We start from the raw sequence: 288,358 nt of genomic DNA on the forward strand, positions 1-288,358 counted from the left end.
GTGTATGAGAGTGTAATAGTATGTGTGAGAGAGTGTCGTGTGTAATAACAGAGTATATAGTGTTTGTGCATGGGTATGACTGTGTCTGTTACTGTATGAGAGTATAGCTGTGCATATGTAAGAGATGACATTATTTGTGTGAGCAATTATGATGTACTTCTCAAACAGCCTCTCATATACGTCCGCGCTCTTACTTTTCGACTTTTGAACTCATTTTACATTAGCGTTTGTCTCGTTACGTTTTCCAGATTCCTCTCGATGTTTTGTCCTTTTTTTTCTGGGTCTTTGCGAAGTCGCCTGCTCATCCAATCACGACTTGTAGTTTGAACCGGGCAGCGAATTTCAGGCCTCCTGTCACCCGATGAGTTCTTTTAGTCCCGGCACTGTACACACGGTATGAGTTGACGTCGCTACGTCGCATGCTATCGCGTTCGGAAGAAATCACTGTGTTACTTCTGGGTTTTAACTCTCCAAACCTCAGATACCTCTTAGCTAAACCCAGCCGCTATATTTAAGTTTATGTGCACTGTGTCAAGATGGTGATAGATGGCTAAACTGCAGTGTTGGGCGCGTTACTGAAAAAAAAAAGTAATTGGTTAAGTCAGTATTTACTTTGTTTACCACATTAATGACAGCCAAAATTAGCCTATTACTTAGAGGAACTTTTTACTCACAAATGAGCTTACATACTCACAACTAAGCCAACCTCCTAAAACGACCAGATGATGACGATGGGACTTTGTCATCTATTTTGAAAGGAATAAGCTCTGTTGAAGAACTGCCTATTACTATTTATCCTCAATCTGCTTCACTATGCCTACTCGCCATATGGGGTCACCTACACATACTGATTCCACGGATAAAGGAAGCAACCCTAGAAAGTTGGGCTTCCGCGATATGCACACAAAGATGTGATCAAAGCCACTCCTGCCATCTCATGGTGATTTTTCAAACTGAAATCATTCCCAGAGGCTTGATACTGACTGACGAGCTGCACCAAACCTGTAGTAATGTTGTAGTTTTTTAAAATAAAACAAGAAAAATATATTTTTAGGTTTTGGAACTCAGGAGAAATGCTTCTGAAAACGTATTTATATGTTACGGTATTGAAAGTAGCCATATATAAAAACAACAAAATAGAAGAAGACGTGTACACCAACCTCTTGAGTTGTGCACTCTAGAGAGCTTGCATACTAACACAGCCGAGACACTCCATATCCATTTTGTATCTTGTACTCTAATCACTTGAAGATTTCCTTCTCCATTTCTGGGTAATGACCAAGATACTTTCTATTTTTTTCCCAGGGATGGTGTATTGCAAAAACCTCTATACAAATAAAAAGACCAACATTCAGCAGTCCTTTTACCGTAATTTCAGTACTCAGAATTTTGTTGTTGTTCCTGTATTAGCCACGCCCCCTTCCCTTGCGCTGCCTAACATTCACTACTGGTGACACACAACCAAATACGCACATAAAAACGACCGCCTGATTTCAGTATTTTTTTTTTGTAGCTATTAATATGGCTTAGATGTGAGTACCTACAGTGGGGCGAATATCAGAATACCAGTAGGGAGAAATTACGCGTTTTTGTGCTCTCTGCTTGAGATGGCGCCACAGTCAGTGTATTTAGTTGTGTAGGTAGATAAAACCTGCCCAAAGTAGTTGTGTTGCTGGCCGATCGAGGGTTGTATATAACTGAGAGAGCAAAGGCGGGACTATTAATGTTTTATTATTCTCTTTTAAAAATAGCAGAGTAACGCCCAATGCTCTCACGACAGTCGAGTTACAAAATGTTCCTTTGTAACGCGTTACTCCCAACACTGCTAAAACATCGCTAACGAGACACTTAAAAGATTTAATAAATGAACACTTTTGTATTCTTGATTGGTTCTACATTTGAATACTTTGTCATATTTTACCGTAGTATCTTAAGTGTTGTTTGAAAAATTTCGCTCTGGGTGAAGTTCGCTGGAGTAACTGAAAGCTATCGCACTGCCAGGGGATCTATTCACCATATTTTAGACAAACGTACATGGAGTCAGAGTGAGACATCCTATTTGTGTTGGTAATGAAAAACTTAAGGAAGTAAAGCAATAATGGTAATGTCAGCCAAAGTGAAGGCAGAGGAAGTAAATAATAATTATTTTAGAAAATGGCAGCTGTCACAGAAGGATTTTAGAAATGTGTGTGTGACTTTTGTCATTTTTTTTCCCGAGTTGTGTGTCTCATCTTTGTGTGGATTTTTACCTAAAAGCTCACTTTAGTACACTGTAATATTTCACTTGTAACTTTTGCCTTAGGCACAGTCATGTAATAAACTTTGAATAGAAAATGCAATCCTATCTAATTGTGTGACAAAAATAAATGTGTAACATAATGAGACATGAATAAAAACATACGAGGAACGTCTTGTGTTTTTGAATCTGTCAACATTTGTTTACGTGCAGTGATTTGAATCGACACGTCTGCGGCGCAGTTCTGAGGTCATGGGTTCAAATCCAGCTACCAGTTTGCATGTTCTCCCCGTGCGTGGGTTTCCTCCCACATTCCAAAAAAATGCGAGGCAGGTTAATTATTGACTCATAGCTTTGAGTGAGCATGTGCAAGGTTGTCTGTCTCTGTGTGCCCTACGACTAGTCAAGTCATTTTTATTTGTATAGCCCTTAATCACAAAGAGTCTTAAAGGGTTGCACAGGTTATTGCACAGACTATTATTTCAGACTATTATTACACCATCCCCTGATCTGAAACCAACATGAGGGCAAGGAAAAACTCAAAAACCTCAACATGAGGAAAATGAAGAAACCTTGAGAAGGTACCCCACATGTGGTAATCCCCCTTTCAGGATGACCAGGCTGCAACGGATGTTGCTAGTACAAATAGTACAGAGATATTGTCAACAAAAAATATATGTTATTCATATGCTATAGAGTAGAAGTGTGTTTTAAGCTTAGATTTAAACATTTCCACTGAGGTTGCAGACTAGCCTGCCGAATGCTCGAAGATAGCCGGGATGGGCTCCAGCACCCCTGCGACCCTACTGAGGACATGTGGTGTAGATAATGGATTGATGGATTTGATTCATCCCCTCTGGCATCCCACTATGAGCATCCCACTATGTAGTATTATTTTTGGGGTATTTTTGTACGATCTCTGTTGTATTTCGTAGTCTTTCCATATAAAAATGATTGTTGTATATCTGTAGTATTTCTGTAGTATTTTTGTGTTATTGTAGTTGAATTTTACTAGCATTTGTGTAATAGAATTTTTGTAGTATCACTATTGATGTAATTTGCGGTCTTTCTGTAGTAAACCCCTTTTAGTAGTATTTTTGTAGTAATATTTCTCTTGTAGTTTTTTATATTTCAGTATTATGCATTGGTATTTTTTTAGTATTTCAGTAGAAGTACAATTCATGTATTTCCATAGCAGTATTTTAGTAGATTTTTTTTGTAGAATTTCAAAGTAGTATTTTTGTAATATTTCTTTAAAAAGTTTGTAATATTACTGTAGTTGTCTGTTTGTAGTACTTTTGGAGTAAATAATTTTGTTGTAGTCATACCTGTCAACCTGTACGTTTTTGCCGTACAAAGTACGTTTATTATGCATTTTAAGACGTGTACGACGTACAAGAAAACCATACGGGAAAACGCAAATTTTTCAATTATGGGTATCATCCGGTAAACACCGACTGTCACGAAACGGCAAATCAATCAAGTCTAACGAGTTCGCCGCAGTAGCCTCTATCTCGGTGTCGTTTTTTTCCATTGCAAACGAAGCGAGCTGTTTGATGCTACTGTGCGCATGCGTCTGCTGCCTGGGGATTTCCCATCATGCATCATTCCCCCCCAAAAAATATGGTGTAAGATTATTTTGTAAGGGAAAATACGACAGTTTGTACGGGCATGGAGCCGTGAAGGTTCACAGATAATAGTATTTTGTAATATAGTATTACTATATATCGCTCGCCACGGAAGTACCACTTCCGCGTTTACTGTAAGGGCAGCATGGCGGCGCAGTTCATGAACCCAATCATGTCTGCGTGGGTTCAAATCCAGCTCCTGTGCGGAGTTTGTATCTCCCCGTGCTTGCGTGGGTTTCCTCTGGGCACTCCGGTTTCCTCCCACATTCCAAAAACATGCATTTCAGGTGAATTGCCCGGTTCGAATTGTCCCTAGGTGTGAATGAGCGAGTGAGTTGTCTGTCCTCGTGTGCCCTGCGATTGACTGGCAACCAGTTCGGGATGTCCCCTGCCCACTGCCCGATGATTGCTGGGATGGGCTCCGGCACCCCCGCGACCCTACTGAGGATAAGCGGTGTAGCTAATGAGATGAGAATTAATGTAGTAGTATTTTTGTAGTAATTATATACTTTTTTTTTTAAGGAACACAAAATAACACATGTGGTCCCTGTTTCAAGCACTATATTTGATATTTAGTTTTATCGTGTAGTATTTTTTTGTTGTATTTCTGGAGAAGTATTTATGAGTGGACACACAAAGTGACAATGTTGTCACCCAAAAAGTTAACCACTCTTGGGGGCCCCCTAGCGGTTGCGGGGCCCTAAGCAGCCGTTTAGCTCGCTTACGCCTTGGCCTGGCGCTGGGGAGACAGCTTATTGTTTTGAATCAAGAAACCTGATGCAAAACCCTGATAGTTCTGTTTAACGTTCATTAGTGCAGTACAAAACCTTTTGGGGGTGATAATAATTGTAAAAACCCCGTGCATTTGATATTGCCCCCTGCCAAGACTGAACATGCGTGCTCTTTATCAAACCGTCCCCCTCGTGCGTGTTTACGTTAAAATTCAATTCCATTGAATCTGTTTTACTTTGGGTGGAGGTTGGCCATTACGAATAAGCAACAAGGCGAGTACAACCGGTTAGTTAGCATTGTGATCTTGCAGACATTTTGATTGACAAAGCGCATCCACATCTGTCAAGTCTTCATATTAAGACACCAACCGGAAATGCGTCACGCAACTCACTTGTACGGAGCTCACAAGCTAAGATTAAAACATCATGGGAGCCACAAACAAACAAAAAAGAGTCATCTTCATCACATGTGGTCATATTAGGAATCTGAAAGAAAGTCAACACGGAAATAATCCGTCCCCTCATGGTAGTGACTTGTACTTTGAAACGCACGCACCGGATCTTGAGACGTTCGGTTTAAAACTTGACTAAGGTGCGTTCTACAGCTGGACGTTAATGAAGAAAGCAAACGTAGAAACAAGAAAAAGTAAATCAAAAGTAAGAAAAAGGACAACGCGGGAGCCAAAATGAATGCCGTAAGTTGAGCACAACATCACACGCTCACTTCACCCGCTATTTTTGTTCTTTATGTCACAATTAGAGCTGTTGTGAATATTAATGTGACAAATTTTAATATTGTTCGGTTTAGGAAGCTCCGGAGTGGTTGAAGGAGGAGCAGAAGGAGAGTGGAATCTTCAACAGACGACCTGTAATTATATATATTTCTTCATTTCTATCTTGTTTGCATGTACTGTATATCAATATTTATATATTGAAAATTTGTTATTACACTGACATTTTTTATCACAAATTTCCGAACACTCTTGTTATTTAGAACTGTGTGAATTACACAGTAGCGTATATTTTCATACACATTTTAAACTTGGGCATCTCTGCTAAGCTCCCCTACTGCTTTTGGATGAACCTGTTGAAAATCTCTTAATTATTCTAAATGTTCTAATATCCCTGGCCCACCCCATTAAAGGCTTGAGCCTACCACCCCCCAACCCACCTTCCTTGGCTGTGTGACACATAGAGCCTGTCTTTTGTAACATAATTCTAGATAACTATGAAATGATCTGCATTTATATAGCGCTTTTCAAGTCAATGACTTCCCAAAGCGCTTTACAATGTGCTCCACATTTCCCAATAGCGGCCTTGCAGCCATGTAAGGCGCTAACCTGCTTATTGGGGGTATTAGGGGTTCAGTGTCTTACCCAAGGACACTTCGACATGTAACACGGATTCGGGATTCGAACTGGGATCCCTTGATCCCAAGACGAGCGCTCTACCTCCTGAGCCACTGCCGCCTCAACTAAAACTGTATGAATACATACTAAGAAAAACTATGACAGGTGGATAATGAAACCAAAAGTCAGCGAGAGAGTAGCTCGGCCCGACCCGAGTGTAATGAGTGACATTTGAGGCCCTACCCAAAATTGTAGTCAAGCACTATGGCTCAAGATCTTACCCCAAGCCAGGAAATGGCGAACAATGCCTTCTCACGCTTGCGAAAGGCTCGCTCGCTCGCTTTGGAGTTGTCTGACCTTTTGCTATTAAATCAACACAAAATATTTCCTGGTACGACTCTGTTTAATCACGTTTAATGGCTGTTGCTCTGGTGGATTACGGTCCCATAGCTAATCATAAGTTATGAAACTGGTGACGTTTCTCAAGGCCCTCTTGAGGGCTCTCAGACGCTAACTCGGAATCTGATTGGCTAAACCAACAGCTTTCTTGAAGACTGTGAATATGTCACGGGACACTGCCTTCAGGATTTTTTGTGAAAGCTTCTTGGTAATTTCTAAGCCTCGCAACAACTAATGGCTTAAATGTTGTTGGTTTAACCCCTTAACGTTCTGCCGGCCTGCCTGTGGGCCTCTGGACTTTTAAAAAAAGAATACGTGTCTGTACGATGTCACCAGTCACTGAAATACGTCATTCCATATACAGTATCGCGGGAAAGCTCAAAATATTGGGATTCAATATTTTATTTCAGAATATACCCATCAGAAAACATCACGATCAATCTGAAACACGATCCCTGTAAATTATAAAGCTGGAATAACTCACCAATTACGTCCCCTGGCCGTTATCAATTTTTTTAAATGTATTTTTTTTTTTACGTTCTACGGCCCACATTAGCTCATACGGACAGGCTTGTTTGATAAAACGGATATCACAAATATCTTTAGCCAGTAGTAACCGATTATGATTGACTCATTGGTTAGCCAATACAATTTCCAACATAATCGTATACAATTTCTGGATTTGTATTGAAATCAGAGCGGAAATTAAACGTGCACAAACCAATTAGTGATTAATTTTTACGGACCATTATTAACCGCAAGTGTGCGCAATAATTGATTTAAGATGTCAAACATTTACAAGTCTTCCATAATGTCTAAAAAATTGGCAAAAGTCAAATACAAATTTGCAAAGGTTTTTAGTGTTGTAAAGTGGTCGTCCCAAAATGGCCACTATGGTAAAGTCTAAACCTACCCTTAGACAAATGTGTAAAATACAATGTTTAGTTTTTTAGAATGTGATCAAATTTGACAAGCTAACAGGTAAGGCTTCAAGCTACTGTCTCACTTGTTTGCCATGTTACATTCATTTGCAGGCATTTCATTGCAAAAAAAAAAAAATCAGGCGAGAGTAAAAACTTTCTTTTTATATATTTTGCCACTCAGATGACTGAATGTCAGTAGCACTTGCAGTGAGTCAGTTTGGGACAAAACCTCAAAGTCTTACCTTTCAAAAGAGACGAAAACCAACCATATTCTCCAAATGGTTGAAGAACTGCATTAAATTTACTTTAGGTCAATTGTACAGAAGCGCTGAGGGTATTAATGCCTAAATATAAAAGCGCACATCTGGGGAGAAGTAATGAAAGGAAGCTGACTGACTATTGATGGACAAAATATAATTAACATCACACGATTAAGATATTTTTTAGGCCAGTAGAGAAGGCCCCGCAGGTCCTCATGGCCCACCACAGGGTGAAAGTGACAATCCTTATAGGAAGCTTTGTTATTTCAGGTATGTGCGGCAGTAGGTAAACACAATGGCTAATTGCACCTCCTGACATTGAATCAAAAACAGTTATGACCTTCTCTCTAATTAGCAAGCAAACCTTTAAGAATTCCCAACTAAAATTAAGTAAAGTGAGATTATCAACTCATCACTGCTGAATATAAATAATATGAATCTATTTACCGAACAGTGAACAATAGAAGAGATCATGTGTCTTCAAACTTTTGCACTCCTCCTTTTCGACTTCTGAACTCATTCTACATTAGCACTTGTCTTGTTGTGTTTGCCCGATTCCTCTCGCTGTTTCGTTGTATTTTTTTTTGGATCTTTCGTATCTAGAATAAGTAACTTCTGTTTTTAACTTGCATTTTAAGAATACATTTTTCTATATTTTAAATTTTGCTGACTGTGTTGGAGCCTGAACGCAGATTTGATAAGGAAATAAAATGTTTTTGAGATGAAGTGTTTGAGGAGTATGTTAGGAGTGACACGAGTGGATGGAGTGAGAAATGAAATTGTGAGAGACAAACTAGAGTAGTAGCGGAACTGAGTAAGCATGTCGATAGGAGAGTACTCTGTTGGTTTGGACACATGGAGAGGATGGATGAGGAGCGAATGTTGAAGAGTATCTACAGATCAGAAGTAAATGGAAGGAGACCAAGAGGAAGGCCGCGATTGACATGGATGTGTAGTGTAATGAGTGCACTGCAGGAAAGAGGTCTAAATATAATGGAAGCTCGAGCTCTTGTTGGTGATGGGAATGAGTAGAGAGGTGTTATGAAAGGATAGTAGGATGTTTAGATGAATTCTAAGGGATGGGCAAGGCACCTGTATGATGCGGCAGGGGTAAACCAGTGAAAGCTCTCAGGGCCCTGCCGTTGAACAGAAAAGTGTGTTGTGTCACCCTAACTCGAGTGACATGGCCGCTTTCTTGTGTCCCGTTTCATCTGGAGGGACGAAAGTGTGACCGAAGTGCTTGACTTGCATTTTGGGTTGGCCATAGTCAAAATTGTTGCGGTTTTTGCTACTTTTTTCTTTTTACTTTTCTTTGTTTTTGTGTATGTGTTTGTCTTCTCGAGAAATATGAACAGGGTAGATGGATAGAAATTTTAAAATAAAACATTAGTGACGTTATCGCTTCTGAAACATTTACCGGTAAAGGCATTTTGTTTTTGCAGAGTATCGAGGTACTGCAAAACATGCTGAAGAAAATCCCACAAAGCTCGCTTCTCGCTCAGCAGCAGGTATTTATCTCTTTGCCATCGTTCTGTCACTACTAGACATCAGTCTTCTCGTCTGTCCTCCTTAGATCATCATGCCTTTAAACTCTAATTCTGATGTGTCGCTTGCGGACAGCTGGAGAAGCGACCAAGTAAGCGAAGCTTTTAAAGTCTTAGTGAATGCATAGTGGGGATTTTGAGGGAAATTTCAGGCGCCCCTGTAAACTCTTGAGGATTTTTTTTTCTTCTTTAAAGACTGGCTCGGCGTTTGGGGCCAGTGACGGGGATCTTACACAGGTGAGATCAAACTTGTTTGTTAGCCCGATGACATACACACCCTTTTATTTTTTGTTTATCACCTTTACACACACTTTTGTGTTTTTGCACAGAACCAGTTTGTGTGTCTCCTCTTTTGACATGTAGATTTTTGGTGTTACAGGGTGGCACATACTCAACAAGTCCTCAGGTGGTTTGTATTCCGTCCTCTACTGTCTCGACTGGTGGGATTGACATATTGTACAATTCTTTTTTTGTTCTCTGCAGCCCGTAGCCAACAGTAACCCATTTTATTCTTATCAAATGGTATGGACCAGCAGCATTCCGTGTTTATCTGATTCTTGGTGCAGGCTATTTACTTTTTTTAACGCAATGCTCATTTTAGGGATCTGGGACCAACAACAGCAGCAGCGTGGATGTAGGAGAAAACCCGTGGCTGCAAGCAAAGGTTGATGACAACCTTGTCCATCATTCTCGTTTGGATTGGCAGGAAAATGGAGCAACAATGTCTGCTGCTCAGAAAGATTCAAATCACAATTTGAGTGCCAACAATGAGCCCCATAGTTGGTCTACAAGTGAGCGATATGCTGGTGTCAGCTCAGATGAGAACTTTTTCCAGAGCCTGCATGCAAAGAACTCCAGCGTCCAGAACCTTTTAGAACCTTCTCCCGAGGATTTTAACCTTGTGGCACATTCAGAAAAAGTCTTGGATAATTCTCCCAGTGCTTTTATGGATCCGCTATGGCCTACACCAGACAATGGAAAGGATCTGGAACGTTCTTCAATAGATGTATTTTATTCTGGTTCTACTGCTGCATCACGTAATTCTTTTTCTTTTCTGACAAACGGAGAAAAATTAGCACCTTCAAACACTTTTTCTAATTCTGGATTCTCCGGATCTGAAGCATCCGATGCTCTTTTGTCCCCTTCTTTGAACGCATCGAGCCCAATCGCAAAAGAATTATTTAAAGATGGCAGCAGCACAAGCGATCAGTTTGGCGTAACAGAGAATATTTTCGGGACGCTTACGGGGAGCGGCTTGGACAATTTAAGCCCAGACCTCTCTGAGCAGACTTTCCATCAGATGTATTCGGGCACGCCACATGATGTTGTGCTGACCACTCCGCAGGGAAGCAAACATGGAATCCTCAAACCGACCCCCTTCAGCCAGGCCCAGAATATAAAGCTGTCAGCGGACTCTTCTCCCACCGAGTCAAATTACGTAAGTAGCTGTTGGCGTTCTAAAGTTCCGACTTTTTTGTTTCTAAATTTCGTATTGCACTGAAGCAGCCGACACTCACGAGGCGCCCGCCTAAGCCGCTCCCCCGTTCCAGAACTCCTAGGCTTCCGCCACCAGTGCCAGAGAAACCCTTCAAGCAAGTGTATGCGGTAAGTCTCCTTAAGCGCTTTCGGCATGATCGTCGTATGATGAACCACATGTTCCCTCTTTTACCCTTGCAAGATCAAGCCTGAGTTAAGAAGCCCGCCGAAACCACCTCCAAAACCGCTCAAAACCATCAATGCCGCTGCCAAGCTTCAGGTATTTTGATTCGATCTGTTTATTTAGAATCTCGTCGACTACTAAATGGCTCGTGTGCTGTTCTTCTCTCTCACTTGCAATCATTCATTTCCAACAGTTTTAATCAGACTACCACAAACACACACAAATACTTAACAAAATACAAAATTAAGAAGGTCAATACAACAAATTCAATTTTTAAATCAAGTGTCTCCAATTTAGTGCCCCCCGGCACTTAAGAACACCTGAGTAGCCCACAAAGTGATGGGTCATTAGGATTTTCTAGCAGAGTTGATATTTAACTGACCTGATGTTTTAGTGGTTGACTTAACTTCTAATTATAACGACCTGGTAATGACATAATATCAACATAGGAGTAAGATTATCATTTTAGAAATGTATATGAACATGGTACCTCTTTGCACCAATCAGTAACAAAATGTAGTCTACAGTTTAAAAAATGTTATTGACCCCTGATCTAAATTGTGTTACATTTCCTCTATCCAATGATCTCAATCTGTAAATAATTAGTTCAAACTTTTAATGCATTATTCCATTGGTCTCTAAAAACAGAAATTTAGGTAACGATTTCCATGCAAATACAGCTTATTAGAATACAGTTTGCTTCTTGATCGCTTGATTCATTAGCGCTGCATGCCCGAGTATTATGACAATTGGAAAAACTATGGCCTTTATTATAATGTTCCTAATAAATGTTGTTAAAAATCTCTATCTAAATTTGACTGGCAACTAAGCCAAGTTATCTTCTTTAAAGTGGAATTTGTTCGATATAAAGGGTTCTTACAGAAGCTTGAAATCCTTCAATACTTGAATTTTAATGTTGTGTTTTCAAAGATTAAAGAGTGCTTGAACTTGGGGTGAAGTGCTTGTAAGTGCTTGAAATTGTTGGCATGTTTATCAACAAGTATTTTTAAAAATGACGCCGACACTGCTCTCTGGTTGCTTCGTTTTGCCGTTGTGTTACCTCTTCTCTCGGGATTAACGACAGCTAGGATTAGTTTATATGGCATTGTCCCACGAAGCATAGGCGCAGGTGCATTCTATTACTAAAAAGGGCACTATGAAATGGGTATTTGTTCAAGGATTTTATAGGAGTTATGCACATTTATTAAGGGCCATGCATAATAATTAAGGTAGTATTTCCCAGTGGTAAATTGTAAGAATAACATTCCGCAACTGAAAATTCAAGCTAAATACAGTACTATCTATACATTATATCATATATATTATTTACATATCATTTTTACCTAACACCAATATGGTGAGAGATTTGTCTCAAAAATATTAACACACTTTAATGTTGCGATTTTCTCACAATCCAAAAATCTATGATTTGATAACTGCACACTTGAGATAAAAAAAATGCCTTATGTAAATTGTAAAAAAAAAAAAAATAGGTGGCTCTGCAAAATACATGATTCACACCAGATTTCTTATATCAATAATACTTGAGAAATTGCCTTTGAAAGTCCTTAAAAATGACTTGAATTTGGCTATGAAAAGTGTAACCAAGTCTTGATGCCTTATTTGGATCAACCTGCAATTTATATACATTTCATTTACTTGTGTTTGACCAAATTACTGATGAGGGGAGCATGCTTCTTGATAAAGAGGAAGGATTGCTGGATCCATATTGTAATATGTCTGTTTCAGGAAGGGCAACTATTGGAACGGGAGAATTGCGACGTCTTTGAGGACATCCTGCTGATTGGACAAGTGGGCTCTCATCGAATGTGCCCTGCTGGTTACACAACTGTTTTCATACTTTCTCCACACTTTGACAGGAAAAATGCGTGGAAGACTGGCCAGAAGACAGTCCTCAATTACACCCTGACTTCAAACCGGTAAGCTGATGGCTGTTGCTTATTCCCACCTTTCCATATCTCTGCACATATTTGTGGTTTTGTCTTCCAAGTCTGGAAAATTACGACTCCGCCGTGAATCCCTAAAGGTGAGTTGGGACTTGATTGTCCCCCGTTATGCGTCGAGGCAGAGAAAAAAAAGACAAACTTAGCTGAGATTCTCTTTCAGATCCGGACGTACTCTGAAGGAGGAGCAATGGGAGAAAACCAGGACGATCTTGGACTTCATGTTAAGGTGGCAGTTACCTGTACCCATTAAGAAGAATTAATATGTTCTGGAAGACTAAGGCAGTATTGTGGTGTTTTTCGAAAAATGTGGGAAAGTCTGTCTTTCAAACTAGCAGGACTTTAAAACAAGCAAACAACCTCAACTCGGTGCATTTTGATCACCTCCGTTGATTCAAACATTGCTCATTGTCCAAATCTTTTGCAGAAAAAGGACAAGAAGTTTTTGTTACCTAGAAGATACTCAAAGGTAGAAAATCGGCTACACGTCATTATGTAAGTATTGTACTCGCGCTTATATAGTTGTTCACCCGCTAGGACAAACTATCTGACGACTTAAAGGCGGGTCAGAGCTGGACTTTACCCAATCCGAAAAAGCCTCCAAAGGTATTGTACGGATTCAGAAGCAGTATACATCTAGTAAGTTTACTTTTTATGATTTCGTTCTCAGGACAATTTCCATGACCTGGATTCATACAAGAAGGAAGAAGGGGAGCAAAGTTGGTCTGAAGGCAAAGTATGGCTTTTTTATCTGCTCTGTTTTTGTATTCGGAACCTGAGAACCAGTTTTGGGCACGTTACTGAAAATAGCAATTACAGTTACTAGTTCCACATTGCCTTTTATACTTTCATAAAAGTTGACCGCCTAAAACGGTTTTAAAATAGCAATGTAATAAAAGAAATAGAAGAAAACATATACGCCAACCTCTGTAAACGGTCAACACTTCATATTTCTTGGCTTCTGCTATCTTGTGAGCTTGAAAATAGACATTTAGTTGAAACACTCCATATCCATTTTGTCTCTGGGCTTCAAACCACTCAAAGTTATCCTTCTCCATTTTCTTTTTTTTACCAGGCATGGTGTATTGCAAAAATAATTTATAAATATTAAGACCACTATTAAGCACACCTCTACCGTACATTCTGTGCTTACGTTTGACCCTTTGATTTCCCATTGGTTTTGTTTCTGTATAAGCCACAGCTCCTTCCCCATTCGCTACTGGTGACATACAACAAAATATGCGCAACCCACCTGATTTGAGTAATATATTTTATAGTTGTGAATTCCTCTTTGCTGCGAGTATATACGGTTGGGAGAATATATCTGTAAAACATGTCAGTCCCACCACTGCTGACACCCATCACCTTGTTTTGCTCTGAAGAAAAAACCCCTGAAGAAGAAAGTCAACCAGCTGCTAAGACGGGCCTCCACAAGCCTTATCCCAAAGCAGACTACTTCAGAGAGCAAGGTAAATGCTGAGGCTTACTCATCCAAACGTGGAAACTCACTGCTTGCTCTCCCATCACATGACAGGATGACAGCTACCAAAAGAAGAGGATGAACATGAAAGAATCACCAGTTAGATGGCGATCCCAGGTCTCACACGGACACACACTTCCAATGACATTGTTTTGACGTGCCACTTAGCCTTAACTTATTGAACCATCCTACTGATTTCCTACAGCTAAATCTATCCTTAAAGGTGCTGTCCGCTATTTGAAAATGTGTTACTCTCTGCTGCTATCTCCTGGCTTAAAGGCAGATCATTCACGAGTGCTTGTGTATCTTGATAAGTGCTCAAATAAGCTCTTCTTTCTCATCTTTTTGGGGGGTTTGCGTTGGCTCTCTGATATGAAATCAAAATGTCTACTTTGATAATGGAATATTGTGAAACAAATTTGCATGATTTTGGGGAGAAACACTACTTGTTCTGTACCAAATTGAAAAAAAGGATCTTTTGTAATCCCTTTAAGGCTAAAATGTTGTGCTAGATAGTAAAGTGTAACAGTCACAATACTTTCTGGAAGAAATTTACATGGTCAGTACTTTCTCTCGGTCCTCTAGGAGGCCATGTTCGATGACAGCATAGATGAGGAAGAGGAGGTCCCAAGAGCACATCTGGACGAGACTGGCACCTTCTCCGTGAGTCTTTCTCATTTGCTGACACTTTCAGAAACACCAGTCATCATTCATCCCACACTGACGCTCGCTTTCCCTCCAGAAAGGGAAAAAGAAGATTAAGATTAAGAAGTTGAACGCCTTCAAAAAATCCACAGAAGAGTTGCAGGGGGCGTATGGATACAGCCCCAACAGGAGGGACTCGAAGGTAACAACATAAAGGCACATTAGCGTTGTCATGTTGCTCCACGGTGTCCTTCCAATGATTTCCTCCAGGACGGACGAGAGCGAGTTTTAGGCGGCGCGGACGCGTGGCAGCAGGTTGCGTCACTCTCTCACCTCGCACGCTAACTTTTTGACTTCATCAAGTGAAATCCATTGAATTCCCACCCAGGTGCACGACTTTGAGGACGTGGAAGAGCTAAAAAGGCTTCAGCATATCAGCCAGGTAACCCACCAACCACCCCAGTGCAAGGGGACGATGCGATTTAGCACTCGCTTGAATGCTGAAGGTGTTTTTGATCAAGGAGGAAATGCTTCATCCACTACCAAAAAGCTTCTCAGCAGAGCAGTTGGATTATGAAGCCCTCAATGCAGCAGATGACCACCCCGCGGTTCGTCCAACTTTTGGAAGCAGTATTTATCGTTTTCATGCATTCGAAGTAGGATATTACGTACGAGTTGTAACTTATGCTGTGACGTGCTTTTAGAGAAAGCACAAGTTCAAGGTCCCAATCCCTTTGCCCCGCAAAGCGAAGTCGAGCAAACCGGCAACGTTTGACAAGGCTGCAGTGGCGCAAGCATCGTTTGTATGTTCTGGAGCGCATGTTTTGCCATCGCGCCGCAGAAGTTAAGCCTTTTTATTTAAATCGCAGCAGGAAACTGACAACTGGCCGGAAGAGGATGATGCAGTAATGAGCGGAAAGCAACACGAAGATCACCTTGTGGACTATGATTATAGACAGGATGAGTTGGGCCTTCACAAACAGGTAATAGGATTACAGTGAGTATGTTAACATGTTAACATGCAGGGAATTGAGATCAAGATTTCGGGTTTTGGACAAATGCAAAACATCAGTTTACGGGCCGACTGACAAGAATTGACATGGCGTTTGGGAAAAACACAAATGGAAGGGGACAAAGCGCGAGCAAACAGGCGATTCAGTGTTTAACTTTTGACATTTTATTCAGTCACAAAAATAATCATATATTTGCTAATTACTTTAGTGTAGCTTTTACAATTCACGGACCTCCAATGAGGACGCAACGCTGGACATCTTTTCCACTGTTGACGGTTCCTGGCCTGCAAAGTTGGCACAGTCCATTCCTTAATGTTGTCGACCCAGTTCTTTTTCGGTCTTCCTCTCCACCTGCCACCTTGGACTGTGCTCTGGAGAATTATCTCGGCCAGTTCTGATGATCTTGAGATGTGACCATAAGTTTCACAGTTGACAAAAGATCTTCGTAGGGTACAATGTTCCCTCTCTTGCGGTTGCCCACAGTTTTGTTTGTCACATGGGCCAAGTAGCTGATGCCTGAAGTTTCCTGTAGCATCGCATCTCAATGGCCTGGATTTCCTTTTTCAGTTATTCTGTGAGAGTCCAAGTTTCGCAAGCGTAGAGGAAGATGAAGGGACCGAGCACTTGATCTTTGATTTTACTACAATGGTCTATGTTTCCACAAAACCTACAGTTACTATAAAAATGCTCATCAAAATTATAAAATTTACGATAAGTGTGAACAGACAGCTTTGTGCCTAACACAATAAAAGCAAGCAGTGAAGTTGTGCAGATAGAAAATGTTGCGGTGATGATTTCCCCTGCGTTTCGCGTTTCACTGACCATATTTTGTGGTTGCTTGTTCCAAAATTTTATCTTAATAAAATATTTTGCAATTACATCTACCAGAGACAAATTAAGTGGTTAATTACGCTAATTTGATAAAAATTTGTTTGTGATGGGTATGCACTGTGCGTAGTTGTCCATCTTTTTCTTTGTTTCTGATCTCTCACTCTCTTTTGCTATCCTTCTCTCTCACTTTCTCTAATTTCCCCTCTTTCCCTGACTTGTTTTCTTTCTTCCTCTATCTTTCTGTCTTTGTCTTTCTCTCTTTCCTTCTCTCTACTAAATGTCTATTTCTCGCTCTTTCTTTCTCTCTCTCAATTTCTCTCTTTCTGTCTTTCTCTTATTTTGTTTCTTTTCCACGTTCTCCCCTTTCTTTCTTTCTCTTCCTCTCTGTCTCTCCTTCTGTTTCCTTTTCTCTTTATTTTTATTTCTTTCTATTTCTTTATTTCCTTCTTGGTCTCTGCCTCTTTGTCTTTCTTTCTATTTTTTTTTAATTTCTTTATTTCTATTTCTGTCTGCCATACATACCTGTTCTCTCTTTTTCGTAATCCCAAGCTTTTTTATGGGAGCAGCCAATCAAAGAGGTGACATTCAAATACCGCATTGAAATACTGCAGACACAACACACATTTTGCTAGCTGTTTTTTTGTTTTTTTTTTACCTGTACAAAATGTAATTCTGGCTGTATTTGAGTCAATCGGTTACAATTTTGAGCCTAGTCTTATCAATCCTGATCAGGCCCCAATAACATACTTTCACATTAAGGCGGGGCTTTAAACAATGGGGCCACAGATGGCTCGGAGGGCCAGAGTTTGAGACTCCTGACTTGTATCATGTATTGTTACTGTCATCTGTATCTGCATTTTTGTCATGCTTTACTTTTTTGCGCCACAGAATATTTACAATGTAAATGGGGTCTTCTAGTACAAAACAACCCAACCAATTCATGCAAGGCTTGTGTGTAATTTGTTCCTGTTCCAAAAGCCCTAAGTTTTCTGTAACAACAAAGCCAAAAACACAGCTGGAAAAGAAATGAGCACACTCATAAGGAGTCGGTCCAGTCAAATGTTAATACATGAATTGGTAATTTGAATATTTGAGGCACAACCCTCCTAATCATGCTCATAGTCCTAAAAAGAGGATGTCTCGAGTTTTGTTTACATATCCCGTATATTAATAATATTCAGATCTTAATTCAATTATGCCCGGCATGGAAACGATTATATTTTGAGGGGGCTGGAAGACTTATCACACTTTTGTTCTCTCCACGTAGAAAAAGGGGAAGCGCAAAATCTTCAGAAAGCACAAATCGAAGGTAACATTGGGAGAGGCTGTTTGGGGGTCTCCGATGGTTTTCCTAATTGTGCCTTTTGGCAGAACAAAACCTGGGAAGGCACTGTTGAGGATGTGAACGTCGGCCACCTGTCAGAGGCGGCACAGGTCAGTTGGCAATGATCAGCTTGTTCCCAGGCTGTTCTTTGTCTAGACCAGGAGCCTGCATGTTTTTAAATCTGTTGACTTGCTCAGCAACATAGCGCTCGTAGTCTGTCACGGAACGGCTGATTTTGGTCATGCTGCTCTGTTCCAGGCCGAGTGGATGGCTGCCCAAAGGGATGCGAATGTTGCGGCAGGTTTGGAGGACGGCGACGGCGAGGGCGACGGGGTGAGTTTGTGCCGTCGCAATGTCAGGAAGCAGCGCAACTGGCTAATTGTCGTCTTCTTCTCTTCACAGGACACGGATAGTTTGATGGAGTGGTGGAACACAGTAGAAAGTGAGTCCATACAGTACACTGACTGACGGATGCGTTTAACGGTACAGTGGAACCTCGGTTCTCGACCATAATCCGTTCCAGAACACTGTTCGAAAACCGATTTGTACGATCACCGAAATCGTTTTTTCCCATTAAAAGTAATGTAAAATCGTTTTAATCGAACGTAAACATGAAGCTAACCCAGGCTAATTGTACGTTCGCGTTAGCGTAATCTTCCATACGAAAGATTACGCTAACATGAACGTGTGAAAATAAAAAAATCAGGTCGTTTACACGTCATTTAGCACCCGGGTCCCCACAAAAAGTGACTAGCGCTTCATTGGAAAGGGAGGTCCATTCACACACCCTGAATGTTTTACGTAAACAAAGCTAACTGAGGCTAATCGGACGTTCGCGTTATCGTAATCTTCCGTACGAAAGATTACACGAACATGAACGTGTAAAAATTAAAAAAAAAAGGATTATGAATAGGATTTCTTACCTTTGTGGTGGACGGTGGGGAGAGAAAAATCATCAAAAGTTTTTCAACCTCTTCCAAAACTTGCGGCAGTTGCTTGCTTATAGCGCTAACTTTCTTAGCCGCATCACCCGATTTCACAGCCTCCTTATTCTTTACTATCGTACTGATAGTAGATTTAGCCATGCTGTATTCACTAGCAAGATCGGAAATTCGTACACCTCTTTCATATTTAGCTATTATGTCTTTCTTAAAGGCAATAGTTGTGCGAAACACTTGTCTTTTTTCACCTGTCCTGCTTGCACCGACCTTCTTCGGGGGCATAATTAGGGGCTAAAACACCCGTACGCCGCTCAGCATTGCACCCTAGCGTACCGGCGTTCGAACTCAGTTTTTTTTGACCGAACAGCGAAGCAAGAATTTCTCGAAATTTTTGGTCGGACACCGATTTGTCCGAACTGAGAGGCGTTCGAAAACCGAGGTTCCACTGTATTCCCAAACGGATTTTTTTCTCATTTAGGCACAAAACATGAAGTGTTCCTCCCCACAATTAGGCAAATGTAATCTCAGAGTTGACCCAACTGGCTTGTTTGCTGTAGAGCTGTGACGTCTTTGAAGTAACGCTAAAATGGCGAATCGCATTAACACAACATGTGAGGCAAGCTCTGAAACATACATCAATTGTAGTGAGGAAAGAATGTGAATGAGAAAAAATGTTATAGTGCCAGAGAATTAGATATACAGCCATATCAATTCTAACCAGTGGTTGAGGTGAGTGACCAGGAGGAGGGCGAACTTGACATTCGTGACAAAGAGCAGAAAAGTGATCGATTTCCTGAACACTGATTGGTGTGTTTTGTCTAAGACGCCTCTTCCGAGATGGTGTTCTATCTCATTTCCAGTTTCTATCCCTTCTTTATCGTGGTAATTTTGCAATTTTTTTTCAATGAAGCGTAGTAATTTACTGTTGTAGAATATAAATGTTGCACTGCTAATATCGTCTAAACCTTATCTGGATTTAATGTTTGTTCCCTATTGAACTGTAATCTTGACCAATTCTGTCCTATTATTAGCAATCTTTCGGCCAGCGAAGAAAGGCCCTGTGAGCCGTACCTTTACTGCATCCATCTGGGACACAATGCCAATTACCAAAACTGCTTAAAACACCTATAGATCCTTTGACCAAATAACTGGCTTGCAAGCATGCTGGTGTTAGTCTGATGATGTCACAGCTTAGGATGTCAAACACAAGAAAGGCTGTATTTAAAATGCATTATCTTGTAAAATAATAGGAATATACAGATGATATACATAAAAACCATGTACTGTTTCCTCACATTTTGCATGTTGAAGAATTTAAAATTACCTTTAAGACAAGCATTCAACCAGGCAAATATTGTAAAGGAGTCTAGTAAACATAGTTCAGTGATCCGTCGCTGCTTTAGGCCTCAACTAGTTGATTGGCCGAGTTGTTTTACCCAGCATGCCTAGCGTTCCAGTGCTACCGCTTTGCTAGCAAACTGATTATGTACTGCTAACCAGCAATTAATCGTTCCTGTGCTCGTATTGCTCGACTCACATTCGTTTACACAACAAGAGCAGCAACAAAATTCCAAAACAAGTCTGTAAAGAAGTTCTGAGCACACATTTTTCAATGCAACTGGCAAAATATATATCATTCACAGTTTTGCTTGTTTATGGTAATGACAGCTGTGGGTAAGAGAGTTTTTCTGAGCCTTTTGGTCCACGTTTTAAGGAACCTGTAGCACCTACCAGAGAGAAATAGGTTGAAGAAGTGGTACCCAGGGTGAGAACCTGCTTTTAAAATAATGAAAGTATGCCTAAACTTGTTTTAGCTATCAGCAGTGTTGGGCACGTTACATTAAAAAAGGAATTAGTTATTGTTACTCAATACTCCCAAAAGTAACTGAGTTAGTAACTGAGTTACTCTGTAATAAAAGTAACTAGTTACCAGCAAAAGTAACTATATCCGTTTCTTTAAACATAAGTTGTATGTCAAAGAATTTGAAATTTCCTGAGCAGTATTCCAGTCAGTTAAAGAGAGAAAAACCGACAGGTAATTATGTGATTGTACTTTGTAATATTAATTGCACCTCACTAGCAACAGATTTATCCTACACTTGAAGCTCAACAAATTTCAACAAGAAACAGTATAATAGAAATACAATCAGCAGTAAACGATATAAGATGAGTTTAATAAATTAAATCTAACTCCAATGGTCCGTTGTGAAGATGGGAATTCCGACTACTGTATTTTTAGAGAACCAGCCAGCTTGCATCACTAAAAAGAGACTGCTCTATCAGCTCTCAAAAGTTGTTTTGGTTGTTTAATCCATATATTACCATTAAATATAATGATTTACTTAAAAGGGGAAAAATAAGGCAAAATTAAGACAGAAAACATAAATTAAAATATCAATTTAGGAAAAAAGTCAAATGCAAAAGTATTTTCACCTTTTTCTATACTAAAAAAAAAATCCACTTCAACAGCACAGAATACCTGAAAAAAAGCATTTTGAACAATCACAAGAGAAAATTGTGTCTGGAAAGGAACCGGTTTACTTTTGGTGGGTAGCTGGCTCCCACTTCCAAGAGAAGACTCATGAGTTGATTGCAGCATTCAACAATTCGCCTTTTCTCTAGTAGTAAATACTGTCTTCGTAATCGCTATTTAAATATTTATAGTCACTATTTTGAATGGTCACATGATCCCAAAAGACGTGACATCAGGAATTTGGAGAAAAGCGAAAAAAAAACCTCACGGGTAAAAACAGCGTCGGGTGTTGCAGGGACACGCCGCCTTTGGCGTTCTTCAGCCAAAGTATAACACCACTTTTCAATGTCAGTAACGCTAACGGCGGAAAAAGAAATGCGTTGGATGAACCCGTTACTGAAAAAAATACCGCCGTTACGTAACACTAGTTAATCAGTATTCAAAACACAGTTGAAAATTCCACCTTCACTATAAATGAATGCTCAAAGTTGCTTACTTAGCAGGGTAAGTTATTGTGTCCACTGCCACAAAACGTCATTTGTTTATTCGTAAGTTGTTTTCCAGGATGGGACGAGGTGCCATCAGACGAGGAAACAAAACTAGTTGACGAATTCCAGTAGGTTCTTGGGATATCTGTCGTCTCCATCGTTTCACCAATTCAGTAAAGCTAATAAGGTCTCCCCCCGGCAGGTCCTTCACAACTTTGGCCGACAAGGTGAATCGAGGCCTGCGTGTCTTCAACAAGGTTTTCACAGAGCGCGCCGAGGTCTTCTGGCAACACGTGGTGAAGCTTCACGCCCTGGCCGACCACCTGGCCACCTTCCACCAGAAGGCCAAAGCGGCCGGCATCACGGGCAGCACCACGGCGGCCGTGGGAGGCGTGACGGCCATCGCCGGCCTGGCCTTGGCCCCCTTCACCTTCGGGGCCTCGCTCATAGTCACGGCTGTCGGGGTGGGAGTCGCCACCGCCGGAGGCATCACCTCGGCTTCTGCTACCATCTCTGATAACGTCAATAACACGCAAGAGCGTAAGAAGGTGAGTGTGATGGAATGAGTTGAGTTTGCAGTACAAACGTCAGAGGTACCTCTTTGTACCTGCAGCTCCCGACACAAAAATCTTCGATACATGAGTTTTTGAACGGAAATCTTGCTCGCTTTATGGGGGGAAATCTACTTCCCTAGCAGTACCAGAGGCTACAAATAGAGACTGCTCATGACTGCTCACTGGAGTTAGCTGGTCTGGTTGAATATGCAAAATGCTACAAGCAAAAAAGACTAAATTGTTTTTGTGTGTATATTCATTTAAAGCAATGGTTCCCAAACTTTTGTAGGCTGGTGCCCCCTTGGCTCCCCAGTGAGTTCAAACCCACCGTTCCTGCTAACTTATTAACACTACTGGTACTACTATTTATTACTCTTATTCCAACCATTCACTTATTAACTTGCACAAATCAAAAGTGTTACCTCTAATCAATAATGCAGTTTTGGGGTTGGACACTATTAGACATTTTTAGCTAGAGTCACAGAATTGGTTATTTCTTTGTGCCTTTGCAAACTTTTTTCGTACGGCTTGAAGGGTGCAAATGCTGCTTTGATGGAGGTTTGTTTACCTCCCAGTCCACTTGTAGATGCACCTTCTTCATCTTTTATTTGTAAATCCTTTTTGACGTGCTGTGTATTTTAATATGTGATAATGTTTAAGGTGCTGGTACAAATGACCTGTGTCTCCTCTGGACCTAGCGACTCAGCGAAAGCAAATCCTGCAACGGGCGTTTTCTTCTGTTTTGCGTGCGCTTCGTCAAAACCAAAATAGGTCCAAACTTGTGATGTACCGCCCTTCTTCGGTGCAAGCTTCGTTTCCTTCTTGTTTGTTGACTCTGGGACTATGTTTACGGAGTCTGCCATGACACTCAATGAGCTCACACGGTGGGTGTGGCATAGTGTGGTGCTTGCAAACTTTGAATCGCGTTTATTGGCTTGTGCTATTATGAAAACTTGCCTCTGATTGGTCGGCGCTTTTAAAACTCGAACAGTAACAATTGTGATTGGCGAAAACTCCATCACTCACTACAAAACCTTAAAAAAAACGCAATGCTTTGCGGTTTCGCAACCCCACTGCGTCACACCGGGATTCGATTTCTGTTAATCGTGCAGCCCTAACGTGTTGTGTACAAATCATAAAACAAACGTTCAAACTTCTGACTGCTGCCCCCTACCGCCCCCTTCTTCCTCACCGTCCCCTAAGATCTTTCCACCGCCCCAGGGGGCTGGTACCGCCAACTTTGGGAACCACTGGTTTAAAGTTACAGTAGAGGAAGTGCTTACGTATCAACAGGCTCAATCTCATACCTGTCAACATCTGCCAATTTGTCCCTTATAAATGATTGAAAATCCTCCTTATTAGGCGATAATAAACATTACAAACACAACTTGGCACCTATTTACTCACAGCAAGACGGACTACGTAGAATACCGCCACAATATTAGCAATATACGATGACCTTATCATCGACCGGTGACCTAGACGAACCGGATTAGAGCCGAAATTGGCAATGTGAAATGTTCAAAAAATGTTAAAAAAAATATGGGGAAAATGTGGAAAGGTATGCATCTCTGTAAATCTGGCTTTAATTAGCCGCATCATTGCATGAGTTGCAGGGTTGAAAGCTTGGGAAAAGGCGCGGCTTATAGTCTGAATTTTACCGTAGATAATAAGTGCAGATCCGCTCTAATTAGACCATCAAGGATGTAGATGACATCGGAAAAGGCATTCGATTTTCTCATCACACTATTTTTACTTGCAGTACAATGTTGTTTTGGATGAAGTCTTTCTCATAATGCTTTGTTGTACAACGTGGCACCTTAAGCAAAAATAGTGTGATGATGAGACAAAATGAAATGCCTTTATACATTGGTCAGCCGCAATATTAGTTAAGTTTAGCTTAATATGATTGTGTAAGAATTATAAAGATAACTGAAAGCAGTAGGATGTTTTGATCCACTTTTTTGTGGAAAACCCAGTTTGGCCCAACCTTGACTAGAGCCTTTCTCAGGTGGCCCCTAGGTAAACTTAGTTCAAGACCCCTTCTGTGCAGTATGCAGGTGCCTTAAATCTACCCAGTAATGCATGCGTGCCCCACGCATCCTGAAACATTCTTTTATAAAACTAAAATTGCTTTTTTTTCCCCCGCCCATGTCAAGCGCTGGCTTAAACGACATCAACATAGAATTCATATTGGCATATACATTTTTTTTAAATGAAAATAATTTTTAAGAATAATTTTCCAGGCAGACAGGATTTCCCTTTTTACAATATTGGAATTTACCAAGACACTCTGTTCAAAAATCCTCATACCATTCTACGATCTCTCTGAAAAATCTTTGAAAATAATTATAAAGAAGAATTGATGTTGGTAGTGGCTCCAGGTTTGCATTTTTTTGCCGTAAACTTTGTTTATGCACTTGACTGTACCAAAAGAGAGAGAGAGAAAATTAAAATGAGAGAGAGGGAGGGATAAAGAGACAAAGGACAGGAGAGAGAGAAAGAGAAAACGAGAGAAAAATCGAGAGAGGGAGAGAAAAATGAGAGACGGATAAAGAACAACAGTGAAATAGAGAGAAAAAATAAGAGATAATGAAAGAATAAGAAATAACGTCAAAAAAGAATGACAGAAAAGGGAGGGATAAAGAGACAAAGGACAGGAGAGGGAGAAAGAGAAAAAATGAGAGAAATCGAGAGGGAGAGAAATGAGAGAAAGAGATAAAGAACAACAGTGAAATAATGATAGAAAGAATGAGGGATAAAGAAAGAATAAAAAATAACAACAAAAGAATGACAGAAAAAAAGTGGAATTGAAAAAGAACAAGAGAAACTGAGAAAGGGAAAGAGAAAGAGAGATAGAAAAAGAACGACAGAGAACAAGGGACTGAAAGAGAGAGATGGAGAGAGAATGAAAAAGGGTGAGAAAAACAACAGGAGGGAAAGGATGAGAAAAAGAATGAGAGAAAGACAAAAAAAACGAGAGCGCGTAAGAGAGAGAGAGAAATTAATACAGCTGCAGTTGGACCTATTTGAGAGCGCAGCGCTTTTCTCAGCGTCTGATTGGAATCCCGGGCAGCTCCCACCTTCCGACTCCCCCGGGATTTACGCTGGTCATTCACCCCAAACCATGTGTGGCCTTGGCAGGTGGAGGCAGTGCTGCAGGAGTACGAGCTGGACTTCCAGGATTTGGCCGAGATCCTTCACTTCGTCAACCACGGCCTGTACAAACTGCGAGGCCATCCGTTCCTGCGTTCCGGCACACAGCATTACTCCGAAGATTGGGAAGTGCGCAAGGCAGTGCAGGTCATCAGCTTGGTGGACTCGCCCGTCATGCGGGCCATGGAGGTGACGGACAACAACTTGAACCTGGTGAGAAGACTTCAGGGCGGCATGGACAAGTACTTCAAAGACTCTCGCAACCCCAAGAGAGCTTTCAAGAAGGAAGTGGTCGGTCGTATCAAAGACGCGGCCAATGTTCTCAACGACGGGGTGGTGGAGCTCAACGGCATCCGGGAGGAACTCCAGAAGGCCCTGGGGAACTTCTAAGCACCTTTGGATTTGTAAAGTGGTGATTATCGCTTTTACTGCTTTCATTGTGCATTGTGGCAATTGACCTGCTACCCAATTTTACTCATATATATACCTGTACATGTATTCTAGTCCATGTAAAGAAGACATTTGGCCAATAAAGATGATTATTAACACAGAATGCTGACTTGTTTGCGAACATTTTCAGTTTTAAAAGGATACCTTTTCCCCAACGCTCTATTTCAAGGGTGGGTCAACGACAGCACGGGGGTCACGAATAGAACATCAGGTGTTTTAATCTGGGCCGCCAAACAAAAATGGTAAAAAATAATAACGTATCCATCTATTTATATACCGAAGCCATATCTCCCTAGTGGGAGGTAGCTAGAGTCAAAAACACACTCGCCTACCATTCATTCTCCTTCGCTCTTCCCAACCTGACACTGAACATTAGGCCTGCAGCACAACAAGGTGTAATATCTGTGTCGTGCAACCCGCAGAGGCCCGACAGCATACACTGGTTTACCCCCTCCGCATCATGTGCATAGTATTTAATAAAAGTACAAGTAATGAAAATGTGTTGATTTTGGTTCCACTCTTGTCCCAATTGAGCCAAAATGATTGTGTTATCATTGATCATTATTTTAGTTTTACCCAATTGTTGGCATAGGTTAAGTTGTGGGTGTATAAAGGTAGGACCGCTTGTGTTGTCTGACAAGTACTCTACCCAGAAAGGCAGAGAGTTTTGACTGCTACAGTAACGCCGAAACCGTATAATTGTTGTCCTTTTGGCTTGTCAATTATAATTGGCATATTTTAATGGAATTGAAATAAAACAAATGGGAATACATACCTGTCAACCTCCACGGCTCCATGCCCGTCGTATTTTCCCGTACAAATTACAAAATAATCGTACACTATCTTTTTTTTTTCTTAATGATGCATGATGGTAAATCCCCAGGCGTCAGACGCATGCGATTGACAAATTTGCATTTTTCCGTACAGATTTCGTTGTACGTTGTACTTGTCTTAAAATGCATAAAAAACGTACTTTGTACAGCAAAACCGTACAGGTTGACAGGTATGGGAACATTTTTCTTTAACATGTAAGCTCCAAACACGTTTTATGGTTGTTTTTTGGTTCTTGTATGGCTCTTTTAATGTTTTGGGTTGCCAACCCCTGCTATAGTTCATCTTTTTTCGTCTTGTATTGCCAAAGTTTCGGATTCAAGACCGTATTAAGGGGGTACGGGCTGCGCAATACCAGTGTGGGACGTGAAGGCATTTGCTAAATTGCCTGTGAGTATCGATGAGGGCAACGATGTCCTGTCTGTTTGGGTACAGACTTAAGATTGTGTTTGTGATTGATGGTACACAGCACTTAAAACCCTGAAAAGTCCCTATCAGGTCATCAATTAAGGGAAGCCATGTCCTGTCTGGTTGAGACTTAAGCGCTGCGTTACGGATGTCCAGTGTGGGTGGTCGACTTTGTTAGAGTTGATCGCTAGGAACTTTTGATATAAAGCTTTAGTTATACTTGATCCTGAATTGGGCCTTGCAACTGAAGATCGGAGGTTTGTGGAAAGCCTGTGTCCATCGATGATTAGGTGTTTGAATTTGAGGATTACAAAGTACGCTGGCCACCTCGGTACGCAGGAAATAACTCCTGCAAATTAAGGAGGTGAGCCGTTGAGGTCTATGGGATTCTATGTTTTATGTTGGGGTTTGGTCTGTCTGAGTGTCTGTAGTTGTGGTTATCTTGTCTATGTCTTTTAAGGTTTGGACAAGGAGGTGTGGAGAATTAACATAAGTTGAGTTTTAGTAGTGTATGCCGAATGCTTTAACCCAATACTGCCTGCCCCCTGCTAAACATCTATGACTATTTTTATTTTTTCTCTTCTCCTTTCCTAGATTTTCTTCTTCCGGTATAAAAAATACACAAAAAAGTCCACGCTGTTATCTTTTGCCTTTTTAAAAAATAACCTTCTTGTTTATTTACACTAAATGTGTCCAGCCTGAGGTAGTGCGTGGTGAGTCATGAGTCTTTTATGCATGTGTCCGTTGGCAATGTCTATTTCTTCATTTTTTTCTGTCGGTCCAGAAACTTCTGTCTTCTTTCGATGGGGATTTCGTCAAGACTGATTCCATGGTTACTGGCCCTGAAACATACAGATACATGTTTTTGTGACATGCTCTCACCACCCTACCAAAAAGCTATCATCCATCCGTTATCTGCACCGCTTATCCTCAGTAGGGGTGCTGGAGCCATCCCAGCTGTCTTTGGGCAGTGCGCAAGGGACACCCTGAACTGGTTGCCTGCCAGTCGCAGGGCACACAGGGACAGACAATTCGCTCGCTCATTCCCACCCAGGGACAATTTGGAATGGCCAATTAACCTGACATGCATGTTTTTGGGATGTGGGAGGAAATCCGAGTGCCCGGAAGAAACCCACGCAAGCATGGGGAGAACATGCAAACTCCACACTGGAGGTTTCGATCTCATGACCTCAGAACTGTGCTGCACAGGCGCTAACCACTGCGCCGCCGTGCTGCCCCAAAAGACAGTTGGGATGGGCTCCAGCTCCCCCGTGACCCTACTGAGGATAAGCGGTGCAAATAATGGATGGATGGACAAACATTTATCAATCAAATCTAAATAGATGGAGATATTTAGTGCCAACGTCCATCCTTACCCTCCCTTGAGGTCAGGAGGAACAGGAAGAGGTTTATTGAAACCGTCCCGCCCCACTAGCCAATATGTGTCCTCCGAACCTTTCACCTAAAAAAAACATATTGTCACCAGCTGTGTGAGATGGACCTACCAGAAAAGTCTTTTCGAACATGCTGACAAGCAGCAAATGTGGGGTACCTGAGCTTTTCTTGTTTCCATATGGTAGCCCAGTTTGAGACTGGTCAGGACCTTGACTGTGCACAGGCTGATGTGGATTCTGTACGCTACAAACCAAGTGAGATTATCTCCTGTGTTTTGTTTTTTGGCATGTTATCGAAGATTTTGAAAATGGTTTGATTTTTGCACGTACGAAGTCCGCTGGCTTCCATGTGTGAAGCCGTGGTCACGGTATCACCGAAAAGACAGTACCGAGGCATCGTGAGACCCACCACGCCTGCCACAACTGGACCTGAACACATAGTAAGTAAACTATTTTGCTATTGCTACCATGTTTATTATTTTTTTTTTTACCAGAGTGGAGTCCAATTCTTATCTTGACTTTAATCTCGGGCATGTGTTTGATTTTAAAGGCTCCGATGGAGTGAAGGATATCCAGGGACATGTTGGAGACCTCCGCCGCATGTTTATTTCCGTTTCGGTTGGGAACACCGGACGCTACCATGTAGGCATCGCCGATCGTTTCCACCTAATCAGTAAAAAAAGGAGCTTAGCACAAAACGTGGATGACCATGCTTTAGTTTCCGTGGAGAGGGCTGAGTGCCTACCTTGTAAACATCGTGAGATGCAATAATGGCGTCAAACATGGTGTAGAGGTCATTAAGCAGGTCTACCACCTACACAAATCAGACGATATCGAGAAAAATGTATTTGAGTCATGTATTTTTTTAATAAATCATGAACGGTATGTAATCGCCCATTCCCAGTTTTCAAGGAATATGTCCATAATAATGATAATAATAATGAACCGAGTAACAACATAATAATACCATAGCAATCACAGTTCACTTATCCCTTAACCTGAGTCGTCAGGGCACCACAAAAGACGCAACTGTGGACAACTTTCTCCACTGCTGACGGTTCCTGGCCCGTTTTCCTCTCCTCCTGCCCCCCTTAGTCTTTGCCCTGGAAATTATCTTGGCCAGTCCTGATGATCTTGTGACGTGACCATAACCACTGAAGTTTTCGTCTGTGCACAGTTGACAAAGGTTCTTCGTAAGGTCCATCGTGCCCTTCAATGGTGTTGCGCACTGTTTTGTTAGTCACATGAAGCTGAAGTTTCCTGAAGCATCGCATTTTCACGGCCTTGATTTTTCTTTCCTGTTTTGCTGTGAGGGTCCATGTATCGCAAATGTAGAAGAACATGAAGGTTACCAGCCCTTGCATGAGTCTGATCTTTGATTTCATGGATATGTTCCTGTCCCTTGTTGGGCTAGACAATCCGTGTCCCGATGCGTGTTCGATTCAACTTTCGAGATTTTGACCAGGTATTTGGACGAAAAAATGAGTTGAAGAGAGCAGTTCTGTTGAAGACTTGTTACAAAGAAACAAACAAAATATTCTGGGATTGTTAACAGGACAAAGTCATCCTTAACCAAGCATCGAAAAATGGCTGACCACTATTTTCATATGAAGGAAGGTGGATTGATAAAAATGGAACTTAACTGAAACAGTATTTTCCTATCAGAATAAGGCAGTGACATCATCACAAGAGACCTTTGTTAAAACTGGATTGAGCAGGGCTTTGATGGTGGTTTGATAATGTGGCAGACTTATTATATAATTTGAAACACTGTTGGGAAGTACAACCACTAAACGAAAGGAATACTTTGAAACATCAAGTGAATCAAACTACCGGTAGTAATTCAAATCTGCAAATGAACAAAGTGCATTTATAACAAATAAATGGATAATGTGTAATGTAATGATTAAATACTAAAACTAAAATAGCTGTAAAACTCATGGAATCATGACTACATATTAAGTGACACATTTTATAATCTAACAGCCTCCCAAAGGGTTTAAGTCTGGCAAGTGTCGCTGTGGTATGAGTTATCCTGGCCAGGATTTCTGGTTCTGACCCCTTTTCCGGTTTAACCGCTCCAAAAATTTGGTGATAAGTACTACCTCTCTGTGGTTGATGGTGATGTTTGTGGTTTTTGTTGGCCATTACTTTTTTTCTGTGCTGATTTCCATCCAATACTGGGTTGATGCTTTGTCCAGGCAATATACATGATCTCTGAGTTGTTCTTCTGCCAGTCCAGCAATATCATCAGCAAAACGGAGGTAAGAGGCGTTGTGTCCCCTAATGCTCACTGTACTTTAATGTAGGTCCAGGGCATCAGTCAAGATCCTCTCCAGGAAGATGTTTAATAAAGCCTTGTGTCACACAGACTGTTGTTGCAGCCTTTTGAGACGTAATTTGACTTGAAACCACGCTACAAGAGTACAATTGATCAGTGGCATTGGTGTACAACTGTTCAATGGTCTTAACTAGTTTCTGGTCCATAGTGACCCACAAGGCGGCATGCCATACTCTATCAAACTCCTTGAAATCCAGATAGACGAGGTGGAGGTACCTCTGGTGTTGAAACCTCTGCGCTAAACAAAAATCTGTTCTGTTCAAACAAGAACCACATCGCACGTCAATGGTATCAACTGTAGTGGAAATTAATGTATTTCTTGTTTTGCTTTGTTACAAGTTCAGTTACACCGATCTTCATGCTGCACTGAGCCATTTGAAGAAATATGGATGTTTCACAATCCCATCCCACAAACACGATTTTGAAGTTCGATGACGACACCAGGTTGAATTTGTGTCTAATGGGGCTGAGGCTGCATACAGGAAGGAGTTGGAGAAGCTGGCGATGTGGTGTTCAGTATTTATTTTATTAACCGCTACAAAATCCAAGAAAGTCCTACATCGACTTCAGGGGAGGAATCGAAGACCCTGCTTCACTTATCATCAAAGGAGACTTTGTAGGGAGAGTCCACTCCTTCAGACTCCTGGGCTTGCACATCTCTAACTACCTTTCCTGGTCCACCAACGCCAGTACGGTGGTAGGGAAGGCCTATAAGTGACTCGACTTCCTGGGGATTCTGAGGAGGTGCAACCTGGAACAGAAGCTGCTGCTGCCATTGTTCCAGAAAACAAGCATTCTGGCATACGTCGACACATTGTGGTATGCTGGTAGCCCGGAAAGGGACAGGCAAAACAGAGTAATCCACACAGTCCAGAAGATCGTTGGCTGCTCTCTGCCCAGTTCTGGATGAAATTGGCTGCTTGCCCTCTGGTAGGTGCTACAAATCCCTTAAAACAAGGACTAACAGGCTTCGAGACAGTTCCTTCACCAGAGCCACCCTAAGCAAGTGCGCAAAACTTATTCAAAATATATACATTTGGACACTTATGTCAGAAATGTTGTTTCAGCTTTTGTTATTGCACTGTTTTTCATTGCCTCACTATAACTTGGGCCAGTCTCTAAGCCCTTTGTTGTAAAAATTTTTGCTTACTTATCCTGACAGTCTTTAATCTTATGTTTCTCTTGAAAGTTTTTGTTAAATTTTTACCCTGGAGTGCCATATCGAATCTCAATGCATACAATGTTTCACTACGTTAATATCAATGACAATATGGACAATTCTATTCTAGATTGAAACAAACCCTTTAATAATCAGAGTTACAGTCCCTGAATTGAAATCATATCCCCTCCCCTGAATCGTAAGAAGCAGTACCGAGTGGTTCGTACCTCGATGGGTTCACTGAGAGCCGAGATTGTCGTGAATCCGACGATGTCGCTGAAGTAAAGCGTGCAGTCCGAGTAATGCTCCGGACGAACGGGTTTTCCTTTCTTCAGCGATTGAGCCACCGACCTGACCGTCGGGAGTTACCGCAAGAAAAAACACAAAAGAATTATAGAAACCCCTTGCTGTTTTGCCATTAACTTTACACAGTTTTGCTACTTTACGGACTTTCATGTGCATGGTGTTCTGCAATGTAATTGGCTGAACAGTCTTTTTCTGCCTAAACCTTGCGGTCTAAGTTGTAAATGTACGTAAAACTGCTTGATGGACCTACATTACGTACTCGCTAATCTTTCTCTCTTTCGAGTTTCTCTAAAAGCTGTCATGTCAACAAAACCTTCTACACGGAAAAAAATCGCAGACAAATTTAGACTTTGCCAGATTTCTACGTCGCAGATTTTGACTATCACAGGTTCTCTTTGAAACAAAACTCACGAGTGATTACTGTATTGCAAGGTGTCTCACTTGGGCAGCAGTTGTCCCACCAGCTTGTCTGTTTTGTTCCTCTCCACTTCTAACTCGTCGGTCCGTTCTCGGATCAGATCTTCCAGGTTGGAACTGTACTGCTCCAACATTCGGAGCATGGAGTCGATGATGTTGGCTTTCTTCCCTCTGTTGATGCCTCGGAACTGCCGTGACATGAAAAGTGAGAACGAGGATTTTGGAATCTAAGTTGGCCGGCACCTTGGAGGGACTTCACCTGTTTGAAGACCTCGTCGAAGCTCGGCCTTTTGGCCGGCTCTTCGTTCCAGCATTCGTTCATCAGAGTGAGACATTCCGCCGGCGCTTCGTCTACCAAAACTAAGGGCCGGCACAGGGGCGGGGGCTGCTTCAATCGCTCTATGATCTCTGAAAGATAAGCGGAGCGGTCTGAGACGACCGGACAGCGATGTGAACTGTCGTGAGCGGGAGCATCCTGACCTAGAGCCGGCATGTCCATTACGGCGTAGGGCAGCGTTCGAGAGATGACTTCTTGTATGATGATGGAGAAGCTGAAGACGTCCCCAGCCATGGTGCCCCCTCGAACGGGACTCCTGAGGAGCTCTGGTGCGGTCCACAGCAGCTCTGGCACAACACAACTATATTCACCTTGGCACATTATGGACCAGGAGTACGGAAACCTGGTCTTCGAGAGTCATAATTACTGAAAACACCTTTTTTATGGAAAAATCTAAGGACTTTCAAATCCAATTTCCCAACTTATCCAGTATGATTAAAAGAAATCCCATAAGAATTATGGATTTTGCACAGGCACAAATATATTTGTGATTTACATATGCAATTTTCAATCTTGTGTTTGAATTTATGAAGACATGATTTTTGGATCTTAAGTAAAATGTAAGTATATTTGATTTTGAGACTCCTCTCTTCCCATTTGGGTGTTGGATAAAAATGACAATATGTAGCTTACATTTTTAGTTCCGGGAAGTTCTTCCCATTACCGTTAACCACTGGGAAACACTACCTCTATTTTTTGCATGGCCCATAATTGATCATAATTGAAACTTAATACTTGCTCTACTGCAGATTTCATAGAGACCAGTTTAGGTGTAGCATGCACCTGTCCTCTTGGGCATGACCCATAAGAGGCAATGCCACTTCATAGGACAATGCCATACAAGCTAATGCAAGCTGCAGTGAGTCATGTGGGTAGAACAATGGAAATGGCGGCACAAGGCCACAACAGAACCGTGTCGGCAGCATTTTTAAGCAGACTTGTTGAGAAACACAGCAACAATTTAAGGCATTTACAAGCACTTAACCCAATGTTCAACTGCTTTTCAATCCTTGGAAAGAATGTTAAAATTCAAGCATTTTCAAGGATTTCAAGCACCCGTATAAACCCTAAAGAGTGTGTTATTTTTAACATTGGACACTTGCAAAGGAGACTGCCAAGTTGTTACTTTGACTATTATGAACTGCTGACATGGTTGTCACTATGGGCCAATCATGTTGCTGTCCGTTGAATTCCACACCCTTATGGACGGATCTGCTTTTGTAACCTGGGATATTTCATTAAAAGAAAGTGTTCAGGAGAAGACCTTTGGTACAGGTTAGAATCTTATGTGAGGTTTAGGCTCTCCTCCCCCGGTTTAAAATTCATTGTTGTCATCTCACCGTTTTTGACCAGACTTTAAACCTAATAGCTTTCACACAGAGAGACTATGTGGTCTTAGAGGTCCTGCCTTTTGTCTTTGAAAAATACCCATGGATATAAGTTTTAAAAAATTATTTCAGTGTTATTATTTATTAAAGACGGGAGCATATTGCATTTAAGATCTACTAAAAAAGGGAAAGTGTCTATTTTGTTTTTGTTTTTTCGCCCATTTTTTTCAAGTCTCTGCTAATGAAATACAACAGAAGAAACTGGTACAGAACATTTTGGAAAAACTAGTTGAGAGAAAAATGACAAAACTCAAACTGATTTTAAGATGTACACATATACAGTTAGGCTTGAAAATAGGTGGACAGACACACAATTTTCACATGTTGGGCTCTACGTGCAACCACATTTGACTTGAAATAAAATATAGTGACCAGAATTAAAGTGCAGACTGTAATGTTTTCAACAACATCTGACTGAAAATGAAAGAAGTGTATTTATTTTTCAAACACACCACATTTTAAGGGCACAGATGTAATCCGACATTTAAGCATAATCTAAACAGAAAGGTTTGTTGTCCATATTTTGTTGCAAGTCAAAGGTAATCACTCCCTAAAGACTGGAACCAATGGACAACACCAAATGTTGGGTTTCCTCCTTGATGCTTTGCCACGCCTTTACCGCAGCAGCCTTGAGTTGCTGCTGATTGTGGGTATTTTCACCTTAAGGTTCTTCTTGATTAAGTGAAATGCATGCTCCATTAGGTTGAGATCTGGAGATTGACTTGGCCATTGAAAATATTCCACTTCTTTGCCCTAAAAAACTCATGGGTTTCTTTTGCTGTATACTTTTGGGTTATTGTCCATCTGCAATGAACCTTGCAGCATTTGGCAAAATCTGACGAGAAATTATTATTATTATTATTAAGCTTGGAGACGGATACACCCACTTCTTAGAGTGTTCTTCACTTGAGGACATATTGTAAAATTATACTTCTTTACTATGGAGAGTATTTGGCATTCGTCCGCTGCTGTTGTTTTCTGCGAACGTCCAGGCCCTTATGAATTGCCAAGTTCACCAGTGCAATCATTTTTTCTCAGACTGTCCCAAACTGTTGATTTTGCTTCTACAGGCATTTCACTCATATTTTTTTCTTTTTTTAGTCTTAGGAGCTTCTGCTACACCTCCACTGAGAGCTTCTTTAAACGCAAGATGTCTGGTCACAACAACAGCTTCCAAATTCAAAACCGCACACCAGCAATCAACTCCCGACTCTTTCATGACTTAATTGATGAAGGATTTACAAGGGAGGAGCCTTCTGAGTCAATTACTGCCCTGTGAGTCAATTGTCCTAATACGTTTGGTGCCTTGAAAAGGGGGTATAAAGACTGTAAAGAGCTATACTTTCTAAACCCTCAATCCAATTTGGATGTGGAAAGTCTCAAATGGCAGCTGAGATTGTGCACTTCAAGACCATATTTATTATGTTATTGGAAAGTGTTTATGTGAACAGCTTAAATAACAAAACTTGTCACTGTCCAAATATTTTAAGTACCGTGTTTTCCGCACTATAAGGCGCACATAAAATCTGATTTTTTTTTTTTTTAATAAGCTAACTATGTGCCTTATAATTCGGTGCGCCTTATATATGGATCAATATTGAGCCGCAACAGGTCTCGCAACTTACGGTAGGCAGCCACCGACTCCATTTTTCGCGTAGAAGAAGTGCGATTCTCTTTTATTTGTGCGTTTGTATGAAGACCCTGAAATGGCTCCTATTAAGAGACACGCTTATAACGCAGAGTTTAAACTCAAGGCGATCAGTCACGCAGTAGAACACGGAAATAGAGCAGCAGCGAGAGAGTTCAACATTAATAAATCGATGGCCAAGTAAGGAAGACTAAACAAAGTGTCCGTGGCAATAAAGCGAGATGGCCACAGTTAGAGGACACACTTGAACAGTGGGTTGTTGAACAAAGAGCAGCAAGTAGAAGTGTCAGTACAATAACTATTCGAATGAAGGCAACAGCGCTGGCACGGGAAATTAACATTAAAGAATTCAGAGGTGGTCCTACTTGGTGTGTGTTTACGTTTTACAGTTATTATGTTATTGCTTTTTTGTTATTGTTTTGCACTTGTTGTTTTTGCAGATTACGAGTGTCACTATATTGCGATTGCACTAACGTTTAATTTACCATAACAGTATCAGACGTTTTTTTGCGTGTTGACTAAATGGAGGAAAAGTAAAATGTTATGCCTTGCTGTTGTTCAAAGATGTTAAAGATGTGTCACAAAAGTGCTTTACCTCAGATAAAATAATAAAACAGCTGTTTATTCATTTTGGGCGTGAATGAAGATTGTGGGAAGCTTGTTTGTTATCTATTAATAAAGTTTGACTGACCTATCTGACTGTTTTGTTGACATTCCCTTTAGCGCGGCACCATCTAACGGTTGCATAACGTAACTACATCCTCTACTGTAGCCAAGTCAAGTTAAGTCACATGTATTTATATAGCCCTTAATGACAAAAATGTCTCGAAGGACTGCACAGGATTACAATTACAAAATTGCACAATTACCTGATCTTAAACCAGCATGCACTTATAGCGCCTTATAATGGGGTGCGCCTCATGTATGGAAAAAGTTTAAAAATATATCATTCATTGAAGGTGCGCCTTATAACACGGTGCGCCTTATAGTGGGGAAAATACGGTACTAAATGTTTTTATATATATGAACTAAGATTCCCTTTTCCCCCTCTGAGCCCCCTTAAATGTTTTTGTGCGCCAATGGAATTAACACTCATCACGTCTCTTTTCACCAACGCAGCTGATACGAATAACAGTATTGTAATCAAGCTTGCCGATAAGTTCAGCTGTGTTGGACAAGGGAAAAACTGACAGGGACAAGGTCTCCCTATCACCGTTTTGGACCAATCTGCAACATCTTGGGTTGGACGAGAAGCTGAAGAAGAACAACAGACCCTATTCTTCCTCACCTTGCGGGTCATCGAAAATCTTAAGGCCCTCTGACTGAAGGATCATGGGAATTCCATAGTCGGTGATTTTCAACACGAAGCGGCCGTCTACCAGACAGTTGGTGGACTTCAGCCGGCCGTGACTCAAGCCTCGCAGGTGGAGATGTTTCATGCCCTGCAAGATCCCCGTCCAATACCTTTAGTCACGATTTCTTTACACATTGAAGGTGCCAGCCTCACCTTGATGAGGTCCATCAGCAGGGACGATTTAAACATCCAGTCCAGCCTCATGTCGCCGTCGGCCAACAAATCTGCCAGGCTGCCGCGGGGGCAGTGCTCCACCACCATGGCAAAGATTCCCGAGTCCACGAAGAGCCCCAAATAGAGGTTCAGGTTTTCATGTCGCATGTCTCTCAACTGGAAAAGCAGAAATTCATGCATATAGCAGATCACTGTGATCAGTTTTGGGACTAACTAGTTACATAGGAATGTGATCTCGGAAAGCAATTATTTTCCCCTGTAACTAGTACTGTGACAAATTATTAATAAAATGACGTTACTCCACTGGCATAACTACATGGTGCATCACTCTACTTACTGACTGCAAATCATGAATTACAGTCCCGTTATTGTGACGCAGGAGCAGACACTATACACTTCAAAAACAACCCTCGTTCTGCAAGACAGCCCTTTGAAGGGCGGGCATGCTTATTCTTACCTAGGAAATACAACTAAAAACAGTTACAGCGGCACACAATGCGAGAGTGTTGGATTTCTCCTCATGGAGATATTCTACCAACCACATACTGTATGCATGCATCTAAGTCAAATTTACAACTATAATATCAAGGGTCAACTTAGGCCGTGCGTGGGGTAGGCTGTGTGGGTTCTATAGGAACAGAAAAATAACAGGAAAATGAATGGGGCAAACGTGAGCAAGGAATATACTAGAAAAGTGTGCTAAATTTCTGACTTTTTATTCATACAGTGATTTTTACAACATGTGCCTGGAGGAAAAAAAGAAAAGATCTTGGACAGTAGCCAGAAGCCCTTGGTGAGGTTTAAACCCCAGAGACAAAATGGATATAGTGTGTATCGGCTAAGTGTTTGTTGGCAAGCTCCTAAAATTTCACAAGCCAAGAAATATCAAGGATCCACTGCTTCCACAGATTGGTGTAAACATTTTCTTCTGTTTATTTTTTACGTAGCTAGATTAAGGGGGTCGGCTTCTGTGCAAGTTTATACTGTATTTTTTACTAGTTGGTAGCTTTCCAAGTAACATGCTGGTTTTTGGTGTAACTTTCACTAATTACCGATTTTAACTAATGCGCCCAACACTGACTTTGATGTATTCCTTTCCTACCTGGCTGAAGATCTTCTGTGTGTTTTGGTTGACGCCGGTCATAGATCCATTCATTGGGAATTTCTTGAGCCAAACCCAGTCACCCTGAGAACAGAGATAAATAAAAAATTTGAAGGGAGCCCGCCTTTCCTGTCCAACCCACCTCCAATATCCCGATATTAGAGCTTTCGGGTGTGGTCAAGATGTAGCTTCTGGCAACGGATCGGAAAGGTGTTTTGATTTCGAGAAGACTCCTCATGATGGACTCGTCGTTCAGCTTCTAATGAACCCACCATCAAAATGTTAGGATTTTGAGTTTAGGCCTTTGCTCCTGTATGACACCCGATGGGGCCGTTGCGTTTAACGTCAAACCTTTCGGCTGACTTGGGTGTCGATGAAGACAATGTCATCTAGCGTCAACAGGAGCTTGGACGTGTTCTCCACTCCCCTGCGCTTCCTGTGCAAACAGATCAATTCATGATGTCAAGAAGAAACGATTAAAGTTGAGATTTCCATTCTATCGGTACTTGTATGATACAAGTACACACAGTATATTATTGAATACACATCAAGTAATCGTAGAACAAATTGTAAATTAAAAAGCATGTATCGATTTTTAGGACTGTCACGATCAGGTATGCCATTTTCCCCCAGAGGGCAACCAATAGCTTAGCACCTGACTAACCACCCTAACCCACCTCTCTGACAGACTCTGTTGTTGGGTAACTGCCATTGTTACGTCATGTTTGGTTTTTGTTTTTGGCCTTATCTAGGGTTTTAAAGCATTTTTAGAGTTTTGAATTATGATGTGCAGCACGGCAGCGCAGTGGTTAGGGCATGTGCGGCACAGTTCTGAGGTCATGAGATCGAACCTTCCTGTGTGGAGTTTGCATGTTCTCCCTGGGCTTGCGTGGGTTTCCTCCGTGCACTCCAATTTCCTCCCATATTCCAAAATGCATGCCAAGTTAATTGGCTGGTTGAAATTGTCCCTAGGTGTGAATGAGCAAGCTGGCTGGAAACCAGTTCAGGGTGTCCCGTGCCCACTGCCCAAAGATAGCTGAGATGGGCCCCAGTACCCCCGCTACACTACTGAGGATAAGCGGTGCATATAATGGATAGATGGAGGGAATTATGATGCTTGTCTTACACACACACACACAGAGTTGTGTGTTCAAGCCCCAGTCGTGCCAGTACAAATTCTAGGGTTAATGGTTTAGGGTTTTGGTTGGAACAGGGTTTAGGGTTGGGGTTAGGCCTTAGCCTAGTGGTTTGAAATGTGTTTACGGTTACAAATTAGCCACCAATTGAAGCCATTTATACTTTTGAGCATTCAACATTGCCGATACCTCAACTGGTAAGATGCTTGCCCTACACATATAGTGTTTTGGGTTTAATCCCCAGTCATGAAAGTACAAATTCTTCAGTTAGGTTATGGGGGTTAGGGATTTGGTTGGATTAGGAAGCAATCTTTCTTTCTCAAGGTCACCCAAAAATTGGAGGTCCTTGAGAAAGTAAGTTTCTGCACTGGCCATTCAGGAAACTGGAGCGTTTCTTGTCTTACCTGCGTTTGTTTAGTCCATCTGGAAAGAGAGTGTTAAGTTTTCTTATCCAGTGTTTTTCTGCCTTACGTCTTTCTTCTTGTGTCCAATTGCTGTTTGTTTGTAGGCCCCATATTTCTAATGCCTGTAGTCCATGTTGTATGAAGTGGGCTGCAAGGTGTGTGTTACTTTGTCTGTTGTTTCTAATGTTGTAAATGTGTTGTGCTAATCTACATCTGATGGAATTTCCTGTCTCTCCTATATATTTAATGTTATGGGGGTTAGGGATTTGGTTGGAGCTAGGGGTAGGGGGTTAAGACGTAGCGATAGGGGATTAGGGTTTTTGTTGGAGCTGGAGTTAGGGTTAGATGGAGCTAGGGCCGGGGTTAGTGTGTTAGGTTTTTGGCCTCAATCTAGGGTTTTTAAAGTGTTTTCAGTGTTTCAAATTAGGATTTTTGCCTTACACACATTCTAGGGTTAGGGGGTTAGGTTTTTTTGTTGGAGCTAGGGTTAGGTTTTCCGGTCTAATCAAGGGTTTTAAAACGTTCTTATGGTTTTGAGTTGCCTTACACAAATAGTGTTTTGGGTTTAATCCCAAATCAAGCGGTAAAAATTAGTAAGGTTATTGGGTTAGGGTTTAGGCTGACAATAGGGTTGTGGTTTTGGTGGGAGCAAGGGTTAAGGGGTTTGGGCCTTAATCAGTGGTTTTTAGGCTTTCAAATTACAATGCTTAACTAACACACAGGGTTGTGGGCTTGATCTGAAGTCAAGCCGGTGCAATTTCTAGGATTAATTTCTAAGGGTTTTGACCTTAATCTAGGGTTTCATTAATATTTTTTCAACTTCTGGTCCCGAGTCGAGCCAATACAAACCCTAGGGTTTTGGTTGGAGCTAGGGCTAGAGGTTTAGGGTTTCAGTCAGAGTCTGTATCAAATCACAATTTGATGCGGCACGTTTGCCCTAGTGGCTCAACGAAATGAAGTGAGTAAGTAAATAAATAAACGTTGAAAGCGCTTGTTTGAATGTTTATATCCCAGAGCCTATTATGCAGTTATTCCCTGCTGGGTTACCTGATCCAAAAGAATAGTGCTCCAATTGGAATGCAGATCAACATGAAGAAAAAAAAGCCAGTCACAGCATCAGTGTCTGAAATAAAAAAAATAAAACTGTTTATTGACGACCCACCCTGAAAGAATTGTCCACATTTGATTTTCGAGCAACCTTTGCAAGCCTCGTCTGGATCGAACCAACAGAAGCTGGAGCTTGGGGGCCTCCCTCCCGGGAAGTCAAAGGAACGCTTGAGCGGCTTCAAATTCCCAACTGGCCCGATTGTGTTTGTTGGAGCGAGAGTGTGCGTGGGCACAAGCTTGTCGCCATCACAATCCAAAACCACGTAACTGGCCTGCATTCCGTGGCCATCTTTGCCGCCCTGCAATACCTGGAGGCAGCGGCACGGGCATGGGAGTAACAGCCTCATCTAAATTCATCTAAATTCCCAATCCAAAATGTACTAAAAGCAAAGAAAATGCTCTTGTTAAACCTTTTGCAAAATCTGGACAGTTTTGATCCCTTTTGAAAGATAACCCTCTGAAGTTTTGTTCCTAACTGAAATAATCACTGCAGGTGCTACTAACATTGAGTAATCAAAGTTGGAACACTCATAAATAGAAGGTTTTTATTCTTGCCTGATTTTTTTTTTTTTTGCATTCAAATGCCTGCTGGGACAGAAGCATGAAGGCTTCCATGGTCCCCAGGCAAAGTTGATCACAATCTGGTCATTATTATAGTACACATTTTTTTATGTTGAATCCCAAGATTTTAAGCTTTCTGATTATATGTGGCATGACGTATTTCAGTGACTGGTGACATCTTGGGGCGGCATTAGCTCATGAGGTATAGCGCTAGTCTTGGGATCAAGAGGTCGCAGGATTGATTCCCGGCTCCTCCGTGTTATATGTCAAAGTGTCCTTGGGCAAGACACTGACACCCTAATGCCCCTGATAGCAGATAGTTGTCTTGCATGGCTGACACTGCTATTGATTAATTAGTGTTTAAAAGGGACAAGTATGAAGCACATTGTAAATCGCTTTGGGAGGTCTTTATTGACCTGAAAAGCGCTATATAAATGCAGACCATTTAAGTCTTACAGACTCGTCTTTGCTTCTCAACAGGTAAACATATATGCAGGAGTATGAAAAAAATCATAGATACATAATAGTTTGGTATCTTTCTGATAACTAGGGACCGCTTATTGAATATTTTGGTGTGGCAAAAGTTAACTAATTAATAGCTATATTTCGGGCCCAAAACAATGACACCATATCATGCTGTTTTCAGTCCGATAAGCCTGATCATTATCATGTATCCCTCTGTAGTTAATAACTAGTGTCAGCATGTAAAATATTTTTTATGTAGTAGTAGCAATATTTCGTCTCCTTTGTCTACAGGCTGTTGTGGTTTTACAGGCTTCTGAATTTTCTGCTCTAGATGATTAAGATTGTCAACTGCAGACAGGATCACACTCTTACTCTAAAGGAACAGTGGAAATCTCATTTATACGTTCATGCGCGTCATTAATGAGATGACGAGGCATTTGGCTACTGAAAGGAGTCATAGTTATTCCCGTCGTCTACACGCGCTTCATTAAATTTCGTCACTCTTTACATGCAGAGCACTTGGCAGAAATCGCATTGCATCATCAGCCACCGCGGGCCACTGTTTTAATTAAACAGTTGTATTCCCTTGATCCGCACCAGTTCTAAGTCAGCATCGTATTGTAAGCTGCAGTGTTTAAAATATAAAAAAGTAGCATATTTTAGTCTGGGAATTACAGTACCTACCTGGTTGAATCCCTTGTAGGCGAAGCCCCCGTCCGACTGGACTAACTGATCACCGGTTACCCATCGCCCACCACCTGCCTGACGACGCTCTTCCACGGCTTTGGCAACAAAGTAAACCATGTTGAAGATGGTACCAAAAAGTGGAGACACCTGTTAATGAAAAAACATATTTCACAGTTTTCCAAGGATATCGGCATCTTATATTTTGTGCCCCTTTTTATTACAACAGGATGTAAAGCTACAATTAAACATACATTGTAGCTTTTTTCAACACGTGCATCAGCAAACCGTTTGGACCTCACAAATGACAGCATAGGATACCTAAACAAGTAAAATCGAGAACAACATACCACCCCAGCCCTACCTGGGCTGGACATTATGTGGTATGCTATGTGCATGTGTACTCAAAAACATACAGACATAAGAAAAAAATAAAAAGCAACATTATCAAGCACTCATCTAGGAGGGCAACTCTTTAAAGCTGTTGAAGTAAGTAATTAGAGAAAGCCAATAGTGGAAGAATTGTAAGACAGATGCTTCAATGCTTGATCTTTTTAAGTTTTAAAAACAAGATAGTATCCTTCAGCTACAGAAAAAAGGAAAGGTAACTTGGAGATTTCCAATGCAATTAAAAAAACATTTACCATTTACATTGCCTTGCTAGCAATGATGTTAAAACTACAGTATCCTTTTGGGTATAATTAAATGCAATCTTAGAAATATTTGGTGTAACTTGCACTATCGATGGGTAAAGTTGTTACTTCACCGAGAATAGCTGTCATAGTGGCAAACAGCCCTTCCAATAGTCCTACAGTGGAACATATGACTAAGAACGCAGGGGGAGCAATGGCAAGATTGCTGATTTTATCATAAAGATTGCTTTTCCACAAAGATCAAAATCGATTTGTAGCCTCAGTTTAGTTCTTTCTCCCATGTCTAGTATAGGATTGGTCACTCAATGAAAATATGTAATTGTAGATGCTTGAAATCATTCCCCTCTGCGATGGGTTAAGTAAAAGCAGTCCTTTCCCAGTCCTGTCTTGAAAATAGGGTTAGAAAACCAGTAAAATACTTTGAGAAAAAAATCACGAACCTGAAAGTAACTAAAATCATAAGAAGCTGCCAGCTTAGCATATCTGTCAAAAACACCACTTGAATATAGGTCTTGAAATATTTTGATACCCTTATCCTGCCACACTGTCAGCATCTGGCATGCCACCTTCCCCCAGAGGGCGCCAACCGAGTGTGGAACTGGACACAACCGTGCCCAAACTCCACACACCTGTTCCTAATACACCTAAGACTTTATAATGACCGCTCGGACAGCACAATGATTCAGGTCATTGCCATTGTCATCCTAGTTGCCATTTCCATGCCTCTTTCCTCTTATCTTGTGTTACCATGTCAGCTTTTGGTTTTTGTTTATGGTTTGGATACTTTGATAGTTGTTTCAAGTTCTTGTTTCTTTTTGTTTGTTGTTCCTGGTTTTGGTCAATAAATATCATCCTTTGTTGAGCACAACCGACTGCAAACCGGCTTCCCTGCATTTGGATTCATCTATGCAACCGTGACACAAAATACTGGGTCTGAGAGCGAAGGAAGGAATAAGTGATTGTTATTTAACGGGCCAGGCGAGGAATCCACAAAACCTTTGAAACGCTGCCTAAACGGTTACCAAATCTTTAAAGTATACTTCTGTGTCTGTATACAATGAGGTTATATATTAAGGCAGGAACAGAAGAACTCCTACAGGAGTTTTTGTACCTCTTTTGCTGAAACAGGCGATCGGATCTCTCGGTTTATTTGTGCTTGACGAAAGGCCTCGTAGAAGTTCTGATCCGACTCCATGGTGACAGTCAGAACAGAACTGTAGGCATGACGGAGTTGGGTGCTGTTTGTCAGCTGGGAAAACGGCATGTCCTTTAACAAAGAATTAGAATGTTTCTTAGAAATCAACGTTATGTAGCGCGTGCACAGATATACACTAGCTAAAGGAGTGGCAGACTACAGCTCGTGGTCTGCTTGCAGACCATCAAGCTTTTTCATACAGCCCGCTGAACGAAAATGGTAAAAAAAAATCATAACAATAAATGTAATAGTAAATAATGTATCAAGTCAAGTCATGTTTTTTGTGACGCCCTTAATCACAAGAAGTCTCAAAGGGCTGTAAAGACTGCAGACTACTATCATACCACTCCCTGATACATAAGGGCGAAGAAAAACTCAAAATCTTCAGCATGAGGAAATGAGCTCTACTAATTAAGGGATCAAAAGTTGTGCTGGAGAAGAGGAAAACCTACAACTTGAAGAACATGCCAAACTCAAAAAGGATCTCTGTGTGGTCTCCTGTGATAAGATACCTGGTATGGCAGCGCATATAGCAGTGCGTCATATGGAATAAAGACGTAGCCGGCTGACACCATGCCCATGTCTAGAGCGGCCAATAGGAGCTTTCTCTGATCTTCTCCGCCAATTAGGACAGATGTCATGCACAAGATCACCACTGAAAAAAAATAAGGTCATATCACACATCCTCAAATAAGAAATTACCACTCCTAGACTGATGCCAAATCCTTATTTTGACTATAATTGCGCACTGCTGTTTTTTTGACAAGGGACTGTTTACAACATTCTCACTTTTGGCCAATCATGTTGCTGTTCTTTGATTTTCACACCTTGCATGGCGTATCTGCTTTTGTAAGTTAAGAGATTTGATGCAAAGAAAGGGCTCAAGGTATGGGCAGACTTTAAAACTGATTGAAATATCTTATCCAAGGTTTGGCTTTTCTCTCTTCTTACAAGTTCAAAATTCATTAATGTCTTCTCTCCTTATTTTAAGTGTATACTAGAATTTGAACCAGTGCCCAATGGCATTCACAGAGAGAGAGGCTGTTTGGTTTCTAAGGTCTTGGACCACCATTGTTACCTCACTACCTGACTTGCAGTGAACTGAACCCTTACCTGCCCTTTCAGATCACGAGTACCACCTGATAAACTCGGCTGCCGCCTTCGCTATTTGGATTTACAGGAACACCAACCCCTCCACTGAATCTTGGAACACGATTTTTGCCTCGCTACCAGACTATGAGTGTACCGAACCCTTGCCTGCCCTTCCGGATCACGAGTACTGCCTGAGGAACTCTTGGACTTTTGTATTTTCTTTGAAAATTACCCATGACTTATCTTACCTTTGACCTTGTCTGCATTTCTGACTGCTTTAAGTGCTTCTCGAGGGCCACTTTCTGTCTTTGTTTCCATTGTAACAACAGGGCCTATTGGTAGGCCAAGGGCCCTGAGGGCGGAGGCAACTTCCTGTCCGGTGCTCGTCCAAATGTCGGTCGGAGCTGTGTTGGGACGAGAAAGAACCTGATAAATGAGCGAACGTTCTCACATCGAGATCGTTTTAAGCTTTTCATTTTTTCAGACCCGAAATCACTCCAACGTGGGCCCACTGGAAGAAGCGCAGAACGGCGAACAGGACCCAACTGGGGCGCGGAATGGGCGGAAGGTTCGGCCAGTCGGCATCCAGGCAGCCGGGGGATGCCAACCCTGCCTCCCAGTGTTGAGCCAATAAAGAGGCAGAGTGGCAAAGGGCCGGATTAAAGAGTCCCACGTAGGCGTGGCCATAACCTTCCATGTCAGCAAGTTCTGTTAAAGCTTTAAAATCACAGCAAACGGTTTTGTCGTTCAATAAATGACAGAAAAGTGCATTTGTCACTTATTCGTGACCTTTCATCATTTGTTCTCCTCTGCACTATCGCACTGCAGTGTTATTGTTATTGTATAGTGACTTGTTTACCTGACTGCCCATTTTGCACATCTGGTTAGCTGCTCCTCTTGCACTCTTTGCACTACTATATAATACTATACATAGCTATAATTATTAGTGTATTATTAGTACTTCAATACTCCAACTCAATACAACATTTTATTTATATCTGTACATTCAAGGAAACTGCGGGTCAGATGTATCGACATTTCGTTCTGTATAAACGTGTACAAGAATGACAATAAAGTATATCTGAATCTGAATCTGAGTCCGAATTCATGCCGTGGGGACAATTTTCAGCACAACACCAGCTCTTTCGGCTCCCAAACAGCTCTTCGGATTCTATTTGTTGCTTTAATCCATATATTACCAATGATTAGGTAATATCATGCACAAAATTACTAAAAAAGAATAAAATAGAATAGAAAATAGAATAAAGCGTAAAATGAAAAAGACAGAAATAAAAACAGAAACAAAAGAATACAAACACATAATAAAATGGAAAAAAATAGATCAAAAATAATTAACAAAAGAAAAAATGTGCAAAAAGCTAGGGATAAAAGAAATAAGATAAGAAAAGAAAATTGAGAACAAAAGAAGAAAAAAAAATGAACAAAGGTAAAAAGACATGAAAAAAAGGAAAGCTCGGAGAAAGGATAAAGAAGGACCAAGAAAAAAAAGGGGTTTTGGAGGTCTCTTTGATCGGTATATTACCAGTAATAATGTAATATTATGCACAGAATTAATGAATAATGTATTTACATGTACAGTGGAACCTCGGTTCTCGACCATCATCCGTTCCAGAACCCTGTTCGAAAACCGATTTGTTCAATCACTGAAATCATTTTCCCATTAAAAATAATGTAAATCGTTTTAATCCGTTCCAACACCCTGAACGTTTACCTTGAATGTTTAACGTAAACATAAAGCTAACCCAGGCTAATCATACGTTCGCGTTATCGTAATCTTCAGTACGAAAGATTACGCTAACATGAACGTGTAAAAATAAAAAAATCAGGTCGTTTACAAGTCATTTAGCACCCGGGTCTCCACAACAAGTGGTGAGCGGTTCATTGGAAAGGGGGCTGAGTCCCAACACCCTGAATGTTGGGCTCCGTTCCAACACCCTGAATGTTTACCTTGAATGTTTAACGTAAACATGAAGCTAACCCAGGCTAATCGTGCGTTCGCGTTATCGTAATCTTCTGTACGAAAGATTACGCTAACATGAACGTGTAAAAATTAAAAAAAAAGGATAAAGAAAAGAATCATGCATAGGATTTCTTACCATTGTGGTGGTCAGCAGAAGGCGCAGGTGGACGGTGGGGTATTCCCTAGCAAGATCAGACACTCCACCTCCTTCATATTTTGCTATTATTTCTTTCTTAAATGCAATAGTTGTACGCACTACTTTTTTTTCACCTGTAGCAACTTTGCTGCTTCTTCGGAGGCAAAATTAGGGGCTAAAACACTTCGTACACCTATATTAAAAGCGAAAGCAAAACGAAGCACGTCCGCACGCGATAACAGTTGGTCAAGAAAAGAGCGATCTGCACCGTACGCCGTTCAGCATCGCACCCTAGCGTACGCACTCACGCATTACCGGCATTCGAACTCCAATTTTTTGACCAAACAGCGAAGCAAGAATTTCTCAAAACTTTTGGTCGGACTTCGATTTGTTCGAACTGGGAGGAGTTCGAAAACCGAGGTTCCACTGTATATATTATTCAACTAAATCATAAAAGCATTTTTGTCCAGTTTTTAGGGAACCTTTAACTTTCAAACTTTCAAGCTTTTTATCCTAAGCAACTTTAATGTACTGTAAAGCAACTGGGAACCCTGCGTGACAGAACAAAATGTCAATTTAAAATAATGACTTTTCAATGCAACAACAAATTGACTTTAAAAATAAAATTTTAAAATGAAGTTAATCGTAAAACACATTATCCTTGAAAAATGCTTGAGACAAAAATTAAAATATTTACAAGACTAAAACAAAATGAATCACAAAACAATTTTAACCTTTTAATACTCATCAAATTTAAATTCAACAACAAAGAATTCATGAAAAAATTGCATATTGACCAATCACAACAGGGGAAAAAGTATCTGAATGGACTGGCTATTGTTTTGAATCATGAGCCCTGTTGTAAGCTGCGGCTGAGCTACTGATTACGATTAGCGTGCATCAGTGCTATCCCCAAAAACTTTGAGGGGGGTAATAATAGTTGTGCTCCCCTATCCATTTGATATGCCCCCCCCCTAAGTGTTTGGCACAGTAATAAATGTGTGCTCGTCCTTGTATCACCATCTTTAATGGTCACCTGAGCCGAAAACATGTGACGTAAACAACTCTGGGCAGAACTGAAAAGGACGCAGCCGAAAAATGTCAGGTGTGAGGGGTAAACAAGAAGAAACTAATCACAGAAGCAACCAAGTGGCCCATGATAACATTGATTGACCTGCAGCCATACACAGCTGAAGTAGGACAATCTGTGCATAAGACAGCTATTAGTCACACTTTTCACAAGTCTAGCCTTTATGAAAGAGTGGCAAGTAGAAAGCCCTTTCTGAAAATATCCATCATGCCCGTTTGGCATTTGCAAAAACACAACAGACACCATAAACATGTGGAACAAGGTTCTTTGCTCACGAGACCAAAATTGACTTTTTGGGCTGAATGTAAAGCGTTACGTTAAGACTGCACATCACACTGAAAACACCATCCCCACTGTCAAACATGGTGGTGAAAGCATCATAAACTTGGGTTTCCTTTCCTTATCTGGGACTGGGAACATCATGATAGTTAAAGGGAAGATGGGTGGAGCCAAATACGGGGCAATTCTGGCAGAAAATCTGTTGGAATCTGCAGGAGAAATGAATAGTTTCAAACTAATAATATATAGCTGTTAGAATGGCACAGCTTAAGTCCAGACCTCAATCCTATAAAGCAGGGGTGGAGTGTCACTTTCAAATTTCCTTGTAAATCAGTGTGCTACACCAAGTTTAATGACTCGCACGTTTTTTTTACATTCAACAGAGCTGTCATTGTACACCAGCCAACTCGTCCTTTAATTCATATTCATGTTTCGTAATATGACGTTTAACACTTGCTGTGCGAGGTACAACGCTCTCGAGGCACAATGCACAAACAGCGCGGTCATTTTTTGCACAAAGCCCCAGTCATCTGTCCACGCTGTCTGGAAAGAGCGAGATTCTTTTCAATTATCGGGCGCTGGTGTTTCTGTGGCTGGTTTAAAACTCGAATCTCCCCTCTTCTCCTCGCCGCTGCGCAGACACACGGAGCAGAGGAGGAGGGGCGCTACCGTAAAGCGTGCAACTGAAAATGTTTAAATTTAAGGTAAAAATGCGCTTTAAAAAAAAATCATTATTTTCCCGTGCGCTCGCGTGCAACTGGTTAACCCCTGGCGTGCCACTGCTGGCACGCGTGCCACAGGTTGCCGACCCCTGCTATAGAGCATTATTTAAAAGATCTGAAAACGCTGTGCACAAACAATCAGCATCAAACTTAAAGAAAGTTGAGCTTTTTAGTTAGGAAGAAAGGGCAAATATTTCTGTTTCAAGATGTGGAGATCAAAATTAGAGTTCAACATTTAAAAAGAGAAATAATCTTGACATGATTGCTGGGATGGGCTCCAGCACCCCCGCGACCCTACTGAGGATAAGCGGTGCAGCTGATGAGATGAGATGAGATATCACCATCTTCACTGCTCCACAGTTTAAGTTTGTTATGTCTATACCATGCTACACTTTTTCACAAAATTGATAAGGCATTTCAACCAAAAAAACCGTATTGTTATAAAAATGCACAGATCAAAATTACAGAAAACTTTCAGATGACTCCCACTTAATGGTGCTAATAGAGCACATTGTGCTAATTCCCTCTTAATTTAACTGGCATTCTAACAGCCAGTTTCACTAACTTTGCAAGTTGATCGTTTCAAAACTGTGACTTTAGGAATATTGAATCTTTTCAAAACAACTTCTCATTCAAGTCGCCCAGGAAGGCTGGTTGTCCACAGAAGACAAATGCAAGAGAGGACAGGTCATTTGAAGAATCCATCCATTATCTGCACAGCTTATCCTCAAGTAGGGTCACTGGGGTGCTGGAGCCTATCCCAGCTCTCTTGGGGCAGTGGGCAGGGGACACCCTGAAATGGTTACCAGCCAGTCTCAGGGCACATAGAGACGGACAACTCACTCGCTCATTCACACCTAGGGACAATTTCGACCGGCCAATTAACCGGACATGCAAAATTTCTCTTCACGGTTCACGAATCCGGCGACACGGCGGCTCGGTGGTTACCGCACAACCGTATGGTGCGGAGGTTCAAGTCCAGCTACCAGCCTTCCTGTGTAGAGTTTGCATGTTCTCCCCGAGCTTGCACGGGTTTCATTCGGGTACTCCGGTTTCTTCCCACATTCCCAAAAACATGCATGTACGGTGGATCGGCTGGTCCAAATCGTCCCTAGGTGTGAATGAGTGAGAGAGTTGTCTGTCCCTGTGTGCCCTGTGACTGGCTGGCAACCTGAAGATAGCTGGGATGGGCTACAGCACCCCCTGCTCAGGATAAGCGGTGCAGATAATAGATGGATGGATGGATGTGTTCACGAATTCCTTAACCGCGTAGGTCATCAGGGCACCATGAAGACACAACTCTGAACAGCCTTCTCTACTGTTGACGGTCCCTGGCCTGTTCTAGAGTCTTTAGGATGAACTAGACAGACAAAAATTGTCTGTCTCTACGACTGTGTACCGTTTGCAAATTCAACACCAGTGACATTTCATCTGGTTTTTCATCTTGATCGTCGGGACTACCCACGGACTTTTGTAAGGCACAGTAGTTTACAACTGAAAGGGTTCTATCTGCACTCTTCACTTTTACCTTAGTTTAATTCATTGATTTTATTATGTTTTATCGGTGGTTTTAATGCATTTTAAAAACCACATTTAAAATTTTCAATGTCTTTTATTGTGTGTTTTTAACCTGTCTGCCATTTCTGTAAAGCACTTTGAATTGCCTTGTGTATGAATTGAGCTATACAAATAAACTTGCCTTGCCTTGTCTAGTTTCTTGTGAAAGAGCTTAAAAGTCACAGGATATGTCTCCTTACCTTTAGAAGTGGAGCACTCCTCATCCAGCAGTTTGACATCGTACCAATAGCCTTGACTCAGGCTGACGTCAAGTCGTAACCTGGAGAGTGCCAAGTTGGCTGCGGCTGTTGGCATTGCCCTGGAGAAAATTGGATCGCATGACCACGGACCAACCAGAGCCAACTTAAAGGTAGCGCTCCAAACCTCCGCAACACTCAGCCACCACAAAAACAGGCCCAGCAACCACCTGGGCAGCAGCATCCTCACTCTGGAAGGCACCGAGGGGAAAAAGAAAAAAGGCCCTTCAATTAGAAAAACAAAAACAAAAAAACACTAAAATGTGTGTGTGTGTGTGGGTTATGTGTGCATTCATCTAATCCAGGGTCCAGGGATATTCTTACTTGGCAGCTTTACAGGATTAAACACCTCACCAGAGCGGTCAAAGCGAGCAGCAAATGTCACACTCGATGCTTGCGGCTGTCAACTTACATTTTTAAAAGGAGATTATTACAGATTCCTGCATAACTCCTATGAATAGGATATAGTATATCAGGGGTCTTTGCCCTTTTTCAAGATAAGCGCTATTTTTGGTTACAAATTAGCGCAAAGGGGCACTCAGTTTAATATGCATTTCTAAAGTAACAATTTATGATGTTATTAATATGTTGTTACTATGTTATTAAGTCAAGTCATGTATAATTGTATAGCCCTTAATCACAAAGTCTCAAAGGGCTGCACAGACATTACGACGTTAATAATTGGAAGTAGGGTTAAATAGACTCATTCAACCCCCCCCAAAAAAAAGAATCCTAGAAAATAACAATGACTCGGAACTGATCTGCTATTTTCGCAACATATGTACTTAGGGGACATTGTTTTGGAGACCCCTTGCATTAGATTCTTGAATTTTCCAGGGACGAAATTTCATTCAAAGTCCCCCAAGTGTCATAATAAAATATGACCTATGAAAGTAAATTGTCTGCAACTTGTTGAATTCTGAATAATAAATAAATCACACAGTTTCTATGGCATTGAATTTCAAAATTTGAACACATTTAACTCCCTCTCGGTGAAAAGGAATCTCACCCGTTTAGCAAGTCAAAGGAATATCAACTTTCAGCAAAAATAAACAGCAAGAATGGATTCTTTACCTTGGTCTCCGAGCTTCATTTGTCCACAGAAAAGCTAGCAAACTGACAGGTAGAGTCAGGTAGAGGGAGCCGGCAAACTACTTAAAGAGGCTTTGACTTTAATCTTGGACGTTTAGCTTAACATATGAGAGCGAGTTAAGCTAGCGTAACAAGAGAGCGGACTTTCAATTCGCCGATAAAGACATCCCACCCAATTATCTCAGCCAAGAATGGAATGTAGCTAATGAAGAGCTGAACTATTCTTATTGTGTTACTTGATTCAACCAACCTTTTTATTATTTGGTAAGCATAAAGGGCTACCAGTTTGATATGCATTTCATTGATGGGTCATCAGGGCATCCAAGGCCTTTTCTTCTGGCCTAAAAAATATCTGAATCATGTGATATTGAATACAGTTGGTCCATCAATACTTATTAAATACAGACGCTGCCCTACTTACGGACGAAATAGGTTCCGGACGATCCTTCATAAGTTGAATTTGTTCGTAAGTTGCTTCAGTGCTATATTTTGTATGTTTAAGGCCTGTATAGGTAACCTGTATTGTTTCGTACCCAAAAATAAACATTTCATGAAATAATATGCTCTATAAAGAGAAATAAAGTTGAGTTTAACTTAAATTTGAAAGATGCGCTTCAAGAGGTCCGTGGTATGAAGTAGCAGAAAAAAAGCATTCCGACCATTTTCTCAACCGCATCAAGCTTTCTTGTTGCACTGTTATTAAAAAAAGAAAACACTCGCCCCTTCTTTACACTTTACACCAACCATATTGAATGGATGCACGAGATATTAAACAATGAAAACACCAAAGTTCTTGGTGCGCCGGAGATAGTATAGAAATAGTATAAACCAGTGTTTGTCAACTTTTTTGAGCCAGGGCACGTTTTTTACATTGGAAAAATTTTGCGGCACACCGCTAACAAAAAATGTCATAAAATGACACTGAACTGTATGTTTAATTACAATATAATTTATCATACCTCAAGTTTTTAAAGCACAGACACAAGACAATGACATAATATTTGCAGATAATGATTCATAAATGTTTTGTGAAATTTTAAATTTGAAAAGTGACATTGGATAATTTCTCACCGCACACCTGACGATCTCTCACGGCACATTCGTGTGTCGCGGCACAGTGGTTGAAAAACAATGGAATAAACATTACTGTGTAAGTAACCTGTTATCATGATTACTGTTTTGTTGGCCCGTCTTCCGAAAGGAACCTGTCAGACCGTCTGTGAACCTATGCTCTTAGCTAGGCAAGCTTTTCTACTCTCTGACACTATCCTGCCCTGTTTCCTGCCTGATACCTGTTGCCGACCTCTTTTCTGGACCTGTTTCTGCTTTCGCTCCTCCACCCCGGCCATCGACCTGTTTTCCTCGCTGCTAACGACTACCCTTGCTCGACACGTAACTGCCACTTCCGCGTTCCTGCTATTTGCTACCCGTGACCGATGATCATCGGATCGTGGATGCAAGCACTGTTCTCTTTCTTAATAAAAACTGAGTAAAACGAACGCTATAGGGTCCCGTCTCCGTTCCTAGTCTGTGACACTATAAAGAGAAATAAAGTTGAGTCTAACTTACTTTTGAGAAATGGGCTTCAAGAGGTCCTTCTCCGTGGTAAAAAGTAGCCGAAAAAAGCGTTCCGACCATTTTATCAACCGCATCAAGCTTTCTTATTCCACTTTCATTTAAAAAAAAAAAAAAAAAAAAAAAAAACACTCGGCCCTTCTTTACACTTTACACCAACCATATTGAATGGATGCACGAGATATTAAACAATAAAAATGTCAAAGTTCTTGGTGCACTGGAGATAGTATAGACATAGTATAGCGGTACTGTATAAGTAACCAGTATTGTTTTGTACTAAAAAAATAAACATTTTATAAAACAGTATGCTCTATAAAGATAAATAAAGTTAATTTTAACTTACTTTTGGAAAATGAGCTTCAAGAGGTCCTACACGCTGGTAGCGGCAGAAAGAAGCACTACAGTAATGTCCCATACTCAGAAAAAGGTGCACACAATACAAAATCTAACTTACAGCAATGTCGGGATATTTTTCGACATCCCGAAAAAAATGTTGGTATCTACCGTTTTACGTAAGTCGAATGGTCGTCAGTAGGGGAGCGTAATCGTAATTCCAATTTGTGTGTCTTCTTTTCATTGCTTCTCCCGTGTTCCGCTGCTTCCAGAGATGTGCTTTTATATCAAGCATTCAACCAATCACATTTCAACCATTAGTTGCTGCACCAGCAACTAATGCAATCAGTCTTCAAAAAAGCTATTGGTTTAGCTAATCAGATTCTGAGTTGGCGTCTGAAGACCTGTGAGCGGGTGTTGGGAAATATCACCTGTTTCTCAAACTATGATTGGCTAGAAGGCAGTAATCCACCAAAGCAATCGCGCCAACAGCCGTTAAACTTGAGGAGACCGGACTGCACAAGGAAATATATTGTTGTGTTGATTGAATAGGCGAAAGGTTGGACAACTCCAATGCGAGCGAGCCTTTAGCAGATATAGGTTTTGTGCGCCACTTTCAGCCTTGAGGTGAGATTTTGAATCGGACCCAAATTTCAGGCCGTGTTGGCCCTAAAATGTCAGTCATTACGTTCGAGTCACGGCCAACCTTCTGTCTCACTGACGTCCTTTTAATTATCAACCCTTCATTGTTCTTCTTTGTCTTGGTTTTATAGTCTTGTTTAACCCTTTATTGAACAAGTTTCATCCAGGCCGCCTGCAGTTTTTCTGTTATTTTGTCCGTGAAAGTGTCCGAACTCATGTTATGAGTTATTACTGTTTGCCCCTTTTATCAGAACAACCCAAACTCTCGATATCTGGCAATATCTACCATAACTATGTGTTAAGAAAATCTAATGAAAGTTTGAAATGAAAAAAAACAACAAAAAAACGGACTTGGATTTTTCAGGATTATATTGGAGTAGAGATTGGAATTGAACATGTTTGCAACATAAATTGGATGTATGACTGTTATAGAAAATCCAAAATAGGTTTTTGAGTCTTGCTCTCTAGTGTCCATATATTTCACCGGATCTCTGCCGCCAACTCAGACCATAAAACCTCTCCGGTAGAGGGGAGGATGGGGCTCAGCAGTATCCATCCTAAAAATTAGGCATATATTAGTCTTGAAGGAAGATAACTAATGGAAAGGTAAGTACATTGAAATAATAATAATAATGTACAAAAACTGACCAAAAGTATAAGAGGATAAAAACAAAAAATCTAGAAAAGAAAAATAACAGATACATGACCCTCCAATGCATTGCCCCTTTAACAATCAAAACTTATAATTATTTAAAATTTATTTATTGGTTACAGATTAAAAAAAAAATGCTTTACTTACTCTGGTCGAGATCGATCTTCTCCAGACAAACTTGTTCGTTCATCCAACTCTCCACTACCAATGCCTAAGAGATTATCCATTGTAGAAAGTTGCTGCCACCCTGTGGGTTTTTTAGAGAACTACTTTGACGCAAAAAATTGAAAATTAGAGGTTTTATCCAAGGACTGTTAAACTTTCACTTTTAGGCCAACGGTAATGGAGTTACAGTCATTTGAATAGCACTTGTTCAACGGGGGGCGCCGGCGCTCCCATGGTAATTAAAGGGTTGACCTAGATTTTGTAACAAAAGACAGGCTTTATGTTTTGCACATCTACACAGTACTGGTCCATTCGCGTCCACCGCCCATCCCTTGCTGGCTCCTGAGTGGACCGTGCTCAGCAGCGCAGGGCACTGTCAGACCCACAGAACCGGGTCGGCGGCAGGGGCTGGGTATTCTACCCATATCACCTCTCCCCCACCAGAGTCTCACAAATAAAATAGGGAATTTCACTTCAAAGAGCCAGCTTATATAGACAGTTCGTTAAGGAAAAACACATCGCTCATTCATACTGGAGCTGGAGGCTTAGGTGTAAAATCCACGTCCCTCCGCTGGGTTTATTTAATAAAAAAATGGTATTGATCTTGATGAATCACCCAAGAAATCGGATCATTTCCCGATACACAACGGTCGATACGCAGGGAAGACAAGTCCCACTCGGTTAGCATCGGGACTCCACTTTCACTAGCTGCACCGCTTCTCCAATCTAATAATCCAGATCTGGATTAGTTCTACTGTCCCAGCTGGTTCGCAGCCAGGAATAGAGACGGGATTAGCCGGACACGGTCGGGTTTGCAAGAGAAAGATAAGTGCTCTTCTCTTTTTCAGAGTCAAACATGAAAACCAAATATTATAAAGAGGCAAAAACGCCCAAATTAAAAATGAAGGAGAAAAGTAAAAATAGATAGAAAAAAAATAAAGATAGAAAATTTTAATTAATAATTAATACAAACAGAATTTAAAACAGCAATATAAACATAAAAAGGTTAGATTGGGGCTGCTTCGAAATTTCCAAAGTTTGAAGGATCCTTTTTGTTTCCAAATAAAAATCATCTTGAGTATAGTTATCTAAACTACTTTGAGGGGCAGCACAGCGGCTGAGTGGCAAGCATGTCGGCGGCACAGATCTGAGGTCATGAGATTGAATCTTCCTGTATGGAGTTTGCACGTTCTCCCCGTGCTTGTGTGAGTTTACTCCGGGCACTCCGGTTTCCTCCCCCATCCTAAAAACATTCATGTTAAGTTAATTAGCCTGTTCAAATTGTGAATGAAGCATAGGGTTCTTACTTTGTTTTTGGAAAGGAATCCCGAAAAATTGATGCAGTAGGTGGCATATCAGTGTGAGTTCAACCCTCACATGAAGCATTTAAATATCGTTTTGAGCTTTTGGAAAATACAAAAAAATGAAAGAAAATGGATTTTTGTTTATCAATTTCATATGGAAAATCAGCTTCATTGGCGCAGTACATCGCGCATTAGTCTAATTATATGAAGGTCGTGAGTTCAACCCTCAAATGAGTCATAAGCTTCTTAAGTTTTTTTAAAGTAATCCAAAAAAATTGAGATCTGCTAGCCTCTGGGAAGAGGTACTGCAGTGTGCGGTGCAGGACCACCAGGCTCCGCAATAGTCTAGTCCCCCTGGCCATTAGACTGTTAAATGGTCAATCTAACATATAGTTAACTTAAATCTAAACGGCTGCTAATCTGACTTTTTGCACTACTGGCAGTTTTTTCTTATAGCTTGCCACTCCTTGCACATTGCTCTCTGCACTATTGTAATTACAGCGTTATTGTTACAGGGTTAATGTTACTGTGTACCTGACTTGTTAACCTGACTGCCCATTTTGCACATCTGGTTAGCTACTCTTCTTGCACTATCGGCACTATGGTAAAATACTATACGTAGCCAAAATACAATACAACATTATTTATATCTGTACATTCAAGGAAACTGTGGGGGTCAGATGCATCGACATTTCGTTCTGTATACACGTGTACTAGAATGACAATAAAGTAGATCTGAATCTGAAAAAATGTAAATTTTTAATTTGCAATTTCTTGGCGCAGTAGTTAGTGCATCAGTCTCATAATTTGAAGGTTGGAAAATCAACCCTCAAATGAAGCATAAGGTTCTTGCTTTAAGTTTTTGGAAAGTAATCCCAAAAAAATAGAAAAAAATTTAATTTTTAATTTGTTGAAGAGTTATAGCTTCATTGGTGCAATAGGTAGTGCGTCAGTTTCGTAATTTGAAGTTTGTGAGTTCAACCCTCAAATGAATTATAGCATTCTTATTTTTAGTTTTTGGAAAGTAATCCAAAAAGATTGAGAAAATGTAAACTTTTGATTTGCAATTTTTTGAAGAATAAGAGCTTCATTGACGCAGTAGGTAGAACATCACGGTCATAATCTGAAGATCGTGAGTTCAACGCTTAAATGAATCATTGGGTTCCTACTTTGAGTTTTTGGAACGTAATCCAAAATAATTGAGAAAATGTTAATTTTTGATTTGCAATTTTCTGAAAAACAACAGCTTCATTGGTGCAGTAAGTAGCACGTCGGCCCCATAACCTGAAGGTCGTGAGTTCAACTGTCAAATAAAGCATGTTGTTGGAAAATAATACGGTAGAAAAAAAAATGAGAAAAAAATGATTTTAGTTTAATAATTTAATTCTGAAATTCAGCTTCATTGGTGCAGTAGGTAGCATGTTAGTCTCATAATCTAAGGGTTGTGAGTTCAACTCTCAAATGAGTCATAGGGTTCTTACTTTGAGATTTTGAAAAGTAATCCAAAAAATGGGGAAAATGTAAATTTTTAATTTGCAATTTTTAGAAGGTTAACAGTTTCATTGGCGTAGTAGGTTGCGCGTCAGTCTCGTAATTTGAGGGTCGTGAGTGCAACCTCAAATGAAGCGTAGGGTTCTTTAAGCGTTTAGAAAGTAATCCAAAAAAATTGAGAACATGTACATTTTTAATTTGCAATTTTTGGTATGATAATAGCTTCATTGGTGCAGTAGTAGTAGCACATCATTCTCATAACCTATGGGTTGTGAGTTCAACCTTCAAATGAGTCATAGGGTTCTTACTTTAAGTTTTTGGAAAGTAATCCAAAAAATGGAGAAAATGAAAATTTTGAGTTTGCAAGTTTTAAAAAAGATAATTTATTCATTGGCACAGTAGGCAGCGCGTCAGCCTCATAATCTGAAAGTCGTGAGTTCAACCCTCACATGAAGCACTGAGTTTTTTGAAAAATCCAGTTTTTGAAAAATAGTAGAAAAAAAATGGGAAAAAACGGATTCTGGTTTAGCAATTTCATTCAGAAAATCAGCTTCTTTGGGGCAGTAGGTAGCATGTTAGTCTCATAATCTAAGGGTTGTGAGTTCAATTCTCGAATGAGTCACAGGGTTCTTACTTTAAGTTTTTGGAAAGTATTCCAAAAAAATTGAGAAAGTGTAAATTTTAGATTTGCAATTTTTAGAAAGATAACTGCTTCTTTGGCGCTACTTCTCACAATCTAAGGGTCGTGAGTACAACCCTCAAATGAAGCATATGGATCTTACTTTAAGATTTTGGAAAGTAATCTGAAAAAATGGAGAAAATGTAAATTTTTGATTTGCAATTTTTAGCTTCATAACTGCTTCATTGGCGCAGTAGGCAGTGCGTCAGTCTCATAATCTGGAGGTCGTGAGTTCAACCCTCACATGAAGCACTGAATTGTCGTTTTTGGAAAGTAAACCAAAACAATTGAGAAAATGTAAATTTTTATTTGCAATTTTTTTGAAGGATAATAGCTTCATTGGCGCAGTAGGTAGCACGTCAGTCTCCTCATCTGAAGGTCGTGAGTTCAATCCTCTAATGAATCATAAGGTTTTTATTTTAAGTTTTTGTTTGATGATCCAAACAAATTGAGACAATGTAAATTTTTGATTTGCAATTCACTATTTAGTACTTTATCATTTTAATTAATTTTGTACATTTTAATACTTATCACAATATCAAGTACTCTCTTACTTTTCAGTACTTTTTCATATAAATTATATCTTTTTCATAATTTTTTGTACTTTTCACACATTTTTCATACCATCAAGTACTTTATCATACTATATACCTTTTCCTAATTTTCAATACTTATACTACACACATTCTTAATACTATCAGTACTTTTTCATACATTTCACTTGTGTCTCCTACTTTTCAGCAATCTTTCATACTTTTGAGTACTTTGTCATACTACTTATTACTTTTTTATAATTTTCAATACTTATTCACACATTTTTCATACTATTAGTATTTTTTCATACATTAGTCCTGTTTCTCCTACTTTTCTGCAATTTTCACACTATCGCGTACTTTTTCATACCAATTATTACTTTTTCATAATTTTTAGTACTTTCATACTATCGAGTACTTTTTCATACTATATTACCTTTTCATAATTTTCAATACTTATACACACATTTTTTATACTATCAGTACCTTTTCATACATTAGTCCTGTTTCTCCTACTTTTCAAGGATCCACGGGAACCCTGTGTGCTGTTTATTTTATTTCCACGAATGTAATTTCTTAACCATATTTCACATGCATTTTATTTTTTTTACATGAATTGTATTTATTTTATTTTGGGTTTCATAAGAAAATAAAAGAATACAAACGTTTAAATAGCATCTGTTGGTTTTAATTGGTTCACTAAGCAAAACACTCACACACAAAATCTCTCGCGAAGTCATCTTGAAAAATGAAGATGAATGCAAAAAAGGGGAGGTTCCATTCCATGGATGGGCGGGGGGAGTTTGCAGGGGCAACTGTCAGTGAGGCATCTTTAGACTTCTGAAGCTTGAGTTATCCCTAAAACAAATGCAGAGGAAAATTCTCTTAAAATTGTGTTGAAATCCAAAAGAATCATAGGTGGCCACATGGTGTCCAACTGAAAGTAAGAAACTGAAGTAAGAAAAAAAGGAAATAAAAAAAAGTAAAAAACAATAGGGCAAAAATAGAAGGAAGAGTAAGAGGGGAAAAACACAAAGGGACAGAAAAAAAGTGGATGAAAGAAAAGAAATGAAGAAAAGAAAGGAAAGGTGGTGGAAGCCAGAAAAAAAACAAAAAAACAATAAAAAGGCAGGCAAGAAGAAAGGAAATAAGGACAGAATCAAGGACAAAGGGGGAAGAGAAAAGAAAAATGATTGAAACAAGACAGAAAAAATGAAAACATTAAAAAAGCAAAAAAAGAAGAAATGAGGAAAAGAGAAAAGAAAAAGAATAGGCAGAAATCGCATAACACTGTAGGCAATGGGATTTGATCCAGGGTCGTGGGAGACACTTTACCACAAGTGGTAACGATGACCAACGAAAAGGCATTAGGGATTACCTCATTATAACACCATATTAACTCACAGTGCCAGAAACGAATGTTTGACAATAGAGAAAAAAAATGAAGTTTTAACAAAATACTATACAAGTTCTTAAAAATGAACTGCGACGGTATTGACACACAGGTGAGATTATTTCTGATTATTCTACCAGAATGCAGAACGAAATGCACTATGCAAATCAGTGTTTTTGTCACCGGAAAAATGATCCGTATCGCTTGTTGTCTGCGGTCTCGCAGACATGACCCAGGTTTGATGCCTGGTGCATACAATATTTTAGGACAGTGATTTCACGAGCTGTTATTATGTATTTGAGGATGAAAATGGCAAAAGTAAGAAAAGAACCATTTCAAATACAGTCCGAATGCCAACCCAAACCCCAAAAGGCAGCTTGACCGTGGCTGGAATGATGCTTTCAGTCATAATATGGCTTCAGCAAGTAAAATATTTTTTAAGTTACAGGCGCCACCTTTAGGTGTATAAGGAGTCTGAAGGAGTCTCTTACTGTAGTCTTATTTCATGCACCTTATAGTCCGGTGCACCTTATGTATGGAAAAATATATGACGAATTTCTATTTCAGGGGGTTGCCCCTTATAATCGGGTGGCCCTTATAGTGCAGATAATAAGGTCATTGTGCTATACACACCTGAGGCTGTCATTATGTGTCTTGTACTCCATGATAGTGCTTGCAGGAAGGTTTAGAATCCGCCTCAAAGTATCTCGGATTCTGGATGTTGTTATGGAGTCGCTGGACCTCTTGTTCCAGATTGAAAGGAAGTCCTCCTGACACACACAAACATTCAATTTCATATCAAATCTGACCTTCATTTGGACAGACACTTCATTTAACAAACTTTGGGATCAAGAGGTCGCAGGTTCTATTCCCGACTCCTCCGTGTTATATGTCGAAGTGACACTGAATCCCTAATGGTCCCAATAAGCAGGTAGGCACCTTGCATGACTGCTGATCGTGTGTGAATAAGTGTGAAGCACATTGTAAAGCGCTTTGGGAGGTCTTCATTGACTTGAAAAGCACTATATAAATGCAGACCATTAACCATTTAAAGATATTTCAAGAGATTGCTGAGACACATTATGTCACGGTTGCCATGGCGCCCAATTGGCCCCGCCCGTGCGGCGCCCGTTCTGGTCTTGACACATTAGGCTGAATGAGGCTATTCGTTTTTCAAGCATCCACCCCAATTTTTAAGTTATCTCCAGGGACCATTAGAGTGGGCCGCAAGAGCTTAAACAGGGCTCTCCCATGAGTTAAAGCCGAAGGAAAACTCTCTGGGCGTCTAAAAAATATGCAGAGCAAACGAGTGCTTTGATCAAAATATCCCACAATCTCTGTCCACTAGGTTTTCTATAATGTGAGATTTTTGGTTAGATCTTGAAAAGAAATTAGCCAGAAATCTGCTTTTTGGCCACATTCTGTTTAAAAAAATAAAGATCAAAATCAAGATTGTAATTTTGTTTTAAAAATAAAGACTTCGCAATGAAAGCAATGGGTTTGGCGGAATCGCCAAACACAGATTCAACCCAAAAAATGTTGATGTTTTTAAATGTAAAAAAAGTATCACTTTATCAGCTAATGCTAAATAATTTAGTATCTAATACCAGATTCTGAGACCTTAACTATAACATTGTGGAAAGACTCACTCGCCCACATTTGTCAAAGTCGAGGCTGTATATTTTCTACTGTTCGACATGATCTTGATTAATTACCGGGTCACTCCAAATACTTCTACTTGAAGAATGTGTTGTTTATGGTTAATAGATTTTTGCACTTTATTATATTATTTTTTGATCTCATCATAGTTTGAAAAATATTCCAGATGAGTGTATGATCGAAAATTGCTATTATTATGAAATTTAGCCCACCTCAGTCCAATAGAGCATTTATGGAAAGAACCGATAAATGCCGTGCACAAACAATACCCATCAAACTTCAAGAAACTTAGGCTGTTTTCTTAAAGTAAGAATGAGCAAAAAAATTATCCTTCAAGAGGTGCAAAACTAAACGTACATAAAAAAAGACTTATGGTTGTGATTGCAGCAAAAGGGGCCTGTACCAAGTATTAACTCAATTTGTGAGCACAATATAAAATTGGAATAACTAGGGTTCCTTTTCAAGATTGTGTCCGATATGTTGTCTTAAAACATGAGTGTTTTTATCTATAATTGTGAAGGCTGAAAAACGGCAATATGTCAAAAAGTTATAGGGTGGTGTAATAAATCGGCAATGTACTGTCAACGTGAGTGTAAACTGCAATTCCGCTTTCATACCTGAAAACGAATTGAGACAACGGCGCCGCAGATTTCCTCCCCGACCATAAACTGCTCGCCCACCATAGCGAGAATGATGTTCTCCCAGAATCGACTTGCAAGCCCTTTTCGAAGCCGGATGATCCACTTGCCTCCGCTGCGGTTGCACTCGTCCTGGAATGAGGTACGAGACGCTAAAAGTTTCGTTTCATTCAAGAGTTTCCCAAAAGAGAAACATCGATTGCATAAGCTACGGAAAATGTCTACTCGGGAAAAAACGTAATTAAAATAATGCAAATGTGGCTTCCCTTATGCAAAAAATTCCAATGGAAAAGTGCACTAGTCAAACGTTCTTCTTTATTGAAATTATTAAGTAGGTATAACCAGTGGTCGGCAACCACCAGGTTGTTTGGTACCAAACCGCACAAAAAGGAGGCCTTATTTTTGGCTTATACCGTATTTATTTGTGTAAACACGCACTTTTCTTTTGACCTAATGCCACTCCCCAAAATTTTGGGGGCGCAATACGGTAGTATATCACCGTAATTGAGGAATAATTGATCGGTCAACAAATATCGCAAGTCAGGACAGATCGATCCAATATTATCGATATTACGCAAGTACTTGGCTCAGATCGATACAAGGGGTGTGACAAAAACTGATTAATGTTTATATTGTGATTTTCTTTTTTAGCGAATTTAAAATCGGCGTTTCTCCCCAGTGTCAAATCTGTTAAGTAAAAATGCGGTAAAGCAAACAGAAATCGCAAATGGGACGAGAACTAAGGCTAGCTCTGTAAGCTCATTGTTTGCAGGAGTACTCATGGATGCCAACACCGTAGTGTAGCTAGCAACAGGTTGGGTAGGGTCACCTTAACTTGATTAATTTCAATTACTTTTGGATTATTCCAAAACCAAATATGCTAATAAAAGACAAAATAAACTAAACATGAATAAAATTATGACTCACAACACGTGGTAAGCTTTCTCTCCTGGCTTTGATCTCTTTGATCTCCGGCAAAACTAACATAAATTGCGACAGAAACAAAATGAAAATAAATCCAAACAGCTTGCCAACATCATTTTTGCCGTTCCATGTATTCCGTTACTCTCCAAACCTGCACAAAATTGAGTCATTTTATTCATATTTAGTTTCTTTTGTCTTTTATTAGCATATTTGGTATTGGAGTAATCCAAAAGTAATTGAAAGTAATCAAGTTAAAGTAACCCTACCCAACCCTGCCTAGCAATTTGAAAGTTATTGTGCTACCCAAGGCTGAACAGAGTTGTCCCCCAAATATTAATGATTTCCAAAACCTTAATATCCCTACATTAAATGCTTACCGTGTTTTAGTCTGCAATTGTGTGTTGATTTCTACACTACACGGAAAAACATGGAAACCGAGAAGCCTCGAGTAAATTGACGATTAAGAATAGATGGTTCGCAAGTAAAGGAAGTAGAGAAACAAATTCCGACATGTCAAGAAAGCGGAGCTGAGCTTCCGCGGGAATAAGACGAGGTGGCAAGAGTTGGAGGGATGAGTTGAGCAATGGATCATTGAGCAACGCACAACGGTAAAAGGAGACTTTTCAGACCCCGTTGCACGTATTGCTACATAATAAGGATAATGATAATAATAATAATAATGCATTTTATTTAAAAACGCCTTTCAGGCCACCCAAGGACACTGTACAAACAATGGAAAAAATACAATTTAAAAAGTTGTAAGCGAAATAATAAATAAAAACAAGACATAAAATCATAAAAACATAGGAAATGGAGAAGCTATGTGTTGTAGGCAGTCCTGAACAGGTGTGTTTTTAGACGGGACTTAAAAGTGGAGACAGGTGTGCAGTTTTGGAGGTCCGGAGGTAGATTGTTCCAGAGCTTGGGAGCAGCGCGACTGAAGGCTCTGGCTCCCATGGTGATTAGATGGGCAGGGGGCACTGACAGTCGGAGGGAGGACGAGGATCTGAGGGAGCGAGTGGGGACGTGCACCTGGAGAAGGTCGGACAGGTAAGGAGGAGCCAGGTTGTGAATGGCCATATATGTATATAGGATCAGTTTGTAGCTGATGCGATGCTGAATAGGAAGCCAGTGTAGCTGTTGGAGAACGGGGGTGATGTGCTGCTGGGAAGATGTTTTTGTGATGATGCGAGCAGAGGCGTTTTGAACCAGCTGAATTTTATGGAGGGACTTTTGAGGAAGGCCGAAGAGGAGAGCATTGCAGTAGTCAAGGCGGGATGTGACAAGACTGTGGACGAGAATAGCAGTGGTGTGGGGGGTGAGGGAAGGGCGGAGTCTGGTAATATTGCGCAGGTGGAAATAAGCAGTGCGGGTGATGGTGTTGATATGTGAGTGGAAGGTAAGCATGCTATCCAGGATGACACCCAGACTCTTGACCTGGGGGGAGGGGGACACTAAGGAGCTGTCGATGTTGAGAGAGAAATTGTTTACTTTGGATAAAGTGGATTTGGTGCCAAGAAGGAGGAATTCTGTTTTATTGGCATTTAATTTAAGAAAGTTTGTTGTGAACCATGTTTTGAGTTCGGAAAGGCAAGAGGTGAGGGAGGGAGGTGGGAGTATGGAGTTTGGTTTGCAGGAGAGGTAGAGTTGGGTGTCATCAGCAAAGCAGTGAAAGTGGATATTAAATTTGCGGAGGATATGACCAAGAGGCAAGAGGTAGACGATGAAGAGAAGAGGACCTAAGACAGATCCCTGGGGAACACCTGTGGTGACTAGGGAGGGCTTTGAGGTGAAGGATTTCAGCTGGACAAACCGAGTGCGGCCAGTGAGGTAGGAATGGAACCAACTGAGGGGAGTATGGGTGAGCCCAATGGAGGAGAGTCTATTGAGGAGGATAGGGTGAGAGATTGTGTCGAAGGCGGCGCTCAAGTCTAGGAGGATGAGGATGGAGACTAAACCGGAGTCAGATGCTATGAGGAGATCATTTACAATATGGATTAGGGCAGTCTCTGTGCTGTGGCGGGGGCGGAAACCAGACTGAAAGGGCTCATAGAGAGAGTGGAGGGACAGGTGCGAGTGGAGTTGAGCAGCAACAGTTTTTTCAAGGATTTTTGAAATAAATGGAAGGTTGGAGATGGGGCGGAGGTTGTCAAAGTTGTTGGGGTCAGCACAATGTTTTTTCAGCGTAGGGCTAACAGCAGCGGTTTTGAAAAGTGATGGGACAATACCAGAAGAGAGTGAGGAGTGGATAATGGCAGATATGAGAGGAAGCAGGGAAGGGAGGCAGGATTTAACAAGGGATGAAGGGAGGGGGTCGAGCTGGCAAGTGATGGGCTTGGATTTCAGTATGAGGTTGGATAATTCAGCAGTCGTGGGTGGAGCAAAACTGGAGAAGAAGTGACATGCTCATTTTTAAAAACTTTTGTTTTATTCATGCGTTTTCACTTTGTAATCAATCCCTTTATAAACCACAACCAAACTCAGTTTTGCTCCTGTTGTATTTTTAAATATGCCAACTTATATGATATATATCTGTGTCAGAGGGCACCCGCACCCGAAAATCAGGTGTGCCCAATGTATGTATTAAATACAGAAGTAGAACAAGCAGCGGAGACCGCGCCTTTTAACATGGTGTGCCCTATGGTCGTGAAAATACGGTATTAATATTATCATTATTATTACTAATTTCATTATTGAGCCGGGCCGCTAGAATACAGTCGGCCATTAAACTGGTCCGTGGTACTGAAAAAGTTGCCGACAGCTGGCATAGAGGACTCTTTACCTCCCACATAGGTTTGATGCCCTCCTTGAACAAGTGAAAGTCGCTGGGTGCGCAAAGGTCTCCCGGACGTATTAGATGACTGTAGAACTTCCAGAACTGCTCCACCTGGAATAACACACGTTTGGAAAACTGGATATCCAGATAATTCTGCATGTTGGTGTGTGTGTTTGCGTACCGATGCCACAGTGCCAATCACACGGATGCTTTGTTCATAATTCTTTGTGTACGCGGGACGACTGAGGTTTCTTCGACTGTACCAAAATGTGTAATTGTACTGGAGAGGATGTTCTCCGGCAGCTGGGCTTACCGTCTGTACACATAGACGTTACACACAAACAGACAGACACTGCCCAACGGGGGGACCGGCCGGATCGTAGTACCATTACCTTAGCACGACTGTTGTTGTTGGCGACTTCGCTGTTGTCAGGAGTCCGGCATTCTGTCACTTCCACGTTTTTAACTTGACTGAAAATGTAAATAATGTCATTTTAATCACATGAATGTTACCTGCATTGATGGCTCATTAGCTCATTCAATGCCATGATGTATAAATACGTTTTGAGAAACATAGTCTCCGAGAGCCAAAATATGTCATGTTTACTTGTATATTTGTAAAGCCCTCAATCACAAAGAGTCTCAAAGGGCTGCACAGACCACAGACTATTGCAAACCACAGACTATTATGACACCATCCCCTGATCTAAAACCTACATGAGGGCAAATAATACAGAGATATTGTCAACATTGAATACTTTTTATATTTTATTTAAAAAAATACGTTATAAAGGGTTTGGCACAGCTCATCGGTATGTATCAACCCTCTGGGAATGATTAAAGTATAATATTTCACCATTAAATGGACGGAGTGGCTTTGATAAAATATTTGTCCACATGTCGAGGAACCCCCCCTACTTCCCAGTGTTAATTCCTGTGTGTAGGCAGCCTCTGAGAAAATATGTGTAAGAACAGACAGACGCTTAAACAGAACCTATTTATTTTTAAGATAGATGACTAAGTCATCCATCATCGTCAGGGCAGAGAGGGAGGATGTTTCGTGCACGTCTGTAAGAATGCGATTGCCAGAGTGACCAAGATCTTGCGATCACATCACCAAAAACATCGGGCGCTGAAAAGTTTCTGGAAAATGAATGCATCGTGCATGCATAAGTTCAGTGAATGCTTGAAATGCATTCTTTTACAAAAAGCCGTTTTCCCAGAATTTTTTCTCCATTGTCAACTATGTTTGATTTAACTTTTTAGTCTGTAAAAATGGTGATCTTTTGATTTTTTTTTGCTTATTAATATCTATATTTGTGCGTGTTTTTTCAGAGGATCTATGTCTAATTTGGTTAAGATAGAATAAAAAATTATTTTCTTTTTCTATTTTATCATTCATTTATATCACTTAAGAGTGAATGTTTTGAATTTTGATTTTATTGTTTTGCATTTTCAGGGATTTTGTGTTGTTGTTCGGAGTGTAAAAAGTTAAAATTGTTTGGTTTATTACAATTTTTTTGTAAATATTTGAATAAAGACAAAATTCAGCAAAACCGCCCAACCCGCTCTCCAGACAAAAGCAAAATTTTCAGCACGTTTTAATTCACTGTTTGAGATAACAATTGATCAAATTTATGAAATACTTATAATGCCAGATGTCAATATAAATATACCACTTAAAATTTATCTTTCTCCCACAGTTAACAAAGAGTGTCAAGTCTCATTTTGAACGTCATTTTTGTCATAAATAATGGTTTCAAGCTGCAAGCAAAGTTAATTTGCAAAAATGTCACAACATTCTACAAACGATGATACCGATATGTTTACCTTCAGCGCAGACAGCGGTGGGTGAGTGGGAGAAGGCGGGCACTCCGTTTATAGCTCCGCCCATCCCTACCACGCACCCAATCAAATTGCTCTGGGTGGTTTCCTGGCGTCAAGGAGAGTTTACAGTTTTTGTATAAGCGTTTTAATGAAAAAAGTGTTTCAACAGTGAAAATGGACTATTCAATGAGCTTCCACTGAAAGGATTCTTTAGTGATGAACAGCCTAAAAGGGGTCTTTTGGTATAGACCAGGAGTCGGCAACCTATGACATGCGTTCTAGCAGTGGCACGCGAGGGGTTAACCAGGGGCACGCGACCCCACGGCAAAATAATAATGTTGTTTTTTTTTTAAAGCGCATTTACCTGAAATTTAGACATTTTCAGTTGCACGCCGTGTTGTTTAGAGGCTTTACGGTCGCGCCCCTCCTCCTCTGCTCCGTTTGTGAGTGTGAGTCTGCGCAGCGCAGAGGAGAGATCCGTGTTTTAACCGAGCCAACGAAACACAGGTGCGCGATAAACGAATGACTCATGACGGCTCCTCCAGCGAAAAAAATCGTTCTTTTCAGCCAGCGTGGGCAAATGAGGGCTTTGTGCGAAAAAAATGACCGTGCTGTTTGTGCATTATGCCTTGAGAGCGTTGTACCTCGCGCATCAAGTAGTAAACGTTAATACATAGCGAATCCTGAACATGAATTCAAGGACGAGTCTGACAAGGCGGAGACATTAAAATGCGCTGCTTCCAGATACGGCAAAAAAAACACAGACCCTGAAAACCATTGTCACTGCTAAAAACGCATTGCTCACTGCATAGCAAAGCACGGAAAATCTTTTAATTATCCATTCATCCATCCATTTTCTGCACCGCTTATCCTCAGTAGGGTCGCGGGGGTGCTGGAGCCCATCCCAGCCATCTCCGGGCAGTGGGCAAGGGACACCCTGAACTGGTTGCCAGCCAGTCGCAGGGCACACAGGGACAGACAGGGACACACCTAGGGACAATTTGGACCGGCCAATTAACCTGACATGCATGTTTTGGAATGTGGGAGGAAACCGGAGTGCCCGGAGGAAACCCACGAAAGCACGGGGAGAACCTGCAAACCCCGCACAGGAAGGTTGGTAGCTGGATTTGAACCCATGACCTCAGAACTGTGCCGCACAAGCGCTAACCACCGTGCCGCACAAGCGCTAACCACCGCGCCGCCGTGCTGCATCTTTTAATTAATGTGAATATATTAAAGAAGCGTTCTTTTCGAGCTCAGAGCTTTTGTTTGGTGGCTTACCTAACAGACAATCAAAAACAAGAATAAAACACATCCCCATGTCAGCCAGAAGTGTTGAACGTCAAGAGGAGAGGCCTGCAGAAAGCGTGTGTGTGCGCGAGTGTTTCAATTTGGTATTTTCTGCTAGAAGATTTCATTGGTGAATAGTATGGTAGCTGTTCCTATCACTTGTTTTTTGATTATAGTTCATTGTTGGTTGAATTCTTGTGGTCAAAAGTTGAGGTCATGGATGTCTACAGGCCTTTCCACGCGTTGCTCACATTTTTTAGTTTATTGATGAACAAGAATAGTGCTAAATAAATAGGTGAGTTATACGATTTCAATGTCTATCTATGTCGTATATTTGGACTAGTGTAAAATGACAGCTCAGTTGGATATTAAAAAAAAAATGTTGTGCCAGTCATTAATCTTAGTGTGGCACACTGATTTACAAGGAAATTTTAAAGTGGCACTCCTTACCGAATAGGTGAATTACCCCTGGAATAGATTGTTAACTGCAGTCAAACTGTGCCCAATATATACTGGATCGTACCGTCAAGGATCAATGTGTAGGTTGATTTTGCATGCAATTGTTTCAGATATATTCTCAGAGAGAATACTCGCATGCTTAATATGTTGTCTCCGAGCCAGATGTACTCATGAAAAGAGCCATATATAGCTCGCGAGCCATAGTTTCCCAACCCCTGTTAAAAATACTTTTGACAGTTTTTTTGTCTTATTTTATCTTTAAAGTCTTTATTACGTGTATGACTTGGAGAGCCAGGTCAAATCATTGCATACACGTTTCACTACGTTGCTATCAATGACAATAAAGACAGTTCAATTCGATTTTTTTAAAAACAAGCGCACCGTTATAATTCAGATGTTACCTTTTTTTCATCGTATTTGCTCCACTATAATATAATATACTATATATACTATAATATATAACATATTTTCGATTATGTTATTGTTTCTACGGACTTTGCAGTGTAAATGTCGCAAGAAAACTGCTGTCTAAGCTCAAACCCCATGTGAAATACACCTGTGCGACTTTTCACTATGCTAACAGCGGCTAACTTTTCAGACGCATTTCTTTGTCAATTTAGCATACATGGTTGTCTTACCACTCTTTAGTGTCCATTGCTTTTAGTAACAGCTGCTTTTATAAAGTCCTGAAGTTTATCAATGTTGAGTGCCGTCGCTTTTAAAACTTTTAATTCGTTATTGACATCGTTTCCAGAATTAGCTTCCTGTATTGGTTCAAGGATGCGCATGTGCGAGAGTAGTTGCGCGCTACGGCTCTCGCGAGAGTTCACACGGTTGTTTTAAAAGGGGAAACAAGTACGGAAGTATACGTACAACACGCCCCTTTCAGCGGCGTGTCTACCGCGAGCCTAAGCTAGTCGGGTCAATCTATCAAAATCTTCCAGTACATGTTTATGGAACCAAAAAATTAAAAGGAAAATGCCGGATTATTGTGATGCTTATTGATGCACTCATTGTTGTACCATAGAGTCCCCGAAAGCTGGAATAACATTTCATAGGTAGAAATGTTTTGCCTCGATGTTTTTCATTATTTCACTTGTTGAGTGCTTTGTTGGGAGCTTACATTGTTTCAATGTAAAATAAGGCTGCGCCGCATCGTCTGACTCACTTAGCTTCAATTATAAGGTGGAAGCACAACAAAAATATTGTAAAATGGTTCTCTTTCAGGGTTTTCTAGTTTAAACTCTTGATGTGACAAGTGACCATACTGTATACAGCGTTGGGTAGGGTTACTTTAACTTAATTACTTTCAATTACTTTTGGATTACTCCAATATTTGTATACTATCTATGTAATTATAATTGATCGCTTCTCGGCCTTTTGGCTAGGATCAAGTGTATTCGCAATGATCGCAGCAAGGCTTTAGGGCTAGGACCTTAGCTTGGCCTTTTGGCTGAGAGTAAGTGTCCCGGCTCCTAGGCTTTGTAGCGTATTATGAACTGACCGATAACGGATAATGGATAATGAATAACGAAGATTGAACAATAACCCCTAAAAACCCCACCAAATGTGCTAATAAAAGACAAAAGTATGAATAAAATTACTAAATTATGTGCAGGCTTGGGGGAGTAACGGAATACATGGAACGGAAAAAATGATGTTGGCAAGCTGTTTGGATTTTTTTCCTTTTGTTTCTGTCGCATTTTTTGTTGGTTTTGCCGGAGATCAAAGAGATCAAAGCCAGGAGAGAAAGCTTACCACGTTTTGTGAGTCATAATTTGTTATCATATTTAGTTTCTTTTGTCTTTTATTAGCATATTTGGTAATCCAATAGTAATTGAAAGTAATCAATTTAAAGTAACCCTACCCAACCCTGACTGTATATGGTCACTTCAGTAGACATCAAATCTAGATAAATAACTTGCTTTAACTTTGCCCATCCATCTATTTTCTTTGGACAGTTGCTATGTAGTTACAATTGTGCATCTTATAGCCATCGCAGTGGCAGTATCGTAGCCTATGAGGTTAATCCTAGCGTATTATGATTTGATTTTTGCAATCCGGAGATGGAATAAGAGCTTGCTCTGTCCACTCCACGCATCTGCCCGGTATTGCAGTACTTCCGGGAGCGGTGCATTCCCAATGATCGCAGCAAGGCTTTGAGGCTAGGACCTTAGCTCGGCCTTTTGGCTGAGAGTAAGTGTCCCGGCACCTTGGCTTTGTAGCGTATTATGAACTGACCGATAACGGATTATGGATAAGTAATAAAGAAAATAGAACAATACCCCTTAGATCCCCCCCCCCTGAACGGGTTGTCAGCCAGTCTTTTGTGTTTTTCTTTTTTTATAAATATATTTTTTTAGCCTGGACTATACGTATGATTATGCATTTACCTTGTTTTGCAAAACAAAAATGAAATATTGTTTAAAAAAAATTACACACGTTTTTTTTAAAAGTCCTAAAATATCCTCTTAACAGGTATTTTGAATTGTAAGTAATTTTTTTCAAAGAGTTTTATATAAAATCTTAAAATTTCAATGCAGTTGTTAAAAATTGTTTGGATAATTTGTTTTTATTTTTAAAAATAGCCTTTTTCTATTTTTAGATGTATTAATTATCCATCCATCCATTATCTGCACCGCTTATCCTCAGTAGGGTCGCGGCGGTGCTGGAACCCATTCAAGCTATCTTGGGGGAGTTGCCAGGCAGTTACAGGGCCCACACGGTCACAAGATTCACTCGTTCATTCACACATAGGGACAATTTGGACCCGCCAATTAACCTGACATGCATGTTTTTGGGACGTGGTAGGAAACCAGAGTGCCCGGAGGAAACCTACGCAGGCACGGGGAGAACATGCAAACTCCACAAGGGTAGATTGCGGTAGCTGGACTTGAACCCTGAACCTTTTTTTCCGTAATAAGAGCTCATTTTGACAAAAAAAGTTACCCTCGTGAAAATTGGTTGCAAAATCGGTAAGTTACAATTACTTTCAATGTACATACATTGAAAATAACAGGGACGTTGACCCAACCAATATGGCCACCATATGGGCACACTAGATAGCGGGCTGCTACAGGGCACTGACGTATCTTGTGCCCTATAGATATCTGTGCCCATGGGTGTCAAACTCGTTTTAGCTCGGGGGCCACATGCTAGAAACAAAACCACGGGGCGGACTAATAGATTAAAGAGAAAAAACAAAGAGGAAGAGAGAGAGAGCGATAGATAGATAGATAGATAGATAGATAGATAGATAGATAGATAGATAGATAGATAGATAGATAGATAGATAGATAGATAGATAGATAGATAGATAGATAGATAGATAGATAGTGTAAGGAAGGGTAAACGAGAAAGAGAGAAAAAGATCAATCCAAAAGACAAAAGAATGGGCAAAATCCGTTTGGTTTTAATCACGTGGTAATGTTCATAAGGGACAACTGAAGTCACATGACATTGAAGAACATCTTGATTGGCTTCACACCAATTAAAGTGATTGGAAGAGGAAAAAATACTTGTGAAGAAGTTGCACGAAAAAAATCCATAAAAAACATTTATTACAGTACTTAAGTTAGAGGGAAAAAATGCAATTGTGACACGAGTGACATTGCGTCAACCTGATGCGAAAATGGCATTACTGACAATCACTGTTTTTGAGAAAAAAGGCTTAAAACTGTTACGTTTTGAAAACAGTAGTTGCACATAACAAGTCTCGTTTTTTTTAAATCACCAATTTATTAGTATTTATACCACACAATAGGTAAATAGCGAATTGTTTTTTTTTTTAAATCCTATTTGAATATTTCTCATGCAATGATGGCCTTACCAAGATCTGATGAATTTGTAGGAAATATTGATACCTCATTTCAAAAGGATATTTTATGCAACAATTGCCTTACAGTATGTCAGTACAGCCTTTATCGCATACTCTGAATGTATGTAAAGGCCATTATTGCATGGCAACCGTTGCACAATGAGATTTGGGATTTGATCAATTAAATTTTGAAAAGTTAATACAAATAATCATCACTCCTACCTCCCATGCATGAAACAAAAAACGAGAAAAACAAATCAGTAGTGTCATTTTCGCATGAAGTAAACGATTTCCTTCTAAAATCTTAAAGATTACCCCTAAATTTAAGAACAAAACAATATTATGAGAATAAAGCCATATTTCTTCAACAAAAGTACTCAGATTTACAGTCACAAAAATGTCTATATTTTCAAGAAATGATATGAAACTTAAGATGTAACAAAGGATGGAAGTCCATTGCATCTTAATAAAAGTACTCTAATTTTTTTTTGTATTTTGTTATTTATATATTTTTTTCTTAATCCAGAGTCGCAAAACTGTCTTGTGGAAAAGGACCCAAATGCAGGGAATTCAGAACTGAGTTGTGTGCTCAGCAAAAGATGGGATTTATTAACAAAAACTAGGAGCAACAAACAAAAATATGTCAGGTCTTAAAACTACCAATAAAGTTTACAGACCAGAGAAAAAGCTGAACCTGACACGGTAGCAGAAGACAGGATGAAAAGTGGCATGGAAAAGGCCAGTGCAATGACCCAACCACCAACCGACCCCACAAAAGGCTTCCACATTTCTGTCCCGGCGACAAAGGGAACGTTCCTTGGCCTCTTTGGTCACCTGTCTTGGTGGCAAGAAAGGGTTCCTCAGCCGCTTCTGTATACTGTCCCAGTGGCGAGTGGCAGTCGCTTCTGGCCCATGTCCTGGTGGCGGTAAAGTTCCTGTCCTGGAGACTGGAAGGTCGCTTGGCCCCTTCTGGCTCTGTTTCGGCGAGGGCGGACAAGGACTTTTAGCTGTTCCCATGATTATTTTGCTTTTTTGGGATGTCTGGCCCTGGAGAGGGAAGTGATGTAATGATCTGGCACGCCACCTCCCTCCAACTTGGGGGGTGGCAGAACTGCGCACACCTGTTTACAATCTCCCACCCCTGACTCATCCATAGGCTTCATGTTGATTGCTGGGACAGCATTGGATGTGGAGGTCATTTCCATTGTTGTGGTCACCGCAGGTTTGGTTCTTGTTTCTTATTTCTCGCTTGGAGATTTTGGTTTGTTACTTTATACTTGGGTTTTGTTATTAATTAAGTAATATATTTTTGGAGCAAAACAAAATAAAAAAGACACCCATTCTCCCAACACCTGATGGTGATTACGTATACCCTTTAAAATGACTGTTTGGACAGCTCTCCGGGGTCGGTTCATTGCCATTTCCATGACACTTTCATCCTGTCTTCTGTTACCATATCAGCTTTAGGTTTTGTTAGTGGTTTGTTTTTGTACGTTGTTCCTGTTTATGGTTAATAATTACACATCCTTTAAAGAGCACACCAGCTTCTATCCCGGCTTCCTTGAATTTGGGTCCATCCCTGCAATTGTAACAACAACTCCACCAAAGGACTTCATTCCTTCGTGTTAAATTTACTGCACCTGAAAAATAAAACTGATATGATTTTATTGCAGATAATTTTGGGTACTTTCATCCTAAAGCTTTTGCACTGTGATGACCCGAATTTGACAACCACTGACCTCAATCATAGCTCAAAAGCCAAGATTCCTGTATACGGAGACAGGGACTTCAAATAGCAAATAAATACATTAATCAATTAAAAAATAAATAAATAAATAAATAAATAAATGGTTTGACTGAGGTTGGGTAGAGTGGACTGATATTCTGGTGAGGTGATGTCAAACTGCGATGAGGCTGTGATTGATCTGCGCATTTGTGTGCGAAGTGGGGCAAAGATAGGGTTGGTCAGAGTCATGATTGCAGTGCGATGACGTTTGCGGCCTCACGCGTCTCTTCGTATCTCTACATGTTGTCGATTCGTAGCTTGAAGGTTACGCGGCCGGCGAATTTGTCCCGCTCGCTGCCGGGGGCGAGAGTGTTGGAGGTGATTTTGCACTCGACGTCTATGTCGGTGTTGAGGGAGGCGTTCAAGAACTTGACGGCCACCAGCGGCTGAGTGTAGTTCACCTGATACACACAAAAAAGAATGAAGAGAAACCTTGACATTGACATTTGATTGAAAGGGGAGTGGGAGATCCAACTTAATATACCGTAAGTTCCGTACTACAGAGAGTACATGATTAAAAGCCGCATGCTTAATGTATAAACTTGGTACACGCGTACAAAACAAACTTTATGGGGAATTTAGCGTTGACCCCTTTGGCCATCCATATAAGAGGCCATTTTCAGCTTTACTGCAAGTTGTTTATGTCACGTGTTTTCAGATTATGTGACTATTTAAATGGTGGTTACAAAAATGAGCAAATAAGTACTTGCTTGGGGTTGTCCATCGATTTGATGATGACCGTCTTCTTTTAATTGTGAGTCTGCTGATGTTTGAACAGTCCGATACTGGATCCACAGATGCGGTTACAGACAGAGCATGTGAAGGGGGTGCTGGGGGGAGCAGGGGTGGCCTGGCAAGCATGTCTCTTTGCACGCTTTGCTGCACGGTGTTGCATGCGCTGTTCCTCCATGTAATCCACTCCCTGTAAGCAGTGGGAGCGCCAGAGGTCTCGGCAGGAAGCAAGTTCCTCCAGTGAGGAGGGGTTTATCCGACATCTCTTCAGGATGTTCTTCATTTGGTCTTTGAACCGCTTCTTCTGCCCACCAGCACTGCGTTGGCCTAGATGTAACTGACCATAGAGGATACGCCGTGGCAGTCTGTGGTTGGGCATTCGAACAACATGCCCCAGCCACCTGAGTTGGCGTTGGGCCATAATGGATTCCATGCTGCAGCTGCCTGCCCTCTCCAACACCTCTGTGTTCAGCACTCTGTCCCTCCATGTGATGCCAAGGATCTTCTGAAGACATCTTACATGGAAGGTCTCCAGGCTCTTCAGATGGCGGCTGTAGATAGTCCATGCCTCACATCCGTACAGTAATGTAGTGATGCATACAGCTCTGTAGACCAGCATTTTGGTGTGGAGTCTAAGGTTGTTGTTTTGAAAGACCCTTCTCCTTAGTCGACTGAAAGATGCTGATGCTTGCTTGAGACGGCTCTGGATCTCATCATCCATTGAGCAGGTGTCAGACACTATGCTCCCCAGGTATTTGAAGGTGGGCACCATGAGCAGGTGTTGCCCTGCTGCTGTGAGGATTATTGGGTTTGGTAAGAGGTCAGCACTGGACTGTTAGAGTACCTCTGTCTTCTGGGTGTTGATCGTCAGTCCCATTCTGGTGTATGCAGTTACAGCTGCCGAGAGAATGTTTTGCAGAGCCTCCAGTGAATGGGCAACCAGGGCACAGTCATCAGCATACTGTAGCTCAATGATGGTCTCTGAAGTCAGCTTGGTAGTTGCCTGTAGCCTCCTGATGTTAAACAGGTTACCATCAACCCTTAAGTTGATGGTAACTCCAGCCTGCTTCTCCATCCTTCTACGTAGCAGTGTTGTAACACAGACGAGGAAGATGTTGAAAAGAACTGGAGCCAGCACACAGCCTTGCCCCACTCCAGTTTCGACGCCAAAGGGCTCTGAGCTGTGTCTTCCAACTACCACTCTGGCCGTCATCCCTGAATGGAACTGTGCAAGAATGGCGAGAAACTTGGGTGGACACACAAATCTCTTCAGGACTTGCCACAGTAGGTCCCTGTTCACTGTGTCAAATGCCTTTGAGAGATCGACAAAGGCAATGAACAAGTCATTTTGCTGCTCCCGGCATTTCTCTTGGAGCTGACGTGTCACAAAGATCATGTCGACTGTTCCCCTGTCCTTTCGAAAACCACACTGTGACTCTGGGATGACGCGTTCCGATATTGTGGAGATGAGTCTGCGGAGCATGACCTTGGCAAGGACCTTTCCAGCAGTGGCCAACAAAGAGATACCACTACTGTTGGAGCAGATGGATTTATCTCCTTTATTCTTGAAGATGGTCACAATGTTCGCATCTTTCCACAGTTGCAGGACACACTCTCGTCTCCACACCTCTGAAATGTATTGAAACAGTGTCCGTTTACAGAGGTAGCCTCCTACCTTGAGAAGTTCAGCTGGGATGTTGTCAGGTCCAGGGGATTTATTGTTTTTCAGGGTTTTGACTGCATGCAGGATTTCATTGAAAGTTGGCGGGAGGTCGAGGTCTGGCAATGTAGGATGTTCAGGGAGCTCTGAAAGGACAGTTGGGTCCACTGGGGTGGGCTGGTTGAGCAGGGTGATGAAATGCTCAGCCCACCGCTCCACTATCATAGCCTGATCCTTGATTAGAGATGTTCCATCAGCAGATCTAACAGGTGCCAGGGAGCAGTTTCTGGGGCCATAGATGGTTTTTACTGCATTATAGAAACTGTGCATATCGCTTCTATCAGCGTGAGACTGGATTTCATTGGCTTTTGAGATCCACCACTCATCTTGCAGTTTTCTGAGAGTTCTCTGGGCCTCGGAGTGAAGGGCTTGCCATAGCTTTTTATGTAATTGAGATTGTGGGGTTTTCAGGGTGGCTCTGTGCGCCTTGTGCATTCTGTCCAGGAGGGTTGAGATATCTCCGGCATTCTGGTCAAACCAGTCCTGGTGTTTTTTAGTTTTAAAACCAACGGTTTGGGCTGCAGTGTCAAAGAGGGTGGTAGATATATAGGTCCACTTCTCATCCATCCCAGCCTCTGACATGACCAGCTGCTCAATGTTTGCCAGCCTCTCAGCTTGAGAGCAATGGAAGTTGTCAAGGGTGACGCTACTGGAGAGTTTGGCACAGTTGAGTGTCTTCCTCTTTGAACCACCCTGACGTGCTAGGGGCCAGACTTGCATTCTGACCTTTGTCAGAATCATGCGGTGGTCGGTCCAGCAGTCTTCCCCACGCATAGCTCTTGTAATGAGCACGTCCTTCAGGTCAGCCCTCCTCACGATCGCGTAGTCGATCAGGTGCCAGTGTTTGGACCTGGGATGCATTCAGGATGCCTTATATTTATTCTTTTGTTGGAAGATGGTGTTTGTGATAGTAAGGTTATGTTCCATGCACAGACTAAGAAGTCTCATGCCATTGGAATTAACTTTTTCAATGCCATGGGCACCAATCACACCATTCCAGTTTTGCAAGTTCTTTCCAACTCTTGCATTGAAATCACCAGGCAGCATGATTTTGTCATTCTTCGGGATGTGACTGAGGATGTCATCGAGTGCCTGGTAGAAGCGATCCTTCTCTTCATAATTCGATGGCAGTGTTGGTGCATAGGCACTAACTAATGTGACATGTCTGCATTTTGCAAGTGGGATGCGAAGAGTCATTAGTCTTTCACTGACACCCACTGGTGACTCTGTGAGCTTCAGCAGTAGGGTGTTCTTAATTGCAAAACCAACTCCGTGAAGATGGTGTCCGCCCATGGGGTATCCCTTCCAAAAGAATGTATAACCCTCCCCCTCTTCATTGAGTGAGCCTTCCTCAAGGAGTCTGGTCTCGCTGAGCGCTGCGAAATCCACATTATATCGCTTCAGCTCGTTGGCAATGAGTGCTGTTCTGCGCTGTGGTCTGTCCAGGCTGGTATCCAGGAGTGTCCTTATGTTCCATGCTGCAATTCTAAATGCTATTGTTTTTCGACCGTATAGTGGAATGTCCCGACAGGCGCGGTTTCCTGTCCGGGTACTGTGCTGAGTGGGCAATCTTTAGGCCACCTTTTCTAGGCCTTTCCCCAATTGGGGTGAGCAGTGCGGCTACTAAATAGTGCTGCTCAGACACACAGGGGTCTGCCGGAAACAGCTGCCACTCAATCCCAGCTGCTAACGACCCTTGCCCTGTGCCGCTGACGTGCAGAGGTCCAGCTAAGAGCTTCCAGCTCATTCAAACCTGCTCCCGTCACTGGATACTCCATCGCCGCCAGACTTTTGTGGTCGGAGACTCAGGTAAAAGAGGATACCTGCGCAATGATGGTTTTTAAAGTGGCGTAAGGGGTGCGCTTTCCCCAACGCCACTATCTTGATTGTAAAGAAGATGGTTCCAGTGGCAAGGGAGACCCTAGACGACCGGCATCTTCCTACAACTGCAGGCGGCTGCCGGGATCCAGGTCTGTGGGAAACCGCCTCAAAGCGTGCCGCCACCAGCTTTTGGGATCACTCTTAGTCTGGACTCTACCCTTCGACCTGTTCGGCTTGGGTAACCCTGCCAGGAGTATGAGACTCCCGCCGAAATAGCTCTAGGGGTCATGGAGACGCACAAAGTGCCCCACCACGATAAGGTGGTGATCCGTCGGGACACAAATAAGTACTATGACGCGAAAGAAAAGGTGAATGGGGCTGTGTCTCCTAAAATGTGTGTCCTATATTTCTAGACAAAAGCGCCAGGGCATCCATACTGGGAAGAATAGTGCCAAGTTGCAACACAGATGTTGTTTTTCTAGACAAAAGCGCCAGGGCATCCATACTGGGAAGAATAGTGCCAAGTTGCAACACAGATGTTGTTTTTATGCTGTTGTCATTGGAGGTTTCTGCTGTGACGGCCCAAATTGCATTCGCTTGTCATTGTTCCTCGAGAATTAAAGGAAACTCCAGCAACCTGACAGTGACCCTGATGATACGGAAAGTGAAAAGAAGGTTTTTTTTGATGGATAACTTTTACTTCTGTTTAAATGAATTTATAAATTGAGGACTTGGTTGTGGGTGAATAAGTTGAAATATCGTGACTACGTAGTCAATATTGAAGTACTGTAAAGCTGCTGAAGAAACCCCTTCCCCCATCTTGCTTGTTATGTTCACGGTTGACAATGATAGAAACATTCATAAAAACATTCATAATATTGATTTAAAGCACTGATTAAAGGTTAGGTGCATAATTTGAGGTGTTGTTAAAAACTTCAAAATTAAAAATGTTGGCAAAAACATTGACTAAGGTTTTTAGACGTCACCGTGGTGTTTTGTATTTAGAGCGCATTCATTGTGGAAAAGAGCAGCTTGCCGTTTTCCTCAAGAAAAAAAAAAGAATAAGGTGCACCCTAATTAAAGCTGCAGTATCTAAATTGTTGCAAAAATGTAGCAGCTTATAGTCCGGAATTCATACCATATATGCTATGTGGAATGATGTGTGGATTAGTCACCTGAGCTTTCTTGCCATAATAAGGGTAATACATGAGGTTGAAGGTTCCATTTGGAGGATAATAAGCCAGAGGTCCCATCTTATCAGCATCCTCCCTCTGCACACACACATGAAAGCAATATGGTGGTTTCTACCCTAGAAATAACCACTTGCAATACATGGTCTCTTCTCTTCTCTCACTTTGTACAACTGATGGAAAGGAGGGAGAAGCGCCTTTCACACAAAGACGGACAGATGCGAAGACAGACAGATGTGCAGACAAACAGACGGTCAGACAGACAGGCCTACTTTGGCTGCACAGGTGACAAAAGGAGACTGGCCATCCTTTCCTGGAAACATCCCGATCACCTGCAGGGTGGACAAATGGTATTTGTCAGAACGGCTCCTAAAAAAGATTAGACTTCCATCCATCATCTGCACCACTTATTCTCAGTAGGGTCGCGGGAGTGCTGGAGCCCATCCCAGCCATCTTCGGGCAGTGGGGAGGGGACACCCTGAACTGGTTGCAGGCCAGTCGCAGGGCACACAGGGACAGACAACTAACCCACTTATTTACACCTCGGGACAATTTGAACCGGCCAATCAACCTGACATACATGTTTTTGGAATGTGGGAGGAAACCGGAGTGCCAAGGAGGAAACCCACGCAAGCACGGGGAGAACATGCAAACTCCACACAGGAAGGTTCAATCTCATGACCTCCTTACTGTGCCGCGGACGCGCTAACCACTCAGCTGCCGTGCTGCCAAGATTAGACTTTTTAAAGAAAAATGAATTACATGTATACATATATTAAAAAAAAGACCCAATAGCTGTAATATTCAATGACCCGACAGTACTTGGTAAAAAGAGGATTTATGCTCATCATTAGAATTTATTTAAATTATCTATAGAAGTAGTAGCAGCACAACTTGGCCGTTTCTCCTCTGTAGCTCTAAATAATGTGCGTGAGGCATCAATGTAATACTGTCAGTCGTGAGGTTTTGTAAAGGGTTAATGGATCCGAGAGCCGTAAATTTACTCATAGAAATATGCAAAATGCACAGTCTTTTATAGGACAAAGAGCCTTTATTATTTTGGAAAAGCAGAGGACGTAACGTCATGACCACAAAGTTTGTTTCTAAACAAAAAAATTATAGCCACAAGTAATACAATGCGTATTGTGCGATGTGTAATTTGATACTTAATTCGGAACAATACACTTTTTCTCCTAGTAACAAAATCATCAAACGGCATTGCCAGTCAAGGCTGATGTCCAACACATCTCTGAAGAGCGGTGATAACTTATTACACCTAAATATTACCACTCCTCAAACCTAGAACAAGTCCAGTAGCTTTCCTTTCCGCTGTCTAACAGCATAGGAGCTACACTCAGGTATTGCTGAGGTTTGTATTCAGGACTGTATCGCTATATACAAAAAATGTAATTAAAATTTTTTTCTCCTCCTAGCCCTTTCAAAAAATGTTTAAGCCAATGCGGCCCGCGACTCAAAAGGTTTGCCTAAAAACAACAGCGACCAGATGACCAAGTTGCTGTATTTGAATCAGATTAGGAGGCTTCTTCATTCAAATCATTTATTTTTGAAGGAACCATTTAAATTTTTGATCCATTTGGTTATTTTTTCCTTTAGTCAGTGGTTAGCACAAACGACTGATGCGCAAAAGGTCCGTGGTTCGAGACCGTGTGGAAACAAATGTTGTCTGAGAGAGGGTTGGGCGCCACCAGGTTGTACTTGCTCACCACAGGAAATGGTGTCCCTACGACCCGAATGGTTAAGGGATCCAACCAATCAACCAACCGACCATACAGGAGATACAAAAGTATATTAAAGGCAAAGTCCTTGCTAGTCAAAGAACCTTTGAGCCTTAAATATGTCACAAAAGCAATATTTTTCAACAAAAATATGAAAGCCAAAAGGGCTGCAATGTGTATTGTACAATGTGATACTAGAAATTTCAGAACTAAATATTTCTTCCCCAGTGATTTAGGATCTAGTATCAGTACTGACACACGCCGCTGCCCTTCATTACTGAGGTCTGTCTCATCTCTGAAGAGAGCAATACCGCTTTACACCGAAAAACAACAGCGACTAGATGACGAAGGTGCTGTATCTTCGTTAGATTAGGTAGGTTCTCCTGCTATAGGAATTGAAACCAGTACTACGTGTTTTATGTAGAAGAGCAAAACAGCCTGGGGAGGGATAGGCGCTGCCAGGCTATACTTGCTAAAGACACACAACAGGTCGTGGTGTCCCGACAACCCAGGTGGTTAAGGGATCTGTGAACCTTGATACGAGGAAAAAGAACCAGGAGACAGAATATTCTTGTTTATCTACTGTATATACCAGGGGTCGGCAACCTATGACACGCCAGGGGTTAACCAGTGGCACGCGAGCGCACGGCAAAATAATGATTTTTTTTTTAAAAGCACATTTCGACGTAATTTAGACATTTTCAGTTGCGCACCGTGTTGTTTAGAAGTTTTACTTGAAAAGCGCTATATAAATGCAGACCATTGACCATTTATGTTAGCGCCCCTCCGTGTGTCAGTGCGTGTTTGCGCAGCGCCTCGCAGAGGAGAGGTCTGTGTTTTAACCCAGCCACGAATCATGACGGCTCCTCGAGCGAAAACATCTCGTTCTTTCCAGCCAGCGTGGACAGATGACTGGGGCTTTGTGCAAAAAATGACAGTTCGGTTGTGTCCATTATGCCTCGAGAGCGTTGTACCTCGCGCATCAAGTGTTAAACGTTATTACGAGACGAAACATAAACATGAATTCAAGGCGGAGACATTAAAACGCGGCAGACAAACACAGATCCTAAAAAGCTTTGTCGCTGCTAAAAACACCACCACTGAAGCTATCTAACAATTTGCTCACTGAATAGCAAAGCACAGAAAACCATTTACTGATGGCGAAAATTTTAAAGAAGCGTGTGTGTGTGCGCGTGCATGTGTGTGCGTGTGCGCGTGTCTTCTGCATTGCTGCTGTTGTTTCAGGTTTTGATATTTTCTGCAACAAGATATCATTGATGAATGGCATAGTAGCTGACCATATTACTTGTTTTTTGATTGTAGTTTATAGTTGATGAAGAATGGTAGATTCTGGTTAATTCTTGTGGTAAAAAGTTGAAGTCTGAATGGTTACAGGCCTTTCCACATGTTGTTCACATTCATATTTTAGTTGATTGATGAACAAGAATAGTGGAAGATAAATTGGTCAGTTATACCAGTTTTTTTCAACCGGTCTGCGGGGGCACACGAGTGTGTCGTGAGACCTTGTCTAGTGTGCCGCTGGAATTTTATCTTTCCAAAAAATCAGGCCATTATTCACTATTTTTGAACTCTTCAGACGAGGAACTGTAATAGTCATCCAAATCAGTAGGTGGAAGTAGATTTTTATATACTTTTTGTATACTAATTATCTGTTCATAAAGTAGCACAGTAGATTTAATAACTTAATTTGTTTAACAAAGTGGTTTAAGAGTGTACTGTAAAAAATAAAAACATAAAGCACATCATTCTTTTTTATTTGAAGTATTATCTTCTTTTTATATACTAATCATCTGCTTATGCGGTAGTACAGTGAAATATTTGACATAACTTCATTTTCAAACGTTTTCGACGGACGGTGTGCCTCAGAACTTTTTTTTATAAATAAAAGTGTACCTTGGTACAAAAAGGGTTAAAAATCACTGAGTTATAAGATTTCAATGTATATCCATGTTGTATATTTGGACTGGTGTAAAATGACATCTCTGTTGGATATTAAAAAATGTTTTGCGAGTCATTAATCTTGGTGTGGCACACTGATTCAAGTCAAGTCACATTTATTTATATAGCCCTTAATCACAAAAATGTTTCAAAGGATTGCACAGGATTACAATTACACAATTACCTAATCTTAAAACAACAAGATTTACAAGGAAATTTAAAAGTGGCACTCCGCACCGAAAAGGTTGCTGACCCCTGGTATATACTGAATGCAATATCGCACGTATACACAGCTGTGGAGCCTTTTTCAGCATGAAAAGGAAGAACCCTGACTTATCTAAAATAGTCCCTTCTCTTATATTCTCTTGGCCACGCACCCACGAGGGGGACAACTCGGCTTTCGCAATATGCCAATGTTTGACCCAATAATTTAATCTGGTTGTGATTGGATAATGTGTGATAGAGTGCTTAAAGATTGGAAGGCCCAAAGGAAGGACAGTTCATGGCAACATAGCAGTTCAGCTCATGTCTTTTATCTAAAATCCAACAGAAGCAACTATAACACTTGGGAGTTGCTCAATATGAATGCAGGATAAACTCGGATAAGGCCCTGATTCATGGGCAACCATATTCATAAACACACACAGGGGGTCCTAGAGTTCTCCCTACTGTCATCAATGTATCAGCATACCCGGTTGAGTTTGATCAGCACGCAGGGCTGTCCTCGGCTGTAGCCATAAAAACGATCGGGAAACCCTGAGCATTCCTCCAGCGTGGATCTATTGAACTGACAGGAACGCTTGGGATTATTCCGAACCTGCAAACAGACACGCAGGCAGAGAGGTGAGACGGTTAGATAAAGGGTGAGAAACAGGCGGGCTCACCTCTCCGCTGTCCTCCTGGATGAAGAACTGATCCGGAGGGCAGTTGTCGTTCATCTGAACTTGCTGGCTGTCGTCGTACGCTGCAGACAGACAGAAATAAACTTCACCTCTGTCCATGAATTAAAATAGGGATGTTCAATACCATATTTGTTCAGATTGTAACTAATACCCCAAACTTGAGTAGTCCCTGTCTATACCATGTACTGGTATCATTCATAAATGAATTTTCCTTTCCTCTGTGAGCGGTGTCAGCGTCATTTTCAGGCAGATTTGATATGAAACATGATGACAATTTCAAGCATTTACAGGCACTTCAAACAAAATTCAAGCAATTATTATCCTTGAAAACCCAACATTAAAATTCAAGAATTTTCAAGGATTTCAAACACCCGTACGAACCCCATTTACTATTGCTTAAAGCAGGGGTTTCAAACTTCATTTACCGCAGGGCTTCCAGAGTTTAGGTCTGGGTTAGTTTGGACCAAAACGTGTTTTCTGCAAAAATTCTTTTCACAAAATAAAATTTAAAAATAAAGAAGAAAAAATAAAGAGTACCATAATTCACTAAGGCTGCAATTAAATGATGGTGAAAAAAACATTGAAAACATTGAAAGAAAAGAAAAAAAAATAAGATTAAAACAATTTGCAGAAATACATATGGTATAAGATAGAATTGCATTTTTAAGGCAACAGGATATTCTATAATACAGTATAAAACCATAAAGTGTTGGTTAAATAACCTAACAATGAGCAAAAATACATAGAAATGTATACTATACACCCGCAAATATGCAAAATCCTTTTTTTTTTCAAAGTGCTAATAAAAAAGGTAAACTAAAAAGAGAATGCAAGTATTTTGTTGGATGGTATCTTATTGAACAATTAATGCATTTATACAGCACTTTGAGTTTCATTTCGATGTCTGAAAAATGCTAGATGAATACATTTGGATTTGAAACAAAATGACCCTGTTCATCAAAAACCGGCATTGGAGCGCCCTCTGTCAGAACAAAGTGCTACTACAAGTGCATCGCCGGATCAAGATGAAAATCCAATGAACTTTCTTATTGCATTGAATTAAAGTGCATAAATCGTGGGACACAAAGAATTGATGACAACATTGACAATTTTAATAAAGAACTTCAATTGAATTAAGCGATTCATTGTTGCAGCCCTTAATGAAATAGCTTCTTACGGGTCAAAAATGTATCCAGGTTCTGGGCAAATCCTTCCCAGCTTTTCTTTTCAGACAGCGAGTAGGCGAGCTCCAGCTGATTCCCCTTCGGCCGAATCATCATCCCTGAAGGACAGCAGCATCATAAAATAAGCCAATCGCGGACGGGATTGTTAACACGTGATTCCCTCCCCTGCATTACCCGGGGTGGTGAGACGGTCCTGCCATGTGGGTTTATAGTCGTCCAGTGTCAGCAGCATTATGTACATGGTAAGTGTGAACATCCCAGCCAGGAAGAGGTAGAAGACCAGGTAGAAAAGCAGGATCAGACCTAAAGAGGGGATAGGACGACATTTATTAGGTGTCAAGTATGCGGGGGAGGTGGACCCAAATGCAGGGAAGCCTGTGTGCTCAACAAAGGATGGATTTTATCGGAAAAAAAAAACGAGGAACAACAAACAAAAACAAACCAGGCCCTAAAACAACCAGCAAAGTGTCAAAATCATAAACAGACCAAAAAAAACTCACATAATTCATGGCAGGATGAAAGTTGCAAGCAAATGTCAATGACGCGACTCCGTGTTCTGTCCAAGCAGTCATTATAAAGGGTCTAATTAATCACCATCAGGTACGGGAAGATTGGCGGCAGATGTGCCCAGTTCAACACCCCCTGCTTGGCGCCCTCTGGTGAAGGTACCGTGCTAGAACCTGACATGACATGTAACCCGATAAAAAGCGAGTTAAAAATGCGTAGCTATGTGTATAATTTGACATTTAGAAAATAAATATTTGAACTAAATTATCAAATGAAATAAATTATCTTAATAAGGGAACAATGATTTGGTCATTTTCTGCGTTTTGACTCCACCCGGTGACAGTGTGATTAAAAATGGACCAAAAACCCGAATAAGACTAATTTTGGCCCGTTTTTTTTCCCCTCCCTGGAAATGTACTTTTTTGGACAATTGACCCAGGTGGCGACGTACCCCAGACCAAGAACCCAACAAAAATCAGAGTCTGTCATGGTTTAGCGCCTGCAGTCCTCCCACCCCCTTCTCCAAGTGATGGCACCGTAGCCCCATTTTCTAGGCTCTCCCTCTCCCCATGCCCAGGCTCAGTTGATTCCAATCATTATTTGCCCCCTTCTGTTATAAATACTCCGGTCTTCAACTGCATGATGACATTCCCCAAGACAACATGCTCTTGATCCCAAGACATTTTTCTCATGGTATTCTCCTCAAGATTTTCCTCTCATGACATATATTATATTTTTCTCAAGAAATTGCCCCCCAATACTATGTCCTCAAGTTACTCTCCCAAGATTCCCCTTCTAGGCAGTCCCGGCCTGGCTTTTCCTCGTCTGTAGTGAGTCTCACATTGTTATCATAAACGCCTCCCGTTCGGGTTTGATTACATCCGCGTTTTACGAGTCCTTGTGTTCTGCGTTTGGGTCTGTCCGACAGTACCGTACAGTCATCATAAAGCTTCACATCATGTCCGACAGGAATTGCATAATTCCTCTGATCTTGACTGTGGACTCGTGAACTTTGAGAAATCAGCTATATCCATGGATTTGGGATTCCACATATTGGAAAACATCAAAATGGTGTCTTGTCATTCATTAGAATTTGAAGTGTATTATTAAGTGACTTTAAATTCCGACACGAAAACAGATTTATGTTGATTCTAAAGTCTATTGGTGCACATAAAAATACATTTTGTGACTAATCGAAATTAGAATAGATAACCAGTTGATACCCTGAAATAAATTGAGGGAATGTAGTAACTATAAGACCCAACCGGTGAGAACCACCAGGAAGAGTATGTGTGTGTCTGTATGTGGAGTTAAACTTTGCAACAAATTACAGGATGAGCTCCAACAAATGTTTATGTCAAATGTTGTCTATGTCTTGTCCATTGTTCATTAAATTGAAGGCTTTTGTTCAATTTAATATTAACTTGTGTTTCCGCTTAATTTAACCACTCATCAAACCTAGAACTAGTCCAGTAGCTTTCCTTCCCTCTTCCTTACAGCGAAGGTGCTAAATAATACCCCCCGATCACCCCACTCTTTCCTCCATCATGCTCTCAATATCTATAATCCTCTTGTTGTGAAGCCCCGTCCCATCCAATGACCCAATTCAGAATGAGGGGGAAGGGTACCACCAGTGTTGTTTTTTGTCACTCACTGACACTTTTCATCCAGCAACAGACTAAGTCTTAAAATCCTCTAAACCAGTATTTCTCAACTGGTGGGTCAGGACCCAAAAGTAGGTTACAGACGTGTTTTCCGTTGGTTGTGGGCCTTTTTTTGACAAAATAATGCGAAGAAGAAGAAAACACTAAGGGTCAATTAAACTCCTCATCAGTAGAAGGCGATAATGCCCTGCTCTTTTTACCTGTTCGAGAGGGATCACATCTCGTTTTATTGTGATTCTGTTGGTGTTATTTCCTCATTCTCTCTATAATAATTGGTCCCAAGAAAGTTAATGATAAGGGGAAAGAAAAGTGGAAAACGATCGAGTCAAAGTAGGAAATGATTGCAAAAGACAAAATTGCATATCTGCTGCTGTTGAAGCGCCGCTAAAAGGTACAGTAAATGGTTTTAAAATGTTATATTTTTGGCTTTCACCAGTATATAAATCTGTGTTAGCAATTAGTTATCAATGTTTAGGTACAAACATTATTATTAATTTGAATTTCTTTTAGTATGGAGATATTTTAAAGTTGTTTTAGGCGGTTTGCTTGCATGTAGGCTTATATGCGAGTATGTAGGTACTTGAAGTAATTTTACTTTTCCTGGTCATTTTTTTTCTTTATTCAAAAGTTAATATAGTTCTACTGTTTCTGCTTTAAACTGCACAATCCTTTCATTAGAGAAATTTGAGAAGTGGACATGTTACTTGAATTGGGTTCCAGCTTGGGTGAAATGGTGGGTCCTCAAGTCAGACCAGTTGAGAACTAATGCGCTGTACCACGGACTGGTTGAATGTCTGACTAAATTCTCTCGGATCGGCCTGATAATACCATTAGTGATAATGACAAATATATTAATTATAATAATAGCCATCGCAAATACACTATGTAAACACGAGACCACTGAGGACCTAGATGACGTAGGAAAAGGCAGGCCAGTGCCGGGGTCCGGGCAATGGTGGTTGCCGACCTATGCTCTAAATAAAAACAACCTGACTTTGAATATATTTCACACTCGCCTTTCATGCCACGACTATCAAAAGCCAATAACCGTGCAGTCTTGGAAAAGTTATCAGCGTGGCTTAAGACGTGGAGGTCTCGTGCAGACTTTAAAGTCCTTCAAAGTCTTGCAATCTGCGGAAGATTAACCAGTTTGGACTAACAGGATTGCCAGCAATCCTTGCAACCACCCGTCAAAACTGGACTAAGTCCAGCCCTAAATGTAACAGGCTTTTCTTTTCACTTTCACACCCTGTTAAGAAAACTAAGTTAAAAAAACTATTTGGTAAACTAAGCTCCAACTGAAAAACAGATATGGGACGAAACAATAGTGCGGGTTTGGTTTTGGCGTTTGTGGCTCATTATTGGTGGGGACACGCCCCGTCTGTACATGCCATCATTTTAACTCTGGTTTTAAGCTTTCACACTAAACGATTATTATATGATTTATATTTATTATTTATTTTTATTGTCCTTTTAACGTAATGCCAATGCGTTTTCTCATAAGTGTTTTTGGGTGGTATGAGTTTAACCGGGAAGTAATACACTTTGTTGACCTTTCAAACTGATCATGGACGTACTAGCCCTCAAATACAACCTAACCACCCCATAAAATTATAGACATATATATATATATATATATATATATATATATATATATATATATATATATATATATATATATATATATATATATATGCATATGCATATGTACAATGGCTTGCGAAACTATTTGGCCCCTTGAACTCTGTGACCTTTGGCCACATTTCAGACGTCAAACAAGATATAAAACTGTCATTTCTTGTGAAGAATCAACAATAAGTGGGACACAATCATGAAGTAGAACACACTTTATTGGATATTTTAAACTTTTTTTAACAAATAAAAAACGAAAAAGTGGGTGTGCAAAATGATTCAGCCTTTTTACTTTCAGTGCAGCAAACTCTGTCCAGAAGTTCAGTGAGGATCTCTGAATGATTCAATGTTGATCTAAATGCCTAACGATGATTCATGGAATCCACCTGTGTGTAATCAAGTCTCTGTATGAATGCACCTGCACTGTGACACCTAATAAATGTCGTCCTATCCCCTCTTTAGGTCTGTGAGTCTCATAGGTCTGTTCAAAGCGCATCATCAAGAACGAGGAACACACCAGGCAGGTCCAAGATACTGCTGTGGAGAGATTTAAAGCTGGATTTGCATACAAAAAGATTCCCCAAGCTTTAAACATCCCAAGGAGCAATGTGCAAGCAATAATATTAAAATGGAAGGGGAATCAGACCACTGGAAATCTACCAAGATCGGACAGTCCCCCTAAACCTTCAGCTCATACAAGGAGAAAACTGATTAGAAATGCAGCCAAGAGGCCCATGATCACTCTGGATGAAATGCAGAGGTCTACAGCTAAGGTGGAAGAATCTGTCCATAGGACAAATATCAGTCGTATACTACACAAATTTGGCCTTCATGGAAGAGTGGCATGAAGGAAGCCATTTCTTAAAGTAATACATAAAAATTGTAGTTTTAAGTTTGCCACAAGCCACCTGTGAGACACACCAAACATGTGGAAGTAGGTGCTCTGGTCAGATGAGACCAAAATGGAACTTTTTGGCAACAATGCAAGACGTTATGTTTGGCGTAAAAGCAGCACAGCTCATCACCCTCAACACACCATCCCCACAGTCAAACATGGTGGTTGCAGCATCATGGTTTGGGCCTGCTTTTCTTCAGCAGGGACATGGAAGATGGTTAAAATTGATGGGAAGATGGATGGAGCCAAATACAGAACCATTCTGGAAGAAAACCTGATGGAGTCCGCAAAAGACCTGAGACTGGGACGGAGATTTCTCTTCCAACAAGACAATGATCCAAAACATAAAGCAAAAGCTACAATGGAATGGTTCCCCAAAAAACATATCAAAGTGTGGCCAAGTCAAAGACCTCCAGACCTCAATCCAATTGAGAATCTGTGGAAAGAACTGAAAACTGCTGTTCACAAACGCTTTCTTTCCAACCACACTGAGCTCGAGCTGTTTTGCTGGGAGGAATGGGCAAAAATATCAGTTTCTTTATGTGCAAAACTGATAGAGACACACCCCAAGCGACATGCAGCTGTAATCGCAGCAAAAGCTAGAGCTACAAAGCATTAAATCAATGGAGCTGAATCATTTTGCACACGGACTTTTTCGTTTTTTATTTGTTAAAAAAAGTTTAAAATATCCAATAAAGTGTGTTCCACTTCATGATTGTGTCCCACTTATTGTTGATGCTTTGCAAGAAATTACTGTTTTATAACTTTATGTTTGAAGTCTGAAATGTGCCATTGGAACAACACAAACTTACATAAATACATAAAAAAAAAACTTATCCTTCATAGAACGACGAGCTGTAACCAAAAAATTGAAAACATGCTCCTGAACAAACTGTTCCTGAACAAAAACATGCACATCCATAGACCAAAGTAGAGACAATTGACACCTTATTAGCATTACTAACTTCATTTTCAAAATATTGTGTAAGGAAAGATTGTTTAGTTCTCTAGTTGACATTTTTTATACGGTATTTGTATTTTTGGTGCATTGCTGCGATTTCGGTTTGACTCTTGGCTTTTGTTCTGAAACAGTTATAATATTCTGTTTATTTCTTATACTTTCAAATTTTGCAATGATGTTACTTGATTAAACAAATATAAGAAACATTCTTAGTGCCTAAAATCTTGTATTTTAACATAATTATAAAATAACTCAAGTGGGGAGGGTATAATTAGTCAATGATCATGACATTTCCGAGCAAGAATTATTGGTATCAGACAATACAACCATGTACCGTATTTTACAACTATAAGGCGGGGCCTTTAACTTTAGAAGATGTGAATGAACAAGTTCCAACTGCTTAGCTCTGGAGCCCTCGTAAATCGAATCAGAAGATCCAATAGGGAACTTCAGTGTCCTACAACAAGTGTTTGACGTGTCTTGAGAAGACGACTGCAAGCTACAGTAGGTCCAACAGTTGAAGAACACTAATAAAACAATATCTATACGTAGCTATTACAATGCAACATAAGATAGAGGAAGACAGAGGGTTGTTTTTAATAGCAAATTTAACAAGCATAAAACTTGTATATGGGGTACTGAAAACCCACATGAACTTCTTTAGCATCAGCGAGATTCACCAAAGGTGAATGTGTTTTGTGTTATGTCGAAGAAAGCTGTCCACGGAGCATTCTTCTTTGACAGCGCAACAGTCAATGGTGAAGTGTCCCTCGACATGCTGGAAAACCAGTTAATGGATACATTGAGTGAGAAAGAGTCTGGTGACTCCATTTTCCAACAGGATAGGGTACCACCCCACTGGAACCTCAGGGTTAGACAGTTTTTGAACATAAGACTGCCAGACAGAAGGATTGGAGGGTCTGGGCAGAATGATCACGATCTCATGTCCTGGTGACTTCTTTTTGTGGAGATTTTTGAAAGGATTGGTTTATGTGCCCCTTATTCCAAGAGACCTGGATAAGCTGAAGGCACGAATAACAGAAACTGTTGCAACCATTGACAATGCAAATATTGGGACGCGTTTGGCAAGAATTGGACTGTCATGATTACTGACTAGCGTAACCTGTGCCCGCTCATTTGGCGCCAGCCGCTGCGGGCTACCTGATTAGTTCCCTGTCCCTTTTTAAGCCCAGTCCTGTCACTCTCCGGTTGTCAGTCCATCAGCAAACCTCTGTTATTACAAGGCAACAATTTTGACCCTGACTCGTGCCTGTCCCATTTCAGCACCCGTTTTTCTACCCGTCCGTTCCTGATCTCCCGTCTGTCTCCAGCTACGACCTGTTTTTGAATCTGACCACGTCTGCTCTCCCGTCTCGGGTTACAACCCGTTTTGGATTCCGACCACGTTTTTGCTCTTCTGTCCTGGCTATCGACCTGTTTTTCCGTCCCTGACACCGCCATCTCCGACTACGGAAGATCCATTTCCGTATTCAGATCACGATCCGATTGTGTGAGCGCTTTGCTTCCCGCGTCCAGCGAGCACCGGATCGCAGGCGCTGCCCTTCCTCTTTCTATGAACAAAACTTGTGGTAAACATTACGCAATTGGGTCCTAATTCCCTTTTGGTTGTGACACTATCGGCTTGAAGTGTGTCTTGTGACCAATGGGGCTCACATTGAACATCTATGAACATTCCATTTAATATATTTGATGATGCGCTTTTCAAATTTACCAGATGTGTATCCTTAAGTGTCCAAAATATTCAATGTCAAAATGTGCCCATGATTTTTTGAACACCCTGTATTTTGAAAAGGTTGTGAGACACATTTGATGAGCGCCAGGCCTCCAGGCCTCAGAAGTGTATAGAAAATGTTTGCCGGATTACAATTCACTCAACCGCTTCTCGGCATATAATCCTGATTAAAGCGCGCACACACACACACACAGATTTTCCTCCTCTGTTAGATTCGTTTGTTCATCTGTGCGTGTCCTTCATCTTCCATCAAGGCCAAAATGCCACAACAGTGGTGCATGCTGGGATGTATGACATCACAGCATCACAAGAGGTAGGGACGGGAATCGTGGCTCCTTTTAGAGAACCGGCTTTTTTGGCTCGGCTCTCTGTACGGCTCTTTTTGTCGTCTTAATCTATATATTAACAATTTTTAGGTAATAATATGCATGAGATGACTTTCAAAAAAATAAAGCTGAATAAAAAAAGAGACGAAGAGGAAAAAAAGAAACAAAACAACAAAGAAAATATGGAAAAGGTACGAAAGAAAAGGGGAGGAAAAAAGATGAAATCCTGTACATGTTTTGGGGCAGTCACTTTAATCTTTATATTATAAAGAATAACGTAATATTATGCACAAACTGAATGAAAATGTTAAAATAATATATATTATTCCATTCAATTCTTGTAGCATTTATTTAACAATGTGTGGATACTAAACAAATCACAACATGCATTGTACTAAATAAACTCTTGCAATGTCATTTCAAAGAAATCCTTCCTGTCTCCGTCTATTATCCACCTGTCATTGTTCTTCTTTGTCTTTCTTCATCTCTCTCGCTTAAAGTGCCGCAATACATTATAAAAGGATGTAAAGCTGTTGTAGTTTATAGCCCAATTCTCAACACGTCAAAATGGAGGATGGCATTAAAATTTTCCTGTCAACTCTTGAAAAAAAATCCATCAATGATGGCAAATTATCGGTAACCTATGCAGACACAGAAATATAAAAGATGTAAGTTTGTTGGCCTGGAGAGGGAAGGGCGCCACAAGGCTGAACTTGCCCATGACACACCACAGGAAATGGTGCGCTCGTCTTGGGATCAAGGGATCCCAGTTCGAATCCCGGCTCGTCCGTGTTACATGTCGAAGTGTCCTTGGGTAAGACACTGAACCCCTAATATCCCCAATAAGCAGGTCAGCGCCTTACATGGCTGCAAGGCTGCTATTGGGAAATGTGGAGCACATTGTAAAGCGCTTTGGGAAGTCATTGACTTGAAAAGCGCCATATAAATGCAGATCATTTCATTTCATATTTTACGATTTTTTTGTTTGTGTGCCTGTCCACCCAAGAAAAGGAGGAAATAGTTTAGATATGACTACCATTTTTCGCAGGCAATCAGGTAGTTTACCCTAGATGTGAAAAATACCACAAAAAAGCTGCTTCAACCCATTGTTTTGGTTTTGATGACTCAGCATTTCTGTTGACTGTTGGTGTGTCTAGTTGCCTAAGAAAAGGGGTAAGGAGTTTAGCAATGACCACCATCTTTCGAAAAGAGGTCCAGTCAGTAGGTTACCCGAGATATAAAAAATGCCAAAAAAAGCACTTTTGGATTTGTTGGCTCAGCATTTTTTCCCCAAAAGACATTCCACTCTCCCAGTGCAGAACAACATTGAATACCAACACCATCTTTTACAGGTACTTAGGTGGGTTACCCTAGATGTGAGAAATGCCATTAAAGCTGACTCAACACAATTGATTTTGTTAACAAAACATTGTTTCCCTGAAATAAATTTCATTCTCCCAGGCCAGAATAACAATGAATATAAACACCATCTTTTAATGTCAGGCTGGTTACTCTAGATGTGGAAAAAAGCTAACTTGGTATTTTTGGTTTTGCTGACTCAGCAGCTATTCCAGAAAGACATTCTACTCTCTCAGGCCGGATCAAGTTTAGCCAAGATCACAATCTTTGACAAGTAATCAGGTGCGTCACCCTAGAGGTGAATGACCATGCCGAAATGGGAAATGCGACCCAAATAAAGTTTCACATCTCAATGGTTGTAATGCTCTATTGGCACACAGTCATTATAGTTTTACTTAAATTTAGTTTGAAAAAGACAGGCTTCAATTTGTTATCATACATCACCTCTCCTCCTCCCGAGTCCTCACAAATATCTTGCCGCTTTTGTTTGCTAAATGTTATTGCTCGAAACTGAAAATATATCATTTGTGACTTTTGAGGTGATTCTGCTAAATGTTTTTGCATTTCTTCTCATTGCAATATGTTACGATCCACTATTTTTTCCATTCACAAATATTGCACTATTATTAGATCTCAACAGTCTCAAAACACTACTTTGTAAATATTTGTGCCTATTTATTCCGACATTCTTTTATGTTGTTTTTTTTATCTTTGTTGCATGTGTACCCTGGAATGCCATGTATAATCTTGTTGCTCACAATGTTTCCCAACGTTGATATCAATGACAATAAAGACAATTCTCATTGTAAAATATATATACTTTGTGATTTATTCTGGAGTTTTTGTTGCTGCTGAATGAGATGGCACTTATTTTCATAAGACTATTGTTACTATGCACGACTCATTCATTCACAGAATAAATCAATGAAAAAAAAACATAAAATACATACTTTGTCCTTGATAATGACAAATTACTACATATTGTAAATACTTGGAATTTTTTGTTGCTTTTAGGGCTTGTGGCATTTGTTCTATTATTTAAAATAGGTCTATTGATAAATCCTCTGAACAAGTCATTCATAGTTAAAGATTGCATGCACATACTATTATTTTAATTATTTTGGTGAGCTAAGTGTGAAGCACATTGTAAAGCGCTCTTGGGGTCTTTAGTGACTTGAAAATTGCGATATAAATGCAGACTATTTAAAAACATAGAACTATTATTATAACTTAGGCCAGTCTTTAGGCCTTTTATCTTTGTTTTCTCTTTAAAATCTTTACCAAATGTTTACCCGAGGGCCTTGTCTAATCTCGTTGTATAGAATATTTCACAACGACGATAAAAGACAATTCAATTAAAATATGAAATTTAGAGTTTGCTTTGGGCTCAGTCCCGCGTGTCAAGTTAACTGTTCGTGCTCGGGCTTTAATATCAGTGGGCTTGGGTTGAGCTGGCTTTTTTTCAGCTTTCATGGAGATGAGGCCTAATTTGTTCACTTCCAAGAGTCGGTACAAAAAGCCAGTTCGTTTGCGAACGATACACCACTCTCAAGAGGGGTTATGCAAAAGAGTGGATGTCCTTAAGAATGTGTGCGGATGCGAATGCGTCGTTTAAGAGAAGATAACAGTACCCCAACCTGCAGTATCCCCCAAGATAACAAAACCCGCAGATTTAGAGCATCTCTACATGTTTTGACTTACCCCAGCTGGCTGCGGTTCGACCCATCAGTTCGTGCGTGCGCGGGTTCCAGAAGAACTCCGTCCACTCGCCAGAACCTTTGCGGTCCTCCTGCTTGGACATGATGAAGGCGATGAAGAGGAGGTGGAGAACGAAAAACTGAAGAGCAGATTCAAACGACGATGAAGATGGCGATGGCGAGGAAGATGCTCTGCCGGGGACCGAGAAGGACAGTGAAAGGGACAGGATGACGTCAATTGCAGCCCACCTCCTCGCGTGACGTCATGCAATCCGATATCTGCGCGTGCGCTAGACGTGACGTCAAACTAGAGCCGCATGAAACATTTAATTATCGTTATGTACAAATAATGCATAAGATAAACTGAATAAATGCCCATTAGCAGTTAAAAAAAACGTGCTTGCCATTATACTTTTAACAAAATTATAAATGAAAACTATACTGTTGAAAGAGAATTTAGAGTCTCAATTAGTAGATGATATTTTTTTCTGATTTTTACTTATGTTACTTCTCCCTTCTCAAGGTTTTTTCATTTTCCTCATAATGAGGTTTTTGAGTTTTTCTTTGCCATCAAGTAGGTTTTAGATCAGGGGATAACGTAATAATAGTCTCTGGTCCAGGGGTCTCCAACCTTTTTCAAGAGTCGAGCTACTTTTTGTTACTAATTAGCGCAGAGTGCACCCAGTTTGATAGGAATTTTTAAACTAGAAACTTAGCTGGATGGCTTGCTAAATAGCTAAAAAGGGAGCTTGATAGTTAGCTAGAAAGCTAAACAGGTAAAAAAAAAAACTCAAAGGGAGTGCTTTTCATTGTACATCCAAATTAAAGAGCAATGGATATTATCCATCAAACACGGTACACTTCCATTTTGGTATCCTCGGATTCATAGTCCAGTCTCTGGAGTTCCCTTTTATACTTGAGAACTGTAATCTGCTAAAATACTGTGGTAACCACCGACAACAACAACAGAAATAAGAAGACTTCTCATGTCTGTGTTAAAATAATGCCCTCATCCTCTGCAGCAGGGGTAGGGAACCTATGGCTCGGGAGCCATATATGGCTCTTTTCATTAGTACATATTGCTCCGAAATATAATGTAACTGTTGCACATCTCTTTGTGGCGTTCCAAAGTCAAGTGATTACATCCCGATTCTGGTCCATATAAAGCCGAAGCAACTTAATGCAGGAATTTGATAAGAAACCATTTAAACTGACTGAAATAAAAACGCTGGCAAACGACTTTGATTGGGTGAGCAATACAGGTGGGCGGGTACCTGCACACAGCGCAAGGCACTTCCTTCTCCCTCACTCAGTGCAGTCTACACCGAAAGTGAATATGACGATATGCTTATCGTTTGCATTAATTTGTGACATTTTTACAAAAGAACTTTGCATGCACATTGTTTTGAAACCTTTATTAAGGACAAATTTCATGGGAAAAATGCCTCAACACTCCTTACTGAAGGTGGAAGACAAATTGTAAATGGCATATTTACATTGATTTGGGACACAGGATTTGGCATTATTATCATTTCATACATTTGATAGAGAGAGAGAGAGAGAGAGAGAGAGAGAGAGAGAGAGAGAGAGAGAGAGAGAGAGAGAGAGAGAGAGAGAGAGAGAGAGAGAGAGAGAGAGAGAGAGAGAGAGAGAGAGAGAGAGAGAGAGAGAGAGAGAGAGAGAGAACGATAGAAAGAAATTCCGGCAGGGGTGCTTTCCTCGACATAACACCGGCCCAAAGCGTAAGCAAGGCAAGCGGCTGCTTAGGGCCCTGTGACCACTAGAGGACACCCAAGAGTCGTTAACTTTTGCTCATTGTCACTTTGTGTGTACGCTCAAAAATACTTGTACGGAAATACAACCAAAAAAACTACACAAAAACTACAAAACTAAACATCAAATGTAGTGCTTGGAAACATGGATCTCATATATTATTTTGCTTTTATTCTGAAAATTAAAAAATATTATAGAATTACTACAAAAATACTACTACAGTAATATTATATTAAAAAATACTACTACAGAACATTTCCTCCAAAAATACTACTAGTACTATTTGAGTTAGTTAGAGTTTGCTAAACGCGAATCAAGCAGGTGTCGCGGATCCCGCTTTGATGCAAACCTTGCCTGCCACATTAAGCGGTTGGACCCAAACGCAGGGAAGCCGGAAAAGAAGCTGATGTGCTCCAAAAAAGGGATACGGTTTAATAACAAAACGAGGTACGAAGTAACAGACAAAACAAGTGGTCACAAAGCAACAAATTGTCCAAACAAAGCCAAACCTGACATGATAGAGGAAGACAGCAGAAATGACATGGATATGGCAACCAGGATGACAATGGTGTGCTATTGCAGGATCTGCTTCCCGTAGGATGTTCCTGGACAGTGGTCTGCTAATTTGGTAAATCTGACCCAGACCAACATTTGTCCACATGATTCCTACACCTTATCCGTGTGGGACGCTGATGATCTTCCAACTTCAAATGGACCGCCAGATGAGTGTTTGTCAACCAGTTGTACCGGGTCCAGATGTATCCCATCGGCTCTGAAGTGAATTCACTGAGTGTGTTCAGACTCATCTGCTGTCTTTGGTTTTGCTGCCCCATATGGTAAACATACTTTTTGTTGATCTGAACAGTTTCCTCAAAAGTCATAATCTCATGGTATTGCAAGTTTTTGTTCACCTAAGTGTGGTCAATGCGATCTACTTCAGACTGGCACTGAGGTATATTTTCAATATGATCCTGTTCTTGTCTGAGTACATGGGCCAGTTTGTTCCACTTGATCAGTTTCAACAGGGCACTGTTTCTTCAAGTTTTGGGTGATTTCTTTGGGCTGTGGCAGGATATAAATCCTCGTTTGCCTTTTTGGGTTTTGGAACAGATCTTGTTAAATGTCATTTTCCGGAGCCTCAACCTGAGCACGGAATTGTTGCTTCTTTTGGCTCTGGATCTGGTTGTAAACCTTGTTCTCAAAGTTTGTCCAATGGCGTCCCCTGAGGACGGGGTCATGGTCCAGACAATGCTCACAGGAACCTTGCCTGGCACAGTCTGCATAAGCACATTGACCCCACGTTGTCTCCAGATGGCCTCCTTCTCTGCTGACGAACATGGACGACGGTAGACCTTCTTTGGTGCAGAAAGGACAGATACATTTGAGAGAAAGATAAAAATAGACCTAAGAGAAGCACATTTGGCTTATGACAATATTAGCTACCTACCAGGAAGCATCAGTGTCCATCATTGTTCCTGAGCTCTTTGCCAAGAATGTGGAAACACAAAATTGATATGAACAGTGAAGATCACAGGAAAGTGGACTTTGCCATCTACTCGCTAGGCCAGAGGTCGGTAACCCAAAATGTCGAAAGTGCCATATTGTACCCAACACACAAAAAACAAATTTGTCTGGAGCAGACAACAGAACAATTCTGTTGTGATGTACAAAATCAGATGTCTTTACTAAAATGGAGCGGCAACCTACTGTATAGTACTGAGACACAGTATACTTTTAAAGACACATTTTCTACTACATCTGGGTTCGGGATCACAATTTAAAAAAATGCGGTCAGGGACAAGTCTTACTCAGTAGTCGAGGGTCAAGGCCTTCATCCTGCCGCTTTGCTTTACGTCTCAACTGAGCCGACTGCTCTCTCAGGTTTTCCTCTTCTGCTGCTGACACGTCACAATGTCAAAAGCTGTCATATGCTGACAAGAAGAAAACTTAGACTCAGGCAGTGACTGCAAATTGTCAAGGCATTACCTCGACAACCCTAGGTTACCCCATTCCTTCTCTAGGAGATGATAGGAGCCATTAATCCTGGCTTGGTCTCCCAGTCGCCATTTTGAAGGCTCTCCCTTGTGGCAATCTTTCACACACCCTTCGGCATGGTCTTGACCGACAGTAGGAGGCTGCTCCCCTGATGAGCAGATGCTATTTTTGCGGCAGACAGTTCCAGACTTAGACATATTGGACCCAATAGGTCTTGGGGATTCTGAATGTCTGAGTCCAAATATTTAGCAGCCTGAAGGAACATGCCGAACTTCCTCATCTGCTGACTGTCATAGTCATACTTTGTTTGGCTGCTGTCTTGCTTCTCCATGAAATGAAATGAAATGATCTGCATTTATATAGCGCTTTTCAAGTCAATGACTTCCCAAAGCGCTTTACAGTGTGCTTCACATTTCCCAATAGCGGCCTTGTATTGCTGCCATGTAAGACGCTAACCTGCTTATTGGGGGTATTAGGGATTCAGTGTCTTACCCAAGGACCCTTCGACATGTAACACGGACAAGCCGGGATTCGAACTGGGATCCCTTGATCCCAAGACGAGCGCTCCATCAGTGTGTTTCCATACTTATAGATCAACCAGTCAGATTTCATCTGGATTGGTCAAGAAAGGAGGAGTAGACTGGTTGATGCATAGGTGGACCAACTAGGGCTGCAACAATTAGTCAAAGTTGTCGACATGGGGGGGACTGGTTATTGGAGAGGGAGGGGAGTGAGAAAGAAAATTGAAATAAAAATGTTTACTTGATTTTAATTTGTTATTCATTTGCCTCTCTCTAAAAAAACAGACAGAGGTTTACTTACGGATTTAAGTCGCTTGTGACTGTGCCTTTAGACAGAGGTAAAGCGCTCGTCACGGGACCGAGAGCTCGCAGGTTTGATTCCCGCCTCCTCCTTGTGAATTGTCTAAGTGTCCTTGGGCAAGACACTGAACCCCACCTAACCCTAATCCCAGATAAGCAAGCCTTGAATGGCAGACGCCGCCGTCGGTGTGTGATTGTGTGTGTGAATGGGTCAGTGTGAAGAACATTGTAAAGCCCTTTGAGAGGTCTTCGGTGACTTGAAAAGCACTACCGGTATATAAATGCAGACCATTGCACTACTGTTACGATGCACTATTCTTTGTATTGTTTTAACTTAACTCAAATTTATCCTAACTCTCTCTTACCTTATTTTTCCTCTTTGAAGTCTTTATTATATGTTTATCCTAGACTGCCATGTCCAAGCTCCTTCCATCCAATGTTTCACAACGTTGATATCAATGACAATAAAAACAAATAAATTGAATCCAATTAAATAAACAAGATAATAATGTATTATTATTAAATAGATATTATATAAAATATACGATAATAATACCCACCTCATTTCTTGAACCACCTCAAAAACACAATTGTTAACTTCGCCGACGATACTACCCTGGTCGGCCTCATCTCTGAAGGGGACGAGGCGGCATACAGGGATGAGATGGAGTCACTGACAAGGTGGTGTTTGAAAAACCACCTCATACTGAACACCACAAAAACAAAATAACTCGTAATGGACTTCAGGAGGAAAGGCAGGAACCCAGACCCACTCATTATAAACTGAGACTGTGTAGAGAGAGTCCACTCTTTCAAATTCCTGAGTGCGCACATCTCTGATGACCTCTCCTGGTCTGCAAACACCAGAGCTGTGGTAGGGAAGGCCCAGCAGCGACTCAATTTCCAGAGAGTGCTCAGGAAAAATCATCCAGAACAGCAGCTGCTGGTGTCCTTCTACAGATCCACAGTGGAGAACATTCTGGCATACTGCATTACGGTGTGGTATGCTGGGTGCACGGCTGCAGACAGGAAAACGCTTCAGAAGGTCATTAACACAGCCCAGAGAATCGTTGGTTGCTCTCTGCCCAGTTTGGAGGACATTGCATGCTCTCGCTACCTCAGCAGAGCAGAAAACATCACCGAGGACTCTTCTCACCCTGGCCACCACCTCTTTGACCTGCTGCCCTCCGGCAGCCGCTACAGGTCACACAAAACAAAAACAAACAGACTCAGCGATAGTTTCTTCCCCATAATTGTAAATTGTGACTCTCAAAACGCAACTCAACTGGCAAATCTTCTCTCGCTCCATTTAAACTCATGCTGCTACTCCCGCTTTGGGTCAACAATGCGCACGCATCTTACGGTGATCCGGTGATGACGTAGTCTGGAAACGGGTCTACATGTAAAGCTTGTTTTTTTTAATTTTTGAAAAAAGACTTCATTGGTTAGCCTCAATCAACGACCAATACGGTGAAAAATTGTTAGTTAAAAGAAAATCATACTAACCAGTTAGCAAAGCAGCACCTCTCCTCGTCCCGTACTCCTCCTTATTATCTGCCTCGTAAATCCTAATGTCACACTCACTAAAACCTTTCTCGCCATCTGCTGTTCAGAAAGCAAACTGCAAACCAAGTCTAATGTATGTTTACTGCTTAATTTTCAATTTGCGTTTCGGTTATTTAATAATATATATCTGCACTATATTCATGCTATAGTTAAGATTAAATAACCCTGAATTTATCAACATTAACAGCAATAGTAAATTAATTCTTTACAGTGCTATGATTGGTCAGTTCGGTCACGCCCACGGGCACTGCACATGCGCGCTATATACGTTCAGAAGGCGTGTTTACAAAGTTTGATCGGGTGAAAAGTTTTTTTTGCGGACTTTCGACGAGTTCGAGTCTGCAAAGTTCCTGCAAAGGGTTATTCACCCTACATTACAATGATCCGCTTTGCTCCACTCAACGTCCCGCTGAGGCGAAGACTCCAAACTGCTGCTGTGCTGCAGTGGATCTTCTCATTCCTGGCTTTAGGTAAAACGATTTACCCAAATTAAACATCGCGAGAGTTCTTCAACAACTAATTAATCGTTGGGTAAAATACAATTGGGAGTAAATAAAGAGAAAATGTGGAAATGTTGAACAAATGTTAAGAATACTAAACGCAGTAATCCCTCATTTTTCGTGGGATTAGCGTTCCCAAAAGGACATGTGATACTCAAAATCCGCGAAGTAGAAATCTATTTTAAGGCGCCCCAGACTTTTTGCTGTGAGAGCCACATAACTTTTCCCTTCTCTGATATGGGGGCTTGGGTACATTTGTAATAGAAAAAGTGTTGATTGCAGAAGTGCCCAAATGTAAATAATGCATTGTTTTCCAGAAAGCCACAATTGAATAACCCTCTCTGGATTTTTTACAGAACAAAAGTCCGACAATAAACAATAACCTTGTTTATGAAATAATTGAAAAATAATATTATTTTCAGACAAAGTCAATCAATTTTTTTTTGTGGTACCGCACAGTCTTAACTGGTCCAAGATCAGCTTAGTTGTCAGAGAACTTTACCACAAGTGGCATAGATGATGTGCAAAAGGGCAGTATATTTGATCTCATTATCAGTCTCTTTTTACTCAAGGTACCAGTGATGAATGTTACTTACATTGTGCATTTCACATGTTCTAATGAAAATCCAATCCATTCTTCTATTCTAAGCATTGTAAGTGACATATTCATTGTCACTGGAACATATGAAATGCACAACATAATTAACATTTAGCTCTGGTACTGTAACTAAAATGGTGTAATAATGAGAAAAAACACAATGTATTTTCAAAAGTCATCCATATCCCTGTTAGTCCAGTGGCAAGAGTTCGCTGCTCTCATTGCTGTTACTCGGGTTTGAATTATTTTACAACTAAAATGCGCACACAGTCTTTAATCACTTTTTCAGATTAAAAAAAAAAAAAAAAAAAAGAACGGGTCAAAATCTTCTCTAGCATTGTGATGTGGAAGCGGTTCGTATCCGGTCCGCGGACTGTATTTTGGGCACCCCTGCTTCATTTATTTATTAAATACACTATCATACATCTGAACCAAAGAACAAACCCTATTTACCGTCTAAAGCATTCGTTTAACAAAAAAATAAAGTATTTTATAAATTTACATATAATTTAATATAATTAAAAAAAACAATCTTGCCATATATTGTACAATTAATTCCAAACAGCGTTCAAAAATATATCTGGACATTATCCACTTTTCTACTTCAAATGAAATGTCACTAACAAATTTATGTTTAAAATAAGTTAAAATGTTTTTATAGGAACTTTATAGGACATTTTTCCTGACTTTTGTGCCTGCCCGCAGAGTCTTGTAGGTCCAGAGTGTTCTGTTGACAAGATGGCTTTTAGAGAAATTCCAACTTGAGAAAATGTTTTGCATGTATTACCCAAGTAAGTTTGTTAAGGTGTTTTAACGACCGGGTGGGACCATATGTCGGCCTGATAGCGATGGGCGCCTCCAGGCTGTATTTGCCCCAGACACCCCACAGGAAATGGTGCCTCTACGACCATAGTAGTTAAGGGATCCTACCAACCAACCATAGGACACCATATGTTTCCGTACTGCAATGGTCAGCACGTTCGCATAACTCGCGAAAGGTCCTCAATTCAAGAACGGGTGGAAACATATGTTGGCCGGGAGAGCGATGGGTGCCACCAGGCTGTACTTGCCCAAGACACACCACGGGAAATGGTGCCCCTACGACCATAGTTGTTAAGGGATCCAACCAACCATAGGACACCATATGTTTCTGTACTGCAATGGTCAGCACATTCACATAACTCTCGAAAGGTCCCCAATTCAAGAATGGGTGGAAACAAATGTTGGCCGGGAGAGCGATGGGTGCCACCAGGCTGTACTTGCCCAAGACACACCACAGGAAATGGTGCCCCTACGACCATAGTGGTTAAGGGATCCAACCAACCAACCAACCATAGGACACCATATGTTTTCATACTGCAATGGTCAGCACATTCGCATAACTCTCGAAAGGTCCCCAATTCAAGAACGGGTGGAAACAAATGTTGGCCGGGAGAGCGATGGGTGCCACCAGGCTGTACTTGCCCAAGACACACTACAGGAAATGGCACCCCCACGACCCTAGTTGCTAAAGGATCCAACCAACCATAGAGCACCATATGTTTCTGTAGTGCAGTGGTTAGCACATTCGCCTACCTCGCGAAAAATCCCCGATTCAAGAACGGGTGGAAAGTCCTCCGATAAAAATTTTCATTTGTGTTTTTGGGAGAGATACTGATTGAGGGATTTCTCTGTGCAAACCTGCACGCATGATTCCCAGCCCAGTGCTGTCTGGCCGCTTTCATCCTCCTGTCTCTCTCCTCCTGGTGGATTGTGGCACTACTCTACGCCGGCTGGTTATGGCTCGACTTGGACACGCCTAACCGTGGAGGTCGCAGATCCCAGTGGGTCCGGCGTTGGACGGTGTGGGAATATTTCCGTGACTTCTTTCCAATAAAGGTGTCTCCAATTGCATTACGAAGTCACGCCTGCGTCGAGAGACATAGACTTGACAAGTCTCATCTATCTTCAGCTGATAAAAACAGTCGACCTGGACCCGGACAGGAACTATGTATTTGGATTCCATCCACATGGTGAGAGCCACAACTGTAGGTCTGTTCGTCATGTTGTTTCGCCTTTTTGAATCGTACCCTTTATTTTTGTCAGGGGTACTGGCCACTGGGGCCTTCTGCAACTTCTGCACTGAGTCCACGGGTTTCTCTGGTGTCTTTCCTGGACTCAAGTCTCACCTCCTGATGCTGCCCTTCTGGTTTCGGTTGCCGTTTTTTAGAGATTACATAATGTGCGCAGGTAAATTCCTGTCATCTGACTTTGTCTTTTACATATTGTTTACAAAATTACATATAGACTTACTGAAGACTTTTAGGGTGTGTTCTCCATAGAGCCAGTTCTTCCGTACCGTGGTAAAGCCTGGCCCTGGTGTGAGTGCGCTGTTAGAGATTTAAGGGAACCAAGTTGTGGATGATGGTCTTGTCCTATTCCGGGACATTGCATGAAGACATTTGTAGAGATGTGGAAGAAAGTGAAAGAGACGGGACATGTCTGGCTTGTACAGAACAGTGACAAACTAGTCGGGAAACAAAGTCTCAAAAGGAGGCATGTGAAGGCATTAAGAAACTGATGGAGACAAAAACAGGTTAATGAATGAATGAATGAATGAATGAATGAACAGCCTTTATTCTCAATATACAATAGTAAAATTATAAGGCTTTTCCCCTAGCTGCACGCTATCATCAGGGATCCTCAGTTGAGCCAGATATCTGTGATGACCCAAAATACGGGTTGGGCCTAAATTTTCAATCAATTTGTGTTCAGGCCTCTCTCTCGCTGCCTTTTTTAAAATAATTATCCAGCCATCATTGCTCTCAGTTTATTTTTCGAAGTAGAGAATCCGCACGCATGATGGATTTTGTCCCCCTTTCGTGCAATGTCAAGTCAAGTCATGTTTATTTGTATAGCCAGCCCTTAATCACAAAGAGTCTTTAAGGGCTGCACAGACCACACATTATTGCAAAGCACAGACTATTATGATACCATCCCCTGATCTAAAACATACATGAGGGAAAGGAAAAACTCAAAAACCTGAACTTGAGGAAAATGAAGAAACCTTGAGGAGGGACTGCACATGAGGTAATGCAGCCCTTGTGTGTGTGTTTTGGGTGCTCGTACAAGCGCACACAAAAAGGGACAGAATCCATCACGTGTGAAATACTACACACAAAAAATCACAATGACGACTGAATAATTTTTTTAAAAGTCAGTGAGACAGAAGCCCTTCTCAGACTCACAAATAAAATGTGAAAATTCAGGTTCGCTCCGGCCTCCAGTTTGATTTGTTGGGCTCCGTCGAGCTGGTTCGGTTTTAATACCCCCAGGCCTGGTTGGGCTGGATTTTTTTTTAGGCCTTATCTTACCTCTAACGTGGATATAGTGCAAAAGGCAAACATAGAAAGTACACAAAATAAGCCCTGAATTGGAGACCCAAGAGCCACTGTGTCCATGCGCACCACCATAGGTGTGATAACTGGTAGTTTTCAGTGAGGGTTGGACTTTACAGACAGGAATCTCTAGCTGAGGGGTAGAAGGGGTCCAGTTTGGTTGCCTCAGCATTGAGTTTCTGCTTTTTGCAAATGATGTGGTGCTGTTGGTTTCCTTAAACCGTAATCTCTACCGGTTACTTGAGTGGTTTGCCACCTAGTGTGAAGAGGCTGGGATGAAGATCAGAACCTCCAAATCTGAGACAATGGTTCTAAGCCAAAAAATGTTGGGGTTAACAACCTGTCCTAAGTGGAGGAGTTAAAGTGTCTTAAGGTGTTCACGAGTGAGGGCAGAATAAAGCGTGAGACCGACAGGGGAATCAGTGCTGTGACTGCCCTCTTAAGAACCCAGTACTGGTCCCTTTACCACTCAATTTACGTTCCTACCCTCACTTATGGTCATAAACTGTAAGTCGTGATGAAAAGTACAGGGTCCTGAATTTAAGTCGCTGAAATAAGCTGAATTGAAAATGAGGGAATAAGTGTCGAACCACTACTCCTTTACATTCCGTGGAGCTAGTTGAGGTGGCTCGGGCATCTGGTAAGGGTGACTCCTAGATGCTTCCCTCAGCCAGTGGGACACGCCTTCCTAAGACACACTGGTACCTGGTCCAAATATCTCATTGAAATACTGTCATCAAAAGGGTAACGTCCCGAACCTGTAGTGAACCACCTAAGGCCAAGTACCGTTAGTCAAACCAATGTTGGGCTGGACAAATGTATCCTGATGTCAGCCTTAACTACCTCTTCATTCATAGGTTGTGTTTGATCCAGATTAATGATCGTAAAAAGATTCAAAACCAGTTTGTTGTCACAATTAATTTTGCATGCCAACAATCATGCTCACAAACTAGTACATTTGGCTTGTCCTCCTCAAAGTACAGATAATATTTACAAGAAAAGGATTAAGCATACTTTGCTGAGCCCTGTCCCCCACACATGCCATTATGCCACAGACCCCCTTGGTTCTTAATAGAAAAGAATTTCATCACAGCCCCCAAGTCATGATGGCGTTAAGATAATATAACCAACAAACAAGCAATCAATAGATGCTCTAGTACCACCACTCCTACAAGTCTCCCACAACCATGATCCCAGATTCTACAAGGGAAATATGCTGACTCGTAGCGCAATCATTTATTTTATTTGCCTTCTGCACAAACTAAATGAACTTTCGACAAAGGCCTAGTTAACTTTTTTAATAAGAGAAGGTAGAATTATGTGACGCTATTCCAAATTGAGCTTGATTGAAGGATTGAAACAAAGTAAAACTAGAGGTTGATTGAGGAAAAACGGCGTACTTTCATAGAAACTATGGCAATTGCAGGGTTGGGTAAGGTTACTTTAACTTGATTACTTTCAATCACTTTTGATTACTCCAATACCAAATATGCTAATAAAAGACAAAAGAAACTAAATATGAATAAAATTGGCTCACAACACATGGTAAGCTTTCTCTCCTGGCTTTGATCTCTTTGATCTCCGGCAAAACTAACATAAAATGCGACAGAAACAAAACGAAAATAAATCCAAACAGCTTGCCAACATCCTTTTTGCCGTGCCATGTATTCCGTTACTCCCCAAGCCTGCACAAAATGTAGTCATTTTATTCATATTTAGTTTCTTTTGTCTTTTATTAGCATATTTGGTATTTGAGTAATCCAAAAGTAATTGAAAGTAATCAAGTTAAAGTAACCCTACCCAACCCTGGGCAACTGGCCAAGTATACATTTCCTCTTGTTTAAGCCAACCTCTGCTTTGTGAAACAGATAACTCATGAGTCTCCCTTCAATTTAAGGTTCAAACACATGTTCTTTGCCTCACAACCTCGCGACATCACTATTATATGCAAATATAAATTTGATATTTATTTCACGGTTAGCCCTGGAGCCAAGAAGTGGTTAAAGGCAAACCAGAGGAGTCAGAAAACACACACGCCAAAATGTGTCAATATTGAAGAAAATTAACAGGAAAAGGGTGGTATGCTCCCTCCGTGTCGGGGAGGTCTTGCCCCAAGTGGAGGAGTTCAAGTATCTTGGGGTCTTGTTCACGAGTGAGGGTAGGATGGAACGGGAGATCGACAGACGGGTCGGTGCAGCGTCTGCCGTCATTCGGACCCTGTACCGGTCCGTCGTGGTGAAGAGGGAGCTGAGCCGAAAGGCAAAGCTCTCGATCTACCGGTCGATCTACGTTCCTACCCTCACCTATGGTCATGAACTTTGGGTCATGACCGAAAGAACTCGATCCCGGATACAAGCGGCCGAAATGAGTTTCCTCCGCAGGGTGGCTGGGTTCTCCCTTAGAGATAGGGTGAGAAGCTCAGTCATTCGGGAGGGACTCTGAGTAGAGCCACTGCTCCTCCGCGTTGAGAGGAGCCAGTTGAGGTGGCTCGGGCATCTAATAAGGATGCCTCCTGGACGCCTCCCTCGGGAGGTGTTCCGGGCATGTCCCACCGGCAGGAGGCCCCGGGGGCGGCCCAGGACACGTTGGAGAGACTATGTCTCTCGGCTGGCTTGGGAACGCCTCGGGGTCCCGTCGGATGAGCTGGAGGAAGTGGCTGGGGATAGGGACGTCTGGGCTTCCCTTTTAACGCTGCTGCCCCCGCGACCCGACCTCGGATAAGCGGAAGACAATGGATGGATGGATGGATGGGTTTTACACCTTTTTACTTTAGTATATTCTTTAGTCTGTCTTTTTGTATTTAAGAAAGGGACTTCAGTAATTATATTTTTATTATGGTCATTTTTTTGCACATCAATACTTTTACTTTTAGGACGGATATATTTTGAATCGAAGTCCTTTTTAGACTAAACCAGTGGTTTTCAACTTCTGACTTCAGGACCAACCATAGCACCCTAATTACAAGCCGCGACCCAAATCGAGAAAAAAAGTCCACATATAACATGTATAGAATGTAAGGATTGTGCAGTTAAAAAAGAAATACAGCAGGAAAATATATTCGCCTTTTATTTTCTTCCAAAAAACAAGATGCATTACTTTAAGTACCGAATATAATTTTATATAATCCTACTTCGCATATAAGCCAACTGCTTTAGAATAGCCACCTACTAAAATAGATCCACAGTATTAATAGTGTGTACCTCAACAATAATAATGATCTAATTATGTAAATAATAAAGATTAATTTACTGTTTAAAATTAAAAATACATTATTTTAAATCATTTACTGTACCTCCTGTCAGTTAAATGGCAGGGACTTGTATTTGCCAGAAATGTCCTTTTCTTTACCCTTTTCATTAACTTTAGACCCATTATTATGGGAAGGAAAAGGAAATAAAACCTATAAAATGAGATGTGGTCCCTCTCAAACACTATTGGGATTGTGCTGGATGACTACACTGGAAGAAGAAATCAAGTAGGGCATTATCCACATCTACTGTTAGGGAGTGCTATTGTATCTCAGTTTTTTTTTCCTAACATTATTATGCAAAGGCTTGCAACCCACTGAAAGATGGTCAGCGCCCTACTTTTGGGTACTGACCCACCAGTTGAGAAGCACTACACTTAACTTTAGGCATTAATTCAACTATGAATTACCTTTGACGCATTGGCAATACATTCTCTTATAAATCGAGTTTGTTGTAAATGATTCACACTCGAAAGTAAGACTCTCGATTGACAAAAACCACGCCTCTTAAGAGTAGAGCAACCGGTCCTGTTCTGCGCTGGAATAGCTATGCAGTCACTGATAAGACTCCTCGTTGAAACTTTTCAATTCAGTAATCCATCATTTATCTCTGTGTCAGAGGGAACGGTGCAGCATTTGCCGTCATATGGACCCTGCACCGGTCCGTCGTGGTTAAGAGGGAGCTGAAGGGCAAAGCTATCTATTTACTGGTCAATCTACGTTTCTACACTCACCTATGGTCATGAACTGTGGGTCAATACCGAAATAACAACATCGGGGATACAAGTAGCTGAAATGAGTTTCCTCCGCAAGTTGCCTGGGCTCTCCCTTAGAGATGAGGTGAGAAGCTCAGTCATACGGGAGGGCCTCTGTGCAGAGCCGCCGCTCCTCCACATTGAGATGAGCCAGTTGAGGTGGCTCGGGCATCTGATAAGTAAGACTCCTTCTGGTGATGCAAATTTTCAGCTTGTTAGAAAACTATGTGGGAGCTTGATAAAGATCCAAGTGATTGGTATGACCTGTATTGGAGCAGAGAAACTGCAAAAACATGCAGGAGATGCTGCTGAATAGGCAGAATTGTGAAGGTGTAACTAGAGGAAACCCTAACCCCAATGCTGACTATTCCTCTTGAAATTATGTGTTTTCTATTCCCCCAGAGATTCTAACCCATTTAAATCTTTGGCAACCAACACAATGTGGCCCATGTGTGTCTCAGGTCTGGTATCAAGCTCCAAGTCCAGCCTTTCCTACCTGCTGAGCCGTCCTCAGGGAGGAAACGTCGCCGTCATAGCAGTGGGCGCAGCTCCAGAGGCATTGGATGCTCGCCCAGGAGCTTTGACTCTACAGGCATGTATCAAAAAATGCATTCTCAGGACTTGTGGGTACATAAACATCCTTGCAGGACATATCGATGTCTTGGGAAAGTGAAGAAAGATGACAATCACAAGACAAATCTGTATAAAAACTTGGATTGAGTTCTTAGGGACATGAAGATGTGGCAGCTTGTTAGGGGGGAAAAACGTCTGACAATAATTAGGGTGGTCTTTGTTTTTGAACTTTTGATTGTTTATCAGCAAAAGACCTGAATATAGTGTGAAACCATTAGAAAATGCTTCCTGTGAAGTTCCGCATCGATCAGACAAATTTAAAAGGTTCCCCAAAGCCATTTTGGTACAATTTTCTGAAAAATAATATATAGGAAGATATTCCAAAATAAATTATCCGATGAACTAAGGCTTAAATATGGTGTGAAATTAATGTCGCAGTATACTCGGATGCTATTTGGGCTGAGCCAAGTATTTGAGTGAAGGGTATACCGACTGCAAATACAACGTTGAAAGCCGCGGAGGTCTGGCTCATAGTTTGTAAAGCAGCTGACCTCCTTGAGGGAAGTCCACAATCAAGAAAAGAAGACGGTCAAGGAGGCAACAAACCTAGTGGTGGAGGAGATGCTCTTGTTTTGGGAGCGGGCCTAGATCTCCATGAGCCAGACTTCCGTTGCTTACCTCGTTGTGTTTGCACTCACTATAATTTTCGGTCAGAAACTTGGCTCGGCCCTAATAACCTCTTAAAATGAGTTGGAACAAAATTAGCGATAAATAAAATATGTTAGTAAACAATGTTTTTCCCACTTGCATGCATGTTTTGGGATTTTTTTTACACCCTGTGTGAGTCTTTTGAACCCAAATTTCAGATGCAATTTAAAAAAAAAAAATTGTTTATGAAAGCATATCTTTGATTGCTTATAGAGACGCTGCCCTACTTATGAACGAGATTCTGGACGACTGTTCGTTAGTTGAATTTGTTCGTAAGTTGTTTCAGGGCTATATTTTGTATGTTCAAGGTTTATATAAGTATGTTTAATGCATGTATAAGTCGCATGTATTGTTTTGTACTAAAAAATAAACATTTCATGAAATAATATGCTCTATGAAGATAAATAAAGTTGAGTTTAACTTACTTTTGGAAGATGGGCTTCAAAAGTTAGGCGACTTTCTCCTTCGTGGTTAAAACGTGGCCGGAAAAAAGCTTTCCGACCATTTTCTCAACCGCATCAATTCTTCTTATTTCACTTTCATTTCAAAAGAAACAGCTTGCCTCTTTGTTACACTTTACACCAACCATATTGAATGGATGCACGAGATATTAAACAATAAAAATGTCAAAGTTCTTAGCGCACTGGAGATTCAGTACAGTATGTTTACGCACGAACTGGGAAGAGGATTTCTTCAGGGTGGATGCTAGGTGACCTCTCACAATGCCACTAGCCGGTAGTGGCGAAAAGAAGCATTACAGTAATGTCCTGTACTCAGAAAAAGGTGCACACATTACAAAATCTCACCTAAAGCAATGTCCGGATATTTTTCAACATCCCGAAAAATTGTTTGTATCTACCGTTTTTCGTAAGTCAAACGGTTGTGTGTAGGGGAGCGTCTGTATTACCATGCCATAATTTGCTTTGGGGGACATCTTAAATATGTCCGATCCATCTGAAACTTCCCAAGATGTGTTTTCTCATGGTTTCAAACTAAATTCTGGCCTTCGGTTGTCAAAATATTATTTCGGGAAACCACCCTAGGACTCAGACATGAAGTGGCTTGAGGCATTAAAGAGCACGTAGAAACATGATTTGGCTTGCAGATTTTGATGAAAAATGATTAAACACTTGGGGGGGGCATATCAGGATTAGAGACGTTGATGAAAATGTGTGTGTGTCCGTTAATGAAGTTTCCTTTTCTTACAGCTGCAAAACAGGAAAGGCTTCATCAAACTGGCACTCAGACACGGGTGTGTGACTTGGACGCGATGGTTGGGAGGAAGTGGGCAAGGCCAGCACAAGAGCCAGCACATGCTAGTTTTGAGGATTTGCTTTGTGTGTGTATCTGAATGTTTTATCTGTGTGCAGCGCTCACCTTGTCCCCGTTTTCTCCTTTGGCGAAAACGAGTTGTTTGATCAGTTACAGAACCCGACCGGCTCTCCTCTCAGGACACTGCAAGTGAGTATAATTGTAACGTGAAGCTTACGCATGACTCTACACCGAAAGGACTTGAAATTGTATTCGAACAGCATCAAGAAAATTGGGACATGGAAAGACTTACAGGTTCTAGATGAACTCAGAAGGTCCTTGGAAGAGGTTTGATTTGGTAATAGAGCCCATAAGAAACTTTATGATATGAAAAAAACTGGTTGGACCTCCTTATTTTGAGTGTGTGCTTAAGTTTCAACAAATCAAAAGCCAGTGGTAGACCATGCAGTTCAGACCTAGGCCTTCTGCAGTGCCACATTTTAATCAATCCAACCCAATATATTTATTTCATGACTATATATTTACTGCCCCCTATCCAATTCCAGATTGTGAAACTGCTGATGTTTCCTTAGGCCTGCTAGAAGGCTATGGTGTCGCCAACTCATTATCTAATTGGCTAATCCCTCACTTATTGTTTTGTTTTGCCTGCGATACTGATTGTAAAGCTTTTTGCGTTGATTTCTGATCCTGGCAAACAAGTAATGGCTGAGATGTGATTGGTTAAATGCTTAAAGATGAAAGCACACATCTGAAAGTCGCACAACCAGGAGAAAAACAATGGAAGGAAGCTGACAATTGGGAATTACTTGATAAGCATTGATGGAAAAAATATGATGCTGATATTTTTTAGGCTAGCTAAGAAGGCTTTGCACCCCTCGACAACCCAGACTATTAAAAAGGCACTATTAAGAAAGAGTCCAAAGGGCTGGAGATCTATTATCACATAGTCTATATCCGTGCCACAATTCCTCAACATATATTGCTTTGTGACAGGACCGGCTACAAAGCATTATGGGAATATCGCTGCCCCTGATCAATGGCAGAGGAATCTTCCAGTACAGTTTTGGGCTGTTGCCACACCGGAAAGCTATACTCACAGTTGGTACGACCCATCCAAACATGTTGATCCCCTGGGGTCTTTTTCCCCAAACCAGTCAGCATTGTGTCTGTTTTCAGTGGGAAAGCCAATCCAAGTTGCCATCAGAGCGAATCCCAACGGAGAGGAAATCGATGCGCTTCATAAAGTTTACCTGGAGAATCTGAGCCAGCTGTTTGAAAGACACAAACACGAATATGGTCTGAAGGAGCATCACCATCTGACGTTTACCTGAACTTTTTGCCCAATAAAAATGATCTAGTCCGGACAAGTGCATTCTGGATAAGATATTAATCTATATATTTGCTTCACGTGAGCGCACTTGTTGCATGATTACAATTCCTGCATTACTGTGCTCTATTGATCATGTTAATGTGTTGGGTTTTCATGACAATGTATGTTTGCAGAGAAATTATTTATTGAAAATATGGGCGTGTAGTTGTTCTGGTGTAATTTTAACCCTTAAGTTGATTGTTCGTAATAAATGGAATGGTGGAAGAAAATGAAAATACTCATAAATATTTTTGGGGCATTTCATATTACAGACAAATCAGATGGCTTGCAAAAATAATCATCCGAAATCTATTTTTTGGATCATATTCTTAAACGACTGTCTATTACTTTCCTAATCTGTCTTTTATTATAAAAAGAAATAAAGGACTGTATGCTGAAATAATGTTTACCCACTTAAAAGTCTATATTGAAATATAATTTAAGAACAGCCTTGAGATGTGTGTTTTGCTTTTGTTCGGAGTCACCAGAGATAACACAGCAGGTATCTCAAACTGGCGACCCAGGTGCCAATTCCGGCCCCGGCTTTGATATGAAAGTTTACAGGGACAGTGTGTACTATTAAGAGCCGCCTGGTGGTAAAATGTCATTCATTAAGCTTAAACATAATGAAAAACACAAGCTAAAAATTGAAATGGTAAAACAAAACAAAATGAGAACAATGCAGTTTTGGAAACACTCCACTGCCTTGAAATGGTTCATTCCACACATCACTTTTAACCCACCATCTTTGAATATTCTATGTAAAAAAGGAGATTACAATCTTTTTCAATATTATTTTTATATCCCTAATAGTTGCCGAGATATGATATGTCAAACCAAGACTTTTAGACAACCCTTATTTTGGTAACTGATACTGAATCAGTATTTTCGCACGCGGTTGCCTGACAATGCTGACGTCTGGCTCGTCTTTGAAGGCGGTAAAATACTTTACACCTATAAAAAAATACGGTGACCAGTGAGGAAGGTGCTGTATCTTGGTCAGATCAGGACTGCGGCTCCTGGTAACGATGGAAACCAGTACTATCTGTTTTATGTGAGTTACCTAAAACCTACCCAAAGAAAAACAGCCTTCAAAGGCACATTACCCTGATTTTGGCTTACCTGCACTGGCTACCTGTCAGTCTCAGATGTGATGTTAAGGTTCTGTTGGTATTATACAAACTTTTGCAAGGACTTGACCCCTTATATCTTTCAGGTTTAATTTCCCAACATGTTCCTGTTCAGGGCCTTTGCTGGGAAAACATCGGTCTACTAGTGACTGCAAGAGCCAAGAAGAAATCTGCAGGTTCAAGGCTCAAAACACACTTATATTCAGGGTTGGGTAGGGTTACTTTAACTGGATTACTTTCAATTACTTTTGGATTACTCCAATACCAAATATGCTAATAAAAGACAAAAGCAACTAAATATGAATAAAATGATGACTCACAACACATGGTAAGCTTTCGCTCCTGGCTTTGATCTCTTTGATCTCCGGCAAAACTAACATAAAATGCGACAGAAACAAAATGAAAAAAAATCCAAACAGCTTGCCAACATCATTTTTGCCGTTCCTTGTATTCTGTTACTCCTCAACCCTGCACAAAATTCTGTTATTTTCTTCATTGCATGTTAATAATGTTTGTGTATTGTCTGTTGATTCCCTTGCAACATCCATTGCAGCCGGGGGTCATCCTGGAAGGGGGATTACCCCATGTGCCGCCCCTTTGAAAGGTTTCTTCACTCTCCTCATTCTGAGATTTTTGAGTTTATCCCTGCTCTCATGTAGGTTTTTGGTCAAGGCATGGTGGCGGCAGTGGCTCAGGAGGTAGAGCGCTTGTCTTGGGATCAAGAGATCGCAGTTGGAATCCCAGCTCCTCCGTGTTACATGTCGAAGTGTCCTTGGGCAAGACACTGAACCCTTAATGCCCCCAATAAGCAGGTTAGCGCCTTACATGGCTGCACAGCCGCTATTGGGAAATGTGAAGCACAATGTAAAGCGCTTTGAGAAGTCATTGACTTGAAATGCGCTATATAAATGCAGATCATTTCATGGGGCGGCAGTAAGTAGCTCAGGAGGTAGAGCGCTCGTCTTGGGATAAAGGGATCCCAGTTCGAATCCCGGCTCGTCCGTGTTACATGTCGAAGTGTCCTTGGGTAAGATACTGAACCCCTAATACTCCCAATAAGCAGGTTAGCGCCATACATGGCTGCAAGGCCGCTATCGGGAAATGTGGAGCACATTGTAAAGCGCTTTGGGAAGTAATTGACCCGAAAAGCGCTATACAATTGCAGATCATTTCATTTCAATAGTAGAGTCTGTAGTATGTACAGCTCTTTGAGTCTACTTGTGATTGACGGCTATACAAACAAACATGACTTGGACAGGCGCCTCCAGGCTGTACTTGCCCAACACACACCACAGGATGGGTGCCCCTGACGACAATGGCAGTTAAGGGATCAGTGAACTGTGAAACTCTTTCTAAGAGAATAAGAAGTCGTTGATGGGAAGGGGATGGGGATTAATTATTATGGATGAAATTATTTTGTTTTTTCCTAGGAAAAAAGAAACAAATTATATATATATATATATATATATATATATATATATAGGGCAGTGGTTAGGGTGTGTGCGGCAAAGTTCTGAGGTCATGAGATCGAATCTCCTCTGTGGAGTTTGCATGTTCTCCCCGTGCTTGCGTGGGTTTCCTCCGGGCACTCCGGTTTCCTCCCACATTCCAAAGACATGCATTTCAGGTGAATTGGCCGGTCCAAATTGTCCCTAGGTGTGACTGAGCGAGTGAGTTGTCTGTCCCCGTGTGCCCTGCGATTGGCTGGTAACCAGTTCAGGGTGTCCCCTGCCCACTGCCCGATGATTGCTGGGATGGGCTCCAGCACCCCCGCGACCCTACTGAGGATAAGCGTGCAGCTAATGAGATGATATATATATATATATATATATATATCTTCGAAATGCATCTTTATATCTATTTTTAGGTAACGTTCATCAAACAAATGAAAATTAAACCTAATTTCTCCAAAATCAGGGTCATAATTCCTATTTAGCACAGTATTGTATTCCCAGCCTTAATCCGGCAAGAAGTAAAAAGAATAGCACCATTGTGACGTAATCACCGAACGGGGGCGGAGCCGTATGCTCCGAGTGTTCAACTCGAGTCTTGTGACGTCACAGGTGCTAAAAATGTCACTTAACCACATTGTTGCGAAAGTGGACGAGGACAAAAGAATTGTAACTCGCCGTGAACACCTTTTAATGGCTTATTATAACGATTTTTTCGTTCGTTACTTGTGAGATTTCAAGAGGCACGCGCTTCGACGTGGGCGGCTGCTGAACGGACGAGCGAAGAAGAAAAAGTGAAGGAGAGAAACAGGAAGTTTGACAACAATTCCTAAGAGGCCAAAAAAATAAAAAAAAACAGGTGAGAAAATGCAACAAGTGGTTTCTTGTATCACACGATATTAGAAATAGGAAAGGACAACTTTAGTCTAAAACTGCTGAGGTTATTGAATTATCCGAATAAAACTACTCGGGCACCATTGAGGTTGAACGCGCTCCTGAGTGGTAAGAATTTGGTAAAAATGGTCGTTCCGTTTTCTTCACGTGCCTAACAGTCAATACTTAAGTCACACAATGCAGAATCTGTCATTTGAGTTGGAGGCGGAGTGCACTTTCTTGGTTGTTTGCGGGCCTGATTTAACGGACAACGGTCTGCATAATTTAAAGGGACAGCGTGGACTATTTACTGCCTCCTAGTGGTACATAAAAAAACATTCATTCAGTAATTAAAAAACACATTGAATACTAGGCAAAAATACGTGCACTATAGTACCGTTAAGTCTATATAAAGAAAAAACATTGATCAATAAGTTTGTATTTCTTTTACATAGTGTAATACCACCTAGGAGTCGCCACCATTTTTGTCTAGCGTCTTGCTGTGCTCTGTAGTACTGGTTTTCGTTCGCATTAAACAATACAGTGCCATTTAGTGTTCAAATATTACACATTGGGGATGTTCCAAGGAGCACAGTGTAGCAGCAAGTTGCCAGAGGGAGGGATTCCACTATGTAAAAGAATGCCTTTTTTTTTTTTTTTTTTTAAATTAACATTTATGGTAGTTCACATATTCCTGCCTAGTATTCAAGTAATTTTTTACTAAATGAAAGAGACATGCTTTCTATCGCCGACAAAGTTCTAATTCTCAAAATGCCACATTTTTGTTTTCCCCATCATGTTGCATGATGGTGACAGAATATCATCTGATCTAAGGGTTGTCTCCGGGAATGATTTTCAATGCTATAGTGCAATACATTATGGACCGTTTTCACACATGTGACCTAACCTTGAATGACGCCATGACAAACGGTAGTAACCAGTTGTGAACAGTGGTCGAGGCAAGTAAACAGTCGAGAACAACAACAAAAACAGCCATACTATCCAACGATGGCAATGACTAGGTCAAAACAAATATTTTGTAGCTGTCGGATGAGATGGCTCACCTTGTCTGGAAAGCCCAATAATCGATATATAGAGAAACTGAGAATAGAATTCCCAATGCTAGCTATCGAGCCATAGTCTTCCTCTTGACGTATTCACAGATCTAAACTGACTTCAGTCCACACAATCAGAACCATGATATTGTAAACGGGGTATCCCCATACACCCGTGCTGATCTAAAAGCCTATAAAAGTCTTGATGCTTACCAGTTCTTCGTAGCTGGTACGCGTTACTGTGCTTTGTTATAGGCGACAAATGGACGGCGTGAAATGTCCCCCTCGCGCAAATGTTACTTCAACGACTTTGTATCTACATTTTTCGGTAATGAAATAAAACTGTAAAGCACGGGGCATTTGCACATTTTAGCGAAATGACGTTTTCTCTTCTTATTGTTCGTCTCTAAATTTATCCATACATAATTTGGCAATTAATTTTGGTGTAATAAGCCCTATAGTAGAGTAAATGACAGTTTTCAATACGTGTAATATTCCAAAGATTGCTGTTTTGAATCCCTGGTTAATAACAATGAAAGCAGCTCATTTACGTAGTGGCAACAGTAAGCCACTAACGTACCTAGTTAGGACTAGCTAACTTATTATACTGAGTATCTTTGACGTGACTCTTACCTATTTAACATTGAAATTGATTAGAAACACACCAAACGTACCTTGTCAAAAAATTTCGCTGCAAATCCTGAAATACGTGAAGGCTGCCAGCCTGTCGGCGTTGACCCTCGGTTTGACTGCAGATAAACCTTGCCGTCTTCTGTCTTGGTCAAAAAATGATCAAATTAAAAAAAACGGGCTTAGAAGCTTGCGCATAATACAGGAATTAATCACCATGGTGAAAGGTGGTTATATTCTTCTGACGTGGTAATTGGTATTTGTTTCAACTCAACTGCCTGTTCAAATGTCGTGCGCTCAATGCTTGTTGCCGTCCGTCATGGCTCTCATTCTGCCAGAGAAGGCAACGTCACGTGCAAAGGGTCAAAAACAGCAAGATTATTTTTTGAAATTATAAAATGACAGCAGACAGAGGGTTATTATAAAAAAAAAGTGATGAAATGAAATTAATAAAAAAGTACAGCAGCACTAGTCATTTTTACCGCGAGATGAGAGCACCACATAAATATTGTGAAAGACTTTGCTTGGTAGCTCAGTCAAGAGGCGTCAACCGGCTGAAGACTCTGGAGAAGTTAGGTAACATAACAAGTAAAGATGTGAATTGCAGTGACGGGCAAAGGGAAGCCTTATGAACCAATGAGACATTGGTTTAACTGTTTCAGCCAAAAGTTTCACTACTTGCTGTTACATTCATATTGGCTGACAATATTGCAGCAGGATTTAATATTGTAATGTTGCAATGTAGTCTGGAAGAATCAATATTGTTAATAACTTGTTGTTTTCCCTCAACAAAGACATGAATACATGCATACAATCTCACAAACCACTTTTTATTAATTTTTGTTTAAGAAAAACAATTGTCTCTGATGCAGTGTTATTTATCTCTTTCTCATATTACAATACATACATTAACTACCTGGCTTACTGACAAACTAATATATACAGTAATCCTCGTTTTTCGTGGGGTTGCATTTCGAAAAGGTCTCGTGATGGTCAAAACCCAGAGAGTAGAAACATTTATTTAGTTACTTATCTATCATTCATTAAAACCAAAGAACAAACCCAATTTACAGCCTCAAATATTTGTCTGCCATAAAAAAGTGCTGTACTTTATAAACTTTTTTAACAATTATCTTCTGTACTGTTAAATTATAATTTTAAAACTAATCTTGCAGTTTTAATGCAACTGTATTGCGGACACGATCCACTTCACGTGTCGCCATCATGTAGACGTTATGGTAAACTGCATTTACTTTCCGTTCAGCAACCCCAAATGTTGAAAGAGCATATTTGATCAAAAAAACAAACAAAAAAGGTTTGTAGCGGCAAAAAAATTAAGCCTTATATGTAAGAAAACATATACTCTCCTATATATATTCATTGTAAAACATAAGTAATGTGTCTTGTTTGCCCTATTATAGAATCCATATAATTTTCCATTATCAAACATTTTTGAAAAAGTGCCAGGGAGCCATAAGGGAGCGTCAAAAAGCCGCACGTGTCCCGAGAAGTCCAATTTTATTGGCAATAGAAAAGATCTTCCGCTGATTGGGTAGATTTCTGATCCTGGCAACAAGTAATCCAGACCTGGGCACTCCTGTCCTTGATGGCCACATGTCCTGCATGATTTTTAGGGTTTCTCTGCTACAATACAGGTGATTATGATCACCGGGATTGTTACCAAGCTCCTGCCAGCTTGCTAATTAGAAACCTCCAAAATCATGCAGAACATTTGACCCCCAGGACCAAGTGATCGCTGAAATGTGATTGGTTAAATGCTTAAATATGAAAGGACACATCTGTAAGCAGCAAAACCAGGGGGAAAGCAATGAAATGAAGCTGACAGATGATTAGGAATTATTAAATAAGTCTTCATGGACAAATGATAATTAACATAACACGATTCAGATATTCTTTAGGCTAGCGAAGACCCCATGCAGGCCTTGATGCCCCATCTCAGCGTTTTACCCATCACTAGTAAAAAAAACATATAAAAGAAAGTAAACGTCTCGTTGAGGCACGTGTTTAGAGGTCGCATAGTGCTCCAACGCTCATCTGCCAGCTCTGCAATTTAGTCACACGTTTTATGCCAAGAAGAATATAGATCTAGCTCGCATGGGAGTTGTTTTTCTACTATGTGGGCCTTGAGCTAAACAAGTTTGACATCCGCGACTTTTGGCATTTGTTCATTTGATATGCTTGCTCCCATATGCTTTCAGGCTCGTATGCTCGGTGATGACCTGTGAAAAAAAGCGTAGTGGTTTTCAGATCACAAGCGTGACGTCCGACTTCGGTCAATCAACTCCCGGTGTGATCCTGACAGTCGTCCAATCGTCGGCCCTCTCGCAGAGTCCCCGGGGGAGCTCTTCCCAGCCCAGCACACCCTCCCTGAAGAGGAAACACATATCCCATGATGCCTTAGGACAGGGGGCGGGCGCCTCCTCCAGGTTCCGACTGGTTCGCTTGGCAGGAGGTGGCACGGGCGGGCGAGGGCACGGCGACACATATGGGCGTGGTCGCTGGTTATGCACGGACTTTACAGAAGGACTGGGGCTGAAGCGAGTAATGGACAGCATGAGACATGCCCAATCTCTGGAGTCACTGGAGTCACTAAAAGGAGCAGTTCATTTACCTACTCTCCCAGTCAGAGATGAAGAAACAAGGCGAATGGTGCCTTGCCCGACTCCTCCCTCACACTTAGCCTCTAATGCCGGTGGGCAGGTACGACTATGAATCACCATTAAGTACCTCAATAAACTTAGCAGGATTTATACGTTTAGAGTAGACAGTGTGAGAAGACAAAGGAGACATGAAGAGGGTTTTTAGGACTTTTAGGGGCCTGAGAAGATCTGAAAGGACAACTGTTGTGCACCTTACTGACAAAAAATAATTTATTATAATTACTAATTACTTAATTCAAAAAGTTACTGGTAAGTGGACTGCAGTCTATTTCGCGCTTTTCAAGTCCCTGAAGACCTGCCAAAGCACTTTACAATGTACTTCACACTTACCCATTCACACACACTGATAGGGAGTTAGACATGCAAGGCGCCTACTTGATTATGGGGTTTTTAGAGGTTCTTTGTCTTGCCCAAGGACACTTTCGACATTTACCTCAGAGGAGCCGTTAATCAAACCTACAAAACCTCTTGGTCCCAAGACTAGCATTCTAGTAATTGCATTGCCCCCCAGATTACTGCCACCCAAAAGTAGCGCGCTGCTCTGAAAGTAACTATCTGGTTGCAAATTACCGTTTATACTCACATTAAAGCCGACCTCCTAAAAGTGCTTACAAATAACCACTTAATAAAAGTAAAAAAAGAAAATGTGTACACCAACCTATGGATCTGGTGAACCCTTTATATTTTTTGGCTTTTCAATCTTGAGTGCTTGCAAAATAACTGTTGAGACACTCCATGTCCATTTTGTTATTTGTCATTATATCACTTAAACATATCCTACTCTGTTTCTGGATCATGTCCAGGACCTTTTTGTTTCTCCAGGTACGGTGTTTTGCAAAAATAATTGTACATATAGAAAGCCCAAAATTCAGCACTTTTACCTTAAATTCTGTGCTGACGTTTGTTTAATTGTTCCTGTATAAGCCATGCTCCCTCACCACGTGCCTCCCACCAATAGCTACTGTTGACACACAACGAAATACGCACATATAAATTGACAACCTGATTTCTGCGTTTTATCTTATAGTTGTAAATACAGATTGGATGTGAGTAAATTTGATAGGGAGAACTCAGAATATCGGTCGGGAGAAATTACAAATGCTCGTACTCTGTGCTTTAGGCAGCCCCACCATAACTGTATTCAGTTTTATTTTTAATGAGATAGAAACATGCGCAACCTTCCCATTTGTTGTATTCACCGTTGTGTTGCTGGTGGGGTGAGGATCGCATGACACTTTGAAGTGAGAAACAGCAGAAATCATTTTAAAGAGTAGCGGAGTAAATGCACCATGTTCTAACGACAGTTAAAGTACTCCTTACTGAGAAAAGCAATTGCGTCCATTTATGATACGTTGCTTCCAAGACTGGTAAGGACATGCAACTTCTAAATACATTCGGGGCTGGGCAATTATTTGAATCTTGATATAATCTTCACTTTTTAAATCGTCAAACGAAGGGTATGAATTTAAGCGTTGAATCAAAATCTCTCAACTGGTGTTCATCATCACACAAAAGTTATTAGTTCAGGTTAAGGCGAATTAGTTACAAGAATATGTTATTATTGCATGAGCTATGACTGGTTAGTTTCCTTTAAAACTAATTAAAAAAAATTGGAATTTATTAAATTTATGTCCCGTTTTATTGGACATTTTGACCACCACATAACATTCACTCGTTGCACTTAACGGTGTGTCGCACTGGAGGCAAGATGTATGAAGTGTCTTGCTCAAGGACACAACCACAAATGACTTGGAAGAAGCTAGAATTGAACAAGCAGTTAATTAAAATGGTTCTCATCAAGACTGACTCATAAAATGGAGATTTTGTTTTATGTCATTATCGTGCGGTCCTGGAAACAAACGATTTTTGGGGGTATGAAAAAATATGTCAGGATTTGAAAAATAAAAATCCAGGGTGTTCCAAAAGTCTTTAGCACATTTTGACATTTAATATCTTGTAAATTTAAGAATACATGAACACATATTGATCTTGTAATCCTAATGTTTACAAGGGATGTTCAAAGATGTACAATGTGAGCGCTATTGATGGCACACATCAAGTCAAATTCTTGCCAAACGCCTCCCAGCATTGCATTGTCAATATTCCAACAGCTTCTGTTATTCATGCCTTCAGCTCATCCACGTTTATGGAATTGTGGGTAGATAGACCCATTCTTTCACATATCTCCACAAAAAGAAACCGCATGATGTGAGCTCTTGTTGGCCAGGACATAAGATCATGATCATTCTGTCCAGACTGTCCAATCCATCTGTTTAGTGTTGTGTTCAGAACCTGTCTAACCCTGAGGCTTCATTGTGTTTGCGCCTCATCCTGATGGAAAATGAAGTCAGCAGACCCCTTTTCACTCAATTAATCCATTAACCAGGTTTCTAGCATGTCAAGCTACAATTCAGTCTACTGTTGCTCTTTCAAATAAAGGTCAGTAGGCTGCTTTCTTAGACATTGCACCAAACAGTAAAGCACAAATATCTGAAGCTGTTGCAACCATTGACAATGCAATGGAACTTGAGGGCCGCACGTCCTCCAAGGACCAATGAATACACTGGTTTTGATAACCAAGATCCCAAATACTCTAAAATCACTAATGAGACAGTATTCAAAGTATTAAAGCTATGTTTTTGTGTCGCAGTCTGTCCCCCGACTGTCTCGCTCTCAGCCGAGTTCTCCCCCTCCCACTCTAACCATCCTACCCTCCCAGCCGGCGTTTCAACTGGACCATAGCGCTGCCTTCAGTCTGCCGGCTGACATCAGGTAATGTTGTTGTATGTGTTTGGGAACATTGCAACAGGAGAGAGCTCGTTGACATCAAGTCTCTTTTTTTTCTGCAGTGTGGTTGCTATCGACAACAAGATCGAACAAGCAATGGTGAGTGAGTCACATCAGAGGGCCACAAGAATTACACTAAGAGAATTGATCTTTGTGAGACATGAGGAGACTTTCTGTACTTGGGGACATTTGTAGGAATGTGTAGATTGCTCAAAGGGATATTAAAGGTAATCCCTAATTCTTATCAATGCAAAATGTGAGGAAATAATACGTGTTTTTTGGATGAAATCTATATACATTTCTTTAGTAGGCCTATATTACAATTATTCTCCAAGATAAGGCATTTTTAAGACGGCATGTCTTGTCTTTGTCGTCCTGAGCTCTGATGTCTTTGGAGGAACACCAGCACCCTAGCAAGCCAGTCAGTCGCCCTATTCTTTTACTAGGTAGTTAGTCAAAAGAGGTTACGAGTGTTTCAAGCAAAGTTTTGGTAGTTTTTGTAGAGAATAACCAGGCATTGAGTCGCAGGTGTCTGCAGTAATGAAACATCAAAGGGCAAGCAGCCAAAAATGGTCTGAGACATTTCATATCCATTTTGTCTCTGCAATTTAGACCAATCGAAGATCTTTTTCTCCTTTTCTGGTTACTGTTCATGTTTATATTCCCTGTTAGCGCAATTGGTCATACATGCAATTTACTGTGATGTATACTTTTTCCATCATCTGACATTTTCATCTAAACCAAACTTTCTTGCTGCTTCCAGATTGCTTGTTTCTTTACCATTTTTAGCTTTAAGTCAGCAGTGTAGCACAAATTATTTTCTTTTTGTCTTCAGGCATGGAGTACTGCAAAAATACTTAAAAAATAAAGGACAAAATCTCAGCACACTTTCCTTGTAAACTCTATGCTCGCGTTTGCCTGATTGGTTTCCCGCTGGTTTGTTGTTCCTGCAACCCCCCGCCCCCCATTCCCTCCGCATCCTGCCTTTGCACGTACTAGCTGGCCCCTTTATTTCAGTATTTTATTTTATAGTTCTAAATTTGATTTGGATGCGAGTATAGACGGTAGGGAGAATATCTCCATGAAGAGAAACTCCTCGTACTGAGTGCTTGAGACGGTGCAGCCATAACTGTATTAAGTTGTCCTATATCGGTAAATGTAAACATGCCCAGCCCACAAAGTGCCTGGCAGCTGGATTGAGGGTTGTGTGACAAGGTAAGTAATGCACAACTATTCAGCAGTCAAAAGACACTGTATCTATGATCTGCATTAAACAAATACCTTAAATAACGCTACAAGGCATCGTGTAGAGGTACAAAATATTAATAACAAAGTACTTGTTACCGAGAAAAGTAGTCACGTTTACTTCCTTTGTAACGCTGCACAAGAACACTCAAAATTTGCTAAGCTCAAGCTGGCTAACTATATAGGTAGTCCATATAATAGCATTGTCCACAGATTGCTGAATGGCTCTTTATGTGTGTTTGTGGAGTCCAATACTTTTAAGTCAAAGTTACAAATGGTTAATAATTGACAGATACTGTGTAAATAAATCATCAGAACAGAATATATAAATGCCTTAATTATTAAAACAATTTTAAAAATTCAAACAAATACAGCACCTTCAAATACAATGTATTCCTATTACTATAACATACTGTGACTAAGCATATGAAATTGAATTGAACTGTCTTTAATGTCCTTGATAACCACATAGTGAAACACTGCATGCCACAAAAGACTTTTTAAAAGAAAAATAAGATAAGAGACTGTCAGTAAAAAGCCCAAAATATTTATAGCGTAATGCTTAGAGAAGAAGGAGACCTCTTGGTAGATAAAAGGCTCGTGGGCCAATACACAATGATTAAAAATACGTTGCTTTCACTAAATTTAGAGGTGGGCTGCTTTGTCTGAGGTGTCCTTAAAAAGTTAAAAATAGAATATTTTCTGTATTAAGTATGTGTTAACAATACCAACAATTCAAAGAGTCTTTATAAGAAAATAATTCTACTGTCCTATCTGCTTTTATCTTTCAGCAGCATGCGGGTTTTGGACGCGCAGTACATAAGTTAAAGGGAAAGGAGAACGAGGGGTGGAGGTTGGAGAGTGACTTTATGCTTGTTATCGCAGTTTTTTTGTTAGTGTAGCATACAAATTGTAAAAGTGAAAAAGGCCTGTTTCAAATACAGTCCAAATGCCAACCCAAGCCACCCCAAAAATGTAAAAGAAAAACGTTTATTCTAGCGCATTTAAGAAATGCACATACTTGCACGCGCATGACAGAGGGTGCAATGATGACTCAAGCCAGAAGACGGTGTCAGTGAGTAGAAAAGTTCCAAATTCCGTACAGAACCCTTAAGTTTTATTGTTTTACACAATTTAACTTTAACCCTTTCAAAATGGATAAATAGAATGTATTTTTTCTTATGGTTTAACATAAACGCCAGGCTGGAAAGAGGATACTAATCTGAATATTGTTCCCATCTGAATATCACTCTCTTCCGCTGTCAGGACCTGGTGAAGAGTCACCTGATGCTGGCGGTACGAGAAGAGGTAGAACTTCTGAGGGAGCAAATCAGGGAGCTGCAATCGAGGAACCAGCAGCTGGAGGCGGAGAACCGAATCCTGCGCACTCAGGCACACTCGGACCCAAGACCTCCCTCACCCGTTGGTGCCTCAACACGGGACAACAGTCCTACTAAAGGGCTTGTCTGAAAACTACCACTGTAGCTGCACCTTTGAACATGAACTACAGCCCATTTTATATAGTGCTTGTAAATGTTAATTTACAAACTACTTCTAAGAGAGTTGAGAAAAAAATATTTTCCTTTATCAAGCTTTTGACACATACAGTCTATCCCTCTGTTATTGCGGTTAATGGGGACCAGAACCCCCACGCGAAAAGTGAAAATGCAACGTCGCACCGTCATAAAAGGGTCAAACTTACCTCCAGATGACGTCCTTACTGATTGAGAGTATACAACTTTAACAAAATAACAACTATAGACCGACAAATAAAATAACGGAACACAGAAATGCAGTTGAAGGAATGGTCTTTATTGTCATCATACAAAAATACAAGATAATTTGAGCCATTCTCCTTTTAGTCCAAGAAAGCGATTTAGAGAATGGCTGGCTAGCTTAAGGCTGGCATTGGGTAACCTCAAATTGAGCCAGGTCTCCATGAGGATTAAAATGCAACTGTCCCAAATGTATGGTTTCCCACGAGTTGTAGCTGCAAGTCATCTGTTTCATGAGTAATGGATCCCAGCGTTGGTGAGATACAGGCTGAGTAGATTTAACTTGTGAGGGTTGTTAAACAGCTTAGCCTTAGCAGTACGCCGGACCTTCAAGCCTCTCTTCTCTTCCGATGCCGTCTCAGTCCCCTCCCGGATACGATAACCATATACAGAGCAGCCTCTTGTAAGCACCTTTCCTTCGCGCTCTTCTATCTCCGGGGTCCTATTTAATTGATGAATTTATTTGAATTTAATGAGATGCTAAATGCTAGCTGTTGCCATGCTGCCCAGTTAGTTTTGGTGGACACATTGACTCTGGCGCCCGCTACGCTGTTTGACTGACAGCATACACAAACCATCAGTCGCGCACACAGTCACTCCTACCCAACATACTAACCCCTCCCTAACCTGCCCTGTGATGGCATTTGCTGTGTGCTGTCTGTGCAGAACATATTGCACGATACATTGATATCAATGACAATAAAGACCATTTAATTCTCAATCCGTGAAGCAGTGAGCCATTGATAACTGTAGCGAAGGATTACTGTATACTGATCCAGTGGTCGACAACCACTGGGACGCGGACCGATACCTGGCCTTGGTTCTTTTGGTACCTCTGGAAAAATATAAAGATTAAAACCTTAACGGAAAACTTCATGTAATTACCTTCAAAAGGGCACCACTACTATCTTACTACAATTCATAGTTAAGGAGATATGGGGACTTTAAATGGACTTTTGGAACACCCTGTTCACCCACAAATTAACATGCGTCCCCCTATGGGTAAAACAATGACACTCGTAACATGTTGGCTCCTATACATCGGCGCCTAATTTTTAATGGCTGGCAAACACAAAAATTCAAATAAATGGAAACAAAAAAAGCATTCCCCTAATGCTCCATTACAGTGGTAAAGAAGCAATATGGGACTGAGTTCAGCCAAAACAATGTACAACGATTGACCAATCATGTTCGCCTTCAAGATGAAAAAAGCCAGACAACATGGTACCTTGCCTAAAATTAGTGTGATGGTGAAATGAAATCATATAACTTTTCCCATGTCATTTAGTTTAGGGGTTGGCGATACTTGGTATTTTAGTATCGATACGATTCAAATAAATACATGGTAGTATCGATAGACACTGATCCACTACCGATACCTTTTGCTTGGCAATGTAATGCTTATTAAATTGTAGAACCCTACCCCTTGAGTTAGTTCATACTTTAGATAATCACAGCACAGATATTTTAGGCATTACGTTTTTTTTAATTAAATAACTACAATCCAACTTGAACAATATTGAAAAAAAATAGAAATATTTCTATTACAACTGATTAACTCAGAACAAAAGCTGTTATTGTGTCAACTATTCCTTCCATTGCACAATACTTGGGGCGGCAGTAGCTCAGGAGGTAGAGCGATCGTTTTAGGATTAAGGGATCCCAGTTCGAATCCCGGCTCGTCCGTGTTACATGCCGAAGTGTCCTTGGGTAAGACACTGAACCCCCAATACCCCTAATAAGCAGGTTAGCGCCTTACATGGCTGCACAGATCACGGCCGCTATTGGGAAATGTGAAGCACAATGTAAAGCGCTTTGGGAAGTCATTGACTTGAAAAGCGCTATATAAATGCAGATCATTTCAATACTTTGAAAATAAAGTCAGAAAGTGCAAATAGTGTAAACAATCCCAAATCTAAAAACCTGTAACTGTATATAAAAAAATATGTCTAGTTCAACTACTGTTACAGAGCCAAAGCCAGGAAAGTCAAACCTCCCCAAAAATCAGCAATGTAACGAACGAGCCTATTGGCTCTGTTTTGACGATTTTACATGTTTCGTTCAGGAACAGTAACGTGTTTACATTTTTGGTTGCAGTTCGTTGCTTCCTGTAGGGTGAACTCTTTTTCAGGTGTTCATGTAAATTTGCCACACTGGAGGACCACTTTACCACACAAACGACACCTGGAATTGTCCTTTTCTGTGTATGGGGGAAAAAAAGTCCACTTGTGCTGCACTTTATGTTTGCCTGAGTCACATATAACTTCTCATAGGGCTAAACATAGATTTGGCCCTCTCTTCTGCCTGGCAGGCAAGATGCAGCAGCAGGCCAGGTAGAGAGAAGTGCTAAAAGAGTGCCTGTCAGTCCTGTCAACTGGCATAACCTTAGTGGCCGAGTGCACTGGGTGAGACCGGGAAGGACTGCGCTATCCTCATATAGAAGCAGCGCTTTGAGGAAATTGGTGGCGGGTGAAGTATTGATCCCAGGACCGTCGTATTGATCTGATCAAAGTACTTGGTTTAATATTGGAGATATTAATATTTGGATCAATCTGCCCACCTCTAATCCAGATCCTTAGTGGTCTAGTGATAACATAGGGGATTTAAGCTTATTATTAAAAAAATGTTATTAATAATGTTAGCTGTGGGTTGGTACTGTGAGAAATTTGTCAGACATTAAAGCAGTCCTTGGTACAGAAAAGGTTGCCAACGCTGTACTAATCCATTAATTAACTATACTTAGGTCATCCACCTATTTTGTATAGTGTAGTGGTGAGGGTACACCATGACAGTTTCTAAGCCAAGTTGTTACATTTTGAAAGTAGATCACTTACACGGTTTTAAATTCCAGGCAAAACTTTTGTGAAAAAAGAGAAAAATCACTCCCAGAAAAGCCATTTTTATTCTAAGAAATGTGAGGCAAGCATGAGTGCTGACCAGTATTTTACTGGGTATGTTTACGTTCAGATTAAAATGTGAATGTTCTGGTTACGCAAGGATATGTAAACACGCACAAGAATCCAATTATGCTCTTAATCTGATTGCTATTAGTCAGATTAAAAGTGATAGTTTAGTCCTTTCATTTTTGCTTTGTTTAACTAGTCTGACTACATTTGTGCTCCATTGTTTCGTCTGTGTTATGTTTTCTTCCTTGGTACCGCAAAGACCTGTGGTTTTGTATTACGGACTCGAATCAATCATGCTAACTCTGGCTAACTTGCTTAACAGATCTCACATGAGTTTGTTGATTTGGATGTCATATATTCTGTTTTATGGTTAAAATGCCACAGTTGTATCCATGCATGTATCATGTAAGTCCATGCTTATACAATAGAATTGTCTTGCCTGTCAGTGATAACCACTTCGTGAACATTGTTGAAAACGAGATGAGAAGTGGCACTTCGGGATACACATCTAATAAAAGTCTTAAAAGAGAAAAATGTTTTATCTTCTGGCAAGAAAAGCACAAGCATAACTTGTAAATGGAGGGCAATTTTGGAGCGAGGAGGAAAAAGCTTGGTACTTTGATAGTGATGATCAGTATTTTTTTCAATATTAAATTATAAATGCGTAAACAACTGGGTTATGCACAAACCTCATGTATAGATATTAACGATAGTCCAGTAATCTAATGGTTCAGATTAATCTAAAACCCAGAGATCGTATCTCGATCAGACTGGATTCAATGAATCCAAAGTTAACCACTGTGCCACAATTCCACACAATCACCAAAGAGAGTTCTTCGATTGGGTGATTGATGATGATCCCTGAATAAACTCAATACTAAATAATTTAGATGCTATTTTTATTTGTGTGCAAAAAACCAAGGGCGTAGTTTTAGAATGGACAGAAGGGACGTGTCCCCACCAGTATCGAGCAATCCATTGTTTGTTCCCCACAAATTTGTTTGATTACTGTAAGGAGGGTGTTATGTCCCCACCAATGTGAATATCAAACCCTACGCCTTTGTGAAAAACAATGTATGATAGACCGTTTGAGAAGCACCTCATACCTGCTCTCATACATAACATATTCTCACACATGCACAACTGTACTTTGATACAGATGAAGTCATACACCATGCACAAACCATACTATACTCTAATAATGTGTTTTTCAACCAGTGTGCCGTGAGACTTTGTCTAGTGTGCCGCTGGAATTTGCCCAATCTTATCTTTCCAAAAAGTCAAGTCAAGTCATTTTTATTTGTATAGCCCTAAATCACGAAGAGTCTCAAAGGGCTTCACAGATTATTACACTATATTACACAGACTATTTTTCAGCCGACGAGAAGAGTAGGTTATTCATATGCTATGGAGTAGAAGTGAGTTTTAAGCTTAGATTTAAACATTTCCACTGAGGTTGCAGATCGGATCTCAGGGGGAAGAGCATTCCACAGCACCGGTGCCCGGATGGAGAACGCTCTCGAACCAGCAGAACACTTCTTTGCTCTTGGGATCACCAGAAGACCGTCACTCTCAGAACGTAAGCTTCGGACCGGGACATAGGGGCAAATCAGATCTGAAAGATAAGAGGGAGCAAGTCCATGTATGATTTTGTATAATACTAAGAGAACATTGAAATCACATCCAAGGCTAACTGGGAGCCAATGCAGGTTAGCCAAAATCGGTGTTATGTGATCGTACTTTTTTGTCCTAGTTAAAAGCCTCGCTGCGGCATTTTGTACCAGCTGAAGAGACTTGATTCTAGACTTCGGGAGACCAGAGAGTAGTGCATTACAGTAATTCAGTATATTTACACTCTTCAGACGTGGAACTGTAATAGTCATCCATATCAGTAGGTGGCAGTAGATTTTAATGTACTTTTTAGTACTAATTATCTGCTCTTGAGGTAGCACAGTACATTTAATAAATTAATTTGTTTAATAAAGCAGTTTAAGATTGCACTGTAAAAAATAAAAACATAAATAAAGCACATCATTCTTTTTTATTTTAAGTATTATTCTCTTCTTTTTACATACTAATCTGCTTATGAGATAGTACGGTGAAATATTTCACATAACTTCATTTTCAAACATTTTCGACGGACGTTGTGCCTCAGAACTTTTTTATAAATAAAAGTGTACCTTGGTTTAAAAAGTGTTGAAAAACACTGTTTTAATATATACCACTATACTATCATGCTAATATATTCTCACACAACACACTATTATGGGCAGCACGGCACCGCAGTGACTAGCACGTTTGTAGCATGACATCGAACCTTCCTGTGTGGAGTTTGCATGTTTTCGTCCCATATTCCAAAAACATGCATGTCAGGTTAATTGGCTGGTCCAAATTGTCCCTAGGTGTGAATGAGCGAGTGACTTGTCTCTCTGTGTGCCCTGCGACTGGCTGGCAACCAGTTCAGGGTGTGCCCTGCCCACTGCCCGAAGATAGCTGGGATGGGCTCCAGCACCCCCGCGACCCTACTGAGGATAAGCGGTGTAGATAATGTATGGATGGATGGAACACACTATTATACCCTCTCACACATGCTACTTTACTCTCTTAATCACACTACTATACTCTCTCACACATATTACGATACACTCACAAACTCCTATACTCTCTTATCTTACAATACTCTCATACACATACTACTATGTTGTCCCACACGTACTACTAAACTCTCTCACATTTATTACCGTACCTACACATACTATTACTGTATACTGGGAGCGACTCCGGTTTCACATATAACTGTACAACATATACGGACAGATCGGTTCGAATTGCAAAAAATGACCCAATTAAAACAACATCGAGAGGTGAGGTGTTAATTGCACTCAGTGTGAAAAAAAACCCTATAGTACTGTCAATTTCAATGGTGTACAAATGATGAATGAATGAATGAATGAAAACTTTATTCAAACATTAAAATAAAAACAGAACAAAAACAATAACAAAATAATATTACATAATATGTTCGAAAAGGGGTAGTCAGAAGCAAATGCTTGTATTCCCTACCCGTTCATCTTCCTTATTAAACACACCAATTATATAACAACAATTGTGATACTATTAATAATAACAGTTATGATATAACAACAGCAACAATAATACAAAGTTAATCATAGTTCTAGACGCACTATTCCCAGTCGCTCGTATCGCTCATACCCGTATTTCTTCATCTCTGTATTCCGCCAGGAATGTTTTTTGTATTTAAATATGAACAAGTGAATAGTTGGAAATTCTTTGATCTCATCGTGCAAACCATTCCAGAGCTTGACTCCCCACACAGACACACACATACTTTTCCTAGTGGTTCTCACCTTTGGGATTATGAATTCACTACAGCCCCTTAAGTTATAATTTCCTTCTTTCCGAATGAATAATTTATGGATGTTTTCTGGCATCATGTTTTTGTTGACCTTGAATAACAGTTGTGCAGTGAAAAATTTGACTAAATCATCTTATTTTAATAATTTGGACTGCAGGAATAAAATATTAGTACGATCTCCATATCCTACCCTGTGTATAGTTCTAATTGCACGTTTTTGGAGGATAAAAAGGGGCTGTAGTGTAATTATTGCCCCAGACTTCTGCACAATATGTTAAGTATGGCAGAACTAGAGAACAATATAATAAATATAATGCAATATAGTTTAAAATGAATTTGGCTTTATTAATTATTGAAATGCTTTTAGATACCTTAGTTTGTATGTGTCTGATGTGTGTTTTCCAGCTTAATTTATTGTCTATTATGACTCCTAAAAACTCAATTTCTGATACAGCGTCTATTGCAGCACCATCCATTTTTACCTCTAAATCTTGATTTGCCTTGCGATTACCAAAGTATATTACTTTGGTTTTATTCAAATTTAAAGATATGTATGAGAAAGAATGCGTGAGAGTATAATTGTGTGTGAGTATAGTAGCATGTGTGTAAAGGCATAGTAGTATGTGTGTGTGAGAGCATAATAGTATGTGTCAGAGCTACACTCAGTTGTGTTTGATCATGGGTATGACTCTTTCTGTATGATTGTTTGTGTAAGAGTAGGATGTTATATGTGAGAGAAAGTATAATCTGTTTTCAAACAGCCTTTCATGACAAACAACTTCTCAGAGTTTCCAATTTTGGACTTGTGCTTTTTATAACCACCGACATGAAGAATGAAATGAAATGATCTGCATTTTATATAGCGCTTTTCAAGTCAATGACTTCCCAAAGCGCTTTACAATGTGCTCCACATTTCCCAATAGCGGCCTTGCAGCCATTTAAGGCGCTAACCTGCTTATTGGGGGTATCGGGGGTTCAGTGTCTTACCCAAGGACACTTCGACATGTAACACGGACGAGCCGGGATTCGAACTGGGATCCCTTGATCCCAAGACGAGCGCTCTACCTCCTGAGCTACTGCCGCCCTCTAAGAAGAAACCCCAAAAATATCCATCATCATGTTTTGACACGTTATGTTAATCCACCGCCCACCTAATCTTTGCCTGGATCGCCTTTGTTGATAACACTAAGTGTGTGTGCGTGTCCGTGTGAAAGAGAGCGTGTAACATTAAAAACTGATGTGACATTGTTGATCCTTAGTCCCTGAGGACCCTAAGTAGGGAAGGGATTGGGGTGCTCTGGCAGATGGGATTTTGTGGAGCAACCACTAGGCACGCCAACTCTCTGGAAAAAAAATAGAAATCATCTCTCCGGATGAACAACTTTACTACCATGAACCTTCCTGTAGTCTAATCGAAGCAAGTGTGGTGTTAATGTTTTTGTTTGGGCTCTACGAATATTTTTGGGGGTTGTTTCTGTGTTTGTTCACCCAAAATAAGTCGAGTGAATTTAGATATGACCACCGTCTTTCACAGGCAGTCAGTTAGGTTACCCTAGATATGAAAAATGCCAAAAAAGCTGACTCTGCACTTCTAGTTCTGTTGTTTTTTCCCAGAAAGACATTCCACTCTTCCAGGGCGGAATGACATTTAATTGTTTGTGTATCTGTCCACCTAAGAAAAGTGGGAAGGAGATTAGATACGACCACCAAATATGACAGTCAATCACGTTACAAGTTACATTACAAGTGAAAAACGCCCCAAAAAGCTGACTGAGCACTTTTGTTTTTTTTGCATTATCCCGCTGAAAGAAATGCCACTTTCCCAGGCCAGAAACACATTGAATATAAACACCATTGTTTACAGGCAATTGGGTGGATAAGCTCAGATTTGAAGACTGATAAAAAAGCTGACTTGACATTTTTCTTTTGCTGACTCAGCAGCATTCCCAGAGAGACATTCTACTCTCCTAGCCCTGAACCAGTTTAGTCAGGATCCCAATCTTTCACTATCAGGTAGGTCACTCTAGAGGTAAAAATGCCCCTAAAAAATTTACTCAGTGTTTTTTTCCTCAAAGATATTTCACTCTTCCATACCAAAATATTTAATTTCCACACAATGTCTTGCAACAGTTGGAAGGGTTGAACTATATGTTTAAAAATGCCCTCCAAAAGTTGACTCGCCTTTTTTAAAATTTCGCTGACTCAGCATTTTATTCCAGAAAGACATTAAATATCAAAAACTTTTACAGGCAGTTGGGTAGGTTACCCCGAATAAAAAACTGCTCCAAAAAAGCTGACTCAGTATTTTTTTTTATTTTTCTGACTCAACAGCTTTCCTGTAAAGACATTCTACTCTCTCAGGCCGAAACAAGTTTCGCATCTCAACGTACTGTAGACAATGCTTCAATGGTGAAAAGCCATCACAGTTTTCTATATTAATTTGTATTCGGTGGGGTGTGACATTTGAGGTGTCCTTGAAAAGTTGAAAGAAGAATATTTTCCTCTATTGAGTACGTGTCAACAATGCCCAACTGTGTTCAAAGAGCCCTTATAATTTGGTTTCCACCGCTCCCACGTACTTTTTTATGTAGGAGGAATGGGGTGCGGTAACGGTTTGGGGGTTGAGTGACTTCATGCTCGTCCCTGCGTTTTGTTTTGTTCAAGTAAAAAAGAACTGTTTTAAATACAGTCCATATTCAAACCCCAAGAAAGATAAAAAATAAAAGAGTTTATTCAAGCACATCTCAGAAATGCAGGTACTTGCACGAGCACCATGATACAAGTAATATTATTAATAAAAAATTGTACTTCAAAGCACCTTTCAGGACACCCAAAGTCGTTGTACACAGAGTACCAAACAACAACAAAGCAATAATAAAACAAGCAAGTCATAAAAAGCAAATAAAAACACAGTCAAGTTAAAAAGGGGCGGTACGTGAGAAGCTTGTCAGTGGCTGCAATGGTAACACAAGCCAGTAGATGGCAGCTGCGGGTAAAAAGAAAAAGTTCTAAATTCCATACGTTTCTATCACATTTTCAGTTGCGCTACAAAGTACACTGAAATCTAGTGGTCAATTACTACTCCGTGTTCCTTTAAACAGAAACATTTTCGTACGATTTAATGTCGACTAGTTGGAGCTCAAACCATGTCTAACAGTTGAAATGGAAGTGCCCATTCAGCAAACAACAACTAATATTGTCACGGTTGCCATGGTGCCCAATTGGCCCCGCTCATGTGGCGCCAGCTGCAGCTTGTTGACAGATTGGCTCCCTGTCAGTATTTAAACTCTGTCCTGTCAGTCCCCTTTTGTCAGTCCGTCTGCAAACCTCTGTTTTTATACGCAAGCCCTATTTCGCCTGTCCTGTTTTTTGCTCCTGTTTGTCTCCCGCTACGATCTGTTTTGATCTCGACCACGTCTGCTCTCCCGTCCCGAATTACGACATACTTTGATCTCGACGACGTCTGTCTCCCGTCCCGAATAAAGATCCGTTTTTTATTTCGACCACGTCTACTCTCCTCTACTGGCTTTCGACTTGTTTCCGTTCCCGACACCGCCATCGCTCGCCACGGAAGTCCCACTTCCACGTTCAGAGCGACCTGCTTCCCGCGTCCAGCAATCCCCGAATCTTGGGCGCCACCCCTTCCCTTTCCTCTAATAAAACTTGTGAGAAACGTTACACGAGTGGGTCCTGTTTCCGTTCTGGTCCTGACAAATATTTTTACAGTATATTCAATCTGTGTATCGGTGTGGTACAGAATATCTACATTGTGCAAATAATATTTCCATTATCCTTTATTTGATTTAGATAAACCCGAAGCAACGTGACAACAATATACGAGTGGCTGCATTTGAGTGGCTATATGTTTGCTAAATCATTGGCTGTGCTCTCACTATCATCCCCTGACACGAGGCCTGCAGTTCTCCCATACAACCTTCTGGGGGCGGCAGTGAGGTAAATATTTCTCGGCGGCTCTGCGCTCTTAGTATTTAAAAGGTAAATGTGAAAATTCAGCGATTTTAGAAAAAGTAAATCAAATATTGAAAAGTGAAACGAGAAATCACTTTAACACTGAATATTTCTAACTATTTTAGCATTTTTTAATAGTTTCATGATTACTGATTATCCGGACTGCACGAATGAGAGGAAAAGAAAATCCCAAAATTGAAGTTGAACGAGAAAGAACTTAAATACTGAATAAATACATTTAAATCATTTTAATTTTTTCATCTTTCCTCGATGACTGCCTTTTCTGTCTGCACGCCACCAATGATAAAAAAAGAAGGTGATAACATTTTTGCAAGTAGTTGTTTAAAAAAAATGATAATAATAATAGTAGAAGTAATAATAATGATAATAATCAGTATTTATTGCAATTTTACCCACTCTCGTTTTTTATTAAGCTTTATCTAGTTACCAAATAGAGACAAACTTCACCCTGCGAATTCTATTGCAATGACTAAGTACTGAATTTGACATTCAGTAGGTGTATCTTTGTAGTATTTCTGCAGTTGGATTTTTGTGATATTACTGTATTCTTGTAGTATTTTTTTAGTAATTCCGCTGTAGTGTTTTTGTAGAATATTCCTACTGTTTCGGTAGTATTTGTGTAGCATTTCTCTAGTAGAAGTTTTGTTGTATATCTCTAGTAATTTGGTAGTATTTTTATACTATTACTGTAGTTTTATTTTTTGCATTATTACTGTGTTATTTCCACAGTGGTATTTCCATAGTTTTTATGTAGTAACATTTTTGTTGTACATCTGTAATATCTTAGTAGCATTACGGTACTTTTATTTTTGTAGTATTTCATATCAGTATTTTTCTTTTTCTAGTATCTTATTATTATTTCCATAGTATATTTTTGTGCATGTCTAATATTTGTGCATGTCTAATATTTCTTCAATACAGTAATTACTTTATTTTATTTGTTCTAGTTTTTTTGTAGTATATCCATAGGTTGAGGTCTGTGCAGCCCTTTGAGACCTCTTGCGATTAAGGGCTATACAAATAAACTATAAACATGACTTAACTGTCATGATTGATTTTGGCGGCAACCGCTGCGGGTTCTGATTGGCTCCCTGTCCCTATTTCAACCTAGCCCTGTTACTCCCCTGTTGTCAGTCCGTCTACAAACCTCTGTTTATACAAGGCAAGCCTTTTTGACCCTGACTCCCGCCTGTCCCGTTTTTGCTCCCGTTTGTCTCCGGCTACGACCTGTTTTAATCCTGACCACTTCTCCTCTCCCGGCCCTGCTTACGACCCGTTTCCGACCCCGACCACGCTTTTACTCTCCTGTTCCGGCTACTGACCTGTTTTTCCGTCCCTAAAACCACCATCGCCCACTACGGAAGATCCACTTCCGTAGTCGAATCACAATCCGAGTGCGAGAACGACTTGCTTCCTGCGTCCAGCGAACACCGGATCGTGGGCGCAGCCCTTCCTCTTTCTTTCAATAAAACTTGTGGTAAACGTTATGCAATTGGGTCCTGATTCCGTTCTGTTCCTGACATTGACTTGACTAAAACAGCAATTAAAAGAGGCTTGTGTACATATATATATATATATATATATATATATATATATATATATATATATATATATATATATATATATATATATATATATCACAATCTGGCCTTACTCACCTTTACAATTTCAAAATACACGAATGGGATCTCCATTATAACAAGAGAGAATAATAGAGTACACACACGCTTCACCTGAAAATAGATCCCCAAAACAATAAGCTCTCCCACGTTACCCACAGGCCCCCCACCCTCCATCCACCACCCCCCAGACACAAAAAACACTTTTCTCTAAAAAAAAAATAATTTAAATAAAGCATAAATGGCCCTTAAGGATGTCTTGAGCTGGTATTTTGTCAATACACTTTGGCTTCCCTCAAGTGAAAGCAAAAGTGAGGTGCTTTGAGTGAAACATCTTGATTAAGGGGACCTTAAGCAGTTGTCTCGTTTGCTTGATGGGAAGAGACAAAAATATCCAAATATGAGTCACTGTCTTTTGTTCAAAGTGTCAAAACACCATTTTGAAAGGAATCATTGGCATTAATCCCGGGATTAAACAGTCTCCCGGTGCGATGACAGTGACGACGCTGGCCCTTTAAGAGAGGAAGCAGTCGAGATAACACCCCAATCTCCCCTCCTTTCCTCCCCCCCTTTCCTCTAACACATTGTTCTGCCACTGCCGGCGAGAAGCAGCTTCCTCCGCACCGCATTGCACGGCGCCGCACGCCCTCCACCACGAAAACACCGAAACGGACAGACTGACGGACGCCTTCGCTGGATGCGGACGCTCGTAAATATGCTGTCGAGGATGTCATGACATTCAGGAGGCTGATATTGAAAGCGGAGACCGAAGACTTGCCGGCCGGATCCGAGGATGCTCTGAGTGAAGACGGACTGGGAAGAAGCCCAGGTGACACACCGAAAACACGCACACGCGCGAAACAAAGGAGGATGCTACCTTGCTCAGTTGTCATGACAACCATTTCGTAGTCTGAAGTCATGAGGAGGAGACAAGAGGAGGCGGCTTTTGCTTCATCAAACTCAGTCTTGCTCGTACGTAGAAATCCTTTTCTTTTCTGACAAATCGGAGCAACAGGAAACGTGCGAGTGTGCGGGTGCGCGCACATGTCCTACTTTTTGCCCTTTGTTTGGCAGACCCATAGAAAACGCACAAAGTTAGGATAGCACACATCAGAGTTTGGGGGCAAATATGACAGCGTGTATATATATATATATATATATATATATATATATATATATATATATATATATATATATATATGGTTGGATGCGGCACGGCAGAAGAGTGGTTAGATCGTCCTCGGCACCGTTCTGGGGTTCATGGTGTAAAATCCAGCTACCAACCTTCATATGCGGAGTTTGCATGTTCTCCCCGCGGTTTTATGGGTTTCCTCTGGGCACTCCGGCTTCCTCCCACATTCCAAAAACATGCATGTTAGGTTAATTGTCCGGTCCAAATTGTCCCAGTTTTAAGTTTGTCCACTGGATGTCACCACTCCAAAAGCTGTACTTGCTAACTACATTTTATTAATCAGAGAACATTTGAGGAAACAAACCATCTCAATGTCATTCTACTTGAAATAGAAATGACAGCCACGCTTGTTTAAGGAAATATCCATCCATCCATCCATCCATTCATCCATCCATCCATCCATTATCTGCACCGCTTATCCTCAGTAGGGTTGCAGGGGTGCTGGAGCCCATCTCAGCTGTCTTCGGGCAGTGGGCAGGGGACACCCTGAACCGGTTGCCAGCCCGTCGCAGGGCACACAGGGACAGACAATTCACTCACTCATTCACACCTAGGGACAATTTGGACCGGCCAATTAACCTGACATGCATGTTTTTGGAATGTGGGAGGAAACCGGAGTGCCCGGAGGAAACCCACGCAAGCACGGGGTGAACATGCAAACTCTACACAGGGGGTTCGATCTCATGACCTCAGAGCTGTGCTGCACACGCGCTAACCACTGCTCCGCCGTGCTGCCCTGTTTAAGGAAATTCTCCTGTAAAAATTGCACAATTAATAAATAGCACCTGTAAGAATAAAAAAAAACTATTCAAGTATTGATAATTATTTTTAAGCAATTAATTAAAATAATGGAATGAAAATCCATTGAAACAAATGTATTCATCTTTTTATTGATTTTTTACAAAATATACAACAAACTAAATTCCAATTTTGGGGTTTTATAATGCGAATGAGCAAGAATGTGCAAGTTCTTTTAGCTAGCTACCTTTTTAGCTTTGTAGCTAGCTATCTTCCTGTTTTTATAGCTATTTCGCAACCTATCTTGCTAGCTTTTTACATTTTTGCATGCTATCTAGCCAACATTTTATCTGGTATGCTAGTCATCAAGTTAAATGTTTGCCTCCTTTCTAGTAGCTAGCTAGCTTTCTATCCGTATATTTAGTTGGCTTTTTACTCTTTCAGCTAGCTATATAGCTCCCTTTTGATTTTATTCAACTGTTTACCTATCAGCTAACAATCAAACTACCTTTTTAGCAATTTAGCAAGCCATCTAGCTAAGTTGCTATAAAAGAAATTCATATCAAACTGGGTGCCCTTTGCACTAATTGGTAACAAAAAATCGCTCTCAGCTTGAAAAAGGTTGAAGGCCCCTGCGATAAACACACTCCACTGTCCTTGAAAATTATTTTTAAGTTATCTACAAGAATAAATTCAAGAAAAATCAAACAGTAATATATCAATCCATAATCCTGGCTTCACTTAAAGGGACAGTATGTATTATTCAGTGCCTCGTAGTTGTAAAACAAAAGAATATTGATTATAATAATTAGTAACAAAATATATGGATAATCATGCGCATAAGCATTGTTTTTAATAATCAAACTTTCTATTTAATTTCTATTTAATTTACATAAAATGAGCCTCACTTGGAGGGAGATGAGTCAGATGATATAATTGTCTGACGTCTTGCTGCTATGGGTACCAAAAAAAAAAAAAAAAACCTGCAAAAGGCTTGTGATTTTAGCACTCCTTTTTGGGTCCACAACAGAATACAGCTACGTCATGTGGTCAAACAAAACACACTGTCCCTTTAACTTTCATACTAAGGCAGAGGGCCTCAATTTATCATCCTAACAATTGGCCCCCAGGCTGTGAGTCTAAGACCCCTGCTTCGAACAAAACAACACATAACTGATGATTATATAAATAAACACCACAGACATTAAGTTCCCTTGTTTTTCAGGTACCCCAGAGGTGAGTCTGTTGCCATGGCACCGAGACCATCATCTGGGGAACTATGGGGTCTTCATCTGATGCCACCGCGCATCCTGGTGGACTGCTGCCTTCCCAACGGTAATCATTTGCTGCCCGGTTTTCCTTTCCCATTCAAAAAGGGTGTTAAAGCCTTTTTTGTGTTGCCCAAAGGAATGATGGTCAGTTTGGAGTGTCTTCGAGAGACTCCTCTCATCAGCATCAAGCAGCAGCTCTTCACGGAGGCTAGGAAATATCCTCTCTACCATCTTCTACAGGTACTGGAGGAAGAAGGTCTTTCACTTTGGGGGCAAGGACACTGTTTAGGAAAACCAATGCTTCTCCCAAGCGCAGTTTAAAGAAGGATTAATCTATTACTTGGATACATTCATTTCAAACTTCCTGGTTGTTTAGAATCCTATTTAAGTTTTATCTAGATCAGGGGTCCCCAACCACTGGGTCATTTGGTCCTGGACTTCACAGATACTGTAAATCCCTGATTGAAAGCTGTATGCTCAGATTTAAGTGCGAAATTACATTTTGTCTCTTTAAAAGTAGCCCTGAATTTTAAGCTACAGGCTTAAATAGCCATAAAAATGAACTAACTTGTGTCATTTTCTTACATTTCAAGCCTGGCGCGCAACTGCGTGGGGAACCTGTGTAATGTCAGATTAGAACACAGAGGTGTTTTTTTTTGTTGTCATCAGTGGTTGCCGCAATAATGGACCATAGTGCATTAGCTTGTTACTAATCTTCATCTTCAATGACCTGACATTGATACCGATGGTACAGAAAAAGAAGAGTAGCATTTTTTGATAGATACCTTCAACTGCTTTTCAATTCAGATGTATACACAAAGGACTTGATTTGTGGGTGAAAAAGTTTAAATATCTAGAGTGTGTTGTAAATATTGAACAAAGTACTGTCAAACTTACTTTTTTGATCCTGTTATGTATTCTGTTAACAATGGTGCCAGAGAACTTGAAGTTATTTCTCTCAAGGGATTTATCGACACAGCTACGATCATTCAAGATTTTCATCTTGCCTTATACCGCATTCTGATTGGCTAAAAGTTTTTTATTAAATTTCTTCACTCCAACATTCAGAGCACTAGGCAGAAATCACGTCACTTCGCACCAGCCACGGGCTCTTGCCGTGCATTGTGTGAATTAAACAGCCAGATTCCCTGGTCCGCAACAGTTCTCAGCCGGCCAGGGCGACCCGCGTTGACATAGGGCCCCGATGTGCGCTGCAGCTGGGGAGATCCACGGAATGGGCCTTGCGTGCGTTCTGATTCGCAGCCAACATCCGCCGCATCAAAAACAGGGCCCTATAAGAATTGTAAAAAAATAAAGGTTACCACCTCGGATTTTGCCTATACCAAGTTTTCAGTTATTCAGTATCTGTCAAATTTGAAATTTTAGATACGAGTACATCCCAGGAACAAATTAATCTTGTATGTAGAATTATCACTGTATAGCGCAGGGAAGGGCAAGCTTTTTGAGTTGTGGGACACAAAATTTAGCATATGTGCTGGGACAAAAGGAAAAACTGAATGAGTGATTTGATTTTTTGTATCTGCCAGTCTTGAATCTGATACCTCAGCAATATATGAGGAAAAATTAAGTGACACAGGGGACAAGACTAAGGCCAAAACAACATTTTTTTACCACTACTTACTATTTTATGTATTGTTAATATATTTTCACCATTTTTGTTAGGCTGGCCAGATTAATGAGCCTGATTCATGGGCTGGACTGTGCCCACCCCTAGTATGGGGACATAAAGGTATGTTGAGGGACATAAAGTGAAATGTAAGACGTTCTGGTTTGTGCATGACTACAGGAAGAGTCCAGCTACATCTTCGTAGGTGTGACCCAGGAAGCAGAGAGGGAAGAATTTTACGATGAAACGAGGCGACTGTGCGACCTGCGCCTGTTCCACCCCATCTTAAAAGTGATTGAACCGCTTGGGAATCGAGAGGAGAAAATCCTTAATCGAGAGATTGGTAAGATGCGGGTAGGGGGGTTCTGGGTATCGGGATAACGGGGGGCCTGAAAAGAATCACATGCCCACACCGAACAGGCTTTGCCATCGGGATGCCGGTTTGCGAGTTCGAGATGATGAAGGACCCGGAGGTTCAGGACTTCCGTCGAGCCATACTCGGCGTTTGCAGGGAGGCCATGGAGGAACGGGAAGGGGGCGGCGCCCACAGCCAAGCGCTCTATGTTTATCCTCCAAACGTGGAGTCCAGCCCCCAACTCCCACAGCACATCTACAGCAAGCTGGACAAAGGTACCAGACCCGTCCTTGCGAAAATCCATTGCATTTTCAGGATTTGTAGAAACAAATGAACTTGAAGGACAGATTCGAAAATGCATGAACAAACTGTTCAACTTAGAGCCAGACCCTCTCATCAAGAAAACATAAAAAATGTACTTCCTTGTGTCTCTCTCCACAGGCAGACTGATTGTTACGATCTGGGTGATTGTGTCGCCAACAAACTCCAAACAGAAATATACATTAAAGGTAACCATGGATACAACAAATTTGTTTGGAAAATGATTGCGAAAGGGCCATTGTACAAGACACTCACTGCAAAACTATTTCATAGGATATGTCTTTCAGTTGGATATAATAACTATTTTATGACTGTAGGACATTTACTGCAGTTACAGCTGCGACACCTATAAAAAGCATCTATAATACCCTCATAAAATGCGATATTATTTAGAAATTTAGCCACATTTTCCCCCAAATCTCTTTTAATAGTGTAGCAAATATGGGTGGTAAATAAATTGTTCTAACAAACAATTTATTGACCGATTGGATTTAAGAGCAGAGTTTATTCTTTTCAAAACTCATCTCCCCTTTTTGGAGCAAGACATACGTTTTTAGATCATTATGTTAGGAAAACGGATGAAAAACCTTGTTTAGTCAGTCTGAAGGGTGGCTACACACACTTTTACTGTTTTGATAGTAGAAGAAAATAAAACAAAACAAAACTAGATGTTGAGAACTTAAACTGGCACCATTTTGGATAGACAACAACGTGGGCTTAAATATTACGTTTTACGTCACACTAATACCAATACCAATACCTAGCAACAATGAGATGTTCTGCGAAGTTCCGTTTTAATGACGGTGACGGCCCAGTTTTTATGTCCTCGGCTGTAGAGCGATAAGGAATCCTGGTAGGCTGGAACGAGGACCACAAAATGCAGATTGTTTAAGGAGAGGTTGACTGCTGGTGGCTCTAGGCTTCTCTAAGGTCGCTGGCTTTGTCCCACTGGTTTGGCCACTAGCTTGATCATGCTTGGCAAGGTTCTCTGGCTGCTTGTTGAGCTGAGACTTGGTCAGGACAGGCTAGGATTTTGATCCAGTTCTTCTCCAGTTGCCCTCTTTCCCTGTTGCTGGCAAAATTTAGACTGCCCTTCCGAGGTGAGATGTGTACCAGCTCTGGGTTCCGGTCTCCTGGGAGGGGCGAACCCCCTGTGGTGGAGTTGGTACGGCAACCTTTGATGCGTAAATGCAGCTAACGCCCTTCCCAACCTCACATTCCCAACCTCAGATAACATGATTGACTTAAAACACAGTATTTACTTCACATGTTTTGACATTGTTTGATCATTTTCTGACATTGAAAAACAAAACATTAAAAAAAAGGTTAAATACTCTACATTAGTACTCAAAAATATTCCTATTTTCTTTTGTCAAAAATAATTCAATTGACTCTGTTGTACAGGTTATCTGTGTGTTTCAGTCCCATCAAGTTTTTTTTCTATTGCCATCAAAGCTAATGCTGAAAATTTAGCTTGTCGTGTCGCGTTTTGAGCTTTTGTTTGTCTCTTTGATTAAAGTAGTGAACACGGAGATATTCACCTGTGATACCTCCGTTACCACCCCTCAACCAACCATAGTTTGTGAAACCGGTGACGTTTCCCAAGGCCTGCTAGAAAGCGTTGACTCACCATCCCAGACTCTGATTGGGTAGACCAACATTTTTATCGTCACTCATTTTATGACTTAGGGCCTGCAGAGCTGATCGTGAAGGCCTTCTGGTAGATTTCTGACCCTGGCAAGTAATGGCTGAAATGCGACTAGTTAAATTGTTTAATATGAAAGCACGCTTTTGGAAATAGCACATTCTAAAGTTAGTGTCTGAGCAGCTGTTGGAGTTCTGCCATCGCTTCTCTTTTGTTTCCTTTTGGCAACAATTTACATTTTACCCACAAGAGGGCACCCACAGACAACTCTATATGTTTCTCAAAGGCAGAACAGTATCTCGTATCGTTTAATTGCAACTATGCATTTCCAATTTTATCTGCCGTATTTTATGTATGGTGCACTATAATTTTTTGGGGCCAATTTTGAGTTTTTAACTGCGCCTTAATAATTGATTTATAATAATTTTGAGTACCAATAATTTAAAATCAACTCTTTTTCATTATGTTAAAGTGTCGATTTTCAAAATGAAGATATTTTTTGCCCAGCCAACCCCAAACCCCATCTGAAAGCTAACATTTTCCTGGGCGTGCACAGGTGAGCCACGACAGTCTTCCTGAGCAGTTGATAGCAGAGTCCATCCGGAAGAAGAGCAGATCTATGCACCTTTCTCCTCAGCAGCTACGCCTTTGTGTACAAGAGTACCAGGGCCAGTACATTTTGAAGGTATTTGTACTCCCAAATCTCTCAATTGGTTCACGAAACTGACACACACCTTCACTCTCCTCAGGTTTGTGGCTGCGATGAGTATCTGTTGGAAAAGTATCCACTCAGTCAGTACAAGGTAACAGCCTTTATGGATAGATTCTCCCAACATTTATGGAAAGCGGCTCATGCGATTATTTGACCTTATCTTAAGACAGTTTGAATCACGTGGGGCCTCCTTGCGAGAAATTTGGGTTTATTTTACATAACATGAGCCTCACTTAGGGCCCGGTCACACAGCCGTTTGCGTCTGTATCGCGGGTAAAATTTTGCGATTTTTTTTTTTGCCCGTGGTTGCCCGCAATGGAAAATGCGCAAAATTGGCCAACCCGCTGTTCATCGGTGGTATGCCCGCAAAACAGACGCCGGCGACTGTTCCACTTCCTCATCGCGTCATTTCTGCGTCATTTCCGCGTGTGGACCACGGGTATAAAAGCTGCCGAGCCGGTGTTGTGCCGAGAAATGCATCCCTGCCGAGATTTGCATCCCCTGGCTACTATAACCACTTTGACCTGGTTTTATCTCACTTTTATATCACTTTTCGGGAATGTAATAGCGGACATATAACCAAAACCACTTTGTCTTGCATTTGTTGGGAATGTAATACAACTTAAACCGTTCCGTCTTTGTATTTGTTGTGAATGTAATCGAACGGTAATGCACACCGTATATAAATTACTTTTGAGCAGGTAAAATGTTTATTTTGCCCTTTTCCATTCAAATCGCTCATATTGAAACTGTTATGCACTCTACCATAAAGCTTATTTCAGCATAATAAGCTTTTTGATAGAGTGCATAACAGTTCTCAAAAGTGATTTATATACGGTGTGCATTACCGTTCGATTACATTCACAACAAATACAAAGACAGAATGGTTTAAATTGTATACATTCCCAACAAATGCAAGTCGAAGTGGTTTTGGTTATATCTTCGCCATCACATTCTCGAAAAATGATATAAAAGTGAGATAAAACGAAGTAAAAGTGGTTATAGTAGCGAGGGGGTGCAAATCTCGGCACAACACCGGACTGTAGAAATCATAACCGCTCAAGACACAGTCCCGTGAAGATCAAGATTTCAAGATATGGCACCGAAGAAGCCAATATGTTATTATTGTAATAGTTTTTCATTTTGATTTTATTATCTTGTTATGAAATGAAAAGAAATGTCAAGAAATAAAAATGGATTAAAACGAGGTCACTACGGTGACGGGGATCCATGTTCACCCCTTGACGTCTCGAGCACAACAGACGTGTGCTCGGCAAATCGCGCTGTATATACGCGGAAAAAGGCGTTTGACCGTCACACGCGTTACACACGCTAATTCACGTGATAACACCGCGATACAGGCGCAGAACAAACGTGCTATGACCGTGCTCCACCCACGATTACCCGCTAAAATTTCGCGTCCTACCTGCGTGTAACCACGCCCTGGCCGCGGCCGTAGCACGTCATTCCGTGTCTGTACCGCGTCATTACCTCGTGTGTACCACGTGTGCCGCCCGCGGTTACACGTGGTCTAAAGTTTTGAGCAGCGCAAAACTTTTTCGCGCAGCCAACCGCGTGTGAATTTCCGACCGCGTCTAAAGCTCTGCTGCATCTCATCTGTATGGCGATCTCAAAGCGTCCAACAGCGTCCGCTTCACAGGCAGAAATTTCTGGCCGTGATTCAGCCTCGACACAGACGCAAACGGCTGTGTGAGTGGGCCCTTAGAGGGAGCTGACATTATTGTCTGCTATCTTGCTGTTACTGCCACTCCGAAACAACAAAAACCTTTTGAAAGGCTGTCCAAATATTTTCAGGAAAAATGATGCGGTTTGATCAATTCGAGTCTCCGTAGCTTGTATTCTTCCTTATGCTTTTTAGCACTCGTTTACAGTAGCGCTTCACAGTTTGGCTATGGGGCGGGATCAAGACTTTGTATTCTCTGGCGGGTGGAAAAATAAAATAATGTTGATTCCAAATTTTAAGCTTTCATTCTGGCTACATTATTATCCTGCCCATATCCCATATGATAATTACAGAGGACAAGGGATCTTTTCTACACATTTATTCACAAACAATAGGGATTTTTTTAGATTAAATGTGGTAATTGATTTTTTTTAACAGTTGAGTGAATGCAGTTTTATACCTGATCCAATTCACCACGCTATACACTCAACACTGCCCTCTAGCAGCAGGAGACAGCTTCTGGTTTGCATCAATATAAAAAAAAGTTTTGATACAAATTACATTGAGACTCGCTTATTCTTTGACACATGTAGAAATGTATTAAATCATCCAACCGGACGTCTATTTGACTAACTGTACCACACAATACAATGACATTTAGAGTTCCGATAGTACACTTGGGGGCCGCCGGAGCTAGGGTCTGGGTGAGGTGGGGCCAAATCGGGTTTTCCACAAAAAACTTCTGATAAAAACATTCCACTGACTTAAAATAGTTTTTTTTTAATTTATTACACAAAAAAAAATATCTAAAAATATAATTTAAAAAAAGAATTAACATGAAAATAAACCAATTAATCACTGATAAATTAATCCATAATTTGCATGGATTGCACTTACATTTAAGGGAAAACGTGTATTATTTGACCATTAGATGTCTCTATATTGTGTAGTGCAACCTATAACGAATGCTAGAAAGCACAAGAAAGAACAAAAGCTACGAAGACTCAAAGCGACCTTGAAGCACCATGCCCGGCCTTTTGGGGTTTTTGGGTACCCATAGCAACAAAATGGCAAACAATTAAGTCAGCTCCCTTCAGTTGAGGTCAATGTTCCCTCCAAACTGCGCGCGTGCGCAATCACTCACTGCCCGCACATACTCCGCGCACAAGAAAATCTATCCAGCGCAATGTTCCCTCTAAACTGCGTGTGTGCGCAATTGCGCACTACCCAGAGCTTTTCCGCGCACAAAAAAATCTAGCTAGCTCACAAAAATGAAGGCTCGAAATTGCTAATTAAGAAGCGAATTAAGTCAAAGTTACAGTGCATGAAAGTAAAAATACACGGGTTCCCCTGATGTTCTAAAAGCGGTATTTTGAAGTCAAGGTCGAAGTAGAACGAAGTTGAGTAAAGTCAGTAGAGTTTTTCGAGAACCGGCTTCTTCGGCTCAGCTCACTAGAAGGAACCGGCTCTTTCGGGTCCTAAACAGCTCTTCGGGTTGTTTTTGCTTCTCTCATTCCTATATGACCAAATATTATGTAAAATTATGCACAAAATGACTTAAAGGAAGGGGGAATAGAACAAAAAGGCAAAAAATACCAAAATGAAAAAGTAGTGAAAAGCTGAGAAAAAAGAAGGAAAAATTCTGAAAAAAAAACAAAAAAAGAAAGAAACAAAGGAAAAAAGTAAATACTGTAGAGAACAAAAAGAAAAAAGTAACAGCTAGGATAAAATAAACACAATGAGATTTTTTTAAACGAATTTGAAAAAATATAGAATACGGAAAAAAACAAGGAAAAAGAAGAAAAAGTTTGTGTTGCATTCAAATCATTTCCTATTATACCAAGTCAATCTTGTTGCCAACATTGTACTTCCACTAAAAAATGTGATTAAATACAATTGTGTATCGTGCAACCGACTAAATAAGCCCCCCCAAAGTGTTAGTATTATGCAACAAAAGATACCAGGAAAAAAAAAAATGGAAATCTTGTGAAATAATTGTTGTAAAAACAAATGACGTTTGTAGGCCCTGCAACCTTTGCAATAGTACATGAGTGACATTTTTTTTGCATTGCCAGAAACTCAGCAAAATGTAACTTGATGTCAAGTTTTGGACATGTTTGACTTAGTTGCCACACTTGGGATTGCTGTTGCTCACTGTTGTTTCAAGCGTTGCTCACCGACTTTGTGTGAACGCTCAGACCCGTGGAAAATTAGAGGCAACATTGGTTGAGGTTTATATTTTGCAAAATAAAGGCACATTTCTTGACCTAAGAATACATGCTTATTCTTTAGTTCATGTATTTTTTGCCTATTTTGTAAATAAATATTGTTTTTTTTATGATTTTTTTCCCACCACTATAAAAGCCTAATAATAATAATAATAATAATAATAATAATTTCCTTGTATTGTCATTCTGTGTAACAATGTACACAGAACGAAATGTCGATTGCACCTGACCCGTTGTAGCGAGCCGATGCAGCCGCAGCCAACAGAGGGCGCCGCCGACCACTTTTTAAGTCTTAGGAATGACTCGGCCGGGGCGCGAACCCGAACCTCCCAGTCCAGTCCCTTTAAACTTTCATGTGAGGGTATCATCCCGTGGGCAGCAATTGCCCGCCACCCCCGAGCAGCAAGTTTGTGACCCTCGCTTTGAGATGTCTTCAATTTTTCTCTTCCCACAGTACATCCGTTCCTGTATTATTGTTGGGCGTCTTCCTCATCTCATGCTGGTCTCCAAAGACAGTCTTTACTGTCAGCTTCCTGCCTCTAGCTTTGTCACACCTTCCTACAGGTGAGACATTAGCGAATCATGGGAAAGGATTAGATCAGGGGTGGGCAAACTTTTGCCTGTGGGCCGCATCTGGCCAGCTAACGGATTTAATCCAGCCTGCAAGACTAAGTTGAGTGAAGCAATAGGGAAACAAAGGCCGCCTCAGCAAACCTCAAGCCGCAGTTTTAATTTTGTCCACTGGACGTCACCACTACCAAAGCTGTACTTGCTAACTACATTTTATCAACCAGAGAACATTTAAGGAAACAAACCATCCCAATGTCATTTTACTTAAAATAGAAGTCACAGCCACGCTTGTTTAAACGAAATACGTTTGCAAAAATTGCACAATTCCTAAATATCGTGCAAACGTTTAAAGACTCTTTAGCACCTTTTATTATATATATGAAATCTCACGGCGACATTCCCAAAATCCGGTCAACATTTTCACGAAAATATATATTTTTTAAAAAACAGAGAAAGACTTATATATCATTAAATCAATCATTTAATATAATGCTAACAAATGTGTTAAAAAGTACTAACAATAAAGATGCATTCTTGATTTAGTGGCAGCACGGTATGTGAATGGTTAGCATGCCCGCGGCACAGTTCTGATGTCATGGGATCAAATCCAGTGACCAGCCTTCCTGTGCGGAGTTTGCATGTTCTCCCCATGCTAGCGTGGGTTTGCTCCTGGCACTCCGGTTTTCTCCCACATTCCAAAAACATGCATGTCAGGTTAATTGGCCGGTCCAAATTGTCCCCTAGGTACTAATGAGCGAGTGAGTTGTCTGTCCCTGTGTGCCCTGCGATTGGCTGGCAACCGGTTCAGGGTGTCCCCTTGCCCACTGCCCAAAGATAGCTGGGATGGGCTCCAGCTCCCCTGGAACCCTACTGAGGATAAGTGGTGTAGATACGTGATGGAGGAGTCCCTTTATGAACAAATTGACAATAAAACATAATTGTGTATGTATATTGAAACGAGAAAAAATCGACTCGTATTGTGTTTTGTCCTTATGCATTCCTGAGGTATCGGATTTAGGACTCTTTATTTGCATTAAAAATGGATTACATTTGCCATTTTTATTCTCCGGCCCCTATGAAAGATTTTTCAAACTAATACGACTCGTGACTCAAAAGGCTTGGCCACCCCTGGACTAGACGTTTGGGTTTTTTTTAGTCGGAGGACTCCGCAGCCATCTCCTTGTCCTGGAGGGTCTGATGGAACTCCACCGCGCTCACTTTGGGCCTTCAACACTCGGCTGAGGGTCCGACTCATCTGTGCCACTTATGTCAACGTCAACATCCGAGACATCGACAAGGTTTGTCCGGCCTTCTATGTCTCTTTTTTCTTTTGGTCTGACTTTTTTTGATGTCATGCAGATTTACGTGAGAACTGGGATTTATCATGGAGGAGAGCCCCTGTGTGACAATGTCAACACACAAAGAGTCCCATGCTCTAATCCGAGGTAACTCGCAGCTCAACAGTGACTTACAATGCCTAGCAAAAGCATTGGCTTACAATGACAAACAGGGTACAACGTTGTGTCATTAAGTCTCAGTTTAAATGAACCATCCTCTTTGATGGGCTCAGAGGTCTGTGAAAGGAGAAACTGGAGAACAGACAGCATTATGAAAACCAAAGAACACACCAAGCAGGTCCGGGATAGATCCGTAAAAATGTTCATAGCAGGAATGGGATACCAGAAGATTTCATAACATCTACACATTTCCTGGAGCACTGAGTGAGCAATAAAATAAAAACGGAGAAAGCATAAAACCACTGCAAGCCTACCAGGACCTGGCTGTCTCTCTAAACCTTCAGCCCAAATGAAGGGAAAATTAATCAGAGGAGCACACAAGTAGCCAATGATCACATGAGATGACCATCTGAGGTGGGACTTTCTGTTTATGATCATCAGTTAGTCGTACTCTGCATAAATCTGCCCTTTGTGGAAGAGTGGAAAAAAGAAAGCCCTTTCTGAGAAAATAGCATAAAAAGGCCCGTTTGGCGTAATAACATGTGGAACAAGGTACTCTAAACAGATGAGACCAAAATTAAACTTTTTGGGCTGAATACAAAGTGTTACGTGTGGCATAGGAGTAACACTGCCCGTCAGCCTGAAAAGACCATCCCCACTGTCAAACATGGTGGGAAGATTGTTAGAGTTGATGGGAAGACGGGTGGAGCCAAATACATCATAGCAGAAAATCTGTTGTAGTCTGCAAGAGACCTGAGATTGGGATGCAGGTTCACCATCCAACAGGACAACGATGAACAGTATAAAGCTGTTAGAATAGCCAAGCCAAAGTCCAGACCTCAATCCTATAGAGCAGGGGTGTCAAACTCATTTTAACTCGGGGGCCACACGATAGAACAAACATTCTGTCGGGGGACGGACTAGTAGATTAAAGAGAAAGAAAAAGGGAGATAATTAATTAAGAGAAAGATGCAGGGAAAAGGAGAGAGGGCGGGACAAAGAAAGAAAGAGAGGGAGAGAGCGTGAGAAACAAGAGATAAAAAGTCGTGAGAGAGGGGGAAAAGAAAGGGAGAGGAAGAAAAAAATCCAATGAGAAATAGAAAGACAGAAGGAGAGAAAAGAGAAAAGAAAGCGCAAAGGGTAGAAAAAGAGAAAAGAGAGAAAAGGAAAAAAGGAAGTTAGAGCAAAAGAAGTTAAAAAAGACACAGAGAGAGAGAGAAAGAGACAAAGAGCAACAATGGAAGAGAAAGAGAGAGACACAAAGAGTGAAAGAGACAGAGACAGAGCGTGGGAGAAAAGGGGTGGAAAAGAGGGAGAGAGAAAGAGAGAGAGAGAGAGAAAGAAAGAAATCCAAAGAGAAATAGAAAGACAGAAGGAGAGAAAAGAGAAAATAAAGTGAAAAAGGGTAGGAAGAGAGAAAGAGAAAAGAGAGAAAAGGAAAAAAGGAAGTTAGGGCAAAAGAAGTTAAAAAAGACACAGAGAGAGAGAAAGAGACAAAGAACAACAAAGGAAGAAAAAAAGAGAGACACAGAGAGTGAAAGAGACAGAGTGGGAGAAAAGGGGTAAAAAAGAGAGAGAGGAAAAATGGTGGAAAAGAGAGAGAGAGAGAGAGAGAGAGAGAGAGAGAGAACTACAAGCACAGTGTCTCTGTGAAAGGCACCTGGCTTGGCAACATCAAGTTGACATATTTCAACCAGCAGCTTTTTTTTCTCTTGCGCTTCTCTGAGTGTTGTCTCGCGGGCCGGATTCAATCCCTTAGCGGGCCTGATCTGGCCCGCGGGCCGCCTCTTTGACACCTGTGCTATAGAGTATTTGGAAAAGATTAGAAATTTGCTGTGCACAGACGATAACAATCCAACCATAAGGCAACTAAGCTATTTTTAAGAAAGAATGAGCAAATATTTTAGTTTCAAGATGTGCAAAAATTATAGAGACATCCCCAAAACACTTGTGGCTGTGATCGCAGCAAAAGGAGGTCGTACAAAATATTTACCCAAAGCAGTTCTATATTAACCGCAACGGCTACTTTTTGATCCTTTTTCGAATGCTTCATTTGTTAGCACAAGAAAAAAATGTTGGATGAAGTTTGTTTCTTTTTATGATAGTGTCTCACATGTTGTTGACTCTTACAAAATAGTTGTATGTATGATTTTGAAGCCTGAAATTTGGCAATATTTCAATAAGTCCTTGGGGGGGGGGGGGGGGGGGGGTCAATACTTTTGCAAGGCACTGCATCACACTTTTCCTCGTATAGGACTTTAAATGGTACACTGAGCTTTTTTTGTGTAAAGGACACTGTATAATATTTGGCCGTTTGATGTCACTGCATTGAGTAGTTAAACTAAAAACAAGTGCTACAAAGCACAAGCACGCACAGGTTATAGTCCGGAAATTACGGTATATTGTATTTTAGAAACTCATTAATAATCAGAGCGCCACTTTATATGAGTAAGCATTGTACACATTATTGTGTACTATGTTTTTTTCGGCGGCTAGTTGACTTCCACTTAAGTACACATTTTACATTTTGCCACTTGTGTATAACCTTTAGATGGAACGAATGGCTGACCTACGACATCTACCTGGCCGACCTTCCACGCTCAGCCCGACTCTGTTTGTCGATCTGTTCTGTGAAGGGAAGAAAAGGAGCAAAAGAGGTAGGAAGAGAGAAGAAAGTAAACTGAAGTAAAGTAGATGTTGGAGAAGAAGAAAAAGACTCATTAAATGAAATCCTCTGTCCTCATGTTTGTCAGGAACATTGTCCACTAGCCTGGGGAAACGTGAACCTCTTCGACTATAAGGATATTCTGGTTTCAGGTAAAGTAGCGCTCAGTTTATGGCCCGTTCCTCACGGCCTAGAGGACTTGCTCAACCCTATCGGAGTGGCCGGTTCCAATCCCAACAAGGTACGCCACCTCGATTTTTGTGTCTTGTCCCTTTTTCAACTCCTGTCATTGGCTGTGGATGTTCCTTAGGAATCTCCTTGTGTTGAACTGGAGTTCTCCTGGTTCAACCATCCGGTGGTGTTTCCAGACGAGCAACAAATCGAAGAACATGCAAACTGGACTATCAGCAGGGAGCTGGGCTTTAACTTCACACATGGACTGGTAACACAAACATACATACACGGTTTGCGGATGTACGGACAGACGGACATAGCCTGTCTTACATTGTAGAACAATCGGCTGGCTTGTGATAGCAGCGTTTCAGCGGCAGACGCTGAGCAACTAAGATCCCTCTGCTCAAAAGATCCTCTCTACGAACTTTCGGAACAAGAGAAGGACTTCCTGTGGAGACATAGGTGAGGAGTGATCTTCCCATGCGTTCAAACAAACGTCTCACCTCAGTTTTATGTGTGTATTTGTGTCTGTTTTGCAGACATTACTGTGTCAATATTCCAGAATCTCTTCCGAAGCTCCTTCTTTCTGTCAAATGGAATTCCAGAGATGAAGTTTCTCAGGTAGGACATCTACATGCAATTTCCAAGTTGTGGGGACTAAGACAAGGAATCTGGCAATAGCTAGACTTAGTGAAGGGAAAACTCAGCCTTACGAATTTGGGACTTCTCCACTATGAATTGCTCAGAGAATCCTGGGCATTCTGTGAATAATTTGATGATCCGTCAAATTATGCCGGCCTGCATGGTGAGTTTTCGTTTCCACCAATCGCAGCAAGAGCATCGACACAGCAACATAATATAGCAATGTACTTGGTCCAAACCACAGGGGTTTGCTTTGGTGAAAATAAGTCGATTTGGCACATGGTGTATTCTCAAGAACTTCTACAGAGATTGCCCCTTAGCTGATACTTTAGCTGTATATCAATGATCCACAACCTTTTCTGTACCATGCACCGGTTTATTCTCTATTGATAGTATCACGGCCTGGACCAAGGTGATCATCAAACGGGTTTACATTTTTTCTAAATGAATGATAATACTAATACAGAGATTGTACAGGGCCTTGAAATCCTTGAAAGTGCTTGAATGTTGAGTTTTCAAGGTTTGAAAAGTGCTTTTAAGTGAAAAGCTTGGAAATGCTTGAAATTGTGGCCATGTATCGTGCCAATCTGAAACAAGTCTTTTTAAAAATGACACCAATGAAGCACTCTGGTGACTTCGCATTGCCATTGCATTTCTTCTTCCCTCGTGATTAACGGCAGCTGGCATTGGTTTATATTTTGCTGTTTTGTGAAGCGTCACTGCCCCCTAGTGTCACACCCAAGAGGACTGATGCATCAGACTAATAATAATAATAATAATAATAATAATGGGCATACGGGCTCTTTTTAGAAAAACTGCTTTTTTTGGATCGGCTCACTTTAGCTCCCAAACAGTGTCTCGGGTTGTTTCGTATTTTTTACTTATACGTTATCAATGATAAAACATTATGCAGAAAATTAATTCATAATTGCATTCTTTTATATTTTTATAGGTGTTATTGTTCAATTTACAGTAAACATTTCCCTCATTTAAGCTTTCTAGTTGTATCTACTAAGAAGCTTCAAAGTCAAGCAACACAGAATCCCTGAAAATACACAAAAAAAACAAGATATAAAGTAAAAATATTTACATTTTATTGCAAAAACAACAACAAAATATAACATACTTAAGTACACTTTTAGCTTTTTTCTCTGTTTGGCCCCCAAGTAAATTGAATTTCAGACCCTGATTTAGATCCTTAAAAACTGTTCTGAGACCAGTTTCTAGGACACGACCGAACTTAAATAAATTACAACAGTATTTATTAGTACTGTATATCTGCAATGCAGGGGCGTGCAGTTGGGAAGCTGTGCCTCACCTTTCATCGTGGAAATATAAAATTAAATATACATTAAATGGTTATATTTATTCAGTGTTAAGATTTTACATCATCTAACTTCACAATTTTGAGCTTTTCTTTTTCAAAATGTTCAAATGATATTATGAATATTATGAATACAATTAGTGTGTAACTGTATTTCTGGGCTGAGCATCTGCAGATGCAGAGTGAGTCACGCAATTCTCTTGCCTCATAGGAGAGGGCGATAGTGAGACATAGGATTCTCATTTGGCGCACATATAAGCCCCAAACAACAGAATTAGTCATAGTATCAGCAAGCTAACAGCAAGTCAAGCCATCCAGTAATATTCTTCCATAATGGTGGAGAACCTATGTATTGATGTTTTCTTTTAAAGGAGCAGCATGTAGACTCTATTTCTAAGTTAAGGTAAGACAATAAAACGTTCCTTTGTAAGTTTATATATTCCTTGCTCTGCCAATGAAATGATGAACAAGATATAGGTTCATTTATTTGTAAATCCGACTATGCTTCACGGCAACTGCTGCAATTTTTCCACCCTAGGCTCAAAGAAATCATTGAATTGAGTGTAAATTTGTCTTTATTTCTCTTCAACTTGTTTTTATACCTGTCACCTTCATTCCCTCTCCTAGATGTACTGCCTTTTGAAAGAGTGGCCTCTGATGGAGTCCGAATCAGCTCTGGAGTTGCTGGATTGTAATTTCCCCGATCCAATGGTGAGGGAATTTGCATTGCGCTGCCTGGTCCAGAGTCTGACTGATGACAAGCTGTCCCAGTACTTACTGCAGCTCGTGCAGGTATGTTCCTCACTCATTCGAAGAGCAACTCCACAATCGCTTCTAGAAGACGGGCATAAGTACAGGAGATTTGTCGTATGCTTCTAGGTGTTAAAGTATGAGATGTACCTGGACAACCCGCTCGCCCGTTTCCTTATCAAGAAGGCGCTGACCAATCAGAGGATCGGACACTTCTTCTTCTGGCATCTCAAGTAAGCAAAGAGGCCGATAGGGCAGGAGGAGCAAATATACAACCTGCGATCTGGATCAGGCTCGCCGACAGATTTTATACAGGAGACAATGCTGAGAGAAGCACAGGAGAAACATGAGCTGCATCACGTCAAACAATGACCTACGGTTTTAAATACAGTTATCCCGCGTTCTTCACAGAGGTTAGATTAGGAAAAAGTCCTACAATATTCAAAATTATATTTATTTATGAAACGACAGCACATGTAATATATACGATTGTAACAAAATAACAAACACAGATCTACAAACATAAACACAGAACACAGAATTGCTGTTGAATGAATAAATGGTCTAGATTGTCATTACACAATAGTACAACAAAACTGGAGGGCATCTCTTTTCAGTATAAGAAAGCAATCTAGAGAGTGTCCGGCCAGCTGCACACTAGCATTGGAAATCCAATGGTTGGCCATGTCTCTGTGATGATTGAAATGCAAGAGTCAGGAATTTAGCGGCGTCCTACAAGTTGTCGACCCCGGTCATCCATTTCATGGGTAATGGATCTGGCGTTGGTGAGAAACATTTTTGAAAAATTGCCAGGGAGACACTCGGCAGCGAACTGAAGAGCCGTAAGCGGCTTCTGAGCCATGGGTTGCCCACCCCCTAGGTTGGAAAAATTACAAAATTAAATAAATTTAAAGACATTTAAGCTCCCTTCTACAATAAACATGAAATCTAAAGGCAAAGCTACCAAATCCAGGTAAACATTTTTATTAAAAAAATAAAAAGCAGAAAAAGACTTTTAAACTCATTAAATCAATCGTTTAAATCGTTTGCATGACTTTGCCAGAGTTAAATAAACTGTAGTGTAAATAGATTCCAATTTTCTTTTCCTTTTTGTTACAAATGCACAGTTTATTGACACTGCAAAAGGGGGAAAAATAATGGGGAAAAAACAAAAAAATTATTGTTTTATAACTTATTCTTACTTTGAATCATCCTAATTTAAGTGTGAGCCCCGGAAACACCCCCAGGCCCTACAGCTAAGGCACACTTTTTATGTCAGTAATGACCTAGTCTGGCCCTCGTGACCATGCGGTCCCTGAGCTAAAATGAGTCCGACTCCCCTGAAATACGGGCTTTACTTTGAAGGTTAAAGCATGAAAGCTTGAAATTGGTCCAAATGCTGTGTGTAGGTCAGAGATGCACAACAAGACTGTGTCGCGTCGCTTCGGCCTGCTGCTAGAGGCCTTCTGCAGAGCTTGTGGCATGTACCTCAAACACATCAATCGACAAGTGAGAAGCCTCTTCCGTCACGACTTTGTCCCTGATCGGTTGATCGTACAAAATGTTACGTGCGGCTGTGCATTCAGGTGGAGGCCATGGATAAACTGGTGAATCTCACGGATACCCTGAAACAGGAAAAGAAGGACGAAACCCAGAAAGTAAGCAACCGAAGCAAGATATGTCTTTGAGTTTGATTCTTCGCCCTATTGAATGTTTTCATTGATTGTTAGACTCAGATGAAGTTCCTGGTTGAGCACATGTCTCGTCCAGATTACATGGAAGCTCTGCAAGGATTTGTTTCTCCTTTAAACCCTGTGCATCAGCTCGGACACCTCAGGTAATAAGCTTTAAATTTATTAGATTTAATTCATACCTGTCAACCTGGAGGGCTCCATGCCCTTACAAACTGTGGTATTTTCCCTTACAAAATACAAAATAATCTTAAACCATATATTTTTTTTCAAACCTGTTTGTTTATGTAGTTTAACATGTTATATTGTACATGTGTTTCGTTATATCATATATATTGTTAATTAACATTTTGTTGTGAGATCCTGAGTTGCTCGACATGAATGAGGTTTATTATAAAAAAAAGTTCAAAAATGAAGTCGCTTGGACGTTCACTGTAGAAGGAAAAAATACATGCAAATATAATTAAGTAGAATAATATGTTTTCTTATTCAAATCACTAATTCATTTTCTGCATTCAATTATTGTTGGTAATATACTGATTAAAGGGATAACCACAAACCTCTCTTTTTTCATTTTCTCCTTTTATACTTCATTTTTTTCTTAACTTCTTCATACAACATAATAATTCATAATAGAATGCATCATAGCAAGTGAGCCGTTTGAGAGCCGGCTCTCTTTAATGAGTTGAGCCGAAAAAGCCGGTTCTCTAAAAAGAGACGGACTTCCTTTCACTACATCAAACCGCTCGCTTCGTTTGCAACGAAAAAAAGATACCGAGATAGAGGCTCATTTGACTTTATTGATTTGCCGTTTCGTGATAGTCGGTGTATACCGGATGGTACCCATTATTGACAAATTTGCGTTTTTCCGTACAGATTTTCTTGTACGTCGCACACGTCTCAAAATGCATAATAAACGTACTTTGTATGGCAAAACCGTACTGGTTGACAGGTATGTTAATTTGTTGGTCCACTTCGGGAATTTCACTTCATGGACTGTACTGAGGGGAACAACAGATATTACATTACGTTACACACAAAATAAATCAAGAGAAAACAAAACAGAATGAAAGACACACATGACAGTGGGACAAGGAGGGCAGACTGATTTGATGGGTCAGCGGGGCCTGTTGTTTGGAAAGGTAATAGCAGAGGGGATCAGGCTTTTTCCAAGGTGGGCCCTCCTAAATCTTATTATTCTGTAGCTGCGCCCTGACAGTAGCAGGATGAAATATTTGTGTTGTGGGTGAGGGATATTCTGGACTATAGTATTTAGATTTGTATTTCCTGTCTAATCTCGTTGCATGCAATGTTTCACAACGTTGATATCAATGGCAATAAAGACAATTCTAAGTATATTTTCTTCTTTTCAATTATGTCACAACATTTATCACGTCACAAAATTAACAAATCACCTGAATAGGAAGAAAAAGGTTGACAGGTTGAAGCCAAAAGCTTATAAGAGACCCGTCCCCAAAATAAATGTGGACGTTTCTTCTATCAATCATATATCAAATGATCATATCTTACATCATTATACAATAATTTGTTAATCCATTTAAAATGATCACATTGTTTGAATCCCGATATATACAGCGTTACACCATTTCTTTTCCACACCCTTCTCCTTCTCACCACCCAACAACAATACAATGTGTAAAATCTGAGACACATAGGCATTTTCCCTAGGAATTATTAAATGGGACTGGAACTGTACCAAAAGATCAAGCTACGAGGGCCCGACGAGTCCAAGTGAGCCCCTATGCCGAGCCCCCACTTCCACCTCTTTTTGCTGCTCAGATGACCTCAGCTTGATCATGGTGTTCTTGAATAAGGGTGTCTGTTCAGTGAGGCTATTGGCCGATATATCTCAGCCTTGAAGCAAGATCTCAATGGCGGCAGTCTGCGCTCCAATCAGTTGTCAAGGTTAAAACTTGAGATTGCAGTAGAATGAAAAAAAAACACACTCTGATTTGGGGATTTAGGTTTTTGATAGCCCCTTACATCAGAGGTGCGTGTTTCCAGGATCGTATCAGGAAGGACTCACGCTCCTCCTTTTTAGGAGGCTCATTTATTGGAAAACACAAGATGGAAACTACACATCGGATTGGTTTATATAAACACAGGAAATGAATCTGATTGGATTAGACAGGAATCACATATTTAAATGCATTGTATAATGTTGGTCGCTAGATGGCGTGCGAGTATAATAAATGAGCAATAAAGATGACTTGGAATGTGGGAAGCAAGCTCTCCCAAAACTGAAACTTTGTAAACACAATGTGTCCCTGTAAGAAGAAAGAAATGTGGGAGGCAAGGCCATCTTTTGACCTAGAAGGCGCTTGCCTCTGAACACCAAGTAGAATTGTTAAACCACACACTTATTGAGCATACTATAAAAATATAAACGTATAAAAATATAAAAATATAAGAGTACAAAAGTATAGGAGTCTAAGAGTATATAAAAATACAAGAGTATAAAAGGCACATTTAAACCATAATTTCCCTTATATGAGTCATTCCTTTCGGGCGTTTCAACCAAGTTCACGTTCCCCCGTCAGTGCTTGCCAGTCAAATGAACGACCTGTTATTTAACTCTGACAGGTTGGGAGTGTGTTGGCTGATAATTTTAGATGCTGTGTTTCTGATGCATTTGAGTATGGCCCAGTTCTTGACAGAGAACAAAATGAAAAAAACTTGTGAAGCAGTTCATGAGGGTGGGTTGAACAATGCTTTGGAACAGTAGTTACAGAAGGTGAGGTGAACATATAGTTCTTTGAGTGTACAGATGACAGTCTGGACTCATTTTTGGGATGTCCATAGTGTGTTGATTCAGTGGTCAGTGTGTTGTCCAGTGTTACTCCCAAGTATTTGAAGGTATCCTCTGATTTAACTGTGTGTTTACGATGTTGGGGTTTTTAGGCGGCCTGTTGAACCATATTTATTTGGTTTTATTGACATTGATGTTGAGGTGAGCGGCTGTTCGTGATTCTGTGAAATGTTTGATTGTGTTATGGTGTCCAATGGCAAATGAAATAATTCAGTCTAACCTTTACTGGACATATGTTGACAGGTTGGAGGAGTGCAGGATAATGTCATCGGCGAAGCGTCCACTGTGGCTGAACTGGGAAAACCCGGACATCATGTCCGAACTCCTCTTCACCAACAATGAGATTATCTTCAAAAATGGTGACGGTATGTTTTGCACTGCATTACGGTATATACTCATATATAAGCCAACCCCCTGAAACTTCTTTAAAATAGCCACATAAGAAAAGAAATATAATAAAATGTGTACACTAACCTTTGGAAGCAGTAAATCTTTCATAACTCTTTGCTTGTGCAATTTTGAGAGCTTGCAAAAAACACTTTGCCTAAACACTCCATATCCTTTTCGTCTCTCGAATTCAAATCACTCAAAGATGTCCTTCTCCATTTCTGGGTACTGTCCAAGCCAGTTTCTTTTTTTCCTCTAAGTATAGTGTGTTGCAAAAGTAATTTTTCAAACAAAAAGACCAAAATTCAGAACACATTTACCATTCTGCCTCATTGATTTCCCATTGGTTTGTTGTTCCTGTATAAGCCACGCCCCAATCGCTGCTTGCCATTCGCTACTCGTGACACACAGCCAAAAGTCTTACTCAAATTATTTGGTCCCCTTAAGGAAATTCATTTTCCCCTTCTGTACAGGGGGTACAGTCATTTCTGTCGCAGCAGAGCGTGCGCAAAATGACTGATTTACAGCATCCATGCGGTCTCCCATCCAAGTACTAAACAGGCTTAGCTTCCCAAGATCCGGCGTTCTTAGGGTGTTACGGTTGTAACATGCACATATAAGCTGCCCCCCTGATTTCGGTATTTTATTTTATAGTAAATTCTGCTTAAATTTGAGTACAGTGGAACCTCGGTTTTCGAACACCTCTCAGTTCGGACAAATCGGTGTTCGACCAAAAATTTCGAGAAATTCTTGCTTCGCTGTTCGGTCAAAAAAATCGGAGTTCGAACGCCGGTATGCTAGGGTGCGATGCTGAGCGGCGTGCGGGTGTTTTAGCCCATAATTATGCCTCCGAAGTAGGTCGGTGCAAGCAGGACAGGTGATAAAAGACAAGTTGTTCGTAAAACTATTGCCTTTAAGAAAGACATAATAGCTAAATATGAAAGAGGTGTACGAATTTCCGATCTTGCTAGTGAATACAGCATGGCTAAATCTACTATCAGTACGATAGTAAAGAATAAGGAGGCTGTGAAATCGAGTGATGCGGCTAAGGAAGTTAGCGCTATAAGCAAGCAACTGCCGCAAGTTTTGGAAGAGGTTGAAAAACTTTTGATGATTTTTCTCTCCCCACCGTCCACCACAAAGGTAAGAAATCCTATTCATAATCCTTTTTTATTTTTACACGTTCATGTTAGCGTAAGCTTTCGTACGGAAGATTACGATAACGCGAACGTACGATTAGCCTGGGTTACCTTTGTTTATGTAAAACATTCAGGGTGTTGGAACGGATTAATATGATTTTACATTACTTTTAATGGGAAAAACGATTTTCAGTGATCGACCAAATCGGTTTTCGAACAGGGTTCTGGAACGGATTATGGTCGAGAACCGAGGTTCCACTGTATATACGGTAGAGAGAATATCTTTATTAGGAGGAATTCAGCAGCCTCGTACGATGGCGTTGCCATAACAGAATTCGGTTTAGAAGGAAGATCAGGCCTAAAAGAATCCAGCCTGACCAGTTGTACTTTGCAGGTAAACATAAATATGCCACACTACAGGGAATGGATCAACATTATTCCACTATGTTTTTAGATAATAGCGTTCCAGGAACGTATACCATTGTAATGCGTAACATAATGAGAGTATATAACTACTGTGTGTTTTGCAGATCTACGGCAGGACATGCTTACACTCCAAATCATCAAGATCATGGAAAATATTTGGCAAAACCAAGGCCTGGACCTGCGGTGAGGCACCACGAAAAGAATAGCAGACACCCTTTGCCACATTCTTGACACTTTGTATGTTGTTTTTAGCATGCTGCCTTACGGATGTTTGTCGATCGGTGACTGCGTTGGCCTCATCGAGGTCGTGAAGAGCAGTTTCACCATCATGCAGATTCAGTGCAAAGGAGGCCTGAAGGGGGCGCTGCAGTTTAACTCCAACACTTTGCACCACTGGATTAAGGAGAAGAACCGTGGGGAAGGGTCAATATGTGTCTTTTTGTTTCCATAAGTAAGATTTTGGCAGTGGCGGGCCGTGCATTTTACGCCTTGGCCTTCTGTAGCGCTACGTCTGAATCAATCCAACCCTCAATAACTAGTTTATGGCTATAAAACCTTTGATGTAGCTACAGCTGCGACCAGTGGCGGGCCATGCATTTCACACCAAGGCCTTAAGTAGTAATATGTTAGAATCAATCAAACCCCCAATAACTAGTTTATGGCTATAAAACCTTTGATGTAGCTACAGCTGCGACCAGTGGCGGGCCATGCATTTCACACCAAGGCCTTAAGTAGTAATATGTTAGAATCAATCCAACCCCCAATAACTAGTTTATGGCTATAAAACATTTACTTAAGCTACAGCTATGACACGTAAAAATGAATCAATATCCTTATAAAATTGTAATATTACCGTTATGTAGGAATATAGCCCCATTTTACTCATCAAATATTTATTTCAATCCATCCTCCTTTCTTTCCTTGAGAGGATTTGAATTACTCTTTCATACAGATTATCTGTGCCTTTCAGTTCCATCCAGAAGTTATTTTCTATTGTCATCAAAGCTAATGCTGAAAGTCAAGCCTGTCCTGTCATATTTCTGGCATAGGTTCTTATTCATTTTAGGGGTGAAAATGTCTGTTTTACAGAAGCATTGGTCACTTGGACATTTTTCCTCACTTTTCATTGTGATACTTCCAATCAAAGTTTGTAAAACTGCTGACATTTCCCTAGGCCAGCTAGAAGGGGCAACAGGTGAGTCTCCCTGCTCCCGCCCTTTAACATGCCAGCTCTGACAATCAGTTACCAAAAAACAGTACAGTCATCCCTCGTTTTTCAAGGGGGTTGCCCGCCAACTCGAAATTCCATTTGGCTAAACCAAAAGGTTTATCGACACTTATTTTATGCTACAGGGACTGCAGAATTGATTGTAAAACATCTGTAGAGATTTCTGACCCTCGCAACAAGTAATGGGAGAAATAAGATTGGTTAAGCACATCTGGAAGCAGCACCACCAGAGGGGAAAGCGATGAAACGTAGCTGACAAACAATTTGTAATGATTTAGTATTAATTAGTATTCATGGACAATATATAATGACATCACATGATCCGCTTTTATCGCATCCAGCGAATGAAAGTTCCTGCCTGCCCCGGTTGTGACAGGCTTGCTAGCTTTGGAGTTGTCCAACCTTTCTTACTGATGTCCAGCTTTTCTTAAAAAGCCCTATCTTGAAAATGGCTTCGACAGTAAATCTGCAAACACCCATTCATTCTACTCTTTCAGCCATCGTGCGTTTACAAAACTATTATTAGATAGATAGATAGATAGATAGATAGATAGATAGATAGATAGATAGATAGATAGATAGATAGATAGATAGATAGATAGATAGATAGATAGATAGATAGATAGATAGATAGATAGATAGATAGATAGATAGATAGATAGATAGATAGATAGATACTTTGTTCATCCCCGAAGGGAAATTCACATTTCCAGCAGCATCCCTGAGCTGAGAACAATCGAGAACAATCGAAAAGAACAATCGAAAAATAACACGGGAGCTAAATCAACACAATATATTTGCTTGTGCAGCTGTCCTCTTAAAGTTTAACGGTGGATGGCACCATCACTTTGTGCATTACCAACCCCAAGCCAATCGTAGTACGTAAGTGAAAACGCTGACATTTTCCTATGCCAGCTAGAAGGCCCTGATCTTGCCAACTCAAGATCTTATTGGTTAAAGCAATACATTTTCGACACTTATTTTATGTAAAGGGCCTGCAAAACTGATTGTGAAGGCCTTCATGTAGTTTTCAGACCCGAAGCAAGAAGTGACATTTTAAATGTGATTAGGTAAGTGCTTAACTATGGAAGGAAGCTGACAGACATTTTGGAATCATTTAAGTATTCACGGACAAAATATGACAAACAGATATTTTTAGACCAGGATAGAAGGCCTTTCAGGCCCTGACGGCCCACCACTGGACTTTGTTAAATCGGTGACGCAGCTTGGTCACAGTGTGTGAGGCAACTATTGTAATCACGGTTAACCTATCTCTTTCAGGTATGATCGTGCCATAGACTTGTTCACCAGGTCATGTGCTGGCTACTGCGTAGCCACGTTCATCCTGGGAATCGGTGACCGCCACAATTCCAACATTATGGTGAAAGAGAACGGACAGGTGAGTCGCCCCGCTCCCGCATTTAAAGATGACCCTCTTGACAAGCAGTTACCGAAAAACAGTCCAGTAATCCCTCGTTGCGTTACAAAAACGTCCCGCAATGGACAAAACCCGCAAAATACAAACCTTCTTATATCTATTTATTACTTGAGAACAAACCCAGTTTACAGGGTCATGTATTTATTTCACAAATAAAAGTACTGTACTATAGAGGTGTTGTTTTTACAAATAGCTTATTTTTTTAAATAATATTGCCACTTCATTGCACAACTGTATGGATTAAGAACACGCCCTTTTACTTTACTTTGATACTTTTCTGCCATCGTGTGGTCGTTATGGAAAACTGCATCTACCTTCCAGTTCTGTCCGACTGAAACCAAATATTTTTCCGTTATCAACCCTTTCTGAAAAAAACACCAGAGACCCGCATGTGGCTCCAGATCATGTTTTGCAGGTCGCGAAGTCCATATTTGTTACCGATAGAAAGCATCTTCTTCTGCCTTTTGGTGCTTTCATTTGTCCAGAGCGTTTTGTTGACATGAATGCTATTTGTGAAACACTATCCGATCTAAAACCTATATGAGGGCAAGGAAAAGCTCATAACCTCAACATGAGGAAAATGTAGAAAGCTTGAGAAGGGACCGCACATGAGGTAATCCCCCTTCCAGAATTACAAGGCTGATATGGATGTTGCAATAACAAACAATTCACAGATATTGTCAACATAAAATATAGATTTAAACATTTCCACTGAGGTTGCAGATCGAATCTCGCGGGGCAGCGAATTCCACAACACTAAGCCCTGAATGGAGAACACGCTCGAACCTGCGGATCTCTTGTTGGCTCTTGGGATTAATAGTAGAACAGCATTTTCAAAGCAAAGGCTCCGGACCGGAACATAGGGGGAAATTAAATCAGAACGGCATGAGGGAGCAAGTCCATGCATGAAATTTCCACAATTTAGTGGGGCAGATTCCTCCATCTGAAGATATAGTTGAGTGTAGCAAACTGATATCATACTTGCGAATAATATCACCTAATGGAAGCATATACTCCGGACAGACTGAAGAGATATTTTCTTCCTCATGCCATGAGGCTCTTTAACTCTACCCGGCAGAGTAAAAGCCCACATTAAACCACACCCCTACATTGCATATTACCGAATTTTATTGCAATATGTATTCTGTGTAGCACTATTTAGATATTCTATATAACACGTTACAGTGGGCATTTGCACGTCACACTGGGTATTTGTATATTGTATTCTCTTTGCTTTATTATTGTATTGTTCTCAGCTCAGGGATGCTGCTGGAAATGTGAATTTCCCTGTGGGGACGAATAAAGTATCTATCTATCTATCTATCTATCTATCTGTCTATCTAAATGCTGAAAATAAGGGGGCCAAGTACTAAACCCTGTGGAACACCACAGGTAACATTAAAGGGCTCAGATGTCATTTCACCGCATTTAACACAATGCGTCCTTTCTGAGAGGTAGGATCTGAACCATAATAGGACGATTTCCGAGATACCAATCAATTTTTCCAGCCGGTCTAGTAAGATATTATGGTCCACAGTGTCAAAGGCAGCACGAAGGTCCAGCAGCAGCAACAGTGATGAAACCCCGGAGTCCATTGCCAGTAGATCATCCATTTTTCCACCCGGGCTAGCCCTGAATCCTGATTGCATGGATTCAAAAAGATTATTCTCAGATATAAAATCATTCAGTTGCTGTGCCACAACTTTTTCAAGTACTTTAGAAAAAAACGGTAGGTTTGCCTCAGGTCTGTAATCCATAAGCTTTCTGGGTCAAGGTTGGGTCGTTTCAGTTTAGGTTTGATAACAGCAGACTTAAAAGCCGCTGGAACAACACCTGAAGAGAGTGATATGTTTATAATATTTGGAACTGAAGGTCCAAGGACCCCAAAAAGACCATTCAATACACAACCATTTAATAAGTAGCGTTATGAAGCAGTAACACACCATGTAAATAACAGCAGTAGAGGTACAAAATGTTATCAAAAATGCGTTTCAGTACTTACCGAGAAAAGTAATCGCGTTTCAGGAAGGCAATTCCTTGGTAACGTTGCTGACCAGTGGCTTTCCCAACAGCTCTTCCACATTGACTTTGGTCACTTCTTGGACCACAAGAAGAAGAAGTTTGGCTACAAGAGGGAGCGCGTCCCTTTTGTCCTCACGCAAGACTTTTTAATCGTCATCAGTAAAGGAGTCCAGGAGTCAACAAAGACAAAAGAATTTGACAGGTTTGGTGTTGATTTATTCCGCTCTGTCCAGGCGTATTTCTTATTCTCCCATTTTAACGCCAGGTTCCAGGAAATGTGCTACAAAGCTTACCTAGCTATTCGCCAACACGCCAGCCTTTTTATCAACTTGTTCTCGCTGCTGCTCGGATGCGGGATGCCTGAATTGCAGAGCTTCGATGACATCGCCTACCTGAGGAAAACCCTGGCACTGGGTAAGAAAAATGAAATGCTTTCGTACACTCACCGGTAAGTACGGTAGACCTACGGGATCCGTCTTCCTCGCCCTACGATGTTTTTACGTTACGATGTAAAAAAAATCCCATCATTACGGCATTTTCTCCGCTACAGTAATCCTTGCAATAGTTTTCATATTTTGATCATGTTCTGCATTCTGATTGGCTAAACAGTCCCCCCGCCCCTTTTCTGCCTGTGTCTGCCTGCACGTCAATATGTTGCGGTCTAAGTTGCACACGAACGTAAAACAGCTTGACCAACCTAGGCAAAATATTATTCAATATTGAGTTTCTCTAATTGTGTGGATGTGTATGAATTGTTTTGGGTTCTTGTAAGGGGGATTTGACAGGGGTGGTTTTGGGGGGTTTTACTTATTTGTTGTATGCTAAATGTTTTTATACCGCACTTTGTGTGGCAACTTTTTGCCTAAAAAGTGCTTTATAAATAAAATTGATATATTTAGGGTGGCACGGCAGCTGGGTGGTTAGCATTCAGACCCTCAGTGTGGAGGTTCAGGGTTCAAGTTCAGCATCCGCAGGCTCCCCCTTGTGGAGTTTGCATGTTCCCCCCATGCCTGTGTGGGTTTTCTCCGGGTACTCTGGTTTCCTCCTACATTCCAAAGACAGTTGTGTTTGAGAGTGGCTGAAAAAAAACATTTTCTCAAATGCATCAAGCTTTCTTATTTCACTTTGATTTCAAATAAAATGGCTCTCCTCTTCTTTACACTTTACCCCAACCATATTGAATGGATGCACGAGATATTAAACACATGAGCTAGGCGGAGGAAGCCGGATTTCTTCTTCGGGTGGAGGCTGGGTGACCTCTCACAGCGCCACATGCCGGTAGTGGCAGAAAGAAGCACTACAGTAATGTCTTGTGTTCAGAAAAAGGGGCACAATACAAACTTACAGTAATATCCGGATATTTTTCGACATCCCGAAAAAAATGTTTGTATCTCACGTTTTTCGTGAGTCGAATGTTCATCATTTGGGGAGCGTCTGTAGCGACTTCAGTGTTGTCTAATGTTGCTTAGTAAAAGTAAAGTTTTTTCTTCACACATTTACTCAAGTAAAAGTATAAGGATTCAAAAATACTCCTAGAAGTACAACATTTCCCAAAACTTACCCAAGTAAATGTAACAGACTAAACGTACTCCGCTACTATCCACCTCTGCACTTAACTATACAGCAATTTTTTTGTCATCCCCACCTTCAACTCATTAATTTTGTATCCCGCGGGTCTACGGTACCATAAATGTAAACCGCTTTCCGCAAAAGCATCTACAGCTTTTCATAGACTGCTGTCACTGTCTTGTACCACGGACAGACTGAAGAGATCTTTTCTTCCTCATGCCATGAGGCTCTTTAACTCTACCCGGCGGAGTAAAGGCCCACATTAAACCACACCCCCTACATTGCGTATTACCGTAGTTTTATTGCAGTGTGTATTTTATGTAGCACTATTTAAATACTCTATACAACACGCTACAGTGGTTATTAGCACGTCACATTGGGTATTTGTATATTGTATTCCTTTTGCTTTATTATTGTTCTCAGCGAAGGGATGCTGCTGGAAATGTGAATTTCCCTGCGGTGATGAATAAAGTATCTATCTATCTATCTAACGAACAAACTTTTTGGGTCCAGAGAAAAGCCAGCAAGAGGCGCTGGAATACTTTAGCAAGCAGATGAATGACGCTCATCACGGAGGATGGAGCACCAAAATGGACTGGATTTTCCACACCATCCGACACATGCCCAACGAACACTGACCGATGCACATGAACTACCGCGTTGTCACGGCAACGCCAATCTCAGGGTCGCGGGTCCGAGAATGCCAAAGGCGTCTTCCCCCTTCTTTGGTGCTATTGTTGAACCGGTTGAGCTGCTGTTGTAGCATACAGTTGAAACAAACTTTGACCAGCTCCTGTAAGGAAGATTTTTTTTTTAAAATGCAATAAAAACGTTCGGACAATCAGCCCTGGTATATAGGAAGGCGATTATTAAGGGTTTGTGTGATTTTTGTTTATTGCCGTTTTTGAAAATACAATCAAATAACCAAAAACACAACGCATTTTCAGTTGTTTTTTTTCACTCATGGTGTTCTTAAATTCAGTTTACTTGGGGGCAGCCGGAGATAGTTTGGACCAAATTGGGTTTTCCACAATAAACTTTTCATAAAAACTGTTCTCAAATATCGTTTTTTAAAGACAAAACCTTATAGAAAATAAGATTTAAAAATAAATGAAAACATTAAGAATAAATATGACAATAAATCAATCATTAATAAATTAAGCCATTATCCACTCGGGCAGAACTCAAAAGGACAGTGTGTGTTATTCAGGGCCTCCTAGTGGTAAAAAAATGTAATATCGTTTAAAAAAAAAAAAGGAATATTGATTGAAATAATCAGCAAAAAAGACATGAATTTTTTTGAAGAAATGTGTATTTATTTGACATAACATAAGACTCACCTCGAGGGAGCTGAAATCAGTGTACTCCTTTTCTTTTTTCTTCACTCTTCCTTTACCCCGTTATTTTTCTTTGTATATTCTTGTCTTCATTCTTTACTTTAGTCTTCCTTTCATTCAACCCTTAATTTCTTTTTTTTCCCCCGTCTTTTCACCCTTTTCTCTTTTTTTCCTCTTTACTACTTTATTTTCTCTCTTGATTCTTTCCCTTCTTTTTCATTTTTCCTACCTTTACTTTTTTCCTATCTTTTCTTTACAAAAGGCTAGGCAAGAAAAAAAGAGAAGTTAAATGGTCCTTTACGGTCACTTTGAGAGTCCAGTTTGTATTCTCGTTTGTGCTTTGTAGCACTCATCTCTGGTTGCACGACAGAATACAGCGACATCTGCTGGTCAAATCATACACACTGTTTCTTTTTCTTTTGTATTAAGGCAGGAGCCTCAAACTAGAACCCTGAGGGCCGCAAGTTTGAGACACCTGCACCGATAGATATAAGGAAGTTCAACTGACTTATACGGACTATATTTTTATCGAAAACGGGTCTTTTTGTTGTAGGTTTTAAACCCTTTGGTCAATTGTTAAAGCAGTGCCATGTATATGATTCTATTTCCTCCTGTTTCAAAAACAGAAATGTAATTGTTTAAAGGTCAGCAGACGCATTCGCTGCGGGTAAAGTAAGCACACAGTACAAAGTACAAAGTAAGCAAAATACTTGTCGGCTGGGGATACCTGTTTTAGATTTGGCGGTAGTTCTCTGCTGCGACAGTATTTCTAATTGATGATGAATTGTTTTCGGAGAATGACTGTGTGATGATGGAGTCATTGTGTTGTTTTGGTCCCCTGCGTGTAACGTGACATATGCACTGTGTAACCGTACCTCGGGAAGACTAAGTGTGACTTTTGCAAAATAAATGAATAAAAATAAGATTTTAAAGTGGAAGTGGTTATTATTGTTTCTTATTTTATTTTTTTGAAGCTCACTGTCTCTGATCATAGACCATCCATCAGAGCATCATTGCTCCTTCTTTGTGCGAGCATTAAAGGTGATAGTTAAAGAGCAAGCTAATAATCTATCTATATACATCAGGTTCACAGATCCCCTAACCCCATTGCTCATTGGGGCACCGATGAAGACACAACTCTGGACAGCTTTCTCCACTGTTGACAGTTCCTGGCCTGCAAAGTTGGCACCAGTCCATTCCTTAATGTTGTCGGCCCACTTCTTTTGGGGTCTTCCTCTCCTCCTGCCCCCTTGGACTGTGCCCTGGAGAATGACCATGGCCAGTCCTGATGATCCTGTGACATGACCATACCACTAAAGTTTCCGTCTGTGCAGTTTTCAATAGTTCTTTGTAGGGTACAAGGTTCCCTCTGATGGTGTTGTGCACTGATTTGTCACATGCGCTAAGTAGCTGATGTCTCAAATTTCCATGGCCTGGATTTTCTTTTCCAGTACTGTACTGCAAGCATAGAGGAAGATGGAAGTACCTGTGCCATTTTTTTTTTTACTTTGTATTGTTCATATTGCCTTAAACAGCGCGCCAATGACTATTATTTAAAGTAAAATAACACATAAATGTTTTAGGTTGATAACTGCAGTCAGCAAATACAGCTTGGGTGCTATGGTCATGAACTGTGCGTTACGACCAAAAGAATACGATCCCGGATACAAGTGGCTAAAACGAGTTTCCCCCGCTGGGTGGCTGGGTTTTGCCTCAGAGATAAGGTGAGCAGCTCAGTCATCCGGGAGGGACTCTGTATAGAGCCACTGCTCCTCCGCATTGAGAGGAGCCAGTTGAGGTAGCTCAGGCATCTGATAAGGACGCCTCCTGGACGCCTTCCTCTGGAGGTGTTCCGAGCATGTCCCACCGGCAGGAGGCCCCGGGGACGACCCAGGACACACTGGAGAGAATATGTCTCTAGGCCGCCCTGGGGACGCCTCGAGATCCCATTAGATGAGCTGGAGGAGGTGGTTGGGGATAAAGACGTCTTGGCTTCCCTGTTAAGGCTGCTGCCCCCGTCACCTAACCCCAGATAAGCGTAAGATAATGGATGGATGGGTGGGTGCTATGCGAGTCCAGCCTGGCTTTGGCGACATCCAGTGGACATATTGAAAACTTCAAGTCATGGCTATGATGCGATGTAGCTCATTTTCCTCTTGTGCTCCTCTCAGTGTTGTCTCATGGTTTCGTACACCTTTTTCATAGCCAAATTCAAGAACTTATTAAGGACTTTAAAGACAGTTTTCCAATTTCTCCAGAAGAAATCCACTCTGAAAGATTTCTTTTGCAGATAGACAAATATCAGCGGGATTTATAAATACGTTTTTTTTATCTTGCATGTGCATTTATCAAGACATGATTCTTAAGATTGTTAGTCAATCACGAATATATTTGTGGGTCCGAACAGTAGTGTGTAAGCATTTTTGAGATATAGGTGTTGGGTGAGTATGATATATGTAATATGTAGCTAACATTTTCAGTTGCAGGAAGTTCTTCCTATAAAAATGTACCACTGGGAAACCCTACTTTAATTTTTTACGTGATTCAAAATAAAGAGAGCAGTGTTGGCGTCATTTTTCCAGAAACATGGCAACATTTACAAGCACGTCACACAAAATTCAAGCACTATTCAATCCTTGGAAACACAAAATTAAATTCAAGCGTTTTCAAGGATTTCAAGCACCCGTACAAATTCTGCATAAAATATATTGAGTTTGACACTTATACATTATGCTTGGTGAAGAATTTGATCTTTCTTACCCTCATTCCGGACCCGCTTTGCGCCTTATTATATAGTGTTGACCTTTTTGTACAGTATGACTTCCCCATTGTGACTTTTTACCCAGAGTACTCAATTGTACTATAGTCAGCAAGTGACACCTGCAACAATAAAGTTTATCTGAAAGGGGGAGAAAGGAAAAAAAAAGCAAAAACTTGAGTGCATTTTCCTCTCTTCTTTTATTATAAAAGTTGTTTCTACGTCGACAGTGAAGATTAAAAAACAATTTCAAAATAAAACTGGGAAATAAAAACATATCAATGAAGAGTCCAGGTTCTCCATGGCAACATACAAATAAGCACAGTCGAGGGGAGGGGGGCTGGTGTACAGGATTACCATGGCAACAGTTTTGGCGGTGAAGGGGGATATCATAATGGAACTGGAACGTCACCGTACACACTCAGTCACTCATCCAGAGTTTGCGTTTCGTGGCGCATCTGGGACACACTGCACAAGAAGCAAGGTGCTTTGAGATATCAAGTAATTACATTTATTTTTTTATTTTTTTTTAAAAGGCATTGGCCTATAGTTGCTGTCACTGTTGCGACACAAGTGCCTTTGATTGGCCATTACCAAGCCTCTTGTGAAGCTCCGTCCCTGCCACTCTATAAGCCAATCAGCAGCTCGGAGACGTCTAAAAATCGGAAATAAAAAACTAAAATGTGAATGTTCAGACTTCAACCCGCCGCTCTCACGTGGCCTCGCCCTCTCACACATAAAACCACTCGCACGAAAACACGACAGCGGGATCCCCTACTCGTCATCCTCCTCCTCTTCATCTTCTTCCTCTCCTTCCTCGTCCTCTTCTTCCTCGACACCCTGAGCGGATGAACCGGGGTTCCTGGCGTACGAGACGCCTCCTCGATACGCTACCATATCCTGGGGGGGAAGACGTAGAATGGGGTAACAGAGTCAATCGCTGTTTATTGCAAAGGAACAAAAAAACGACAAAGCTACCATATTTTCGGGACTATAAGTCGCTCTGGAGTATAGGTCGCGCAAGCCGAAACATGCACAATTAAGACCGGCGCGGTGGATTTAGGGTTGGGTGCCCGCCCCGGGAATGGGAAGTCACAGGTTCAAGCCTCGGCCAAGTCATATCTAAGACTTATAACGTTCATATATTTGTACAGATGCTTCCCTACTTACGACTATTTTTTGGGATGTCGAAAAATATCCGGACATTGCTCTAAGTGAGATTCTGTGTTGTAATGCTTCTTCCCGCCGTGTGGCGCTGTGAGAGGTCACCCAGCATTCATCCCGAAGAAGAAATCCGGCTTCTACTTCTTGCTTCGTGTGTAATCATAACAATGTGTACTGTATCTCCAGCGCGCTAAGAACTTTGACATTATTATTGTTTAATATCTCGTGCATCCAATCAATATGGTTGGTGTAAAGTGTAAAGAAGAGGCGAGCAGTTTCTTTTAAAATGAACGTGGAATAAGAAAGCTTGATGCGGTTGAGAAAATGGTTAGATCACTGTTTTTCGGCCACTTTCTACTACAAAGGAGGACGTCGCCTAACTTTCTAAGCTCATCTTCCAAAAGTAAGTTCAACTCAACTTTATTTATCTTTATATAGCATATTATTTTATGAAATGTTTATTTTTTACTACAAACCAATACAAGCCTTAAACATACTTATATAAACCTTAAACATACAAAATATAGCACTGTAACGACTTACAAACACATTCTACTAACGAACGATCGTCCGGAATCTCTTTCGTAAGGAGGGCAGCGTCTGTATCGCACTTTAGTGTTTTGACTCCCAACCAGAAACCAGAGTCCTTTGTAGAGCTGACAAGCCAACTAAGAGTGTTCTGATTTATTTATTTTGCTGTGACTGGTAAAAATAAATTTCTATTCTCATTATTTCATACAAATGCTGAAATTTTACAGAATTCAATCAACATTGACACATTTAATACGGAGTTTCCAAAGCTTAAAAACACAAATTTCCGTGACGGATAACTAACTATGCTACACATAGAACAGGAAACGTTATTGAAGTGGTGCGTGACAAGGATTTCCTCACCCGGTCATATTTTTCCCGGAGTTTCTGCGCCTTCTCTTCGTATGGAAGCTTGTCTGACTGCGACAACTTGCTCCACATCTCGCCCAACTTTTTGGCACAATCGCCTATGGAGAGGCCAGGGTACTGCTGCTTCACGCTTGGACGGTACTCGCTGCAGAAGACGAAGAACGCAGACCTACGAGGGACATGCAATTGTAGGCTCAGGGTAGTTGCCGGCTTGTGTTGGGAGGGAAAGGCTGATTTATACAACAGTTCCAAACTTTGGGGTCACCCAGACAGTTTTGTGTTTTCCAAAAAAAGTCACACTTTTCATTATCGAATGAGTTGCTTAATGTCTGTGTTCTTTTGCCCAAGTGAAGCTCTTCCTTTTGCTGGCCGGTCTCAGATATGGCTTTGTCTTTGCCACTCTGCTCTGAAAGCCAGCATCTCAGAGTTGCCTCTTAACTGTAGATGTTGACAATGGTGTGATAAACGGTTGACAATTTTGGGGATTTACAAAAATTACTGTAGGAAAACTTAAATCCACCTACTCTAAACATATTGTAGTACAAAGAGAAACACTTCAAATGAAGTTAACCTGTGAAGCTTTGAGTTATTTTAGGTGCATCCTAAATTTCGCTAAAAAGGCCAATATCTTTAAGCCTTTTTCTTTAGTTTGAACTTTGGTCAAATCATTATTTTTCATGTTGCAGCTCGTGAGACAGTAGTTTCTAATTTCCATCTCACTCTCATGGAATAACAATAAACTTGTTTAAAAAATAAAAAAATAAAAAAATTACAATTGGAAATCACATGGTAAAATGTCCAAATGTCCTTGAGTCAGACACTGAACCTCTAATGCCCCCGATAAGCAGGTTGCTGTAACCGCTATTGGTGTGTGAGTGTGATTGTGAATGGGTAAGTGTGAAGCACATTATAAAGCGCTTTGGGACGTCTACTTGAAAAGCGCTATGTAAATGCGGACCATTTACCATTTTGAGGGTACTATTGAACAGACCTGCTAGATAAGCTGATGTATGGTGTCTATTTGATGACTCTAAAGTATTTGTCCTATTGCTTGGTTTTGCTTCCCACTAAGAAGTAAGATTGTTCCTAAAGGATCCAGCCCATAGGTATTAAAGCCAAACCCAACCTGAGCCCAACCAATTAACTTGATTTGCAGGACTGAGCCCAAAGCAAACCCGAAATTTCATAATCTATTCGCGAGAACCCGGGAGGAGGAGAGGTAAGCTCTTACCTCTATTCCCACTTCTCTTTCTACCATTGTAAGAGCCTGTTTGTGTTGTCCTCTGAAGGGAGTAGTACACGCTGTTACAAGAGATCTTCAGTTTATAGGCAATTTCTCACATGGAATAGCTATAATTTCTTAGAACCATATTAGAGTGTGAGGTTTCACACGAAAGTTTCTAGCCATTCTCAAAGTTTAAACACAACCGCAAATGTGACTCTCCAGATACTCACTCACAAAGCTCATAGTAAGCTAGGTTAACCAGCTAAGTAGCTCAGTAGCCTAGATGGTAAGGCGCCCGCTTTGAGACTGGGAGGTCGGTGGTTCGCGCCCCGGCCGAGTCATTCCTAAGACTTAAAAAGTGGTCGGCGGCGCCCTCTGTTGGCTGCGGCTGCATCGGCTCGCTACAACAGGTCAGGTGCAATCGACATTTCGTTCTGTGTACATTGTTACACAGAATGACAATACAAGGAAATTATTATTATTATATAGCTTCTCAAACCAGTTAAACAGTTTTGTGCTGTGTTAACGTGATTGCACAAAGGTCTCCTAATTATACATTAGTCTTCTAACGCAATAAGAACTATTAGCAGTATTCTAATAGCGTTGGGGATTTGGGGAAAAAAAAACCTAATTGCGATTTTTCAGTCTACTATTGCAATTTTGATGCAATTTTTGATTTTAAAAGGAAAGTGCATTTTTCGTGCTAGTTTTCTTTGGGGGTGAGGAGTGAATCCTTGGATGCAAGTCCTACCAGTTCACAAACTCTTCCATGAGTGGGGTCGATAATTAGTGGGGGAAAAAATACTAATGGCATCATGTCATAGGCATGTTTTATGAGGAATACCTAGAATAGGACAGTATTACAACTTTTTTTATTTTGAAATTTCTTGAAGAATAACAACACATGGGGTCATTTTTGATCCAGCTTACGCATCTAAGGCTTAAAACCATTGACATTCTTTAACCCGCCTGCGATCAGTCAAACTGTTGAGAAGCAAAGAGGTGTCTGTATGATGTCACCAGTCACTCACTCGTCCTTTCCGAGTCTCCAAATAGCCACTTTTGAAAACTCCTAGACCAACCCTTAGAAAAATGAGCAAAACATTAATGTTTCGTTTTTTGAAATTGTGGTCAAATTGGATCTGGGACTAGGTAAGGCTTCATGCATTTCTCTCAGCTGTTTTCCAACTAAGATGCCCATGCTACACTTTTTTGCAGTTATGTCATTGCGAAAGAAAATTCAGGTGGGAATAAAAGTCTACAATTTCTGTGTGTTACAACTTAGATTGCTCATGTTAGTAGCACTTGCAGTTATTATTTCAGTTTGGGACAACACTTCACAGTGTTACCTTTGAAAAGAGACAATAACTATCCATGTTCTCCAAACGGTTCACCAATAGCATTCAGTTTACCTTGGTACGTCTTGGATTGAGATTTTAGGTAAATTTCACAGGCTGATTAAGAAGTGAAAATTAGGTAAACAGCGCCCTCTTCTGATGAGCTTTGTTTGGGTTTTCTGTCTATAAACCTGCAGTGTTATACGATTACAAAATCGCACTACGTCACATGGCAATGTAGATTCAGGGATCAGAATGGAGATTTTCATTTTCAGCTGAAATAGCCAGCGTCCAGGAATAAAGCAGGGCGGCGCCACCCCCCCCCCCCCCCAAGCTCCTGGGTTTTAGGCAATTTACTTGTCCAAAGCCATGCTTATATTTATCATTTAAGTAACATTTTTAGAAGATTAAAATAATTTGCCCACATAACTGATTTTTTTGTAAATACTGCAAGATAAGTTCAAATGCAGTTCAGTCCCTGCAGCTTGAGCAACAATGCGGCCAATTTTTCTAACGGCCGCCAGGGTGCGCCAGAGCAATAAAGGAAAGAGTGAGACAGTCGGATTTTGAATTTGTTTGCAACGCAAGAGAAAAAGTGAAAAAGTCGGAATGCCTTTGGGGTTCAAAAACAGCGGAAATCCGCGGATCCGCGGAAAATTCTGATCCCTGTAGATTACATTTCAGTTCATTCAAACACTGGAGTGCTAGTTGCTGGAAATTGGCCTCTGTAGATCTACTTAGATATAGCATTTAAAACCAGACATTAACAAGGTATAGGGTGTATTTCTGATTAGTTTCATTATGTCTTCATGAAAAAAACAGTTTGTTTCCTTCAAAAACAAGAACATTTCTAAGCGACCCCAAACTTTTGAACGGTAGTGCGAATCCTAACCGGGACTTACGGGGGCCGCTTAGGCGCGTTGGGGTCTTTCCTTTTGCGACCCCTCTTTCCGAAGCCTTTGGGGGGGACGTAGTCTCTCATCTCTCTGTTGTAGCGCACTTTGTCTGCCTTGGCCATGTCCTCAAAACACTTCTTATCACTTGGAGACAAACCCTGTCAGGAGAACCATGGTCACCTCCTATTTAAGAATACCCCAGACCAAAATTTCTCCCTTTCCCCGGGAGCTTACCTTCCATCGCTCTGAGCACTTCTTGGAGAACTCTGCAAAGTTAACTGACTGCTCTGGGTTCTTTTTGCGATGCTCCTCTCGACACGTCTGCACAAAGAAAGCGTACGCCGACGTCTTGCCTTTGGGCTTGTTCACATCCTTTCGCATCATCGTGGCGACCTGAAACGTGACACAGGGCTTGAACTCTTCCCCGCCATCTTGATCAGAGGGACAGTGCGTGTTATATGACAACTAGATGTCCATTTTTGTGACGTGCAACCAAAAACGAGTCCTGTGTTGACAATAAGGAAATTGTGTATCTTTAATAAATAATTCACTGTGTTTAAGATATAGCACAGGGCTAAATATGAAGTTTTACATATATCTTCAGTGTTTGAGTTTTAGGTTGAAAAGCGTAGCGAAATAATACTCCTTCAGGTTTCCCGCGTCACCTCTTGTTCCGCCAGGACAAAGACCCAGACAATGGCTTGTCCAATCCATGTTGAAGGATGAAAAGGAAAACGCCGTATGTTTCTAAAAGTGTTTATATGATGTATAAACAACTATATCTTGAAATAATTCTGACAGATATAAAATGTATGTGCCTTATTTTTCGAAAACTTATTGGCACATGGTCTCGATGCATTTATTTGTACTGTTGCAGTTTTCACCATCCAGAGAAGAGAGTTAAAGACTCAACAGGACGTCCCCTGTGGTCACGGTCCTTTTTTGGTAGTTTAGTTTGGTGTCACATAAATGACACAAGGAAGAAAACAAACTAAAGAGACTCAAACTGACCAAACAACACCATTTTTTTTTGCAGAGCCTTCCATGAGGTTTTTGGTCTTTAGGTACCAGTAGCAGAAAGGAATAAATGAAAATTTCTCAACCTACGAGTATTTTTTGCAAAATGCACTTTTTTCATAGTAAATGTTTTTTGCCGATTGTTTAAATCAATTTTATGTTTTTTCTCATGGGCAGCACAGTGGCGCAGTGGTTAGCGCGTGTGCGGCACAGTTCTAAGGTCTTGGGAACCTCCTGTGTGGGTCCAAATCCAGCTACCGGACTTCCTGTGCGGAGTTTGTACGTTCTCCCCGTGCTTGCGTTGGTTTCCTCTGGGCACTCCGGTTTCCTCCCACATTCTAAAGACATGCATTTCAGGTGGATTGGCTGGTCCAAATTGTCCCTAGGTGTGAATGAGTGAGCGAGTTGTCTGTCCCTGTGTGCCCTGCAACTGGCTGGCAACCAGTTCAGGGTGTCCCCTGCCCACTGCCCGATGATTGCTGGGATGGGCTCCAGCACCCCCGCGACCCTACTCAAGGATAAGCGGTGCAGCTAATGAGATGAGAGATGTTCTTTCATTACCACTAGAGGTGCTAAATAATACTAACTGACCCATATATAGAAGGGAGTACCTCAACAACAACAACAAAAACCTGAATATTCTGTTTATTAATGTTGAACTGATGTTAAACAAAACCCACAATACTTTCATTAAGCTTGGAAATGTCCACGGACAAGTGACATTTGTATTTGTGTTTCCAACAGAAACCACCATTTTGTCGCTTCATGTCACATCATGTTTTACTTTTGAGCCTTTATGTAATGTTTACGTTTGTGTTGCTAATCTTTTAGACAAACAAAGCGTAATCGCCAGAAAAAAACCCAACAACAGTCTCCCAAAATGGCGGATACTGGGCTTAAATTTGTACTGGTAAAAAGTTCTGAAAACATTGTGAGAATGTGAAAATAAAGCTGGAGTGAAAGGGGTTCCAAACACAGATGCCCTAATACAGCTTGGCAGCTTCATTTTCAAAATTCCAGAATGTTTAGTTTTTTGCACAAGCCATTCTTACACCAAAACAAAATCGGAAATAGAAGAAAATGTTTATCGGCTATTTAAAGTAAAAGTGTGTAGACATTTTTTGGGACAGCTTGTAAATTTCAGTTTTCTTAGAGGTAACATTCGGTCTATCTGGTCCAAATGGCAAATACTAGGACTTATTAACCACATAATAAGGCGCACCAGAGTATAAGGCACTTTTATTTTCATTTTTATTCGTGTAATGATAGATAAGCCGAAAAATATTGTATGCAACGGGTATGGAACCCAGGTCGCCGAGATCTGACCGCTAGAGGTATAGATAACACAAGAAAAGGTATTCGATTTGATCTTATTATCACACTGTTTGCCAGAAACGAATATTAGCGAAAAGGGAAAACAGAAAGTCGTCCTGAAGGATAGAAATAAACGCAAAATCTGATTTTTTTTCTCGAAATTAGATAAAATCTCATTTTTATGTCACGTGTAAGGCTAGTGGTCTAGTGGTGCTATTCTTGTCAATTTATATGGTTTCTCTTTATTTTATTTTTTTAGTGGGGCGATAATAAATTGTGTTTCTCAATCATTTTCAATATAATTATAACAGGGGACTTGCATCCTAGTTCAATGTATACCAGCAAAATAGGTTAAATAGGTTTCTGCGATAGATTTTAAATAAAACAAAATTATGGAAATATTACTCAAAGGTTGGTTGTAGGGATTTTTCGAACTTTAGGACTTTGTCCATGCCTTTAATCATTAGTGAGAAGAAAAAAGAAGAATAGCATCTATAAATTGTCTATTAGTGTGCCCCAAGTAAGATTTTACCTAACAGGTCAACTCCTTTTCTGGGTGAAAATTTTACGTTTTTGCATATCTTTAGACATTTCCAAAACTATCCCATTGGCAGCCCCTTGGGTCTGTGGGGTGGGCAATCTAACGTAACATTTATTAAAAAATAAATAAAATTGTAAAATTTTTTTTAGATTTGAGAGAAAATTAATAAAATCTAGTAATTGCAAAATTGTATGTGATGATGAACTTTGTCAACATTACTGCTACATTTGGGGTTTTTAGGTGCACCTAATAGTCCAGAAAACACAGTAACTGTCTGGCTGTCTTAGATGTAATTTTATGGTCCAATTTTGCATGGGGGTTCCCCCCCTCATATATTTCTGATTTAATTTCCCCCAATGTTCCTGACTGGAGCCTTCGCGCTGAAAACGCGAGTCAACTAGTGATTCCAAGAGCCAAGAAGAAACCCGCAGATTCGAGATTGTCTTACATTCCGGCCTCGTTGCTGTGGAATGCCTTGCCCTCTATCTTGAACCTCAGTGGAAGCGTTTAAATCTAGGCTTAAGAACCACTTATATTCAATAGCTTATGAGTTATGAAGGAGGATGAGCCCGGTTGCTGCATGGTGCAAGCATTTCTAGCCATTGTAACGGCTAATGGACCTCATGTACGCCCTAATCTAGAACCTACTGCTGTCAACTGGACATTCTTGCTTCACACCTTGGGCATTCGCTGGTACTTGTGCTGGCTCTGCCCGCTTATCCCATCACCGCTACCTGGTGATGGGATACACTTCCAGGTGACGGGACCGTTCGAAACTACCCAGTAATAACAACTGCGGTTGTGTTCAATTCGGCAAAGACATGACTGAATGACTTTCGTCAAGGTGAGACTCATTGAGGAAGAAAGATCACCAACCATATCTCACTGAATGTATTTGTTATGGATTTATGACTGATCTGCCACCTGCATGCATTCTTTGTTATCATCATTTTGAGCAACGGATCAAATGTTTGTTAACTGTTCAACGTTTTGATTTTCACTGAGCTGAGGTGCAAATCTAGGTCCTGAAAGTAAAAAACCCTTACACTGCTAAACAATTTGGGGCAGCATTGGCTCAGGAGGTAAAGCACTTGGGATCAAAAAGGCGCAGGTTCGACTCCCAGCTAGTCCGTGTAATATGCCGAAGTGTCCTTGGGCAAGACACTGAATCTTAATGCCCCCTAAAGCAGGTAGTTGCCTTGCATGGCTGACGCTGCTATCGGTTAGTTAGTGTGAAGCACATTGTAAAGCGCTTCGGGAGGTCTTCATAGACTTGAAAAGCACTATATAAATGCACACCATTTACATATATCTCATATTGATGATGTCTGTGTATTGTTTGTTGATGCCCTTTCAACATCCATTGCAGCTTGGTCATCCTGGAAGAGGGATTACCTCATGTGCAACCCCTTCCAGGTTTCTTTATTTTCCTCATTCTGTTTTTTTTTTCCCAGTTTTTCCTTGCACTCATGTATGTGCCAGATCAGGAAATGTTATAATGATGGTTTTTGTAGCCCTGATGCTTTATATAATTAAGGGACACACAAACAATGACTTGACTTTAAATGTGTCCCAGGAAAGAGATTTTTTTTCAAACTGGCCAGCTCCCCTTTTCTGGGTTTACATATATTGTGAAAACTTTACTTTTATGCAAATCTTTTGACATGCCAATACGATCCAATTAGATGGATCGGCACGCGGTAAGTCAAATGTCACATTTATAAATAAAATTGTAAAATTATGAAAAAAAAAATGACTTTCCGTGTTGAATTAAAAAAATGTAAAGCTAATAGATAGAGGAGGATGGGGGAATCTATATGATGATAAACTTTCGCAACATAAACGCTCAAATTTGGGGCCGCGTCTTAGCCCATCCTCCGGCCACTAACAAAGAACCGTTGGGGATCCATTTTCTCCTCGGTTGGGGTTCTTCAGGGAAGAGCACGAAAGTCCCGGGTCCGAGAGAAACGGCGCAGGCTTCAGAGACCAATGAACCCAAGTCTGGTTCATGGTGGGTGGGGACCAAAATAAAGCGTCGGCTGCTGGATGAATGAATGGATGCTTGTGGGAAGACGAGCCGTTAGCAACGGTTAGCTTAGCCTGGCTATCAGAACAATGAGCCACCATTTGCTTCCCGCCCTCTGCGGAGCGAGCCTCCCATCCCCCTACAAGACGTCACAACGGGGCCGTTTCGGAGCACAAAGGCGCACGGAAAATAAAACAATGTCGGATTTCTTGTTTCTTAACGGAGGGATACTTAAGACTTTGCAATGGAAATAAGACTCCCCGTTGCGACGAGGCTGCGCATTTTCAACCTTAGGGGTACGGCTATACTCTGGATAGTGGGTAGAACACCGGAGCGGCGTAGACTATTTACTGGTGTTTAGTGTGCCTCAAAATGGGCGTTTCTTGATCACCGCAAACGCGTCTGAAGGAGTCGCCGCAGGGCACGCACATTTTGCAGCCCTGCACAAATACACTTTATCCGCTGCGATGCACTTTATGTTTATTGATTTATTTCATTATTTATTTACTATAGCGGAGCTGAATGGGGGGGATCCGTGCCCCAGCTTTTTTTTTTTTTTTTTTAAACCCGCGTCCCATACAAGATGGCCGGCTGTACTCACTCGTTAGGAGGGCCGGCGACAGGCTGAAGCACACTCGGGACCGGGTTTTTTTCTAAAATTATATATTTTTTCTTTCTTTTTTCTTTTATTGTTGACAAGTCGGGCTATTGTTGACGTCTGATGGCTGGAGCGGAGACTGGATCGTCCGTTCACTTTCAAACTGGGTCGAGATGAGGGCTGGTCCCGCCCCTTGGACACGCCCCCCACGTCGCTTCTTCCCAACCAGATGGGAGGATACGTGGGTGGAGCTCAGAGCAGTAGACGTATATGATTGGCTTGGGTCTTTTCGCGGGGAGGACATTCTTCTTTTAATAAGGCGGAGTAAGTGAATAGCGCCACGCGATTGGTTATAGTAAATGCCAGTAAAAGCATGACGGTGGTAGCACATTACGGTGCGTTGTTTTGTTTGGTAAAATGGCGCCGATAGGAATATTTTTCCCTTTTTTAAGAGTTATTTCTGCATCAATCAGCAAATTCACTGTTCCATTCAAATTTACTACACATTGACTTGAAAACATACACAATTTTATGAACTATGAATTAAAAAAAGAGAGAAGAAATAGAAATACATTTAAAACAATATATGTATATATATATATATATATATATATATATATGTACACCGTATTTTCCGCACTATAAGGCGCACATAAAATCGGATTTTTAAAAAAAAAAAGCTGACTGTGCGCCTTATAATCCGGTGCGCCTTGTATATGGATCAATATTGAATTACAAGGTCTCGCAACTCAGAGAAGCAGCCACCGACTCCATTTTTTGCGTAGAAGAAGAAGTGTGCTGTGCATACTGGGGAATATTAAACAACGATTCTCTTTTATTTGTGCGTTTGTATAAAGACCCTGAAATGGTTCCTATTAAGAGACACGCTTAGAACGCAGAGTTTAAACTGAAGGCGATCAGTCACGCAGTAGAACACGGAAATAGAGCAGCAGCGAGAGAGTTCAACATTAATGAATCGATGGCCAAGTAAGGAAGACTAAAAAGTTTCCGTGCCATTAAAGCGAGATGGCCACAGTTAGAGAACACACTTGAACAGTGGGTTGTTAAACAAAGAGCAGCAAGTAGAAGTGTCAGTAAAATAACTATTCGAATGAAGGCAACAGCGCTGGCACGGGAAGGTAACATTAAATAATTCAGAGGTGGTCCTACTTGGTGTGTGTTTACGTTTTACATTTTACAGTTATTATGTTTTTGCTTTATTGTTGTTGTTTTGCACTTGTTGTTTTTGCACATTACGAGTGTCACTATATTGCGATTGCACTAACGTTTAATTTACCATAACAGTATCAGACGTTTTTTTGCGTGTTGACTAAATGGAGGAAAAGTAAAATGTTATGCCTTGCTGTTGTTCAAATATTTTAAAGATGTGTCACGAAAATGCTTTACCTCAGAGAAAATAATAAAACAGCTGTTTATTCATTTTTGGAGTGAATGAAGATTGTGGAAAGCTTGTTTGTTATCTATTAATAAAATTTGACTGACCTATCTGACTGTTTTGTTGACATTCCCTTTAGCGCGGCACCATCTAATGGTTGCATAACGTAACTACGTCCTTTACTGTAGCCAAGTTAAGTCACATTTATTTATATAGCCCTTAATCACAAAAATGTCTCGAAGGACTGCACAGGATTACAATTACAAAATTGCACAATTACCTGATCTTAAACCAGCATGCACTTATAGGGCCTTATAATGGGGTGCGCCTTATGTATGGAAAAAGTAAAAAAATATATCATTCATTGAAGGTGCGCCTTATAACACGGTGCGCCTTATAGTGCAGAAAATACGGTGTGTGTATATATATATATATATATATATATATATATATATATATATATATATATATATATATATATATATATATAAAATCAATTTTAATACAATAAATGCATTATTTAGAAAAATAAAAATAAAATAATTAAAGACATGTTTAAAAAACGCTTAACAGGAATATTTACGATTAATTGATCGATTGATCAATCAATCGATTTCTGTCTCTGTTCCAAGAACTGAGCTCATTCTTGTCTGTCGGTCTGTCAACAACCTACACTTAAGGCAGGGGTGTCAAATTCAATTATAGAGAGGGCCAGAACTCCAACCACACCTTGGGTCGCGGGCCGAACAGGATAAATATTTATTGAATACACTAAAACTTTCCTATAAAAAAAAAACAAATATGAATTTAAAACAGTCAGGAATATTATTCCAGAATAAACAAACTTAAACATTAAATGAATTAAAAAATGTTGTTCTTCATAAAAATATCTCCTGTCAAAACTATACAAATTGAAAATGTGAAAAAATTGAAATATAAATAAAATTTGTGCTTTTCACTTTGGTAATTTGCTTTGGTGAAAAACATCTTCATAGTCTTCTTTAACTCTTCAACTTTGTGTATCCTTTCTCTGGATTCAAGTTTTTCAGAAATCAAAATGATTTTACGGGCCGGATATATTTGTACGCGGGGTTGGATGTGGCCCGCGGGGCGTGAGTTTGACACCTGTGACTTAAGGCGTTCGTCATTCAAGAACATCAAATTGTCAAGATATTTTACCAGATACGAAATGGGCAACTGCTGCTGTTTTGGGTCAACGGAGCGTGTGCATCATGTGCTGGTCCAGTGAGGACGTAGGCTGGAAAGGGGTATTTTATAGATGATGAAACAAGCAGAGACTGCAGGAGCAACTCTGGATGTGAATGTTAAAGTTCTAACTGGTGAAGTTTTGTGTTCCTATGGACCCCTTCTGCATCTTTTCTATACTGTAAATATCTCTCCCCCGAATAGTGTATGTTTTATCCTCAGACTCGGGTCCTCCCTGAGATTTTTTGGTTTCTGCGCAGTACTCAGCTGTTCCTAGGACTGCACTCTTCTGCACTGAGGTTTCAGATGTGGTTCCTGGAATTTGTTTGGGTCACAACCAGACATGGGACCAAGTCACACATGTGCAAGTCTCAAGTAAGTCTCAAGTCTTCACCTTCAAGTCCCAAGTAAGTCCCAAGTATTTTTTTCTTGGGCAAGTCAAGTCACAAGTCAAGTCCCGAGTCTTAGATTGCCAAGTCCAAGTCAAGTCACAAGTCATAAAAACAGCGACTCGAGTCGACTCGAGTCCAAGTCACTAAGTCTCAAGTCCCCATGTCTGGTCACAACTCCCAAGAGTGTCTCAGAGGGCCCCCAGTACCAGAGGGACCCTGCCTGCCTTGAAGTTACACATCTGTTCTAGCTGCTCTTTCAACCCTGGGTACTTCTCCGGTTTCTTGTGTTCCTTCTTCTTAATATTGGCTTCAGCTGGGATTGCAACTTTTGTTATCACCAGGCTCTTCTGCACTTTGTCCACAACTACTATGTCCAGTTGGTTAGCCTGGAGCTGCTTGTCAGTCTGGAAGCTGAAGTCCCACAGGATCTTGGCAAGGAAAGGTACCTGAGGAAGGCCCATTCACGCTGATAAGGGATGGCAGCAGATGGCCTTAGGAGAGGATCTTCAGCCATCAAACCACGCCCGACCAGTGTGCAACACGAAGAAACAATTCAAAACTTTGGTGGCCAACAGGGTAAACAAGCTGCAAACTGGAGAATTAGTTTCCATTCGATTTTAGACTGATGAGTTTGCGGGTTTTCTAGTTTGCGTTCATGTTTCACTTAGTTTGGGAACTATTTGGCGTCATCTGGTGGAGAGGGCGAAATACCCAGGTTTTTATGTTATAGGGCCGGGGTGACAAATTTATTTGAGCTCCGCCACCAAATGGTAGAAACACATTCTTTCGAGGCCTGGACAAGTTAATTAAATCACAAAAAAAGTATGCTTTAGCTGAAGAATTGGGTGTCTTTTCCGGGATTCACAGTTCAATTATAATTCGGGGATGTACAAATTCAATAGAAAGCAGTTATTGAGGGTTTTTCCTCAATAATTTTTCAGTCAACGAAAAATTCATATCTTGCATAGTTTATCAACTGTGTATTTGTAAAAGAAATAATCAAAACCACTCATCCATCTATTTTCTGGGCGCTAGAGCCCATCCCAGCAGCTATCGTTAGGCAGTGGGCAGGGGACACCCAGATCTGGTTGCCAGTAAAACAATAATTGAATTCATTTTCATTTTATTTGACTCGGGGAAACTCATGCAGACTGAAAAGGGGGGAAATGCAAACAAACATAAATTTAAATGGTTGTTTTAATGTTTTAAAGTCTTTTTTAATGATAATCTGTAGCGGAATGTTGGGACTTTGCTGTTCGATTTCATAACTATTAAAAAAATGAGCTTAACCTTCTTTAAACTAAGACCCCCAGGTGCTACTTTTTAAAATTATTTAAATTTCATAGTGCTTCAAACAGCACGTCCGTTGCGTTTATTTCAAGTCAAATTACATGAAAATGGGTTTTCCCAATGTTCTCTGGTTGATTAATAGTCGTCAGCAAATACAGCTACAGTGTGTGCTTTGCGGGTGGCGCCTGGCTTTTGCAACATCCAGTGGACCTATTTAAAACTGCAAGTCATTATTTGACGCAAAGCAGATCATTTTTCTCTTATGTTTCTCTCAGCATTGTCTCGCTACCCACGTGAAATGATGTGCCGGGACCCTGAGCCATAAATTTGAGACGTGTGTTTTAGGGGGTGAATAGTGTACACTTCTCAAACGTTTTCTATTGGAACCCGTGGCCATTTTAGGGTCCACCACCACCCGACTTCCACACACACCAGAATTTCACCAGGACAAATTCTGGGATTTTGTAATTTTAATAAATAACCGACAAATTGGGTGGTCATCACAGGAGGATGATCTCGACTGTGTAATGGAGGTAGATGCTAGATAACTGTCATCAGTTGGCAAAGAAGGAACATCATTGTTTTGGTTTCTTTAGGCACTAGTGCAAGGAACTTCAGCAATGATAGGCTATGAATGGTCTCATCTCATCTCATTAGCTACACCGCTTATCCTCAGTAGGGTCGCGGGGGTGCTGGAGCCCATTCCAGCAATCAGTGGGCAGGGGACACCCTGAACTGGTTGCCAGCCAATCGCAGGGCACACGGGGACAGACAACTCACTCGCTCATTCACACCTAGGGACAATTTGGACCGGCCAATTCACCTGAAACGCATGTTTTTTGGAATGTGGGAGGAACCGGAGTGCCCGGAGGAAACCCACGCAAGCATGGGGAGAACATACAAACTCCGCACAGGAAGTCTGGAGCTGGATTTGAACCCACGCAGGAGGTTCCCAAGACATGAACTGTGCCGCACATGCGCTAACCACTGCGCCGCCGTGCTGCCGATATGAATGGTAAATAGGCTATATTATCCATCCATCCATCCATGAATTATCTGGACCGCTTATCCTCAGTAGGGTGGTGGCGGATGCTGGAGCCCATCCCAGCAGTCATCGGGCAGTGGGCAGGGGACACCCTGAACTGGTTGCCAGCCACTCGCAGGGCACACAGAGACAGACAACTCACTCGCTCATTCACACCAAGGGACAATTTGTACCGGCCAATCAACCTGAGATGCATATTTTTGGAATGTGGAAGGAAACCGGAGTGCCCCAAGGAAACCCACGCAAGCACGGGAGAACATGTAAACTCCACACAGGAGGTTTGATCTCATGACCTCAGAACTGTGCCGCACACGCGCTAACCACTGCGCCGCCAAAACATGGGTTTAATATTACAACACTTTGTAACAATTCTTGAAAAAGACAGTTCAGTGTTTATTGTAGACTAAACCACTTATAAAGTTTACACAAATTATTTGACGCTACAAAATCTGCACAGGTTGACGATCTATGAACAGATGTACTGGTTGAAATGCAGTTGCAGCTGTTTTTTTTTCCTTTTTAGCTTTATTTGCCCCCCCCCCCCCCAAAAAAAAAAATAAAAAAAAATTTGTGCATGATGTTACATAATGTATTTTATTATTTGGATAGAAGCAACAAAAACAACTTTAAGAGGCTTTAGGGAGCTAAAAGTGTCGGCTCTTTTCAGTGAGCCGAGCCGAAAGAGACGTTTCTCGAAAAAGAGACGGAATTCCCATCGCTAATAACTTATTTGAAGCTTCCTAACTGCTAAAATCTTCAATCACGTAGCACAACACACATTGGGGGAATACAGATGACAGGCAAAAAGTGCAAGATGAATGTTAACAGTCCTTCTTTTAACGCCTTTCTTGTTCTTTTCCTGACTTTTTCGGCTCCACCTAGCACAGGGGTGTCAAACTCATTTTAACACAGGAGCCACACTATAGAACAAACATTCTCTTGGGGGCCCGACCAGAAGACTAGAGAGAAAGAAAAAGAGAGAAAGAAAAAAGAGAAAGCGCGGGAGAGAAAAAGAGAGAGGGTGGGACAAACAAAGAGAGAAAGGGATAAAGAGAGAGCGAGAGAGCAAAAAGAGGGATAGAGAGAGAGAGAGAGAGAGAGAGAGAGAGAGAGAGAGAGAGAGAGAGAGCGTGAGAAACAAAATAGATAAAAAGATAAATAGTTGGAAAGGGGAAAGAAAGAAAGAGAAAGACATCCAAAGAGAAATAGAAAGAGAGAAATAGAGAAGGAGAGAAAAGAGAAGGGGGTAAAGAGAGAAAGGAAAGCAAAATAGAGAGAGAGAAAGAGGGAAAAGGAAAACAGGAAGAGCGAGCAAAATAAGGTAAAAACACACAGAGAGAGAAAGAGAGAAAGAAAGAGAAAAAGAGGCAAGGAGTGTGAAAGAGAAAGATAGAGAGTGAGCGAAAATGGGAGGAAGAGAGAGAGAGAGAGAGAGAGAGAGAGAGAGAGAGTAAAGGAGGAAAGAGAGAGAAATACAAGTACAGTACAGTTTGTGAGAGGCACCTGGCTTTGGCAACATCAAGTGGACATATTTGAACCTGCAGCTCGTTTTTCTCCTGCGCTTCTCTCAGCCATGTCCTGTAGGCCGGATTCAATCCCTTAGGAGGCCTGATCCGATTTGACACCCCTGACCTAGGACCTTTCTGCCTTTGTTTCCGGTTTCCATCAAACCTGACTCATATCATTCGCACTGTTGGTAGGCCAAATCAACTTGAAATTTGGGAGTGGAGAATGGTAATCTCACCTTATCTGTTGCGCAGAATGTGGCCAAATAGCTGACTAGAGAATGTATGCGTGAGCAGGGTTGGTTAGGGTTACTTTAACTTGATTACTCCAATACCAAATATGCTAATAAAAGACAAAAGAAACTAAATATGAATAAAATTACTCAATTTTGTGCCGGCTTGGGGAGTAACGGAATACATGGAACTGCAAAAATGATGTTGGCAAGATTTATTTTTAATTTGTTTCTGTCGCATTTTATGTTAGTTTTGCCGGAGATCAAAGAGATCAAAGCCAGGAGAGAAAGCTTACCACGTGTTGTGAGTCATCATTTTATTCACATTTAGTTTCTTTTGTCTTTTATTAGCATATTTGGTATTGGAGTAATCCAAAAGTAATTGAAAGTAATCAAGTTAAAGTAACCCTACCCAACCCTGTGCGCGAGTAAGGTTAGATGCAAGAGTGCAAGTGACAGATACACGTTAAAGTTATTTTGAGCTGGACTTTCGGGAAATCTCCTGTTCTTCCCGATTAGTCACTCCGGCATTGGGGAGCCCATTTTTCCACGAACAGCCTGATTGGCATGATTTTACTGTGGTTTCAGCGTTTTTCGGTGCACACGCGATTCACTGTCGTCCACCGACGGTTTGAGCCTCGACGGTTGCCGTAGTCCACCAGGAAGCTCAGAACGGCGCATTTTTTGAGGAGAAACACTAATGTGGAATTCATGGATGATATTGATGTCATTAAACGCTTTCGGGATCAGTTTAATCCTCAGAGCGAAGCAGTGAGTATCACAAACTCAACGTCAAAAAGTGTGTTATTTTATGTAATTTTTGTCTGCTGCAACCTAAGTTTCCTTTGTCGCTATAACTACATACAACGTAATCAGTAATTGACTCAACGCGTATATTCACGCTTTTATTTTTATCTATCAAAAACTCTACTGATGTTGTCTGCAGGAAGCCAAATGGTTAGAAGAATTATTTCAATTCGTTCGGGTGTACCTGTGGCCTCTGATGTCAGGCTCCTGCCTTCAGACGGGTGAGACTACATAAATATTGTAATGACATGTTTCATATGGGGCAGCACGGCGGGGCAGTGGTTAGCACAGTTCTGAGGTCATGGGTTCAAATCCAGCTACCAACCTTCCTGTGCGGAGTTTGCATGTTCTCCCCGTGCTTGCGTGCGTTTCCTTCGGGCGCTCCGGTTTCCTCCCACATTCCAAAAACATGCATGTCAGGTGAATTGGCCGGTCAAAATTGTCCCTAGGTGTGAATGAGCGAGCGAATTGTCTGTCCCTGTGTGCCCTGCGATTGGCTGGCAACCAGTTCAGGGTGTCCCCTGCCCACTGCCCAAAGATGGCTGGGATGGGCTCCAGCACCCCCGCGACCCTACTGAGAATAAGCGGTGCAGATAATGGATGGATGTTTCATATGATCTTCTTTCAGATTATCCTACTTCGTACTTACAATCAGTGTCCGGTGGATTGCTGGAAAACAGCAATTAGTTGCAGTTACTAGTTACTTCATTTAAAAAGTAATTCAGTAAACCCCTAGAATACTGACCAAAAGTTGTGCATTACTCTGAAAGTAACCCTTCTAGTTACTTTATATACTCACGTTGAAGCCGACCCCCGAACACTGCTTTAAGATAGGAACATAACATAAATAAAACGAAACTTGTTGAAGCAGTGAACCCTTCATATTTCTTGGTTTGTGCAATTTGAATGTCTTTCAAAAACGAACACTAAGCCGAGATACTCCATATCCATTTTGTCTCTGGGCTTCAAAATACTCACAGATCCTTTCCATATCTGGGTATTGTCCAAAACGCTTTTTTTCCTCCACGCATGGTTTATTGTAAAAATAATTGTGTAAAAAAAAAAAATATATATATATATATATCTCGTTACTTTTACCGTACATCCTGCGCTCACGTTTGCTGCATTGGCTTCCCGTTGGTTTGTTGTTCCTGTATAAGCCACGCCCCTTTCACTACTGGTGACACACAACAATATATGCGCAGTGCATGATTTCAATATTTCATAGTTGTAAATTCGGCTTGGATGCGAATATATTTGATTGGGACAATATCTCCATGAGAAATTTTGGGTCCTCGTACTCCGTGCTTGAGATTGCACCGCCATAGTGTTTTAGCTGTTTCTTGTAGGTAAATTTAAACATTCCCACCCTTCTTAGGATGTTGCCGGCAGATCGAGGATTGCACAGTATGTCACAAAGGTGAGTACACCACTCATATTCCTGGAAATATATCATCATTATGTTTAATTGAACAACACGGAAGAAACATCACTTTGACACAATGAAAGGTTATCTAGCAGTGTAAATGTATTTTTCCCCTCAAAAAACTCAAAATATAGCCATTAGTAGCTAAACCTCTGGTAACAAAGGTGAGTACAAACCTAAGTAAAAGTTCCTGAAATTCAATATTTTGTGTGGCCGATACGATTTTGCCTTAAATCCTCCGGACCACAGATTTCACCAAAGCCTCACTAATTTGCCACTGTAATGCTCTTTCACCCCGCCATGACAATACGACGGAGGTGGGGGATGTTGTGCTTCTTTACTTTCCGCTTGAGGAAGCCCCCAAAGGTGTTCTATAGGATTTGGATGTGGAGACATGCTTGATCAGTCATCCCCTTTACCCTTAGTCCCTTTAGTAAAGCCTTAATCATCTTTGAGGTGTATTTGAGGTCATTGTCAGGCTGGAACATTCCCCTGTGACTCATTTTGCTCCAGTATTTCACAGTACATGCTTGAGTTCCTGTTTTTCTTAATAGAATGCAACTCCCTAACTCCAGTTGCACTCATGCAACCCCAAACCATGACATTCCCAACACAATGCTTGACTTTAGGCACAACACAAACATGTTTGTACTCCTCACCTGGTTGCCGTCACACATGCTTTACACCAACTGAGCCAAATAATTATTCTTTGTCTTATCAGACCAGAGGATATCTTTCCAGTAAGCTATTACCTTTGTTGACAGACTTCTATTCATTGTGTCAAAAGGATGTTTCTTCAGTAATGTTCTATTAAACATTATAATGAATTCTCTGCAGAAATGTGAGGGGCGTATCTACTTTTGTCAAATACTGTATATGACAACACAAGTGATGCAGGACTATTCAGGAGTAACCGGACACTGCAATGCATACTCTGCATTTAATAAGTAATCCAGTAACGCAGCATGCAGTATCGGCTGTGAAGTTACAAAATGTTATCAATGACGTGCCACAGTAATTGTTACTGAGAAAAAGAATTGCATCCCAGGAAGGCGTTAGTCTCTACACTGCTCGCGATACCAGGTCACTAATACCATTAGCCAGAAGCTACCCTGTGTGAAGTTCGCTTTTTCTCTCTTATTTGAACAGCATTGCAAAATAATACACATAAATGCACCATAAAGTACATGTTTTACCACAATCTAGTTATGATTCTCAGCAGATGAAGCTGTATCTCATCTTTGCGCTAGTGTGCTGAAGAGAATATGTGAGAAGGTGTCCAGCACACACACATTGCCCGTCAGCTACAGGTAAGTATCCGGTCTCCCTTCTTTAATTGCATCGCGTCCCTGAGTTTTGTTATCTGTTGACCAGGTTGGTGTGCATCTCCGAGCTCCTCTCTCACCAGAGGCTGGCATGTGTTAGCAACCTGTCCTGGAGCACCAACAAAGAGCGGGTGCTGGCCGAGGAAGTGGCAGCGCCGCTGCCTGGTTGGCGGGCTCTGCCCAGGATGCACCTTCTGCTGATCGGCCGCCTGACGCACGGCCAGGACGGAGAGTGGAAGCTTGTGGATGCCAGTGGTAGCGTTACCTGTGAGGTGAGTTTGCTTCACATAGCAATTAGTTTGATGATTAATTATTGAAACTGATGGGATGTTACAGGAATGCATTATTGTCGTTATCTGTGTCTAACAAGCACTCGTGTATAATACGCACCCTTAGTTTTTGACATTACAATGGTACTTCTTGGGAAAGGGACAATTCGTTTTTGATTATTTCACATTAGGAAAATACGCTGGTTACTCAAGCAATTTGAACTACTAGCACAATCCTGGAACAAATTAAGCTCATGTACCACTGCATACAATTTTCTTTTACTATTTCTCAATTCAAAGTACCTTGTTTTTTGCACTTTTTTGAACCATAAAAATAACTCAAATTGTGTGTGTGCTTATACACGAGTTTTGTGTACATGGTAGTATAGTACAGTATTAGTGCAATGATTGATGAGTCGAAAAATATGAATGACTAAAATCCCAAAACATGGTATGCAACGGGAACCGAACCCAGGTTGAGGCGCTTTAACCTAACCAGTGATATTGATGACATACGAAAAGGCATTTGATTTTATCTAGTATCCAACTTTTTTTTACTCACAGTACCAGCGGCGAATGTTCTATAATAGAGAAAACAGAAAGTCGTCCTGAAATATATGGGGATGGTGTGGTTATCCCTCAACCACTAGGGTCATAGAGGCACCAATTCCTTTGTTGTGTCTTAGGCAAATACAGTCTGGTGGCACCCATCCCTCTCCAGGCCAACAAATGTTTCCACCTCGGTCTCGAATCGGGGACTGTTGGTATGTTAGGCGAATGTGCTAACCACTGCACGACGGGAACACTTAAATTAATTCAAAAAATCCTGACGAGAGAGAACTCTTTGGTGTATCTCAAGAATGATGATGAACTGGACATTAAATAAATTGAATTGTCTTCATAGTCATTGATATGATGATGTGAAACATTGTATGCAACGAGATTAGACATTGCACTTCAGGGTAAACATGTATTAAAGACTTTAAAGAGAAAAATAAATAAAAGACTCGACATTTAGGATAAATAGGCAAACAATATTACAAGTTAGTGCTTAGAAAATTGCCTTAATTGTATAAATAGTGCAATGAAAAAGAATATTGCATCGTAACAATATTGCAATGAAAATAAGCGCAATAACATTCAGGAGCCACAAAAAATACTAAATATGTATTTGTATATGTGCAATGTATTTATTTAATGTACTTCAAAGTCCAATTCATCATCAGAGAGTTGTTTGCCTTGTAGTGCTTTTTTTGCGTTTTTTAAATATCTTTTCAGATTCAGATTCAGATTCAGATCTACTTTATTGTCATTCTAGTACACGTGTATACAGAACGAAATGTCGATGCATCTGACCCCCACAGTTTCCTTGAATGTACAGATATAAATAATGTTGTATTGTATTTTGGCTACGTATAGTATTTTACCATAGTGCCGATAGTGCAAGAAGAGTAGCTAACCAGATGTGCAAAATGGGCAGTCAGGTTAACAAGTCAGGTACACAGTAACATTAACACTGTAACAATAACGCTGTAATTACAATAGTGCAGAGAGCAATGTGCAAGGAGTGGCAAGCTATAAAAAAAAACTGCCAGTAGTGCAAAAAGTCAGATTAGCAGCCGTTTAGATTTAAGTTAACTATATGTTAGATTGACCATTTAACAGTCTAATGGCCAGGGGGACTAGACTATTGCGGAGCCTGGTGGTCCTGCACCGCACACTGCAGTACCTCTTCCCAGAGGCTAGCAGAGTGAACAGTCCATGATGGGGGTGAGAGGGGTCCCCGGTAATGTTTTTAGCATGGGATAGGCAGTGCTTCTGGCCAATGTCCTGAATGGAGGGAAGTGTAGTCCCGATTATTTTCTCTGCTGTCCTCGTTACCCTCCTCACACTACCCCAGTCGGTAGCGCTGCAGCCTCCACACCACACAGAGATACAGCTGGTCAGGATACTCTCTATGGTGCCCCTGTAGAATGTGATGAGGGAGGGTGGGGGCAGGTGGGCTCTCCTCATCCTCCGCAGGAAGTACAGGCGCTGCTGTGCCCTCCTAACCAGTGATGCTGTGTTCACGGACCAGGTGAGTTTGTTTGTAATGTGCACCCCTAGGAACTTGATACTGCTGACAACCTCCACAGCCTTGTTGTTGATGCAAAGTGGGGCATGGTTGGGCTGGTTTTTCCTAAAGTCGACAATGATCTCTTTAGTTTTGTCGACATTCAGGACCAGGCTGTTGTCCCTGCACCAGCCCACCAACTGCTCCACCTCCTCTCTGTAGGCCAGGTCGTTGTCATCCCTGATGAGGCCCACCACTGTTGTGTCGTCAGCATACTTCACGATGTGGTTTGTGGCGGACCTAGGGACGCAGTCGTGTGTCATCAAGGTGAACAGCAAGGGGCTTAGGACGCAGCCTTGGGGGGAGCCCGTGCTGAGGTAGATGACATCTGAACTGTTCTGACCTATCCGCACTGATTGGGGTCTGTCACAGAGGAAGTCCAGCAGCCAGTTCCGCAGGGGGGTGTTGAAACCCAGGAGTCTCATTTTGTCTACCAGATGTTGTGGGATGATGGTGTTGAATGCTGAACTGAAGTCCAGGAACAGCATCCGCACATGGGTGTTCTTCTCCTCTAGATGTGTCAGGCTCAGGTGAAGCGCAGAGGAGATGGCATCCCTGGTGGAGTGGTTTGGGGCGGCTTTCCGTTTTCTCCATTCTATAACATTCATCTCTGGTGCATCTCTGGGAAATGAGATAAATTCGAATGCCTTTTCGTATGTCATCTATAACAATGGGGGTTTAGTGGATGGAATTCAGCGCTCTCACCGCCCCGACCCGGGTTTGATTCCCATTGCATACTATGTTTTGTGAATTTTGTACGCAATATTTTTCGATTGATCAACCAATGCACAAATACGATAATATACGACCGTAAAACCTCATGTAGTAACGCACACCCAAACTGTGTTTTTCTTTTTTAGGTACAAAAAAAAATCGCCCTATACACAAACAAATGTGGTAGTCATTTTTCTTTAGCACTGAAAAAGATTAAATCTGTCTATTTAGGTTGTATCTCCCTCACCTCTGTGGATGGGTCGTCTCGTATTGCTCCCTCACTGGCACTATATCCCCACCAATGGCCCTGGGCAAGCACAGCACAAAGCTCCGGGATTTGTGGAGCTCGTCTGCTCTCCGGTACTGCTGTGTCCTGGTCCTCCACAGGGTTCCGTCACCGGTTCCGTCACCATCAAGGAGGCTGTGGCTTTAATGGACAAAAGGTGTGTCACTCTTCAAGATCATAAAACTTGTCATACATTGGTCAAATTGCCAATTTACAATTGATTTATCATGACCCGGATGGGCAAATGCTGACAACCTTTGATTATCAACTATCAACCTGTATTGATTATAAATTATTTGATCATAAATTTTGAAAAAAATCACTGCGGCGCCCTCTGGCTGCGGCTGCATCGACTCGCTACAACGGGTCAGGTGTATCGACATTTCGTTCTGTGTACATTGTTACAAAGAATGACAATACAAAGGAAATTATAATTATAATTATAATGCCCTCTGCCAAGGGTCTCTAAATTTGTAGGGATGTACAGTGGAACCTCGGTTCTCGACCCTAATCCGTTCCAGAACCCTGTTCGAAAACCGATTTGTTCGATCACCAAAATCATTTTTCCCATTAAAAATAATGTAAATCATTTTAATCCGTTCCAACGCCCTGAATGTTTACCTTGAATGTTTAACGTAAACTTAAAGCTAACCCAGGCTAATCGTACGTTCGCGTTATCGTAATCTTCTGTACGAAAGATTACGCTAACATGAACGTGTAAACATTAAAAAAAAGGATAAAGAAAAGAATTATGAATAGGATTTCTTACCTTTGTGGTGGTCAGCAGAAGGCGCTCGCACACCTCCTTCATGTTTTGCTATTATTTCTTTCTTAAATGCAATAGTTGTACGCACTACTTTTCTTTTTTCACCTGTAGCAACTTTGCTGCTTGCACTGACTTTCTTCGGAGGCATAATTAGGGGCCAAAAATACTTTGTACACCTTATTAAAAGCGAAAGCAAAACTAAGCACGTTTTGGTCACGCGAAGAGCGATCTACACCCGTACGCCGCTCAGCATCGCACCCTAGCGTACGCACTCACACATTACCGGCGTTCGAACTCTGATTTTTTGAACAAACAGCGAAGCAAGAATTTCTCGAAATTTTTGGCATGACTCCGATTTGTTCGAACTGAGAGGCGTTCGAAAACCAAGGTTCCACTGTATTAGTAGCCATTGTTTAAATGATCCCGCCAGGGTCTCATTAAGTTGTACTATTAACGGGGAGTCAATCAAAATAACTCTAAACTATATCTTTATGAAAAAGATGGCAAACGCCGTGTTGTGCTTGCTTGCACACTTTTTGTGACCTCTCATTTGCTTTTGGTTAATTGGTCGATTGGTTGATATTGTGGTGTCGTCTCTGTAGCAATGCTAATATGTGCGCTGAGCAGAAGGTGTTTGGGGGTGACAGTAGCAGCACATTGAGCACAGGAACAGGGCAAGAGAGGCAAGAGTTCACTGTAAAGGGAAAAAATAAGGCTAGTATATTATAGTAGTATAATAAATGTTTGATTCATTTATTTCATTTGTAATGTTACATTATTATTGGTTATATGTCAGTTAAGATAACCAAAAATTCTGAAGAGCTGTTTGTGAGCTGGTTCTTTGTAGTGAGACGAATTGAAAGAGCTCTCTGGTCAATAGTTACCAGGTGAAAATCTACAGGGTGCGGGTGCTGGACCTCCTTTAAAATGTTTGAATTAATTTGAATTTAAGGTTGTGTCTTCATGGATTGTAAGTGATTGAATTTTGTCATTAAGTTCTTGTAAATGCTTGAAATTGTTGCCATGTTTCTCAACAAGCTTGCTTAAAAAGTACACCGACACTTCTCTCTGGTGGCTTCACTTTACCATTGTCAAGTCAAGTCAGATTTATTCATATAGCCCTTAATCACAAAGATGTCTCAAAGGACTGCACAGGATTACAATTACACCATTACCTGATCTTAAACCAAAATACATTTCTTCTTGCCTTATGATTAACGGCAGCTGGCATTATTCTGTATGGTATTGTCCAATGAAGAGATGTGAGTATTACTGGTACGTTTAATTGAATGCAAAACTTGTATCAGGGATCTGGTCTGTTTACTCGCAGATATGATATCTTAAAATAGTATCATAGCATCGCATCGGAACGACACTAGATATTTTTGCTTTAATTGGATAACAAACATTTTTTTTGCATTAAATTCTACTCTGGTTTCAATGCTTTGTGGGTGTGGCTTGTTTGCTGTATCATTGCCTTTCATAACTAGTGTGTTCATCATTCAATAGTTTACAGGGGCACACCTTCGTCTTAAATCTAGCTTCTTGATTTTGCTATAAAGATGCACTAGATCAATGCGTTTGAATTTAAATTGTACAAAATCCTCCACCCTAGACTGACATCCACCGGGGTCTCCGAAAATTCTTTGGGAAACACTGCTGACTTGGGCACTTGTGCAGATAAAGTAGCTTTCTATGAGAAAATCTCAATTTGGCCCAAAAAAGTGAGCTATGCACTTACGTTATATGTGTGACGATGTATTGTCATTATAATTTGTCATTTTTGTTTGCTGGCTGTATTAAAAATAAATGTAGCTGTAATTGAGAAACTAAAATGTGGCAAAAAGTGCTTTTATCTCCCTTGTAAAAAAGTCTTACACAGTGTAAAGACAATTCTTCAGGGTTTGTACGGGTGCTTGGAATCCTTGAAAATGCTCTGACTTTATAGTTGTGTCTTGACGGATTGTAAGTGCTTGAATTCTGGCGTGAAGTTGTTGTAAATGCTTGAAATTGTTACCATATTACTCAACAAGTCTGCTTAAAAAGGACTGCTCTACCGGAACTGCTCTAACGGCAGCTGGCATTAGTTTGTACGGCCTCTTACTATGAAATGTCATCCCTCCCTATGGGTCGCGCCCAACAAGACAGATGCATGCTTCAAATAAACAGGCATTGTGAAACGTGTAGTCGTGCAAGAATTTCGTATCAATTATGGACATTTATTATGGGCCATACAAAAAATTAAAGTAACACTTCCAAATGGTGAACTGTAATGGGAAAAACTTCCTGCAACTGAAAATGTAAGCTACATATTACTGTCCTTTTTTACCAAACACCTATATGGAGAGGGATTTGTCTCCCAAAAAATATATTCGTGATTTACTCAGGATCTAAAAATCATACGTCGTGATAAATGCACACGCAAGAGTAAAAATCACATATGTAAATCGCGGTTATGTTTGTGGCTCTGGGAAATACATGATTCACACAGGATTTCTTCTTTAAATGGTACTGTTGAAAATTGTTCTTGAAAGTCTCCAAAAAGTGCTTGAATTTGGCTCTTAAAAGTACGTGCCAACCATCATTCTAATACAAATACATAATATTTTGAAGATTGACTGTTCTGTCTGTCTAATCGCGACTGGAATCTTCAATCACATTTTGTTGTCCTGTCATCCATTTCTCCTTCAGGGTTAGAGGAATGCGGCTATCGATTTTCGGTCAGGTAGCTTCAGTCTGCCCCTTGCTGGTCATCTCAGGAACTCCTTTCTTTTTTTTCACGTTGTCTGACAAAACACACAGACTACCCGTTCTTGTTAAGGTACCCGCAAATGCACATGATAAAAATCCATATCTTGCTTTAAACTATTTTTGTATACCATTTTTAGGAGCGCAGTAAGCTCTGGTGGGCACAGTGCCTATCTGTGGGCGAATGTGTGCGAGTGACAGCCTTGCGGGTTTGTGTCTTACAACCGTGGGGAGGAAAGAACATTCTTTGCGTGACCGATGACTCCGAAATTCAGAATACGCACAATCAAGAGCAATGGTTGGATGAGGACGCCCCACTGGCCAATCCCCCTTCGCCGCCAACGTCTCTTCTCGAGGGATGGGAGGTCCGATCCGATGGCAGGACAAAAAGCTCTCGGGTCATAAGTTACCAGGTGAGAATCTCTACAAGGTTTCTGCGGGTGCTTGACCTCCTTGAAAATGCTTGAATTTTAAGGTTGTGTCTTCATGGATTGTAAGTGATTTGAATTTTGGCATGAAGTGCTTGTAAAGGCTTGAAATTGTTGCCATGTTTCTCAACAAGTTTGCTTAAAAAGTACACCGACACTTCTCTGTGGTGGCTTCACTTTACCATTGCATTTCTTCTTGCCTCATGATTAACAGCAGCTGGCATAAGTTTGTATGGTATTGTCCTATGAAGCGTCATCGCCCCATATGGGTGGCGCTCAAGAACACAGGTGCATCCTACACCCAAACAGGCTACTGTTAAATGTGTATTAGTGCAAGGATTACATTCATTATGGACATTTACTATGTGCCATGCAAAAAATTAAGGCAGTGTTTCCGAGTGATGAACTGTAGATGGAAGAACTTCTCGCAGCTGAAAATGTAAGCTACATATTACTCTCATTTTACCCAACAACTACAGTATATCACAAGAGTCACTACACCCCTGACATTCCTGCAGAGATTTCATTATAATGTTTAATAGAACATCACTGAAGAAACATTGCTTTGACACAATGAGAAGAAGACTGTCCAAAGACCTAGCTTACTGGAAAGATATCCTCTGGTCTGATGTGATAAAGAATAATTTATTTGGCTCAGATGGTGTGAAGCATGTGTGGCATGAACTAGGTGAGGAGTCCAAGCATGTTTGTTTAGTCCCTAAAGTCAAGCATGTTGTTGGGAATGTCATGGTTTGGGGCTTAATGAGTGCAACTGGAATTGGGGAGTTGCACTTCATTAAGGAAAACAAGACTCAAGAATGTACTGGGGAAAAACTGGAGCAGAGAATTAAAACCTCCCTCTAGGAAATGGGTCAAAGGGCAATGTTCCAGCCTGGCAGTGACCCCAAATAAACTTCTAAGACGACCATGGATTTTCTAAAGGGGCTAAGGGTAAAGGAGATGACTGACTAAACATGTCTCTGGATCTGAATCCAATAAAACATTTTTGAGGCATCCGCAAGTGGTAGAGAAGCAAAAGGTCTAATTGAAAGAGCTCTCGGGTCATGAGCTTCGTCATTTTGTCATGGAGGAGTGGGTGAGTTTTCCAGTGGCAATTTGTGAGACCCTGGTGAAACCCATGGCCAGGAGGATTCAAGTGGTTCTGCAAAATTTTGGTGCCCACACAAAATATTCAACTTCAGTAACTTATACTTATAGGTGTACTCACTTTTCTTACCAGGGGTTTAGCTACTAATGGCTTTATTGAGATTTTTGCGGGGAAAAATACATTCACACTGCTATATTAGCTATACACAGACAAACAGATGAAATCTCTTCAGAAATGTGAGGGGTGTACTCACTCTTATGACATAAGGTTTATAGGGAGATATTTGCCTAAAAAAATTACATTCGCGATTTACTCAAGATCTAAGAAACCTATGCACACGCAAGATTAAAAATCACATATGTAAATAGCAGTTTATATCAAAATTTCGTGGCTCCGCAAAATACATGATTTACATCTGCTTTATCTTTTAATGCTTCTAAAGAAATTTTTAAAAATTGCCTTTGAGAGTCCTTAAAAATTGCTAAAATTTGGTCACGAAAGAAGGTGTACGAACCCTGTCTCTGACAGTTCTTTGCGAATGTCTCTTTTAATCTCACATGTGTTAGGGAACAGTAACAGAAGTTGTGAGCGTTGGGGTAGGGCTGTACCTGATGGACGGGAAGCTGGGGCTGTGCCTCGCTTATCAGCCAGAGCTGAAGAGGAAGCTGCGAGTTGGCGACGTGCTGGCGGTGAGATCTCGCAAACCAATCTGGGCCAAAAGGTTTTGGTCTTTAGCTATTTGAGTGCCATTTGTGGCACATAGCTGTCAAAAAGTGCCTGAACATTACATACCATTGACAACCATCAAGTACATTTTATAATTGGAGTAAGTGGAACAATGCCTTAAGACATGCCTGTCAACCTTGAGTGACTAAAAATCATACACGTCAAGATAAAAAAATCATATTCTTGTTTGAAAGATTAGGAAAATGCTTGAAATGGTCTGGCACTCAAATAGTTAATTGCTTGAATGATTAGTTTTCAGCACACTTGTCTTATTAAAAACAAAAGTATCCATGTTGCGCTTTGTATCCAGCTCCATCACGTTCACTTCTTGTACCGGCCTTGTCCTGACTTCCCAGCCAGCATGCTTTGCACTTGCCTGCGTTCCACTGTGACGGTGACAAAGTTTAGCGCCGTTTTAAGCTCGCCCTCCGAGTCCAACCTTAAGTGCCCTGACGATGGTGTGCTGCAACAGTTACTGGTCGAGAGGAACCCGGATGTGTCCCGATACTTGTGGGCTTGCCACCTATGCTCCCAGCTTCAACACAGGTAGAAAGAGAAAAACCTTGGTTTCCGGTAGCACTCCCGTGCTAACTGCCGTGCCGTCCGTCTCAGTCTTTTACCCAGTGCGTCACTGCAGTGCACGTGCGTGTTATCGTGGAAACTGATGGAGGTCGCATTTCCACAAGGTGGACATTGTCGACGGGACGTCTACGCTGAGATGTTGGACGTGCATCATGATTGTCCACTGACTCAGGTAGATTATCTATCTACATCACGCCACTGCTTTTACCAAATGATAACATACATACTATCAGTGTTGGACACGTTACTGAAAAAGTAATTATTTACAGTTACGAATTACTGCTTTTAAAAATAAATTGTGTTAACACCAAGATTTCTGACTCCCAAAAGTAGCGCGTTTCAGTACTCATTACCCAGAAAAGTAATCGACCTATAGCTAAGTTCCTTTACTTACTCAGACAAACATTCAACATTCTGTGAAGAGCGCTACGGCAGATGCCCTAGTGGGAGACATTCCACGAGAGGCAATTGATGCTTCTTGGGCTTAGAACGATCACATATCATCTCAAAGTCACCAAAAGGGACAAAACTATGCATCGGAGGATTATATTAATGATTTCATTTTTGAGAAGGTTGATGAAAAGCTGTATATTTTCCCAGGACAAGCCTTTTTACCATCTGTAGTGCCTCTCCGTTAGTTTGGTGCTACAGTGTTTACGTTGAATCATCTTAGTCCTCAATTCCGTTTTTTGGGTGAATACGATGTTGACTAGATTCCTTTGTACAACAATTAACAATCACGTATGATTACCAACGTACAATAAATAGCATGTAAACGGCCACTGAACATGATTGTAATGCAGCCAATAGCTTATGTTACCTTTGTCAGCCTAACGTCAAAGATGTTAAGGTTATAAATAACTTTATATTTTTCTCCAGCAAAGTGACAATGTTGCCTCGAATACTATGTTGACTTACCTTAGAACAGATCCTTATCAACTTTTTCCATGTTGAGTTGCTGTGGTAGACACGTAACTTTATCCAAAGCAGACACTTGTCCCGATTTAGCAACCCTAGTTGAAAACACAGGATTACGAGTGATTACTTTTAGCCCTTTTTTTTCAGAACAACCCAAACTTTCAATATCTGGGAATATTTACCGTAACAATGTGTTAAGACAATGTAATAACAGTTTAAAAATGAATGACATAACAAAAAACAGACATGGATTTCAGGATTATCATGAAGTAGGGACTGGAATTGAACATAAACTGGAAATATAAACCGTTATAGATACATACAGTCTTTGTGGTAGATGGTGATGGTGAACACATTCCTGAACACAGAGACCCACATCAGTACCCATATTGATCTATTGCTCCTTTGGCAATCAAAACTATCCATTCACCGCTTATCCTCAGTAGAGTCGCGGGGGTGCTGGAGCCCATCCTAGCTATCTTCGGGCAGTGGGCAGGGGACACCCTGAACTGGTTGCCAGCCAGTCGCAGGGCACGCAGGGACAGACAAGTCACTCGCTCATTCACACCTAGGGACATTTTGAACCGGCCAATTAACCTGACATGCATGTTTTTGGAATGTGGGAGGAAACCGGAGTGCCCGGAGGAAACCCACGCAAGCACGGGGAGAACATGCAAACTTCACACTGAAGGTTCAATCTCATGCCCTCAGAACTGTGCCGCACATGGCTCTCATGCCCTAAGAACTCTGCCGCACACGTGCTAACCACTGTGCTGCTGTGCTGCCCCAATCAAAACTAATAAAGTAATTTTCAAAGGATTAAATTTTTATTGGTTACGAATAACCAAAATGCATGAGTTAATATGTGTCGCCTGTGTCAATTCTTGCGTGGGATTGGTCTGTTGCCACACATGGATGCCTGTGAAATACCATTGTGGGAAGTTGCTGCCAACCTGTTGGTGTTTTGAAGAACTACTTTGATTTCATTAGATTTTTTTTTTTAATAACGGTGGCAGAGTTATGGAAATTTCAACAGTGCTTGTTAAACAGGGGCGCCGGTGCCCCTATGGTAATAAAAGGGTTAAAATTATTATTGATGTTCGGAGGCTCTGGAACTGTGATATTTTTGCAATATTTTGTAAAAATGCAATATACTTGTGAGTTTCACCTGTTGTGTTGTTTTCTCCACCGGCCTCTCTCTCCAGTACGACAGCAACCCAGTCCAGCATCAGTACATCAGCCTTTCGGAGTTGCGAGCGTCCTTACTGGAAGACTGTTGGGCTTCCATGAATCCCCGCTCTCTGCTGCCACCAGATGGAGGTGGCCTGACCCGAACACAGATGAACGCTGCCCTGGCCTGGTCATGTCGAACTTTGTCTTCGGATGTCAGGCACAAGCCGCAGCCTATAGAGGCGCTCAGGTAAAACCCGTCATCTTATAAAAAGGGAATGTGTAATAAAGGTGTGATCACGAGGATGTACATGCACGCTACCATAAATTGAGGACTACAGAGCGCACCTGATTAAAAGACGCATGCTTAAATTTGAGAACAAAAGCCAATTTTGTCTTTGTATGAGCCACAATCGATTTTAAACGGCAGGCTTTAACAGCCATAAAAATGAACTCATTCACGTCCATTTCTCACATTAAATTGGGCGCACACTTGGCGCCGACTGCGAGGGGAATTTGATGTTGAAGCTTTTTCCACGATAAAGCCAACAGCACCTTGCTCCCGTACACCTGAGACTTTTTTTCAGCTGCGTTATTTTCTATTATACTTCGAGTTTTGTGACTATTTAAGATGGAGATTATAAAGATTAGCACATATATACTACCTCGCCGAAAGAAAACGCGAATGTGGGTTGTGTTGTGTAAAATATGAGCCCAATATTTCTAGATGACAGTGCCAGGGCAAATGGTAATAGCGCCAGATTGCAGCACAGATGTGCCTTTTTGTGTTTTTGTTATTGGTGGTTGCCATGGTAATGGACCAAATGTAATCAGCTGTTATCGTTTTTCGAGTATTAAATGAAATTTCAGCGACTTGTCTATGACCTGGATGATACGGAACGAGAGGTGTTGCATTTTAGATGGATAACTTCCACTGCTGTTCAATTCGGATTTATGAATTGAGGACTTCATTTGTAGGGCAGCACGGCGGCGCAGTGGTAAGCGCGTGTGCGGTACAGTTCTAAGGTCTTGGGAACCTCCTGTGTGGGTTCAAATCCAGCTACCGGACTTACTGTGCGGAGTTTGTATGTTCTCCCCGTGCTTGCGTGGGTTTCCTCCGGGCACTCCGATTTCCTCCCACATTCCAAAGACATGCATTTCAGGTGGATTGGCCGGTCCAAATTGTCCCTAGGTGTGAATGAGCGAGCGAGTTGTCTGTCTCTGTGTGCCCTGCGATTGGCTGGCAACCAGTTCAGGGTGTCCCCTGCCCACTGCCCGATGATTGCCAGGATGGGCTCCAGCACCCCCGCGACCCTACTGAGGATAAGCGGTGCAGCTAATGAGATGAGATGAGACTTCATTTGTGGGTGAGAAAGTATAAATATTGTTAGTACGTTGTAAATATTGAAAGACGTATATGTAAAAGTATAAAATTAACTATAACCAGATGTGGTGTTTTGTACTTTGAGCACATGCGTTGTGGAAAATAGCAGTTTGCCGTTTTGCCATGAAATAAAAAGTTGCACCTTATTTAAAACCACAGTTTTTAAAATGTAGCAAAAAATTAGCATAATTTAAGGGACAATAATCCCTTGTTTTTCTCTGGGTTTGCATTCCAAAAAGTCCTCCAATAGTCAAAACCCGCAAAGTAGAAACATTTATTTATTTATTAGATATGACAGGGTTCTCTTTAAAAGTTTCGAATGGCATTAAATTCATTGTTTTAAAAATAAGGCCTTATTTAAATGTCTTGAATCCGATTTTCAAAAGTCTTAAAGATGCAAACACATTAATACAATTTATATTTGTTTGGTGATAGGAATGAGTGAATAGGTGTTGTGAAAGGATAGTAGAATGTTTGGACCTGTGTTAAGGGATGGGCAGGGCACCTGTATGATGCGGCAGGGGTAAACCAGTGAAAGCTGTCGGGCCCTGCTTTTGAACAGAATAGTGTGTTGTGTCACCCTGACCCGAGTGACATGGCCGCTTTCTCGTGTCAAGTTTCATCTGGAGGGACGAAAGCATGACCAACTTGGGTGCCAAGGTGCTTAACTTGTTTGGGTGTTTGGGCATTTGGGTTGGCCATGGTTCCCAAACATTTTTGTGTGTGTTTTTTGCTCCTTTTTTTTTCTTTTCTTTGTTTTTGTGTATGTTTTTGTCTTGCTGTTGCTTGTTTGTCACCCCTCTCGAGGCATATTACCAGGGTAGAAAGATAGTTATTTGTTTGAACTACGAGATTTTGCATCCTTTATCAGTTGTCTTTATTCAATAATTCACTATTTAGTTTGGTGGCAACATGGCACGATCACAATAACGTAACTGTCAAAACGGTGATTTGGTTTCAGTCGGCATTTCAATACACATAGCAACTTGGAACCGAGACGTTTACTTCAGACCTTGGGAAAGTGTACATTTAACATTTTTCGCCATGGCTAAACGCTGTCCCAAGTAATGTGTACGAGGCGTGATATATTGTGTGCAAAAAATAGGTGTTTCCTTTTTGTTGTGTTTGTTTTAATGTTTCTTTTTTGATTTCATCTTAAATTTAATTTCAAAAGACATCAAAAAGTCTTAAATTTAAGTCGCATTTAGCTCTAGGAACCCTGTATGTATTAGTAACATCCATCCATCCATCCATTATCTGCACCGCTTATCATTAGTAGGGTCGCGGGGGTATGAGTATCATATACAGTAATATGTATATATATGACTAATACAATAACAACAATAGATCTAAAAATAAAGAAAAACAGAAGTGCAGTTGCGTGAATGGCCTTTATTGTAGTGATACAAAGTACAACAAAATGTTGAGGGCTTCTCCTTTCAGTATAAAAAAAAAGCATTGTAGAAACCGGTCGGCTAGCTGTACGCTATTATCTGGGATCCTCTTATTGAGCAAGGTCTCCATGATGATTAAAATACAAGTGGCAAATGTAGCAGTTTCCCACAAGTTCTGGCTCCAGTTTATCTGTTTTATGGATAATGGATCTGGTGTTGGTGAGATACAGGTGCGGCTTGAGTGGCTTGTGAGAGTTGTTACGTAGTCTTACCTGCAGTAGGCTAGACCAGCGGCCTTGCTATTGTTTTTCTCTCTTCCCAGACCTGATAATCCATGGAGCACCCGCTGGTGATCACCATTCCTTTGTGCTCCTGTGACTTTCTTTAGAGTCTGATTTAGTTAAGGAATTTCTTTTCAATATAGAGAGCCGCTTAAATCGTATCTGTCGCTGTGATTCCCAGTTTGTTTTAGGTGGAGTCTTTAACTTTTGCACCCGGCTGTTTGAATCACAGCATAAACTAACCTATTGCAGTCGCGCACAGACAGTCACACCCACCCAACACACACACACACACAGAGCACTCTGTGACCTGCCCTGTGATAGCATTTGCTGTGTGTTTTTTGCTGCAGAACACCATGCACAGTCTGCAAAGTATAAAAACCATATAAAACATTGCTAAAATATCTGCCTGTGGGCCTCTGACCTGCCCATCCTGGCCCACAGACAACGCCCCCTGCTGCTTGTGGGTGTCTTGGAGCTACCGTCAACCCCATCTTCACACACGATGCAGTTGAGAGACAGCACAGGGGCCATCGCTTGCATCATAACGGAAACAACCCAGGAAGAAGAGAAAGACGGGGCAGCTTTCAACACCGCATGGATAGGTAGAAACACACACACTGGTTGACAGCATCCGTATACAACATGTATTGATTTCTGCAGGCTAAACATCCCTCACCTTTTGGAAAAAAATAACCGTTTTGAAGTAAAAAAATCAAGAAGAATATGTTTTAAGGGATGCAGTCGGGGTTTGAGATATCAGGGTGAAGAATGGTCAACTGCAGCCCATTCATCATGAGACATAGATCAGATTTTCTTTTAAATGTGTTGATTTTTCTATGTTATACTTTCACGTTGAATGCTATAAAATTATTGTTTGAACTGAATTAGTGTTATGTTTGTATCCCTGATGACTAAAAATAAATAAACAAAATAGAATGCTGCTAATTGCTAAGATCAATCATTACAGTTCACGTAATCCCTACATCGAGAAATGCACCGCCAACACACTTTATTGATTTATTTGGTGAGTTTGTGTTTTTAATTTCTTGGCAAGCGGATCGATGTGACAAGGTTACTATAGCGACCAAAGCATGTTGCACTGAGTCAGCATGGAGTTGCCCAGGGGGGGTACTGCACAAAAGTGGAATCAAGTAACAGTTTTATTATATTGATCCTTTGACGAGTGAACAGATAAATGGTCATTTGACCAATATATATACTATATTAACCTTGTCCAAAACCCCATTGATACCATCTTTGCAAGTTTTTGCGTCACTTTTGAGAATCTCAAAAACTGCTCCAATATACATATTCCTCAAAGACACTGATGGCCATTTGATAAGCATTCTTAATCGACATTGCTATTAATGAAATGACAATATTGTAGAGAACAGGTGTCAAACATGTGGCCCACGGGCCGGATCAGGCCCAGCAAGGGTTTTAATCTGGCCCGAGAAACATAGAGAAATGAAGCATAATAGAACAATGAGCTGAAGTTTTAAATATGGCCACTTGATGTCGACAAAGCCAAGTGGCATTCACAAAACAACTCTAGCTCTCTCTTTCTTACTCTCATTTTGTCTTTTCTCGCCCTCTCATTTTCTTTTCACTCTCTCTTTCTTGCTTTTACTCTTTCTTTCACTCCCTTTCTTTCTCACCCTCTCTTTCTCTACCTTTTCATTTCTCTCTTTTGTGCTGCTTTTTCCTCACTTTCACTTTCTCTTTTTTTCTTTCACTCCTTCTTTCTCTTTTGCCATGTCTTTTTTTCTTACTTTCTCTTTTTTGCGCGTTTTTTTATTTCTCTCAGTATCTCACACTCACTTGTTTCCCTGTCTCTTCCTCCCTCTCTTCTCTCTTTCTTTTATTTGCTTTCTCTCTCCCTTTGTCTCGCTTTCTACCTTTCTATGTCTTTCTGTTTTCATATCCTACTTCCTCCTTTTTATCCCTTTCTATATTGTGCTCTCTTTATTTCTCTCTCCCTTTCTTCCTCTTTTTCTCTCATCTCTTTTTTCCCCTTTCTCTCTTTCCCCCCTTTCTTTCGCTATACTGTAATCCACTATTCCGGCCCCCGAGAGATTTTTTTTCTAGCATGTGGCCCCGAGCTAAAATGAGTTTGACACCCCTGCAGAGCTTACATGTAAAATTATAATGCAGGGTAATTAGAATAATGCAACATATCAAGAAAGTCCAAATACTATAAAACCGATTAATTTTTGAAACAATTGACAGCAAATTTGCCAGATGTGTCCCTGGGGATAATCTGAGCCTGGTTGTTAGGCGGGTCTGGAGAAGGCTAACTGTAGGGAATATATCACAGCAGTAACTGAGCCAAGCTAAATTTAACCTGCTTTCATGCAACCAATATGAGGCTCCTCGGCCGAGTCATACCTAAGACTTATAACATTGGTAAAATGGCGGCGCCCTCTGTTGGCTGCGGCTGCATCGGCTCGCTACAACGGGTCAGGTGTATCGACATTTCGTTCTTACAAAGAATGACAATACAAAGGAAATTATTATTATTATTATTAGATTTAACCTGAAAACCAAAGATATCATTATTTTGTTGGGTTATACAGTGTACCGGAACGCATCTCCTCCACACCCTTCTCACCTTTTTAACCACTGACCCATTTTCATGCCTGCTTCTTTGTGTTTGTGTGCACTTGTGTGTATTTTTACTCAGGTTGTCTCGTGTGTGTCCAGCACTTTAGCATGGTAACAGAGCGATTCCTTCAATCAAATTTCCCTTCTTACCAACTTCTGGATCAATGCAAGTTCATCACATACAAAAGCTGCAGGTGCAAACAAACTCACACCCGCATGCATGCACTAATACAGCGTTCCTCAAACTGTGGGCAGCTACCCAAAAGTGTACCGCGTACCCGTTTTTAATGAGTCGCAGGCTTTTGCCTTGGTAATATGATGCAGAGAGAAAAAATATTGGATAGGCACTTTTTAACAGTAGAAAGCAATCATAATGAAAATACATTCCCACTCCTCCTATTAATTCCTCCAAACTTAGTTTTACGGCAAATGTGGAGATAAGTGTTGCTTAATATTCTGTAAATGGTTTGCATTTCTATAGCGCTTCTCAAGTCAAGTTTTTCAGTAGCTATCTATTGATAAGTTAATTAGAAAAAAATCATTTTGTAAAGTTGAATCATTTTAAAGTGTGCTTTTTTGTTTAATTTAGTTAGTGTTTGTTGGTAATAACTGCTACAGTGGAAATTAATTTTTCCCATAGGTGCGTTGGCTTTTTATTGGGTTCAGTGAGTGAGGTTTCTCTGCTAAAAGTACATTATTTGTGTTGTTTTAAATGAACGTGTTTTCCGCACTTAAGGCGATTCAGATTATAAGGCGCACACCCCAAAAATAGTTCATTGTGATTTGTATTTCATATATAGGGCGCACCGGACTATAAGGCGCTTAGAATTAAAACTACTGTCAGGGCACTAGAGTGGTTTCTGATGTGTTTCTATGTGTGCCCCAGTATGTACCTCCAGTTCTCTCAGGAGAATATCCACATCTTGAGTCCGTCCGTCACCATGGAAATGTATCTGTGTGAGAAAAGGGAAGAGTTAGGGGAAGAAGAAGAGGAGAAGAGAGCTGTGGAGAGGAAGCAGAGACGGCGCAAACACCCGGACACTTTGCCTTCTTCCAATACAGGCACAACCTACGGATCTGTGGTCCTGCAAGTGGAGGAGAAGAACTGCGTAATGTGGCGCAAGGATGAAGAAGTGTCTTTCTCTGTCACAGCGGCTATCATTGGTTCAGTGATGGCCTGTTCACGGGACCCCAAAAACAGGCCGATGAAAAGTTTTGAGACAGGCAATGAGAAAAGGGTGAGCTGTCAAAATAATCCGTTGCCTGTACCAGTTATGGGTGCGTTACTGTGAAAGAATAGAATAGAAGAATAGAATTTACTTTTATTGTCATTCATTGTAACCATGCGCACAGAACGAAATATTGGTACACTTGACCCGTACAGTTAAACTGTAGCGAGCCGATGCAGCCGCAGCCAAACAGGGCGCAACCATTTTTGTCATTAGGTGAGCAAACCCCCCAATTCCAATCCTTAATGCCATTTAAAAGCCATTTAGTTGCCTTGCAGATTACAGACACCATTAAGTCACGCATTACTCTGAAAGTAACAACATTTTCAAAATGTTGTTAGTAACGCGTTACATTTGCATGTGACCAAGAAAAGTAACTGTGTTCCAGGAACGTGTTCCGCATTAGTCCCACAAGGCGTTTCAAAGAAATGCATTCCTGGAATGAAATTAAGGTGATCTCGGTGCAACTGTAACACGTAATTGCTTTTCAAAAGCAGATCATGAATTATAACGACAACTGACGGTTGACTGTCCCTTCTTTGCTCATTGAGTAACAATCCGCAAACAACACATGTTACGTTTGTAAACGCATGTTTCTATGCGACAACAAAATACACCTAAATATAGTTATGCTAGCGCTGTCTCAAGCAGAGTACGAGTACCAGTAATTTCTCCCTATGGATATTCTGATATTCTCCCTACCGTTAATACTCACAACTAAGCTGTATTCACAACTATGTAATAAAGTACTGAAATCAAGGGTTCAGTATATATGCGCGTATTTGGTTGTCTGTCTCCAATAGCGAATAGTGGGGAGAAGGGTGTTAATTATACAGGAACAACATCAATGAGGCAAGTAGGAGAGCACAGTGCTGAATTTTGGGCTTTTTATTTGTAAAATGATTGTTGCAATACACCCTGCCTGGAGAGAAAAAGAAAAAGTCCTTGACACTACTCAGAAATGAAGAAGGAAATCCTTGAGTGGTTTGAAGACAAAAGACAAAAAGGATATGGAGAGTCTTGGCTGTGATAGTTTGCAAGCCCCCAAGATTGCACAAGCCCAAAAATATTGAGGGTTAAACGCTTTGACTGGTGGTTGTACACATTGCTTTTCTATTTATTTTATTGTGTGGCTATCTTTAAGCAGTTGATAGGTCTTGGGCTTTAATATGAGTGTATATGGTAATAGGGTCATTTGAGTTACTTTCAGAGTAATGAACTACTCGTGTCAGTTATCTGGGGGGTAACACAATTCATCTTAACTGAAGTAACCTATAACTGACACAAATTATTATTTTTTCTTTTTCTTTTTTGCAGTAACACGCCCAAGGCTGTTCCAGACCCTGACAAGCACAGAACCACACACATTAACAGCCTTTGTGTATGCGCAGGTGACCATGGTGTTTTCAGGTGCGTCCGTTAGTTGGTTTCCTGTCCTGCAACCGGGGAGATTCTTCAGATTAGTTGCAAACAGCGAGCTAGTACGTACGCAACTGCCAAATCTTCACCACTCCTTTCGTCAGCTCACTGGCACCCGTCCTCTCAGAATGTCGACGATTTGGCCGGCGAGCCCAACATTCTTCCAGTGAGGCCCGACTGGAAGTTCCACACGCTGACACGCTCACTCCTACCGCACGCCCTCCGACGGCGTGTCCGGCCTACCCCATCCACCGTGGCGCAAGTCCTGGACGGCAGGTGGGTAATGCACGTCTTGTGTGGTAGAGGTAAGATCATGAGCCCGATCCGGGTCAGGCCTAAAATGTCCATCATTACGTTCAAGTTGGGCCGGGCTTCTTTCTTGCTGACTTTTTTTTTAATCCACCCGTCATTTTTCTTCTTTGACTCTTTTCCTCTCTTTTTCCTGAAGTGCCGGGCTAAATTCTTAACTCGTTCAATACCATTACGAATGAATATGATTTCAAAAGCATTGCCCCAAAGTGCCAAAATGTAAAAATACGTTTTATTTTAAACTTTTAGAAAGGGTTTGGCGCAGCTCATTAGTAAGTATCAACCCTCTGGAAATGATCTCAGTTTGAATGATCACCATTAGATGGCAGGAGTGGCTTTGATATCTTGTGATGTTGGAAAATTGAAAATGTTTTATAGTCTTGTTGAACTTAGATTTATTTACAAAAGACAGGCTTTAATGTGTTATCATAAATCCTTAACTCTCAACCTTAGCCGATTGCTTCCCTTATTAATGACTTTGATTCCTTTTATTAAGCAATAATAGCTCGTGATACAGTAGTTTACATTTCTATCTCTCTCTTGTTGGATAACAATATCCATGTTTAAAAAAAATGAATACAATTGGAAATCACAAACTTAAATGTTAAATGTCGAAGTGTCCTTGGGCAAGACACTGAACACCTAGTGCCCTCGATAAGCAGGTAGGCCACTTGCATGGCTGTCACCACTATTGGTGTGTGAGTGTGTGTGTGAACGGGTAAGTGTGAAGTACATGGGAAAGTCAAGTCACATTTGTATAGACCTTAATTACAAAATATCTCAAAGGACTGCACAGGTTATATTTACAACATCCCCTGATATTAAACCAACATGCGGGCAAGGAAAAACTCAAAAACCTCAGCATTAGGAAAATAAGAAACCTTGAGAGGGGGCCTTACAAGTGGTAATCCCCCTTCCAGGAGGACCAGGGTGCAATAGATTTAGTATTGAGTAACAATACACAAAACTTAGTGAACATCAACAAAAACAGGTAATATGTAGAAATTTGTCCAGAAAGTGTATGACAGCAACGAAACCTCGAGCTTGTAAAATTGTCCCAAAAGTCCATGACAGCGCCTTGGGAGGTCTTCAATGACTTGAAAAGCGTTAATTAAATACAGAGCATTTAACATTTACAAACACAAGAAGCACATATTTACTCACAGCAAGACAAACTATGTAGAATACTGCAACAATATCAGCAATCTACGATGAAGTTGTCGTCATCTGCTAACAGTGACTGAGACGATCCAGATTAGAGCTAAAATGGGAGAGACGAGATCGGTCTAACAAAATTGTTATTCTTTTTTTAGTAACTTTTTTCTCATTAAAGTTGTTATACGGCGTACACAATTTGAAATGGTCGAAAACGTATAGATTATGGGGAAAACGTATATGTTGACTAGTATGTAAATCACCTCTCCTCCTCTAGAGTCCTCAAATAAAAAGAGAAATTTCAGGTTGTCTTTGGGCTCGGTTCTGCAAGTCAAGTTGATTGGTCGGGCTCGGGTCGGGCTTTAATACCTGGGGTCCTTGGTGAGGTCGGGCTGCATTTTACCTCTATTGTGTGGTCAGTTGACCAATGCCATTTCGTGTGTGTTGTCTATACAGTGCGGACGTCGTTTCTTTTCACGGCTACATCACGGACCGGATTAATCTGAATGACAGCTTGAGTGATAATGGACTCACAAACATTGGTACGTTTTACTCACGCTCACTCACACAAACATATTCAGCACTTTGTAAGCAATTTACCGACTTTGTGAATTTATGTGCGTGTGAAGGTGTGCGTCTCACAGTATGTGACCAAAATGGAAGGAACCTTCATGTCTTTCTGAACTTCAACTATAACGCATACCCTCCTGGCATGTTGCCGGGCAACACATTGCTGTTTTCTACGTTCCGCAGGAGGTTATCCAGGTAAAGTGCACAAACTAAAGAGTGTCAAGTCATGTTTATTTGTATAGCCCTTAATCACAAGGAGTCTCAAAGGGCTGCACAGACCACAGACTATTATTACACCATCCCCTGATCTAAAACCTATATGAGGGCAAGGAAAAACTCAAAAACTTCAGAATGAGAAAAATAAACCTTGAGAAGGGGGACTGCACATGAGGTCATCCTCCTTTAGGGATGACCAGGCTGCAATGGATGTTGCATTAATAAACAAAATAAAACATTAAATAAATAAAGTATAATATAAAATAAAAATCAAATCAAAAGGCTACCCGGTTGCAATGGATATAGCATTAACAAACAATACACAGATATTGTCAACATGAAATATAGGTTATTTATATGCTATAGAATGGTAGTGTGTTTTAAGCTTAGGGGCCGGTCACACAGCCGTTTGCGGCTGAATCACGGCTAAAATTTTGCGTTTTTTTTTTTTTGCCCGTGGTTGCCCGGGATGGAAAATGCGCAAATTTGGCCAACCCGCTGTTCATCTGTGGTATGGCCGGAAAAAAGACGCCGGCGACTGTTCCGCTTCCTCATCGCGTCATTTCTGCGTCATTTTCTCGTGTGGACCACGGGTATAAAAGCTCCCGAGCCGGTGTTGTGCCCAAATCCGACTCCTCCGCAACAGGCTCACCCCCCCACCCCCTCGCGTGAACGCGCATCCTGCTGCGATCGCTTTTGACTTTTTCATCCGCGTTAACAAACGCATTTTGTAGAATACCATCGCACTTTATTGTTTAAAGTAACGCGTTATATAGACTAGGATCTCCCACTTGTTATAATTATCTCGCTTTATAGTTTTAATAAGCGTTATATAGAATACGATCGCTTTCGTTGGAAGCGCAGCAGAATGCGCGTTCACGGGATGGGGGGAGGATTTTATATACGGTGTGCATTACTGTTCGATTACGTTCACAACAAAAGCAAAGACTGAGTGGATTAAGTTGTATTACATTTCCAACAAATGCAAGACGATGTGGTTTTAGTTATATGTTCGCCATTACATTACTTGAAAGTGAGATAAAACGAGGTAAAGGTGGTTGTATTAGCGAGGGGATGCAAATCACGGCACCGGGCTGTAGCAATCTTAACCGCACAAGACACATGTAGCGACCCTCTTTCATGCACGACACAAGGTTTCACAATCTCTGGGTTTATTGCCTGCATTCAATAAACAAAACAATACAAAAGTCTGGGGCCTCTGTTCACGACTGCAATTATCTTCAACGCTTACAAACTCACTTAAGCTACGGCAAGCGCTGAAGCCCATAAAGTGCCAAACGGTTAGGGGAGATTGTTCTATGTTCTATTTTCTTTACTCATTATCCATTATCGATCAGTTCATAGTACGCTACAAAGCTCAGGAGCCGGGACTCTTACTCTCAACCAAAGGGCCAAGCTAAGGTCCCAGAATTAAAGTTTTGATGCGAATGCACCGAAAGATTTATTCGAAATGAAGAGAAACTACGCTGACGGGGATCCATGTTCACCCCATTGACGTCACGAGCACAAATGACGTGTCCTCGGCATTCGCGCTGTTTATACGCGGAGAAAGGCGTTTGACTGTCACACACGTAACACGCTAATTTCACGTAATAACACCGCGATACAGGCGCAGAACATGCTATTACCATGCTCCACCCACGATTACCCGCTGAAATTTCCCGTCCTACCCATGTGTAAGCACGCCCTGGCCGCGGCCAGAGCACGTCGTTCCGCGTCATTTCTGCGTCATTACCTCGTGTTGACCACGTGTGCGGCACGCGGTTTAACACGTGCTCAAACTTTTGAGCAGCTCAAAAGTTTTGAACGCGGCCAACCACGTGAAAATTTCCGACCGCGAGTAAAGCACTGCTCTATCTCGTCTATATGGCGGTCTCTAAACGTCCAACAGCGCTCAACAGCATCTGCTTCACGGCCAGAAATTTCTGGCCGTGGTTCAGCCTCAGTACGCTCGTGAAAGGCTGTGTGCCCGCGCTCTGAAGACATGAGCAGCGCCAAATAATTTTGCGCTGCCACCCGCGCGCGATTTTCCGACTGCGTGTTAAGCACCGCTGTATCTCGTCTGAATGGCGATCTTAATGCGTCCAATGGCGTCCGCCTCAAAGGCAGAAATTTCTGGCCGTGATTCAGCCGCAAATGTCTGTGTGACCGGCCCCTTAGATTTAAACATTTCCACCGAGGTTGCAGATCGAATCTCTGGGGGAAGAGCATTCCACAAATCAGGGGCCCCAACGGAGAACACTCTCGAACCTGCAGATCTCTATTTGGCTCTTGGGATCACTAGTAGACCAGCATTTTCAGAGCAAAGGCTCCGGACAGGAACATAGTGGGAAATGAAATCTGAAAGATATGAGGGAGCACATTCATGCAAGATTTTGTAGAATACCAACAGAACCTTAAAATCATATCCTAAGCTAACAGGGAGCCAATGCAGGTTAGCTAAAATCGGGCTAAATTGATCAAATTTTCTCGTCTTAGTTAAAAGCCTCCCTGCAGCATTTTGTACCAGTGATAAACATGCACATTTTGGAGAGTACGTGCACAGAGGGGCAAAATAATGGAGTTGTGGTGTATATGCGCATTTTCCTGAAAAATATACCTACCACCTTGCTAGAAGTTTTTGCTTATTCAGTCATGTTTTACAGTATTTTACCACTATGGGCGCACATTATTCACGAGGTTTTACAGTAGTATATTACAAGATTTGGTAAAGAAAAACTTTCATTCAATAAAAAAACTAAACAATGATATTAATACTAGGCAAAAATACATTAACTATTATACCAATATTATTTTTCATTAAAAAATCACAGGTTGAGAAAAATTGTACCTCTTTTACATAGTGGAATCCCTACCTAGTCTGCCGTTTTGTTGCTTGCTTGCGCATTCGACATCTGTCATCTGGTGGTCAAATATTACACACTGGGGCTTTAAAAAAGAGAAAACGCCCATGAAAATCTGCTTTTTCACATTTTAATATTATCAAAAATCTTGACTCAAGACTAGTATTTCAGTCTACAGCTGCTTTATTTTGAAGCGAGACGAAGTGTTTGTGCGTGAATTTACCTCTCCAACGATTGCATTTGATTTCCATCCATCCATTATCTGGACCTCTTATCCTCAGTAGGGTAGTGGGGGTGTTATCTTCAGGCAGTGGGCAGGGGGCACCCTTAACTGGTTGCCAGCCAGTCGCAGGGCACACCGAGACAGAAAACTGACTCGCTCATTTACAACTAGGGACAATTTGGACATGTTAACCTGACATGCATGTTCTTGGAATGTGGGAGGAAACGGGAGTGCCCGGAGGAAATACACACAGGCACGGGGAGAACATGCAAACTCTACTCAGAGTGTGCACCATGCTAACCACCCAGACGCCGTGCCGCCCACATTCGATTTCAATTTTGGTAAGTTTGCCACTTTTGGTTTTGATGGCTGAGTTGTTAGCGCTTCACCAGATGGTAGGAGTGGCATCACAGTTCTGATGTCATTGGATCCAGCTACCAGCCTTCATGTGCAGGGTTTGCATGTTCTCCCCGTGCTTGAATAGCCTTGCTCCGGGCATTCCCGTTTACTCCCACGGTCCAAAAACGCAACGTCAGGTTAATTGGCCGGTCTGAATTGTCCCTAGGTATGAACGAGCGAGTGAGTTGTCTATCTCTGTGTGCCCTACAACTGGCTGGCAACCAGTTCAGAGTGTCCCCTGCCCACTGCCCGAAGACAACTGAGATGGGCCCCAGCATCCCGGCGACACTACTGAGAATAAGCGGTGCAGAAAATGGATGATTTTCACGGTCATAAGGCGCACCATGTTAAAAGCCGCACTCCGTAGTTGGTTTTATTTCTTTATTTATCAACTCATACGGCACGACACAGAGGAGCATACAAGTTTACATATTACCTTTAATTCTTCTCGGAAGTTTGAATTGTGCTTCCTACACGTGTATCTTTGCCATTTTCAGTGTCCAAACAACTCAAACACGTTGAGAAATCACCACATGCCCGTAGGTTTACATCCACAAATCAAATGTTCGCGGGGACTTCAGTCCTCAGTCATGTATGCCGCAAAAGGCGATAGGGCGGGGCTCACATTTTGAATGAAATCGGAGACTTCTATGTTTTTTTAATCTGGATATGACTTGTATTTCCAGCATCAAAATAGAAGAGAAAGTGTACCAGATTTCAATGTATGAATCTGTTCACAAACATTAGGGGGAAAGAGATTTTCAAATTTGGCATTGAAAGTATTAACAGTTGCTTGAAAGCAGTTTTACACCTGAACCAACTCACCATGCTGTGCAAACTCAACACCCCCTTCTAGCGGCTGTAGAGAGCATTTAGTTTGCTTTTATTTAAAAAAAATCCTTAATTTCGATAGAAATTACTTTTAATAGTTTCTTTTTTGACATACTTTAGAATTTATGGCGGGCCGGATTAAATCATCCAACGGGTTGGATTAGGCCCCTCAGGGCGTTTGGAAAAATAGATAGCGTATTTTACGACCCTGATAGGTGACCCATCACTGGCGATCTATTTTCAGGAGTGGGCCGCGGGGTACTCGGATGTTCTTCGGGGGCTACTTGGTGCCCACGGACACTGGATCAGTGACCCTTTATCTAAAGCATGATTTTTTTTTGTGTTTCAGGTCAGGTCGTGTGTATTGCAGTAACATAGCTATCAGCTGGGTGGCAGTATTACAAGTTGGAGACCAGAGGTACCATCAAGTATTCAACTCATCAAATGGACTCCACAGCACTCAAATACCGGACTTATCGTTTAGTAGGTCGGATGCTCGTCCTCTCCCTCCAGTCATGCAACTGGCCCTGTGGACACCACGCAGTCGCACTGTATGCCGGGTTAAGGGACACGTAGTGTGTTTCCTCTTCATGCAGCTGCAGTGGAATTGTTTTGAGTGTGGCAATCTCTTCACGCAGGTAAAGACACCTTTTCACTCTTTGGTCCTCTCGACGTATTTTCCATTTCAAACCTTTCCTATTCACTTATAAAAACTCTGGCCTACTGCATCACAGTGTGACATGTGGGGAGCATGGCAGCGGACAGAGAGTACCATAAATTCTGGGTTACAGAGCACACCTGTCAAAAAAAAATACAAATTTTAAAACGAAACTCAATTGTGTCTTTTATACAAACTGCACAAGATTTTTAAGCCACAGGCTCAAGCAGCCTAAATGTGAATTCATTCGCATCTATTTTAACAGACCACCTGGAGAGTAGCGCTAGATTGCAACACAGACGTGGCATTGTGATGTTATTATTTGTGGTTGCCACAATGACTGACCAAATTGTATTCTCTTGTCATCATTCCTCATGGGTCAAAGGAAACTCCAGCGACCTGACAATAACGCAAATTGGTTACATGACATCTGCAATCTGTTTCTTAAGATGCTTATTGGCTCGTCTCTGGCAGTCTCAGATGACGTACGTGACTGGCTGGGGTGAAGTTTCCGTAAACACCATCTGGATTCCGAGGGGCGGGGATTTTTCGCTCGACCTTGGGCCCCCACCTCGTCAGTTCTTGTTTTGTCTGTCTGACGGCTTAGCCTCAAAAACAACTTTAGAAGAGCACTATTCAACTCTTTTGCAATACAGCTTTGAATTATTAAAAAACAATCAGCATCGCACTACATGTCTGCAGAAAATGATAAAATCCTTCAGTGCCCATGCGTAGTGTAGCATTTTTGGGAGATAACTTCCACTGTTGTTTAATATCGATGTATAAATCGAGTACTTGTGGGTGAAAAAGTTGAATATCTTGAGAATGTAAAATTTGTAACTATTGAATAAGGTACCTTACTATCAAACCTCCTATTTTGCTCCTGTTATGAAATATATTAGTATTATTGGCAAAAACATGGACACAATTGCCTCTAAGGGCTCATAAATTTTCCAAACGTCAACGCCGTGTTTTGTATTTAGAGCGCATGTGTTGTAGGAAAGAGCATCTTGCCGTTATCCTCAGCACTGCCACAAAAAAAAGAATAAGCTGCACGATATTTAAAGCCACAGTGTTTAAAATTTAGCAAAAAAGGAGCAGCTTTTATCCCAGAATTTACGGTAATGAACACAGCTGAGAAGATCATTGGCTGTTCTCTGCCCAGTCCGGTGGACATACCCGACTTTCGATACCACAGCAGAGCCATCAGTATAACAAAGGACTCATTTCACCTCTGCCCCCCCCCCCCCCCCCCCTTCAACCTGTTACCTTCAGATAGGCGCTACAGGTCCCTTGAAACAAGGACAAACAGGCTCAGAGACAGTTTCTTTCCCAAGGCCATCACCACACTAAACAAGCACGCAATATTGTGTAAAATATACAGTGATCCCTTGGTTATTGCTATTAACAGGGACCCATAAATTGGAGTGCCATGTCTAATCTTGTTGAATACAATGTTTCACTATTTTGTTATTAATGACATCAAAGGGCAATTCCATCAATACCAAGTAAATGAGTTGAGGAGTCTCTTCTGGTGTTTAAAAGCGGGTGTTGGTTACCGGTGGATTTAAAACTGTTCCACATTCTCTCTTTCAGTCGTCTTACCATGGTCAGTGTCCCTCTCCCTCTGCTGTCTTTGACTGCACGGCCAAGTAAGTGTGCCTTAGAAGTGATTGGCTACGGTATACCTTGATGATCATGACGATGGGCTTCAGGTTGGTGATGGAGGACGGCACGAGCCAAGCACACGTCCATTTTGCTGGGGCGCTCGTCCGCCAGCTTTTGGGTCTTAGCTGTCCCCAGTGGGAGGGACTGCAAAGAGCACTGAAGGCCAGAGGCCAAATTCAAGTGTATCCACGAGGGCGCAGCCAGGTCAGGCTGTACCTCCCCCTATTCTTTTTACTCCGTCAATATCGGCGATTCCCCGCTAGCTAGTAAAGCACTTCCTGCTCCCTTCTTACAGGCGTGCGACGATGAGCTCCTTGATTTCCTGTTGCTGTGCGCGGATGGCGTCAAGTCCTTGTTTTTCACGTGCAGCATCGAAAGCCGAGGCAAAGAAGGTGTGATACACAGAATCACAGACACCTAGACACACAGTTGTTGCGTTCACTGTTTCTGGGCTCACACCAAAAGATTGATGTGTTTCAATAATTTGCCTGGAGAGGGATGGGCACCACCAGGCTGTTCTTGCCCAAGACACACCATAGAAAATGGTGCCCCAACCTACCCTAGTGGTTAAGGGATCTAACCAACACTAATTGCAGCCATTGCTTAAGCAGAAAAGGGGAACGAGTGGCAACAATACTTTTCCCACTGGCAGGGTTCGTACGGGTGCTTGAAATCTGGGAAAATGCTTGAAATTCTCGCCATGTTTGTCTGCATTCTGTCTCGACAAACAACAAAATCACCGAAGAAAAATACAAAAATAATAGAGTTCGCTTTAAATGACGCTGATATGTAAGCTGCGATATTAGTGCTTTGTATGGTGTTGTCATGTGAACTGTCATCACCCCCTACATATGCATTAGACTGTTGGTAAACAAAGCCATGTCTCCATGATGTCACCAGTCACTAAAATTCGTTATGGGACATATCATTGGAAAGTTCAAAATCTTGGGATTCTAATGTACTCCTCACGATCGGTGATGGCAGGTATAACTCACCCAGAAGTCGAAACGATACCTTGCAAACAAGAAACTCATCACTGGAACGCAATTACTCTTCTCGGTATTGCAGTACCTCCGGGAACGGTGCATTCGCAATGATCGCAGCAAGGCTTTAGGGCTAGGACCTTAGCTTGGCCTTTTGGCTGAGAGTAAGTGTCCCGGCTCCTTGGCTTTGTAGCGTATTATGAACTGACCGATAACGGATAATGGATAATGAATAACGAAGATAGAACAATAACCCTTAAAAACCCCAAAACCCCCCGCAAACATTTTCTGGTTATATTCACGAGAGTCCAGTGAATCCAACCGTGTAAATAATGTACCTCATTACCACGATATTGCCGACAGATTAAAAAACAAAAATACGCCTAAAAGCATCCTTGATTAATTTGATGATCATTGTTGTAATCCTTCTGTTTGGTTCAAAACTCCCGTTTAAAAATAAACAGACTCTGTATAGCCGTTATTCTCTGACCTTTTGATTGACACCACACTTCTTTTCACGGTCTTTCGCCTGTGACAACCTATGAGGGCTTATATTGAAAAAAAATAAAAAAGTCATAACCATTTCTACTTTAAAAATCTTTAGCCATAATAACCAAATTTGGATTGACATAATGTTTAGCCTATGACATTCCCAATGTAATTTTACGCAATCTTTCGAGACGAATATAAACATGAGCAAATGCAACCCGGGATTCATTTTTATGCGCAAGTATTACACACAAGTGTGCACAACTATTGATTGACTTCTAGAAAAAGAAGTCAAACATTTACTCTTACAAAATGTCTTAAAAAATTGGCTAAAGTAAACAACACAGTTGCTTAGATTCTATAGCTGTAAACTGGTCGTCTCCAAATGATGATTCTGCAAAATACGTTTCCTTTAATGGCCCAGTGTGTTATTGTAAAGCGGCTCAGAGTCGTAAGTAGTAAGAAATACTCGATTTAATATAGACATTATTGATTTACGCACACACGCAAAGTAGCACAAGTTGTTTCTTGATTGACCGCCACGGTCTTTCGTTTCAGAGGTCAAACGATTGAAACGTGGCAATAGAGATTTCCTGACGAGAATGGCGCCTCCTCTCAAGCTCACCTGTCTGCAAATTCACTCACCAGAAATCACTTGAAGAAGTCATGTAAATATCTCTTCTTATTCTTTTAAATAAAGCAAAGTGAAGCAATATCAAAGCCTTTGTCACTTTTCACTCACAGAATCAACTTGGGAATTTTCTGTGTTGTGATTGGATCGTGTTCATTTGCTGCTCTTGAAAAGATGCTTGTCCTCTCTTAAATACTCATTTGAAATCATTTAGTGAGAAAATGTGTTTTAAAATGAAGGAGATAAATTATTTCTAGAGACTTTATAGAAATTAAAGTGGCAGTAAAATAAATAATTGCCCACGAAAGGTTGCTGTAATAGAATGGCCCCAAAGCATGGACATTCAAGTAACCTGCACTAGAGAAGATTAGAAATTAGGTATTTTCAAACTCACGAGTGGTAGCTTGAGCCCCTCTGCCCTAATCTAAAAGTTAAAGGGACAGCGTGTAGTATTTGACCACTAGATGTTGCTGCATTGTATTGTGCAACTTGACCAGATATCCTTTCTTTTATCCATCTGTCCTTTCGGCACACATTTGTGAAAGTTAATATAATTTGTTTATTATGTAAATCAATAATGTTTTGTTTTTAATGAATGAAGTTTTATTTTTTACCACAAGGAGGCACTTAATAATACACAATGTCCCTTTAAGTGCAGCCTACGTGGATTTTGGATTCGTTTATTATTGATTGAGCAATTGATTTTAATATATATGCAAATTATGATGAAAATAAGTATTTGGTCAAACAAGGTTTCTGGCTGTCAAATAGATCTTACTTCTTCTAACAAGGTCCAACGAAACTCCACTTGTTACCTGTCTTAATGGCACTTGTATAACCAAAAGTGTATCTCAATACTTTGTTGTGTACCCTTTGTTTGCAATAACGGAGGCCAAACATTTTCTGTATTTCTTCAAAGCTTTTCAAACACTGTTGCTGGTATTCTGGCCCATTCCTCCATGCAGATCTTCTCTGTAACAGTGATGTTTTGGGTCTGTCATTAGGTAACATGGACTTTCAACTCCCTCCACAGATTTTCTATGGGGTTAAGATCTGGAGACTGGCTAGGCCTGTAAATACTTCTTACGCACCCACTCCTTTGTTGCCCTGGCTGTGTGTTTGGGATCATTGTCATGTTGAAAGATCCAGCCTCATCTCATCTTTAATGTTTTAAGGAAGGAGATTTTCACTCAAAATATCACGATACATGGCCCCATTCTTTCTGTTGTGCGAAGGGGGACATGCAAGGTTGGGGGGCATTACTCAGCAGAACACCGCTTTACAACACAGACAAGCATACAAGCATGCATATTTCAAAAAACAGCAGCAACGAAACTTTGTTCCTATTATGAAATATATTAATATTATTGGCAAGTTTGGTTGTGGTTTATTCAAGTATCGATTACAAAGTAAAACACACAAATAAAAACCTGCCAGAGTTTGTTTTTCAGCTTCCTCCACTTGCGAACCTTTAATTCATTCATCTTCAATTCTCTTGCGGCTGTTCGGTTCCTAGGCTCTTCTGCGTAGAGTAGAAATCAACACACAGTGGCAGACGAAAACATTCAATGGAGGGAATGTGAAGTTTTGGATTTACTTAACATTTGTGGGGACAACTCTGTTCAGCCTCTGGTGGCATAATAATTCAAATTGCTAAATCCATGAGTACTTCCACTAACAATATATTGCGCGATCAGATGGCGTTCAAACAAGAGACAAAGAAGATCGCATTTAGTCACAAGTTGGAAATGTGAACGATATCACAAAAACATCCGATTACCCCTGCAGTGTGAAAGGCATCCTCATGGTGTCCTCAGCTATACCCGCCGATTTACATCACACACAGGGCGCACCTGTGGCATCTGTGATTGGGACATTTTTTTTTAAGTGATCACTTAATATTGGGTGGGGGACAAAACAGTGGTTGCTCGATATTGGTAGGGACACGTCCCCTCCGCCAGTGCCAAAACTGTGTCCTTGTGTATGACTCTTCGCTTGTTGCATGGAATCATGACTCTGGAGACAAAATGTTTTTTTTCTTAGCAATTTATTCCAACATTTCCACAAATTCCTTTGCCACTTTTCCCGTCGATGCAGCAGCAGGGTAAATCAATAGGAAGTGTCGATTGACAGTCATTAGCTGTTATCATTAGCTCACTTGAGTCTCTGCTGTACAGTTGAGGTGGCAGAGCCGTGACGTGGCCACAGTGTTGCACGAGGGCATTGTGGGAGATGTAGTCCTCATGGAAAGGGGGCGAGGGAGGATCCAGAAAGCGGTGCTGTGCTCAAAAGCAAAGCATTATGTGATCTCAAGGCCCTGAATTCACGTGAGACGGCGTGTGATCGTATGAGATTTTGAGCCCCATCGTTGTACAGTATTTACACACGCACACTGTGTGTGTATTGAACATCCATCAACCAACCAATCCATAAATAAATAGCAGAATATAAACACATTACCTACACTCTACACTGATCATACTGTATTTCGCTCGCTTCAGTATCTCCATGGATATACAACATGTGCACGGGAGTAGGGGTTTAGGGGCCGCGGGTCTGAGGACTTCAGTTGGTGTCCAATCACAGCCGGTCACGGGTGACCACCCAGATGTACGGGCCGCTCTGCTCCTCAATGACCACTTTGACCTGGTGGTACACCTCGTCGAAAGTGTCGCCCTGCACGACGGCTGCACACATCGGAACAGCTTCATCGATCAACAGCACCTCCACAATAGTTTCACATAAAGTGGTACTTCATCATACGAGAATTTCGATATACATGAGATATTTTCGGAACTGATATCTTGTTCTACAGAAGAGGGTAAACCCAGGCTATGAGCAGTCCCAGAGGCTTCAACCTGAGCCCGCTCACTGCCAGTATCAGCCCGTCCCAGTTTGCGCCTGCGCTTTCCACTATCAGACGCCTGTTTTTATCCTATTTAATCTGCTTTTTGTGAGCCTAGCAATAAGTTCCAGAAAGGTGTTTTACGAGAAAAAGGAGGATGCCGTCAATTGAGATGAAACAGGAAATAACAGCTAGATATAAGCGTGGTGTTATTGTGGGTGACATAGCTAAGGAGTATGATCGGTCAACATAACCTATTTGTATGTTATCAAGCTATAAAAACAACAATGAACGTGACTGTTTTAAAATTGCCGACTACTATTCATGATGAAATAGAGAGACTTGTTATTGTGGATACGCGAGAAGGAGGTAGCGGGAGATACGAAGAGCAGAAGTTGCCTATCTACAATAGAGATAAGATCTTGGGAACGAATTTCGAGCCCGGTTCGTGCATAAAATGTCAATCATGAAGCCGGGCCAGGCCTCTCTCTCGCTGACTTTTGTTTTTTTTAATCATCTACTTATGTGTTCTATGTTCTTCATGGGGGATCTGCACAGCACGCACGCTATTTTGACGACTACGGAAGAGTGATTTTTGCTGTTTCCAACACGCCATTCGTTGTCGGTACAAATCACCATTCCGGGGTAATCAGGGTAACATGCATGCCATGTACTTCGGAGTTGAAGTTCTCACCTCGGCGCTAGGCTTTTTGTTGTCAGAGCCAGCCAAAATGACTTTAGTTCCCCACAAATAAAATGTAAAAATTCAGGTTTTGTTGGGCTCGGTGGCTCAAATCAAGTAGATCTGTCGGATTCTCGCTGGTTTGGGCTCTTATACACTCATGTCGGGTTGTGCCGGGCTGTAATTTATTCAGGCCTGATTTTACCTCTAATCTACAAGGACCAAAAACTTGAGACAGCGTCAGGTATAATGGATTTCAAAGCCCGTCATAGCTGGTTTGAGAAATTCAGGAAAAGGGCTGGCTCTGTGACTGCTTTGAGGTGAGGAAGCTGAGAGTACAGGATAAAAGTAGCGGAAGCATATTCGCATTGCTTTGCTTCATTAAAGTCAAAGAAAGAAAATAAAAACAGGATGCCTTAAAAATGTGTGTACGTTTGTTTAAAGTGATGTATCATCAACAGTCTTTGTTTCACTCAAGGCAAACACATCTACCTTCCTTTTCGTCATCATCCTTACGATCTCCTCTTTCTTCCACTCAGTCGCTTTACTTCCACATCCTCTCACATTTAGTGACCCTATAACTAGGGTTTGCGAGACATTTCGGTCTCCCGCCCCCCTTTCTTTGCCTTGCTGTTTCTTAGGGAGTAGCGATAGAGAGGAGAGGATCCCCAGTCCCCTCGCTCCCTCCACTTAAGTCGCCTCTTACGACACGCAGCGGACCACGGTGGGAGAATTCTCACACCTCTCAGGGGGGAGAGGGCCTTTTCTTTGTTTTTATATGTGTTTGTCTTGCTGTCGGTCACCCCTCTTGAGGGATATGACCAGGGTAGATAGATAGATCATCAACAGTGATTCAACCCTCAGTCCCTGCCACACCACCTACTCCCAAACCTCCGTTACATTAGCAACCGGCGACTCCCTCAATGGTAAGTACTCATAATAAATCCGCATTTTATATAGTTAAAATCTTATTTATCTTATTACTGCACTTTTTATGTTTGATTGATATTTTATGCTGTGTTGTTTTTAGTGATCAGGATGATGTGTTTTATAGCTATTTTGGGTCAACTGTGATTCTTCTGGGAGATAGGAAACGGGCCAATTCGTTTTCACTTCATGTTGGGAAAATTCACTTATTACACGAGCAATTTAATCGACAAGCACGATCCTAGAACAAATTAAGCTGGTATGAAGAGGTACCACTTTATTAGGAATAATGTTCAAAAGGTGGGTAACAGGAATGTGTGACTGGGTATGTTGGGAATAGTCTGATTGAAATAGGACATCAGAAGTTAAAGTTTGTCAAAACGAAATGGATGGATGGCCAAACTAATCGAATCCAGTGCATATATTTACCTGTGAAACACTCAAGGAAATCCTGTTCCATTTTAATGGCTCGATCCATAACTTTCCTCGCCTGATCTTCAGACAGCCGCTTGTTCAGGTCACTACCGGCACACATACATACACATGAGCACTCACAATGAGAATATATCCCGAACCAACTGCGAGTGGACCCATTTACAGGATGTTCTCCAAAGATCGCGGTCGGATGAAGATCGCGATGGGATGAAGCTGAGCGGCTTGGAGCCTCCTGACCGCGTTGGCCGAGACGTCCAGGATGCAGTGCTTACCCTGCGCACACACATTGAAAGCGCCGTAACGGCAAATCGATATTGGCCTTGAGAAGGCCGGAGTAGGGTCTCACCTGGCGGGCCACCTGGCGGACGCTCTGCACCGACGTGCCGTAGAGGTGGTTGTTGTACTGGCCCGCCTCAATAAAGTGATGCGACTGGATGTCGCGTTCCATCTGCTCGCGAGACGCCACAAAATGGTAGTCCCGCCCGTCTACCTCGTAGTCCCTGCGGGGACGAGTCGTATCTACGGAGTGGGAGGAGATCAAGTAGGTGCCAGCACTATGCTAGACATTGCATAATATGCATCCAAAACCAGGAGACAATCGGCAGACCGTGTGTTGTCAGGTCTATAACCTGACTTCATTGAATGCGACACACAATGAGAGCCAAGAGACATCAATTTCAGCTCAGAATCAATGAAATCAGTCCTAAATCTTTTCAACGGCACATCCTGTTCTTTATTACAAACAATTCAGACCAGTAGTCTTAAATTCTGCACCCCACATGCTGATAGTTTAAGCCCCCAGCCTTTCCAGCAGAGTTATTTCGCACTTTTTGTGATTTATTGTTTTAAGTGTCTGCTTCTATTTTCGGTGTTTTTCATCCCGTTTGACAACTACACTTTAGATTACTTTCTATCCTATCGTTATAGGTTTTAACGCACAAAAATGCGTTCATTCGAGGAATCAACTCCTTCCCCTGAATAATTCTCGTGCTGGCGTGATAAGGGGGCCCTATCGTGGATGCAGAGCCGGAGCTAGCTAAGCAGCTAGCGGCGTTATGAGTCTTCGGTACCGTCCGTTATCATGGTCAATGTGAACTCTCTACCAAATAAGACCGACGAACTGGCTGCACTGGTGAAAAACATCAAAGCGTACAGGGAGTGCAATTTGCTGTGTTTTACGGAAACGTGGCTCACGTTTAGCATCCCGAACGCTAACGTGGAGCTACCCGGGGCTATCCGTAGCTATCCGGCTTCAGAGCTGTTGGACAGAGACAAAAAGCCGGCGGGAAGCAGAGGAGGTGGACTCGCTATCGACGTGAACACGAGGTGGTGTAACCCTGGGTACAAAGATTTCCATCTGCTGCAGGGACGTCAAACTTTTGGACTAGCGTGTGACGTCCCCACGCCGCTATTGCTAAACCACAACACAGCACCCCAAGGGCATCCTGTTAATCTGTTAATAAACAGCAAAGGATACTGCTGGAAGTGTGAATGCGTCCAAAATTACAGTGCGTGCGGGATAAAAACTATCAATTGTGTTTGAAATGCGGTATTTGAAAGTCAAACTCTTTGGCTGGCCGCTGAGTGGAATAGACCGAGAAAGAAAGAGCGGGAAAGACGGACTGATAGCAAGGGAAATATATAGTGAGAGAACAGCTTACGTGGCACACAGGACCCAAACTTGTCCGGGAAATCCGTGAGCAGGTCATCATTGACTCGGTCTTTCGTGGGTCCCAGGACAATGACGGGTCGAGCGTAATCCACTGTGAAAACAAAGATTAGTACCGTATTTTCCGCACTATAAGGCGCACCTAAAAGTCTTTCTTTTTTTCAAAAGCTGACCATGCGCCTTATAATACAGTGCGCCTTATTTATGGATCAATTTTAAAATTGCAAAGTTTTCCAACTAACTTGCAGCCGCCGACTAGATTTCCCCCCGAACGCCAAGTAGTACGCGGTGTATGCTGGGATTTATTTACCGGCGTTTCATTGGCTAACCAATGTGTCAATCATCAGTTGAATCGATCACTATTGGCTAAAGTTATTCGGAGATCAAGGGGCGGATCCTTTTCATCATTTACAGGCTGGCATTGGCTTAAACGGCGAAACAAAGCCTGCAATTGGCCGAAAAAGATGAATGTGTATAGCACGTGGCTGACGGCATACAGAAAGCATTTTTTTCCTATTCTGTATTTGTAAATATTTTATTCTCCTGGATTTACTACCCTCACAGATATAAGAGGACATTGGCTGCACATTATTATGAACACAACGACTTCGGTGAGCTACTCCGGGTTTTATATTGTCCCTGTATCTTGTTTCAGACTGAACTCGATGTTTCTGTGATAAGCGGTGCAGATAATGGATGGAATGGAGTGCCTATTTTTAAATTAAACTCAATTTCAAGTGTTTATTGTCATATGCACAGTAAAGTTGCGAGCGAAAAAGAAAATAGATACTAAGGAATGGTTGGCATTTCTTGAATCCCAAGACTTTAACCTTCCGAATGATGGAACAATGCATTTGAGTGACATCGTACGGACACCGCATCCGCACGTGTTCTCGACACGTTTTTGCGTCTTTGCAAGCTTTGGGAATGTTAAGGGGGTAATAAGTTGGACTGAACTATTTGACTGTTTTGTCGACGTTCCCATTGTAGCGCCTTATAATCTGGTGCGTCTTATGTATGTCAAAAATAGGACCAAAAACTATTTTTTCGGGGTGCGCCCTATAACCCGGTGCGCCTTATAGTGCGGAAAATACGGTAGTCTGTCAAAGGAGACATTTTGAATCAGAAAGATATTGAGTGAGTCTGCTTTTATTCCATATTTATTGTTTGCTATACTTTGCTTATATTCAGGAGGAGATCAAGGTTCTGACAGACAAGCTGAAAGAGGGTGTCGCCATATGCAGGCAATACACAAAGAGGTAAGTATTAGTTTCAGGAGCGAGCAGCAGCAAGTCAACTGCAGGAGAGAGAGTGGGAAAGGTGAGATGGCACAACATTCATTTGGACAGGTAACTTAAAATTAGTTTTATCTGGTTATATCAGTATCAGAAATATTTTATTAACACTCCACTTATTGAAACATGAATATTTTGTTTGTTTGTTTGTACATGATTCAATTGTTTGTTTGTTTGTAAATGATTCAAATTGAATCTTTTCTTCCGGCGCCGTCACGAATGGCAGCCACTCCAGCAGCTCCCGTGTTATTTTCGATTGTTCTCGATTGTTCTCAGCTCAGGGATGCTGCTGGAAATGTGAATTTCCCTTCGGGGATGAACAAAGTATCTATCTATCTATCTATCTATCTATCTATCTATCTATCTATCTATCTATCTATCTATCTATCTATCTATCTATCTATCTATCTATCTATCTATCTATCTATCTATCTATCTATCTATCTATCTATCTATCTATCTATGTTTTTCTGATACAAACCCAAAAAATGCACTGAATCCAAACTGCAAAGAGCTCGGATTTCAACAAATTTTCAAAATGTTAATGCTCAAAAGTGTTTGTAAATAGGAGGAATGATTTCACAAGGGACGTAACATCAAGTTTCATTTTAAACTTATCGCGGGAATGCTGGAAGCCTAATGACGTTTCTTTTTTTTAATGTCATTCTTATTTTGAAAATCCTGGAGCACTGACCAGAATTGACCTGTAGAGAACATAAAACACCTACTTCAAACCGGAATGTACTTGTTTTTCAACAGGAAGTGATCGTAGGCGACCAATTTTGAACCGGGGGTTGCTGTTTACAGATCTGAAGTGCCCATATCCAGGGTTGGGTAGGGTTACTTTAACTGGATTACTTTCAATTACTTTTGGATTACTCCAATACCAAATATGCTAATAAAAGACAAAAGAAATGAAATATGAATAAAATGACTAAATTTTGTGCAGGCTTGGGGAGTAACGGAATACATGGAACGGCAAGATTATGTTGGCAAGCTGTTTGGATTTATTTTCATTTTGTTTCTGTCGCATTTTATGTTCGTTTTGCCGGAGATCAAAGCCAGGAGAGAAAGCTTACCACGTGTTGTGAGTCATCATTTTATTCATATTTAGTTTCTTTTGTCTTTTATTAGCATATTTGGTATTGGAGTAATCCGAAAGTAACCAAGTTAAAGTAGCCCTACCCAACCCTGCCCATATCAAACCAGAAACAACCTATTCTCAACAGAAAATGACTGGACATGCCTAAGACTGACTTCAACAGGAAGTAGCTGGAAATTACCCATTTTGAACACTTTAATATTAAATCTTTCTTAAGATGTTTTGTCAGCAGTATACATGTAATCAATTTACACATTGCTTTACTCTTCAAAGTCATGTTCAAATTCTATCCTTCCTTTTTTGCTCACAAGTAGAACCTTAGCAGGTACAGGGCAAAAATCCAGTATTATTCCATTAATCGTGATATAGCAGTCGATCACAGCGGTTGTCTTCAGTGCCTTGCATTTGAAGGTATACTCTTCCATATAGCAGTCAAGTGCGATAACAAATTGGAGACCATCCATTATTTGCACCGCTTATCCTCAGTAGGGTTGCGGGGGTGCTGGAGCCAATCTCTGCTGTCCTCGGGCATGGTATACCCTGAACTGGTTCCCAGCCAGTCGCAGGACAACCCTCGCCCCCTTTCCATGAGGACTACATCTACCACAATGCCCTCGCTCATTCACAACTAGGGACAATTTGGGACAATCACGGGGAGAACATGCAAACTCCGCACAAGAGGATTCGATTCCTTTACAACTGTGCTGCCGACGCGCTAACCACTGTGCCGCCGTGCCGGCAAGAAATCGGAGACCTCTAAACCATATAAATGAAAGACTATGAAGACTATAAATGAAGCGATGACTTTAACTCTCCTCAATGGAAGGCCCGCAACCCACCTTCAGTTTGCGCGACCACCTCGTAGCTCTGGACAAGCCCTGTAACAGAAGACCACAACAGTCACACATTGCTTCTCCGTTCTCCATATCGCTTTTATCATCGCCACACAACTCACCTTGGGTCTTCATTCGGGACCACTCTTTCCTCTCCACCCTGAAAAAGGAGAACAGCATAAGTCACAAATCCAACCTGAGAGGTTGGTGGATCAATCCAAATACAGATATTATCAATACTAGGTACATGGATCGGATGGATACTATTATCCTGGGATAATACCAGTTTCCTCAAAGCGCCACTTGTATTTTTATTCCATGTGCACTTTCAAAATAATGTGTGATGGAAGCCATAGTTTTGTTATGTGTATTATTATTACATTGCTCCTTTTTGGGGTTTTATTCTCTTGACTTTAGTTTTGAAACTGTGCATTTTAATTTTGTTGTGCATTGGAAATGTTATAATGACTATAACTTCATTCTAGTAGAAACACTGTACAGTATATTTTTATATTGTTAAAGGTACTGTGTGTGTGCATTATTTAGCAACTACTGGCCAAATTTAATAATATAAATAATAATAATAATAAATAAAAATATCTCCAATGTAACCCCACTCTTCAACATGTGGTTAACGAATTTATTTTTGGGGTTAATCGTAACTATGATAAACAATCCCAATGTATACTATATTTAAAGGGACAGTGTGTATTATTTAGAGCCTCCTTGTGGTAGACATAAACATACATTTATGTAAAAGTATTTTTTTAATATTGCATTTATTTTATATATGATGGAGTTGTATTTATCCTACAGTTGACATTTAATATGTTATATGTGTTCTCAGCCATTATTGAAGAGTTCTCAGCCCGTAAACTAAACTCCAGGGCCATGAGTTGTTTTTTTATGTACAGACTGTGTTTTTGTTCTCACATACCAACGAAATACATCCTGACCTGGCATCCCATAACTCAAGATTGTTTTTCACCAAAGAGCCTGGGAAAAAGGAGTTTCCCAGGACCAAGGTCACCTGTCATCATTGGATGGAAAGCAGACCTTCGAAAGAAGACTAATCAACTCTACGTAGCAAAGGCAAAAACTGAATATTAGAAGGGAGGTTTTTCGAGGAGATCCTCAGAGCCAGAGCCGAGCCGAGCCAGAGCGCAGCAAGCAGGGCAGAGCGAGCGAAAAGATGTCTAACAACGGAATGTCGGCGGCTCTCAATATGATGATTAATAAAGTAACTAATTATAAAGAACCGATTCTCTTTGTCCTATATTGCAGAGCGTTTTATTAAAAATGTTGGGGACATGAACCTAACATTTAATTGGTCCTTCGAAACCGGATTCCAAGATACCAGATGATTCCAGGACGCGAGAGGAAAATCCAGGAAAGACTGTGGCCACAGCATAAAGACCCTTTTTCCGGGACTGGACCTTCCCTCGCGGGCTGGGATCTGACGGTTGACGGAAAGCCAAGGACTTAGAGAATCGTGAGTAAAATTTATTCGTAACATTGTGTGCATGTAGATAACCGGTAAAAGAAATTGACTCGCGAGCGCGGGGGGTAGATTCTTAAGGTTTAAGAATCCTCCGTCGAAAAGATTAAGAATTCTGTAGAAAAGGAAAATCTTAACAGAGACAAAGTTTAAGAATCCTCCGTTAAAAAAAGAAATTACGGGGGGCAGATTCTTAACAGAAAAACCCTGACAATTCTAGACTCTATCAGGTAAATAGTTTTCAGACAGTTAAAATTCCGCGGGAGGCGTGGACTCCCCTAACCCAGCGCTTTAAAGTTAGTTAAATTTCACAAGGATGTGCGGAGTCCTCTGTCAACTGAAAATAAGTGGAAAAAGAACAAGCGATGTAAGAGCGTGATCACGATAAAAAACAAGACGTCTGTGTGATTGAGAAAGAGCGAATGAAATATAAAGTTGCCCCTGGGGAATTGTATTTATATAAAAAATAATAATAATAATAATAATAAATACTCGATTAACTCATAGGTGAATAGTCATTTTTAGGGAAGACCCGACCGCAATCGAGCCTCTGTGTTACTGGATAAAAGTGAGAAATTTGGGAAAAAATATAAATGAGCTATTTAGATGCGTTAAATCAAAATAATGCCAGAATAATACCGAAAAAGATAAAATATTCCTGTTTTCAGTTCAAAAAATTGGTAAAAAAGGACTAGGAAGACTAGGAAAAATCTAATTGAGTGAATTGAAATACACTAATTTGAGATAAGGGCATTTTTATACCAAAAAATATTGAAAAAATTGTTTATAAATACTTTTTTTTTCTCTCTTTCAATTAAAATGGAAAAAATGGATTGAGTGAAATTCAAATGAGTAAGATAACTCATAAATAAATAGATGCCATTTTCACATTAAATAGGTGAAGCTAAAATAGTAGATTTAATTGGTTTAAAGAAAAAAAAAAAAAAAAAAAGGAGAGAGAAACATAAAGGGGAAAGTTAATTAAATATTAAGAGAGATAATTTGGTGAAAATTAAGTGAGACTAACCTTAATACAATAGATTGGAAAAAAAACCTTACTTTTTCAACATTGAACTGTTTTAAATCTAGAGTAAGTAAATGGGTAGAGTGGAGCACATTATAGAGTGCTTTTGAAGATCTTCATTGACTTGAAATGCGTTGTTTACATGCAAACCATTTGCGATTTATGGCATTACCTTTGTGGAACTACCGTAATGTATCCTAAAAAGGAGGATAACGAATATACAGGGCCATATAGTGAACCGCGTCGATTAATGGCTGCTGCCTCTTTACTGAGGAAGGAAGAGCAGGCACACAGTAATACGCCTCGCTCCACGCCGCCCCCACAATATGCCAAATCATTCACATGCGCTAACACCCCCCAGGCCATTTACCCACTTCCGAGGAGAAGCCGTGAAGAGGGTAGGGTTTTACCGCCCGATTCTCAATGGCTAAAAGGCCAAGTGGACCCCCTTATTGACAGAGTAAAACATAGATATAGATAACGAGAAACTGACTAATCCTGAGTAGGTCAGATCATGGGTCATAGCACGGCCTTGGCAGTGATTAATTAAAAAGGGAGTTATTTTTCTGGGTTGAATAATGGTTTTAAATCTAGAAGGGGGATTCACACGTGACACCGAGCAAGCTGTGAATTAAAAAAAAAAAAAAAAAAAGAGGTGAATATGAGGACGCAGGAATTAAGTGGACACTAAATTGAGGAGAAGATAAAGTTATAGTGAAACAATATTTACACAGAAATATTTGCATGTAAGATGTTACATACAGTTGAGATTTGTGTAATATGCATTTGGTGAAAAATAGTCAAAACATGTGACAGTAATTTTATAGATAAGCTATAAAAATAAAAGAAAATTATATAAAGGATGAAAATCTATTTGAAGGCAAATGAACATAGACATAACATATTGTTTTGCTTTAGAACAAGAAATGAGAGAATTGCAAAGTATTACAATAATAAATTTGACTACAAAAATACTGTAGTGATACAAAAACTACACTATTTTGTTGCCATAATGAGAAATATTATAGACTAAAAAATATATATATATATATATATATATTAGTGAACTATCGTGAAAACACTGCAAAGGAAGGAAACGTTTGATTTTACAGCAAAAGTGTTGCTCTAACGATGTTTTTGAGTTTCAGAATTTTGGTTCTTGTCTCATTTGGACTCAACAATCCGCTGAGGAGAAAATGGAGGAACGGTGAGGAAAAAAAGTAGCATTACTAACGATGATGAAGATATTTGAATGGGATGAACGATGGTAAGTGAAACACCAATTTTTATGATATTAAAGGAATATGTCAACAATAAAGGCGTTACAGGTGAGAACCAGAAAAGTTTTGTGTTCATATTCGGCCGGTATGAACCATAACTATGATAAGTAGATCTCATCTTGTTGGAATCCATCACAGCGATCATCGAGCAGCGATTGGAGGACACCCTGAACTGGTTGCAAGCCAATTGCAGGGCACACAAAGATAGACAATTCACTAGCTCATTCACACATAGGGACAATTTGGACCAGTCAGTCCACTTGAAATGCATGTTTTTTGAAAGAGGAAAGTAAACCGTAACAATGAGAGCATGCAGGCTGGCTTGGAACACACACACCTGTTCCCAGGTCCTTAGTAATGCCGCACACGTGCTGGCCACTGCGCCACCGTGCTGCACACACATATATAATATATATCTCATCTCATCTCAGCAGCTGCACCGCTTATCCTCAGTAGGGTCGCGGGGGTGCTGGAGCCCATCCCAGCAATCATCAGGCAGTGGGCAGGGGACAGCCTGATATATATGATTTTTTTTTTTTAACTGAACTATCAATAATGATAATATGATAGGAATTTTGAATTCCGTGTACTAGCTTGCTAAAAGATTTATAGATCTTGGCAGAACCCCTGAAATTTAGTGATACAAAGATCGAACTTATAAATCGGTGACAAAAATAGTAGATATCTGCGTATTCATTCAGTTTTGATCATCGAATTATTAATTTATTTTCTGCATTTGTTGATGGTGATTGCGAATAACGGGCTTGTCTTTTTCCATTTTTCTACTTTCTGTACTTCTTTCTTTAACATCTTAGTACAACATAATTCGTGATATCAATCATCAAAGCAAATGAGCCGTTTGAAAGCAAGCTCTCTTTGATGAATTGAACAAGGAAAAAAGCCGTTTGTCTAATAAAAAGACTGACCTTCACTCGACAAGAATTACCAACAACAATGACGTAATCTCGAAGCGACGAGATCTCATTAGCTAAGATCGGCGTGCAGGAAAATAAAACTCGTATATAACAAAACCAAATTAACGATTAGGATTGTAATGTGTTAAATCTTTGTTAAAGAGTAAACTAAATGATAATGAAAATTTAAAGGAAAAAAAAGGTTGCGTACCCAGCATAAATGATGCGTCTTGGACAGGTAAGCGGGAAAATGAAAACACTGAGTGTATAATACAAGATAATTATACAGAATAGTATAAAAAGAAAGAATATTTGAGTGAACAACTAATCATTTTTCGTTGAAAATGCGAATAGCAAAGGGTAATAACTTTAAGACGTGTAGTTTTGCTCTTAATAAAGAAAGGACGATTAAAGCAATGAAGCTGACTAAAAATGGTCCATGATTTTAGTGTCAATCTTCTTGTTCGTAAATGGACAAATTCAAAAGAGGCGTAAGACGTAAAAAGATTATTTCCTTAGTTGTTCTCGTATTACAGAAAAGAAAATTCGAGACTAGAAATAATTAATAACGTAGCTGAAGCTATTTCAGTCAATGAATGAAATGATTCTTTTAAACAAAGGAAAAAAAGAAAGGTATTAATAGTTGGACCAGATCATGTTGATCTGTATAGCCTTGATCACAAGGGATCTCGAAGGGCTGCATAGAACATAGACTAATGCGTAGAAGCAAAGATTGTTGCGCAGAATAAAAGATAATGAATAAACAAAATAAATACACTCAACAAGATTGGTTCATGAGTGACGGGTATGTATTGCTGTATATTGAATCAATAACAAAAGATTGATTATGATTACAGAGAGAAGAAAATACAATTAGAAAAGTTATGACATTAAGTTCGATTTGGCATTTTTAGAGATTTTTTAGATCTTTTGAGATTTTTGATGTTTAGATAGTGTGTGGGTTTGGAATTTTGACAAGTTTAGCCCAAAGGACAATTGGGAGGACAATTGATTACACACTGAATTTTTTTAGAATGAGTGTTACGATTGACAAGTGATAAACAAATGTGTAACAAATACTGACTTATGGTTTGGTTAAGTTAAAAGGAAACGGTTTCTATGGAAGAGCATTTTTAGAAGACAATGAGAAACTGATCAATCTTGAAGAGGGCCATAGGAAAAAACGGATTAGTTGATTTTGAGACATATCGGGCTAATTTAAGAATAATTGCATGGGAAATAAATGGGTAGAAATTGATTAAACTAAGATAATGTCAACTAGTACTTAAATTTAGAGAAAAATTTAAGACATAGAGTAATCCGGCCAATTTACTAAAAAAAATCCCACTACATAAGCACAGTGGAATTAACGAGACTCTCAAGTGCCAGTGAATTCCGCAAAAAGACTCTTTCTAAGTCTCCAAAGGACATATAAATCTGTCAAAAAGAGGCCATGGACTAATTTGCTGAAAGAGCCAAAGACATCAGTCATCCATTGTCTGCGCCGCTTATCAACAGCGAGGCCAAGGGAGTGATATGGAGCACATCCCAGCTACGCTCATAAACAACGAGCTCACGGGAGTGTGGGGGTAACACACACGGCGAGACGTAAAGTGTTGGGCCTGCGGTCGAAAGGTCACATGTCCTTTGAATGTGAAGAAGAAAGCTCTGCTGAGCAACACCAAACAGCGTGACTAAGCCAAGATAGTATTCAGACATAAAGTCAAATAGATAGATAGATAGATAGATAGATACTTTGTTCATCCCCGAAGGGAAATTCACATTTCCAGCAGCATCCCTGAGCTGAGAACAAACAATCGAGAACAATCGAAAATAACACGGGAGCTGCTGGAGTGGCTGCCATTCGTGACGGCGCCGGAAGAAACGATTCAATTTGAATCATGTACAAACAAACAAACAAAATATTATTGCATATGGTAGCAGTTCTTTTTTCGAGCAAAATATAGAGTGGTTTTCGAGTGCCCTCTTGGAAACAAATGAAAATCATGGAACTTCAATGGACGCTCAGATGCCAATTTTTGAACGCTCATTGCAAATCCTGTTGCGTTTTTGCTTTGGAAAATAATTGTTCATAAGTATGAAACTGATTGTGCTTACTTGAATAATGATTTGTGTTTATGGTAACTGTGTGTACAAAATAATGTATGCCATAGCAGCAGTATTCTTACCTGACCCACTCAAGTCACTGTTTAAACAGCATAACTGGCTTATGGATAGATGCGTACCGCATATCTCGTTGTGCAAAAAGAAGAGCATCAAATGGCAAGACTTGGAAAAATTAGTGTACAAAGGAGAAAGGCTCTTTTCTGGTCGGTGACAGTGCAGTCAGAAGTACACTTAATAGAAGAACAAGAATGACAAATCTTTTTAACCGGAGAGGACGAGGAATTCCCGAGAAATTATGGTCTCAGGGGCCTACTGACGTGGGCCTTGTAAAAGGGGCATCCCCTGTAGTAGTCAGACCAAAAACAGAGCATCGCCCTAGAATAAAACAATATCCACTCAAGCCAGATGCTATGGCTGGGATACAACCAGTGATTGAAAATTTAATAAAAGCAGGGGTGTTAGTGGAATGTGCCGACTCCCCAGTAAACACGCCACAACGTGCACTCTTGGTTAATATCGTGGACCTATAACAACTCTGTGACAGTGACTGTGTCACCAAATGCCACCATTGTGATGTCCATACCGATAACCTCTTTAAAAGGGTTCCAGTGAGGCAGTCTAGGGAGACAGCCAACACATATTACTGGGCAAGGGTGGGAGGAGTACTGGTGGTACGTGTTTGGACACGGAGCGTTCCAAGGGTGGGAGTATTTGGTTATAACGGAAGCAGGGGAGTACTGGACCCCAGGGGACAGCTCTGAGGCCCAGTATTTCAAAAAATCGGGTTAAATTGCAGCATCAAGGAAGCAATTTACAACTGACTATAACCGTTACAAACCAGACAATTCGACCTCCGGGATCAGATTTTTTTTTTTTTTTTTTTTAACAGCACGTGCTGGGGTTTCACGTTATGGGCCTGGTCCTCGGGCATGGACCCCTTTTTTCCCGGTCGTAGTGTGTGTAAATGACAGTATGAAATCGACTGATCAGCCAAAATTAAGTAACTACTCTGTAACGACAAATATCACATCAGTAAGCATGTCAGTCGAAGACATTGATGGGTGGTTCAAAGTTACCACAGGAATTTCAAGGATAGATAACAACTGGTTGCTAATGGCTGAGCAGGCGGCACATGCTGTCATGAATGATTGTGTTGTGTGTAGTCTGAATGATATACAATGTCACCGAATGTTGACAGTCAATATAACATTTAAACCACTCTCCCGGAGTGACATCTGGTGTTGGTGTGGAGAAGACAAGTTGTATGATAGACTACCGTACAATACCACGGGATTGTGTGCATCTGTGTCTCTTATTTTACCTGTGTCTATAACCGCCACCACAATCCCTGAATTGCTAACATCTGTGAAGAGCTTGTTACCACATGCATGGAAAAGTAAAGGTCTACCTATGCCTGGAGTGACAATGATCCTACATACATCGACAGTATCGGTGTTCCAAGAGGCGTACCAGATGAATACAAATTAGCAGATCAAGTAGCAGCGGGTTTTGAATCTTTGATTTGTTATTGGTGTACAATTAATAAAAATGTTGACAGAATAAACTATATCCATTTCAATGTGCAGAAGTTAGGAAACAAAACAGAACAAGGTTTCTCCGCCATACACGAGCAACTCTCTGCTACCTCCCTCATGGCTTTCCAGAACCGGATTGCTGTTGATATGCTACTGGCTGAAAAGGGAGGGGTCTGTTCTATCTTTGGTGACCAATGTTGCACGTTCATACCGAACAACACGGCAGCAGACGGAAGTCTGACAAAGGCCCTGGAAGGCCTCAGGTCACTTAACAACAAGATGAAAGACCACTCAGGAGTTGACACATCAATGTGGGATAGTTTTGGAGATACGTTTGGGAAATATAAAAAATATTAATATATGGCTATAGCCGTTTTTGCGGCAATTCTCACATTGTGTGGATGTTGTTGTATTCCGTGCATAAGAACATTGCTAATGAGACTAATTACAACAGCTCTTGCCCCAATGCAGGCAAAGATGGTACCTTTGTATGCTCTGTTGCCCTCGGACACCGATGCTGACGATGACTCTGGCAATTACCATAAAAATGACAATGGTGAAAATTGTAATGACACAAATGTTGATGATGATTGCCTGTCTCTGCATTTTCATGATTTTTACTCAGATCCTGGTCATTATGACGACAACCTCTAAGTGTAACAACTGTTGTTGTGTTCATGATTTCTCTGTTGAAAATCGTATTGCGAAGTGACAGTTGAATGAAGTATTAAATCACCGATAGGATAAAGAGGAGGGAATGATGGAGTTGTATTTATCCTACAGTTGACATTTAATATGTTATATGTGTTCTCAGCCATTATTGAAGAGTTCTCAGCCCGTAAACTAAACTCCAGGGCCATGAGTTGTTTTTTTATGTACAGACTGTGTTTTTGTTCTCACATACCAACGAAATACATCCTGACCTGGCATCCCATAACTCAAGATTGTTTTTCACCAAAGAGCCTGGGAAAAAGGAGTTTCCCAGGACCAAGGTCACCTGTCATCATTGGATGGAAAGCAGACCTTCGAAAGAAGACTAATCAACTCTACGTAGCAAAGGCAAAAACTGAATATTAGAAGGGAGGTTTTTCGAGGAGATCCTCAGAGCCAGAGCCGAGCCGAGCCAGAGCGCAGCAAGCAGGGCAGAGCGAGCGAAAAGATGTCTAACAACGGAATGTCGGCGGCTCTCAATATGATGATTAATAAAGTAACTAATTATAAAGAACCGATTCTCTTTGTCCTATATTGCAGAGCGTTTTATTAAAAATGTTGGGGACATGAACCTAACAATATAACATGAGCCTCACCTAAAAGTAAGCTGATGTAATTGTCGGTCATCTTGCTGCTACAGGTACCCAAAAAACTCAAGGTTTCGGTCACTCAAAGTCTCCTTAGTATATATTCTCCCTTGTGCTTTTTAGCACAGGTTTGGTAGTATTTTGGCTGCACTACACAATACAGTGACACCTGGTGGTCCAAATAACACGCACTGTCCCTTTAAAGTTTGCAGTGCAGTTATTTAAAAATAATAATCTTTGTGCTGTGTTTATCATAATTTTAATATACAAACTCAAGGGGAGCTCAATTTTGTAATAATCATGCCATTTCCAAGCAAAGAGTATCGGTATCATTTTGCTATCGGTCGCTACTGCCTTGCATTTACTCGGATCGTATCGATAACAAACTCGAGGTTGCAGAGCGTTACCTGTGCTTGGACGGTATGTATCCCAGTTCTTCCAGCTCCCCCTGCTGGTTGACCCGCCTGGCCTGCCACCACTCATCGTCCGAGCTGTCAATCACGTGAAGAACCTCCCCGAAATTGAAGTCCAGGGCTTGAGACAGGACACCGCAGTCCCACGTCTTGTCGTAGTCAAACAAGGCCCTGCCATGCACACAATGACCCTTCATCACTTATGGTGAACTTCAAGGTTCCGTATCACAAAGGAGGTTTTACTAACAGTGAATGTAACCCCGACTTCTGAGTTGAGTCACCCCAAGATAAAAAAAAGAAAAATAATTTTTGGTTCCGAAGGGGTATTACACAAAGTGGAATAAAGAAGTCCAGACTTTTTTTCGTGGAATAAAGAAATCCAGACTTATTGACTAAGCGCGGCTTGATCTAGTCTGGCTGGTGCATTTTCACTCACTAGATGCTATTGAAGGATTTTATACATTTGACTATAAAGCACAGGTGTCAAACCGGCGGCCCACGGGCCGGATCAGGCCCGTTAAGGGATTGAATCCGGCCCGCGAGACAACACTCAGAGAACCGCAAGAGAAAAACAAGCTGCAGGTTGAAATATGTCAACTTGATGTTGCCAAAGCCAGGTGCCTCTCACAAAGACATTGTACTTGTATTTATTCTCTCTCTCTCTCTCTCTCTCTCTCTCTCTCTCTCTCTCTCTCTCTCTCTCTCTCTCTCTCTCTTTTCCACCCCTTTTCTCCAACTCTGTTTCTTTCTCTCTCTCTGTGTCTTTTTAACTTCTTTTGCTCTAACTTTCTTTTTTCCTTTTCTCTCTTTTCTCTTTCTCTCTTCCTACCCTTTGCGCTTTCTTTTCTCTTTTCTCCCCTTCTGTCTTTCTATTTCTCTGGATTTCTTTTTTCCTCTCCCTTTTTTTCCCCCCTCTCTCACGACTTTTTATCTCTTTTGCTTCTCACGCTCTCTCCCTCTCCTTTTCTTCCTTTGTCCTGCCCTCTCTCCTTTTCCCTCCTCCTTTCTATTATTTCTTTATCTCTCTTTTTCTTTCTCTTTAATCTACTAGTCCAGCCCCCGACAGAATGTTTGCTCTATCGTGTGGCCCCCCGAGTTGAAGTGAGTTTGACACCCCTGCTATAAAGTATTTTATACGATTGAATACAAGTTACATTTATTGAGTTTAACTGACTGGGCTTTAGTTCAATGACGGGGCACGCTGTTCCAAATTTAGAATATTTTGACTAGGGGATTTTGACAACAGGACTCTGACGGAGGACGGCAGGCGTTGTTTTGAGAACAAGGCCTTGATGACGTAGAAACGCTTGGTTTTGTTTTGAGTGTTCCAGACATCGCGGAGCTCTTCTCCGAGATGGTGAAGCCCAGGGGGCTTCATTGGCACGCCCATGGGAGGAGCCGAGACGCCATCTTGCGGGTAGACGTGGGCCAAGAAGAGAGAGCTAAAGGACTTCAGAAGAGGGCTTCCCAGAGACTCCAACGACACTAATTCGGCTGTTTTCGATGGAGTACACTTAGTTAAATTGCTCATGAAATTAAATCTGCCCCCGTGTGGAAATGTCGGCTTTCCTGTCCTCTTTTCCGTCAAGAAACGAGCACGCATACATTTTGGGGTAAATGTAGGTTGTGTTTGGTTAATGGAGTCAGATAACTAATTCGAACAATTTGGTAAACGGTACATTTTGATATTTAATTCGACATCACGGTCGAAGCTAAAGGCAAAAGAATACTCCCCGCTCGTCAACAGACTAAAGAAACCCAGCTCTCGTTTCTTCTAGTTTGGTGTTAAAATATCGTGTGTTTTTGTGCTAGAATCGGAGAAAAAAGTTAGTGATCGTATTCAAAGTTTTACAGGATGCCAGCGGACACTCCTGAAAGACAAAAAACAGTAGTGGTTGATCGAATGCAATAAAGCGAAAAGATTGGACCGAGGCTCTCATCAAAAATGCAGCGCACACTTCTTATAAGGTAAGAGAAATTTACGTTTATGATTGATGCGATCGAGCCTTTATAACTTATATCAACAAATTATATTGTTATTTTCTTAGCCTCAGAAAATGGCCTGGCATTGGCGACATCTACGGTACATTTCTAAAACTTTGGCTTGTTTTTCTCTTGCGCTTATCTCGGTGTTGTCTTGCTAGATCACGATTAATGGAATAATACTGGATTTTAGCTTCTACCTGTAAGTTTTGAGCAAAAAAACAGGAGGATAGAATTTGAGCATGACTTCGAAGAGCAAAGCAATTTGTAAATTGATTACATTAATACTGCTAACAAAACATCTTGAGAAAGATTTAGCATGCGGGCTGCGTGTTTGAAACCCCTGCTGTAGAGAATAGGTCACCATTGTAACTGAGCGGAGCTAATTCGATCTGCTTTCATGCAACCGACTCGAAGATAAATTCAGACGGGATAAGCAACATATCCCGGCTTAATCCCCTTATCTTGGTTTACCATAGTGACTAAGCGGAGCTAAATCGATCTGCTTTCATGCAACCGACTGGAGGCTAAATTCAGCCGGGATGAGCAACATATCCCTGCTTAATCCCCTTATCTTGGTTTACCATAGTAACTAAGCGGAGCTAAATCGATCTGCTTTCATGCAATCGACTGGAGGCTAAATTCAGCCGGGATGAGCAACATATCCCGGCTTAATCCCCTTATCTTGGTTTACCATAGTAACTAAGGGGAGCTAATTCGATCTGCTTTCACGCAACCGACTCGAGGCTAAATTCAGCCGGGATAAGCAACATATCCCGGCTTAATCCTCTTATCCTGGTTTACCATAGTAACTAGGCGGAGCTAAATGGATCTGCTTTCATGCAATCGACTGGAGGCTAAATTCAGCCGGGATGAGCAACATATCCCGGCTTAATCCCCTTATCTTGGTTTACCATAGTAACTAAGGGGAGCTAATTCGATCTGCTTTCACGCAACCGACTCGAGGCTAAATTCAGCCGGGATAAGCAACATATCCCGGCTTAATCCCCTTATCTTGGTTTACCATAGTGACTAAGCGGAGCTAAATCGATCTGCTTTCATGCAACCGACTGGAGGCTAAATTCAGCCGGGATGAGCAACATATCCCTGCTTAATCCCCTTATCTTGGTTTACCATAGTAACTAAGCGGAGCTAAATCGATCTGCTTTCATGCAATCGACTGGAGGCTAAATTCAGCCGGGATGAGCAACATATCCCGGCTTAATCCTCTTATCCTGGTTTACCATAGTAACTAGGCGGAGCTAAATGGATCTGCTTTCATGCAATCGACTGGAGGCTAAATTCAGCCGGGATGAGCAACATATCCCGGCTTAATCCTCTTATCCTGGTTTACCATAGTAACTAGGCGGAGCTAAATGGATCTGCTTTCATGCAATCGACTGGAGGCTAAATTCAGCCGGGATGAGCAACATATCCCGGCTTAATCCCCTTATCTTGGTTTACCATAGTAACTAAGGGGAGCTAATTCGATCTGCTTTCACGCAACCGACTCGAGGCTAAATTCAGCCGGGATAAGCAACATATCCCGGCTTAATCCTCTTATCCTGGTTTACCATAGTAACTAGGCGGAGCTAAATGAATCTGCTTTCACGCAACCGACTCAAGGCTAAATTCAGCCGGGATAAGCAACATATCCCGGCTTAATCCTCGTATCCTGGTTACCATAGTAACTAGGCGAAGCTAAATGGATCTGCTTTCACGCAACCGACTCGAGGCTAAATTCAGCCGGGATAAGCAACATATCCCGGCTTAATCCTCTTATCCTGGTTTACCATAGTAACTAGGCGGAGCTAAATCGATCTGCTTTCACGCAACCGACTCGAGGCTAAATTCAGCCGGGATAAGCAACATATCCCGACTTAATCCTCTTATCCTGGTTTACCATAGTAACTAGGCGGAGCTAAATCGATCTGCTTTCACGCAACCGACTGGAGGCTAAATTCAGCCGGGATGAGCTACATATCCCGGCTTAATCCTCTTATCTTGGTTTACCATAGTAACTAGGCGGAGCTAAATCGATCTGCTTTCATGTAACCGACTGGAGGCTAAATTCAGCCGGGATGAGCAACATATCCCGGCTTAATCCCCTTATCTTGGTTTACCATAGTAACTAAGCGGAGTTAAATCGATCTGCTTTCATGCAACCGACTGGAGGCTAAATTCAGCCGGGATGAGCAACATATCCCGGCTTAATCCCATATCTTGGTTTTGTGCAACACCCGCAAGATTTTTGGGTTAGCAAACTTGGGGTTCTCATTTAACCTGCTTTGTGGAATGGACCCCTGGCGCGTGTTACCTGACGTAGAAGCTGCGGTTGGCTCGAAGGCTTCCTGGTGAGCTGTTCATCATCTGCTCCCGCAGGTCATGAATCTTGGCTTCAAAGCGACTATAGTCTGAATACACGACAACACACAGGAAAACAGAGAGAGTAACTCTGTTTCCAGACAGATAGACGACAACGCGCGTGTCTAACCTCACCCTCGGGTCGGTATTGTGTTACTATCGTGACAGTTTGGCCGGCGTTCTTGAGAGCTGCCGCCGCTTGCTCATGGGTTGCGTACCTGAGATCCACACCATTCACCTGCATCGAGACACACTCACTGTCGCTTCCATGTGAAGAATAAGGATTTTTCAACTGTGTTTTGTGTCATAAAATAGCGTCTACTTTATAGTTAGATAGCGATTACAAATACATTTCTATTAATGTGCCGAAAGAAAAGGCGATTTTGGTAAATGTGGCAAATTTTTTTGTACAAAATGTTTTTTTCCCCTAAAAAATGTAAATGAAATGAAACGATCTGCATTTATACAGCGCTTTTCAAGTCGATGACTTCCCAAAGCGCTTTATAGTGTGCTTCACATTTCCCAATAGCGGCCTTGTATTGCAGCCATGTAAGACGCTAACCTGCTTATAATAATTTAATAATAATTTCCTTTGTATTGTCATTCTTTGTAACAATGTACACAGAACGAAATGTCGATACACCTGACCCGTTGTAGCGAGCCGATGCGGCCGCAGCCGGGGGTATTAGGGGTTCAGTGTCTTACCCAGGACACTTCAACATTTAACACGGACAAGCCCTTGATCCCAAGACGAGTACTCTACCTCCTGAGCTACTGCCGTGCAGCTCATAATCAGGTGCGACTTAAGTACGTACCAAATGTTTTTTCCTCTAAAAAATGTACTGCATGGGTCTTATAATCCGGTGCGCCTTATGTATGTACAAAATGGTTTTTCATTTTAAAATGTACTGCATGGGTCTTATAATCAGGTGCGCCTTATGTATGTAAAAAATTGTTTTTCATTTTAAAATGTACTGTGTGCGGCTTATAATCAGGTACGGCTTATGTTAGTACCAAAGGGTTTTTCCGTTAAATAATGTACTGCATGGGGCTTATAATCACTTGCACCTTATGTATGTACAAAATGGTTTTTCATTTTAAAATGTACTGCGTGCAGCTTATAATCAGGTACGACTTATGTTGGTACCAAATGATTTTTCCTTTAAAAAATATACTGCGTGAGGCTTATAATCAGGTGTGGCATATGTATGTACAAAATGGTTTTTCATTTTATAATATACTGCGTGCAGCTTATAATCAGGTACGACTTATGTTGGTACCAAATGGTTTTTCCTTTAAAAAAATATACTGCGTGCGGCATATAATCAGGTGTGGCATATGTATGTACAAAATGGTTTTTCATTTTATAATATACTGTGTGCGGCTTATAATCAGGTGTCGCTCAGGAGTCCGGATTTGGCCGTAGATTTTCTTTTTATAACGGTCGCAAAGTTACGGTAATTAAAGTAGCGCTTTGTCAATCGGGGGCACCGGCGCCCCCATGGAAATAAGAGGGTTAATCAACGAAGGCATCATACGCACGCTGAGAATCTGGTCGCCCTTCTGGAGTTCCCCGCTGAGGTCGGCCGGCCCCCCGGCGAGGATGAAGGAGATGAAGATCCCTTCTCCGTCTTCGCCGCCCACAATGTTAAAACCCAGTCCACTGGCGCCTCGCTGCACGCAGATGCGGCGCGGCTCCCGGCCGTAGTCGTCCTCTCCCATCATGCCCCGGTGGATCGGCGAGTAGCGGCGTGGGGAGGGGGGCGGGAGGGCTTGTGGGTAATCGCACATGTAGTCCGGCTCCATGTAGGCTGCATTGTGAGATGTGGAATATAAACAAACATTAAAAGTTAAAAACCCCAAATTGCGCCTTATAATCCAGTGCGGCTAATATACCCCAAAATACGGTCAATGAAATTAGAAATGCACAGTTAAGTTTGAATGATACGGCATACGATAACTGTTCTGCCTTTGGGAAACCTATAGAGTAGTCTTCGCGTGCCCTAACGTGGTTAACGTGTTAATTGTTTGCATTGGTGGGCCACCAGGGCCTTCAAGGCCTTCTGTGCTGGCCTAAAAAAAATCTCTGAATCATGTGATGAAGACTATGCTCACTTTGCACAATGTTGAGTATTTTTGCACAATGTTGACTATCTTATTGCACTAATACGATCCCAAAACTGTATGTAACATCCTACATGCCCACATTTCTTGTGTAAATATTGTATAAATTATAACCTTTATCTCCTTTGTTCTTTTATATTGTGTAAATTATAACCTTATCTTCTTTGTTCCTTTATCTTCTTTGTTTTCTTTTATCCTCACTGTTAAATGTGAAACTGGATCATTTCATTTCATAGTATTGGTATTTCTTTAGTATTTCAGTAGAGGTATAATTGATGTATTTCCAAAGCAGTATTCTAGTAGTATTTTTGTCATATTTCTTAAGTACTTTTGTGATAATACTGTTGTTGTTTTTTTTAGAATATTTGGAATAAATCATTTTGTAGTAGTATTTTGTAAGATAGTATTACTACAGGAGTATTTTTGTAGTAATTATATACTATTTTTTATTTTCAGAATAAAAGCAAATTATATATGAGCTCCCTGCTTTAAGCACTATATTTGATGACAATGTTGGCACCCAAAAAGTTAGCCACTCTTGGGGGCCCCCGAGTGGTTGCGTGGCCCTAAGCAGCCGGTTAACTTGCTTATGCTTATAGTCCAGTGCGCCTTATATATGAAAAACACATCACCCAAAATATTTTGGAGTTGTGCGCCGTATAGCGCACAACTCCAAAATATTTTGGGTGATGTGTTTTTTGGTGGCCCCAAAAGACTAATAATCAAATATGGAAGCAAAAACTTAGCAACAAATCACTACTCTTGTCTAAATGCTTCCAAGATTTTTGACCCCATAAAACGTACAGCTGGTGAGGTCTGGAGGGCTGAATCGCTCGGTCGGGTAGATGTAGTGCGAGGTGGGTGTGGCCACCTTCAAGTAGACCACCTCTCCTGTGTTCTTCAGGGCAGAAACTGCGTCTTCGTGCAGGACGCCCTCTAGAGACAAATGGTTGACCTGCAGGGTACAACAAAAGATATAAGGAAATACCGGGTGACGGAGAAATGCACAAAAGCGAAGCGCAATAATGGACACAAACAGAAACTAGGTGGTGCTAAGGCCCTTGCACCACTGCCCTTACTTTTCATTTAGATTATTATTTTTTCAATGATGAGGATTATTTACTTATGTTTCTAATGACTTACAATCATTTCATCTTACAAGGGTTGTATAAAAAGTACTGAAAGTCAAAATGTAGCCATGCTGTCCTTAACCCAATCATTGTTTTTGGTCATTAAGCTTGTAAGGAAACACTATGTAGAATACTTAGACCGGGATGTCCAAACTTTTCAGAAAGCGGGACAAATATTGTATGGTAAAAATGTATGCGGGCCGACTTTTTAGCCTGGCGTTCTTTGAAAAGTCTTTAATAAACTTACTCTCCGTGAAAGGTTTTCAGTGCATGCTATGTGTCAATTAGTATATTTCACCAGATGATGGCAGTACGCCTTTGGCTACCTTGCCCATGGCTTTCTGTGCGAATTTTAGCCCACCCCATTTACCGACATGGCGATTGTAAATAAAAAAAGGAAAGTTGACAGTGAGGGCCCCCGTTTCCAGGACAAGTGGAAATTGGAGTATATTTTCACAGAAACCCGAAACAACTGGGTCTGCCTAATTTGCCAAGAGATTTTGGCTGTTTTCAACGAATATATTATTAAGAGGCACTGCCAGACAAAACATGCTGACTACAATAAGCTAACTGGAATCATCCATCCATTATCTGGACCGCTTACCCACAGTAGGGTCGCGGGGGTTGCCCATCCCAGCCATTTTTGGGCAGTGGGCAGGGGACACCCTGAACTGGTTGCCAGCCAGTCGCAGGGCACACAGAGACAGACAAATCACTCGCTCATTCACACCTAGGGACAATTTGGACCGGCCAATTAACCTGACATTCATTTTTGGGAGGAAACCGGAGTGCCTGGAAGAAACCCACAAAGGCACAGGGAGAACATGCAAACTCCGCACAGGAAGGCTGGTTGCTGGATTCAAACCCTTTACCTCAGAACTGTGCCGCTGATGCCTTAAGAACTCATCTACCGTGCTAACTGGAAACAAACACTGTGAAAAGGTGAAGCAAATTGTAGCTGTTTGAACGGCACAGCAGCGCTTTTTCACAAGACCCCGCGAGTCAAATGATAACGCTACAAAGGCAAGCTACGAGGTCGTGCCGCTGTTTGCCAAGCACTGCAAACCTTTCACGAAGGGTGAATTTATTAAAGAATGCCAGGCTGAATAGTCGGCCCTTACACATTTTGAGCTTACCAAATTTCGCTTTCTGAAAAGTTTCCTGGTTACTAGTATATTTCCAAATTTAGACGTTGAATTTAGATGTTGGAGGACAAGTAGAAGGTTGTTGAATACACAAAGTAATATCCCACACATTTGAAGTTCTGCAGATTGCATCAGGGCCTGTTTGGATATTTGTGACTCTAGTCCTGACACAATAGATGCATAACAAAACATATTTCGGGGCCCCTGCTCGACATCTGACTTTGAGGAATATTCCACATCGTCTTGACATAATCATCACCAACGACCTATTTCCTACAGCGCATTATTATCGAAAAACAAAATTGGATAGAAACAAATTATTTGTTTCTGGTGAAAAATTCGTCTGAAATACGGTGCAGTTTTTTTTTGTGTGGCAGTACCGAGGAAAACGGCAAGCTGCTCTAAAATACATAAAACCACGGTGATGTCACGAAACATTACTTTCTATGACACCCTTTTAAAGGATGAATTATTTGATCATCTAATTTATCTAAAACTAACCTTAATCTAATCTATATCTACCTAAATCTTCCATATCTATTTATTCAAACTATTTCATAAATCCCAATTTATGTGTGTGAGTGTGTGTTTTTATGTGACTAATAAGCTCCGAAACAAGAATATGCACAGTTGTACTTTAGGCCTTTGAGAGTGTCTTTAGCTCGGATTTGTTTTAAGGCATCCCCAAAATATACCAACAAAATTGATAGACATCCGCTTTTGTTTGGTCTGTTTCCGTTGTGTCTCTATCTCCCCCCTCCCCACGCCCCTGGCGGCCAAATTGGATACTGCAGCTCCTGACCACCGACCACTCCAAGCAGCCAAATCCAATCTTCTTCAGAGCAACACCTTAATTAATCTAAGTTCTTGTTCTGCACAGGTTTCAAGAAACGAAAGCCCACAAGGCCTTTCTGCTTGCTATTTATACGATACATAACAAAAGAAAAACATGAGGTTTGAAAGCGCTTCACTGAATATTTACAAGAACTCGCGAAACTTAAAATTTTTCACCCACAAATCAATTTCTTAATTTTTAGCTCTGAATTGAGCAACCACGGAATTGATCTATTAAAAAAACTACACCTCCCGTATCATCTGCATTCAAGTCAGGTCGCCTAATTTTCTTTTATTCCTCAAGGAACGATAACAAGTAAATGCAATTTGGTCCAATACCACAGCAACCAAACCACCCCAACACAAAAAAGACATGTCTGTGTTGCAATCTGGCACTATTCTCAGTATGGTTGCCCTTTTGGTATGGTATGGTCCCAAAACTGTATGTAACATCCTACATTTCCACTTTTCTTGTGTAAATATTGTGTAAATTATAACCTTATCTTCTTTGTTCCTTTATCTTCTTTGTTTTCTTTTATCCTCACTGTTAAATGTGAAACTGGAGTGCCACGTCCAATTTCGTTGTCACAATATGTTCAACCTATTTTTCAACAATGACAATAAAGGTATATTCTATCCTATTTTATTCTTTTGAAATATAGAGCTTAGATGATTTTACGCGACGCAGCCCTCCTTTGTGTTTTCTATCGGCGCAGTAGCAAATACGTACTTATCTTTGCAATCGCCATGTTTATTTGTCACATGATTCAAAAACACGTGACGTAAACAACTTTCTTTAGAGCTGGAAGCAGCCTCAGGCTTGTGGGGCAGAACGCTTTTGGCGCTCTACAGCCAAAGGCCAAATTCCCCAAGCGGTTGGCGCCATGTGTGCGCCGGGCTTACAATATAAAAAATGGACGCAAATTAGTCTGTTTAAGCATGTCGCTTGAAATCACATGCGACTTCTGCAAGAACAAAATTGAGTTTCGTTCTTGAGCATGAGGCTTTTGATCAAGAGGGCTATGTAGTCCAGAATGAATAGTAAATGAACACACGTTTTCCACTCTAAGCACTTGCACACCAGAATGTTTTTGCACTCCACGAGCGTAAAGAGAAAGCGTACGCACGGCCAATATCTTGTCGCCGATCTGGAGCCGGCCGTCCCGCTGCGCCGCGCCGCCCTCGATGATTTTGGTGACGTAGATGCTGTTGTCTCCGGGGACGTGCTGGTTGCCGATGCCGCCGGCGATACTGAAGCCCAGGCCTGAAGCGGAAAACATCATCATACAAGTCCTTCTTTTTGGGGGGGGTCAGAATTCCCTGCCCCTACCTTTGGGTCCTTTCATCAGTTTGATTTTGGCCACGTGCTCGCTGAGCGGGCGTCGCCTCAGGACGTAGAGCCGCACCACGGGCCCCGCTTCTTTCAAAGCCTCCACGGCTACCGAGTGGCTCACCTCCCGTACGTCCACGTCGTTCACAAACACGATACTGTCGTTCACCCTGAAGAAGGGAAGAGAAAGATTGGGAAGTGAGTGCTCGTGCTGACGGTGGTCACATTATTGAAAAACTCAGTTGTTCCTACACCGTTTTTACGGCCGAATTCAAGCGCTATTTAAGGACATCGAAGGCTGATTTCTCATTTGCATACCTGTCAAGCTCCAGGGCTCCATGCCCTTACAAACTGTCGTATTTTCCCTTACAAAATACAAAATAATCTTACACCATATCTTTTATTGAAACGCGTTTATTTATGTAGTTTAACATGTTATATTGTACACGTGTTTCCTTAAATCATATAAATTGTTAATGAACATTTTGTTGTGAGATCCTGAGTTGCTCAACATGAATGAGGTTTATTAGATAAAAAGTTACAAAATGAAGTAGCTTGGAGGTTCACTGCAGATGGAAAAAATACATGCAAATATAATTAAGTAGAATTTTCTTATTCAGATTATGAATTCATTTTCTGCATTCAATTATTGTTGGTAATTTACTGATTAAAGGGATAACCACAAAGCTGTATTTTTTCATTTTCTCCTTTTATACTTTCTTTTTTTCTTAATTTCTTTATACAACATAATGATTCATAATAGAATGCATCAAAGCAAGTGAGCCGTCTGAGAGCCGGCTCTCTTTGATGAGTTGAGCCAAAAAAGCCGGTTCTCTAAAAAGACACGGACTTCCTTTCTTTACACAACTACCACATGAAATCCAATGTTGAATGATGCATGATGGGAAATCCCCAGGCGGCAAACGCATGCGCACAGTAGCGTCAAACCGCTCGCTTCGTTTGCAACAAAAAAAACAATACAGAGATGCAGGCTACCGCGGCAAACTCGTTTGACTTGATTGATTTGCTGTTTCGTCATGAACTGTGTATAGCGGATGGTACCCATAATTGACAAATTTGCAATTTTCCGTACAGATTTTCTCGTACGTCGTACGCGTCCTAAAATGCATAATAAACGTACTTTGTACGGAAAAAACGTACAGATTGACCGGTATGCTTTTCTCCAGCACCATTCAAAGAACAAGTCCTGTGTGAACCATGTCTGTTGCAGAGCCACAAATATATCTGCGATTGACTTTTTCAAATTTTAACCTTGAGTGTAAATTAATCAAGACATGCTTTTTAGATCTTGAGTAAATCGCGAATATGTTTGTTTTTGAGACAAATCTCTCTCCATATTGATGTTAGGTGAAAATGAAAGTAAAATATAGCTTAAATTGTTTGTTACAGGAAGTTCTCCCTTTTCCAATTTACCACTTCAAAGCCCTACCTTCATTTTTTTGTTTGACCCATAATAAATGTCAAGAATTGATATATAATCCTTGCAGTAATACACGTTTCATAGTGCCATGTTTAATTGTAGCATGCACCTGTCTTCCTGGGCGCAACCCGTAGGGGGCGATGACCCTTAATTATGCAATACCCTTAAAACGAATACCAGCTGCCGTTAAACACGAGGGAAGACAAAATGCAATGGCACAGCAAAACCACCAGAGAGCAGTGTCGATGTCGTTTTTAAGCAGACTTTTTGAGAAACACGGCAACAATTACAAGCAGTTATAAGCACTTGACCTATAATTCAAGCAGTTTTCAACCCTTGAAAACACAACATTGAAATTCAACCTTTTTTAAGGATTTTAAGCAGCAGTACCAACCCTGTAATTAGTTACAGTTACTAATTACTTCATTTAAAACGCATTTCGGATAGAAATAGAGAGAAAGAAACCGAGGAACAGACAGAAAGAGAGAGAAAGAGAAAAACAAAGAGAAAGAGAGAAAAAAAAGAGAGAGAGGGAAAATAGAACAAACAAAGTGTAAGACAAATAGAAAGAAAAATTGAAAGTGAAAGAAAGACCAAAAGAAAGAAAAAAAGAAAGAAAGACAAAAATAAAGACAAAAAGTCAAGTTAATGTTTATTTGTCCAGCCCTTGATCCTGAAGTCTCAAAGGGCTGTGCAGACCACAGATTACTGCAAACTACACCATCTCCTGATCCAAAGACAGAGAGAAAGAAAGAGAAAAAGTGAAAGAGAGAGCGATAAAGAGAGAGAAAGAGAGGCAGAGATGAAAGAGAAAGACGGAAACAAACACAGAGATCAAGAGACAAAGAAAGATAGAGAAAGAGGGAGAGATAATAGGAGAAAGAGAAAGATAGATTTGAATAGGGAAAAAAGAGAGGCAGAGAGAAAGAGGAAAGAGAGCAAAAATACAACTGCAGTGTCTTTGTGAGTGGTGCCTGACTTTGGCGAAATCCAATGGATATATTTAAAACTGCAGCGCTTCTTTCTCTGCGTCGTCATCTGTCAACGGGCCTGATCCGGCTCGCGGGCCGCATGTTTGACGCCCCTGTTATGGCGTACTAGCGGAACAGAAACTCGTCTTGGGACTGACGAGTACGTACCTCAGTCGCCCGTCCTGTGCGGCGGCTCCTCCGGGAATAATCTTGGTGATGAAAATGGACGGGTCATCTCCAATGTGGGGGTTGTCGGTTCCTCCTGCTATGCTGAAGCCCAAGCCGGAGTTCCCCTGAAGACACGCGGGACAGTTGAACTTTAATGAGCTTTAAAATATTATTTCTAAGAGTTTGATTTTAAATGTTGTTTTCATTTGGACGTATATTTATATATCAATGTTTTGATTCAGTCAAACATACAGCCCGCGGGCCCGATCAACCCCGCCATTTGATTTAATCCGCCCTGAAACACATCAACGACCTGCAGTTTTACATATGTCCACTGGGTGCCGCCAAAGCCAATGCAAACTAGATCAGGCATAAAAATATCCAGCCCGACCTAACCCAGGACCGTTAGTATTGAAGCCCAATCCAGAGCGAGCCAGATTAATTCATTTAATTTGCCTAATTTGTTATATTTTTTGTGTGAGGACTCAGGAGGAGGACAGGTGATTTGGGTTGACCAAGGCCTCCAGTGCAAAGCATGAAAGGGGGACTCATAGGAAGATTTGTCATTTTATAAGGCATTAACTACAAATATTGAGCATTACAGAGACCCTTACAGTTGAGTAATATTTTCCTTGCTTCAAAGAGGTTTATCACCCTTTGGGGAGGTAAGCTGTTCAAACACATTTATCATTTGCCTGTGGAGGAAAAGCTGCATTTTTCTGTTTGAAGTATAGAATGGTGTGTATGTCCCTTGTTTCCCTTTGCTCCTCCCGTTTTCTTTCCCCCGACAATTATTTGAATAAAAAGGGGAGTTGTAAGTCCTGCTCAGATGATAAACCAGGCCTAGAACTGACTACATCTTCTCATGAGCTTAAAATTATAGTTTCTTGTCTCTTTTCGTAGGTTTTATTCAGAGACTTAAGGTGATAGTCAAGTCAAGTCCCATTTATTTGTATAGCCCTTAATCACAAAACTGTCTCAAAGGACTGCACAGGATTACAATTACACCATCACCTGATCTTAAACCAACATGCGGGCGAGGTAAAACTCAAAACCTCAGCGTGAAGAAAAAAGGAAACCTTGAAAAGGGGCCTCACAAGAGGTAATCCCCCTTCAAGGATGATAGACCTAACAGGGATGGAATCTGTTGCGCAGGTCCTCCACTGCATGACAAGTAAAGCCTGTCTTTTGTAACAAAATTAAACAAGACTGTATAAACCTGTTCATCCTTTGTATTTCTGTAACTGACAATTTACCATTATTGATAGATCTTTTTAAGAGTTGGTTGGGACATTTTTTAATGCCGTCTGTTATTTTGACGGGTTGAAAATTGGACCATAAACCACTACAGCAGTACATCCTTAAGAAAGTGTGGCACTGAAAGAGAGGCAGAGAATCCAAATAGAACAATGACAGGTGGATGAAAAAAAAAGTCAGCGAGAGAGAGCCCGGCTGTACGTGAATGTTTGATATTTTAGGCCGACCCAACTTGAGAGGACATTCAACCGTGTTCCTTAGGGAACCCTGTTTTGGGATTGTGGGGTTCGGGACAGTCTGTGTAACCGGTGCATTTGGTTCGCATTCCCGGCAGTGAGTCGGATTCGCATCAGTTGAGAGTTGGACTTCAGAGACTCCCCTTTGTTACCGATTCCGTTCAGAACTTTTATGGACAGAATTTCTCGGCGCAGTCGTGCCGTGGAAGGGACCTGATTTGGGGGCCTCAGCTTAGCATTTCTGCGTTTTGTTTCGTTCTTCAGCTTTCACCGGAGCGGTTCACAGCCAATTATGAAGCAACCCGGATTGGGGATCAGAACCTCCGAGTCCGAGACCATATGGTCATTAGCCTGAAATGGCTGGCATGTTCTTTCCTGTATCTGAGTGGGATCAGGAGGCTCCCCCTGCTACTGGTAACCATGGGAATCTGTTTATGTGTGGGATAATACGGCCTGGAAACGGATGGGCACCGACAGGGTGTACTTGCCCAGGACACACCAAAGGAAGTGGAGCCACTATGACCCTGGCAGTTAAGGGATCCGTGAAACATGAAGGGAACAATATTTGTTTTCCATAAAAATGATCACTTTTTGTCACGGACTGGACCGGGAGGCAGGAAGTGTGAACTCAATTGCGTAACGATCAGTTACTTTTATTTAGAAAATAAAAGTTGTCCAACACGCAGGGACAAAAACAAAACAAAAACAGGCTTACAGGCAATCAGAAACTCAGACTAGGTAATACTCGCAAAACAGGCTTAAAGGCACTAACTCAGACAAACGGGCATGACGGGTCTTCCTCGAGTCAAACAAAACAGAACAGAATAATGCAATGATCCAGCAACCGGCAGTCCCCAAAACCCGCCCTTAAGAAGCACACACGCAATTTAGACAATCTGTTACAGCTGGTGCCAAGGGGCGGGGCCAGCTGGTTGTCAGGGCGACCATGCTGGACATGACAATTTTGTCAAATTTAGAACCTTATAGAAAGCGCCTCCTCCCAAGGTTTCCTTATTTTCCTCGTGTTGAGGTTTTTGAGTTTTGCCTTGCTCTCATGTAGGTTTTAGATCAGGGGATGATGTCATAATAGTAGTCTGTGGTTTGCAATAATCTGTTATATGTGCAGCCCTTGGAGACTCTTTGTGATTAAGGGCGTCACAAATAAACACGACTTGACTTGACACCGATTTTTTTAAGGATTAGGTCAACTACCCAAAACATAACGTATCCCTTTAATTTCCGAGAGGGAAGTATGGAAACCTATGGTCCATTGCTTTATCACATCACCGACATGCTGCTATGTCTTTGCTCATCTTTGTTATTTACCACTAAACGATAGCAGTTATGTGGGTTTGCAGTTCAAAAAAAAATGGCGGATCAGCGTCTTCTCAATTGTCCAAAATGAAGGATACGGATTTTAAAACCCGGCGTTATATTTCAGCCGAATGAAATGCAAAATTGTGAACGCACACTCACCCTCTCCAGCGTGATCTCCTCGTATTCCAGCTCTCCTTCGGATCCGTTCATCTGTGAGAACACACGAGAGAGGTTAGGCGGCATTCATGTATAGTGCACCCCCCACACACCCCTGCCCCCACCCCGCCTACTTCTGATGAGCGGTTGCCACGGCAACAGTCTCCTTCTCAAGTCTCAGCTGTTGCTATGACATCACTTCCGCCCGTTCTGCACTCGGGCTGCGATGCCATTTCGGATCTTTTGATGCAGGTTAGCCAAACCGAAATCGTTTTCACCCTTTTTTTCATGGGAGACTCCCGATTGCCCGCGAGATTATTTAAAACAATACCACCTCCCCGAAATTTTTACATTTTAAATGTATTACAAAACCTTGAAAAGAAATGTCTCATGGGGTGTTAAAGCAATGGTAACATGGACTGATTTAATAAAAACCCAAAACTCAAAAATAAAATGAGACACATTCGTGAAGTGGAACAAAATTATATCCACGAAAAAATTGAAAAGTAAATATTGTCCGCCAGTTCTATCAGCCTAGCCAATTGACTCTAAATGATCCAATGTCAACCTAAATGACTATCAATGACAATAAGATTGCAACTGTGTGTCAGTTTAAATCCACCTGGTTTGTGATGGGCATAGAGGTTTTTGAGAGTAGAACCTGGAAAACTTCAAAGGAGTATTGTATACAAGAAAATTTCGCAACATTGACACATCTCCCTTACCACTGTGCGAGCAATAATATCAAAACAGAGAGAGCCTAAAAACACTGCAATCCTACCGAGACCTGGCAGTCCCTCTAAACCTTCAGCCCAAACAAGGAGAGAATTAATCAGAGGAGCAACCAAAAGGCCCATGATCACACCTAGAGGCATACACAGCTGAAGTGGGACACTATTCGTCATACTCTGCATAAATCTGCCCTTTATAGAAGAGTGACAAGAAGAAAACCAAAAACTAAATTTCCAACAATGCCTATTAAGTACGATACCTACAAAGAGACACATTAGCGTCACTACACACCAGTGTTTCCATACCAATGCCATTGAGTGAAAGTGAGAAATATCCCAAAAATATTTTGTTGTTTTGCTATGTGTAGTTTATAATATATTAGGGCCTGCAAGGCTTTCTCTGCTGGCCTAAATACATCTTAATTATGTGATGCTAATTATATTTTGTCCGTTAATATTTATCAAATAATTCCAAATTGTCACCTTCATTTCATTGCCTTTTCCTGGTTGCACTGCTTCCAAATGTGTGCTTTGATATTTAACATTTTTACTAATAACATTTCAGCTATTAGTTGCTAGGCTTAGAAATCTACGCAGAGGCCTTCACAATGACTTCTGAAGGCCGTGCGATATATAACATTAGTGTTTGAGAGAGCTGTCGGTTAAGCCAATCAGATTCTGAGTTGGGGTCTGACGCCTGCTAGTGGGCATTGGCAGACGTCCCCGGTTTCACGAAGTATGATTGGCTAAGGGGCGGTGATCCACCAAAGTGATTGCGCCACGGCAGTTAAACTTGAAAATACCGAGCTGCATAAGGAAATATACTGTGTTGATTTACAAGAGGAAGGTCGAACAACTCTGAAGCGCCACCTTCAGCAGAACAGTAAGAGCTAAAGCCAGAGCTCAAGCTGGACCCGGTCCGAATTCGGGCCGGGTCAGGCCTAAAATATCAATCATTACTTTCGGGTCGGGTCGAGCTTCTCTCTTGCTGACTTTGCTTTCATTATCCACCCATCATTGTTCTTCTTTGTATCTGTTAATGCAGTTTTGTTTAACCATAGACCCATAGAAAACAGGCGCTAGGCGAAGCCGGGTCGTCCCCAATCACCTATCTTCTGGCCTAATCCCAACAAATAAAACAGGAAATTTGTATACGTGAATCCTGGCATGCTCTTTGTAAACAATCTACTGTATGTTATCGCTACAAAATGCCATCATTCACAATGGACCAAAAGAAAGACATGGAGAGAAATGAACAGGAGAAAAAAAGAGGAAGAGACTTTTTCTGGCCATTGAAGCTAAGCAAGAAATATGACAAAGGTATTAAAAAGGGAAAGGTTTGTGTTGACATGGAGCCATCATTCCAACAGCTCAAATTAAAGACATTTTGGCAAAATTTCACAAAATCTAGGAATTTGTGGAAAGGAAGCAGCCCAAAAAAATGTGGACAGGTCGGGCTATCGCTTATTATGACAACGTCACACATTTTCGAAGGATCGTCAAAAGCCGGCAAAAGAAGACGTCATTGGATCAGTTTTTACAGAAGGGGACCAGTAAACAAAGAGGCTAGTTCAAAGTGTATCACAGACGCTGCCCAAATTACGAAAAAGTTCTGGACGATCTTTCATAAGTTGAATTTGTTCGTAAGTTGCTTCAGTGCTTTGTTTTGTATGTTTAAGGTTTGTATAAGTAACCGGTATTGATTTGTACTAAAAAATAAACATTTTGTAAAATAAGATGCTCTTTAAAGATGAAAAAAGTGGAGTTGAACTTACTTTTGTAAGATGCACTTTAAGAGGTCCTCATCCGTGGTAAAAAGTGGCCTAAAAACAGCGTTCCTACCATTTTTTTCAACCGCATCAAGCTTTCTTATTCCACTTTCATTTCAAAAGAAACGGCTCACCTCTTCTTTACACTTTACACCAACCATATTGAATGGATGCACGAGATATCGAACAATAAAGATGTCAAAGTTCTTAGCGCGCTTAGAGTTACAGTATAAAATGTTTACACACGAACTAGGAAGAGGAAGTGAATTTTTTTTACTTCGGGTGGATGCTAGGTGACCTCTCACAGCGCTACACCCCGGTAGCGGCGGAAAGAAGCATTACAGTAATGTCCTGTACTCTGAAAAAGGTGCACACAATACAAAATATAACTTATGGCAATGTCCGGATATTTTTCGACATCCCGAAAAATGGTTTGTATCTACCGTTTTTCGTAAGTTGAATGGTCGTAAATAGGGTAGCGTCTGTATTTTCTTTATTTTAATTTTTTTATGACTAATTGAAAAAAAACCCACACTTTTGCGGGGCTAGGAACCAATTAGCGCATTTACATTCAAAAGGCGTCTCTACTTACAACTGTTTCAGGTTACAAATCTGCTCCCAGAACCGTTTCAATCTGAGATACCACTGTACTGTGTATAGAAAATGAGAACTACAGAAGGGTTAAAAGAATTTGTGGTGACCATGATTTCAGACCTTTTCAAGAAAGCGAAATGGGAGGAGAAAACGCCGTGTATTCTATGCACAGATGAGGAGGAGGAGGTGGTTGTGGAGCCGGTGATTATATAACTGCAATGTTAACTACACTTCACACTCTGTTTCCCGTGACACTTCTGTGAGAGTGTGTGGAGGTCAAAAGTAAGCATTTATCGCACAACGGGAAGGGGGAGGCGCTTTTCAAGGTGGCAAACACAAGTACCGCCAGTGTTAGTTGCAGTTACTAGTTACTTTGTTAAAAAGGCAATTGCATTACCGAAACCTGAAAGTAGCGCGTTACTCTGAAAGTAACTAGTTACAAATTATCGTATATCGTCACGTCAAAACCCTGAAACAACACCAACTCGTGGAAGCAGTGAACCGTATTCATATTCCTCAGTTATCTTGATAGCTTGCAAATGAATACTTAGCCCGAGACAATCCATATCCATTTTGTCTTTTGTCTTTAAAATACTCGAAGATTCCCTACTCCCTTTCTGGGTAATGTCTCAGACATTTTCTAATTTCTACAGTTATGGCCAAATAGTTTTACAGATAGGAAGACCAACATTTAGCACTCTTTTTCCGTAAGTTCTGTGCCTACGCTCGCCCCATTGGCTTTGTTGTTCCTGTATAAGCCACACACCCCCCATGCGCTGCCTACCATTCGGTACTGGTGACACATACCTACGGTAGATATGCGCGTATAAACAGTATTGTATTTCATAGTTGTCAGTACAGCTTGGGTGTGATATATACAGCAGGCAGAATATCAGAATACCAGTAGGGAGAAATTACGTGTCCTCGTACTCTGTGCTTGAGACAGTGTAACTGTATTCAGTTGTATTTTGTAGGTCGATTTAAACACACCCATCGTTTTTACGACTTGTAAAAAGTTCAAAAGCGAAGGAAAACCGATGAAAGCACAGAATCCACTATAATTCATCTGCATTAAAAAGTAGCGGAGTAACGCACCAACTTGTAAGTTTGACTTACAAAATGTTTTCAATTACGCGTAAAAGTACTCATTACTCCAAAAAGTACAGTAATCCCTCACTACTTTGCACATCCGTTATTGCTAGTTCACTGCTACGCGGACTTTGATTGAATTCATCTGTCTTTATTGTCTTTACTATCAATGCATGGTGCATTTTGTTTGCTGCAGACAGCCCACAGCAAATGCTATCACGGGGCAGGTTTTGTGCGTGTGTATTAGGAGGGCGGGACTGCCTGTGATAAGCTGGTGTGAGCTGTCAGTCAAACAGCGGGGCAGGCACACAATCAATCAGGCCATTAAAAAAAACTGCGAAACATGGCAAAAGCTAGCTTTTAGCGATTCTTTACACAGAAAATAAATTCATCAATGAAATCGGACAGATGTTAGTTTTTCGGGTTTGGAAAGCGAGTGAGGCGCGTCGGAAAAGAAGGCAATAGCTGCAGGTCCAGCCTACTGCTACCACTAGGCTACTCTCACAAACTACCCCTCCCAATAAAGTATCTCACCCACGCCAGATCCATTACCCGTGAATCGAATGAAGTGGAGCTACAACTTGTGGGAAACCGCTACATACAGTTGTATTTAAATCGTCACAGAGACCTGGCACATTTCGAGGATACCGAATGTTAGTGTGCAGCCAGCCATGTATGTATGTAAACTTTTCATCGAAAATCAATAGTTGTTATTTTGTCACAGTGTGATACTCTCAGTCGGCTAGGACGTCATTTTGAGGTAAGAATAACCCTTGGGGGCTTTTATGAAGAGGCGTCTCAATTTTCAAGGGGAGTTCTGTTCCCGCGATTAACCGAGGTATTACTGGAATTGCGTTCCAGGAAAAGAGGGAATTAAACCTCAACCTGGAAACCGTGTCAGACTGCTGTTCTGCCGAAAAACGTACGGGCGCATCCCCACCACCGCCCCCCACCCCAAATACTCACATCCACGCGATTGGTCGAACTAATAACGTTACCATCATCCTTTGTCGGTGTCGCTTGGCTTTGCGTACGTTGTTGATGAATCGTCGTCCCATTTTCTTAGCATACCACACCGAAACGAACATCACTTCCTGTCTCCGTGGCGTCTCGCCCCCTTCGCGCTAAGGGGGGCGGCGGGGGCGTGCGGGGGTTACATAAAGATGTGTCGGCCCGACGATGAAGCCTTCCTTAGGTCTGGCCCTGATCGTACGGTCGGCTCATCCCGGTAAGAAAAAACGGAGGGAAAAAAGGAACCGGGCTATGGAGCAGTTCGGCGACGCGAAGACAACGCTGTACGCTCTGCGCCGCTCTTCATCCTCCTCCTCCCCCGCTCGCTGTGCACAACTCAAGCCTTGCGTTTCTTCTCTCTCTTTCTGCCCCCTCCCCCAGCCCTGGCAGGAATCACCTCCCTTGCGTGATGTCACACAAACATTACCATAAGCGCGCACAGGAAAAACACTGCTGCCATGGCAACCCCATCCCTCACTCCGCTCCGATCGCTATGGTAACAAGCGGGACGGAGTGCGCGAGTGTGTTCCGGTACGTACGGTGATGGCGGCCGGCTGTGGCAGGGTGTCCAGGTGTGTGCGCGCTAAATCGGGGGCGTGTCCGTCAGTCACGTTTCCGGGGCTTGGCTGGTCCTCGTCGTCATGGTAACGATATTTCTGCAAGGGAGAGGGGAGATCAAATATACAAGGTGTTGGGCAGGGGTGTCAAACTCATTTGAGCTTGAGGGCCACGTGGTTGACGAAGCACTTTTGCGGGGAGCCGGATAAGTGGATTTGATAGAGAGAAAGAAAGAAAATGAGAGAGAGGGACAAAAAAGAAAAAGGGAGAGAAATAAAGAAAAAGAGAAAGACTACGAGAGAGAAGGAGAGAGTGAGAAAGAAAGTGTAAGAGAGAGATGAACAGAAAGAGAAGAGGAGAGAGAGAGAGAAAGGGAGAAAGAGAGACAGAAAGAAAAAGAAAGAGAGAGAATGAGAGAGAGAGACAGAGGGGGGGCAGAGGGACAAAAAATAGAGAGGGAGGGAGGGAGAGAGAAATAAAGAAAGACAGAAAGACTACATGAGCGAGGGAGAGAGTGAGAAAGAGAGTGCAGCAGAGAGAAAAATAGAGAGAGAGAGGAACTGTTAAATCACTTTTGAGAACTGTTATGCACTCTACCGTAAAGCTTATTATGCAGAAATAAGCTTTATGGTAGAGTGCATAACAGTTTCAATACGAGCGATTTGAATAGAAAAAGGGCAAAATAAACATGTTACCTGCTCAAAAGTGATTTGTATACGGCGTGCATTACCTTTCGATTACGTTCACAACAAAAACAAAGACGGAATGGTTTAAGTTGTATTACATTCCCAACAAATGCGAGACGAAGTGGTTTTGGTTATATGTTCGCCATTAAATTCCCTAAAAGAGATATAAAAGTGAGATAAAACGAGGTAAAAGTGGTTGTAGTAGCGAGGGGATGCAAATCTCGGCAAGGATGCATTTCTCGGCATAACGCCGGCTCGGCAGCTTTTATACCCGTGGTCCACACGCGGAAATTACGCGATGAGGAAGCGGATCAGTCGCCGGGGTCTGTTTTGCGGGCATACCACCGATGAACAGCGGGTTGGCCAATTTTGCGCATTTTCCATCGCGGGCAACCACAGGCAAAAAAAAAAACGCAAAATTTTACCCACGATACAGACGCAAACGGCTGTGTGACCGGGCCCTTAGGAGGATTCTAGCAGGCCTCCGGAGTTGAATTCGTCCCACCAAAGTCTCATGAACTTGTATCATTAAAAACTATGATACCTTATTAGATGACCCACACCTCTAATCTCTTATTAGAGATCGGTAAAAATATTGTCTTATTTTTTTTTAGCTAAAACTTTGCTTTTGGATGCAAAAGGAATCATACCCGGTCAGCAGTGGTAAGAGCACCATATTCTAACCACTGGACCAAGTGGTATAGATTATGTAGGAAAAGGCAGTCGATTTTGTCTAATCAACACACATTTTTTAGTCAAGGTACCAAAGGCTAATGTTAAATATTTTGTGTGTTTTACGAGATGCTTAGAATAGGAAAAAAAGGACACACATTGAACATAAACCTAGCTGACGAAGGCCAAAAAAATACTTAAAATAAGAAGAAAAAAAAAAAGGATTTCTTTGCAATACATTATTTTTCAATTTTCAAGCAATGCTAGATGCCAATTCTAGTCGGGACCATGCCCCTTGACTCCCCTTGACTGTCCACCCACCAGGGTCTCACACAATTCCATGGGAAGCGGTACACTTTCAATGCATCGTCATTGTTGGTGGGATCAACAATAATAACAACAACGACAATGAATGCATAATAATGCATTATTGTATGTATTAAATAATCTTCTGTCTAGCACCAGTAGTAGCAAACTTGTAGTTAATAGTAGCCATTAGTAGAAAACACTTGGCATTTCCTAGACACTTGTAGGAAAAATGCCGCCAGCCGACTCCACTTACAGGAAGTGAAATCCCCAATAAATGGGTTGGCCTAGGGTCAACTGATCATTTTGAAGTCATACACCCACCTAACACCTATAAAACATCACGCACGCTCCAAACTCACTCTCTTGCTGCTGGCCTCGATACCGCTTAACATAAACTCTCCCCCCAAGGTGGCGGGAGAGGAAGTAAAAGCTTCTAATGCGGCTAACTACTGTAAAATCGGGACTATAGACCGCACCTGATTATAAGCCGCACGCACCACATTTTGCGGACATAATTAGTTTTGTCCTTACATAAGTCGCACCCATATATAAGCCGCATGCCCAACACTTAGACATGTAACACAGTCATAAGTTTAACCCAAACCTGACTTTAGGTGCCGCGATTGTAACAGATATAGTACACAATCCATCCACCACAATCGGCAACATGATCAGAAAATGATACCGGTAGTTAGAATTTAATGCAAACCTTTAAAGTCCAGGTCCCGTTGAAAGTAATCCAATGACAAAAATGTATATTTCCAAAGTTAAGGGTGGGAAAAATATATATCCACTATTGTCCGCTGCAACAACAAAGAGTTTTAACTCAGTTTTACCCCACTTCCCGTCAGCCCGCGTTTGCGCCGCCCCTTCTTTTCGATTCGCTCGTAATCACAATAAGTCTCTAAAATAAATACATTACAAAAATATACAGTTGCAAATACATATTATACATGGTTACACATATTTACAAAAAAAGACGGTACACCGAGAGAGTTTTCAAAGCTTTAATAATAATACTATAACCTTTATCCCAAACGGTGCTCGTGAAAGGTACCACCACGCTACTCCTAACGAGCTCGCAACGCACAAAGCGCAGCTGTTAAAAAAAGCCGTACCGCAATTGCGAAATTCACGTTAAACCGTCTTCAGCTTTCTCCTCATAACTGTCGCCATCAAGGGCGTTTTCCTCATAATCGGAACGAACCTTTGTCATACGGACAATTCGAACGTAAACTAGGAGGATGCAGATGCAGTCTACCTCGGCGCACAATTCCACCGGTCTAAATCTTACCTTTTGTACTCGAGTGCCGCTGGTGGCCGTTAGAAAAATTACATAAATTGGCCGCTTCACTGAATAAGCCACAGAGCTGAACATTTGGGAAAAAAGTAGCGGCTTATAGTCCGGAATGTACGGTAGTAACTTTTAGTTGAGCCAGTATGTCACCAACGGCAGATCCATCATCTATGAAATGGATGACCTGGAGATACACCTTGTGGAAAACCAGCTGTTGTATTTCATTCATCACTCAGACCCGGCTCAACACGATGCTAGCAGGCAGCTAGCCGGTCGCTCTCCATATTGCTTCTTGCACTGATAGCATAAGCTCGCCAATTTTGTTGTATAACGACAATAAAGACTATTCATTCAACTGCATTTACACTGCCTTTACCTGGTGAGTGGACGCCAGAGCGAGAACCTCATTTGCAATGCTTTCTTCGAACATAGTGGCACACGCCATGGAGCCCAGGTGAAAATAGAGCACAGTTTTCTGGCCAAAATAAAAAGCCTGGAGTGTTCCTAAAAGCCTGTTTGAAAATAATGCACCCTTATCCAGCGAGTGGAGGGCCGAGATAGGCTCCGAATTAACACGATGCTCCCCTTGGGGATGGCCCGGGCATGCTAAAATGCCTTCCCGATGATAGTGCGGCGTTTGTCAGCTACAACAAGTCCCAGAGATCACCTTATTTGAACCCAAACCCTACACCGCATGGACCCTTTTTAAACCCCCGGCTTCCAAGAGGAAGCCGTCAGACCGTCCTGCTAACCTACGCGTTTGCTAGGCAAGCACCGTACCCTCCGACAATCTCCTGCTCTGTTTTCTCCTGCCTGATTACCTGTTGCCGACCTGTTTCTGGACCTGTTTCTACCCTGCTCTTCCGTCCCGGCTATCGACCTGTTTTGGCCTGTTTCCTGCCTGAGACTTGTTTCTGGACTCAATTACCGCCCTTGCTCCCCTGTCCCGGCTACCGACCAGCTTTCCTGCCACCCACGACTATCCTCGCTCGACGCGTAAGTGCCATCAGCCACCCGTGTCCGACAATCATGGGATCGTGGAAGCTAACACTGCTCTCTATTTCAATAAAACTGAGTTTAACGAACGCTATTGGGTCCTGTCTCCGTTTCTGGCTTGTGACAAGTATTCGTTATCCCAGAACGTTTAACAACCTAGTAATTTTGTAGCCGTTTTATCATTTTAATATTTTTGTTTTAGTTTTTCTGTAGAATTCCTGTAGTAGTATTTTTGTATTATAATATTGCTGTACTAGTATTTCTACAGCATTTTGAAGAATTTAGGTAGAAGTAGTTTTTATTACTGTATTTCTGCATTATTTTCAAATGTGGGGCACAGCATAAGTATGTCTTTATTTTAATTATTTTGTGAACTCTTCTGTATGCAAGCACTTATATTAGAAATAATATCATTGCAGCAATTTCAATACGTTATCCACCAGCTCAGTAGCCTAGATGGTAAGGCGCCCGCTTTGAGACTGGGAGGTCGGTGGTTCGCGCCCCGGCCGAGTCATTCCTAAGACTTAAAAAGTGGTCGGCGGCGCCCTCTGTTGGCTGCGGCTGCATCGGCTCGCTACAACGGGTCAGGTGCAATCGACATTTCGTTCTGTGTACATTGTTACACTGAATGACAATACAAGGAAATTATTATTATTATATTATTATAAATAAAAAGTCAATATAAGTAGTGTTAATGAAGTAGTGTACCTTTGCAGAATAGTCTTAGTACTCTTATGTTTTACTTTTACTGTGCTAGTATTTTTGCAGTATTTTAAAGTTTTTATGTAGTAGAACTTTTTATTATCGTAATATTTTGATATTATTTGTGTAGGAATTCTGCGGTATTTCTTTCTTTTTCTTCTAAAGTAAAATAATATATTATGTCCATGTTTATAAGCATTTAATTAGATATTTATCCTTGCAATAATTTTCTCTTATTTTTGTAGCATTTGTATAAAAGTACTGTTATAAATGGTAAATGGTATGCATTTATATAGCGCTTTTCAAGTCAATGAAGACCTTCCAAAGCGCTCTACAATGTGCTTCACACTTACCCATTCACACACACACTCGCACACCAATAGCAGCTATGCAACCATGCAAGGCACTGACCTGCTTATTGGGGGCATTGGGGATTCAGTGTCTTTCCCAAGGACACTTCGACATATACCACGGAGAAGCCGGGAATCGAACCTGATCTCTTGATCCCAAGACGAGCGCTCTACCTCCTGAGCTAATGCCGCCCCCGTTCTCTTTGACTGGGGATTACCCAGTCCATCAAAATGAGTCATGATGGAAATATCGAAATTTGAAAATACATGAAAGAATATCAATGTGGGTTGGGCATTGAGGGGCCGAGCAGGACGGACGAGAACTCCACAGCGCCACCCCGATCCCCCGGTGGCCAACTGCACTACCGCCAAAGAGTGTTGACCGCCATACTTCGAATGTAAATTGCAATAACAACGGGGTACATTCACAGACTTATGGCCACCACAACTTGGGTTGCCCGGATATTGTCATATTCCGTACACACAACAGCTGGGCATGTTGTTTTAGTAAATTGCGACTCCAAAAAACGCAACTCAACATACAAATCTTCTCTCGCTCCGTTCAAACTCGTACTCCCATTGATTTGGGTCAACAACGCGCACGCTTCAGGTGCTGATCCGGTGATGACGTAGCCTGGAAAGGGGTCCCTACACACAAAGCGAGCGTTACCATTTAGAGACCAGTGTGACCCGGATACAACCGTCGGCGTTGGGTAAGACCCGGGCGGAGGGCAGGAAGTGGAGGATGCTCAAAGGGTATGTTCTACGTTCTATGTTCGGCGTCCACGTGCACACACACTCAAAGTCACACAGGTGTTATTGCGAGCAGGCTATGCTAACGCTAGAGCATGCGGATGTGTGCGGCTTCCGCTCTTACCTTGGTGGTGACAATGCAGAGGCAGTCCATACCCCCCCGACCCACACACGGTCACACACACATTTTTGCGCTCAGTTACACAAACACACACACTTTGCCGTACCCCCCCATCCCCCCTACGCGCTTCTCCTCCTCCGCATCCCACCGTCCGTCCACAACGATTCAACAGGGTGGACGAGGAGGACGGGGAGGGGGCTCGCGACGCAACGAGTGTGTTATTTTCTGTCGGGGTGGGGGCGGAGGGGTCACCTCCTTGACGAGGGAGGGAGTGAGACGGGGGGTGGGGGAGAGGGGGATGCTCGACTCTAGTTGCCATGGTGTGATGCGGCTGTTGCTAAGGAACGGAGGCTGGCTGTTGGAGGAAAAACGTACCTGCACAGGTGTCTGCGGACGGCTGGTCGCTTGGCTTTCGCACACCGTCAACTCGTAGAACTCCTGGATGTCTGCGCACATTTTATGAAATTAGCGCTGCTCGTTTCGGCAGGGTCTGTACATCTTTTTCATGGTGAAATTCAAGCACCTTTTAAAGAGTTTCAAAGACAATTTTCCAGTACTATTAAAAAAAACGGTGTGGATGTTATATTTCATAGTGCTGCAAATACAGATGTCATCTTTAATCAAGACTTAAGACTTTCAAATCTTGGGTAAATGGCAAAAATAACATCATAGGCGGCAGTCTTTCCAGCAGCTCTGTGTTACTTCGCTCTTTATTTGATTTATTGTTTTAAGTGTCCGCTTCTATCTTCGGTGTTTTCATCCCGTTTGACAACTACACTTTGGATTACTTTCTATCCTATCGTTATAGGTTTTAACGCACAAACATGCGTTTATTCGAGGAATCAACTCCTTGCCCTGAAGAATTCTCGTGCCGGCGTGATGATGGGGCCCTATGGTGGCTGCAGAGCCGGAGCTAAGGTGAAGCCTTCGGTACCGTCCGTAATCATGGTAATGTGAACTCTATACCAAATAAGACCGACGAACTGGCTGTGCTAGTGAAAAACATAAAAGCGTACAGGGAGTGCAGTTTGCTGTGTTTTATGGGAACATGGCTCACGTCTAGCATCCCGGACGCTAATGTGGAACTACCCGGCTTTGGCGCTGTTAGGGCAGACAGAGACGCAAAAGCCTGCGGGAAGCAGGGAGGAGGCGGACTCGCTATCTACGTGAACACGAGGTGGTGTAACCCTGGGCACAAAGATTTCTATCTGCTGCAGGGACGTCGAACTTTTGGCCTAGCATGTGATGTCATACACTCCGCGGTTGCTAAACTACAACCCAGCACTCTGAGGCCATCCAGTTAATCTGTTAATAAACAACAAAAGGATAGTGCTGGAAGTGTGATGAATAAGGTATCTATCTATCTAAAATATTTGTTTTTGAGACAAATTTCTCCCCATCTAGGTATTGTGTAAACATGACAGTACTACGTAGCTTACGTTTTTATTCGCAGGAGGTTCTTCCCGTTAAAATTTACTACTGAGAAACGCTACCTTTTTTTTAAACGGCCCATACAAAATCTATGTAATCCTGGCACATTTCATAGTGCTAATAGGACAAAGCCGTACAAACTAGTGCCAGCTGTCGTTTATCCTGAAGGAAGAAGAAATGCAATGGCAAAGCGAAGCCACCAGAAAGCAGTGTCGGCGTCATTTTTAAGCAGACTTGTTGAGATACATGGCAACAAGTTAAAACATTTGCAAACACTTTACCCAAAATGTAAGCAAGGATTTCAATTGTACACACCATTGGAAGTGTACAACATCACCGGTTTAAAGGTACAGTTTTCCCTTGGTTTACCTATTGCGGTTTCGTTCCTCTGCGGACTTTCATTGTGGTCTGCATTCTGATGGGCCAAACAGACAAAGATGCTTTCTATCACCATCAAACTTGGACCTCTCCACCCACTAAACTTGCTCTGTAGCGACATGCGGCTCATTGGCATGCCCTAGCGGCTCCCTGGTGTTTTTTTAAAAGGTGTGGTAACCCAGTGATGATGTAGACACGAAAAGGGTCTGTAGTCTGTGACTATTCGACCATTAAAATATTCATCCTGATGATTGGAATGATCTGTATTGGAGCAGAGAAACCAACAAGAAAAATGCAGGACATGTGGCCCTCGAGGACCGGGTTGCCCACCTCTATTCTATATCATATTAACTTCTTGGGGTGGTGAAGGACATGTAGCACATGTATGTGGGTCACAAAAATGTTTTTTAGTATTCAGCCAATACTTGTTGCCAGGGTCAGAACTCCACCCAGCGGCCTTCAAATTCAGCTTTGCAGGCCGAGGCATAAAAAAAGTGATGTTGGTTTTAGATTCCGAGTTTGCGAGTCAGGGCCTGCTAGCTGGCCTAGGGAAACGTCACCGGTTTCACAAACTAGAAGGCAGTAACGAAAGAATCACAACAAAAAGGAAAAGATAAACTCAGTATGCCCGGGTCCACTACATTTTCAGCCTTAAATCGTATAAAAAAACAACAGGAGAGGCTCGACTTTTGGTATTAGCTACAATGTTGATAGAAAAGAACTTCTTGATGAAACTGAAACGCTCTGAGAATCTGTGCTACAGAGTACCGTATTTTCCGCACTATAAGACGCACCTAAAAGCCTTTATTTTTTTTTCAAAAGCTGACCATGCGCCTTATAATACAGTGCGCCTCATTTATGGATCAACATTAAGTTTTCCAACTAACTTCCAGCTGCCGACTAGATTTTCCCCCGAACGCCAAGTAGTACGCGGTGTATGCTGGGATTTATTTACCGGCGTTTCAATGGCTAACCAATGTGTCAATCATCAGTTGAATCGATCACTATTGGCTAAAGTTATTCGGAGGTCAAGAGGCGGATCCTTTTTATCATTTACAGGCTGGCATTGGCTTAAACGCCAAAACAAAGCCTGCAATTGGCCGAAAAAGATGAATGCGTATAGCACGTGGCTGACGGCACACAGAAAGCATTTTTTTCTATTCTGTATTTGTAATTATTTTATTCTCCTGGATTTACTGCACTCACGGATATAAGAGGACATTGGCTGCACATTATTATGAACACAACGACTCCGGTGAGCTACTCCGGGTTTTATATTGTCCCTGTATCTTGTTTCAGACTGAACTCGATGTTTCTGTGATAAGCGGTGCAGATAATGGATGGAATGGAGTGTCTATTTTTAAATTCAACTCAATTCCAAGTGTTTATTGTCATATGCACAGTAAAGTTGCGAGCGAAAAAGAAAATAGAAACTAAGGAATGGTTGGCATTTCTTGAATGCCAAGACTTTAACCTTCCGAATGATGGAACGATGCATTTGAGTGACATCGTATGGACACCGCATCCGCACGTGTTCTCGACACGTATTTGCGTCTTTGCAAGCTTTGGGAATGTTAAGGGGGTAATAAGTTGGACTGAACTATCTGACTTTTTTGTCCACGTTCCCATTGTAGCGCCTTATAATCCGGTGCGTCTTATGTATGTCAAAAATAGGACCAAAAACGATTTTTTTCGGGGTGCGCCCTATAACCCGGTGCGCCTTATAGTGCGGAAAATACGGTAATAGAAATCTTCAAGGGGAAAGAAAGCAGGATGGATTTTGTTCACAAATAAATATATTTGGTGAGTAAAATGTGGCTGATTTTTATCCAGTATGTGTCACAGCTGTAGCGACAGTAGCATAAAATAGTTACTGTGGGTTGATTCAATCAATCTATTAAAAGCCTAGGTGTGAAATGCGTGGCCATCCACTGAAATATACAGTACACATACTCCCACGCCGCTGTCAATGAAATACAAAATTTCAGTACCGAGCAGTGCCTGAAAAAGGTCGCTCTGGAAGATGTGGAGCAGTTTCTCGGCTTCTCTCCCTTTGACCCCATCGGAGCAGGACTCCATCAGCTGCAGGGCACGCTGAGTATCTAGAGGCCGAACGCGAAGGACTGTTTGTTTAAAATATCGGCTAAGGGAAAAAATACATAAAAACAAAACTAATCTCTCACCGTCTCGCTTCAGCGGCATGTTGTCCTGCGACCCCGTGGAAATCCTCTTTAGGGATTTGACGTGTGCGCTGCACGCTGGGTAATGAAGTCTGCCGAGTGACTGCACTCGGGCTCAGGAATGATTTGCACGTGAAGGAATCACCAGGGTTGGGTAGGGTTACTTTAACTGCATTACTTTCAATTACTTTTGGACTACTCCAATACCAATTATGCTAATAAAAGACAAAAGAGACTAAATATGAATAAAATTACTAAATTTTGTGAAGGCTTGGGGAGTAACGGAACACATGGAACGGCAAAAATGATGTCGGCAAGCCGTTTGGATTTATTTTCATTTTGTTTCCGTCGCATTTTATGTTCGTTTTGCCGGAGATCAAAGAGATCAAAGCCAGGAGAGAAAGCTTACCACGTGTTGTGAGTCATCATTTTATTCATATTTAGTTTCTTTTGTCTTTTATTAGCATATTTGGTATTGGAGTAATCCAAAAGTCATTGAAAGTAATCCAGTTAAAGTAACCCTACCCAACCCTGGGAATCACTAACCTCATTGATGAAATGAAAGGCAACAATGGCTTATTTACAAGATGGGGAAGTGCAGGTTAATCGAATGATATACCACATACTAGGGCAGGGGTGTCAAACTCATTTGAACTCGGGGGCCACACGGTAGAACAAACATTCTGTCGGGGGCCGGACTAGTGGATTAAAAAGAAAGAAAAAGAGAGATAAAGAAATAAGAGAAAGAGGGAGGGAAAAAGAGAGAGGGCAGGACAAAGAAAGAGTCAGAGAGAGAGGGAGGGAGCGTGAGAAACAAAAGATCAAAAGTCGTGAGAGAGGAGGAAAAGAAAGGGAGAGGAAGAAATAAATCCAAAGAGAAATAGAAAGACAAAAGGAGAGAAAAGAGAAAAGAAAGCGCAAAGGGTAGGAAGAGAGAAAGAGAAAAGAGAGAAAAGGAATAAAAGGAAATTAGAGCAGAATAAGTTAGAAAGACACAGAGAGAGAAAGAGACAAAGAGCAACAAAGGGAGAGAAAAAGAAAGACACGGAGAGTGAAAGAGACAGAGACAGAGAGTGGAAGAATAGGGGTGGAAAAGAGAGAGACAGAGAGAGCGAAAGAGAGAGAGTGAGCTCAAGAGAGAGAGAAAGAAATAAATACAAATACAGTGTCTTTGTGAGAGGCACCTGGTTTTGGTAACATCAAGTGGACATATTTCAACCTGCAGCTTGTTTTTCTCTTGCACTTCTCTGGTTGTTGTCTCGCGGGCCGGATTCAATCCCTTAGCGGACCTGATCCGGCCCGCGGGCCGCCTGTTTGACACCTGTGCACTAGGGGGTGAGAGATACTGGGAATTTTGGTATCGGTCCGAGTGAATACAGGGTAGTATCGAACACTTCCTCCCTCGAATTAGCTCATATTTAGAAATCGGGAGGGTCGCTATGAGATGAGAGGGGGAAAAAATTGAAAAGTTTCTGTATTTCTATAGCCGCTGTCAGTCTATGAAACAATCTATGTGAGGACCTGAAACAAATTAAAAATATCCATCAGTTCAAGAAAAAGTACAAAATATGATACTTAGTGCTTATATAGGAGAATGAACGTGAACAATTGCTGGTAAATTGATCCATGTGTTTCTGTATATATATATATATATATATATATATATATATATATTGAAGGATTTTGTACGATCAAATACAAATTATATTTAATGCAAAAGATATTCACTGGGTGAGCTGTGAGGCAGGTCATTGCAACCTTGTGAAGAATGATGTTTACAGAAACAACGGGAACTGGGACATGGGCTGATAAGATAATCAGCACACCCAGCGCAAGAGGGGCCTTTGTGACGCAGGGGTCCAGACATCGAGGCGACGATGTGGGGCCCACATGGGGATTCCCTGGCCCACCCATGGGAGGAGCCGACACGCCAGCTTGGTAGAGAGAGACGTGGACCGGGAGAACTTCAGAGGATCGGAGAAGATCGATTGAGAGGGACAATCGAGAGAAGAGGCTCGACGAAGACTCGAGCGACACTAATTCGGTTTATTCGATGGAGTTCACTTCGTTAAATACTTTAAGAAAATAAATCTGCCAATGTATGGAAATGCCGGTCTCTTGTCCGTCTTTTCACAAAAAGAAACGAGCATGCATTGTTAGGTGGTGTTTGGTTAATGGAGTCAAAGAACTAATTTGAACAATTTGGTAAACGATACATTTTAATTGTTTTTTTCCAAACAATATATATATATATATATATATATATATATATATATATATATATATATATATATAATAATAATAATAATAATAATAATTTCCTTGTATTGTCATTCTGTGTAACAATGTACACAGAACGAAATGTCGATTGCACCTGACCCGTTGTAGCGAGCCGATGCAGCCGCAGCCAACAGAGGGCGCCGCCGACCACTTTTTAAGTCTTAGGAATGACTCGGCCGGGGCGCGAACCACCGACCTCCCAGTCTCAAAGCGGGCGCCTTACCATCTATGTGGGTATGTGTATATCTAAATATGTGTATGTGAATATGTATGCATTTATATATCTGTCCATGTGAAAGTATACATATAGGATTGTATGAGTTTATATACATGTAGGTCGGTGAATATATGTACATATATTTATATGTGTTATCTTTTTGTAAAGCGGTAGGCGCTGATAAGTTATACGTCTTCTCACTCCTTTTTCGTCTTGATTACTCATTGCACTCACCTGCGCCAGCTCGTTTGGCGCCAGCTGCTGCTGGTTAGCTGATTGGTTCCCCCTCCTAATTAAGATCAGTGCTCTCACTCGCCCTGTGTCAGCCCGTCAGCGAACCTCTATTTGCGCAAGGCAAGCATTTTGACTCTGACTCTCGTCAGTCCCGTTTTTTTATCCGTATACCACTCGTCTGTGCCTGATTCCCCGTTTGTCTCCAGCTACGACCCGTTTTTGACCACCGACCACGTTCTGATCTGCCGTCCCGGCTAACAACCCGTTTTTGACTACTGACCACGCTCTGATCCCCCGCTCCGGCTATCGACACGTTTTTCCCGTTTGACCACGCTACAATCTCCCGCTCCGGGAGATCCACTCTCGCATTCCGAACACTCTCCAATCCCGTGAGCGTCTTGCTTCCCTCGTCCAGCGAGCACCGGATCGCTGGTGTTTGTTTTTCCTCTATTTCTCAATAAACTTGAGAGTAAACGTTACACATCTGGGTCCTCCTCCTGTTTTGACACCTTCTGAATATGCCTTTTTTTTTACTTCGTTTTGTGGTTTATGTAGCTTCCTCATATTTTATTTTTTTTCATTTTTCCATTATTTTATTTCCCGAAATCTTTTGACAATGATCAGGAAGCCTTGCGGTGCTTGTGATGCATATTCAGAATAAATAAATGACAACAACAACAATATTTACTGTCACGAGTCAGAGCGGAAAACAGGAAAAAAGGACCCATTCGCGTAGACGTACTCACAATTTATTGGGGGAAGGATGAGGAGGGTGCGCACACTTGATCCGGGGATCGATGGTCGCGGAGTGGATTAGAAATACAAACAAAAGAAAAGTTGTCAAAAACAAACAAACGGATCAGACCAAAAACAAAACAGGATCAAATACGGGCAGATTCGCAGAACTAGGCATTTAACAGGTTTTAACAGAAGTCTCACGGAGTTTAACCAGGTTTAACAAACGTTCCAGCCACGCACAGTACAAAGGAGCGCGATTAAGTACTCCAAGAGCAATCAGTCCAACGCGTCTCAGCCGGTGTCAAGGTGCAGGACCAGCTGGGCGCCATGACAACCGTGCAGGACATGACAATTTCCAATAAACAGAGAACAAAAATTTTAGGCCCTAAAAATCATTTTTTAAATAACTACAATGCAAACTTTAAAGGGACAGTTTGTATTATCTATTGCCTCCTAGTGGTAAAACACTATTTGGTTTAAATAACAAGCATAAATATATGAACCGTCATATAAACCTGCATTTTTTTTAAAAATACTCTTTGGTTGAGTAATTTGATTTAATTGACGTAACATGAGCCTCACCTAGGTGGAGTTGA

The 288,358-nt window shown here is 41.2% G+C and overlaps 10 protein-coding genes and 2 pseudogenes across 16 annotated transcripts; 6 read left to right on the plus strand and 6 right to left on the minus strand.

Annotated features, from left to right (window-relative positions):
- Positions 1–5,163: 5,163 nt before the first annotated feature.
- LOC148356664 (uncharacterized) lies at positions 5,164–26,152 on the plus strand. Of its 4 annotated transcripts, none has more exons than XM_088347931.1 (33): positions 5,164–5,290; positions 5,404–5,463; positions 8,969–9,034; positions 9,100–9,162; positions 9,266–9,307; positions 9,450–9,476; positions 9,554–9,592; positions 9,672–10,508; positions 10,574–10,675; positions 10,749–10,826; positions 12,480–12,542; positions 12,611–12,670; positions 12,742–12,777; positions 12,858–12,923; positions 13,122–13,163; positions 13,232–13,300; positions 13,365–13,430; positions 14,077–14,163; positions 14,229–14,291; positions 14,760–14,837; positions 14,917–15,021; positions 15,090–15,134; positions 15,208–15,261; positions 15,341–15,427; positions 15,524–15,622; positions 15,689–15,802; positions 17,931–17,972; positions 18,035–18,097; positions 18,246–18,320; positions 18,390–18,429; positions 21,966–22,017; positions 22,092–22,437; positions 25,588–26,152. In XM_088347931.1, the coding sequence occupies exons 1-33, from the start codon at positions 5,282–5,284 to the stop codon at positions 25,987–25,989; spliced, it is 3,477 nt and encodes a 1,158-aa protein (XP_088204057.1). In that variant the 5' UTR covers positions 5,164–5,281; the 3' UTR covers positions 25,990–26,152. The 4 variants fall into 4 exon arrangements, with proteins under 4 accessions (XP_088204057.1, XP_088204059.1, XP_088204058.1 ...); XM_088347933.1 differs by having other exon boundaries at positions 15,692–15,802; XM_088347932.1 differs by having other exon boundaries at positions 10,577–10,675.
- A 1,796-nt stretch (positions 26,153–27,948) lies between these two features.
- LOC148356665 (retinal guanylyl cyclase 2-like) lies at positions 27,949–53,483 on the minus strand. 2 transcript variants are annotated; one of them, XM_088347375.1, is made up of 24 exons: positions 53,302–53,482; positions 52,171–52,418; positions 46,692–46,922; positions 46,454–46,609; positions 45,626–45,768; positions 45,030–45,185; positions 43,266–43,415; positions 41,647–41,863; positions 41,496–41,571; positions 39,260–39,344; positions 39,051–39,167; positions 38,909–38,992; positions 37,786–37,962; positions 37,567–37,720; positions 33,386–33,529; positions 33,165–33,313; positions 32,930–33,093; positions 32,410–32,533; positions 29,428–29,496; positions 29,174–29,348; positions 29,013–29,111; positions 28,841–28,926; positions 28,665–28,750; positions 27,949–28,130 (listed from the first exon to the last, which is right to left on the minus strand). In XM_088347375.1, exons 2-24 carry the CDS (start codon positions 52,409–52,411, stop codon positions 28,043–28,045), a joined length of 3,171 nt encoding a protein of 1,056 aa, XP_088203501.1. In that variant the 5' UTR covers positions 52,412–52,418; positions 53,302–53,482; the 3' UTR covers positions 27,949–28,042. The 2 variants fall into 2 exon arrangements, with proteins under 2 accessions (XP_088203501.1, XP_088203500.1); XM_088347374.1 differs by having other exon boundaries at positions 41,496–41,863; positions 53,302–53,483.
- Positions 53,484–61,365: 7,882 nt separating this feature from the next.
- On the minus strand, positions 61,366–72,469 carry eif4e2rs1 (eukaryotic translation initiation factor 4E family member 2 related sequence 1). Its single transcript, XM_088347305.1, has 7 exons — positions 72,298–72,469; positions 68,476–68,554; positions 68,265–68,399; positions 68,090–68,194; positions 64,363–64,515; positions 62,720–62,856; positions 61,366–61,551 (listed from the first exon to the last, which is right to left on the minus strand). Exons 1-7 carry the CDS (start codon positions 72,312–72,314, stop codon positions 61,512–61,514), a joined length of 666 nt encoding a protein of 221 aa, XP_088203431.1. The 5' UTR covers positions 72,315–72,469; the 3' UTR covers positions 61,366–61,511.
- Positions 72,470–73,648: 1,179 nt separating this feature from the next.
- Positions 73,649–73,801, plus strand: LOC148356667 (U2 spliceosomal RNA; annotated as a pseudogene).
- Positions 73,802–75,051: 1,250 nt separating this feature from the next.
- atp1b2a (ATPase Na+/K+ transporting subunit beta 2a) lies at positions 75,052–99,549 on the minus strand. Its single transcript, XM_088346958.1, has 8 exons — positions 99,305–99,549; positions 88,681–88,809; positions 88,500–88,604; positions 87,305–87,384; positions 87,112–87,237; positions 82,998–83,057; positions 82,711–82,806; positions 75,052–77,663 (listed from the first exon to the last, which is right to left on the minus strand). Exons 1-8 carry the CDS (start codon positions 99,402–99,404, stop codon positions 77,499–77,501), a joined length of 861 nt encoding a protein of 286 aa, XP_088203084.1. The 5' UTR covers positions 99,405–99,549; the 3' UTR covers positions 75,052–77,498.
- A 1,439-nt stretch (positions 99,550–100,988) lies between these two features.
- LOC148356669 (uncharacterized) lies at positions 100,989–105,552 on the minus strand (annotated as a pseudogene). The gene is made up of 3 exons (XR_015852012.1): positions 105,396–105,552; positions 103,060–105,297; positions 100,989–102,477 (listed from the first exon to the last, which is right to left on the minus strand). The product of XR_015852012.1 is annotated as an uncharacterized LOC148356669 (transcript).
- A 142-nt stretch (positions 105,553–105,694) lies between these two features.
- mogat3a (monoacylglycerol O-acyltransferase 3a) lies at positions 105,695–118,309 on the plus strand. The gene is made up of 9 exons (XM_088347818.1): positions 105,695–105,925; positions 108,253–108,431; positions 108,505–108,565; positions 108,639–108,782; positions 114,394–114,524; positions 116,422–116,465; positions 116,584–116,674; positions 117,479–117,587; positions 117,662–118,309. Exons 1-9 carry the CDS (start codon positions 105,835–105,837, stop codon positions 117,814–117,816), a joined length of 1,005 nt encoding a protein of 334 aa, XP_088203944.1. The 5' UTR covers positions 105,695–105,834; the 3' UTR covers positions 117,817–118,309.
- Positions 118,310–121,016: 2,707 nt separating this feature from the next.
- On the plus strand, positions 121,017–134,920 carry tsc22d4 (TSC22 domain family member 4). Its single transcript, XM_088348139.1, has 5 exons — positions 121,017–121,294; positions 125,213–125,714; positions 128,325–128,446; positions 128,524–128,560; positions 130,973–134,920. The coding sequence occupies exons 2-5, from the start codon at positions 125,229–125,231 to the stop codon at positions 131,174–131,176; spliced, it is 849 nt and encodes a 282-aa protein (XP_088204265.1). The 5' UTR covers positions 121,017–121,294; positions 125,213–125,228; the 3' UTR covers positions 131,177–134,920.
- A 9,049-nt stretch (positions 134,921–143,969) lies between these two features.
- On the plus strand, positions 143,970–177,732 carry LOC148356672 (phosphatidylinositol 4,5-bisphosphate 3-kinase catalytic subunit alpha isoform-like). Of its 2 annotated transcripts, none has more exons than XM_088346882.1 (28): positions 143,970–144,344; positions 146,528–146,637; positions 146,710–146,813; positions 148,381–148,543; positions 148,621–148,830; positions 148,997–149,064; positions 151,078–151,206; positions 151,271–151,324; positions 155,600–155,709; positions 156,872–157,013; positions 157,075–157,160; positions 159,724–159,829; positions 159,926–160,078; positions 160,148–160,279; positions 160,349–160,473; positions 160,551–160,632; positions 162,605–162,769; positions 162,857–162,960; positions 164,137–164,236; positions 164,314–164,385; positions 164,458–164,564; positions 167,492–167,613; positions 169,305–169,383; positions 169,453–169,623; positions 171,710–171,827; positions 173,939–174,090; positions 174,154–174,302; positions 175,971–177,732. In XM_088346882.1, exons 2-28 carry the CDS (start codon positions 146,553–146,555, stop codon positions 176,093–176,095), a joined length of 3,213 nt encoding a protein of 1,070 aa, XP_088203008.1. In that variant the 5' UTR covers positions 143,970–144,344; positions 146,528–146,552; the 3' UTR covers positions 176,096–177,732. The 2 variants fall into 2 exon arrangements, with proteins under 2 accessions (XP_088203008.1, XP_088203009.1); XM_088346883.1 differs by having other exon boundaries at positions 143,970–144,201.
- Positions 177,733–179,733: 2,001 nt separating this feature from the next.
- Positions 179,734–190,763, minus strand: hmgb2b (high mobility group box 2b). The gene is made up of 5 exons (XM_088347032.1): positions 190,574–190,763; positions 185,309–185,467; positions 185,081–185,232; positions 181,611–181,785; positions 179,734–180,452 (listed from the first exon to the last, which is right to left on the minus strand). Exons 2-5 carry the CDS (start codon positions 185,456–185,458, stop codon positions 180,327–180,329), a joined length of 603 nt encoding a protein of 200 aa, XP_088203158.1. The 5' UTR covers positions 185,459–185,467; positions 190,574–190,763; the 3' UTR covers positions 179,734–180,326.
- A 7,483-nt stretch (positions 190,764–198,246) lies between these two features.
- Positions 198,247–232,422, plus strand: ctc1 (CTS telomere maintenance complex component 1). The gene is given in 25 exon segments (XM_088347822.1): positions 198,247–198,408; positions 198,584–198,665; positions 199,823–199,864; positions 201,090–201,180; positions 201,245–201,467; positions 204,523–204,734; positions 208,035–208,164; positions 208,232–208,504; positions 210,194–210,316; positions 210,664–210,899; positions 210,966–211,107; positions 213,059–213,273; positions 216,527–216,687; positions 218,769–218,883; positions 219,576–219,927; positions 221,310–221,392; positions 221,395–221,613; positions 223,258–223,343; positions 223,431–223,566; positions 228,254–228,322; positions 228,392–228,542; positions 230,159–230,214; positions 230,278–230,434; positions 230,526–230,622; positions 232,261–232,422. Coding segments are annotated over 25 exon segments (3,612 nt in total). The 5' UTR covers positions 198,247–198,348; the 3' UTR covers positions 232,362–232,422.
- Positions 232,423–234,359: 1,937 nt separating this feature from the next.
- Positions 234,360–284,362, minus strand: LOC148356675 (disks large homolog 4-like). Its single transcript, XM_088347935.1, has 20 exons — positions 284,297–284,362; positions 284,105–284,215; positions 280,680–280,750; positions 274,400–274,516; positions 268,670–268,720; positions 265,701–265,825; positions 263,121–263,290; positions 262,918–263,054; positions 259,486–259,636; positions 258,100–258,368; positions 256,693–256,795; positions 256,511–256,607; positions 252,205–252,381; positions 242,244–242,281; positions 242,128–242,166; positions 238,884–238,985; positions 237,569–237,741; positions 237,386–237,495; positions 237,217–237,308; positions 234,360–235,020 (listed from the first exon to the last, which is right to left on the minus strand). The coding sequence occupies exons 1-20, from the start codon at positions 284,313–284,315 to the stop codon at positions 234,914–234,916; spliced, it is 2,259 nt and encodes a 752-aa protein (XP_088204061.1). The 5' UTR covers positions 284,316–284,362; the 3' UTR covers positions 234,360–234,913.
- Between the last annotated feature and the right edge of the window lie 3,996 nt (positions 284,363–288,358).

Source organism: Urocampus carinirostris, chromosome 11 (genome assembly GCF_059441175.1).
Source record: "Urocampus carinirostris isolate Australia breed hairy pipefish chromosome 11, RoL_Ucar_1.0, whole genome shotgun sequence".
Classification (NCBI taxonomy): Eukaryota; Metazoa; Chordata; class Actinopteri; order Syngnathiformes; family Syngnathidae; genus Urocampus; species Urocampus carinirostris.

Bases quoted from the DNA above. Each gene is read 5' to 3' on its own strand.
- LOC148356664 (XM_088347931.1), top strand. The intron at 15,623-15,688 runs GTATGTTCTGGA...TTTAAATCGCAG, and splicing joins CAGTGGCGCAAGCATCGTTT to CAGGAAACTGACAACTGGCC. The intron at 18,321-18,389 runs GTGAGTTTGTGC...TTCTCTTCACAG, and splicing joins GCGACGGCGAGGGCGACGGG to GACACGGATAGTTTGATGGA.
- LOC148356665 (XM_088347374.1), bottom strand. From the start codon at position 52,411: ATGCTGCTGCCCAGGTGGTTGCTGGGCCTGTTTTTGTGGTGGCTGAGT. The intron at 46,923-52,170 runs GTAAGGAGACAT...GTGATTTTAAAG, and splicing joins GGAGTGCTCCACTTCTAAAG to CTTTAACAGAACTTGCTGAC. The intron at 28,131-28,664 runs GTAAGGATGGAC...TGTATGTTTCAG, and splicing joins CCTCCTGACCTCAAGGGAGG to GGCCAGTAACCATGGAATCA.
- eif4e2rs1 (XM_088347305.1), bottom strand. The intron at 68,400-68,475 runs GTAATGGTACTA...CTATGTGTACAG, and splicing joins ACAACAACAGTCGTGCTAAG to ACGGTAAGCCCAGCTGCCGG. The intron at 62,857-64,362 runs GTATGAAAGCGG...TGTGTGTGTCAG, and splicing joins TTGTCTCAATTCGTTTTCAG to GAGGACTTCCTTTCAATCTG.
- atp1b2a (XM_088346958.1), bottom strand. From the start codon at position 99,404: ATGTCCAAGCAGGAGGACCGCAAAGGTTCTGGCGAGTGGACGGAGTTC. The intron at 88,810-99,304 runs GTAAGTCAAAAC...TCCCCTCTTTAG, and splicing joins TCGAACCGCAGCCAGCTGGG to GTCTGATCCTGCTTTTCTAC. The intron at 88,605-88,680 runs GTAATGCAGGGG...GCTGTCCTTCAG, and splicing joins GGACCGTCTCACCACCCCGG to GGATGATGATTCGGCCGAAG.
- mogat3a (XM_088347818.1), top strand. From the start codon at position 105,835: ATGATCCGCTTTGCTCCACTCAACGTCCCGCTGAGGCGAAGACTCCAA. The intron at 116,466-116,583 runs GTGTGTGACTTG...ATCTGTGTGCAG, and splicing joins AAACTGGCACTCAGACACGG to CGCTCACCTTGTCCCCGTTT. The intron at 117,588-117,661 runs GTACGACCCATC...GTCTGTTTTCAG, and splicing joins GAAAGCTATACTCACAGTTG to TGGGAAAGCCAATCCAAGTT.
- tsc22d4 (XM_088348139.1), top strand. From the start codon at position 125,229: ATGACCTGTGAAAAAAAGCGTAGTGGTTTTCAGATCACAAGCGTGACG. The intron at 125,715-128,324 runs GTACGACTATGA...TTTGTGTCGCAG, and splicing joins CCTCTAATGCCGGTGGGCAG to TCTGTCCCCCGACTGTCTCG. The intron at 128,447-128,523 runs GTAATGTTGTTG...TTTTTTCTGCAG, and splicing joins AGTCTGCCGGCTGACATCAG to TGTGGTTGCTATCGACAACA.
- LOC148356672 (XM_088346882.1), top strand. From the start codon at position 146,553: ATGGCACCGAGACCATCATCTGGGGAACTATGGGGTCTTCATCTGATG. The intron at 155,710-156,871 runs GTGAGACATTAG...GGTTTTTTTTAG, and splicing joins TTTGTCACACCTTCCTACAG to TCGGAGGACTCCGCAGCCAT. The intron at 167,614-169,304 runs GTATGTTTTGCA...TGTGTTTTGCAG, and splicing joins TATCTTCAAAAATGGTGACG to ATCTACGGCAGGACATGCTT.
- hmgb2b (XM_088347032.1), bottom strand. From the start codon at position 185,458: ATGATGCGAAAGGATGTGAACAAGCCCAAAGGCAAGACGTCGGCGTAC. The intron at 181,786-185,080 runs GTAAGTCCCGGT...TGTCCCTCGTAG, and splicing joins AACGCGCCTAAGCGGCCCCC to GTCTGCGTTCTTCGTCTTCT. The intron at 180,453-181,610 runs GTGAGGAAATCC...CTTCCCCCCCAG, and splicing joins TCCGGGAAAAATATGACCGG to GATATGGTAGCGTATCGAGG.
- LOC148356675 (XM_088347935.1), bottom strand. The intron at 256,608-256,692 runs GTGAGGTTAGAC...TCGTGTATTCAG, and splicing joins AACACAATACCGACCCGAGG to ACTATAGTCGCTTTGAAGCC. The intron at 242,167-242,243 runs GTGAGTTGTGTG...CTTCTGTTACAG, and splicing joins GTCCCGAATGAAGACCCAAG to GGCTTGTCCAGAGCTACGAG.